The following is a 257,220-nucleotide window of genomic DNA, read 5'->3' as shown; positions in this document are numbered from 1 at the left end:
GACGCGAGGCAATGGGCACAAACTGAAACACAGACACTTCCAACTTAACATGAGGAAAAACTTTTTCACTGTGAGGGTGACAGAGCACTGGAACAGGTTGCCCCGAGAGGTGGTGGAGTCTCCTTCTYTGGAGATATTCAAAASMCGCCTGGACGCGATCCTGTGCAATGTGCTCTAGGTGACCCTGCTTGAGCAGGGGGGTTGGACTAGATGATCTCCAGAGGTCCTTTCCAACCTCAGCGATTCTGTGATTCTGTGATTCTATCTGGTCATTTAGAAAAAACTTGTTTTTCCTGTGTGGTTGAGATATGTTACATTTGCTAAGGAACCTACGTGTTGGCTAACATGGATATAGTTGTTTTTTAAATTGCTGTTCATTTAGGTAAAATTCCTAAAGCTTTAATTTTTAAAATTTTACCACAGTAGCAAACATTTTAAAGGGGAAGAGAGTGAACATCTACTTCTCATTGGGTTATAGTATCATTTAAGTGTCTGGCTCCTTTATGTCTTCCTGAGTCAAATCAAGAGTGCTTATTACACTTAAAATGATGAACCCCTTTTTCTCACTACTGAGGAGTGAATCTAGGCATTTCAGTTGAACTACTTTGAGCATTGGGGAAGCCCCAGGTAGCTGATCTGTTACAAGATTTAATCCTGCATCATTGCCAGTTACTAACTTCTTTGTAAACCATTTGACATGATGAGTATGTAAAGTACTTAACTAGTGTCAACATTGCAAAATTACAATAAATATTCCAGACAGCCCCCACATCTGACCTTAGAACAGTTATATGGTAGCTGATGATGACAAAAATGTAAAAGATTATTTGCTAACCCATTTTAAAAGATCTGCGTTGCCTGCGTAGGATTTTGCAAGGCTTGATAATTAGATATAGTTATAACAGTGTTAGCAATGATCTCTTGAATTAATCTAGTAGTTCCTCAGAATTGATCAACTGTATAATTTTCTTCAGTTTTAGTGTATTCAGGGTATTCCTCAATTTAGTGTTTAAAATAATAAACCTAATCCATTGAACCAGCAAGCATTCTTCCAGGTTGAAATGAATTTCAGATCCCTACTTCTCAGACAAATGATCACTCAGAGAATGTAGTCATTACTTAAAAAAGAAAAGAAAAAGAAAAAGAAAGCCTGAATTCTATTTCAGAGACCGTTTTAAACGTAACGATAAATGATGATAGTCAAACTTTCACAATTTTCTCTTAATAGTGGATAATTTATTACTCCTGTCACAGAGCAACAAGTAGAATTACTCTACTTTTTTCAGTAATTCTGGAAAGGCAAAATTTATTAATGTCTTCACACAATATAAAATATGCATCCACATACATAATGCATACACATACAAGCAAAAGTTCAGAAGCTTGATAGAGGCTCTGTGTTGATTGCTCAGAGCAAGGGGATGAATATCTCGAGAAACAGCACCAACAATGACGTAGCTTTGGGGCTTTTCATCGCAAAAAATAAGAAATGTCTCTCATGCACACGTGTGCTTTGGGTAGCTGATACAAGTGCTTTAAGGACAAGTCTTATGAGGAGTGGTTTTTCAGAAAAGGTTTTTTTTCCAGAAGGAGTTGTCTTTGACACATGTGAACCAGTGGCTTGGCATGAGCTTTCAACATGTGAAGTGTTGTTGTGAATCATCTACATTGACTGAGGGAATTATTTTTCAGATTTGTGTCCAGCATCACTCAGTGTCTGATCAGCACTACTGTTGAAACCACTGTGGCTGTGATTTTAGTGGTTAGAATATTTTAATAATGTTTATTGAATTTCAGCATCCAGAATGATGATGGAGACAGTTTGTCACATTATTAATGTTAGTAGTCCAAATCACTTCAGAAAGACATAGTACACATTTCAGTACACATAGCACTGTATGCCTGTGCAGAAATCATTGCTTAAAAATATTAGCAGCTTAACCCATCCAGATCTTGTGGTGCAAAGTAAATCTAATAAAAGCATTTTATTCTATATGAGACATAGCTAGCATGGACAGAAAATCGTTTTCATCATTTTACACAGTGTAACTAAGCCACGTGTTGGGAATAAATATGTGATTTATACAGGCACAATTTCCTATTATGTCCTAATGAGAAATGTTAAATATATTATTGTGACTCAGGGCTTGACACACACAATAAAGACTATGTATGATGCCAAACAACCAATTATCTCAGTGCATTATTTCTTGAAAGCCTTGACATGTGTAAGGTCACTATACATTTTTAATGGGAATGTGATGCTAGGTTATAAAAAGATAACACAAATAACAATACTTTGTTAGATCTTCCTGCTGTGCAATGTATAATCAGGTGCACTGACTTAAAGAACACTAATGAGGATTTAAAGACACAGCAGGGGCACATTTAACAGTCATGCACAATTCTATCAAATACATTTACATAGAGCACCTCTGAAGCAGGCTAGAGTTCAACAGCAGGTACAGATGCATAATTTACAGTATTGTTTGGTGTAATATTTCTTCTACATTTCAGTGAGAATAATAATTCAAAACATTCTGGTGCTTTGTCAGACACTATCGTTTTGCTGTGATTTTTACAAGCTTGCATGAAATCAGCCAGGAGAGATGGTACACATGGACAGGCTGTATTACAGCATTTTCAGTGACAGTAATGGCTGAGGGAAACAAAGGAACTGGGCTCTGCATCTTTCCAAAGGGATCACTTGAAGTCCATGCTAAGCTGTAGATGCTGTGTGGAGATATTCTCATTCTTCTCTGAAATAATTCACAGGGAGTGAATTGCTAGAGAAAGATAGGATTGCCGTATTTCAGACAGTGGCTCTGATCTGCACCAGGTACTTCATAGAAGAGTGCAAGAGATTCTTAAGAGCTGCTTCTCTCTATTTGACTGTTCATTCTTGAGTGCGAATCTTGATTCTGGAATCCAGTGGTTTACAGCTGATTTCATGCTGTTGGCATGTATTATACTTAAAGAAAAATGAGAATGTAAATGTGGCCATCTTCTGTCAGATCAAAGGACCATCTAGCTTGTATGCTTTCTTTAACAACGACCAATAACTGATGCTAAGAGAAAGGATGCAACAAAGTGTATGCCATAGTACTGCCCCAGGTCATCTTCCAAGTTTGCAAAAAATCTAGGGCACAGATATTTTCTCAACCAGAGGTTGCATATGTATTTTGTGCTTAATAGCTCTTGATAGACAAATTTGTAGGAGGCAAGTCCAGTTGTTTTTGAATGCTCATAAGACAAGTACACTTGTCAACTTGTCAGAAGACCGGCTTGTGTAAGTGAGGAACTGCACTGGACTGAATTCCAGTACAGAAAGGCAGTAGAGCAGGAGATGGAAGCAGGGATAAGCTAAAAAGAATGAACGCAGAAACCCTGCCTAGGCAGGCAGCGATGGTGTCAGGAAAGCCAGAGCTCAGCTGGAGTTCAGGCTTGCAGGGGGTGTCAAAGGCAACAACAACAGCTTCTACCACTACATTAGTAGTAAAGGGCTGGGCAAAAAAAAATGTGTGCCTGTGGCTGAATGGGGTCTGAGATTTAGTGACAGGAAGACTGGTGGAGGCTGAGGCACTCAGTGCCTTCTGTGCCTCAGCCTCCACCAGCAAGACCTTCTCCCAGGCCTCTGTACTTAGAGGCAGGGTTCAAGGAGCAAAGGAGCCAGCACCTGTGGATGAGGCTTCAGTCAGGGATTACTTGAGAGGACTTGACCCACACAAGTCCACGGGACCCAACGGGCTGCATCCACGGGTGCTGAGAGAGCTGGTCAATGTCCTTTCAGCACGTTCTCTATCATGTTTGAAAGGTCATGGAGACTGTGGGAGATCCCTAATGACTAGAAGGCAGCAAGCGTCGCACCCATCTTCACAGAAGTCCGAAAGGGTGATCTGGGGAACTACAGGCTGGTCAGCCTCCCTTCAGTCCTTGGAAAAATCATGGAGCGAGTCCTCAGGGAAGACACTTCCGTGCCCGTTGAAGGAGGTGCCTGGGAACAGTGAGCATGGATTCACCACAGACAAATCATGCTTGGCCCACCTGATTGTCATCTGCAACAAAATGGTTGAAATTGTGGATAAGGGAGAGAAGTGGTTATTATTTACCTCAACTTCAGCAAGGCTTTCCATACTGTCTCCCACCACATTCTTGTATCCAAGTTAGGACATTATCATCTGTATGGGTGCACAACCAGAGGGACAAAAAACTGGTTGGATGATCGGGCTCGGAAGGTTGTGATTAGTTAGTCATGCCCTGTCTTCAGGGCAGTAACAAGAGGAGTACAGCAGGAGTCTGTCCTGGGAGCTGTCCTGTTCAGCATTGCTGTCAGTGATGTGGAAGAGGTGGCACAGTGCACTTTTGCAAGTTTGCAGATAACAGCAAATGGGGGGCCCAGTCAATACACCCAAGGGCAGGACTGCCACCCAGTGGGACCCAGACAGGCAGGAGGAAGGGACCAACAGGAACTTTTTGACATCCCATAAGGACAGATGCAAAGTCCTGCCCCTGGGAAGGAGGATCTCCTGGCAGTGATCCAGGCTGGGGACTGATGGGCTGGGTAGCAGCTCTATGGAAAAGGCTTTGTGGTCATGGGGTCAGTGAGTTGAACGTGGGCTGGTAGTGCGTGCTGGCAGCAGAGATGACCAGCAGCATTCATGGGCATATGAAGAGGAGCACAGGCAGATGATCAAAGGAAGCAATTGTTCCCATCTACTCAGTACTTGTTAGATCTAGATGCTGCATCCAGATTTGGGCCCCCAGTACAGGAAAGACACTGATAAACTGGGGTGAATTCAGCAGGCCGCCAGGATGGTCGGGGCTGGAGCACTTGCCCTGTGAGGAGAGACTGAGGGATGGGGGCTGGTTCAGCCTGGAGAAGAGCTGGCTGCAGGAGGACCTCACAGCAACCCCGGGTAGCTGCAGGGAGGTGAGCAAGGAAACAGAGCCAGGCTCATTGCAGTGGTGCATGGTGCAGTGATGAGAGACAATGCCTATAATTTGAAGTAAGGGAAGTTCAGACTGAATATGAGGAAGAACCTTTTCCCTGATGAGGACAGTCAGGCAGAGGAGCAGGTTACCCAGAGACTCTCCAGCTTTGGAGATTTCTGAGACCCAACTGGACAAAGCCCTGAGCCACGTGGTCTGACCTCAGATTTTGCCTTGCTTTGAGCAGGAGGTTGGACTGGAAACCTCCTGAGGTCCCTTCCTGCCTGAATTATCCAGTGATCCTAAGAAAAAAAACATTGGCTGTCCCCCAAATTTGGCCAGGGTTACAGGGTGTTTATAATTGATATATTATAAAAGAAGTAACATATTTATTTCCTCTTCCCCCCAGGCACAGTCTTGTGTATTTATTCTAATAATCCTAAATTTATTATATGTGCCCAGTCTTGTGCTTTGGTTATCTGTATGTAGATATCTCAGGATTTTAAGGATGGTATAATGAAAGTTCAAGTATCTATTACTATAATGCCTTATATGCTACTCATACATCTTTTTTTCTGATATTTTTCAGTCATTTTGATGGCCGTACCCATAGTTACTTAAACTACTCTAATCTCAAAGTTATGTAGTGATTTTAWTTGTTGGCAATAATTTTGTTAAGGTGATACATTTTTTCAAATATGTTGAGGAATCACAGCTTCTCTTAGAATCTGTGGGAAATGCATCTGGCCAACATGTGAAATTTGTTAATTCGAAATTGTTAACTGTTAATTAGAATTGCCTTCAAACTGGACCCTAATTCTACAATAATTTATTCCATGTAGAATTTAATTTGACTACTTTCTATTCTCCCATATAAGCATTTAGGACATCCTATCTTGGGTAAGAAAATACATCAGGTAAGCAATCAGGACCAATAATCCTGATTCTCTAGAAGTTGGTGTTAGCAGTCTGCAAGCAATACATTATTTTAGACAATTTTTTCAAGCATTTGGCAGATACCTACAAATTTTTACTCACTTTCCCAAACTGGAATGCTTTATAATTCATTCACTAACTGAACCAATGACACTGTTCCACTTTTTTTTTTTAATTTTTTGGTACTAATGAATGCTACTTGACTAGTTTTTTATTAATATTTCCTGAGTCTGCACTGAAGCCAGTGGGAAAACCTGTAACTGATACTAAACAAAACGGAGATCAGGTCACGACAGGAAGTTAAATATTTGCAGTGTGCGAGTTTTGTCAGAGCATACACTTGTTCTTCTGACATGTCAAAATAAGCAGGTTTTTTCCTCTACAACAAGAAGAGTATAGAAGCAATTGCCATACTTCCATGCACATGTAAGGTCCTGTGCAAAAGGTGCAGTGAAAGGTAATGAGCTAATGTTTAGTTTTAGGCAAATAATCCTGACTTTCTCTTCTGAGCGTGCAGTCATTCAGCTTTTTTTAATTATTCCTGTGTTGTTTTGGCATATGCAGGAATCAAACGATATTTACTTTCGGTTTTGCAAATACTAGCAACAGAACAAATCTACATTATTGCTGTTGTTCTGCTTCAGTGGAGTTGCTGGGGCTAAGGTTGTGGTTACAGCTCTTCCTAGCAGATGGAGCAGGACCATTGAAAGAATGTTTTCAGTTTCACCATTTACGACTTATCATATCTATGACTTTGCACTTGAGCCAGGGCAGACTTTTGAGGTCCTGTGAGAATAAACTATACTTTTCACAGATGTGTCCTAGAATACATGGCATTCTGCGGTGGGGTTGCATGCAAGCATGGAATAAATTTGCCCTCTCTTTGGTCTTCTGTACCTGGCAATTCAACAAGCTAAGCTGGAAAGAAGCAACTAAGTTTTGTGAACAGGGGATTCTGTTATGGGTGTCGAATACTGGTCCCCCTTTGATAAGAAGAATATTTTTTCAAAAATTACCTGTGAACAAAGTAAAATCTGAAATAAAAATAAGGTTTAACTGAATCTTCTTTTTTGACCCAGCAGGAGAAAGCTGACTTGTCCTGCTATCTTTTTATTTCTGCCTATACTTTAGAGCTGTCAGATGAGTTAGAAATCACTTCTGTTGGCTAATAGCAATATCAGTTTCTTAAAATTTTTGTGGCTTAACTCAAAGGGAACTCAGCTCATTTAATGATTACATTATCTTACATTGTTCTTGTTAAGAGGAAATACTTTGTGATGTCTGTGGTTTATAAGAAGTCAGCTTTTGGTGTTGATCATCAATTTATAACTATATTTCATATATTTCGGGGAACACAAGATCTGCAGGAACAAAAGTCTTCTCACTGAACTAAAGGGTTTGGCATGGCATACTGACCACTCATGCTCTGCGACTCCAGCTGGGCATACAGTGTTGTTTGTAGCTAATTTGCTTTCTTTGAAACCCAAGATGAAATGGGCCAGTTTAATTTAAAGATGACTGTTTAAGGAGGAAGTGATGATGTCCAGGCCTCTGAAACCTTTTCCGTGGTTGTTTCCCAGCTCCCTCTGGGGCTTTTCAGGCTCAATTGCTTGGAGATGACAGGCCCTTTGGGCTGCAGGGAATGACATAACTGAGCAACGCCAGTAGACTGCGTCTTGTCTTCTTGGCAAAGAAGAATTATATTTGGCCATTTGGCCTGCCACACGGGTTCTCAGACAAAAATTTCAGACTAAACTGGCTACTTCTTACATGCTAAATGCTCCCTTTATTCTGCAGTGTGCAGGGCCCATATTGTATCTGTCTTCATGGAAGCAGACTTTGCATATTAACAGGTGGGGGAAAACGTATGCCAAGGAGCTCCCCACAGTTTACACAGCTCATTTTCCTGCTGGAGCAGGTAAGGGCAGAATTTAGAGTAAAATTCTGGTCACTTGTGTAGTTCCTGGTAAGCTCCTGGGCAGTGCCATTCTACACTCATTTGCTCAGCAATTACAGATAAAGCACAATTAAAACAATTAACAGATAAAGAAAAAAAGAATCGTCAGGTGGCAAAATTATTCCCCTGATATCCTGTGGATGTCGCATACTCCTAGCATCAAGAGGAAGTTAATTGAAAGCACATTGTGACCTGAGGCTTCTTGATTATCCAAACCTTGATTTTAGCCTTCAGTAAAAGGGGAAGACAGGGGACCTGTTAAATGAAAAATCTGACCTCATAGAAATTGTTCTTAGCAGTTGTTTTTATAATCTTTTTCCTCCAGTTTAATATTTGATGCAGTAGCCCACCTAACAGTAAAACTAACCTTTAAGTAGTATATTTTTGGTAAATTGGATAAATATAATATTTGCAGGATTGTGAAAAATATTTTACATTCCCCTATCCCAGTCTCTCTCTCTCTTTTTTTTTTTTTTTTTTCCGAATTTTAAGCCTCATACTCTTCAAACTCTTCTTCCAACTTGAGGTGAGTGACATAAAATAGCAGAAAACCCCTTTGGAAATTGAGAAGTAGTTTTTGAAAACCACTTGACTTGTAACTGTGGTCAAGGAAAGGTGGGAATCTAGGTTAATTATCAGGTTTTCTTTGAAACAGTCATGATTATCCACTTGATAGCAATCTTCAGTGCTTGTCTGCACTTTATAAACTTTTGATAGTTTCATTTTTTTTTATTGTTACTCACCATTAAGTTCTATGAAGAGATATTTTTTTTTGAACTCTTGTAAAAAGATAAATGTCATGCATGTTTCCTTGAAACTTACTTTTTCTTAAGTATATGGCTTTTTCCTGAAGAGATGGCTCTTTTTTGGCTCTCTCCCTTTGTTTTTTTTGGGGGAAGAGAGGCTGGGGTTGTTTGTTTTTGTTAAGCTAGGCTTTTAAGTATAAGATATGGATTCATTAAATATCTGTAGATTTTCCTTTTGGTATTCAAAAATTCTTATCTAGTATTCTGTGAATATTGTATTAGAAGGAAAACAACGAAGTAATTAATGTTGGTAAAAGTTAAATATACAGCTGTGGTACAATTAATGTGATTTGTAATATATCAGAATTAAACACTACAGGAATGGTCAGTAATTCTTTACAGAGAGAGATAAAAGTGGCAGGAAAGTTAAGCTGATTTAAAGAGGTTTTAAGCAGTGCAAACTGGCAGGTTTGCATGCTGAGTATGAAAAATAACGGACTGACCTCTCCTTGCACTGCTGTGTCACCTGGAAGCTGGCTGCATTTCTTTAGTTCTATTTATATTTGCTAAAACTCACTTAAACCAAAACAAACCCCAGAGACTTTAAAAAGCATTGAGATCTTGATTCTGCCCCTGGCGCCCTGTCACTGAATATCGTCTAGACTTGAACTTTTCACCTAGAAGCAAATCTGTAAGAATATTTAGGAAATTAAAATACAGGTGCGTCCTTTTGGGGACCTGGCTACTTAACTGCTTTTGGAAACCCACTGTCTGTAAAATTATTAGTATTTTTTTTTAAGGATCTAGACTCCAGAATCAAAATTCAGGAAGCTTGTGTTGCATGTGCACATCTTTGTACTGGTAACAGCAGGATACAGCAGGAYGTGGTCTGGTGTATCAGATGAGGCTCTCAGCGCAGCAGCATGAGCTGCGGGCCAACCACTGCGCTTGCATCTCAGGCATTGGCAGCATGGAGTCGCAACTGCTGTTGAGGTCTGGACTATATCTGGTGTGCGTGATTATAATAAGAGATTATACTTAAAGAAGCCTGCCTGGAAGACACATTTACTAGGCCAAGAGCCATGATTCTACTTGCTCACTTGATGCCCATGCATGTCTTTAATGTATCTATAGGCTGCCCCCCTTCCATGGTCTCTCTATAACGTCATGTGATGTATGGAATTTTATGCATTGCATTTGGGTCTGTTCTGGCCTCTGTTAGGACTAACATGCAAACCTGAAAGAGGTATGTAGACTAGTGAAAAATAACCTTACTGTTTAGTTAATTATTCTTCACAGTCATGTGCTGAACAAACACCCTAGCATATTTCCGGAAGTCCATCACTATGATGTTGAAGATTTTGTCTTTTAGATGAGACATAAAATGCATTTTGAACTGGGCTGAACTCATTGTCAAACTGAAACTAAAATCAAACTCACCCTGTTTCACATGAAAACAGTGTGAAATTTAAGGCTTCAGCCTGTTTTAATAAATTGTTTTGGCTTCACATGAAACATCAATAAATGTAAATGATCCTTTTCTTTTCTGGTGAATTTGACCTGAAATTCAAGTTCAGAGTAAAATGCAGAACTACCCAAGTCTCTGCTTTCATTATGAACGTTTCACACAGCTATAGACATAATTACATGTGATGAAGATCTTATGGCAAGACATGGACTGTTAACCCTGATTCCCTGGCAGAATTCCCAGTTCGATGATTACCATCTAGCCACATAAATTTGCTTTTATATCGGATATTTTGTTGCCTTCACTTTTTGAAATAGACTGTCATTATGCATTTTGTGGCAGTGTTAAATGGTATGCTTCACCCTAGAGATAACTGCTTTTAAGTGACTAACATGTCTCAGTGTATGGTGTATAAAGGACTTTGGAACTGAAGGCCTTCAGCAATTGTAGGGGATCAGGAGATAGTAGGCAACTGCATGATTCTTTCCTGTGGGAATTTGGAATGGCAGAGATTCTCCTTGACTTCCTCTCCCTCTGGAGATTGTTACACTTGAGAAGAGGTGGTAACCTTAGTGATTCTGTATGGTAACCTTAGTGATCCTTCTAGTCTCCCTTGAATCAACAAAAAAAAGCATTTCAAGCTTTGGCAGTCCTATCTAGTCATGTCCTTAAAAGTATCCACCATATCTTTAAATACTTTGTTGTGAATGGATGCTTCAGATTTTTTGCCCTGAGTTGTGTGGTATGTTGCTTTGATTGGTAGATAACTTCAGTATAGTAATATAAGAATAGTATGAATTTAGATATTCATACTTAGAAAAATCAACAAAGTAATGTTATTGCTAAAGCACATAGGTGGCATGGGCCACTTTGTGGTTAATTCAGTGACTTATCTAAGACGTCTGTATAAAAACTGTAAAAGCAAACTTAAAAAAATAAATTTGGAAGTCTTAGCTATCAAGAAGAGTATTCTGGCAAAAATGACTCAAAATTTTGGAAGCGTAAAATGAGAATTTGGAAACATAATGATGAATTAAATTACTGTATCTGCAGAAAATGTGTAAAAAGAGCTGGAAAATGAGGCAAGGCAAATTGTAAGTTATAGCTTTGAGAGAGGAAGACTGCTTAAGGGCTACTCTCAGCTTTTAGCTATTCAAAAGTGTTCCCCTTAACCTGAAACTTTTTATTGTAAATGTAATATTGAATTTGAGAATGTTCTTCCCCCAACTGATACTTGAAAATGTCAGAGATCATGACATGTTGGATGTTAACTTTTGAAGAAAACTAAAGAATTCTGATATAACTGTATGCGAAATCCTACTTTTCAAGTGAGGAAGAAATTATCTGAAATCATTCAAATAATTAAGAAAAGTCTTGAACATCCTACTGAGGTCAAGACAGGGAAGAAAATTCAGGAGGAAGTGGAGATACAGAGATTTCTAAATGCTCAACATTGCTTAGAAAATCTGTCAAAGAAAATGCTTATTAAATGGCTCACAGATTACATAATCCTGCAGGAGAGTAATGAGGGTGCTGTATTAACCACCTAATAGGGCTTTTGGGAATGGTACATAGGTGCCAAATAATCTGAAGGTGTGTAAGCTTTAAAAGCAGTATTCTTAATGTCTATCAGGAAGCACTGAACTGTCAGCTGGACATTTTTGTGATTCATGGAAAAGTTTAGACCCATCAGTGGTTTGGTCTTTATGGCTTTGTACTCTATGTGTTGTCTGTGTGCAGTTTTTTAGTGTGACTAAGTAAGCCTGTTTTCATTAGTGTCAGCAATAAATAGCATTATAGAGCTTCTGTATATTAATGGCATTCATGGGCTGAATCAGGAGAAGGAAACTGTCTTGCACAGAAACTTAAATGACTGCAGAAACTTAAATTCGTGCAGGAAATGTGAGATCTGGCTTCCTAGGTGCTCTTTAGGCCTGAGCTCACTGCTTGCTTCTGGGATAGTGTGGAGTAGTACCTATCCCAGGTTGGCTAAGTTTGGGAGAGGGTCATTCCCATTTGTGATGCTTTAGCCATGGCACAGAGCAGCTAGACATGAAAAATGTGGAGGGTGGGAGAGACAACAACCGGGTGGAATCAGATTCTGTGATCTTGTGATTAGAACAAGCTATGGCGTGAATTTGGGGGGTGCTGTTGGTTGTGTTTCAGTGCAGAGAGTTGGCTTTCACACTGTCTCCCCTATTGCTGTTAAAAACTTGCAGTGTGATTCTCAATGGTATGGCTTGGCCAAATTCAAAACTTAGTTACCAAAATGGCCCTTCTCACAAATGGAGCTACATTTCATATTAGTGCCAGTATTAATTAAATAAATAAACACTACAGGATACTGAGATTTCTTTTGTCCCAGGATAAGATAAGGGTGTTTGGTTTTGTCTTCCTCAAAAGTAGGTGAAGACGATTTGATTAAAACTTGTAACGAGAAGTTGTGCTCCTAAACAGTATGTCAGTTGTAGTTGCAGTGGTGCTGTATTAAAAATGTAGGCCATTTAGGAGGGAAGAGAGCCTCTTTATTAGACTGGTTGCCATAAATTCTGAGAAGAGCTTGAAAGCCTGAAAGCTTATCTGTTTTCTCTAACAACTACTCTCATAGCAGCTGCCCATACCAACCTGTGTATGGTTTGGGCTTTTAGTTAAACTTTCAAGAGAATAAATATCCAACCATGATCAGGGAAAGACTCCAGCTGATGGCAGGAGGAACAGATGTTGATCTCTTCCAGGATCAGTTTATTGATCCCGGGGAACAGATGTTTTGATAAGGTCACGCCGAGTTAGGTTTGATATGTCCCCTGTTCAGGACATGCATCTGCTATGTGTTTTGCCCAGGTGGGTGACCTGAGGCCCACGGGTGGATTGGGGTGGGAGGGAGGGGCAGAGAGAATGAGGGGTTGTCACACACATTCAGGTCACCTTCGCCCTATGCAATGTCAGGGAGCTGGCAGTTGGCTGCCGCAGCTTTTGAGGTGGCTTGAGTGAGCCAGGAGAGGACTGTGGCCTGAGAAAATGTGTTGACTCAATACTTATTGGCAGTCTCTGGTGTTGGGTCTCCTGAGCATAATAAATTGATGTAGGGCAGTAGAGCAGCCTGACCTCGCTCAGGTGTGGATGCTCCATCTGGCCTGGCCGACCAGAGAGGCTCAAAAGGGAACTCGATTTACACCCCTGCCCCTGTGGGGCTGAGTCAAGCCCATTTTCCTTAGCTGATTACACACTGCATGCAAACCTCGACAATTATGTTTTATTTGCTGAATGGCTTTGAACATACTGTGGAGCAAATGCTTGTTAAAGCAGGAGAGAGTAGTTCTGAGAGATAAGCCCTGTGAGTGAATATTGGGCTAAACATTTCATCCATATGTATAACACACAGATTAGATCTGCTCAGCTATTACCAGGCAATGGACTCCCCAGGATGTGTCACACAATGTCCTCTCAGTTATAAATGCAAAGGGATCAAATAGTTTGGAAAGAATCTACCACTGCGATTATTACTGCTCTGAATTATAGATGACCCAAAAGCCAGAACTATTCACTGTATTCATTCTTCAGACCAGCACTCAAAAGGCAGAGTGTTGCTTTTAAGAAATATGATTTCAGACAACAAAAGGGGAAGCGAGTGCTCTGAAAATTTAGTTAAATGTAAATGTGTTAAATGGTACATGAACTAGTCGGGTTTTCATGATTTATCAGTTTTAAACTTCAAAGACTCTGGTTAGCTTGCATTTTTAAAACTAATGAGTTTATCACAGCCAGTGGGAAAAATGGTCCAAGTATATCAGCTGTAAATTGGTACAAAGCACTAAAAGGGACATTAGCCTCTAATCAGATTCGAACAGTTCATTAAACCTGCCTTTCCTGAATCGCTCTTTGTCTTCCCCCCTTCCTCCTGCTTGTGCCTCCTGTGCAGGAGGCAGCCTCTTCCCTTTTTTCATTTGGGTAAGACCTCCTCGGGGATATGAAGCAATACCAGCTCATCCTTCTTTGTCTACAAGCTCAACAGCCTCAGGGATGCTTTATTACGGTATGTTCCTGATCTTGCTGTAAAACTCGACTGCGCTGCTTATAAATCAAGGAAGGAAGGAGACTTCCTTGCTTTGCAGAATGAGGGCGCAGAGCTTGGAAATGCCAGGCTGGCTCCTGCTGTGGCTCCACCCGAATCCGCCGCGGCGAATCCGCCGCCAAACCACTCGAGTGCAGCGAGTGCGCTGACGCCCTGGGACAGGAGCTCCCTTCCTGACAAGTAAACAACACGCCACCCTTGCTGGGAAGAGGAATTTAAAGTCGGGAACAGTTTCGCCGAGCTGTTTTGTGGTATCGTAGTCCCTCTTTCACCATCCCGCCACCTCAAACGCCTAATAAAGTCAAGGTGTGCAAAATGAATTGCGGAAAAGATGTTAAAATGTTTTTTTTTTTCTTGCTTGCTCTCTGTCGTGGCAAGCTAAAGTACACTAGGTAAACAGGGGAAACATTAACGYGGAATGGGACATCGTAACAGGTTGACTTGCCTTCATTTTTCCGTGTTTGAACATAGAAATGTTCAGCTGAAAATGAGTTGTTTGGTCTGGAATTTCATAAAAACTTAAGCTTTTAYAACTTTTTATCAACTATTCTATTAGAAGGATGAGAGGCAATATAGTCTTTTTCCTTTTGCTGGCTGCTTTACTGTCATGTTCCTGCCTGTCCTGTGTTATCAAACCCTAGCTCTGTGTGCTTTAACACATGGGCTCCAAGTGAGGCCAATGGGAGTTTTAAAAAGGTTAGTTGCTCTGCCCCTGGCACCGTGTTGCAGAATGGGAGAATTGTTTTTCCTCTTTTTTAGCATAAGTTATTTAAATTAGGGAAAAGGGAAAAAGCAAAGGAAAAAAAAGGAACACAATATACAAGAAAAAGCAGTTGCTGCAACACTGAAAATGAAGATGGTGGGACGAGGTGCATTAATTGGAAAAATAGAAATGTTTAAAATAATTTAAGCACTCTAAAATGTATTTCAGAAGTTCCACTAGGACAGACCATTTTTCTTAAAATTCCACTGAAGTAGCCATGAAAAGATTTTTTTTTCTTTCTGAAACTTTTTCAAGATGCTGTGGTAGAGTTAGTCCTATCTTTCACACTGTCATAACATTCCCTGAAAAATCAAACAATTCTTTTTTGTAGAAACGTGGTTATGAACACCTTATTCCTTATGAATAGAGGCACCATACTGTATCAAACAGATCTGCTGCCAGTGAAACACACAAAGTGTTTTTTCCATTGCACTGCAGTTATTGAGGACTAAAGAGTAATCATTAGAGTGGAGGTAAGTTTTCAGTGTCAAGTGCTGCATTTCAGACAGGGCCACAGATAAGTGGCTTTGGATGAGTCACTTAAAACATATATGTACTGTAGTTTCCCTACTTGAAAAATAACTGTGACGTCTTCATACTTCTGTGCTACTGACTGGGATGTTTTGATTCATAAGGTTAAATTCTGGCTTGAGTGAGGAAACGTCTTCATTCTCACCAAGCTGTTCAAGCTAATATCACAACATCTTTGTTAACTTCACTTAACTTCATATTAGTTAAAAGAAACTTACCTTACTGCTACATTACTGTAGAGGTTAATTAATGAATTAAACCAAATATTTTTCATCTCTTTTTTTTATTAACCTTTTCCTTTTTTTACTTAGGACATCAGCGCCCTTGAAAACAGAATGTTAATGCTTGATGGGATGCCGGCAGTCAGAGTCAAAACAGAACTGCTGGAATCTGAGCAAGGGGTAAGCAGAGGCTTCTGTGTCACTTGACTCTTCAGCATGCTGCTGACCATTTCCAGACTTCTCCGTGGTTACTTATCCCTCCTATTGCATTGTCGTTTTCTCTGTTACCATTTTGGAGCTCACTTTCTTGGGAAAGATATCAATGAACATCTAGTCTCATCTGTTGGGAGCACAAAATAAAACTATGGAAGACATATAGAAATTATCTGGGATAATGCAGATGCTTTCTATGATGTAATTTTACAATTACAAAAAGGGTGCAGTTTAAAAAAGCAGAAAGAATAATGGGTTACGGCAAAGAAATCGAATTCATATGTCTACTAAGACACATATGTATTTATGCTATTTTGCCTGCTTGGATATTTGCCTTGTGTTTTTTTTTTTTTTTTTTATTTTTATCCTTCAGACACTTTTTCTACTCCGTTTTCTGTTTTGTCGAAACTGTCCTTTTCCTTGTGGAATATAGATGCTTGTGATTATGGTAAGAGGGGTAGAAACTTCAGCTAGTATCTCGGAGACTGCTGAATACAGGACAGAGATTGTGAAATGGATTTTGAATTTTTTTGCAGAGCAAGTGTTCAGTGCTGGAGTAATAGATTTTAGGAAAACAGAATACTGAGTTTTCAAACTTGCTGAGGGGTATTTTGTTTTATATGTGGTAATAATTAAGTCAGAGATTGTAGATTACCATGACAGGATCTGTTTTTAATGGAGATGCTGCCTCAAGTATAAGTGATAATAAGAAGAGGTTCCATATTATCACAAATAGATTCTTTTTTTTTCCTTGTGCACATTTTATATTGTGCAGAAGAATTCAAGCCACCTCAGTGCTCTGAAGGCAGGTGCTTCCAATAAGCAGAGTGTGTAATAGGAGAAGCAGTGCTATTGCTGTTTAGGGATGGGCTTTTGCCTACTTCTGTTAGCTATTCTCCTTCCTGCTGTTTTCTCAACTATTTGATTTAGAATTTAAATGATATGGAAGAGAGGGGATTAAACTTTCAGGATGACTTAATCTGAAAGACTTGCAAGAAGAGTCCAGTTACTCAGAATGTTCTTGAGGCTGTAGCAGAGAAAACCTGACATTTAGTGGAGTTCTTACTCATCTCTCTGCCTTCTTGAAAGTGAGTACCCACAACAGATACACCAAAACAGCATAGTTTGAGGGAACAAAAAAATGTAAGACCATTGTATGAAACACAATGATGAGAAGACAGATCCTTCAGAGGTAATTTTTAATAACTTCTGGGTGCTTTTGTCTAGTTTAAAATACATTCTATATGTGACGCATATTGCAGGATCCTTGAAGAAGAATCTGTACTTTAGTAAAGTGTGATTTGATGCTGGAGGACCTATTTGGTGTCTTAGAAACTGGAAGGAAATGAACAATTTATACAATTCTTTTAATTTACTTTTTTTCTAACAAAATTTTACATAAGTAAAAAATGTAAGTAAAAAATGTAAGTAGAAAATTATATCATCTCTCTCTTTTCCAATGACTGAGACTTTGGACAAAGAGCTCTGTTAATTTGAGATTTTATGTGCTTTGCTACTAATTAAGGAGTGTCTGGTCAGGAGTCTTTGGCACCTTTATGACTCTTCATTAGGGAACAATCAATAAATACAAAATGAATTCTCCAGTTCACTAACAGAGGAACTGGCCATTATGATGGCAATTTTCCAGAAACAACTTAAACTGTAGAGAAAAAGGTGGTTGAAACAGATGTTTAGCATGTGCTTTAGAGACTGTTTTGAATATGTAGATGTTATAGACATAACAGGGACAAGTGTTTGAAGGCTGTGATTACCGAAGAAGTGAAGCTATTTGGGAAGATGAATATCATAACTGGGAAGAATGGAATGGGAATTAAAGTATGAGCCAAATATTATGMATTTGAAATAGCTGTTTATGTTACTATAGTGTCCTGAAGGCCTTAGAGTTGCACCTCCATTGCACTTCACAGAGTATGCAGGGAGATATTTTTATTATGGATTTTTACTAAGAACGTTTTGCAAAACTGTTCCGAGTCTTCTGAGGATAGTGGCCAAACTGCCATTGTTTGAGATGCTTAACACCGGAGAAGACTAGGCAAACTCGTTGCAAACCTGTAGGAAGACAGCTGTGTTTCACTGTTTCTGCTTGTATCTGTTATTGGTTTTATGTTGCAATGGCAAAAATGAGACGTGGCTTAAGGCTTTTGAAATGAGAAAATTTTGTTCATGGTTAGGAGATCCTGAAGGGATTACCTCCTTGGGAATTGTGTGTCACTGCTACGTGTTGATGGCTAAGCAGTCCTGTCTTGGCAGGTCCTCTGTGTTACGGTGATGGATGTTTACAAAGTAGTTACTGCTTTATTACTAATTAGGATTAAATTAGTTGTAGGTTTCAGGGATATGTGCCTTCTGACTTCTTGCAGCGACGCTGAAAACTGCMCAACAGGGTGCACACATTTATCAACCAGAAAAGGTGTTTTCTCATTAGTTGTGCCTTGATTAACTGTAGCTTGTGATTCATAAACTCCAAGGTGGGATTCACAGAAAGGGCCTTACTGCAGGAGTATTCCAGAAATACAGTATTTTCTGCGACAGCTCAGGTTTTGCATGTGGATATTGTTTGGGCTTGCGTGCATCCGGTGTTATTTGGGATCTCCAACATGTTGTGCTGGCTCACAAAGTGTTTGCCTGATGAGAGAGCAATGCATGGAGGAGAGTTCAGCTGCATACTGCACAGCTGTGTGGAGGCAATAGTGTGCACTTGGAGGACTGAAGGCAGGCTGGTACTGCCTAAAATCTGCTGGGGGGCCAGTGTGCCCAGTCCCCTTCATGTTTCTATGATGTCAACGTACTGGAAGCAAAAGTGCAGAGATTTTCTCTGGATCAGTTGGCACCAGTGCTGGATTACTGGCAAAGAGCCTCAGCCAGAAGGTATTGCTGTGATTTTGGGTTTGACTCCAAGACCACGAGGGAAGTAAGCTAAATGCCTACATCCTTGCTTCAAATGTGAGTTATCATAGTGGCATTAAGTGTGAAATGCTGTCTGGGTGGATTACTTCAGCAGATATCATGACCATGGCATTTGAGTCCTTTTGTACTGCAGGGATTCAGTTTGTTTCAAAATTTCATGAGTTTACTAGTTAACACAGCACGTTTAGCCTGGGACTTCATTAAAAGCTTTTCTTGAAATTCATGCATCTCTCCTTATTGTTTGTGAACCAGTAACCCAGCAGGCTATTGACTTAAGTAGTAGAAAATATCACTAGTTAGCAACCTATGTAAAATGACCAGTGGTCATTAGTCACGTGACAACATAGGAATAAAAAGCACAAAAAGAAATAGCGCTCCCCTTCCTTATACCCCTTCTCCCCCAAGATAGAAGCACAAGAAGAAAAAAAAAATCCTAATATAAATAGAACCAGCCATTACCTTAAGCTGATTCTCCAGTTACCTTTGGTGGTATATGACTGTGGTGAAATAGGCACCATAGGACCATGTGCACTTCATAAAATTAGACATCCATTGTCTGTGTGCTGCGTTGGTAACCTGCTCCTCACCTGGTGTTGTCCACTGACTGCCTGGCTAATAGAGAGCTCCCAGGATGTAGCTGGAACTGAGAGCAGAGCAAATTCATGAACCGACTGACATTTTCTGATGTATTTTTGATACCAGGCTAGGCAATCAATCCATTATTCTGGTGTTGCTTTTGTGTTTCCTGCTGGGATTCTCACTCTTTTTGCTTGCTAGAATAAGTGTAGGCAATGCTGTTCTCAATCAACTTCCCCATCATCTCTGCTTTGAGCTCCAGGRCCTTTGATTTCCTTGCTAGGAGATTGTTTGGTTTTGTTTTGTATCATGATTCACCCGATCTTACATTGTGTTCAGATCTGGGCTGATATCTCTGAAAAGCAGTTTTAAAAAAAATTCTTAAATAACATCTCTCTCCTAATGCTGCAGAAGCGTTGCATATGTGGAACAAGCAAATGTGGATTTAAAACACAGGAGAAGGAATAAGCAAAAGAAGCAAGTGTAATTCAGCTGAAATTTTGGGATTGGCCTTGGAGAACGAAGCTGTACGAGCCACTCCCACTGCAAAATAGACAAGTTTCTAGTTTAGACTGACAAGAAATTGAAGTTCAAGCCTGTATTTCAGCTATGCCTGAAGCACCAGGCTTAGCTTTCCTTCAAATCTGTGACTACAGAGAGGTAGGCAGGACCCAAGAGCTACAGCCTGCATCACTGGAGTGAATTCAAACTTTTACCAACCTGAGTTTAAAAAATATTAAATTCAAGCCTGATGATTGTGGGAGAATGGAAATTAGGCAGCTTCATAAAGAGAAACATGCCATATAAGATATAGGTTATTGGACAAATTTGGAACAAAGAAGTATTTACAAGGGAAATGGATTTTTTTTGCTTTGAAAAAAGTTAAACAGTTCTGCTTTGTTGTATCATCACCAATTTAGAACAGTTTAATGATTTTTAGAAGGCCATCACCATTAGCCAGAACAGATGCTTATTTTTCTGGTGAACTACTGTCCTTATTTTTGCACAGGAGATTTAATGCAGACTATTGTTTGAGGCCTCAAGAAGATACAGTGCTKCTTTAATGACTTTATCACAAATGAAAAAAGCCATTACGTAAAAGATATCGCATTGCCCTTTAACAAGGCTTTGTTATTACCTCCCCTACTGTGGAACAGGAGCTAGCATTGCTAATAAATTGGTAGAATTACTTTAGAAATGTGAATTTGCTTATCATTTAATATTCTCCAGTGACCTACTGCTTTGGATCTTTTGGTCTGCAATAAATTTTTGTATGTTGATAACCAGCTTCAGAGAAGAATATCAAGAAGGGGGTCCCTCCTGGTATAGGTGAAGATAAAGTACTCCAGCAGGAAAAAATATTTATTCTTTGGTTGTGCCAAAAAATGTTGTGAAAACAAATACTCCTTCTTACTGAAATGTATGAAGGACTAATTCAAATGTTAATACAGAGTGTCCAATGAATTTACTAGCTGGTGGCTCCGAACAATAAGATAGGATGTAAAGTGTTGACTGGCTTCAATATGAAGTATGAAAGTCTTGTTGGTCATTGCAGCTGATGTGGCCCRGTTCCTAAAAATCTGTAAATGTCTCTGACCTGCTCAAACACATGAAGTTTTACTTCCTTAAGTATTTCCAGAGTCAGGCCATAGGTCTTTGTTAAAAGGCAGGGKTTTTTTTGCATTTCTAGATGCACCACACTCTGATGAAGCTACGTGATTAGCAATAAGTGTCCCAAGTACTCCATCATACTTGCTCTGTGTTTTATGTGGGAGTATTTTACAATATAAAACAAAATATTGGTGTGATTTGTATTTTTGCCACCTTTTTGAAGCTTTTGAGTAGGTCCCCCAATTAATCCTCTAAGACAGAGAATAATGTACTTACAGTTTTCAGCAGCTTTTTTTTTCCAGATCTGTAATCTTGTCCATTCCTGTGACTTCATTGCCTTCCTTTAAATTATTACTTGAAGATTACATATTTTATTCTGAATCCAGTCCTGCTTCTGCTTGATCCATCTCCATTCCCATGTCTGACCATGGCTGAATTATGAAAAGAATGACTAAAATGACGAAACCTTCTAACAAGCCAATATTGTTCTCTCGTGTATTTCCTCTGTAGCCAAATTATCTTGTCATCTCCTGTCTGCAGAATGCTATGCATGCCTATGTTGTTATATGCATAAATGTGTCAGTTCCACTTCAGCCCAGGTAATTAAGTCCATTTTATTTTCAAAGATTTCCAAAAATGCCTATTGAAATGCCATTGAGAGTAGTTGCGGTAGCAGAACTTGCTCCTTTGACTGTATTGGAAATTGTTTTATGTTGATTCTTTTGGCTTGCATACACTCTTTGTGTTATTAGAAGAAAACATACTTTTATTATTTCCAATTGTAATTTGTGAATCTCTGCTTTACCCAAGTAGTTCTAATTTTTTTTGTTGATGTTTCTGAAATGATACTTCATGTTTAGCTCTACTGCTCTGGGAAAACAGCCAACATATGGACAGTGTACATGTATCATTCCCTTCTGCACAGACGCTAGCCCTTCTTGCTTTCTGTTATTTTCCTTCATCTTACAATAGGCAATACTCCGGGAATGTTACTGCGGTGTTAGAAATACAGCCAATATGATTCATTACTCTACAGTGCCATAAATAGATGATGATCTTCAGAAAGARCTCAAGATCTGTTCCCAAAGACCAGTTAGGACATATCTACAGGGTGTGATGCAATGCTGCATGAGACATATCTAAACTGGCTCCTCACAAGGAGATGCACCTATAGGTTACAGCAGCGATATGCCTAGGAATATGCTTACAGCCCAGAAGCATCATAGCTACATCAGCTGGATTAATTAGCCAAGTGAAGCACAACAAGGTGAAAAATATTGCAGGTGCTATTTCATGTTAGGTGGCAGTTCACATGCTACATAAAAGGTAGCCATCTCCTGCACCTTTGCTCTTGGTCTGGCATTCTTGCTGTATCCCTTGCTAGTGACTGTGTAACACCAGGGTGAGTTGGGTCAACTGGTGAGAAAAGAAATTACTGTATACATCCTGGCAGCCACACTATTGCAAAATCGTATGTATGGATAGAGGAAGGGTGGGAAGAAGATCCTGGGTGCACCTTTTGTCAAAGACCTGTAGTTAGAGCTGATTAACTGCACCTGAAACTACCTCCAGAGACAGCTTTAGGGCTTCTGGGACCCAAGCCAACCTGTTTGGGGAGATCTGTGCAGTGCTGTCTTTTGTCTTACAGACTTGTCCCTAAAGACTGAATACTCCATATTTCCAATGTTGCACATATTTCTTATTCCTTTTGAAGTCAATCCTTCCCCTCATACAGAAAAGAACTAAGGATTTTTAGCACCATGTTTGTGAGTGCAGTTTATTTGTTTGGGATTTTTTTCCACAGGATCAGACTCAAAAGTGCTATAGAAGGGTAATATGTTTAGGACTAATATGAAATGATTGCTTAAACAGCTCAGCATACTCACTTACTCTCTATCACACTTGCCAGGCAGCCTTTTTGCCAAGTTAACCAAGTTTACAGATATAAAACTGCAGGTGGGGTTGTAAGATGTATGAGGCTGTCTAAAATTCTCAGTAAGAGAAGGATCCCAGATCCTCTGAGACTTAATTTACTGACCGCTGTCTGCCATTGCTTTCCTTTTCTAGGCAGTTAAGTCAGCCGTTAGAGAGCACTGCAGGGAATATAGTCCTTTTTCTATCTAGTATTGTTTATTGTTTGTGTTGTAGTAACATGTAGGGTTTTCAGTTGTGGATGTGGACTCCATTGTGCTGGGCATGGTACAAATAAAGAATAAAAGGACAATCCCTGGATATCCCTAGTTTAACTAGTTGAAAGTGTGTTTAGACACCCTTTTAATGGACATCTTTAGATAACAATGATCATACACACAAAGAATGTAATAGCAAGCTGAAAATGAGTGAAGCAAAGCAAGGTCTCTGCTCCAAACAGCTCACGTTTAAGAAACACTAACAAGACAGAAAGAGGACTATATCATGATAGAAGGACAACCAATAAAATGATTTCACATATAGAAAGGAGATTTTATGAGGATGTATTTGGTAGAGGGTAGGTATAAGATTATATATACCAGGCTGGGGAGAGTTTCAAAAGCAAATGTGTGATTTTACCCATAAATCAGCACAACTGAATACTGTTATGGTTCTGTGCTTAAATCATTGTTATGCAATGTATCATATGCATAAAATGTATGACCTGATAACTTTGTGTGTTTATATGGACTCTAAGAAATGTTGACTTTGGGAGAAGGAAGGTCGACCCTTTGATTTGAGAATAGTATCTGAGTGTGTCATTAGATTGTAGTTTGGCTGACTTCTGTCCCCTTTCAATTATTTTGTGGGCTCACCTTGAGGACAGTCCACATTTTTGATAATGCATGACCTCTCAGCTTGCTCAGTTACCAGAGGCTTATGGTGGGATTTTCATGGCCTCATGGAAGATATATTCAGCCGAGAAACTCTAGCTAGAAAGAACAAGAAGTAGGGAACATCCAAGCTGTATACCTGTCTTTTACTCTGAATTTCTTATTCCATATTTTTGGTTGAAAGGAGTTCATTTTATAGGCACTTTTTTGAAGTATGAAAGGTCAGCATTTCTGATGGTGCCTTAAAAATAGTTGAAAATATCAAAAAATTGGTTTGAAAAATTTTCAACTCAAACATCTACCCTTATACCCCTTCCCCTGATAACCCTGGTTCTAGTGACGCTTGCATGTGCTCTATGTTACATTCCATTTGGGAATCCGACATGTATGACTTCACTTTCATTTTGATGTAGTTTTGGGAAACAGTGTTATACAGTTTTTTGATCTTTTCATCCTGCCATGAGAGTAYTGCTGTACTCAAAAGAGTGGAATTGATACATAGCACTATACTCTAAAATTTTGTTACACTTCTACATTAGAACTGAACACAGGTCTCTTCTCTTTTGTGTAGCAGTGCAATACAGTTATAAAATACAGTAATGTGATTTTATACTTCATACAAAACAATTATTGGCATCTAAAAAGCAGGTACTTTTCCTGTCTTTTAACTTATTTGGTATGGCATCTCAAGTTTAATTCAGGCTGCAGCTGAAAAGAAATTTAATAGGCTCCAAAAGAATGTAGTCCGTGTGTTCATAAGAAGAAATCAATAAAGGTGAGATAGGTAATCCCTGTTTTATTAACAAGAAAGCTACCTTGAACTGCCTCACACTTACCACCATTGTGTGTGATTATGCATGGAGGTAGGTAATGCACATCTGCTGATGCATGGTAACTTCCTACTCATTCAGAGTTCTTTATTGGGAATGGTTTCCACTGAAACATTGCAGTGAAATAATTGTGAATCACAAAATCTTCTAGTCATTTTGCACCTAAAAGAGTTAATCACTACATTTTGTTTTGTTTTACTCACAGGTATTTGTTTATAATGCTCATTAGAGTAGCCACTTCATTTTGATGATCTGTATTTCGATCAGCAGAACCTGTTGGTATGTTCAGAATGGAAGCAAAAAGTGATTGGGCTCTAGTCCTTTCCCTTTGTGTTGACTCAGTGTGAAGCGAAATCCCTCTGTATTTCTGTTTCTCACTTGGATAATTGCTATACTTTATTTCTTTAAGGACATTGAGATGCTTGAAGTGAAAAGTACTATATAAGTGTACATTATTATTATTTGTATATACTAGCTAGCTTAAGAAAAATAAACATGGGCCAATCTAATTCAATAATTTATAATATCATGGAGCATTTCAGCAGCATGATACAAACTCCACTATCTTATGCTATTACCAAAATTATTTTAATTGTTATTTTTTGTTACGAGACAAGATTACTTCTTGTTTTCATTTTTTTGTTGGTGTTCTTTAACTCTTTTTTCTATTTGAGGTTGCATTATAGTCTTTTTAATGTATATTTTACTCTTGCTCTGTATCCTGCTGGGAAGTACTGAAGGAGCTATATATTTTTTATCATTATTGGCTTTTTTCCTTATTTCTCTCTGTGGAGATGAGCCCTTACATAAATTACTTTAAGGATCTTGTTTTCTTGATTTTTTCCCCCCTTTATTTCATGCTGGGAGGATGAGTATTTAATAAACTGTTATTTAGGCACATCTGCTTTCACAGGCATTCTTTTACAAATGTTATTGTTGGTTGCATCGCTTCAGTGTGTCAGAAAATCATAGGAATTACAGAAAAAGCTAACAAGAAGGAARGAAGGCTTTGGTCCTTTCCTGCTTTTGCAGGTCATTCTCTCTGCTTCTCAGCCAGTGAGACTGTTGCACAAGCACGTTAGGAATGAAGCACCGAGCACAGCGAGACCTGTGCCATCTCCACGCGGGGCCACCTGATGTGCGTCTAGGCCAGCCCCTGGATCCTGGTCCTGCAAAGGAGTCACGACTCTTTCAGGTAGGCAGGYGGAGGCAAGCTGGGCCCAGCGACGCACCCGAGGGAGGACGGTGGATCTTCTCACGTGAGGCTTGCTCACTGAAAAGGCTGGCAACCGTTGTGGTGCAGTGTTGTCAGATCACTCCAACCAGCCCTGCCTCTTCTGAACACCTCGACTTTTGGCTTCCTTTAGGGAATGCCGGCACAGATGCACGTCACTGTCATCTCAGTCCCATCTCTTCAGACAGCTACAGCATTTGTAGGCTTGTGTCCAGTATCTGTTTCTTAATTTCATAATATACACTAGAGATCAATATTAATACTGAGGCACTGACTTCAGCTTTGATCTTCATGTCTGATTCTGTTTGTGGAGCTTGTGTTGTTGGTGTAGGTGAAAGTTACTGGGGAATTTCCTAGTATTTGCACCAGTTTGCCCTTGAAAGACAGCAGCATCACCCTCTGCTGTCTGCATTACGGATACTCTGGGTTATGTTTTTAATTCTGTAGAAGCCCTTTCACATCATTTGCCACATTCTGTCTGATGTTTTTTTTTGATTGCTTTCTGCCAGATAGATGGTTTGGATACAGCCTAGTCATATTCTGGCTTGACAGTTCTTAAGCACTGTGTGCCTGAATAACTCCAAATGCTTCCTGGTCCTCTTTGCTGGGTTTCTCTGCTTTGCTCTTTTAATACTGTACAGCTGTTTGTGATCAGACAGGTGTACTCCAATAGAAGCATAATCGTAAACTTCTGTTTTGTATTGTAGAACAGGGAATTCTTGGTGAGGGGGACAACTTTTTACTGTGTGAGGGAAAGATAGGAATGGGTACCATTAGCTAGATCAAATGATTCATAATGCAATTATATAATATCCTATAGCCTACTAGACAATTTATTACTGATTTTATAATACAAGTGTTTTGTGACAACATATTTTGGTCATATGACAGAAACTGAGAATAGTCTGAATATAAATATGATGTGTATACAGTTCATAGGATCACTGGCTAATTAGGGCTGGAAAGGTTCTCAGGAGGTTTCCAGTCCAACCTCCTGCTCAAAGCAGGGGCAGCTCTGAGATCAGATCAGGTGGCTCAGGGCTTTGTCCGGGTGGGTCTTGAAAAACTCCAAGAACAGAGACTGCAGAACCTCTCTGGGCAACCTGCTCTGCTGCATGACTGTCCTCACAGGGGAAAAGTTTCTTTTTATATCCAGTCAAAAACTTTCTCATTTCAACTTATATCCACTGTCTCTCATCCTCCTGTCCTATACCACTGTGAAGATCCTGGTTCTCTTTCATTCCTGACTTCCCCCTAGCTAATGGGAGCCTGATGATTAGTTCCCCTGCAGTCTCTTGCTGTCTTTGACACCAGGGCACACTGCCAGCTCAAGTTCATCTCGCTGACCCTACAACCGCAAAGCCTTTTCTGCAGAGCTGCTCCCCAGCCTGTCAGTCCCCAGCCTGTATCCCTGTCAGGGGATCTTCCTTCCTGGAAGCAGGACTTTGCATTTGTTCTCATTAAGTATCATGAGGTTGCTGTTGGCACCTTCCTCCTGCCTGTCAAGGTCCCTCTGGGTGACAGCCCTGCCCTTGGGTGTATTGACTGGGCCCCCCATTTGGTGTTATCTGCAAACATGCTGGGAGTGCACTGCGTTCCTGGTAATGATGTTGAACAGGACAGGTCCCAGGGCAGACCCCTGCCGTACTCTTCTTGTTACTGCCCTGAAGACAGGGCATGAGTAACAACCCTCTGAGCCCGATCATCCAACTGTTTTTTTGCCCCTCTGATTGTGCACCCCTCCAGATGATAATGTCATTTTGTTGCAGATGACAATCAGGTGGGCCAAGCATGATTTGTCTGTGGTGAATCCATGCTCACTGTTCCCAGGCACCTCCTTCAACGGGCACGGAAGTGTCTTCCCTGAGGACTCGCTCCATGATTTTTCCAAGGACTGAAGGGAGGCTGACCAGCCTGTAGTTCCCCAGATCACCCTTTCGGACTTCTGTGAAGATGGGTGCGACGCTTGCTGCCTTCTAGTCATTAGGGATCTCCCACAGTCTCCATGACCTTTCAAACATGATAGAGAACGTGCTGAAAGGACATTGACCAGCTCTCTCAGCACCCGTGGATGCAGCCCGTTGGGTCCCGTGGACTTGTGTGGGTCAAGTCCTCTCAAGTAATCCCTGACTGRAGCCTCATCCACAGGTGCTGGCTCCTTTGCTCCTTGAACCCTGCCTCTAAGTACAGAGGCCTGGGAGAAGGTCTTGCTGGTGGAGGCTGAGGCACAGAAGGCACTGAGTGCCTCAGCCTCCACCAGTCTTCCTGTCACTAAATCTCAGACCCCATTCAGCCACAGGCACACATTTTTTTTTGCCCAGCCCTTTACTACTAATGTAGTGGTAGAAGCTGTTGTTGTTGCCTTTGACACCCCCTGCAAGCCTGAACTCCAGCTGAGCTCTGGCTTTCCTGACACCATCGCTGCCTGCCTAGGCAGGGTTTCTATGTTCATCCTTTGTAGTCTGTCCCTACTTCCACCTCCTACTATACTGCCTTTTTGCAGTAGAGATCCTTCATGTCTTCCATGTTAGCCATATTGATCTCCTGACACATCTGCCTGCTTTTTTGAGTATTGGGTTGGACTAGTCCTGCATTTCAATTATGCTGTTTATAAAGATCTGACAGTTTGGCTCTTCAGAGCTGCCTGTCATGGGATTCTGCATACAAGTTCTCTGAAAGTATCTGCTCTCCTGTAGTCCAGGATCTGGACGGTGTCTCTGTTATTGTCTTTCCTCACTCTCCTCAGGTCTTGAACTCCACTACTTCAAGGTCATTATGCCAAAGCTACCATTGATTACCACAGCCTCAATCTGTTTTTCCTTCCTCATGCAATAGTGACCATTTTGGTTTAGTCTGTATGAGGCTGTATGAAAATATAAGAATGACCATAGTGGATTGGATGACAGGTTCTTCTCTCCCATATATTAGCAACTAGAGTAGCATCTGCCTAAGGAAACTTTAAGAATAAAGCTAGCTTGCAGTAATACTACTTTTGATACTATCTCCAGTGTCTGTCAGTCTGCAGACTGGGGGCCACTCATGATTTTGTCTTTTAAAAGATTTTATGTTTAGTATTGCATGTTGCTACTATTCTTTGAGCTCAATATCTGGARGTTGTGGTGTGGGTTTTGACCTGTAAAACCTTAAATTTGTACCTCCTACTGCCATGCTGAGACTGGAGTAAGAACGTAAGATGTAATGATATAGATAGAGGTGGCAGAGTGTTCTCCGTGATAGATCCTTGATTTATCTTCCCATTTGTCACAGTAGTCCAGATTGATGGATTTTTAGGGATCATTGTAAAAGCTATCTGTTTCTGGAGAGAACAGAAGCTGTGGCATTCAGAACATAGTGAAATGCGAAATATTTTTTATTCCTGTGACTACTGTGTATTGTGGAACAAYGTGGTTTAGTAACCTCATGTGACAACCTTATGTTTAGTAGCATACTTAGAGCTTGTGTTCAGATATCTCTATACATTGTTGAATCAAAACAGGTAAAGTACTAACATCATTAATGACTTATGGGTTTAAAAAAAACCCCTGTGCAGGTAGGAGTAGTGCTCTGCACTATGATTTTTATGGCAAAACATTGGTTTGGGAAGCTCCCTGTCTACAGTTAACTATTCCTTGAGCTGTGCTGATTCAGACATGCATGGGGCCGTCTTCTAAATCAGAGCTCGGAGAGGATTCCTTAGGGGAAAATTTTTTTTAAGTGTTTTTCTTTCTAAATTCAGGTTGTTTCACATATCTAGTTTAGCGCATAGGTATAAACTGTTARATCTGCAGCATCCACTATTCCATATGATCTGCAAGTTAAAACATGCCATGTAAACATGGCAAAGAAAGCATTATTGATTTTTGAGCTAGAAAGCTTAAAAACAGCAGATAGAGATAGAACAGAAGCCAAGACAATTCTTCTTGGCTTCTAAATAATATTTGTTTTTGCAGTATAAACTAAAAAGGAATCTGGAGTGGGAAGGTATGTGTTACTTATCTTAGCTCCTGGAAAATGGTACATAGTTTGGCTCATCGAAACTCTAGTTTAGTTTTCCTCCATTTCTATACACATTCGTTTTCTTAAATGGATTCAGCCTGAATGACTTACTTGGAACATGTAGTGCACTTAATTTTTTTTCTAAATAACCATTTAGAATACTGATGTGATAAATGACAAATTTAAGACAGTTGTAAACATAAAATAAATAAGCATGTTGTTAGTATTGAATGCCTAAGCATTAATTTACTCCTGGTTTTAAACTACCTAAGTGTTTCTAGCCTACCCAGGAGTACTCCTTGAGTTTTATCTGCTTTCACTGACTAGATTGGAACCTTACTGTTGAGAGAATATGATCAAATAATTCACAAAGACTGAAAAATAAGACAGCAGGTTTATCCAGAAATTTGGTATGTTTAAATGGATTATGGAAAAGCACTTTCACTTCTCTAACATTGATATCGGTAAGTTCCTGTCTGCAAACATTAAGTTAAAAATAAACAGCGCTCAGAATAAAGTAAATCCAAGTTACATTGGCAGAGTGTGATACATCTGGTCCACAGTGGAGGCAGGCTGTGGACTTGTTCTTGAAAAGTACCGAATATTCAAAGTCCAGTTCAGCAGAGAAGATAAGCACCTGCTTAATATTTAAGAACAGAAGAAGTGTTATTATATAATCATGGCACTGACTTGGTGCCAGAGCATCATGTGGGACTGAACCTTAAATCTATAAAAAGTGCTATTATAATCTTGAGAGCTACTGAGATGTATAGAAGTCTTCAAATAATTGGAAGAAATCAACCAGATCAAGTTTCCTGGCTTTTTAAGGCAGACTAATGTAATACACGTCAGATGTGATGTTTATCCTTCAGTTTGTTTTAAATCTACTATTAAAACTAAATCTATTTCCTTTAAATCTTCAACAAGAGATTTTTGTAAAGGAGAAGAGAATTTTAAAAAGTCTTTCTAGGCTAATTTTTAATCTTAGTATTAAGTTGAGGATGTTATGAAATATGTAGGAGCCAAAGTGTATCGTTGGCTCTGTACCATGATTTTTTAATGTTTCTTGATTCCATTCAAATRATTTCTAGAACCATATAATCTCTAAAAAGATACAAGTTATTGCTTGTTATCCAGTAGTTAATGGTGAGTGCAAGTTACATCAGCAAATGTACTTTATTTGAGTACATACTATGCTAAAATAACTTTCTGTTGAAAAATGATGCATGTAATGGGCTTGCCTTCCTTATTTTCAAGGAGGAAAAATGTTTTTCCCCCAGTTAGTAATTTTTCATCTCAAAGGATGCATGGAACAGGTCAATAACTGAATGYACACCGGTTCCCCTGTATGTTTAGGTGTAGCACTTTACGTTGAACCCGTGCTTCTGGAACCGCAGCTTAGTCCCTAGCTYCATTGCAGAATGCTTTCATCAGAAAACAAGATGACTGCATGCACCCATGGACGCCAAATGCAATTTAATTAAAACACTGTTCGAAGGAACAGGGTGTGGACGGTAATGGCATGAAAGGGCGAAAAGGGATCAGTGATATTCACAGTCTTCTGAACCTGAAGGGAGGCTCGCGGAGAGAATTTCAGGGTGGGAATATGTTGCCATGCCAACAGAGTAATTTCTCTAACAGGAGAAAAAAGGTAATGAATAACTGCTGAGTGGGAATTTTAAGAAAAAATACACCCTGTGGAAAAAAAGGGTTACATTATTTTTAATAATTGACCATCACTGTCTCCCTATGAATTTCTGCACTGGGAATATCTCTGTAGGAGCTTTGTGCTGTCCTTTACCACATCCTGCTGTGCCCATCTGTTAACCTGGGAAGCGTTCGTATACGGTGTGGTGTTGGGTGCCAGTACCAAACCCACGAAAGCACACTGACGTGAACACTGCACACATTCTTCTGGGAGCAACTGATAAAGTCAGACAACAACGTCAAGTCTTTTTTTCCATAATAAGCATTTTGAATCTTCCGTTTAAATATCTGACTAGCATATTTGCTTTCTGTCTTTCTTGTCTCTTCTAACACAATGTGAAAACACTGAGAAGAATTTTAACGCTGACATTTGTTATAACTGTTTGTTTCTAAACTCTGATAGCCAAGTGTTCTGGAAGTTGGGCATGTGCTTATTTGCATTTAGGCTGTAGCTCTGCAAAACCTCCTGACTTTAAAAAAAAAAAAAAAAAAAGACAGTGAAGCTTTATCTGAAATCCTGGATTCATTCGTGGATTGCAGGAGGAATTAGCAATGCAAGGCAGTTCCATCCTTTAGCTCTAGGGCCCTTAAAGCAGCATTCAGGCGGTGAGCTTTTTTCAGGGCAATACTCCCAGTCTTAGAGTTCAGGCACTTCTCCCAGCTCTGGTATTGAAAGCAGCCAAACTGCATTAGTAAGGAGTATCTCAGGGTAAACTAGCCCCCATTGAGTTTTGTGCCACTGCAGCTAGCCTGCTTCTGGGCCCCAGCTTGGCCAGATACCTCTGCCATACACCGCTGTGCAACTGCCCTGGTGCAAATGCTTCATGCTTCTCTGCTGCTTTTTCTCCCGACTTCCCTATTCTTTCTGCTGTTCCTCTCACAGACGCAGCATCCTTATGGCACCAGCTAACGAGATTCTTCTTCCACCTGTCTGAGCTGTTGTTTTAGGTGATGATCTTTGCTTTTTCTGGCAATGTAAGCCATTGTTTTAGCAAACTGGCTGAATAAAAGTATTCAGTGGCTTATGTTGGAGGAAGGTCAACAGGGGTACTCACCAATCTTTATAAGATTTAATGCTCCTCATAGTAACGGTCTTACCATTAATTTTAGTAGAAGCTGGGTCAGGCACAGAGCGCTATGGTTTGGAAAGGCTGTCCTATTCTTTCTTTTCTTTTTCCCTCTCCCTTCCCTGCCTCCTTGACTGTCATCCCCAAGCTGTCAGTGGCATTTGTGTGACCCCGTTGGTGAGCTAGGTCAGATTGCCACTCTGGCATAAAAGTAGCCTGGGGAAAAAAATGACAAATAATTCTRGCTTTCTGAGGGACCAGACAAATGCCAGAGCAGACTCAAAGCAGAAGGGGTGTGCGAGACAGGGGAAGAGTGGCAGTAAGCTCTCAGTGGCAGTAAAGCTATTGGGTTGGCTGAGTCTTACCCTAACTCATGGGTTATGCTCTTAGTCATGCCGCATAGATGAAACGCCTGCTTTCGGCTTCATCGTGCAGTTTGCAGGTGTTGAATGGATGAACAAAGCTTCATTGACTCTAGCAAAGGGCTGCTAAGTTACATTAGGTGAAATAACAGAACCATGCTACAGCCTGGGCTGCCATTGTTACAATGATGCAGAGCTTTCTGTGCAACCCTGTTTTTATGGCAGAATCTGCTGCTGCTTTTTTAAAGCTTTTTCTCTCAGTATGAGGGATTGGGCATGCAAAGAAATGGCAGTTTGCAAACACTGTGGAGAACTATGTCTAATGCTTATCCTTAATGGTGCCTCTGTGTAGCTTCYGCTGTTTCTGGGAACGGAATACATCAACCTTTCGAGCTGCACAAGGACTTGCAGGATCAAGGCCTTTGTTTATAAGGGCGATGTATCTGTATGTGAGAAATCTTGGAGCATGTCATGTGAAAAAGGAGTGCAGTGGCACAGATCTGTTAAGATTTATTGCATCATTATCTCACATGAAACAGGAAGATCATCCTGGCATGACTGAGCAAAAACAATGGTATGAGAGTATCATTATTTATTTTGACGCCCTACTGATTACCCCAGGACATTTCAGGAAGCCAAAGCATTCTGAGGCTTTTGTTTCACATAGTTTCAAAGATAGGATTGAGGAGGGAAGCTTAATCTACATCATGTTTCCTTCTTCAGGATATTCTATAGATGGGATGTGTTCATTTTTGAGTTAGTGAGACTGTAAATAGGAATGGTTTCTCCTCCTGACTTTTGTTTGCTATTATAAAACCTGACTGTGCCCTTGATCAGATCACTTGCAAGTTTACCCTGAAGAAACATGATGACTGATCCTTTTCCTTATAGATGTGGAGAAAAAACAAACTCCAAACAATATATTTTTTCTCTTCTGTATGTAAAGAATCAGCTGTTACTGCTGTCTGCAAGAACAACAGTAGAATCTATAGCTYGAGGTCTAGGTATGACCCATGATGTAATTTCATTTGGTCCACAGTGATATATTTATATATATATTTCATTATTAATGAATAATAATACAGTGTTAATATGATTTTAGTATGTACCTTAGGAACTTGAATGGAACTTGAATGAAGAAACTCACCATCTTTGTAACTTCAGCTTAGTAACCTGAAAATGATGCACCAAGCACAAAATTGTGATGCGTTAAGCTGGTTAGAGCCCAGTTAGGTGCCAGTGGTATGGCTTAAAATTGAAGGTCATCAACTAATTGCAGGGGATACTTGATCAGATCAGCTTTAAAAATCAATTATTAATTTGAATAAGGTAGTTACTGATTGGCCAGTGATACTGTTTCACACCGCATAAAGGCTTACTGGGTTTTGAACACTTGCATGTGTCCAGGGTTTTCAGTATGAGCTTCAATATGAATAAAAATACTGTTCCTATTATGCATTTCCTATTCTCAGTATTTTGTTTATCTGTAGCACATTAGTGTATTCATATAGATATTTTATAAAATTCACTTATCAATTTGCTCTAGGCAAAAACTGTCTAAACTGAAGCTTTCTAAAAAACATCTTCATATGAGATACAGATAAATGTATTCATTATGGTCCTGCTTCAGTTAAGGCTCAGTCTTATTTTGAATTCTGAGTGTGTCTCCTCCCAAGTAAATCATTTAGTTCACTGTTACCCACCACTTCAAGCCTGACCTTGAGGAAGTAAAAGAACTTTTCATCACTCAGGCTTCCCTTAAGCTTGGGGCAGGGGAGAGAAGAGGTTGGGCTCTGCTCGGCCAAGGAAAGCACTCTTATCATGAATGCCCTGAACGTTTTAATCTGGTCAGTTTTTAGCTGGAAAACCTTATCTGAGTTCAGTTGTCAAGGAAGAACGGATGGAAGAAAGTKTATCTAGGTTAACCAGCCTTTGAGTCAATAAAGAGTTCATAGACAGAAAACAACAGCTTGCATTGCACCCTGATAGGAACACAAAGTTAGTGCTTTTTGCAAAATACAGATATTAGTTTTGCTGCTTTTTTTGCTGCGAGAGGTATGCTGCGCTAGGTAATGTTTGAATGAACTTTGTGGTCCTAATAAGAAAAATTAGCTCTAAATCTAACACTGTGAAGTCTTATCTGTACTATGTTGTACTGACTGTGTCATGTTCCCTCAGTCTAAAAATAAAAACATGCTCAAAGTCTAGCCGTCAGCCCTGCAAATTTCACCACTGTTCCTAAATCCAAGTACAGTTCTTGTCTTTTAGTGGCTCAACTCCAGAATAAAGATTCTGTAAGGCTCTATTACCATGTTGATGCCTGAATAACTTCTACAGCAGGTATCAGATGGCCTCATTCATAGGTAGTGGGGCAAATGGTGACATGGGGAATAGCAGTCTCCAAATTCACTACTGCCATGTAACATTTATTGAATCCTAAGCCATTGAAAAAACCTCACCTTCAACCTGTGGAGGCACAACAATATGACCCTTGCCCTCACAGTGATGCAGAAAAATACAAACCCGTATTGAAGGAAGAACCTACTTCATTTCATACTTCTTTTATCAAACCATCCCTTGCGTGATTTTATTATTTGAAAAATGACGGTGAGAATGCTTTGGTTAGATGTGTAGCCAAATGGCATCTAACTGAATACCAGGTGCGTTATTTAGAGTGATGCAATTCTCAGAGTATCTGAATTGACAACCAAAAAAAAAATCTTTGTGTGTGGTATGTGGTGAAACATACTGTGCATTGAAACAGTTTATAGTTCTAAATTTGTCTCTATGGAATGGGATAGGAATTAGCTGATTTATTTAGCATATAACTGACATAGTGAGTCAAGCCAAAGGCCCCTATAGCCACACACTCCAACGGGAGGACTCCAACAGGTCATGCAAGGGAAGATTAAAAAAACAGCTGGCATATGTTGCATGATTCTTCCCTGTTTATAACTTCTATCAGTCAGCAGTTTTTAGGTCATTTTTAAGTTCATTGTTGTATTTGGACCATTGCATTTAATAGCCACAGATGAACTTTTCCCTGTGAACCTGTTTAATCTGTTTCTAACTCACACTTTTGGTTTCCAGAATACCTATGGCAATAAATTCAGTAAGTGGAGATGTTACATGAAAAACTACTAATTTTCACTTATTTTACAGCTATTGTCTGCTATTTGCACTTGTATTTATGCTGTGAGAAACAGTTAACATGTCAATCAGGATTTTATGACCTTTATCAGAAGACCTCAGTCATCTTTTTCCCAAGCTAAAGTGTATTATATGCTTTATATCTCCTTGGATGGAAGCTGTTTGTTTTTCAGATTATCCTTACAGCCTTTTGTATTTTTTTCAGTTCTGCCATAACTTTTAAAATAACAGATGTGGGATTCTTCTTCACTAAGCTGGGTATTTAAAAGTTAGCTATGAAAGTCTGAACTAGTAACCCTATGCCTCTAAGATAGGCAAGACAAATTATTGTCTGGTGTTCCAGTTTCTCTCCAGTAGGTAGGACGGGTGCATGAATGACCAGCTCAAACTTAGGGGTCAAGTATGTATCACAAGTTAGAGGAACTGAGTCCCACAGAGAGAACCAGACCTACACAGTGCATGTTGGATTTATTCAGTCATACAGCGATGTTTTCTGTTTTGTTCCTCTGTGCTAATTCCTAATGTGGTAACACGTCCTAATGTGGTTGAGCTGATATTCTCAGACAGCTGTTCTCAGTAGCTTCAAGGTCTCTTCAGACATTAATGTTGTCATCCATTATGTATTTACAGTGAGTATCCATGCTTTAAGTTGTGGTTGGCTCAAACCAAAAATGTTACCTAAAAAAACCCAACTTCCTGCCCAGAACACGAAGACATCTTAATCAAAGTCCTCGGTGTAACTGAAGTTCATTCCTGGAAGATAGGAAGTCTCTTACCCCTTCTCCCTTGTCTTTCTTCTATTCAGAAAGAATGTGTAACACATTTTACCCTGTAACCTGGCATCTTCCTTTAAAGAAAAGTAGTCTTGTTTCTGAATAGAACTGCTGTAATATAACCCAGTACCCCAGGATGGGTACCAGAACAGCCACATTTACGTGTGTGGCCAGTGTATGGGTCACCACTGTGCATGTATAGTAAGGGTTAGTTTTCCCACATGCATTACGTGTTACTGCCTTGCCACAGTATTGCAAGATCCTTCTGCAACTCCTTGTAGAGAGAGATCTGATATAAGGAATATAAGAAAATTCTGTGAAATTTGATTCAAAAAATGGAAGTGCCATATGTTAAGTGTTCTTTAAAGGCCCTAGACTATAGCATATTAAATAATGTGACCTTTTGTGGCAATCTCTTGATTTAATTGCCATCAGTCTTCTCAATTACGCAACTACTGTATATCAAGTGGCAAGTTCTTTTTCAGTGCTAAGCTGTTGAAYGTGAAGCTCTCTTGCCTAGGAAGTGGCATTCTGTTAATGCAATTTTTGCTTTGGTTRCCTACTTCCACTTTTTCATTGCTTCAGGGTTTGATTAAATGGAAAGTATAAAGTTTTAAAAATTCTTTTCTATGTGTACTTTGAAATTAAAAAAAAAAACTCACAAATCACAGGAATATATTTTTAATATATGGAACATGCTAGTGGAATTATGGATTGTTTCTTTAAATAGATGCATTATTCTTGGCAAATATACTTTTTGTGAAGCCAGTAATGCTACCAGAGATCATTTACTGTACAGCTAAATGCTACTAGATTGTTTGTCATTATCTCATTGTTCTTAATGAGCTGGACTGAAGTTAAGATGTGCGGAGATTTTTGTTTTTCTTTTTTTAATTGAAAAATAATATTCCTTCTTCTGATTCGCTCATTGTGTCTGCTGTTCATCAGGCATCACTCGTATGTAATTCAGCTTAAATTAAATTTTGTGATCGACTTTGCAATCTTATTCAGTTGTTTGTCTTTAACGTCTTCAGTTTATGAAATGTGGAGGATGTTTAGTGTCTATCTCCCTCGTCCTCCTTTTCTCCCATGCCGTTTATCACAGGCATTATTGCAGAATCTGCTTTAATTGGTAATGCTAATTTTGGATCTGCTTTGTTCTTTTTTTTTTTTCCTCCCGCCTCTATGGAGCCTCACTTCTGGGCCACTTCCTTGCTGGGGAGGATTTCTAGAGATTAAGGCTGGAAGGAGAAATAGTACAGATCCTCTGTGCCCCGCTGGGTATAGAAATGGAGCTCACAAAGTCCCAGAGTCAGTGGTGTCCCTGCTGTCTCCGTGCTGCAGGGTCTCCGCTTCAGCATTGGGGCTCAAGTGGTAGGTCTAGATAGCCACGGGGAATTCAGCCAAGCTTGAACACTGGTTGCATTTTCCAGGGAATGAGTTTCGTGAGAGCTTTAATATTGCGTGAAGTGACTGAATGGCATCTTCCAAACGAAGCAGATCATCCAGCACCCCTGCGTGATAGTGGAATAACAAATATAAACCATTATCTCCTTCACTGGTTGCCATTTATCATGAGCACTGAATGAATGGAGGGTTGTGCACAAATGGTGGCACACGATCATGTACTTTAAGCACACACAGAGATATTTTACCAGCAGTGAGACAATGCACTAGGCKTTCAGTGCAGGTGTGGTTGGGATCGCTGTCCTTTCCCTGTCACCRTCACATGGCATGAGGCAGGAATGCTGCCAGTGCGAAGCATTCTCCCCCTTGTCTCTTCGGCCTTGTGTTACCGACCCCAAGCGACTCCTTCCCATGCTCCAGCAGGAGGGTTTCTAGTGCCTCGGATCAAAGAACTGATGGATGTTAAAAACACGCATCGCCATTTTGAGGGAAAGAAGGAGGGTTATGTTTAACTCTGAGGTTCCCTGGTGGATCTTCTATGCCAGAATGAGGGCAGAAGCAGGATGGGGCAAGAGAAACAGCTGAGGCAGGTGGGATCGCTGCCCCTCGTCCCAGCAGGGTAATGGTAGTCTACATTCCCTGTGGTATCATGCTGCAACACAAATGCTGCTCTCGGAAAGATCACAGTGATGATTTTATTCCTTATCTGTGGCGTTGCATGTCTGGTATTGTTATTAGCTAGCCCACTTCTTATGTTAAGATTTTCCTCCTGCTGGCCTGTTTTCAGATATTTTTAATTTTATGGTTAGTCAGCCTAAAACTACATCCTTTTGCGTAGTGAAGGAGAGATTTTTTTCATGGGGATAAGATCAAAAACAACATACAGATTGAAAGAAAGACRTAAGGAAGAAGGAAGGGTCTGCTGTCATTCTGAAAATGGAAGTTTTAAACTGTTGGTTGAACTTTGTTAGTTCCTAGCAAAAATCACAAATTTTCTGGGGTCTATGAGAGGATTTCTGTGAACTTTGCTTGGGTCAACATTTCAAAAATAGATCCTAAATCACTGCTCACACTCTGGGCAGTCTGGTGAAAAATCTTTTTTTTTTTTTTTTTATTTGGCAGAATTATAAGGTATTAGAAAATGCTCTCTACTTATGTACGCTTATTTTTTAATAGTAAATAATGTTGTTATGGTTTTCTTTAACTGAGAAACTCCACTAACAACCTTTTCAGTATCAGGTACAATTTATATTAGGTATGTACCAGCAGCCTTAACTTAGTATTTCCTGGCATTCCTTTCATAACTTTTTTTTTCATATTATGTCATTCAGTTTCTGATTAAGATGTTCCCTGTATTTCATTGGACAGTGGTCTTAATGATTTAAAAGTCCCTCATCAAATTTTTGTTGCAAAAATTTAAAGTGTTACAATTCAAGCCACTAGGGAAAACTCTTCTGACTGATTTTCCGTTTAAAAGTTATTGACAATGTAGAATACGGTTTTACTAAGGAACATTTTCAATTATGTCCTGCTTAATTTTAGAGAAGCAATCAAAATGTCATGGTTAATTATGAGAAATCTAATTTTCAGGCTTGGAACCCTCAGCTTTTTTGAGACCAATGGTTCGTATACCAGCAGAGGTTAATTTCTTCATTAATATRAAATGAGTAAATTGAGTACCATATATTTGGCTGTGTGGGTGTGTTTTGGATGAGATCTTAAAAACTGAGATCCTGTTTGTTCTGTGTGGGTGTTAAAGATCCCACTGTTATGCTATATGCTGTTTGCAAGTTGCTTAATACCTTCTACCCTTTGAGATGACTACATTTCAGTGGTGTTATGTGCATATAGTTGCAAAATGTTTTGAGGTCTTTCAGAATAAAAGGTCCTCAGTGCAAGACAGACTGTCTCTTGTACACAGTTATTGTGCCTATCATTATATACCATTTAAGCTCTAGGTCATTTATTATTGCTATTTATTGTGTTCATGATTATTACCATATTAATCCAGTAATCTTGAAAGGTAATTATCTATTCAATATTGTGAGCTGACAAGATTTAAATTTGATCCAATTTTTTACAACAATATAAAAAAAAGTAATAGTAAACTACTAACTAGCCATCAAGCAAATGCAGAGGGGAACTCAGGCTCTGGTTGTTGTCGGGCTCAGTTCAGTGCTGGGAGCCCTAACTTTCCTGGTTGTCAGTGGAAGCTGAAAATGTTCATAACCTCAAGGAATAAGGTCTTTGCAATATCAGGCAAGTGTTCAGCTTGACAGCAATTAAAGAAAGTTACTCTATTGTGTAGCATTTGTGTCTCCTTGCTCTTTGATGCTTAAGAGTCAGACTTAATATCATTTATAAGAAACCAATTGGGGTGAGTTAGTCCATAATTTGTACTAATTTCCAAAGAAAAGCATAATAATAGGTTAATATGAAGGTAATGTTTAGACCTGAAGACAGCTTGGCCTGAAGATATTTCCATGGCAACAGAAGGGTCCCTACAGATGTCTTCCTTCTAAACTTGATGCTGTTTATTAAAGGCTGTCTGTAGTACAATTTGTAATTATCATTAGGTAAAGAAAGGTTGTGAACGTGGGTGGACTGCTTGGCTGATGCTCTCTGACTGATTTGTTTAGTGCAGCTTTGAAATAGTTACAAAAGAATATTAGGAACCTGAGATCATTTAGCTGTTTCTCTCTGTAGGTAAGCTCAGGCTTAATTGTAGACTGTTGGCTAATAAGAGTGAAGTATCTGAACAACAGTATAGGGGAGGAGGGGGGAAATGTTTTTAAACTCTTTCAGCATGATAACTATTAAAGGTAAAAGAACATCAAAAGCATGCAGGATAAATTAAAAAATGCTAGATGGCAAATGGTAAGGGATGTGATGCACAGTAACACAAGGTTTTGTGAATAACAGAAAGCTTCTGTAAGTAGTAGAGAGGGAAAAGAAATTATAGGACACTGTCTAAAGGGAAAGATGAGAAAATACTGGGTGACAGAAGAAGTTGGAATACTCAGTGACCTTCTTTGCTTCAGTCTTTAAAAAATAGATTGATTAGCACCAAATGTTTAGCACAATTGCAACTAACAGCAAAGTGGTAGGAACACAGGATAGAAAAGGGAGAGAACAGGTTAAAGGACGTTTTCTTAAGTTAGATACATTCAAGTTATCAGGCTTAGGATGGAATTTATTCTGGACTAACCAAGAAACTAATTGAAGCAGTCTTGAAGCCATGAGCAATCATCATGAAAAACTCAAGGGCGGACAGGTGAGATCTGATAGCTTTGGAAGAGGGCATATGGAGAACATATCTTACAATGGAGGGAGAAGAAAGATCTCAGAATTGTAGACTGGACAGCCGAACTTTGGTACCATGAAAGATGGTCAAACACATAACTAATCAAAAGCAAGTGGCCATGAATGACTGTAAGCTACAAATTCCAAGACCATTTTGTAACAGAGCACATAGATTTTAAGTCTTCTGGTTACAGTACTGAGGACAAAAAACACTTTAAAGATGGAGCTTAATGAGCTTGTGAAAGGAATTTTATAAAACAGTTGCCTGAGGCAGAGTACCTTGGTGACCCTGAAGCTTAGCTGAGATGGGGAACAGTGTGAGTGTTCCTTCTTGACTTTAGTAGTGTTTTGGTTGCAATCATATATGGCATCTCAGAAACAATCTGGAGATTTATAGTGTATGTAAAACTATTAATATATAGGTGACTGCAAATGTACACCTGGAGAGTAATTGGTAATGGTATGCCCTCTGGCAGAAGTGTATATCTAGTGGGGGTATCGAGTCTTGGATGCTAGGAGGCAGTTGCACAGAACCACAGAATTGAAGAATGGCTGAGGTTGGTCGGGACCTCTGGAGATAGTCTGGTCCAACCCCCTACTCAATCAGGGTCACCTAGAGCAGGTTGCTCAGGGCCGTGTCTAGTCGGGTTTTGAATGTGTCCAAAGATGGAGACCCCAAAACCTCTCTGGGCAGTTTGTTCCAGTGTTTGACCACCCTAAGGAAGTTTTTTCTTACGTTTAAATGGAATTTCCTGTATTTCAATTTGTGCTCATTGCCTCTTGTCCTTTCCCTGAGCACTGCTTAGAAGAGTCTGGCTTCGTCTTCTTTCTTCTTGGCCCCCCGCCTTCCCCATCAGATATTTATACATATTGATAAGATCACACAACCCTTCTCTTCTCCAGGCTAAACAAACCTTACAAACTCCAAACAGGGAGGGACTGCAAGCACTTTAGAAGACAGGATTAAAATCAGTAAGGTAGAAGGGAGATTCAGAATCGTTAAGATGAGGKTCAGTAAACAAAAGTGACAATTTTAGGATGGAAAATCAAGTTAATAAATACGCGATGTGAAATAACTGGCTAGAAGAAGCATTGACAGATTAACATGTTTTTTAGTCTAGAAAGGAGAAAAAATGATAGTGTTCAAATTCATAAAAAGGTTGTTTATGAAGAGGCTATGATGAGAAATAATCTGCATAATTAATTGAAAAAAAAAGGATTTAGTTTTGATAGGAAAAACTTTCTAACCTTAGTGATTGTTACGCATTGTAACAGGCCTCCTCCTGAGGTTGCAAAACTCTAGTTATTGAAAGTTTTAACAATAAATTGGAAAAACATCCCTCTGAATCTATCTGGTTCCATTTTTAGGACAACAAGATGAATTAGCTTCTATCTTAATAGCATGCACAGCCTTATATTTCTGTGATTCTGTGATCTTCTGCAAAGGCCATTTTCTTCATCTTGGGAGATGACGCATCCTTTGAATATGCTTAGTACGCTGTCATCAGTATAGAATATGTTTCTTTAATATTTTGCTCGGTTTTCAATTAAGAACTGAGACAAACGTGAAGAACTGAGACAAATGTGAAAACATGAATCAGCTGGCAGAATTTGAGTGATCCTGTTACACCTCGTAGTGTGTGCACCTCTGATCAGAGGCCACCTCTGTGTCATTACTAGAGGGAAAAAAAATAGCAGCAGTTCATTTTACAGTCTTAATAAATGATGCGCTGGTGAATTTTAGTCACTTATTTACCTGGAACTGACATTTTAAATTGTAGTTCAGTCAGAAGATGTGAGCTGATATTCATGATTAGGTCCACTTCTACATTTGAAATTTAGTGACTTAGGCAGCTAAATAAACAGCTACTAAGAGTGGAGGAGAAATGCAGCAAATGGATTTGGAAAATAGTTTTTTGATAATATATTGCATGAATAATGTGCTACAGTGCTCTTCCACTGTTAATATTGGTAGTCAGGCATTTTGCATGTTCCGTATGGTACATGGTCTCAGCTGAGACAGAAACTGGAATACACTGGCCTAATAATGGAGAATGTGATAAAAAGCAAAGGGATGCCTCAGTGTACCTCAGAACACGATCTAATAAGCCTTTAATTTATGGCTAGCTTGTCTCTGCAGAACTTTGCCAATCTTAACTAGTATGTCTAAAACTTCATGAAAATTAAAAAGCATCATTAACTTCTTCTATAGCATTTTATGTAAATCAAAAAGACATAGAAGGCAGGTAGAAGCTTCACACAATTGAACCAGTCCTTTTTCTTTCCTTTTTTTCTTTCCTTTTCTCATCATTTTATCATCACCTCAAGAAGACCTTCTTACTGTAGAAAGAATGGCATAACTTTGGCTTTACATTTACCTAAACACCCTTAAAGATGGTAAAATCCCCCAAGTCCTGCAACAAACTGGGTTTTCTCACAGCCCACTGCCTTAAGCAGACATTTTTCTTAATATGAAGAGTTGTGATGGAGCCTGCTAAGGAATTTCCCTATTGCTATCAGTTTTATATGGAAAGTGTTCAGGGAACACGGTAAGATAAATAGCAATACAAAAATCTAGCACAGATGCATCACAGAGTAAGACAGGGCTCAGTGTGAATAAGGCCAGTAGTTTTGATGTTTGCTTGTGATACGTGCCGTGTTTGTGTTCATGTTGAGTCCTCCAAAATTCAAAACAGCAGACACTGAGTTTTTGGACTCGGTTATTCATACAGTGAAGACTGTAAACAACACATGGAAGAGCACCACCGATAGCAGTCACTGTTCATAAAGTTAATCCCTAACTGTATTTGGGTTAGTATTGAAGGGGAGAGGAGAAATTAAGCAGAGAGGAAGAGAAAGGCAGTGGCCTTACCACCAGCTGAGGTTGTTCTTGGAGCCCTTTGAACATGTGTGTTTTATTTCACTTGCTTTGTCCAAGCCTTACAAATGTGCTTTTGTGCTTACAGGCAGCTTACCATAACTATATGAAGATTCCTGGGAGCCTGTTTTATTTAAATTAGACAGTGATTGTTGCCTATTCTAGAAATGAGAAAAGATAGGTCCAGAGATACCTGTTCAAGTCAGTCTCCAAATTGAATGTTAAACTTAGGTACTTACTTTTTAATAGTGTCTCAGGCTGAACACACTTTATTAGTACTGTAAGGGCTGAATCATCTGCTTGTTTTTCAAAGAAACTTTTTTACAGAGTACACAGAGAAGGAAGAAGGCACCTGCCTCAGTTTCTATGCTGTATGCATGCATGAGTAAATAAATGGTGCTGCTACAACCTCTGGCATCCCTAGGTGCAGTGAGTAAAGTCACTCATACAATCCTTCCTCCCTAGCTGTGTACGTAGTAGGTGTTTAGATTTGTACTGCATTGGGACGTAGAAAATTCTGTCACAGGTTAGGACCCCATTGCAGTAGGTGTGTTGTTCAGATTAAAAAAAAAAAAAATACACCAAAAATCTGAGTTTTTCCTCCTGTAGATTAATCAATGAAAAAACATGCTTGTCTTTGAGAATATGCTTTGTATTTCTTTTCCAAATGTTCTTCACTCTCAAAAATGGCTGAACCTATATTTTTTTTAAACTCTCCATAGCTACCCACCATCAGGCAGGGAATGGTGTAGGAATGCTTTTCTGAAAGATGAAGACAGGTGTGACCGAAGCAAAGCATTTGAATGTAACATCACCTTATATTCCTTCCTTATCCACTTACACTTCAGGATATTAGGAGAAATACACTTGTTTTTAGTGCCCTATCAGTAGCTAATTCCAGWTGAAGAAAGAGTAATGATACGCTTAGTGTACTTGTTAATGTCAACATGGAGTTGTATTTTCAGCTCAGAGCTGTCTAGGAGTCACGAACAAGCGGTGCTACTGCTGGAATAGTGATGGAATAAACTAGGAGAGCCCAGTAAATATTTGTGGACACTTAAGTGTCTTCTTAGGTAGTCAAATCACTGAAAGGCTTCCTCTTTCATGGACCTTGTCCTTTTCTGTGGTCTGCTACTATGTTTTAGATGCTTAGAGCAATGTGATCACTGCCTGAGTCTCAAAGAATACGTTTTTATTTCTAGTGCCTTTTTCTGCCTTCAGTCTTTTCCACTATCTCTGCCCCTGTCTGTGCATGTACAGTTCAGAGAGTTGATACTTGAAATTTTCCTTTTTAACTGGGTTGGTTAAGATGACTGTTTGGCTTCAAGTGGTGCAAAGAAAATGAGCTTCATACACTCACATTTGAAAGCTTACATAGTTTCAAAGTCCATTGGAGACTAGCATTTGACTTTAAGATATTTTCCTGTAGCAGTCATTACTATACAGTTCTGAACACAGTTGTCAAGCTGTAAGACAGCTTTTGCCTGAAAGATTTCTGTTTGTTGCTGCTGGAAAGTAGTAGTGAAAAGGACTTATTTTTAAATGAAAATGCAGGCTTAGTTTACAAAGCAGCAGAGTTGGAAGTGCCTGAATGGTGACTGGTACTCTGGAAAAACGCAATTTTTAAAAGAGATTCAGGGAGATAAGGGGAGAAAGATAACACATCAGCAGGCTTTGCTGTAACATGCAACTTTTGTGTACGTAATCCAGTTTTTGAAAGGATGGCAACTTTAAAAGAATGGGGTCTCAGTGTCAAAACTCAAATATATGTTTGCAGTATTGTGGCTATACTATGATGAGTATTTAGTTTAACAGTAGTAAAAAAATGTTGTGTAATGGAAGATATTGTTAGAAAAACACTGAATCAGTATGCTTCACTTACAGGTAACTACCCTTTATAAGCTTGCTGTGCTGTGTCAGGGAAAAAGGAAAAAGAAAAAGACCTGAAAGAATAAAAAGCAAGTGACCATCACATTGTTTTCTTTTTGAAAGGTACTGTGTTTGCTAGTACATATGGAAAAGGTCTGTGGGTATTTTTGGTCATTTGCTAGTTTCTTAATACCTCTTTTTTTCAGAGGGTGTTTTTTCCAAACTCGTCTATATTCCTGAACATTCTGTTATGTGTCTTCTTTCCCTCCCTTTTTTTTATACAGCATCTTTGACATGGAAAAGTTGTGAGAAGCTAAACATCAAGGATAGTCCATGAAAAGTTTTGGGTTTGGATTGTCTTTTCAGACAAGCTTTAAGCTTCTTGGTGCATAGACTTGGTTGGATCCACCTACCAGGATATCTGAAGATGTTTGCTGTTGAATCTTCTGTGTTTGCTTTGTATACTTTCTGACTTAAATATGGAAATGTATCATCTTCATCCCCTGACCATGACTGAGGATAGAACATTTGATTTTGTGTCAGAAATCCATCAAGAATGTGTCCTTCAATTTTTGTAAGGTTTTCAGTTTTGAACTAATATTTCTTTTTCTTAGCTGTGACTTTAGCTAAGATCAGATTAAAACCTTCTGGCCCACAGAGTGTTGGCAGTGATAAAAACAGCTCCTAATTTTTTTAAAAAAAGATTTATTCTTTGTGGAGAAGTTCTGGTGTCAAGTTTAATCTCCCTCCTGCTGTTCCAGTGGTCAGACTAGCAAGTCTGGGCAGAAAGTCAAAGTAAGTTTTGGGGGATGTTGTATAACAGCGTAAATCAGTAATTCTATAAGAGGAGGTAATTTGGAGGGGTGGGGGGGGAGATGGGGAGTTGCCCAAAGATACTTTTATTATACTACTCTTTGATATGGAGCACAAAGTACAGCTTGGGAAGGCTGTGCCCCATGATCTCTGTGGGTGGCAGGAGATAATGTTCAATGTGTGGGAATGGCCTTTAGGGACACTTCTTTATCAGGCTAATCTAATTTAAAACTAAAAATAAGATGAGATGCAGTCCTCTAAGATATTTTGTAATACTCTGTCATGCTTCAGAACTGTCCTCAAGTTTGCTTTAAGAGCAACATGACCATGCTTGACAGAACAGCATTTAGCTGCTGTTTTCAACAATGTGTATGACATTACCAGTTATCTCTGTGTCTCTTTCTTCTCTGTGATCATTGTGTCTCCAGGTGTCTTTCTGTGGCATCTCCTGTGAATGTAGACTCCAGCCTCTCTTTAACTGCGAACCAGAAAGAAACAGCTGTTGTTCACACCATTTTTACCTGCCTCTGGCAGGTAGACTGGAATGATGTTTTCTCCAGAAACCTTGTGTACCTTTCCTCAAAACAAATTAAATATGGCAGTTATTTCTGGAACTTTTTAATTAGGCTTTTGATATCAAGTTGGATAGTATAGAAGAACTATAATGCCAATAAAATAGGCTATGTCATGAAACAAGATATTTAGATTAGATCAGGTTCCGTATGAACAATAAAAAATAAAGACAGTGCTTCTCCCAGCAGAAGGAGCTCTAAATTATTACATAAAAATGAATTACTTACTAGAGAACTGTGGTCCTAGTGCTTCTAAGGCCTTTGCTGAGAAACATACTTTACTAGACAACACATGTGCGGGCTAACCTTTTGGGAAGAATGTGTGAACATGTGCAGCTACTCCAGACCTGCATTAATTACTGACGCTTTCTCTTTGAAGAACACTGGAATACCCAAAGGAGCAAACTAATGTAAAATTCATGTTGGCATTTTCCTAAAATGGATCCTTTCCTACTAAAACTGTAAATTCATTGAATTATGAATGTCCTGCACGAGGGAAGAAATGTAGCCTATGGATGTGGCRCAGAGGGGATATAGCGAAGTTGAGGAAAGGCCCATATCTGGTACAAGCCTATTTGGCCAAAATCATCAAGGAAGCAACGCAGAAGCAGTTATCCCATGGTAGAGTTTGCCCTAGGATGCCTGTCACATGTTAGTTTGATAAATTTTAGGAAAACTCTGGATGTATTTTCTTGAACTTACATATTGTAAGAAGAATGATTAAAGAAATTTGAAAGTGTAAGAAGTTTTTGTAAACCACCATGGTTTTTTTCTGAGAGCTCTTTTCGTTTAGCTCTTTAGCTGCTGTGATTTCAATATCCGTCTTTGGGGGATAAATCAATGACAGGRTCAAAACACTGAAAAATGGCATCAGTAACTGTTTGACCTGTCTTGAAGACTGAGACTACATAAAACTTCTTAGATTTCTGTTTATGCACATATCCCCCATTATTGTTTTGTGTACATAATATTTTTAATTTTTTTACCCTGTTATCAAATTCTGTGCCCAGAGGACAGACGAGCTGTATAAGATGTGAGACAAGTTGTGTCCTATAGACCTAAAGACTTTTCCCTGGAAATGCAGGCAGTGGGTAACCTTTGAACACTTATCTAAGATGGACCTCGTTTCAGCATAGAAGCTTTTCGAAAATATATTATTCTTTGATTTCAGGTCTTTCAAGCCTTTGAAAAATCTTGGCAGTGATGTGCTCGAGGTTAGCTGGATCTGCAATGAGATCATATTTGGGGAAATCGGAAGAATGGAAAATGGGGGCTTGGTTTGGGGGGACAGTTTTCCCTAACTAAARTTTCCTTAAACCTTATGCAGTCACTGAATTCAGTCTGGGCCATATGCACAGGTTCTAACAAATGTCATTTAGCCCAGGTCACTTAACTCATCCGCAGTACAAATCATATGCAAAATGTTGCCTGGGAAGTATGTGTGTCTGACTCTTTTTCCCTCAGTAATTTATGCTGTAGCAGTTGGGAGACTCAAGCAGAATAACCTTCCCTAGTTAACTGACAGAGAAGAAAGAAATGGAAGGAACCATTATTTTCCTGTCAAGATTTCCCTGAAACAAAGAGGTGCAGAATTATGCATGCTGAGGGGTGTCTTTGGTCCTTTGATTAACAGCAAAGGCCCAATTTCGCCATCAAAAGCATTCTTAATTATAAGCCCTGTTGAAAAGGCAGCCTTGAACACTGTCGAAATGATATTACAGGAGCATGTCTTTCTTGGTTTAGGTGATCTGCACACATTTTAGAGAGATCATTTTACTAAAATAATTTAAAATCAAAATATCCGAGAAGATCTGAAGTGTGTTTTTGTTTGTTCGTTTCAGTTTAATAGCAGTAAAAAGCACTGCATCAGTAAGGACCTTGCATAGCTAGCCCTTGCCTGAGTGTGAGAAAGATTCCTGCTTTGCTACCTTAGTAAACCCTGATTTCTCCCTTTGCAGCTGGTGGCATAATGTGTATCACAAGGTCTTCTTCAAATAAAAGGCATCCGTCTTGGTTATTTTATGACTCTGCTGATTAAAGAGATTTTGTTGTAATTACTATGACAAAAAGGCTACAACAGAAGATGGAAATGTTAATTTACAATCTGCTTGCTGACCAAGTGTCATGTGATAATGAATTGTGACAGATTGTGGTTTGCAAATGGACCTGAATTTTTGGAGCTGCTAATCTGAAGTGGCAGATAAAGTACCAGCATGTACATTTCAAAAGGGATGCATTTGATTAACCAGCTATAGTGTAGCAGCAGTTGTTTGACAGGTCGTTTGAGAAATGATCACCTTCAGTTTTACAATAGCAACGGAGATATACATAGTAAAGAAAGAGTGGGAAGTAGCAGAAAGACACATGGATAGGACTTGAAGGTAAATCTCTCCTTTGTAGCAAGCAGACTTTATTCCAAATCTACCACAGCACTTAGGTCTCTAATTTCCAGTTAAATAAAGGGAATTTAGGCACCTAACAGGGTACGTAGATCTGGACTTCAGTGCTTTCAGGTTATTGAAGACGTGTATGTAGTCACAGATGTAGTTAATTCGTAAAAACAACCTTTATATTTCTCCAGCAGTAGCCTTGGTCCCTCTCTTTCTTTGAGAATCTCTAGCTCAGGATGGAGCGTGTTAAACACCTTCAGATGTGGTGGCAAAGGCCTTGAAGGAGTTTCATAGATGTGGGCGCAGGTGTTGCAAACGATACTAGTAATGATAGTCTAATAGCATTTAAAAAGGGTTTTAATGTTTCTATAGAAATTTTGAGAGAGTATATTTTATAGCAGAGAGAGAATCCTTTCTGAAATCCCCCATCTTTATTTAAATGTCCTATTAAAAAGATTAYCTTAGAGTATAAACTTAGAAAACAGTTTCTGCAAACTTTTATTTCAATTCTTGTGCATGCTACTAAAATCTCCTATATGGATTAATTTATATACAACACTGCTGAGTCTTGTTAAGGGTTCTTAATAGATCACCATACAGAAACTTTATTTGTAACTGTCTTGAGCTAACAATAATATAGGGGAAGAGAAATGATTGCTCAAAGTCTTATTTTGGAAAGTGATAATATTTTATTGAAACAATTGTTTGCACTTGATTGTTTTTATTTTGTATTTTGTCTTTGCAATGAAGATCTTCAATATTAGCCATGCTAAAAACATCAGTGTATCTGATAGCATCATGGAGAACATATTTTTAAGTTTAAAAAAAAAAATTACTAGTGTTATGTATGATAAATTGAAATAAGAATAGAACTTAAATTCAGATTCATTACCATTGGAAAACAGACTACTRAGTAGACCTTATTGCTTTACAGAGGAGTGATATATGACACAATGCTGTGATATCCTTTAAATAATATATGAATTACAAATGTTCAATTTCAGTTCTGCTCCAAAGGTGGCAATGAAAATGAGGAGTAGAAATAGCTTTATGTCTTTATATCTGTTTTACATACTGATGTATTGCAAGTTAGAAGCAACAAGTGTGTATGCACTGCATATTAGGCGTCTTTTTCTGGGCATTAGTGACAACAACATGTTGTATATATACTGTAAGAATATTTATTGCTGAATGACACAAGTGACTTCTGAATTTCTGGAAAAGGTAAAAAAACCTAAAAAGCCAAAGCTGATAGAGGGATTTTAATGGTTGGCCCCAAGGCATAAATTCGTAAGCACTGCTTGAAATCTAATGGAAAATACAGTTGTTTTCATTAGAATTTTCCCTGTTTTCTTTGGATCTTTTAAGGGGCAATATTATGGTTGCTGTGATTGAAAATCAGCTGTAATAAATAGAAATGAATTGGAAATTGTAAAACTAAAATGTTCATTAGGATTTTGAGGGGATCTTAATAAAAACTGAATGGCTAAAAGGGAAGAACCAGTTTTCCTTTTTATTTGCTGAAGAATTTGCAAGGGGAGTAAACAAAAAGAAAAAGAGGTAACTAAAGTGCAGTCAATGTCTTACGCTTATTTTTCAGCTATTCTGCAGGTCAGTGAGTAGAAACTATGTCATGCAAAGAATAGCCCTGATCTCAAAAAATGTATTATGTCCTTATAGGATAATATATGTCTTGATTATATGTGTGTCTGTGTGTTCATAATGTATGTATTATAATTACATATATGTAGTTATATAGCTATACCTTTATTATTCCACTATTCTTGTGCAGTCCCAAATGAATGGATTTGGGATGGATTGTCACTATAGACAGATGCATTCTTACAGCTGAGTTTGTTTTAAAGCCTTGTTAGTGCCAAGTCTAAAGGTAGAACGCAAAAGGTATTATCACTCAGTTGGTACTGTAGGCAATACCAAAGAAGATGTGTGAAATACGAGATGCCTTTTTTGTGGTGGCAAAGGGAAATACTCTACTGAGCTTGTATGGGATTCTTGTTTCTACTAAAGTTAACGCTAAGCCAGAAGTACAGTTCTGACCCTTTAACTACCCTGAAGCACGTAGGATCCATTCCTTGACTTTGTCACAGCTCTAAGGTTGAGACAAAATGTCAGTGGATCTGTCGTTATGTTATTGTGATGTCATTTGTAACACAGCCAAAATGCTATAGAAAGTAGCTACTCATACATACCCATACTGAAACTGTGAGCACTGCTACAGTAAAAATCTATGTTCAAGAGATGATGAGGAAGTAGTAGAAACTACGTTTGACCTTGAACTAATCCCAAATTTTGAATAAGAGGTGAAGAGGAGAAGGGGAAATAGATCTTGAAAACCCCCCCATTAAAGAGCACTTCCATCGTATTTCCATAAAGCTGCATTGCCCTGCTGTTGTGTTGGTGGATTTTGACAGTAGTCAGAGTGAAAGCCCTARCCCATCACGAAATCAGGTACGTCTCCTGGCTCTCATCCCAGTCTCCCATGCTAAAAGCTGAACTGCAGAGGTTCAACTGAGTACGTCAAAATATTGCTTAGACAATTTTTTTCCCCAATTTTTGCTTATCCAATGTTGCTTCCAATTTTTGCAAGTTCATTCAAGATTTTGACACAGCTTGAAATATTATTGTTGTGGTGTGACAGTGTAACAGAACTGGACTGCGAGGGAGTAGGTCTCGCTTCCACTCGGGGCTCGGTCATTGACACCTTGCATGGCTTCATTGAATCCCATTGATCTTTGATTTAATTTCRCCATCTGTGAAATGGAAAAGGTGATTGACTATAAACACAGTCTTTGAGATCTGCAGACATATAGCCCCAAACTGTATTCAGAGTATTGTAACAGCTTAGCGTGGCTGGTCAGTGACCATAAGTGGCATTGCATGCAGTCACCTTATGCCGTAAGATTTTCCAGTTTGTCCAAAATAGTCTCTAGACATGGCTCTACCAAGAGAGGTGTTAGCTGCCTGGTCACCAATGCCATCTGGAGAAGAGGTTTTGTGCAAAGTGAATGTGCCAGCACTGTAAGGCTGGAATGAAAGTGGTGATTCATCACCCAAAAATAAGTGCTGTACTGACTGCAGCTGCCACATACTTAGTCATCAATTTCCTCCGTGTTAAACGTTTACCACCTTTCTGACTGTTCTCTAAGCAGATGGTGTGGGAGAGAGTTAACCATTGATGGAGTTAGTTATTCCTGGAGCTTAGTGACAGTCTTCCAACTGTCCAAAACATTATGAATATGTGAGGACAGTTCTGCCGTTCTCATGTTAATACCCATACTTACATTAGTAGTAATCTTTTCAGTTTAAGCAAACAAACAAAAAGTTATACCTCATCATCCTTGGAAATCAGTTGAATTTATTCATTATCAATGGAAAACAAAATTTGTTTTTCATGTTTATAATCTACTTTATAAGAAATTGCTATTCAATAAATGAACTGATTCAGTAAATTGAACTCAGTTTCATACTGAACTTAGTCACACCTTCCCAACTAGTTGCATTAGCCACCCACACCATTTTGCAACAGCACAAGTGTTGTTTTTATTATCTTTCTGTTTGTTTTATGTGTATAGTAATAGCATCTAAACCACAAAATCTRTTGGATTACATTGGGAATTCCATTTATTTATACTCAAATATTTTAATTTCCAGTAATTTTATGATACACCATAAAACACAGTAGACAGCCATTTATATGTGTAGTACTYGCTTTTTCTGAATCTCCTATATTGTTAATTCTCCTGTTTTAAAATGTATCACTATCATTAATCCAAACAATAAATATTACTCCATTTTATCAGTCATTCATTACTATATAGATATTTTCATTGTGTTGGTCATTTCAGGGCTTTCTGTTAAGAATAAATTGAACTACTTCACAAGTTTCTGTGAATAAATATTCTTAATACCTGCCATTCTCTTGGTTGCCCTAAAGGCATTAATATTCTTCCTGGGAAAACTAAGTTAAAGCTAAAGTTCAGTATTCTTGACGTCCTCTAACTCTAGTGCCCTGTAAAAGCGTCTAAATAGTGCCTTGTTAAAAAGGAAGAAAAAAATAATTTCGGGAACATGCTCTGGTTCTATTTGACTTTAGATGATTAATGTTGTCCTATTTCTGCTTCCTGCTGTACTCTTTATCTTTTTACTTCAGCCATATTCTGACTGTATGTCTTTGGCCAAAGGTTAATCTGGACAAAACATAGGAGACATTGGTAGATTGAGGAAATCAACCTGAATTTCTGAATAAGACTATCACTTTTATTGAGGTACTTTGCCTCCCTTTTTCATTACTTATCCATTTTGCAACTTGGAAGTTCCCAATTATAAATTAGAAAGAACTGAGTGTACAGCTCCCTACTTGAATTCTTTTTTATCCATTTTAAGTCCTAACTATGGCAAGAATAGCCTTCTTTCATTGCKTAAGTAGAATATTAGAAAACGTCTCTGTGGTGTGTTTTGTCGCCTTAGTTTTAGCTCATTTCAGTGTGGTTGTATATAGGCCAGTATTTAAATCTGGTTAATAACTAGAATGTCTTCCTGCATCAATCCTGTATGTGGGCACTGGCTGCTTGTAAGTCTTGATTGGAATTTTTGCTATTTTAATTTTGGCTGATACAGCATAAGCTTGTCTTGGAGTCCAGCTGCCTTAAATTTCATGTTATCAGAGAGAGAGAGAGAGAGAAAGTCAGAAAGACAGGCTGAGGGATCTAGGCCATAGTTTCTCCCCCTTCCATGTAGCACTGCCACAAAGATGCAGCATCTCTCTTTACTTTTACAACCTCACAGGTCATGTCTACCTTGCTGGAAATCACTTTTTAATCTTCAGGTAAGCTTTGGGGTCTGGAGTGTTGTCCTTTTCATCCTGAAGGAGACAACAGCTCAGCTCAGCTCAGCTCAGCTGAGTAGCTCTCTAGATTCTGTTGACTGTATTGAGTATAATGGAAAATTAGACTCCTAGTTCACATGTAGACATTTGTGCTGTAGGCATCTAAATACAGGAGTGGAGAAGACTACTATCCCTACTTACAACCTGTTTGTGGCAGAACTRTATGATGGTATATCTCAATGCTTTTTTAGAATACTTAAAATACACTTTCTTAAAATATCCGTAAGGACTGCTTAAGTCTAACACAGTTTTTGTGGCTTTATTTTCATAATAAAAATATCTTGACAGTTGCACCCCTTTCTCGGTCAGTAAATTTTCTGAATTTTATTGTTTTTTAATGTGTGTAATCTATTTTTGTTCATTGGCTGCAGATGCAGTATTTTATCTAGTTTATTTGGTGATACATCATTCAAGTTTAAGTTAACTGAAAGACAGCTCTCAAGACTCATAGCAAGATTCCAGAGGCATGCTGACCTATAAGTAGAATAATATTTGATAATTAAGTGGCTCTTAGATTTCATAAAATAACTATCTATTAAGGGAGAGGGTTTTTTGTCTAGGTTTAGTAATTGATATCAGTAAAATATCACATGTATCATACTGTGACATTCTAAACATGATAAATTCTGCTTTTTAAACAATTGTATTCTGGTTAAGAAGTACATTTATTTAAATATATTTTTTTGTTTGAAGAAATAAAGTTTAAGGCTAGCCGAGGTTTTGAGATCATGTAGCCCAGTGATGTTCTCTCTCCCTCTTCCTCTCTCTTTGTATACATACCTGTGCAGTGGAAATGCAAGACTGTGTGGGTTAACTTCAGCCTGCTCACAAAGTGCTTCCTTTTCCTATTTATCCTTCATAGACCCTTTAGGAATAACTCTAAGGTTAACTAAATGGGTTGACCTCTGTGTGTGTGTTTTGTTTCTCACTTATTTTGTGGCTTTTTTCTTCTTCCTTCAATTTTACATGCGGTGCTAGTACGTCACCAGAAATATATGGGGGATAGTGGTGGGGGCAATGATTGGCCAACTTCTTAATATTTTATATACCAAGGATTTGGCCTTTTGCCTTACCTAAAAGTTTCAAGACAGGATGCTCAAACGTCTGTCCTGCGGGAGGATTTGACTGCTTGWTTGAGAAGAGCTGTGAACTAGTTCTTTCACTGGACAAAGCTAATCTGTTAGGGGAATACTGGAAAAAAATTCTCACATCATTCACAATCTTTCAAGCAGGAGAGGCTTAATGAAATTAATATGAATTTAGAGATACCTTACCAAGAACCAGTTAACGTTGTTGTTGTTATGATATACACTGCTATTGCAAGTTCTGCATTCTTTTCATAAGTTGTATTTCTGTATCTTTAAAGATTTATAGAGTAAACTCATTTTCCAGAGACAACTGGCTTAGTCTCAAAATGATAAACATATCCCTCTGTGATGGTATGATGTTACTTCAGAATGTAATGAAGATGTGATTTCAAATGTCATGCTTTCTGTCTGTAATCAATATTTCCATGATCAACTGTATCATATGCGTTAATATTGTTCTGTATACTGTGAAATCTTTTGTGACAGGTAAGCTGAAACCAAAGCATGAATTATATTTGACTTGCCAAATTTCTCATTTCTCCTAAATTTATATCTTACATAATACTATAAAAAGTATGGTTGTTGCTTCATATTAAGGCTTCTTAATCTTCCATATTTTACCACACGGAGGCCAGAATTTTGAAACAGCATTGATGCCTGAAGTAGGACACAGTCTGCAAATTTTGGTCTAAACAAATATTCTTTTGAAATGCTGGATATGAATCAATAGTCTGACAATTCCCCAGATAAATTCTCACATTCAGTAATCTTTTTGGCAGTCAGATGGCCCTAGATGTACTGTTGGTACATGTTTTTAATAGTCAGAGTGGATCAATTGGTAAAGTGGCTTACTTGGCCATCTGAAAAACTGTTCCCTCCAAAGAAGAGTCATTAATTGGTTCAGCAGCTGCCCTGGTCTCTCTAAGCAATGACTGCATCCCACGGGGCTGCTGCTACCTGGGCTGACCCGCAGCAGCAGCAAGAGTAACATCCCCATCTAATGTTATGTTGAACACATATTGAACTGTAAAACTAAGTAAGCAAATTTTAGAAAACAGTACATTCTTCCGTAGCAAAATTAGAAATCAAGAGGCAAGATCTGCTTCCCTTAGTTTACTGGAGTATTGGCCCTGACCTTGTTGTATTCCATCCACATAGCATAGCTGCTGTATTTAGTCCTTAGGCTACTTCAGCCAGCTTTGTAAAGTACAAGTGATGACCTTTCAGTATGATTGCCAACTTACTTTGAATTTAATAAAATTGCAATATCTGTCACAGACAGTAAAGTATAACTGTTATTTGCCTTCCACATAGGAATTCCATTTTTAAAAAGAAAGGAAGGAAGGAAGGAAGGAAAAAAAAAAAGGTGATAAAGTCTGTCATTACATTCCAGGATAATAAAGCAATAAAGCTATCAATTATATTCTATGCAGGGACTAGATTAGTTATTAGTTGAATATAAATTGCTGTCTAAGCTGTATAATCATTGGGTATGAAGTTTAACAGATTCCTCAGAAATGCAGTTGAAGAATAGGCTCTTGTATATCGAAGTTCTTGTTATCATGTGATACGATGAAGTACATCATCTGTCTTTGAGGACCACCTGGGTTTATATTAACTGTGAGTCATTCTATTAAAATCTTGTAATGGGATTATAAGCAGGCTTTTCGCAGCACTGCTGTCATTCTAAATGATGTCCAGTTCAGCTAGTCATTTGGACACCTAGTCATACACAAGTATGATTCTGACTTTCCTTTTCTCCCTTGAAAAAGGTCTGATCCTTTACACACAAAAGTAAACGGGCATTTAACCTGATCTGAAGGTCTAAAGGCATTTAGGTGCCAAAATTCAGAACTTAAAACCTTAAATCTTTTGTTTGACCACAAAAATTTGGAGAACTGTGAATTCTTTTGATGCCTCAATTTTTTTAATATTATATTTCTTAGGACCTTTTTTTTAATGTGTATGTGGTCCTCTTAAAAGGGCAGAGAAGCTCAGTGATGTCTGTGTCTAATTAGGACTAGTAAAACATGTGTTCTCTATACAGCTCCTGTTGAGACGATCTGACCTAGCAGTTGAGAGATTAAAACCTTAACTGTACTGACTCAGACTGTGTTTCAAATGCCTTGAAACCTTGTATTTTAAAATACAGAAATAGCAGGTGATGTTCATACCCTCTTTTTACCTAGAAGCATAGATCACTTAACCACTAATGATTTGGAAGACCTGGGTTCAGTTTGCACCAGCACCTGAAGAGATTCAAATCTATATCCCTTTTTTCCAAGGAAAGTTTTATTTATGAGGCTTTTTATGGTTTATGAGGTTCAGTTATGAGGCTCTTCTGTGATGGGATCCTTCTGATGCATCCTTTTGAAACTGTTCTACTTTACAGGCTTTACGATTTACTGGACAGGGGAGAGAGAGAATATTTTGATTATAGTTTATTTGTTAGGATATGGCTAGGCAGATTTTCAAGAGTGGTGTTCTCAACAGTGTTTTTCTCTTTTAACTGGAAGTGTACTACCAGATGGATAATCAATGGCATCCTGATTCTGTGAGAGGTAGATGGTTTTAATGTCTAATTTCTCCTGCACGTTATTCACAATCTATCCGCGTGCCATCTCCGGCACACAGGCTAGAGGTTGCTGAACGCTGTGTTAGAGGAAGGAAGGCACTGGCAGTCTCAAACCCTGCTTACGAAATACTCTTCATATGTATTTTATCTAGTGATTGTCTAAAGCAAAATGGGACCAGAATTTATGACACCCTCCTTCCAGAAAACATAAAGTTAGGTGTCTCCTCACTGAGGAATAGTCAGCATTTTCCTATAAAATTGTGAAGCAAAGGAGGGTGTAGGACACATCTCCCAACTGCTATTCTTGTTTTTAGAAGGGACTTAAGTGTTTTTAAGAGAGGCTTCCAGTTCTGGAGTTTTCAGTGGAAGACTGTGAAGTTGCTAAGCTACCAAGTGTCAGCATGGACAGGTATTAGACATTCCACAGTTCTTAGAAATTGCTTCTGTGCTGACTAAGTTAGGTGATTTTCTATTCAGTGTGCCGGCTTTAATTTGTTGTTGTTGTTTTTTTTACATAAATCTCATCTGAAGTACTTAACTCCCTCTAGTCTGTAACTAATGAGGTTATAAGAAGCCTTTCTTGTAGTCAGAATTTTCTGACTACATAATTGCTCATTTACATAGCTATTTCAACCTTTCTTTGGAAATCTGGCCTGTTCATGGTTGGAGAGGGAAGTGGTACACCCACTGATCTTTGCTGATACGGCAGTTTACACACAAAGATGAGCTCCTTGCCATGGCCATCTAGCAGACTTGCCCTGGTATAATAGTTGCAAAATATGGACCAGACAAGCTGCTGAAGCAGCAAGGAGCATATTGTGAAATGATACTGGAATGACTGTGTGTGCCATTGGATAGCGATTTTCACTTATGCTGTCGCTGTGCCTCTAAAATATTTTCGGATGATGAGGGAGTGGCTGGCTTTGTGTGAACCAACAGARATAATATGTATTGCATTTGCAGAATGAGATTACCTTAAGGAGTACATTTGTGTGTARATGCAAAGGATATCACAGGTAAAACGGAGCAAAAGTGGTTAGTGCACTGAAATTCAGAAGGGCGTACCCAAGGTAATCGGCACAGTTGTAACATGGCTCTGCCCCATTTAGCACCATGGAGAAATCATAGTGGCTGTGCTCATGCACTTCTCTTTGCCAGAAAGAGTCCTCTGCATTGTTCGAATGCAGAAGTTGTGAATTACTGAAGCTACATGAGGTACCAAGCCATTTATAAAACTGCTGCAGTTGACAGCTTTAAGTTTTCAATGCATTAGATTTTCAAGGTGATAACATGCATTTATGTGCATATTATGGATAGTGATATTCTTTCTAATTCAATGGGAAAAGCCCCAAACTTAAATGGGAATTCTCCCATTTAATCTGTAATATATTAAGGCTTGTCAGTACTAATCACTATTGTAAAATAGCTTAAACACRGGACCTACACGTCGAAAGGAGAAATGGTGCCTGTGTCTCAGCAGAAGCGGAAACTTGAATATGTCTAATCAGAGATGTATTTGGTGTGCTTATCTTACTTTTTTGTTCATGGTAATGATAGTTAATGGAAAAATAAAACTATTTRATTTCTACTCTTTCGAAAGTTACCACATACCCCCCAAAAACTAAATAAGCACATGAGTTTTCAGTGTAACTCRAGACTCCTTTTTGAGTCAGAACAGCGAAGCAGCACATATGTGGGAATGGATCAACTCTCGCATCTTAAACCTTGGTGTTCCTTGAACAGTAAGGAAGAGTCTTTGGAAAATTAACTCTGGGTCCTTAATGTAAGCTTTGGCTCTTGCTTAGAGTGAATACATGTATCTATGTATGTATCTAAAAATGCAGCAATAAAGGCCCAGAAACAGTGTAAACACAAGAATTAAAGACCTTCTTTCTTTGACCATAACAGTTATTTTTGTTCAGACAGGATGGGGGCTGACTGATTTCAGTGATGTGGCAAAACTTGTGCTCCCTTTCCAGTACCAGGTGCCATGTGTTGTTGTATCTAACACACAGGTATGTGTGACTGTTCATTTACCTGTATGTCACTGCGCCCGAGGGTGGGCAGTGTGCTTGCTTCTTTATTAAAAAATGAGATTTTCACCACCTGGAAGCAAAACACAACCTTTTTCTTCTGCCCCCAGCGTTTGCAGGAGATGCCTGTGTGTGTGTTTCCCTGGGGCATGCAGGGGCAGTGGTTAGGCAGAGGGCTTGACTCGGGTGCTGGCCACAGGCTTGTGCCGGCCAAAGTGGGTGAGCACAGTCCCCCCGGCTCCCCGCGGGGCTGCAGGCATCCTCCTGGGCCCGCGCTGTGACGGCCAGCTCCCTCAGGCCTCTCGGGCACCCCAGAAGCTCTCAAGGGCGCTGGATGCCTAGGTGTAGGCATCTGACTTGAGCCCAAGTTATTTAGCTTAGTGAAGGAGCCATGGGTGAATTTTGTACAAAAGGTCATTTCGTCATAAAAGGAAAAAAGGGGTAGTTGGAAGAAGGAAAAGGAGATTCAGGTCAACCAAAAACTTTGGGGAATTAATTTCAAATTCACTAGCTTGTTATAATCAGTAAATGAATAACAAAAAGATCAGCAAATAACAGAAGTGTGTTCTTTGACTGCCTAAGCAGTGGGTCAATGGTATCAAATGGGTCAATGTGTATCTTTAATGATGGTCCATTCTGAAATTTACGTTGATTTTTCACAGAATCTTCTAAAGAGCTAGAAAATTAAATACAAATTTTCATTCTGCTGAAAAATAGATCTTGGAGCAAGCTGAAAGGGTTCTTTTCTCCATTGCTATTTCTTCCACTTTTGCTCTGGACAAGTGGGAGAAATAGTTTGTGCCTAGTTGTGCTTGTCACTGTGGGGAGCATACAAGAATTTCCCATTGAATTAAGATATATACATCTTAAGGAGACTCAAGAGAATCATTTTACCTACAGTTTAGCTTTGGTTGTCTAATCTGGTATTTTATATGTATTACTTGTTGTCAAAATTTCTCTAACAAAATTTAATTTTGGAGAGTGTCATATATTCTGAAGTTGATCAGTAGCATTATGCTAAGCTTAGGAAATGAGAAATTATTAATATGCTGTTATGAAAACCTTCCTTGAAAATTGATGTTTCCTTTTTTAAAAACAATTAGACCTCTGGAATGAATTTACACTGTTGTCATCCATGACTAATAATATAGTGATCATATTAGTTCTATATTACTCTGCTCTGAGGAAAACAAATAAATGACCAATTTCTTCTGCTGTGTAATAAAAATCACTGTGATATCATTAACTATTTAAAATATAACTGCGTTAATTTTGGTTCACTTGCTGTGATATATATTGTTCCCAGACATAAAGATATTAAGAAGTAAGAATATGAGTGTGTACAGTTGTCTCAGATTTCAAATGTGATAATTTCATATAATCAAAGTTCTGTTATAGATATGCAGTGTAGGCTTTACTTTATAATATGAAAATAATTAAGGTGAATAATAGTGGATTTTGTTCCATACTTTTTATATTCAGTACACTTTAAAAAATCAGAAAGAGTAAGATAATATAAATATGGCTTAGTGGTTAGAATGCATTTAACTTTTCATTCTGTATTGCAGTGTTTTAGTTCAGATTCTGAATAGTGATATTCTAGTTCTGGAAAAACACTTCATATTCTCCTTCCAGGTTTTCCYTTCTCTAAAATGGAAGTAGTATGTATTATCCACATATAAAAGAGATTCCTGAAAAGTAATCAGTTTGCAGTAATCAGTAGGTACTTATTATTGCTACAGGATAAAACCTGAAACAAAGAAGGTCTCTACAGTCACCTCCACAATATTGTRTTAAGTGGTCTGTAGCTGAGTGTTTGTCTGCTCTTCCATGTATTGTATCAATAGTGTGTCCATCTCGTAATACGTATCCTGTCTTTATTCAGCCTTTAACTGTAGCTTTTGTAATATATATTAAGACTCAAAAAAGGTGCACACATAGGGTTTTATTCTTGTTTTTTTCCTTCTGTAACAGTAAGTATGGTGACATAAAAGGTCAATGAGTTGAGTCAAAATGCATTCCAAATGCATTAAAAACTAATTTGTCAAATATATATATTCATGTTTTATATCAGAGCGCATTCACATTTGGGGAAAAAGTCGAAAATAACCATCGCAATCTTCCCCTCCAAAAAACTGTGTTGAAAGAACATTAGTAAGCCTGAAAGATTAGGCAGCGAGTCTTTGGGGATTGCTAGAATGAGGATTGTTTTTGCAAACTTTGTTCAGACCCCGTAGTGGGCAGCTATCACAGTATGCTCTTTTACCATGATTTTTTTGTGCACTAATATTGCCAAGGGATAGGATGTTTTCACCAGTGGTTTTCAGGGATATCTGCTGACAGTACAGTAATGATTCATCTCAGCAATTTCAGGTCCCATTCCAGACACTGGCAGGGCATTTTGCTTTAGTTGGCACAAATTCTTTTGTCTGTTCGCCCTAAACGTGACCCTCTTCTCCCTTCCAGACTGGGTTGTGGACACTCTTCCTCACAGTTCCTTCATCCAGCCAAGTCCCGCAGCCTTCCCAGCCAACCTCTCCAGTCATCTCTCCACCTAGAGAGAAGGGCACCATTTCTTTCCCACACTCGTCTTAACCTCTTATTTATCCCAGTTGCCTCTAAGGTTATGTTAGATGACCTCATGGCTCTCTTAAAATATAAAATGTTTGAATCTCTTAATGCTCAGTCTCACCTCTCCTGACCCCCAGTGCCCTGGTCTCTTTGCTGGTCATAGCCCAGCCTTCCTATCTGGGCTTCACTACCAGTTTCCTTTCTCAGAAAGCTCCAGACTCAGTTTCTGTGTTTTTATCTGCTTCTGTAGGTCTTTTTCCAGCCACTGTTGTTGTTCTCCTCAATCAGGCTCTTCTTCCTTCTTTGAGGTCAGTTTCCTTCTCTGTGCTGCCTGGCCCCAGAAGAAGAGAAGCAGCGGGAAAGAGGAGAAGTTGTTTAGAGGGTTAGAGACAAACTTCTTGCATCTAGTTTAATGATTTGGGGAATAGAGCCACCTTATCTTGGAGAATGAGAGGTTCTGGTGATATGGATTCGGGCTGTGGACTCTCAGTGCCAGAGAATGATTCCAGGAACATTTAATTGACAGCCAGTTCTGGGGCAGATGTTCCTGGAAGTCTGTTCAAGGTCCAAGATGCTGGTTCAAATGAACCCTTTTTTGTCTCTCTCAAGTGAACCCCTACCACTAACTACTGAAAGACTTCATTTCAGTCAGATCTAACTGTAACAGGCTCTAGTGAGGAACCCCAAGAATTAATGTATTTATTTTACTAAAGAAAACAGTGTGTCAAAATTGAGAAGCATTCTCATTTGGGAGGTTGGAAAAAAAATCAGTGTAGACTTCAGAATTACGGATGGTGTGTTACTGTCACATGAAGGGAGGGAAAGGGATAATCAACGTTTGCCTGCCAGAGTCCTCCTCAAAAGGGCTTTCACTGGGTCAGGTTCACAAAGCTGAACAATAATTTGGTAATCAACTTTGCCTGCCAGAGCCCTCCTCAAAAGGACTTTCACTGGATCAGTTTCGCAAAGTTGAACAAAATAATTTATTAAAGCGACAGATCAACAGGTTCAGGATTGCCAGTGATAAATGCACTTACTGCAACAAATTCTACTTTTTCTGAGCTCAAACTGATAATTAAGCGCTTTGGACAATGGTATTTTTCCYGGGGTAACRTCYGACGTTGTCGGAGGCGCAAACCTTACCAAAAAGGTGTCCCTGTTTTGGGAAGGAGAGAGGTCCAGGCCCATTGACCCGTCCKTAGGTTGGTGTTCTCRYCCTYRAAATGGAGGATCGTTTATGCACTGAATTTATAGTCTTGGCGAGGCGGGGCTGAGTCAAACACTGTGGGATGTTTGGTCCTTGTCGAGCTCARCAGAGGGTGTCAATGGCTGCTGGCCTTTTTTCTTTTGCCCCTATCAACAACACCAGGCTGCAAGACTCCTGCCTCGCCCCAGGTGTCGTTTTGGGTAGAGCAATGTCCAGTGGTGAGACCTCCGCCTCGCCCTGGGCGCTGCCTCACCCCTCACTGGCATGGGCATCAGGCCGCAAATCACCCTGTATCCACTGTTTACCCCACGGCAGGGAGGATCACAGATAATCACAGACCTTTATCCAGCAGGGTGGACAGAAGAATGAGGTTCATTTGGGAAAAAGAATCCATTTGGTGGAAATTTAGATGAACAAAGACATGTAGAAAGAGGCAGAAAGAAAAAAAAACAGTTGCTCTGTACTGGATAATGTATCAGATGCAAGTTTCACGTATGGCACCTCCTTGACCACCACTCCGGATGTATTTATTGGCTAGCTGAAAAATTGTTATAACTCCATGTAAAACGTTACTGTATTTCCTGAGTACTTCAGTACTAGAGAGAACATGCGAAAAGACTGAGTAATGAGGAGTGATTAAAAAGATCCAGCTGCCCTGTTTTGTTTGCCTTTTTCATGTTAGTTTAAACAAAGCAGTGGCATTTCCTATTATCTGCRTAAACAAAGAGTCTTGCAGAGGTATCTGGCACTGCTTGCTCAAGGAGCAATGACTTGGATGTGTAAGATCAGCTTGGGAGTGTTGAGTTCCCAGGCTGATGGGAGACATCACTAAGTTTCAGTTGCAGCTGTGTGGCAGCTTGCAGATAGTTAAAGGGTATAAATGAAAGCTTCATGAATTATTTGTCATAGTTCTTCTTTACTAAGACATTTATGAATACTCTGTGGCCACAGTTTTAACTTGTGGATCTTTAGCAAATGTTTGCTATGAATTATTCTTCAGGCATTGATTGTTTTAGGTTCAAGTTGGTTTGCTTGGAAACATAAATCTTAAAACATAGTTTGAATATTTTCATCTAGAAACGTGAAYGTTGCTGAGTATTTTTTTTTCAAAAATGAGTTTCTCTAAGCTTTGCTGGCTTGGTGAACCTGTCTGCCAGCAAACATGTTTGATAGGTACTTTCAGAAAGTTCCTGGTGTATTCCATCTTATGCCAAGTAAGTACTCCAAATTGACAAAACAAAATTCATATACAATTTCCAAGATGTGTTTAGTACTTTTTTTTTCTTATTATTTTCTAATGTAAATGTCAAGGACTCAAATTTAATAAGTAATCTCATTTAACTCATAGTACTCTTCAGCATATAGAGTTTTCAGATGAACTAAATGGAAAGATTCTGATTAAAAATTGGACTAAAGAAAATTAAAAAAGAATAACTTACTGAAAGTAAAAAGAAGAATTAATCCAAAGATGTGAGAGAAAAACTTGTGAGAAGAGCTACTAGGCTGCTAAATGGATATGTAGAACTCTTATTATCTTGGGAATTCATAAAATAATATTTTTTTAATCCCAGAAATAATTCTAAATCGAAGGGAATAAGATATATTTTTATAATATTTTACCTCTCTCCTTTAATGATTATTTGGGGATCTGCCATTTATTCAGAAATTATTCTTGAATCTAAACTGGATTAACACAAGAAATACTAATCTATTATCAATGTTCTTTTTATGCTTAAAACAAGTAATATTACAAACAACATCTTATCTTACTATTGCTCCATACCTTTGTTAGATTTTTGTTTCTCTTGAAGAACAGCATTATACCACCACCTATAAATTAGTTTCTTTCAACGCATTCATCCTTTGATAGAGCATACTGGTAACAGCGCTCACATATAAGTAATACATCCGTGCTGAACATCTAGTTTTCTGAGTTTGTTAATGATTGAGGGCTGGAGGGGGAGTAGTTTCTTTTGCCTTAAAAAGAAAAAGAAAAAAAAAAGGCAGGCCCATGTAGAGTTTGAAATGCTGAGAATTTGGTTTCACGTTCAAGAAATGTATCATTTTTACATTTCATGTACCACATAGTACAGGGGCTGATTAGTTCCTTGGGCTCTCGAAGGAAGTAATCGGCTGTTCTCCTTGAGTGCCATCGGAGAAATCCTTTGGTAAATCTTCTGTCAGTTTGGGGAAGAGAGAGTAAAGTAATGGGGAACTTAATGCTTACTCTGTCTTTGGAAAAGTATTATTTAAAAATAAGTCATTTCACGCTAAATGTATTTGTGCTCATTGTTAAACATGTTTAAAAATTAATGCTATTTGTATAGGGATCTCTTTTCCCTTCTAAGCACGTTTCCCAGTTCCTAGTTGGAGCTGTTGCATAAGGTTGCTGCATATGGTACTTTTTTTTTCTTTTTTTTTTTTTGAGTAGCTGTGGAATACCTCCTCAAGCAATACAATAATACCTTAATGTGACTATTCAGGAGAAGTTAAAAGAGTATTTTTACAGCCTTGGAAACTTGAATTTCATCTGTTTATGAATGCTCAGTTTGAATTCTGTCTCCCCAGTTCACAGTCACTCTGTTTTACTTTGGATCTTTTTCTCTAGGTTCTATAGATTTAAAAACACTCTTCAAACAAAGGTCATATGTACCTCATACCATGTGCTGGGTTTCTTTAGCCTCTTCAGAACTACAATAAAAATAGAAATTTTATTTTTAGACATTGAGAGTTGGAAATATCTACTTTGAAATCAAACATCCAAGTATTATGCTGAGATAATGATGCATTAAGTGAATCATGAGTACTTTAAAGTGGGTATCACTCAGTCTTTCCTGTTGAATCGGTTCCGATTTGTATAAATGCATTTTCTGTGAACCCTTATTTATTTTAACAACCCCTGGACTCTCCCCTCTGTCTCGCTTAGTGCCAGCTGATGTTTTTTAGAAAAGCTTCAATGGGAATTGTTGTAATAGAGTCTGACTCAATCTTATTTGGGAGTGCAATCTCTTGGGGATCTCTTTTAACTTTGGAGCACAGATTTCACCTTGACCCTGAGCAACCATTTCTTGAAAACTAATAATAAGCCACTTTTTAACTTGTGCTTCCAGTAAAAAGCAAAAAGATCCAGCTGTCTTATGTTTTGCTCTCTTCTTTAATGTGACCTCCTGCATTTGTCTAATGAATCCCAACTGAACGGTTCTGTCAGTCCAGGAAGGCTTGAAGCAGCAGCCTCAAGCAAAAAGACACAAATGCATGTTCACTTGGTGCTTTTGCATTTGGAAACAAATTTTTAAATATTTTGCTCAATTTTAGTTTTCAGCTGTCTGTTTGCCATTCTGATTTTACACAGCTGCCTGTCACCTCTATACTAGTGTACCCCTCATACAAATTAATAATGATGGCTGCATCTCAAAGTGAGTGTAGTTGAGTCTCAGACATATCATGTTTTCAGGGAGGATATCAGAGTTTTTGAAGTAGAGGTTGTTTAGTTCATTTTTTCAGGTTGTATTACTTCTCTTCTTTAAATGGATTGGTTTCAGAATATTTTTTTTGGTTTGGTTGATGGGGAGATTTTGGGGTAGAGGTGTGTGAGTGTAGTGAATGTAATTTCTCATGATGGGAAGGTGTTTTCAAATACATCTCTTCTCTTAATTTTAAAGAGAGTTAACTCCTGGATTAGTAATATAAAGCAACAACAACAGAAAAAAAACCTTCAGTGCACAAGAGACTCTGAGTAAAGGGCTAGGAGCTGGCCCTCTTTGGGCTCTAGCTTGCAGCGCTGTTTGAAGCGGCTAAGCTACTGCTTTACCCATGTGCTGGGTACCAGCTTTTCCTGCTCTGCAGGTGCCTCCTCTGGGGCATGACAGGATGAAAACTGATACAGGAGGATCTTCTTCATGGCAAGCAGTTGCAGAATTGCAGGCAGTGTGGAGATTCAGGGGGGTGAGCTTTCTACCGTAGCTACAGGAAAGATTAGGAAAAATGCAATTTTAATTATAAAAAAACAGAAGGTAAACATGAACTTTAAACCCAATCCACCTGAATGCAGCTTTTGTGGCATTAGAGTTTCAAATATATTTTATGTCTTATCTAGAAGCAAAATTATTTCTGCTATAACAAGTGTTGTTTGTCATTTCAAACCTAGCATGTGTTTCTTTTTTCTGTGAAGTGTTTGAAAATCTGTAATCCAGAATATTCTTGGTTATTTAGATACAAACACCCACCAAGATAGATATGCACCCACCAAGCATGATAATCAGAGCTGAAAGCTGTTCTGGCCAGACACCGTTGTGTGTTGACTGCCCGGCAGACTGCATGATTGCACTGCTGAGCCTCATCATTGCAGTCCAGCAGTGGCAATTACATGGTTAAGACTGTGGGTAGTTTTTTTCAGAATTAATATTATTCTTTTGCTCTCCTTTAACTCTGTTGAAACAAAATCATGTTGCCTGAAATTTCTCCTGCCAGAGAAGAATGAGGTGGGGCAGCATGATGACAGCCACGAAGGGATTTTGTGAGAGCTGTGTTTGAAGAGTTAAATGTTTTGCAATTTATTTTTTAACTTCCTCTCCCCAAAGCCAGCTTATTTTATAAATGCTAAATTTAGTCTGTTTGGTTTCCATCATCAAGGACAGCTTTTCTGGTATGCTTTCTTAAAAATTGTTTGACCTTGAGAAAATGCTGCCAGGAAGAAAGAACAGTTTAAAAGCTGACAGCTGATTGTTAGAGGTTTGTAAACTCTGTGTAGAGCAATAAAACTCTGCTAAGGCATACAGTGAAGCTTAGTAACCTGTGGAGATTCATGAACTATAGGGCATCAGGATGAGTTGCTAAAAAAAAAAAAATCGTTTTTGGTTTTGCACTGTTTTTAACCTGTTATGTGCTGTTATAAGCTCTTTGTGGCTTAATTATGAATGGGAAATAATGTTGTTATTAAGGGAATATTGTCAGGAGTGGAATGATGGAGTGGAAAGGGGTTTAGTAACCCCTATAGTAAATGTATAGACTATAGTAAATATTAGTAGGCTATAGTAAAAGTTAAGAGGAGATAAGAGTTCAGGGAACTGGTAAGATTAAGTAGAAGAGGATGATCATCTAGCAGATAACATATTATCACTCATAAATGTGCCATGCTTTGCCAAAGGCCTTTTGGTTTGTTGTGTGGTTGGTTGGTTCTTTTTCCGTAAAGGATGGGGAAGCGGGCAATAAGGAATTATTTTTCACACAGCCAAAAAATGCCTATGTGAATAGGGAAATCATGTGTCCTGTTCCTGGCAGGAATTCATTAATGACAAGCTAATGAAATGGAGCACTATCGAGAATACAGCTTTAAAGGGCAGACACAAAAAGTATGAGCCAAGAACACTAACTAGTAGAGGCCACAGCTTTATCAAAAAACCTTTTCTAACAGGGAGCCATCCTAAAGTGTCTTGCAGTTCTGTTCCAGTTTGGATTTCAACTGATGAGCAGCCCAGGTCTGCAAGCGTGAGGATGTGATGACAGTGGTGCAGATGCATTGCTGAGATTCTCCTCAGAGTCCCAGCTGGAAGCAGAGGATGAAGCTGTTCCTCTCCTTCATACCAGAGGGAAGGAGCAATGAGACAAAGGAAGCTGCATGGTGTATGAAGCTGTACCATGGGCTAGTGTCCAGCCAGCCCACTGGTTTACAGGGACCTCCAGCTGAACCTTTTCTAACCCACCAACCTCACTGGAAGCTGCCAAATGCTCAGCAACAAAATTTAGACCCTTAAAGCCAAAAGGAAGTTTGAAAAACCCACACAGACATTTTTGGGCAGCTAGATGGAGAAAATCTGTTTCAGACACCAAAACTAGCAATCAGCTGAGCCCACAACACCACAAGAAGCCCAGTTCATTAGACAAGGATGAAAAGGCAGGAACAGAAAAAAAACCCAACAACTTGTTTTTCATTCAGTTGACTTTATGAGGAGAAAGAATGTCTGAAGGTATACCGCTGAATGTCCCAGAGATGGTGTTGTCATCCTCTGAATTAGAAAAGAAATGGCACCATTAAATGAAATTAAAAGCAACGTTCATTGTCCAGGGAAATGAACAGTTAATTCTCAGTTAATAACACTCTAGGGAGATGCTAAGAAATAATGCTCTGAGAATTTAGTTGTTACTTTTGGCTTAGTTCGTATTCTTGTTCAAACAAGTTCCTACTTCTAGTTTAGCAGTCAATGGTGGAAGAGGTTTGTTTATACCATGCACTTCCAGAAAATAATGCTAATTTAATGTATTGGGTTTTGATGCAAATACAATTTAAATAGAGCTTTGGCAGCTTGGATTAAAATCTAAGATCTTGAAGAAACACATGTACTAGTAGGTCATTGTTAAGCAGTGAGTTGTTAGTGTAGATCTCTGTTCACTACCACCAGAACAAAATATAACACTTCTTTGTGTAGTTTTTATCTTAGGTTCAGGATGCACAAACCGTTTTGGATATGGATCCTGCTGTCTTTTATGTTGACTGAAAGCAGTGACAGGTAGTCTGAATTTGCCAAAGTAAGGTCATGCTTACTCTGAGAATTTTAACAGGGGAAAGAGGGCATAGAACGGACCAATTTTGATCCYGTTTGGAGAAATTCATGAAGGATTTGTTAAGTTTTCAAGCTTAGTTTCAGTACTGAAGACTGAAGGAATAATAGCGATTATATTCACCATAGTACATGGAGGCTGCAGTCATATATGGAGACCCCTCCAGAAACTCTGAACAGGAAGAGGGTACCTACTGTAAGGTAGGTACAATATGAGGATTGTAAGATACAACAGTAGTTATAGAAGGGCTGTTTAAAGAGTGGTTTGCGTGATGGACAGTTGTTACATGATACTTTTTTCTTTTTTTTCTTGTTTTTTCAAAAGACTTGGAGTAATTACTACAGTAAAACGGAGGCCTGGTCTTAGTGCAACTTAAAAAAAATATCTGTAAGACTGTGGTGATAAATGATCTGTGCTTTGTCTCAAAGATGCAGAAAGGAGTAGAATGGCAAGAAGATTCTTAAAAAGATGTCCAGAACATTGCTGCAATGGATGCAAATCTTTAAAGCTTAGTAGCTTAGGCAGCTGCACAGTGGCAAGGGGAAAGATATTTGAAGGGGGAAGCTGAGGCTCGCATTGTCTGTATCCACAGAGCTGCCCCAAGGAGGGCACATTGTGCCACTTTTGTGCAATTGGCATCTCTGGAACGAGATCAGGATGCCTCAGAGAGTTTTTCTGAGGGAGACCTAAAGTCTAACCAGTTGTGACAGCTCCCACCAGAACAGATTTATTGACTCTATTGATGGAAAAAGTAGTTTGTGTGGCTTTTGTCTGTCCCGTCTGCACTTTTAGTAGGCATCAGCTACATAAGGGAATTTGGAGTCCTTCCTTGCAAGGTCATCATGGCTTTTCCTATAAAAGGCCTGATACTACTTGCTGCAGAGGCAGGTGGGGCTTTTGGGGCAGACTGAGCTCAGTTTATGGACTGCTTTCAAGGTCAATGTGGGTCAGTGTGCCCAGTCTCAGAAGTGTCCCAGAATTCATAAGGCTTCTGGGAGCAGTTTGGCCAGTCTGATGTGAGTGCATATGGTGTACCAAGTTCCCACCACCTGGCAGCACTTCAGGATGCCAGGACATGTCCCCTGAAGAGCAACAGAGCACGGCAACTGCCAGGTAATCCATCCTTCGGCTTGTATAGCAATGAGCCTTGCTGCTGAGGCTGGTGTCGTTGGGTCAATCTGAAATCTGCCTCTGGCACCCAGGAGAAGTCTGGGAGTTCATCAACGTACGTAGGGTTTCCTCCATGGCACATTCATCTGCCCTGTGGATAGAGCCAGCAATTTGTACAACTTCTAGATGCCCCTGTGGCATACCCTTACCCAACCCTGTGCACAAGGAGACACAAGGACACCCTTGTCTCCCTTGTCTGTGAGTGGATCCCATCTGTCTCAGTTCCCTCAGCCCTCCAAGATACAGGATGTTGCCTTTGGCCATGTGAACGTTTTGGTATACCTTCACTTTATCACCAGTCCATTTAGTTAAGCAGAACCAGTATGTTGCCCATTGCATGTAGAAGACTTCTGTCACCTACTGTCAATATTTAAAAAATGAACTACTTGTGCCATTTATGTTTATGGTTTCATGTTCACCATTGCACATATGGTGTGTCTAACACAGAATCTCATGACTGACAAAAGCCAGGATAAATTGTTTCAGAGGAAGTTGTAAGAAATCATCACTGGCTATTACAGGGATTGTTGAAGAGTAGATTTTCCTAACCTTGTCAGTCACTAGTTGGTTTATGTGTTTTGAAAATTGACTTGTTCTTCACTGTATGTTCTTTTTTAGCAGTGGCATTTCCTATTATCTGCATAAAGGAATTTTTGCTTTTATTATTTGTATTACAACAGAACAGCAGGGTCTAGGGACCAGATCACTTGGAGTCTCTTTGGTTTTAGTTGATTTGTGTATGAATAGAGCAAGAGACTCACTGTTCCAAAGATGTTCTTCTTTTCAAATGGGGGAAAATGTCAGACCAAGGAACAAGTCTGAATCAGCTGAATGGATGGGATCTACTAGAACATCCTGTCTTTAAGCATGTCAGGGATAATAGCCACTTAGGCTGTTATCATTACAATTTTTAATGTTAGTGTTTCTGTTTTTCTTTTGCAGTAGAACTCCATTTAGTGATGAAATTTGGCTCTGACTCAAAACCAGAAGGATTCTCAATAAAAATATTTAACATAGCTAATTTTAAAATTCTCAAAGTGAATTCACAGGTTGTTTGATTGCTAGCCTGCTTAGGGTAGAGGACTTGAAATATTTCTGGCTTAAATTTTTTTGAGTCAATTAGTAAATACTATAATTAGAGATTGTGGGAATGTATTTAGAGGTGTTCAGATACAGTAAAAGAAATAAAAAGATTACTTGTTACTTCTATGTATGGAAGAACTGTATTGTATCAAGTGAGGTCTGAAGTAGCTCAGCAAATGTTTTTTATCCAAGTTGGTTTAAATACTACAATACAGAGTCAGAATTTGCTTCTAACGGTAAGCTCATAGAGAACATTATTGCAATTCAGGGCCATGGAAGTATTTAGTTGAGTATCTGAAAGGTGTGCTTTGTATTATTGCCAAGTTATAGATGGGTATTTTCTTCCTTGTTCTTATTGAAAATTGCTTGACAAAACATTTTTAAAGAGTAGTTATTAATGGTGTACTGTCAAAAAGGGAAGATGTATCAAATAGACTTCTTCAGGGATCTATCTTTGGCCTAGTATTATTCAAAAATTCTATTAACAACTTTGATGTTTGAAATAAGGAGTAAAGTTATAAAAATAGCAGATGGCACCAGTCTAGAATACATTGCTTTAGACCAACTTTGAAAGAGTTGGTCTAAAGCATAAAATCATTTTGAGAAGTTGGGAGAAATGTTCATAAAATGAAAAAATTGAAATTGTAACAATGATGTCACAGGAAACCTAATAGGCTAATCCAGAATATGGAATAGCTGGAGCCATTAATATCTGTAACAGGTAACCAAACAGATGTGGGGTTATATGCTGATTTGCAAAGTCATTATCAGTAACTAGATAAAATGCAAAAAGTCACACTTTTATTGAACATCCTCTCTTTTCAGTACTAGAGGAGTGTGTTTAGGGTAAGACACCACCTTATGAAAAGGTGTGTTGGCAAAATTACAAAGACTGCTGCAAAAAGCAAAGGAGCGCTAAGGTTTGCTTTTTTAAAGCTGACTTACAACAAAAAGATGAAGGAAAGTCTGCTTAGTCTAGAAGAAGATAATAAGTAGGGGGACAGAACAGTCTTCAAGCATGCAGAAAGCTTTTAGAAAGACAGTGGTGATTGGTTTTTCTTCATGTCCATTGGAGGTGACACAAGAGAGTAACTATGTAAATTAAGGTTAGATGTTAGAAAAAAATGTTCTCTCAGTATAAATAGTGGTTACCTGAGGAGATGTAAAAATTTTTGCTACTGGATAGTGTAGAGAAACCTCTGAGCTGGGTGATAATGTATAGTTAATCCTGCCACCATCCAAGAAAAGGAAATAGAACATTTTTTTTTAATAGTCTGTTCAAACTGTATATGTCTGTGATTTGTATCATGATTTGTCCTTTTAATTATGAACTGACACAAGAAGCAGGAAAAGAAATCCTGTGGCTTTCAGAACCAAATTGCATGATAAGTGTGTGTTAGCAATTGAGTGTGTAGGTAATCTTTAGTCACATATGTAACTAAAAATATTTTCCTTTGTCCTTCCCCAACAGTCTCCAAACGTCCACAACTACCCAGATATGGAAGCTGTACCCTTGTTGCTAAATAACATGAAGGCAGACCCCCCAGAGGATTCATTGTCTACAGACCATTTCCAAACACAGACTGAACCAGTGGACTTGTCAATAAACAAAGCCAGGTCGTCCCCTACAGCAGCTTCATCTTCACCAGTTTCCATAACAGCATCAGCCTCCTCCCCTTCTTCTACTTCTACTTCTTCTAGTCGGCCAGCTTCATCACCCACAGTAATAACATCTGTATCTTCAGCGGCATCTGTACCATCAGTATTAACTCCAGGTCCTCTTGTGGCCTCTGCATCTGGTGTTGGAGGCCAGCAGTTTTTGCACATTATCCATCCAGTACCACCTTCAAGTCCCATGAACTTACAGTCCAACAAAATGAGTCATGTGCACCGTATACCAGTGGTAGTACAGTCGGTACCTGTTGTCTATACAGCTGTGAGATCACCTGGGAATATGAACAACACTATAGTAGTACCACTGTTGGAGGATGGGAGAAGCCACGTCAAAGGTAAGATGGAACTGGTTTTATATATCTTTGGCATCTCTAAAACTACGCTTGTATGAAAAAAAGGTAACAACCTTGTAATGCTGTTAGTTTACAAACTTCTTACTTCATTTACTGAAAAGACATCTAATTTCCACTGTTGGGAGTAACCTTTAAAAATCTTGTCCCAGATGCTCTTTAAAAAAAAAGAAAGATTGTGGTCAGCAGGTGTTGGATGCTCAGACAACTCAGGACAATCTTGTCCTGAGATGAATAGATCCTCCTCAGAAGCTGAAGAAATAGGAGAACAGAACAATGATAATACATTAAAGTTCATAGATGAACATGGAGAACTCACGAGGTGATACAGATTTCAAAAGAAGAGACATGTTAAAGGAAGAAGGAGTCAGAGAAATGGATTCCGTGCAAAAGGAAATACTTGCTGGGCTGTAGGAATGTGAGAAGGAAAGGCTTTCTGAATAAAGAGTGGTAGCAGATGTACAGAGCTAGGTTTCATTAAACTCAAGGAGTGGCAGTGAGGTTACTTCTTCCAGATTAAACCAGCAGAAGGGAAGGAAGCCACACAGAGTGTATGTACATGGTGGAAATGAGTTTTGCAGACACAGAACATGAAAGGCCATGGAGGTGTGAAGGGAGACAGAAAGTACATGCCAGAAGGACAGATACGCTCTTGGGGAGGTGTCCAAAGAACACAGAAAAGGGGAGCTGAATAGCAAGAAAAAGTGAGAAAGTATTAACTATATTAGCTACCGAGGGAGCAAAAAATGGTTAGAGATGGTGACATGATGGGTGGAGGAGGAAAAGAGAAAACAGATGTGCCCAGATACTTTGAAAAGTGCTGCTTTATAAAGGAGACCTTAGTGAAAATAGTGGGAACATGAGAATGAGAGAGACTCACTTCAAGGTTCTTGGTGTATGGATGAATAAAATACAGCTAATTCTCTGCCAAAATGAGGTGTTGCTGCTGGGAAGGGAGGGTACTGACAGATAACCTCACTTTTAGGGCTTCTGAGACTAAAATATATTGTAACATCTCTTGTGTATCTAATTGCATAATGAACAGATCTCTACAGCTAAAAGACCTTTTTTCTTCAACTCTCATGTCTGATTTTGATGTACTGGTGACTGTATTCAACTACAGTGATGAGTCATTCTGATGTTTAATAGCATCATGTCCATAAATCCTTGGTTGCCCCCCTCCCATTCCCTCGATGCCCTAGCCTGCATATGGAATGTGTCCTCCTGACAGGCTTAGACCGTAGGAAACTCACTCACAGCATATCTGGTTTTTGTTTATGGCCTGGAAGTGATGGTTTAAGGCATTTTATTACACTTCATACAGTGACATAATTTTAGGAGCTTGTGCCATTATATTAAAAATTACAAATGAAAGCAATATGGTGCACCATGTTGTTTGAGGGGGGGAAAAAAGAAGTTTTGGTCTGTATTTTGGTTTTGGAGCTTTGAGCTGCATCTAACTTTGAGCTCATCAGGAATTTTTCCTGTTTGTTTTCTTTTCAAAGGTGCTAACTGGCTTTGGTAATAGTCGCCTCTTATGGGAAATACCTCCTGAGCTTGCAAAACTGGAAATTCACTACCCCAGTTTCATCAACAAAATTCCAGAATTTAATGTGCTGTAGGGATTTCAGCCCATGAGCTTCAGACTTCCTGAGCTGCCCTGACAATCTCTTCTTTGTGCTRTTATTGGCAGAGATCATTAACCAGCCCTGCTGCACCTATTAATGTACAGCTAAAGAAAAAGAAGGGATTAAGCTTTCTTTTAATTTTTTTTTCTCATCAGTTGTACCCATTTTGCTATCACTACTTCTTTTGATATAAATGTTCAGGTTAATTTGAATAAATATAATAGAAGAATAACAAGCAAAAATTCACTCTAGGTAGTTATCTTTTGTTAGCTTTTACTGGTGTATATTTTTCTTTTTTTAATATAATACAATATAAATAATAAAATACAGTGATGTTGCATAAATTAACTGATTGAATGCTTTCCATACATGCACAAACTAACTTCCATTCAATGATCAGCTTTTTTGGTGAAAACAAGAAATAAATAAACTTGGATGGTAACAGGACACTACTGTCAAATTGAATTGATCGCTAATCCTCTAGCCAGCTGAAGGAGAAATGCAGATTCAGAATTATCTAAAGTCACTACTTTCAACTTCTACATGAATGAATGTTGATCATTTTCAGAAAGGAGAAAATAAGCATGCTGAGATACAGTCAATCCACAGTATCAGCAACATTTGTCCCATAATCCCTGTATTATTTCTGCTTTGGGTCTAAGTCAAAGACCATGTTAATGATATAGGGGTGTGGTTGGGAAGCACTTAAGGTTATACTTTACATTAGCCTTTATCTAAGTCCTTTTGAATTGAATGAAACTTAGGTAGTTTCCTAAACAGAGATACTTTCAGTGCTAAAATGGCCAGACTAGGTCAGACCAAAGTTCAAGCCTATTTCTTGGTACTTCCAGTAGCAGGTACTTATGGAAGAGTGCAAGAAACAGGATGTATAAAGAGAGATTTTCCCCTGTTACTCCCTCCCCTCTCCCAGTTTTATCTTCTCATACTGAATTTTCTTCTTCCTTCCAGGCATGAGTACAAACATTTCATTTTTAATTTTATTGTAAAAACTTCTTCTCAGGCCACCTCCATCTCCCTCTATCTTCCCATCTCATTAGAGGAGCCCAATCCATCCCAGGAACCATACAGTCCACCTTCCTTTCTCTCCAGCAAAATTGTTCTCCTAATGGCTGCTTTCTAGAGAGTTCAAGCAAATTTTTTTTTCATCATTTGTTTGAATTCTCTTTTTCCCTTCAACACAAGAAATCATTATCTCCTCCTTTATTTTCCCCCTCTTTTTCTCCACTTTTCTGGTCCTTCTTACCATGCTGACTATGCTTTTGAGTTTGTTTCAGCAGCTCTGCTTCATCTCTCCCTTCTTTTCTATTAATATTTCTAACCTGTCCTGTCATCTCCTTCTGTGCCACRACACTTCCTTCTCCATGGCATCATTCATGCTGTCACTTCCAGTCACACCTTCTTTCAGATGAGTCTCAGATCTGCTTTTCCACCTCCAAATGTGTTGCTCATTTCTGCTCTCTGCCCTGCCTTCTTTCTCATATATTTCACTTGGAAGTTTTCCCATTAAATCAAACTGAAAACCAGATGGGTTTGCAAAGAATTAGCCTCTGTATCCATGAGCTCTGGCAATATCCCATCAGGTCCTGTGCCACATGATGTGCTGCCCACTGTGCCCCGGGAGAGGCATCGGGAACCCTTGGTATCATGCTGTAAAAGCACCATTTTGTTAGGCTGATGCTTGTTGCAGGACAAAATCCTCTCAAAACACTTAGTTTAAACCAAAATCAGGATCAAAACTGTTTAGGAACTTATTAACAACACATAATTAACCTCTAATCATTAAACTATGCATTCAGGATACAACACTAGACGTTTACAAATTGTTACTGAACACCTACAAATTTCTAAACACCTTTCTATAGCTGATTCCAAGAGGTTACGCTCACAGTTACATGCACAGCCCACACCTCTCACACCATGCGGGTCCCTGCCAGGGCAGAGGCGGCTGCTCCCAGTGCAGGTGCCCCTCCACTGCTCCCAACACCCCTGGACCCCAGTGCGTTAAAATCCCATGAAAAGCTGGGAACTTCTGGGAACTGGGTTTCCCCCCCTTTTTAGTCCCTGTTCAGCAATGGTGTGTACTGCTAAAAGGTATAATTAGAGGCACAGCAGATATCAACACCTGTAGGTAAGGTGGCCTGACAGTTTCCATTAAAACCCTGTCTTCAGTTGCTTGAAGTTTGTCTATATGTTAACTATTTAGGCTAACTTTTTCCATGTCACATGTCTGCCTCAGGCAGATTCTTTTTTCTTTTTTTCTTTGTGAGGAAAGTTTTGGGAAAAACTGTTCCATTCTTCCTGAGACTGAGAATAGAGAAAAATGTAGCATTTTCCATGCTGAAAAATTTATTCCAGCTTTTGTTGGTGCCAGGCTCTAGAACCTCTGTGCTTTGGTGCCATGAACCTCAAGTTCAGTTTGGACTGTTGTCTTTTTTTTAATCTTCATAAGCATTTGCAGAAATTTGGCCAACACTGGAGGTCTGCAAAAAATCTGAATCCCCTTAAGAGGAGGGAAGTAAGGGGTAAAGCATAAAAATTCTGCATGGGGAARGGCAATGAGAAGCTTGCAGAGGAGGTAGGAATGGGCTGGGCAGTGGGGAGAGGAGCAAGGGTAAACACAGGATGAAAGGGAGGGAGAAGGAGGGCAGAAGTTGTGAGAAGGGTTTGGGTGCGTGAACACATTCAGGAGGAAAGGTAGGAAAGGAGAGGAGGCAGGAATGGGGAAAAACAAGAGTATGGCAAGAGGAACATAGGAAAGAGATAAAGGCAGAATTTGTGGAGTAGAGGAACAAGGAGAGGCTCAGATAGATGGGAGCAAAAGGGCCTGGCGTGGTAGGAACATGTTCCCCTGTTAGCTCTGGTCCTGTTATCCTGAGTTTTTCCCTTGCTTTGCTTTCAAATGATGTCCATGAATACTGCTGGCAAATCATGTCCCTCTAGCGGCAGATTTTGTCAAAGATAATATCCCTAATAGTTGTTCTCCATAGCTCGGAGCTTCTATTAACTGAAGGGCGTTTTAGAAACTCCACCCTGATGATGGCACACCAAGGACTTGTGCAACTTTGGTATTTCTGTTTTTTTTGGGGRGTTGGCTTTTTTTTTTCAGTATTACAGGTTTTTAAGTTTTCAGAAAATAAAGCCAGTTGCAAAATCAAGAAATCAGAACATTACAGATTTAAGTTTGCCAACTGAACTTCAGTTTGCTTCCAGGAACATAAACATTGTAATGCTATCTATAACATTATCATAGACTATTTTCATGTTACCCTGTTTGCATGTTTACCCAGCAGAAATGCCTGGATTGCATCTTTTTACAGCTTATGCATTCCATATTTCTAATTGTTTATATATATTAATGAGTTGTAAATGCAGTACTCATTGCTACAGATATTTTGGGGACTTAAAACAGATAATACTACTAGATTAAGTTTTCCACTGCCATATTTTTAAAACATAGCTTTTTATTTCTGCCTACTGTAATGCTTATGTATTCCGTAGAAGTAAATGTAATTTGTAGTACAAAGCTAGAAATTTAAGAACCCATCCATATGTTTAAAGATCAGATTTTATGGTCTGTTTGTATAAATTATGTTATGGAAGAAAGGCTTAATTAAAGCCAGAACTATTGCCTTTTCATTTCATGTGAAATGATTAGCCTTTCTACATTTTAGTAAGTCGTTGTTTTGGATTTAAATTCCATTGGGGTGGAGAGTTTCTAGTTCAGCTGTAATTTTTGGCTGCTACACCCAAAGATCTTTTGAGGCTGTACGTATTCCAACCTGTCTACCTACTCCCCAAAATGTTTGTAAGTTGATTCCTTTCCCTCTGTTCCCTCAGTTTGACTGGAAGAAATACAAGTGGTTCTCGGAAAGGAGAAGCAGATTGACAATGACCAGCCAGGAGGAGAAACAGGCAGAAGAAAGGCTTGTGTTTAGGGTGCAACCTGTGGTACTAGAGATGGTTCTTGTATTTAAGGACTAGTGTAAATAGTAATTCTTACCAGAATGGAGAGTTAAAATACAGGTTGGAGATGCTTTGCTTCTTGAAATTGAGAAGGAGGTTGTTTAAGACCAAATTACTGGGGATGAGTATGAGGAGTCCCCGTAAACAGTCCTTCACTTCCGCCTCCAGAAAAGTCACATGTAGTGACTTACTAATGTCAACTTTTGATTTTCCGTCATATGGATTTACTGATTCATTGTAGAAGAACACACTCTTTTAAGATTTATCAACAACAGATTTACCATCATGTATGTTGTTAACTAGCAACAGGTTTGGGGAAGGAAATCAAGTATTACAACTTTATTTTTGAAGCCAAACCTAAGGAGGATTAGGAAGGCCATTTCAACATCTTGAATCCCTGCACCTATTGGAAAGTATTAATTCTTTGTCTTTCACACCAAGAATGCTTCTGGTCCTTTAGTTCTATACTCTCGCCAGCATTTAGCTTTGATCTAGTTGCTTTTATCATACAWATTTGGATCCAGCTGAACACACGCATAAACTTCTCATTTATTTTATCCCTTTGTTGGGTTTTGTTGTGACTTGGACCAACCTACTGAAAACTTCCTGATGTCTAAAATATCTCTAGACTGTTGAAATGTGCTAGTTACAATCTCTTACTATTTTGTAGTGACTACACAGTATTTTATTTAATATTTAATGTATTCTGTCCTTATTCTTTTCCCTRTTTCATATTATATTTGGTGATGGAGCATTTGTGTATTGAATGCTCAGTGAGATTTAAATCTCAATAGTTTCAGTAGTTCGATTTTTGCGTAGATGAGGTCTCATGGTGTTCAAATAGCTTAGAATGAGGAAAGTCCTTTGTTTTGAAAAAAATGGTATTGTATGTTTATGTATACAACCTGATGACAGAAATGCTTAAATATGTGCATATATTATATCCATGCAATCACTTCACCTCTATATTTTTTACATATACCTATTCTTACTACAGGTTTATGGCAAATTATTTGACTGGCGAAATGATTTTACATATTGCCTTTGATTGGATCATAGCAATTAATATTGTCTGGTAGATTAGTTACACTGTGTGTTCAATGCCAATTCCCATTCCCTGTGAACCACAGCTATGCTGGGTGCAGTTAACTGTTCTAGCCATATAGTCCCATAAAATCTCAATAAAATCTGAAAACTGTGGAGTATGGGTAATCTTGCTATAAATTGTAATAAAAATTACCCCTGTAGACTCTATATTCTCACCATTAAGTTCATGGATATTGCTGCTTTGTACATAAAGTTTTATGAAATAAATCGACCAATTCTGCTGCCCCTACCAGACACCAAGCTGTTTTGATTGAAAATCTGATAGGTGAGCTCAGAGCATTTTCTAAAGCATAAAGTGCTTATAATGAACTTTAAATGGGAAGAAAAATGCCACATATATGCTTCATATAGTAAGTACCTGCTTACGAGGAGAAAATCATAAACGCCATAATTCCCACAATGAGTACATTTGTTATGTCTGTAAAGCAAGGATTTGGTTTCCTAAAACAGCTGTCTAAAGTACATTAAGTAAACCTGAGTACAATACCTAATCTCAGAGGGCTCCCTTTGAAATAGTTCGTGTACATCTGTATCCAGAAGTGTTGCTTCCACTGTTGAAAATACAGAATAGTGTCTGTGACATTCTCCTTCGGTGTTTTCCTGCTGTAGGGACTCAGCGTTGGGCTCCTGCTCTCTGCAGAACTGTCAAGAAGGGGGAAATTCAGGARTGGGTGGGACTAATGGTTGTCTGCCGAGTTAAACAGGCAATCTTTTTGCTTCATATAGCCAGAGATTGGATAGCTCACTCGTCACCACCAAATAGCACATATTGATATTCAGTGGCTTTTTTCCCCCCGTCAATATGCCGCTCTGTGTGTTCCTTCCCGGCAGGACAGGCTGTTGCAGGCTCGCGTGCATCCTCATTCCTCTGTGGCGTTCTGCAGTGCTCGTTACAGCACCCAGGGCCGCAAGGGTCATGTCCGCCAGCCGAAGGAAAGTATGTCAGGGTGGGGTTCACTGAGCTTTGCAGATCAACGTCCGGGGTTTCTCTTGGCTGTCTCAAAGCCTTGACCTCTGTGCCTGTGAGGGGTGTAGTGGCCAAGGGAATGCATGGTGTAGAGACAACAGTCACATCTAATCTCAGTCTGGAAATAGACTTCAAGCAGTGGCACGGGACTAGACTTGCACAATTTTAAAAATCTGTTTTCGAAGATTAACCCAGAAAGATAGAGATGAGTCCCGGTGCCTCTACTTAGTATTTGATCCACCTGGGTTCATTTTTTTATCAGGGTTTTTGAAACAGGGACATTTTAAGAAAGAATAGAAGTCACTGTTGACCAGCAGTTTCCATCTTACAATATTTCAAGTACTCTATTTGTCAGATGCTAAATGGAGAGAGCAAAGTTATGTAGAGACCAATGTTACACACTGCAGTATAATATCTGTTCATAAATTTTTGGTTTTAATGATGATTACTTTGTCTTCCTGTCTCCTCTTCCAAATTTGCCCGTCGGGACCCTGGTGCCAAAAATCATTTTCTTCAACCTTGTGGTTGGTCAGCAAGAAGTACCTTTTGCATTAAAGGCGTGGTAGAAGGGAGAGAGAGCGAGAGCAAGCGAGGCCGCGCAGTACTGTTTGCTTTCCCCTCCCCTATCAATCACTTACTGAGATCCAGAAATTCTTGCTTCTCTCCCCTGGAATTAAGGCACGACTGAGTCACACACCGAGGGGGGCCGCTGTCCTTCTCCTCCTCCCAGCAAGGAGCAGAGATGTCCATGCAACCTCCTCTCTCACTGGCTCATGTTGGCGAAGATTTGGGAAGAAAAATTAGGGTATGATAAACAAAAACTGCCAGTGGCTATAGCAGTGTGCTGACGTATGGCCCTTTTCACCTCTAAGAGGGCCCAGATTCAAACCACCTATTACAGACATTCAACTTCAGGATTTTTGGTGGTGCCTGGCCTTAGCCAACCAGCTTGGAGCACTTGAGCTGGGTCTAAATGATCTCTAAATAAGCAAAGGGATTAAGAAGTATCAGGGAGGAGCTGGCCTCTTTATTATTTCTGTATGGAGCTAAGGTCAGTTCATTGTTCCCAAATACTGWTGGGAAACAAAAGACACATAAGCATGCCTGGAGTGATTCCCAAATCAAAATTTCACATGAAGTGTGTCTGTCAATTTGTGACAAGAGCACAGAGTTTTCCTCTTAGGACATAGCTCAGTGAAAGAGAGAATAAGAGAATAAGAGAGAAGAAAGAGAATAACAGCTCAATTTGGTGGTCCTGTGACCAGGTTATTGCTCCAGGAGAGTCCTCAAGAGCAGGCCGGCTGAGTCGCTCCCGGAGATTTAGCCTGTGCTCCCATATGATGGTTAATCCTGTACCATGTCAGGAGTGATGCAGCCATGTGCCAGAAAGCCTGGAGTCAGGCAGTGCTCCTTAGGAGCTCGTTATGCTGGTTTAGATGCTTTCCAGCATTTTAGAAGGGGCAATTTTGTCCCAAGAAACTGGATCAGGTATTGCCTGGCTGCCACAGCCAGCATAAATTGTAAAGCCAAAAAACTGTTACATTGTGCTGAGGCTATTTCAACAGAAATAGCAACAAGCTTATATCCAATCCAGATCAGTTTTTTACTGCTGGCAACTGACAGTTGGCAGGTACAGTATTATTGAGGGTAGACCAAGTTCTGGAGTATTTAAAGGCTTGCATGCATCTTAACGCAAGATCCTTTTGCACGTTTTAGCTTGAAAAAAGTTCAAGAAGTGAACTCACTTGTACCACCTAAAATGAAACATTTTGGCAAAGTGGGCATTGAGAAATGATTGCAGATATGTACATGTGTCGAGAGCAATCCTCTGTACTTTTTCAGCAAGAAGGATCATTGTTTCTTTCAGCCTTCTGCACTTGCAGATGTTCTTAAATAATTCCACTGGCTCGCCTGTCCTTTCAGCATGGAGCTTACTTCTCTCATTCTTGTGGACTCTTTCGGTTGCACTTTTGTCCCACCAAAGCAGTCTCTAACTTGTTTCTCTCTGCTTGCCTCATCCCAGCTTCACAAAACCACTAAATATCTCAGCTGGACAAATCTTGCCTTTGAAGAGGAGTAGCAAGGGCGAGAAAGCCATCTCATTTTAAGGCAGCGGCTGATCATTATTTACTAATTGGATTATAAGATGTATCTGCCTGTGATAGGAGGAGACTGGATTCAGTGACCCAGCCAGATCCCTTACTGTTCTGTGGTCCTAAGTTCAAGGAGAAACTTGGTCATCAGAGCAAAGTACGGTACAAAGTGAGGTTAAAACGCATGGGCATGTTTTGTGGGCACTCCTCCACCTTGCTTGTCTTCCATTATGCATTTGTCCTCCACCTTTCTCCTATCTCATTTGCTAAATTATCTCTTGCCTACATCTCTAAATTTTTCTGCAAACTGATGTTCATCAGGCCAATAATTACTCTTAATTCAGTGTTTTTGAACTGCTGCTGGTATTTGTAAACCTTGGTGCCAGCAGTTTGACAGTTGTTCTTAGATGTCCAAGAGAAAGTCAAAGCTGTTGACATAAGCAGGAGTCACGAACTCTGAATGTATAAAAATCCCATACTGCAGTTTGCACTCTGTAGTAAGTGGTGAAGAGGAGATATCTATGAGGCTTTCAGTCAGTTAGTTACCCACCTGGCTCATTTGAGGGAGGGGGATATCTTTAAAAGTTGTTTTTTCCTGCAGCAGCTGTGGCTGTGCTGAGAAAACAGGGCAATTTATATCAGATAACAGAGGCCGAGTTCAGCCTCCTGGCTAGTCACCTCTGCTCCCAAATGTCTTGGCCACCCAAGTCTACAAGTTGGGGAAGGATGGAGCCCACTGAGCTCTTTGAGCCACTGGGCCAACATGGGACAAGCAGCATTGCCTTTTGGGGCAAGGAGCATCTGTAGGGCTAATCTCCTCCTTGGAAACTTGTGAAAGTTGTCACTCCCTCTCCCCTGGTGCTTGCAAAGTATTCCAGAGCCACAAAAGGAGAGCAAAAAGTGAAAGGGTTGTGGGGAGGCAGAGAGTGAGCAGGAGGAGAGGTCACAAATGGAAAGAGGGACCAAAAAGATGTATGCATGGACTGAAATTAAAAAATAATGGAATAACCCCTGGATCATTCTCCAGTTTAATTCTCATCTTTAATTAGGTTCATTGCAAACATATAACAAAAAGTGTCCTTGAATTTCCTGCTTTTGAATTACTCCCACAATGTATTTTCATTTTTAACATTTCATTCCTGCCATGCTCACATGCCACAACACCTCTCARTGTCCTCAACCATAGGCTTATAGTGAGGCAAATGGTGTCCACTGGGCCAAATTATCTTTAGTTGCAAAAGCACAACCCTGTTGACAACTTTTTGGCTAGATTAGGACTATACAGAGTAGAATTTACCCTGCTGAGTACAAAAAAAAAAGAGAAGGTATTGTCAGTCTCAAATATTGTGAAGCACAGCCTAAAATCATGAGATTTAAAAATACTTGTGTTGTTGTGTAAAAGCCAATACAGGGATTTTTATCTTTTGTTTTTTGAGTCTCTAGGACATCTTTCTGTGATACTTTCAAGTATCCCTATCCCACCATAAGATCTAGAAATGACCTATTTTAACATAATTGAGAGTTTTCAGCTTATCACATTCCTCAATAATTTAAAAAGAGCACCAAATATTATAGGAGTCTCAATAATATCTGAAGAGCTGGTAATCTGTAATAGTAATGGTGTGTCTTAGAAGGAACAAAAAAGGTAAGATATTTTTCATACACATTTATACCAGCTCTTTTTATGTAGGCATATTCATGGTTAAGTGATCAAAATTGGTGCATGATAATTGTATTATGAACTAAATTATTTAACAACTTCTGCTATTTTAAATTATGCTTCAGTTTAAATACCAAGAAAGTTTCTGACCTAGCTAATTAAAACTTTTACCATAGTGAAAATCAGATGAAGCCACATTTAATGCTGAATATTGCATAAACATTTTTTATTACAATTTTAATCTTATATGCAAATATTAGCTTTTGAAAAAACATCACCTATAGCAGCATTTAAATATTGGGTAAATATAAGCATATAACTTCTTGTAACAAGATTCACTTTAAGAAAAACTGCAAAAGTAGTGAAATAACTAGTAATTATCTCGTATATAAAGTTGTTCTTAACAAAGTAGCATCATTTGGGATTAAGGTATCCTCAGAAGTAGCACTTCTTTCCAGTAGTTTTCTCTGCACCTAAATAAGCTGAATAGATAGTTCAGCTGCTTTTAAATCAAATACTAGATTATCCCTAATGCTCAGACATGCAGTGTATATTGTCCTATGTAAGTTGTGATTTTAAGAAGCAYGGTCATAATGGTGCTTATTCTACCTAAAAGAATTAAAAGTTTTTAATAATTTCTATGTTGCTACACATTTGTCTCAGTGCAGGTATAGTAGTGATTGTCAAGAATCCTTACTTTGATAAGAAGGTGTTTTCTTTACCATGCATGAAATAATAATAAGCAATCAAAAGRTAGCCAGTATTGCTGGGGTATCTAAACTGTGTGAATAGAAAGCTATTAGAAGTAATACTGTACTTCTGTGAATGTGCTGTGCTTCCTGCTGGGGTTGGTGCATTAGCTTATTAAACGTACAGTATTTTCCACACAATAGTATTTTCTTCAGTAAGTTCCTTAACATAAGTAAAAATGCATCTGAAGGGTAGTTGTAATCACTCATTGTTCTTTCACTTGGGAGCTGTTAACAGCTAAGACGTAGATTARAATTTAAGACCAACTTTCCCCATAGGCAGCACTCATTTGGGGAGCACTTTCTTTTCAAGAGCCTGACTATCCACCAGTGCTACTTTTATGGCTGCACAACTCTTGGAGTATCTATATTCCTCCCATTCCTCACTGTAACTCAGTCCCTTTTCTAGAGTCAATGAACATGGTAATGCAAGGTACATGACAAAATGGGAAATTTAACTGTAACTTTCAGAGTTCCTCTTCAGCAGTAGAACTGCTGAACTGTTTATCATCTCTAAAGGGAACCTGTGATACCTACTGTGACAGGACTCAGGTTAGCCAGAGCTGAGAGGTAATGAAAGTTGTCTTTCTTGAAATGCACATACCAAAACCCAGAAATTATCTGATCTCTGAAGCTGTGTTGTATGAGAGCACAAACTAACAAATTGGAATAAGTTAACTCTTTAAATAAATAAACTTGGATTCACCTATTTTACCTGACCAGACAAAATAAACACATTTGCAAACAAATCTCTTGCCTTCCTTCCCCTCTCTGCTCCTCTCTTGCAGGATCAAGCATCTCTGGTTTTGCTTTCTACTCCAGTAGCTTTCAGGGTCTCCCAGCATTTACTAAACCCACTTGATCTTTGCTAGGTCAGGAGGAATGTTTCTTTCTTTGCATCACCTCTGAAGTTTGTCTCTGGGTCTGTCCCCTGATACAAGCAGCCCCCAGGTCCAGTGGTTGTTCCAGGTCGTGCTTGTGCCCAGATGTCCCCCTCGCTCCTTCTCTCGATTTCCACTTTTGTCAGGGTCCCAGCACAGACTCAGTTACTACTACAGAAAGTGCCGTCCTTACTTCCCTTTGAAGGCAGAAACCAGGACAACAGGGAAGGCGGGTAGCTTCCTTTCTGCTCTCCTTTCCTTTCCTGTCTCTTTTTTTCACAAAATGTACTACAGTATGTATACTGTAAAATGTGGATGGACAAAATAATCCTGCCATTCATCATACATTTCTTGATCTTCAGCTGTTAGTAAGACTTGAGAGCGCATGGCTTTTCCAAAACATCTGACTTAAAAGGAAGGTGCTAAGTCCACCTAACATCAGTCGCCCAAAAGTTAATTATCTATTTGAAGTTACTTGTAGAGGCTTTGCTACATGTAATGTGGAGAAAAGGCATCTTCAGAGATTAACACTGGTGTTGAACTGAGTCAGAAGTCAAGACAACTGACCTGTTTCAGATGCCTAACTTCTAGTTGACTGAAGTTATGTGAATCCCAACCTGATATCTCTAGATGTACAGCCAAAATCAAAGATTGCTCTTGAACTTTTGCTGTAAAATTTAYTCTTAAATGTGCTATATTGTTTAAAGCAGATGTTCCCCATTCTGTCCTCTTCCCTTTCTAAGGCAGCCAAAATAATTAACTCAAGGGTAAAATGAGTATTTGACAAATATGATATATGTAGTTTTATTTTAGTGGTTCAAGTCCACAGAATGCATTTGTATAGTATGTGTGTATTCACACATTTGCATGCAGTTGAAAATGTTTGTGTATATCTGTAGTACCACTAGATGACTTTGCAAATCCATCATCTGATTTGTGAGCCTAGGAGAAAACTGTGCCATCCAGTATAAGTGAATAAATGTGTTGTACACCCTAATGTTGTTCTGGGACAAGATTAATTTCAGCACACTCATATTAATCCATTATATGTCTCTTTCCAGCACAAATGGACACCCGAGGCCTATCTCCCAGACAAATTAAAAGTGACAGTGATGATGACGACCTGCCAAATGTGACCTTAGATAGCGTTAATGAAACTGGATCTACAGCGCTCTCCATAGCCAGAGCAGTGCAAGAGTAAGTATCATTCTCAGAGCAAGATAAGTATTGCCAAGGTGTTCGCTGGCTGACGGAAACACCAGTCATCAGCTGCTCTGCAGAGGTGTCATCCCAGCTGCGAGCCGGCGTACCTGCCAGCATCTTTTCTGTTTAGCTTCATTCCCTTTAGGAAGAGATTGCTGGCTCTCTCTCCTCTGGTTCTCTTCCTGTGTCTTTCTCTCCTCCCTAATTGTTAGCTGAAGTTTCAAAGTAAAGTCAGTTCTTCCCCTTTATTTGCTGGCAAATTTTGCAGTGTTTATATTTTCTGCAAAAGGAGATTGTGTTAGACTTTTCACTGAAAGAAACCGAACCTTTTTATTGACTGAAAGCGGCATCAAGAAGTTTCTTCGAGTTGCTGTCAAGTAGGAACTCCCCACATTTCTCTTGAAGAACATCATAATTGAAAGGAAATTAGTAAAGGACTTTGAACAGTTTTTCCGTTACTGTTATTTTTCTCTGTACTTTAACCTACTGGAAAACAAACAATAAGTTGTTAATTTAGCTTTGTTATTATTTGTTTAAAAAAAGAAAAAGTTTATCGTGAACATTAGTAATTCTGTAGATGCATAAGCTTGCCCAGTCACTGTAGCAGCTGGAAGGGAACCAACTGTGAGGTAAATAAGTATTAATATCTCCATTCTGTAGGTGAGGAAAATGAGGCTATGTGTAAAGATCACCCTGTAATCTGAAGTAGAGCTGGAAATAGATGTAGAGCCTCGAGGCATTAAGCTTGTGCTAGACTCACAAAACATATGTTTATATGAATGGTTCAAAATATGGACATTCTGGACACTTTATTAAAAAGGAAGGGATATAAAAAGCCATTAGACATTGTTATTATGTAATTTATTATAAATGCATTTTACATGTCTTAACCTGATACCTTAAAGTACTTACTGTTTTCTTTTCTTTTCCTGGCTATCAATAGCCAAAAGCACTGATGTTTCCATAGCAGTGCTCTGTTTGCTGAGAGAAAACTAAGCTGTTTTTGAGGGGAAACTACCTTTTTGCATTGGTCAGGCAGATGGGACACGTTTGATGCATTGTCTTCCCGAGTTGTTCCTTAAATTACCCCTTTCCCACCCCTTCAAAGAAGAAAAAGAAGGAAGATGTGGTATCGTGGGGGAGGGAGCTGGCAATTTCAATTCCGTAGTGCAGACACCAAGAGCTGAGAGCCCGTAGAAGCACCCGGCCGCTCTGCCTCTCTAGAGCAATCTGCCTCTTGCATCTCAGGGGGACGATGGCTTTCACCCGCCACTCATTAATTTGCCTTCTGGTCCAGTGCCAAAATGATGAGCCCCAAACCTGTATTCCACATCAGCAGAGAGGGAGTTCTTCATGGACAAGCCAAGGTGTTAGCTCTCACTTTAATTAGTACGCTTCGGTCTGACTACAATAAAAGATGGAGAAGATTTTTCACTGGTGACAGCATTGCTTGATTGACAGGCCTAGCACATATTTTAAAATTGCTGGTTACAACACCAGGACCTGACGTGCTAAGTATTTTTCTTCTCAGTTTGTACCACACATAGTATGCCAGAAAAAAAAAAATCGTGATTTTGCACTAAGTAGTTCTGTCTAATTAATGAGGCACAGGGAGCTAGCAAATACTTTTAATACATGACTGGCAGGCATATATTGTTTTCTGTGATTGATATTACTTGAATATTTAGAGAATTGGTCAAAGCATGAAAAGCTTTTTTATAATAATGCATTCCACAATTTTTGAAGGAAAACGTGCTGAATATTACTTGACTGGCTCTGGAGTTTAAGAATTAAGTTAAGAAATTTAATAATCTAACATCAACTCATCCTTGTTACAGGTTTTATTTAAACAGTAATCTGTTAGTTTATTTCCAAAGTCCCATTAAGAAAATCTAATTTGACTGTGATCTGCGATTTGTCTTTTCTTTACTTCATTCTCAGTCACAGATACCCCACATACTGCTGCTGAGCTGAAAAGAAACGTTAGCACATTATACCAATTCTGCTCAATCCATTTCTTTCTTGGTCTACAATATCATGCCTTACAGGCTCCATTCTGTATAATTTAGGCATCTAATATGTACCTTAATATTAGCTGTTTAGCAAAGCAATCCCCCTAAAATAAAAGCCTGCATCTGAAGTACAGTGCAGGACTTTACTTAAGCATCTAAATTTGACAGACAAGAATTTCCTCTGAAGACACTGAAATGCATCTACCATTGTACTGCAAATTCAGGCAGTGTAGGCGCATGCATAAAAGGACTGCTTCAGTAGGTGATAAAGCTTAGGTATAAGCTAAGTGTCCAAGCTAGGCAGGCTGGACCTCACAGTTTATAAGACTGTCCTGTCAAATGTGTTCTTTCTTAAGTGAGCTTGTAAGCTTTTTCTTGTGAGTTAACACATGCAGTTAACAACAAAAAATAACTTGTTACTGAAAGGGAATCTTTTCTTCATATGAGATAATGGTTTGGAAGTACAGCATGGCACCTCCAAAAGCGTGGCAGCATCCTTTCCTTCAATTTTGGATTGCAGTTGTGCAATCTTGTTCTTTTGTAAGCAAATTACCAAGACTAGTTTGTACATGCTAGTGGCAGGTGCAAGACAACAGTTGACCTTTTTTTGGTTGATTTTCAGACATATTTTAAATTATCCAGCATAATGATTTTACACACACACACACACACACACACACACATATATATATATATATATATAAAAATATATCACTACTGCCACCTAAGCTCTGAGAGTGGAAAAGAATTAGAACCCCTGTGGTCCATATTTCCCTTGGGTCAGTTCATACAGCTCCCTGTGCAATGTGCGGGGCTCTGGGGCTTGCCTTGTGGATACCCCGACTTTCTCCATGTGCTCTCTGTGGGGACTCTGGGTGTGGGGTTCATCTCGCCTAAACAGACACCTGCAATGTAGATACCTGCATCTGAGCTAGTTATCTAGCCTCCCTGCTACCTCCTGCATACCGAATGGATAGCAGTTGGCACATAGAGGTGGTAGTTCTTTTGACCTATTCTAGCCGTCTAATTTAGGGAGAGAGTCAAGGCCATGAGTGTCTGTTCCTCGCTGTTGACTATAGGCGGTCCAGACAGCTGTCCGAGACATACATGTCAGCACTGTAGATCTCCAACATTAGGTGAGATGGCTCTGGCATTTTGGATTCCTTTTCACGAATCAGTGTGCCTAAAAGTCAATCTAAATCTACCAGGTGGGGTTAGCAACATCAAAGTTTTAACAGCAAGCTAAAGAAACTAACTAGTCAGTAGTTTTTTTKGGGGGTGGTTTTTTTAGTATAACAATATTTTAGATTTGTTGTCTTGGAAATTACCCTTACATGGTTGGGTCACAGAACAATTTGGAATGCCTGTATGAAAACTGTGTTTTTCATGTCCTCTAAAACACGGAATGTATCTTCCTGTCTTGCTGCTTTGTTTCAGGTTCACTATAGTCTTACACAAAAAGAATTCTTACCAYTAAAAATTCTGTCAATCGAATACCAAAAGTTGCCTGTTCAGTTTTAGTTCATATTTACTTGAACAGAATAGAATTTGTTTGGTTATTTGTAAAATAACCAAGTATGACTGTTTTCTCAGGAAAATTGCCTTCTTGCCTGCTAGCTTTATATTGGCTGAGCATCCAGGCTTTTTAGTACTTCTTTTGGGTAGGTTTTCATAGTCGTTCTTCAGTTCAGCAAACTCAGTCAATACTATAAAGTTATAAATAAAGTAGTTATTTGAAAAAAGATACTTCAGTGAAATTTCTTTATGTGAGAGTGTTGCTTTATGGCAGTTACTTTTCACTGCTATAATATAGACTAATAATAATTTATTAATCTCTGATAATTTGTTCTGGCTGATAATAAATTTTGCAGCAGTATGCAGCTTTTAATAGGCTTTGCACTGTAAACACCATTTCATCCTTTTTATAGCATGTTCTACAAACTCATTTTGACGTACAACTCTGACAAAGAGCAGATTAGCCACTATGTGTCTGACAACACTGATGCTTATTACACAGCAAGAATAGCATCATACATTTAGGTTCAAATCTCAGGTGTGCTCTAGAAGCATATCTTTATGAAGTCAAGGGAAGAGAAAGCATTAGTCAAGCCCTGGAAGACCAGTAAAACTTTTTAAGGTCCCCCTCAGAGGCAGCATGCTATTCCCTCAGCCTGGCAGCCATCCCACCCCTAAGCAGCCTCGATGCAGTGGGGCTCAGGGTACCTCCAGAGGCTTTCACCATGGTACACAGTAATGCAAACCCTGAGCAAGGTGTTCATCTCCCCATTACCCAGCATGCTTGCACAATAAAATGGCATTATTTTACAGCGTGCATCTCTCTTCCCCCTGAAAACACATGACATATAATCTCCTACCTGCCAAGGCTGAGGACGGGAGTGGGAAAGGCAGAGGGTGATTTTTAGCATGAACTTGTGATCAGTGTATTGGTAAAAATCCAAAGATATGGAAATTCCTCATTCTCTCTGGACTCTTTTCTCTTTAGGGAATGTAGGCAATCCAAAGAGTTAAAGAGGAGGGAACCCCTTTAATGAAGGCATTTTTTATTTCAAATAGTGGCAAAGAGAAGATGGAGTGTGCATATAAACTGATGATACTTGAGGGAGCTCATTGTTTTTCTGGGATGATGGAGTGACAGAAAATTCAGTGAGGAAATCCTGAATATTTGTAGTTATAGGCACAGTGAAGTCATGAAAAGTTGATTTGGCATTTGGATGTGACTGTGATGACCTGTAGCGTGCTACTTTTCCTTGCGCTGGGCTGGATGCTGCTGAGTGCTTAGGTGTACGAAAATGAGTTTAGGGGCTTTGTCTCAACCCCCTTCTCTTTGGCTATGTTATGTGATTGACTGAATGACGCTAACATGATCACCTTACTTAATTTTTAAATATTGCTGATTTTTATTACTGTAATACAGTGGAAGATAGTTTTTAATATTACACTAGTGAGAAAGAAGTTCCACAGCTGATAGACAGTATAGCTACAGGACCAGTTTATTCTTAAACTGGTATGTAGTTTTCAAGTCTGAATTTTTTCCTTATTTCTCTTTTCTTCTGCCTCTTCATCTTCAGTTTAAATCAATTCCTGCAGCTGATTTTATCTCTTGAAGTTTATAACTGTGTTCCTATCAGCCATTCATTTTCTACACTTATATTGACCATTTTCCTGCTTCAGTGGCAATCATTACTACCATTGTGCTATTCATTATAGAGAACTTTCACCTCTTTTTTTTTCCTCTGGTTACAGACAAAATACTTTGTCCTGAGTCTCTGAGAAACATAAGTGAGAGTGTTTTGGCAGTATTTGTGTGAACTTTGCTTCTCACTCCTCTGGTACATCCGCCCTCTGTGAACAAGTGCTCATTTTAAAACTGGCACACAGTCAGATAGTGATTTTACAGATGGAGAACGGAGTAGTGCTGGTCCAGAATTTCTCAATAAAACATTTTTCACCAGAAAATACTGATTTGTCTGAAGCAAAATCATGGGAATATATGAGTTTCAATTAGACTTGTCACGAAGATTTCCCAAGTTTGGGATGTGTTTTCTTGATCAACATAAGTCAGAGACCTTAGAACAGAAGATAGTGTGGTTGCTACAGCCCTCGTGTGGGAGACTCAAGCCCCATGCATGGGAAAAATTGACCTGGGAGGTCCCCACCCTCCCAGGAGTATTGGTTGTGGCACAGTCGGTCATGCCATGGGGTTTTCCTCAGTCTTGCGGAGAGTCACTGGACAAATTGCACTGACTGTTTTTCAACTTTAATGGAGAGAGAGGGATTGTGCACCTATGGGTGCAAGTGAAACACACTGGTGATGTAGACCTCAGTAAGGAAGGCGATCATTTCTATTATGAGTGATGTCCCCACTATATTTCAAGGATGCTTCTTGTTCTGGTTTTGTTTTATTTTTTCATCAAAACTTTTGATAGTCTCAGATGTGTATCCTGCAGCAGAAGAGAAGGGGATTGTGCAGTGGAAAATATTCTGGGTTGAAAGTTGGGTAATTATCCAAGGGCACCATTGAGTCGACACATTTGTACTGTGTCTCAGCTAGTTTAGGGAACCTTTGGGCAGTGTCAGATTGTGCAATTTGGACATCCCCTTGCAACAAAGTTTCTCTCTCGTAATTTAAGTTATCTAAAAGTTAGACTCAAATCTTTTGGGCTTCTAGGTCCAGTCACCTCTTCTGCTGTGATCATCTACCTTTTGGAGGTGCCTGTTCTTCMCCACTGGTTGTACAGTCTGGGCAAATAGCTTAGGGAGAATAATTAACTTTAAGATTGCTGAAGTTATATATGAGGAATCACACTCTATGTGATTTTTTTAAGGCCACACTGAATGTCTGTGCCTCAAGAAGAAACTGAACCTGCTACATCTAAACTTTGGGTCTATGCCACTACTATAGTGTATGATATCTTATACCCACATGCAGTTCAGATACTGACTACTTCTATAGTGTATTTATATGGCACTCTACAAACTTTCTTCTACTAGAATTTGATTTCTTAGAATCCTCTGTCTGTATATAAAAATGAATATGTCTGAAGCAGTACTAAAGGGTTCTACTAAAAGAGCTTGAAAACCTTATATGTCTTTTCAGAATGGCTCTTTAGGCACTAAGTGTGAATTTTTAGTTCCAGTAATCCAAATGGACATCTATACTATTGTAAGAAATTTGGTGGGTTTTTTTTGTATAGGCAACATTTTACAAACCAAAATTAGTTTAATAATTTGTCAGGGTGAGCAATACAATCAAAGGATGTCCTTCTGTGCATGCACAGAGATTACAGGGTTTTGGTGTGGAAATTTACCTGTGTATATCACAGAGCCACTTGCCAGGATAACAGATTTCCCATCAGCCAGCGACCATTATGAACACTGCCAGGTGGACTGAAATGGTAAATCAGAAGCAGCTTGCACAAAGAAATGGGCATAACTGCCTAAATGACAGTATTTTAGGAAATAGGGACTTTGTCAAATTGTTCCCTGAAGAAAGCTAATTTCAAAAATAAAAATGCTTTTAGCTTGGTCTAAACAAAGTTATTTTTCCTATCTCTGCTTGTAAAAGTAAATTACTAATGACTGTTGAATAGATTAGGCTAGAGCAAGGAAACATTGCCATTAGACTGTCTGTTCTGTTCTTTTGAATCACTTGGAAGTGTTCGGCATTACAGTTCAATACATGTTTTACCATACCGTTACCCAGAGTAATATTTTCCTTTTAAGAAAAATGTTTAAATTAAGTGCTAAATAAGCTGGAAGAACAAAGGAATCCTGGCTCTGTTAAAGTCCATAGGAGTTTTGCCATTAACTTCATCAGGTCCAACGGTTAACCCTGAAGCTGTAACAGAACTCTGGATGCTAAAAAAAACCAAAAAACAAAAAAACAAAAAAAGGAATTGAACACTTAAGCTAATCCAGGAACCAGTATGGCGCAACAAGAAAGGACATATGGGTTCATAGATGCCTTTCTGTATGTCTCGTTCATTACCTTTGTCCATTGCAAGCAACATAAACTCTCAAAGATCTTGTTTCCCAGCTTCAGTTCAGTATCTATATTCAATTGTCTTATATAATTATCTTTTCAAACATAGATTAGATTCATTAATTAATTTTAATTTTAGTCTAACAAGTGCCAATCATTTCAGTAGTTATCAAACTTTGCCATTATTGAGATTTTAAATTACTAAACATGTTTACACAAATGCACCTTTGAATAAAATCCCCCAAAACGATAGAGTATGATTTATAATTCCTATAGCACTTTTCAGAGTGCTTCACAAATAGTAACTAATTAAATTGTACGGGTCCCCTGTGTGTTCAAAAATTATACTTATCCGCAGGTTTGTGCCTTGCTGAAGGCCACACAGCAAAGCAGCAGGTGAGATGGTATCAGGATCGTCTGCCTTCTAGTCCCATGCTTAATCTGCTACATTGTGTTGCTCCAGAGTGAAGCTCTAGTCATTAGTGTTCAGCTATGTGAAATGCATTTTACTGATAGGGAGGGAGGCATTGTGTAATTGCTTCAAGAGCATGTCACCAAAGTGTGAGTTATAAATAACATTATGCATTACTGCTACCCAGATAGCAGTTTGTGCCCCTATTTGGCAATAGTTTCCCCAGTGATTCAGCTTTTTCTGTATTTTGTTTCTAAATCAGCACAGAAAGCAGAGGCAGAGCTGCTCACATTAAGAAATTCCGAGCTGTGGCAAGTACTCATTGGTGTGGATTAGACAGCAGAACACTGCCAGGAAGAGCCACAATAAAACTACCTCAGTGCACTGCTACCTTGACTTACTGATAAGAAAAAGAAAGAGCATGGTCCTCTGCTGTCACTTGAGCCAAAATTACTTCTTTTTTCATTATCTAGATCAGATAAGTTTTTATCTTTCCATTTCCATAAGGCAGTTCCTGTGATTTTGTGACAGACTAACATGCAGCACAATTAATTCTTAATAGCAGTGCTTATACTGATGTATGGAAAAATGTTTCCTGACTGTTCAGATCAGCGCATGCAGAAACACAGAAAAGCCGTGTAGGTCACAAATGCATAAATTGCATGTAAAGGAGGGCACTAATAAAAGGGGGACACTGCCTGCTGAGTCATAATTGACTAAGCATGCAAATACAGGAATGTTAAAAAAAAAAATCCCAATTTTTTTTCTATTGTCCCTTTTCCTCCATAATAGGTAAAGATTGTTTTAGGTTTTCCCCTGTGTTAGTTCAATCCTCTTTCACTAATATTGACTCCACCATAACCTCATCTCTCACAGCAAATTCTCTTTAGGCTTCAGATAAAGTGAAAGGAATGAAAGCACATGCCTGGATGATGGATACAGAGGAGATTTTTGTGCTGAGCCCTAGTGACAATGAGGTGTCATTCTCTATGTGGATGTGGCTGAGGACATGGGCAGTAGTATTTTGGACACATTAAGAGAGGGATAATTGGGGCTTAAAGGAACCACACGTAAGAAGTTACTTGGGACATGATGAAAGAAATTGAAGGCTGAAATACAGTTCCAGTAGGCCAATGATAGCATCAATCATGAGGTGTGTCTGAAGTAACGATAGCCACAGGTTTCGGAGTCAGGCTGAACACGTTCATCATTATAGTCATGATGAAGGTTTGGGTAAGATTTTTTTTTACTTACCCTTCTGGGATATGCTGAGCTGGCGTGGGATACAGTGCTGCAAGAAAGTGTGAAAACTGAGGAAGGCAGAAAATAAGGAGGAGACCAAGGCAGACAAGAGCAGGCAGCAACAGCCAAGTCACCCTTGCTTGTCATGTAGCCTTTGCTCAGCTGAGGTGGTGTGGAGTGGGCTTACTGGTACTGAGATCAGTTCTGTCCTGAAGATTGTTCATCCTGAGCCTTGTCTGTGGGGTCTGCTTCTGGCAGAAATATCCAGTGTTGTAAGCAAAGCCTGAAAAATGAAATAATCTGAAAATGAGTAGAACCTGCAAGGAGGCACAGGAATACTTGTATTTATGTACTCCTTAAAAGTCAGCAGGAGTTTTGATCTTGTCAAAATATGTCCCTCAAGTATTTGCCTTAAAAATACCATATTTAACACAGGCCTGGGATAGTGCATGATAAATCAGAGGCACACAGCGCTGTCAGATGGACAGATAACTTCACGTAGAAGTCACCCTGGCATTTCTCTTGAGAACTGATAGCCCTAGCTATCCCTTTGTGATCAGTTGCCTATCAAGGCCAAAGAGTCAAACCATTTATAAATCAGTTAACAGAAAGAACTGAAATAATGATGAGTAAATACACAGCATTCTCAATCATAAATGTTTCAAAAGCAGAGTAACAGGATGATGTTACATAATAAATTATTTGSTGAAAGTGCTTTATTCTCCTAAACTGGGTGATTCCCTTTGCACTCAGCATTTCCACTTCCTCACTATTTGCTGTCTGTATCACCACATCATTTCACTGAGATTCTAAACCACTACTAGCACGCGGTCAAAATAAAATGTGGTTTTCCGCTTGCTTGAGAATGTATTCAAATCTTAACAGTGCTCCCTACCAAGTACACACAGTTCTATAAAGGATAAATACATATTAATATGCTATATGGCAAAGAGATATTGCTATTTCCATATGCTAACGCCATGCTTGTAATACTGCATGTACTCGGAACAAAGATGAACCGTAATAACCCAGACACTTGAGACAAGGTGCAGGTTGCCTACTTTGGGAGGCCCAGTGGAAGTGTTTCATCAAATAGGTGCTTGGCTCCAGCAGAGTGATTCAGAGCACCTGTACTAGGCATCAACACTCCCTAAGCATAGTCGACAGAGAGTTAAATGCTCCGAAAGTCCAACATGCAGAGCAACCAGCTTCCTAGACCCAGCTCTGGCTAGCTGCTACATACAAGGCTATGGGTCATCTCTGCCCCCTCTGAAAGTTGGGCATCTGACCCATAGCTGTTAGTTAAAGCAAAGTTTGAAAAAAACAGTTTACATTCCCAACTTCTCTTTGTGGAAGATGAGAGATCAAATAGTGTCATTTGAGTTTACATGCTTCTACCTGTTTTAAAACACAGAGCACTCTGTCCTCTTCCTAATAGCATCACAGAAGAGGAGTCAGTTTTTTAAAAATGTGACAGCTAGAGGCAGCAGTGGCATAGCCACCCACATCTGGCATAAAAAAATAGTGTTTTGGGTACTGACTCAGGAAGTTGGATACCTAAGTTAGCAAATTCTTGAACCACAAGGCTATGATGCAAAAGATGTGCAGGAGTAGCCTTACCACCTCCTTGTCCTCTTCTTTTTCCTCCTCCACTTGTGTTTTGGATTGGGAAATGACCATTGCAGATCCCATTTGTGCTGAATCTGTGTCGCCAGGTGCATCCTAGACATTTTCACAGCAGAGACAAGTAAGGTTCAAGCCCCACTGACAAGCATAGACACTTCTCTTAATTTATGGATCCCAGTAGAGGTTTGGTGGGAGGTAGGTGCCTAGCTTCCCAGACTGGATGCTTCTGTGCATGGGCAGGCACCGAAATGTCCGTGTTGACCTGAAGGGGTGGCTTATCTTGGGACAACCGACAAGGTTGTTGTCTGCAGCTGTACAGTTCACCTCCACTCTGCGGGCATTCAATCTGCTTGTCAGTCCGTTACTGATTTGCCTCAGCTTATGGAATGGTATTTTAATGTGCAGTTTACTCTCAAAGAGTGGCCGGTAAACTGTGTTTGCACTGCTCAGACCTCGAGGGAGTGAGAGTAGGGCAGGCAGCAATGGGTAGTAAACTCTTCAGCCACCTCAGGCTAAGCCATCTCCACATGTGAGCCACAGCCTTGGCTTTCAGGCCAAACAAAGAGGAAAACAGAAGGCTTCAGGTGTTTTGGAGGTTAGGTAGAGGATGGGTTTTCTGACTGTCTTCCACTTCAGTGCCCAGATACTGTAGCTTCTGACCAGAATTTTAGTTGTCTGCTAAATTTCCCATTAGCAAAAATTCAGCATGCAAATATTTATCATCCTCACCAACTATATTTTTGCCTGTCTTTTTGCTTATTTGTTAAAAAGGGACTTTTATGAAAAGATTTACACAAAATTTAGAGTGATGATTTCTGAATAATATATCATTTCTAGTAGTAGCTTTAGGAATTGATATCTTTCCAAGAAGCAGAAAGAAGACATGGAGTGAACTAAAAGATAATTATAAACTAACTGACATGGGAGTGAATAATCAGTATTATGGTTTCCAGTTGCCATTTTTCCCGTATATATTGATTTCAGTTGAAGGCTAATGGGGTGCGGGAGATTTTTGTCCCATTGCTCTTTGGTTATATACTGGTGCAACTCCGAAGTAAAACCTGTATCTAGTGAATTCATGGGATACTTATCTCTGATATGTTCTTAAGAAGGAARAGATTCTACAATAAGTGGAAAAACAGGATGGAAAAAAGCCAGTGTCATGGATGTAATGGACCTGATAACTTAGACGTTGTTATGAAAATTCTTTATGTTCTTTTGTCATCTTAATAGCAGATTTCTGTCATATCAGAATTTTATCACTTAATGAAGGCAAAATGAAACAGTAAAAAAGAAAAATGCTTACTGTACATTTCTGACAAGGAAACTTGAGAGATTTTAAAGACATGATGCAAAATCTTGGAAAAAATAGATTATTTTTAAATATTGCGATGTAAAATCCACCAGGCCACATGTTTCCAAGGGCCAAAGGAAAGTGCAATTATATAAATCAAGAGAAATTACTTTGAAAATTTCCTTTTTACTTTAAAAAATTACTATGCCAACCTGCCCATTTTGATAGATCACTATAAAGGATCTTACAGGTTTCCAGTGCAAATGCATTCAACTGCTAGTGCGCTAGAACATTTTTGTGATTTGTATTATTATATTATATTTTTACTAGTTTCTTGGGCGTTGGCTTCAGACTAATTTCATGGCACATTTGAGGTCTAAACCACAGAGAGAAGGACTGAAGGGGGTTATTCATGAACTTGGCTTTCTACATTTTTTTTTTTAAATGTGGTGGAACTATTTCAGGAAGCCAGATGTATAATGCTCCTTTTTTGAGCACATGTAGATCAGAATTCGTCAGTGAAAAGGAATATTGCATGTATTCCGAATGACAACATAAGAGTTTATATAGCTATTATATAGTATATTGGTGGTGTTTAATATTCCAAATAATGTTCTAAAAGATTACGTATTTTCCCTGGAGTCTTGGTTTTAAAGAAAAAGCATTAATGGCTAGGTTTTTCAGTGATGCAYTGGGAATAATATTACTTAAGCAGCAGAATGCTGAGAGTGGAAGTTTACCCCAGCTTTTATGCCCTCTTTGTGCAATGGCTGCCTGCTCTAAATTCTTGTTAACATTTTCTTCTTGGTCAATGATTTTTTTTTTGAGAAAATGTGATCCACCATGACCCAGAATTACCACCAAGTGACACCTAGACCCTTAAGCCTTGACTCTGCCCCCATACAAATTAATGGCAGAACTCCTAATGATTTCCTTAGTATTATTGTGGGCCTCTACAGAGTAATTTTGTTTTAAGAAGGAGTTTTAAGTGAATGGGAAAGTTCGAAGTCCTTTCCACACTGAGGCTATGTGCTTACTTGGCAGTAAGTGTTCCTCAAGTTTGTCTAAGTCCCCTGCAATTGTTTGGGGTAACTTAAAATTCCTAATTGTCTGTGTTCAATTTCCAGAGAGAGCATGTGGGGCTGTGCCAGGTCAGCTGTTAACCCTTTTCGTTTTTTCAACTCCAGGTATGAAGCATTTTATTGTGTATTATATAATGTTCTGTTTTATTGACAAAGTCTAGTAGCAGTTCTTTTCAGCTTTCTTTCCCTCTGTGTCACGGCTGGGGCTGGGCAGGGTCTGAATTTGATTTTTGGGGCTGGGTGGGTGGTGGTGTGTGTTATGGGAAATCTTCCAAGTCCTTGTAAATAAAATATGAAAATAGAAAAAATTTCTGTCAGATGTTTGATGATGCAGTTAAAAATGTCCAAAATAGCCTACTGAAATTAAATGTACGTCTCATTTTACACAATGCTTACAAAGTTAATGCTGGTCAACATAGTTTACATTATAACGAGCTGTCAAATGCAGGAAAAGGTATTTGCAAATATCTCCTTGCTTTTTTTTCAAGGAGGCCAAAATTTAAAAAACGTACTGTGCAATGTGCCTAATAGATGTTCTCCTTCAGAGTGCTAAGCTCACATTCARGTCAAATCCAGCAGCTCTGGAAGTCAATAGGTGCCTCAGGTCCACCGGCCTGTGCACAGGTAGAAATGATGTCATGTATGACAGAATCGGTGTACCACCACTGATAGGATTATTGTTCTTGCTGGATTAATTGCTCTTGCTTTATTGGATTTTAAAATAGCACGCAATGAAATGTCAACTCTTAGTATGTGCTTGCTTGCTTGTTYGTCCTTCCCCTTCCTCTGTTTGTTTTACGGACCCCTAAAAAGATTCATTTGGGGTTGTGTTCACTGCTTCACAAGTGTGAACCCATCAATTCACTGCCTTACTTGCTTTTAGTAATCCATGGACCCTCAGTCTATGCAGTATGGCAGTAAAAACAACTTCGTATGTTCTGTATAACCAAATTAGTGGCAGAAAAACTATCTAGTTCTTCATTTTTATAAGTAGATCTAAGCTTCATAAGAAAATTAAGGAGATGGAATGTTTAAAAGCAATTGCACTTTCAAATTGCTAATGAGCAGTCAAATACAGAAATCATTCCTCAAATCTACTTATATCTCCAATTTGCAGTTAATTGCATTATAACAGAGATACTTATATTAAAAATTTGCAGAATCTTATTACTCAAATATTTCCAAAGTAGCAACAGCAACTTCTCTATTAAGGCCAATATGAAGCTTTTAACATTTGCTTGGCAACAAAAGTGTTACATTATTAACAGAATTCGAGAATTTGATGCATTGAGAATATATGTTTGTTTAAAAAAATCCTTAGAATTTTCTTCAATCTAATTGAAAACATCAGTGCAATTTTAGGAGTGATTCTTTCTTTGGAAAAGATTCCCTAATTTCCCAAAGCTTTGTGTTTCTAAAATAAATATGTATTTCTGATACAATTTTTGATGTAGGCTCCTTTCACTGTAATTAGAAATAATATTTGCTTTAATTAGCAATTCTGTTAGATCCCATTGTACAGGAAGACTTTTTATGAGGGAGGGTTATGTTGTCAATTAAAAAAAAGTTTATGAATTTACTCTTACCATTTTGACATTGTAGCCTGTGTGTTAATGAATACACAGGCCCCATCCATAACAATGAATATAAAATCCTACTAAGAAGACTCCCCGAACAGCGTGTGTGGGTTACATGTAGATGAAGAAGGCATGATTCATCTCATGTACTGCTTGTGCAACACTAGACGTTTGTTGGCTCTGACCAGAGTGAGATGAGACTGTAATGTAATATTTTCGTGAGGCAAGTAATTGCTAATACAACCAGAAACCTGGGAGAGGAGTATAGGGTCTTCTGTATCTTTTTAAAATAATGGACCAAATTGTTCAAGAAAGTCACATCTGTCAAACCTCACTTAGGCCATGAGGACCTATCTGTAGAGTGTAAGGTGGAAATGACGCCAATGAGATAAATATTTAAGTCAGTGTATCGTTTGAAATTATGAATTCATATGCTTCACTTAAAACTGTTCACATTGCTAGGAGAATTTTTCACAGCTGGTCTTGCTTCTTGGAGTACGGAGCTATTACAGTTTAGAAACAATAACTGCTTGTCAGAAATGAACTCTGTTACAATTAAATGCAGTTCTGTGACTCTATATATTTCATTTGAATGAAATTTCATGCATCCCCAGTTTGGGTTTCTTCAATTTTGTATTACTTAAGTTATATTTTTCCATTAAATTTCAAGAAAGTTATTTTTCCATTAAATTATGCTTAAAAATATAGTATTTTAATGATGAAAGTGCAAAAACTTTCTTAGATATTTGATTTTCTTTGTGATGGAGGGAGGACAGAATGGATCACAAAATCTTGGAGAAGCATTTTTTGTAGGCGCCTTCCCCCTCTTTTTATTGTGCTCATGAAACCTACTAAAGGCTGTAAGTTTTCCTCAAATTAATCCTTCCATTCTGTAATTAAATGGAAGCAAACATATTAGTCTCATTCAATATAAAAAATGCATTTATTTACATTACAGATTAGTCACCAACGATAGGATCCAGTTGGTATATTCTGTGCTTCGAATTTTCACCTAAAATTTAAGAGTCCTTGGAACCATTTTCCTAAGTGACTATATTTTACTGTAAATGGGTGCTTTTGGGGGACTCCAGTGAGAGATCCTATCCACCCAACTGAGGTACCTAGAACTGGGTAAACAGGATGTGTGTCCAGAAGTCTTTAGAGGCACCTACCTATCTCAGATATCCGTGTAGTATATGTAGACATTTACATTGGGAAGACTGGTTCACTAGATAGCTAAAGTTTAGGTGCAGGTTCAGTGCCTAAATTAGCGTACCTACCCAACCAAATCTTCTGCATCTGCTGACCTCTAAGCCAGAAGCCTGGACTGTTGCTCCAGTTCATACATGTCGACTGTTCTTTTCCTGTAAAATGTTGAGCATTTCACATTTTGCCCATGCGGCCTCTCCTGATCCAAAAGTATTTCACTGGTGATGAAGTGATACTATGTGTGAATTTCAGAGGCTGGCGTGCACAACGTGCTCCTTCACCCTTGGTGTCTTGCAGACGGTACTGCTTTTGCTCCCGTATAATTTACCCCTGTTCTTCTTTTTAACACCTCATTCCACAGATTTGGCCAGATGGGAGATGTTTGGCAGCTGGAGGACCCAGATGCCAAATTCTGGAATATAGCTTTCCTACATTGGCATGTGGGTTCATTGCTGGCTTTTTGGCTTGCATCTCTGCTAGCTTCTTGGCTAGATCTCTAGCTGGCAGCTGTAGCACTGCCTCTGGGGCTATGTTAGGGTCAAGCTGCTATGGAGCTGGATGACTTTCCTGATCTGAATTACCCTGCCGGACACCATTTTAACCATAGTTTGCTTTGACTCTTCTACTATTCAAAGACAAACATTTGCGCTTTTCTCTTTTATTCCTGCCATTTGTAAGACTAACTAAAAGTAGTAGTTCTCGTTTGTCACCAGTTTAAAAGAAAATAAGCATTGCAAATTACACTGTTTCACTTGTTAGGATTCCCATTAAGTCATTAGGAATGTAAGGCCAAAGTCTGTACTTGCAATTCAAGTTCAGGACCAAATTTTGACTACAGAACACAGACTTTGAAAAAAAAAATCTCTTGCATGTAAACTTTGATTATTTTCAACTATGAGTGAATCTAGCCTCTGTGAAATAGAAAAAATGACACATATGGGGAGACAATCTGGATCATTTTTAAGGAAAAATGATAAAAAATAATTTGATGATAATAATAGGATGTTACTGGTAATAATTAGAAGCACTGTCAGAAGAAAATGCTCGATCTTCTTATTGCCTGATTGGAATGTCCTCATTACATACTTTTGTTTTACCTGAGGTTTGGTTTTTTTTTTCCTAAATGAGGTAATGAAAAATTAATGCATCTAGGACACAATGCCAAAGCATTTGAAGTAATTCCCTAATCTACACCTTCTTCTCCATGCAGCTCAGTGCCTAAACATTACTTTCAGTGGAAAAACTGCAAAATCAGGAGCTAACACTGCAGTTACTTAAAGTACAGATTAGTCATACCTGCTATGAAATTTTCCTTCCTTCACTGAGCTATAGTGAGAGAATGTAGTGCCACACTGAAGCAGTGGTATCTCTATTTCACACTCATAAAACTTGGGAAAAAAAATGTATACTTGAGCAGAAAGCACTGTACCTAATACTGAGGCCTAATTTAGAAACAAACTTACACCTATAATTTAATATTAGCTCTGCAGGATGACCTGACCTTTGAGCAAAAGCACCTGAGTTCCCCTGTAAAATTACTGGAGAGAGGTGCATGCCCCTGGAGCTACCAAAAAGGAGATTTTACCAATCTAGGTTAGGTGTATACTCCTCCTCGTTGCCTGTCTAGGAAACATAAGTGCTTCCATAGGAATGCAGTCTAGTTACATTGGGTAACTCTTTATTGACTCTRTAGAGAATCCGGAGGAACTAAAATGGATTAGTTTCACTCAGAGATAGTTCACATAGCCCATTCTGAGTAATAATGGAGCAGGGATGTTTCTTTTGAGAAACAAGCTGGTAGCAGCAACAACAGTACTCCCACCTTTTGCAGGAGAGCTTTGTAACTAGCTTGCCAATGAAGTGAGAGACCTGAGTTTTAGGTTCTCAGCACAAGCATCTCAGAAAAGTGTTAAAATCACTGGGATCTGTGGCACTGCCCTAATCATTTGTGGTATTTTGGGAGCAGCAGAGTCTCTCATCTCCCTCATTACTGAAAATAGACTGCCACATAGGCAGGGACTCAGTCATAGGATGAAAGGGAAAGCTGGTAAGAAGAGCCTGAATCCTACCTACGCAGGTGGCAGACTCTGTTTTCTTGAGCAGCATTAGAACAGAAACAGCCCCAGATACTGAAACAGAGCTTTCACTGTTCCCCATATAGAGCTGAGTGGGGAACACACAGCACAGAGCCAGGATCTCCCTTTTCTGCTCAGCATTTAGCCTTATGGTTTGTGCCTGGCTGCTGCAGAGTAGCTTAGCTTCCGTGGAAGCTCATGCAAACAACCCAAAGTCCTTGCAGCTGGGGTATTTCTGGGATGTGGGGGTGCTGAACTGTCAGTCTGAGAAAGACCTACAACCCAAGTCCCTCATGATCTGGGTGAGTGCCCTGACCACAGGGCTACAATGAAAAACTTTTCACTGCCTCCACCGTCAAAACTTTGCTGACCCTTTGGGGCTTCTTCACAAGACACAGGCAAAGTTCAGGTAGTTGCCTTACCTGTGGGTGGAAAAAAGGCACATCCCAGAACCAGCATTTGTGATAAGTGCCCACAAAACTCCTGACTCAATAGCAAAGGACCTCATGAGTTTAAGCACATGCCTAATAGGGGGTAGAACTGTTCGTGGGTTAGTGGATGGGATTGCAGTCATGGACCTAGGAAGGCTTTTGGGTGCCCACCGCCCAAATCAGGGTTGCAGCAAAATGGTTTCCACACCTTCTCCACGTATTTCTCCTTTCAAACCATATTTTCCTCATTTGAATGAACAAGCTTTCAGTGCTGTTTAATATAGTAAGTCCAAGTATTACTCTTTTTTCTGGAGTATCCCTGTTGACCTGTTTTTGCCCTTTTGCCTGTCAAAGGATGGAACTGGTCATCCTTAGTTTTTACATCTCAGCCATAATTTCTTCCCCACTAATGAGATTCTTGTCACTTTTTGTGTCCCAGCAACTATGGAAATCACAAACAAAGTAGAGCAAATTCTCTCTGTTAAAAAAAACCACTGTGATTGTTGCCCCTTATACATTCTTTTCATGTGGAGAAACGGTGTGTGCTGTTAAAAAAAAAAAAAGAGTAAGTTAAACAACTGTATTTTTTTTTCCTTTCTTTTGCACCTCCAGTAAATTATGTAACCCAGTTACTGAGTTGGGTTTTTTTTTTAACTTTTTTGAACATGCATACTGTCAAGTGGTTGCTGTAAAACAAACGTAAGTTCTTCTCATAAGGCCAATGTGACCACAAGGCATGAAAAAAGATGAGAGAGCAAACACAAAATCCTGTGTTTTCTTTATCAACAACTTTCTTTGCCTGATGGCAGATATTTGGAGAGAGAGAATCTGTTTACTTCTATGAAAGACCAGCTTAGGGTTTGCTAGATCCCAAGGCAAAAAGAAGGCATAGTTTCCAATTTGCAAGCTATTCGCTCTGTGTGGTGAGCTAAAGTCATTTGTGGATTTGTATGTTGCATTTTGACGTGATTAAATGTTTTAAGTCTATTGATTTCATGCTGGGGATTAATGATGCTGAATGAAAGAGCATCAAAGAATAAAACGTGTTTACATGCCTGATTAAAATACCTTAAAAAAGAGCCAGAGAACCTATTATTGGACAGGAGTGAGACAGCAGCAGCATAGAACCAATCATGCGTTCTGCAATGAAAGGAAGCTGAATTAACTTCTTTAGGCATAGAAAGAAGAAGAGCGAAGGTTTGATAAGGGTTGACTGTACCTTTCTGAATACTGAACACTTGTGTTTGACCCGTTCTTTTGGAACAGGGGATTGAAGAGGTTTCCTTATCAGGTGCTGCAGATCTGTTTTACTGAACTAATCAAAGCATGATGCTTAACTGCCTGTGATTAATGAGACTATCTTTTAACTGAAGAACTTGTTGGTGAGGGCATGTTAATAAAGGACAAGACCCAAAGATGCTCAGTGCAAGTATGGATAGGTGATTCAGTAAAGATAGAGACAGTATTTGGCGCTTTGAATTTGCATGATATTGTCAGGTCTGTTTGCTTTAACATATTAACTCAAACTATCTCATAGTTATCTTAAAATGTTCATAGCACTAATTTGTTTGCATCTGATCTCTGCAAATGTTCTTCATGGCTGTCTAGATTCATGGGTCATATCTGGATTTACAGTTAGGTGTCACTTTTTGTTTACCAAGATAATAGTAGATAAAGATGGAAAAGACCTGCTTGCTCATTAAATCCATCCTGTTAAAAGCATGGTATAGAGTCATCCAATAGTATTAAACTGTTCATACCCCAGATGTTAACCAGAATGCCAAGGAGAGAATTTGTTTGCGCTATATCTGTGGAGAAGGATGCCTTAAGGATCAACTTAGCAAGTGAAATTCTTGATGCCTTGAGCATGGGAAAAGTATAAACGTGCACTCTAATACAGCTGAGTAAATATCTGACGAGACTAGCGCATGCACATGTTCGGTTTTCTCCACTGACGCTGTGATCTGGATTAGCATATGTGAGATGAATTCAGGGTTCTGATAAAAACTGTGATTTGTTTATGTCAGAAGGGATTGAATGATAATGCCGGGTTTGGGGTTTTGACAATGTGAGTTTTGGGGTTTTTTTTTTCCACTTCCACTGCTTAATACAAGGCCTGAAACCCTTAGTTACAGAACAAAGTGCCTGAGCAGTAACCGAGCTTGTGTAAACCCAAGAGAAGAGTAATGACTGTTCCTCGCAAGCTTCCTGCGTTGGTGCAGGTGCAGGAATCAGGAGCACCTGAATAATTCATAATGTGCAAATTAGCCCCAGCTTGCTCCCACTACTAGAATTTTGCTTCTGGTTACCTACCTGGTTGCTACAAAGAACAGAAATAGAGGAAGCTTGCGAAACTGTGGAGGGCATGGCAAAAAGTGTTACAGTTTAAAGGCCAAAGTCACAGAAACTGCTTAATATTCTGTGTGTTTGAAGAATTGGTGCTTATTGTGGAATTGGAATGTGCATTGATTATTCATGAAGTGTTTTCTCAGGAAGAAATAAGCTCGGGGGGTCCATTCCAATGCTCTCAGAGAGGAAAAACTTCCTTTTAAGAATTAAGTTTCTCTTGCTTTTATTGTTATTGTTTCTAAGAATTATTGGATGAAAAGAAATCTCTTAAAAGCCCATTTAAAGGCTGTTAAACTATATGAGAGAGTATGCATTTATTTTGTTAAAATGTGTCTGAACTAAAGGGTCCAGAGAAATTTCACTAAAAATTATGGGTGTTAGGATGGTTACTGCTTTGCGTAAATGTAGATTCCAAGAGCTTCCAGTGCATTGTTTGAAGCTAGTTATATCTGGAAATGTAATGTGCAATTACAGCTTGTATTTTTATCATTTAAAAGGTGACATTCCTCTATTTAAAATTCAGTCAGTAATGGTTATTTTTTTCTATTGGATTACATGTCTGCTTTCTGTTCAGAGGAAAGAAATGAGATGTGAGCAGTGCTTAATTCTTCTGCTGCACAAGATTGCATCTCCCCCAAATAACATCGAGTGCAAGGCTTTGCTGAAGGCGGCTTTTGTGGGCGAGGGGAATTCCAGCCGCAAATCTGCAAGCGATCTTTGAACTGTCAGTGTATCACTGGGTAGCACAGAGAGGAGTCTGTCTGAAAAAGGCACAATCTTTCGGCCGCGTGCCCGAATATCCATTGGAAATCTCTTATTTAGGAGATGGAAATGTCCGACATGCCTAGCAGGGTAGTGAGTTCTCCCTGTTGGCAGACATTAGTAGGGGGCAAAGCTCTCTTAATGGTTTTGTTGTGGCGAATGCAAACAGCAGAAAGACCCGGCAGAAAGAGATGCTTTTCTTTTTAGTGGGCTTTTTCCTCTCTTTTTCTCCTTTCCCCCATCTACGCCTTCTTCCTCCGGTCTCCCCCASCCCCGCTCGGCTGCCGTGTGCAGCAGTGAGGTCACGTTGCGATCATCTGTTTTTGTATTTCCCTCATTTGGGTAGCTGGAATACGAGCTGGCGCTCATTTCTCGCTGATTCTGTCATTTCCGCTAGGCCCCAGCTTGGGCGCGCGCCAGGCCCAACAGGTGATCCGCGTCGCCGCAGAGCCGCGGGAAGGAGGCTGTGTGTGCAGCAGACAGTTCGGCAGAGGGGCTGCCTGGCCCCGCTCCATCTTTCAGTATAATTAACACCCCCTCTTCCCCCCAGTGCTGAGCAGAAAACCTGTGCGCAGCAGCTCAGCTGTGGCAGCCATTGTAGGGAAAATGTTATTAAAAAGTCCTGGAGGAATATAGGCTGCACAAGTGCAAAGGTGCACTCTGATCGTAAAGAGAAACTGGTTGGTCCTGGCTATCCAGGAAAATTGTACATTTTATTTATTTATTTATTTATTATATAGATTTATTATTTTTATAATATTTCTATTTACATCACACAGGGGCAAAATTGTATTATCTGCTGGAAGGTAATGTCCACCCTGCTAGCCATCATAGGAAAATAAGCATTTCAAGAAATGCTTATTTCACAGACTTTTTTGTCTGTGTAAGAATTAGTTTGGAGGGATGTGATGATTCAGTTAAGCTTTTCTCTGAAAGAAGCAACTTGCTGAGCTGCGTGGAAATTATTTGGACAGCCAGCCAGTTAGTTGCCGCTCATCAGCAAGGATCACCTCGAGGTGTAGAAGTGGAGGCAGCCAGTACAGCAGCAATGCAGAGTCGTGTCATCTCTGGGTGTCTCAGCCAAGGAAGCACGACTGTACCAGGCTTTACAGAAGCGATTTTTAGAACACATGAAAAACTTCCAGGAATCCTCAAGACAGTCTCAAAGAATTGTTTTTTTCAGAGGAAACTTCCAAAGGGTTTTTTTTTTTTTTTTAATGAAAACAAAGTTATATTTAGAAGATGACGGGCTTAACAAAACTAATTTCAAAACATTATTCCAAGGCTTAGGTTAACCCCTTGGTGTATCACATAATATGAGATGATTGTGTCCCTAGAAATCCTAACTGCATGTTTGTATTTGCAATCCAGGCTGATATCTTAAGATAGATACTTAGTGGCCTTAATCCCCTGCAAAATAGATGGTATCTCAAATTCTTTCCAGTCTGTACACACAGAAGCTAAATTACATCTCCTACCTGTGGAGTCAGTATTAGCGGTGTGAAAGCTGAAGGCTGTATACAGACGAGGTGTAAATTTTCCATCTGCACTTTTGCAGGGAGCGAGGCTCTGTCTCTGCACCATAGCACATCTCAACAGCCAGGGTGGGCTGCTGGGAGAAGTGAGCCGGGAAGCCTGTATCAGCTCCTCTGGTCAAAATGAGGTATTGCAGCAGATCTGCGCAAAAGCAAGCATTCATAATGCCTGACTGGTCCTGCTCTATGCAAACCAGGAGCAGAAACAGTACGGAGGGGAAACTCCGTTATGAAACATCAACATATTTAGTAATGGTTCTAGCAGCTAGCTGTCTGCAATCCTTTCCACTAAGCCAGGAATCTAGGATTTCATTTCTGTGCAACGGGTATGTTGATCTGCAGTTTGTCAGGTGTCTCAAGCAGGAGGAAGAGACCTGGCTTGGAAGCACTGCATCCCAGAGGGAGCTGGTGTGTGGGGGAACCTAAAGGAGGTCGAGGACTTGAACTACAATGAGTCTTTCATGAGTACACGCTTACTTACCTTGGACGTGTCTCCCCCTGCTAAACTGTGTGCTGATGGACACTGGCATCTCTCAAGCTTTTTTTCCCTTGTGCCCCTTTCTCTCACGTCTAGCTTACTGATTTTGTCCCCTTCTAAACCTAAATAAGTCTACTCTCAGGAACTGAGGTGTTGCCTCCAAAACAATCTGAAGTTTTCTGAGCTCCCCTCCATGTGTGGTGAGACTGTCCTAATCCCTACGTTTGCAATGGGTCCTGAGTGAACCTGAATAATCCCTGCAGCAGCCTCTGCCATCCCTCTCGCTTCCCTCAGGTTAAGTGGCTAGTTGGACTAATTTTTCTCGGATGCTCACACGCTGCCTTCAGGGACCCCTATAAAAGCCCCCGGGGCAGAGCAGGATGAAGCAGAGGCTTTTAGCAGCAGGGCACTCAGGGTGAGCCCAGTGATGCCTTTCATCCGGACACAGCAGTACCGGTTGGAGCAGCCGGAGTGCAGGCAGCAACGCTTTCCCCCTGCATGGCCTCAGCGCAGCCTGATCCAGGCAAATGCCCTTCTAAGAGTACTGCAGGCTGGAGAAAAGTGTCCAGCTGTGGCCCCTGGAAAGCCAGGTTTTCTGACAGGTTTGGCAGGCAGTCTGGAGCTGATCCATCCTTATGCCAGCCACATGGTGCACCACCCCTCGCAGCTCTCCCCGTCCCGCTGTAGCACATACCTTACTATTATTAATAGTCTGTAGGTGCCAACAGTGTGCTTTGCTCTGGACAGTATGCAGTTGTCCAAAGAGCAGGGAATCATATGGTAATTTTGTGGACTGGTAGATGTTTTTGGTAATGAGTGCTCTAGGTTTCTCTGGTCATTTTTTTTAATGTACCTTCCCAACTTCTCTCTTTTGCCTCCTCCCTAGCCTATTCCCTCAGCAGGCAAAGGACGCTATAGACTGTCCAGCAAAGGCAAGGGAAGTGCTGTCAGGAGGCCACAGAGGTGTGTGGGAGCAGCAGGCTTACATAGCGTCCTTGCAGTTCAGTGGGAGTAGATATACTGCTATACCAGGTGGGCTATACAGTTCCCTAAACTGCATCCTAAAAATTCAAGGAAGATTGAATAAGAGAAACAAGTCTATCACAAATTCTTCTAACATATAGTTAAGTGTGTGGAGTCCCACAGTGTGATTTGTTAGTGCATTACGTACGATGTAGGAAAGTAAGCGGCTTCTGTGTGTTTAGCATGGTATATCTTGGCCCAAAGTCACAGACTTTATCATTCCATCATTGTGAAATCAATAAAAGCTTCAAAAGCTGTGGCTGTTATTTGTTGAACTGTAAATCCTTAATAGTCATATTTCCTTTGGAACTGATAAGTCTTTCAAATATATCTACTCTTGGGCTGCAAAAAGTGAGTGAAATAAGACACAGATTAGCATGCAAGTAAACATGTACTTCTGAAAAAAGAGTGGACTTGGAAAGTGTGTTAACAAAACATTCACAGTCACAGGGATTCCTCTGAACATGTGAAATAATAAGAATTGGTAATGTGTATTGAACCTCATGCTCCCCAGATTAGTAACTGCTCAATGTTAGTCCTGTGACCCATATACTTCCTCTTGTTACACCGCCTCCTCCTGTTTTTTCACTTCTTACACTTCTACTGTTTCATTGAATATTAGCTCACTGAGGCACATAGTTTGTCTTTTTAACTACTCTGTGAAATACCTAGTGCTCTTTTGGGTGCAATAGAAGTAATAATAATAATTTGCCAGGTGTACTGTGTTAAGTTTTTCTTGTATTGTTTGCAACTCAGACACAAAGTAAGGGGGTCTGCTGAATGTTGATAATTCAGTTGTAAGGTAAACCTCCAAAGCGGGGAAGGGAAATCGTCTGGTTTATTTATGAATACACTCAGAAATAATGTCTGCCTTCCAGTATACCCACACTTTTTTTAGGACTGCACATTTTACTTGTATGCAGCATCACCAAAGGTCAGTAATAATCAGGGCTAAATTGCTTACAACACAAAGGTAATGAAATGATCTCATTACACCAATCATCATTTTCATTGTTAATTCAATGTTGTTTAACTCTTCACTGGTTTCTCCACTATGAACGTGGCAATAGAGAACCAGGCTGAGCCATCTGCTGCTAGTGCTTGAAAGGTACAAAAGGCAACGCAAAGAAAATTGATTGAGTGCGGTGGCCATATGAGGAAGAGACCTTGCTTGAACCAGAAGTAACTGGAGGGAAGTGTAAACTGGCTTTAATTCTCTAGCAGACCTGTGAATATTAAGGATGTGTACAGCAGTTCAGGAAACGCATTCAGAGTCTGGTCAGGTTCAGATCACATTCCCTTGTCTTTCTTATAGTTACTGTGTTTGTTTCCAACCAAGGCAACGTTGAGGAATTCTCTAGCTTTTACACTTAATGTTAGATATGTAATTGGGTGGAGAATTAATGTAAACTTAAAATAATGTAGTTTCACAGTCATTATACTCTTTAGCTTTAAATTATTTAGCTTTGTGTCTCCAGTATCTCCCCAAAGCCCTGCTATTACTGATCATCTGGCTCTCTTTATTAGCTTGTATTTTTCCCTAAAAGCAAGGCCTCATATACAGTGTAATTATCCAGCAGCGCCAATTAACTGCATAATTCTTTTTTCCATAAAACTGCTGTGTAAATTCCTTTTCATTTCACAAAAATGACTATTCAGGCAGTTTTGTGGAGATTTATTTTTTTAGGTTCCCCTTTCCTAACCGCCCTCTCCATCACTGTATGGACTGATCATGGTGAGAGATCATTAATTACTGTAACGTATGATCTTGGTGCAAGCACCAATCCCTACAAGGATTACGGTGGAGACATTCAGAGCAGGTTCCATGCTCTTGTTACTTCCACCACCAAACCTGGAGAGTGAATATTACTGAGAGATCCTTCATAAAGTAAAGATATTTTTAGGCAAAAATGTCTTAACACCAAGATCAAGGATGCTTGTTTGCTTGAGTAAGCTGTTGAAATCTCAGCACTTCTTAACTTTTCAGACTGCCTATTGCTGTTTCTTGGATGCTTCAGTCCCCTCTGCAGCCTGCATGTCCTATTTTCTTTTGCTGCTGTCGCTTCCCCAAGCACAAACCCACTTGCCTTGGCAATGGCTCCTCACCTCTCATCTCTCAGACCGAGACCAGGAACTCCACCCACCCCCTTTCCATGCCCTTAGCTATTTCTTCATGCTCCGTACACCAGCTTTCTGGGCTAGATGATACTGAAAAGCAAGCATGTCCTTCTGAGACTACAAAATACTCTCAAATAGGAAGTAGCACTATCCTCATCAGCTCATCATTTGGATTGGGCCAGAACAAAGCAGTGGACAGTGTAGTGCAAAGAGCCCTGCCACGTTGGACAGATGAATAGCCTGGCTGTTAAAAACTGAGCCTTTTCTGTTCTCATCAGTGCCATTCCTTGTTTTTTTGGTTTTTTGTTTTTTTTTAAGCTATCCTTTGTTGCACATGCCCTATATCTGTAAATGCCTCTAACTGGGAGAAATTCTGTCATTCTAGCCCTGCTGTCATAAGACCCAGCATACCTACTTCTCTGATACAAGGCTCCTTCACTAAAGTCAGTATTTGGTTTCAAAAGGGTATCTTTCACTAGCGTTTATGTAGAAACAAGTGGCCAAAGACTAAAGGAACCTTCATATTGAATCAGTCCAAGCAGACCTAGTAACCCATCTATGAGAGAGGCCAAAAACATGTTTAATGAAAGAATACAAGAACAAGATTAGGGTAGAGTGATTCTTCCTCTGTAGTACCCACTTCCTCTTCCCCTCTCCGTCTTCCAAAAAATCTCATGCACCTTCAGACTCTGAGGTTATTTCTGGACCATAATGTTTAATATTCATATGTGGTCCTTCCCTTTATTAACTTGTCTAATCCTTCTTGGAGGCCATTTATGCTTTTGGCCTCTGCACTATGCTGAGGCAATGTATGAGTCGTGTGAAAAAAGGTCCTTCCCTCTCTTCATTTTAAGCCTCCAGTTCTTGGAAAAAATAGTGAATAATCACTTCCTGTCATACATTCTTGGCGGTGCAGAGCTCCACTGTCTCCCCTCAGTTATCTCACAAATATGGCACTCCCAGGGTAATGTATTTGTGGACCAGCTGTCAAAGACGTGGCTGAAATAATTTTCATGGGGAGAGTTTTAGCTCTGCTCTCCTTCTTGAGGAGACCAAATTAATCCTAGAGCTGTCATTGTTTGAATCTGTTACTAAGAATAGGATAAATTAAAGAAACATGCTTCTTGCTATTCATACAAACCTATTCAATCTCTCTTTACATTCAGGACATCACTACAAATCATTTTTCATGACACAAATAGTTTTGAAGCTTAAAACTGCTGAAATGCCAGTCATTTAACTGCTCTCACAATTTGCTTCTAATGATCAACCCACTATTTTTTACGTATGACAAAATGATACATGTTGCTGTTCTGCTACTTGAGCTATTGGGTTTTCCCTGTAGAACTGGTTTCTGCAATGCCAGAAAGAACTGGGATTATCATACCAATTGTTCTAATTATTTCCAGGTTTCTCTCTAGCCTGTATTTCTGGAGCTGATTTGTTGTCTTTTTTTATTGTTTTAAGTCTTTTTTATTTTATCTCATGCACCTGTGCTTTTAGACTACATGCTTTTCTGTTCATGTTCTATGTTGCTGTAAATTACAGCAATGAGCAGATGGTGTCAGACGAATAAGTATTCTCTACAATTAAAGAAAAAGGTGATTTAATGTGTCTAAAAATGCAAATATATATTTAGCAAGTTTTAATGTCAGTTCCTGAGTTTTAGACTTTAATCTCTGTGCTTAAAATGATCCTGACATAGTTATTTCTCTGTTTTTTTCTGCTCTGAATGACCTTAACAGCCAGTATTTTTGTTGACACATGGCTTGGCAAATAAAGGCTGAAATAGTAAATGGACTATCCTCTTTGATGTGTTTCATAACGCTTTTCCATCAGGCATTTGGAATACTGTTTTTAAATGTCTGATTATACTCAATGTAATTAGAAAACTATTATATATGTCTGACTTAGAGGGGAGAGAAGTAACCACTTCAGTACACTCCTTTTTTTCCACTTCTACTGCAGTGTTGTTACTGAGCACATTCTCTCCTATTAATTACTTGATTATCACGGCATGGAAGTAGCTATCTCCAAATCTCCATAGGCCTTCCACTAAAAGCAGTTGTTAAAACCAAAAAAAGGTTTTTGTAGAAAGTTAGGGAACATTATTGTTCCGTGTGCCGTAAACCCTGTGTTTTCCCCTCTCGTGTTTCAGTAGTACACCTCTGTACTGCAGAAGGGATTTCTGCCCCTGTGTGTAATAAAGTAATAACTGCTCTACATTAGCAGTCCATTCCTTATCATTGGGAGAAAAGGATACAAACATGTTGTTTTGCTGCAATGATTTGCTTAATTGTAACAGAGGTCGGGCTGTAAACCATGCTAAGTCATAAAGGTCATAGCTTCTGTGAAAAGTTTCTCTATTAATAGTCTGTAAGTATTTTGTTTCTGCCAAGCTAGTGCTTGAACCAAATTAGTCCCTCATTACAAGTCTGATACATTAAAGTCAAGGGTGTATCAACATGCCTGTGTTGCCTCCAGACACCCTCCATGGTCCCTCGCTCAGACTGCATTTTTATAAATGTACGAATATGGTAAATATGAGTAGACAAGTGACTAAGCAATTTGTTGGGCAATCAAACAATTTGTAAAACAAACGAGTCTTTTTTTTTTCCTTTTCCTTTTTTCTCCTCTCTTAAATGTATTTCCCAAACCACCTTCTTTTTATCAGCTGTGGAGAAATAGTTGCCTTGATTTTTTAGTGTTAACAGTTGCTTTCAGCGTAACAGCTAAAGATACTACCATGGATAAATATTCAGTGTTTCTTACAGTAGGATTCCTCCCACTGAGTAATGTAGACTTTTAGGGTTCATTTTGGATTTAATGGAGTGAGATGGACAGCTGCATCCCATTTTAAGATATATGTCTGAGATCCATGAGGTGAAGCTAGTTTCTCCCTCTGTCTGTCTTTCTACTAGCCATCAAAGGAGTCTAAGCAAACCACTTAACTAGGTTAGAGCAAAGTAATTGAAAAGGAGTTTTGAGGAGGACAACAAATATGGAGGATACATGAGATAAAGATACCATACCAGAGGAAAAAGCCCTTCTTTGAAAAGTGGTATGTGAGTTCTAATCCTAAAAGCCATAAAACAAGCACCAAGTGAAATCCAGGAAAGTGGAATTCAAAGTTGTCTGGAATCAAATACACTTCTATGTTCACTAGGACCATGACTCAAAATTTTTGATCTGCCATATGCCTCCCCTTTTATGTTAGATTACTTACGCCCTGATGTTTAAGGATGCCCCAGTCACCTGTATTTTCCATGGCAGATAGTACCACTTGTAAAAATAAATAAATAAATAAATAAAACCCAGGAAGTTAATTACTCTGCCTGTCATTCCTCTGTCTAGAAACTAGTAATGATATTGTCCATCAGCCTCACTTGGGTATTGTGAGAATAAATTCATTAATCTGAACTCTCTTCAGATACTGTGTTGGTTCGCCTTGTAAAACCTGTGAATATACCTGATAATAACTGAGAAGAGAAAGTGCAGGAAGTTTACTGCTTTGTTTGTTCTCTTTTTGCTCCCTCTAGTAGTACAAAAATGAATTGTTCATTATTATAGTCCTAAGGATGAGACCATTGGTGACTTCTGATGTTCTTATGAATTGTGTTGGGTCCTTGAAATACATCTTTTAAAGTAGTCGTGTTTCATGTGCCATTTCCAAATTGTAATTGTGTTAGACCCAAAAGTAAAGATTTTGATCCCCGTGGTGCAAGTACAGTTACATAGGCTACCCTTTGCACCTTCAGGGAACATCTTTAACGTCTGTCCACATTGACACAGGTTCAGCCATCTGGATCCAGTTGTGGGATTTAAATTTCAGATCCCTTGATTTCAGTTCACTACCCTTAGGCACACCACAAAACACATAACTACATATATCAGTGCTGGATGTCAGGACTTCTTCCTTAAACAGCATCAGGGTAGTGCGAGTTTGGTGTTTATAAAACTGTTTTTTTCCAGGATGCTTCAGTTCTGATGTGGAAAGAAAACTAAGTTTCAGAGCATATATGGGTGGCAGTTTTCATTTGTTGTCTAAGTGCCTGAGTCCTTTAACAATGACTTGGTGGTATTAGTTACTTTTCCAAAAGTAACAGGTATAATTTGATTGCTTAGTTGTAGGGGCAGTCATGGTCTCCTCCAGTCTCTATTCCTTGCCATAGGTTTTGGCCACTTCCCTTGGGTATTGAGCTGACGGCAGTGTGTGACACTTCAAGGAGCAACAGTGGCACCCTTCAGCTCCCTAATCTGCCTCCCCATGGGGCTGGAGAAGTGCCAGCGGGTCAGGCATGTATGGCTTGGGATGGAGAGGAAAGAAAACAAAACTGCGGCCCGGGTTAGAAGTCTTCGGTTAGATCATTTCGGCTCTGTTGTAAAACTGCACTGTGAGAAATGCTTGTGTAATGATCACATAGTTAGTAATGGTCTCAAGTAGATTCTCATAACTGGCCTCCTCTGGATTTCAGACTTCTTAAAATTATCTAGTCTTAGAATACAGTGAGTCAAAGATAAATTAAGAAGTTAAACTTGATATTTATTGTTTCTTACGTGTTTGCATGTTTCTTACAGTACTTTATGCCAATCTTAAATCCTCATTTCCCAGAAAACACAGCTTCTCATAGAAAAGCATATTTCCYGAGTGCAACAGGAGGAAGATGAAGATTAAGATACCTAGTAGAGCCTTCTGTATTTTTGTGAGCCAATATCATTCCAGAAGACCATGTGTATGCCTCACAGCAAGACTAGCTAGATGCACTATTTGTAACTTCAGCTTCACCAGTCTTAGAATATTTGGGGCCCCAAAATGGCATTTTGAAGACTGAACTGTGTGTTTTCTTCTCTTTTACAAAAAAAGTCCATGAGTTGTGAAAATAGCACAAATATAACTCTAGATTACAACACTAAAATGTTCTTGTGCTTGAACATCTCATTAGGTACCTCTCAGCAGTATCTACACCAAAAGGCAGTTTCTTGAATGGGCTCTGATGTTCCGAAATATCCTTACCAGTAGACTATAAGACCATGGTAATGGTTGTATATTGAAATCCTCAGAATGCAAACAGTAAATGTGAACTTAAAATGTAATAACTTGATTTTGGAAACACATTTATGAGAAACCACAGAGGGGATTGATCTAGAAGAATTGGGATTGTTCACCTGAATAAAATTGCTTTGTGTGCTTGACGGTTTCACAGAATCAGCCTCTAATTGSAACAGTTTACCGATGTTTAAGGAATTATGCATGCATGGATTTTTAAAAATCTCTGTTTAAAATCTTTTTTGTTTCCATTTGATTCCCATGAGTGCAAGAGTTGGGATCATGTCAAAAACAGTTTGAGAAACAGTAAAGTTGGAGGAGGCATGGTACTCTGCCTAATACCCATTAGGAGGGAAGACACTAGAAATGAGGTGGGGGAAGGACATACAGCAGAGAAAAATATACAGACTTAGCAAGAATGGTGGGGAAATGGCAAAATTAAATGCAAATATTAGGAGAAGGAAAAAAGGAATGGTATTCGGATAAGATGTTTTAGCTTGAGCATTAGCTTTCCTATCTCCTAGTGTAACAACATAGAAAGTAGCTTTGGCTCATCTAATAAGCTCAACCAGTAGTGTCGGTACATTGTGCCTGAAGAGAGAGAATTGTAAAATTGTTCAGTGCTTTAAACCCATATTCTTTAGGTAGACTTTTTTCCTGGTTCGAAGTCATTATGGAATGGCACCTTTTTGTTCTGTTTCTTCTATGTCTCCTTCTTTTCTCTGTCCTTTGCCCCCTCCCTTTTTATTTGAGGGGCTGAGAAGCTTGAGAGGAAAAGAAGCACTATTTTTCTATCACTTCACCGGGTGACTGATACAGGAAAAGGGAGGGGGAAAAATCTTCCTTTCTTTTTTTTCCACTTCAGGCCTCTATTATAGTGTGTGCTTTGAAGAACCCTGTAGTTTAACTGTAGGAATGGCCTGATTTCTTCTGGTGAAAATGCCTTGCAGTGATCTTCCCCAAACTGCTTAGAGCACTCGAGTCTTTATTTTGGGGGAAGAGAAGGAAGTACAGAATTATTTGGAGGGTTAAGAAACAAAGACCAGGAAACTCAGAAGGTGAAAACTAAGAACCAAAGGAGGCTGCTGCCATCTAGAGTCAAGACTCTAAATACAATGTTGATTATATCTTCAAGAGTGACATTCAGCCTCCAATTAATGTATTTGTGAAAACAACAGTAGAGGAAAACCTCTCAGAGTAACAGAATCGCTTTCTTTGCTTTTCATTTCAGTGGAAATGACTAAAAATTTTTAAAATTTTTTTGATTTTTAGTAAGTGGGTTTTAGTGTACAGATATTCTAGGTGTGTTAAATCATTCAAGTTTTCTAACTGTATATAAAAAGTTAGAAGTAGAATAGTTGGAGCAGAAAGGAGGACAATGATTTATAAATAAATACACGTTTACAGGAGACAGCAAAAAATTGCAACCAAACTGGATATTGATAACTGATACTGAAAACATTCCCTTCAATACTGTAGTTAATGCAGTGCAATTTCCATTGATCTGTGTAATGTATCTAGGATTTGCTGTAATGTTAAGTAACAACATGAAAGCTTTACTTTATTGATCTTTTAAAGTTTTTTAATTTTAACATAGCATTATTAAATCCCAAATTTCAACTGATAGTCATGTTGCAAAGGGTTTTTGAGGGAGAGATGTTCATATTAATTTGGAGGATAAGCTGTACAGCATGAAGATCAACTTGAAAAAGTATGTGGTAAGAAGCTAGCTAAGCTGGTTAGAAGCTAAGCTTTCTCTCTAGAGAGAAAGAGAGAAAAAAAGTTACTTGCTTTTCATTAGCTCAAACCTTGGAGAAATTCAGAAGGACAACAAACTACAAATTGAATAAAAATACGTTTCACTTTTCAAATCCACCATTCATATGGCCTAAGATGGTACCTTTTTAAGGAGGCTTCCAAACCTGACCAAATCCCGCTAGCTTTTAACTTTATTTTTAGACTTTGAAAATGAATTACATTTTTTGGAAAATATTCTGTAAGTTTCTGAATAACTTAAAATGTTACCCAATTTTTTAAACCTTGCCATATCTATTATTCCTGTCTATATTTCTGCAAGTAGTTGCACTGAAATCATACTGAATTTAGACAAGTACATACAAGGATGCTAACAGAATTGTGGTCTGTACTTGGACCTGTTAATTGGCAGTCATCTTTTTGTTTGTTTTTGCTTGATTAAAAAAATCTGTCAGATGATACTTTTCCAAGCGATTGCGCTTTTTCTTTTTTCGCAGGGCCTAACAGGGTATCCTGGGAAGATGGACAAGATAGCATGTTGTGTGTAGAGGGGCATATATGGAGAGGCTACTCCCACTGCAGTGTCACAGTGCTTTTCTCCTCTCCCTTGTACTCCTTTTCCCAGATGTTTTTTCAGTTCCAGCCTCTGAGTCCCTTGTGTAACACAGTACTAAGAAGTTAGCCCTACGACCAGGTGGCAACATACTGGGGAGGTCTGGGAGCAGGGTGGGAGGGGGACGAAGATCCAGAACTATCTGGGAAGGTGAGGAGTTGTTTCAAGTAAGGTCATGACTTTGGCTTATAATCATAAGTAAAAACTGCAAGTAGTTTACTGTTAATTTTAACATAGCATTATTAAATTCCAAATTTCAACTGATAATCATGTTGCAAAGGGTTTTTTAGGGGGAGATGTTTACTGTTTTTTTCCCCCTTTTAATTACAATTGCAAACCAAAATTAATGTACTTAGCCTGGCCGAATTCAAGGTGTCTAGCACCTTGACAGCTGCAGCTGGACAGCTGCAAACCCTTTTTGCCCTGTTTCACACTTGGTGCGTTCACCCTCCTGGTCCTCCTTTGCTACTCCCTCTGCCCTGGGCAGGTTGAGCAGTCTCAAGGGGGGACCTGCGGGCTGGGTCCATCCGGGCTGGGAGCTCCCAGCAAGGGAGCACTCCTGCTAAATTCTGAATTCACAGGAATGAGCAAATGCTGTCTCATCAGACCAGGTACATCGCCTGCTCCTGGGCAAGCAGAAGCTCTCACTCTTGACTTTTCCTTGGGAACTTAGGCATTACAAATACAGTTACTTGCTTGAAGTAGTAGAGGTGTGGTGTTTGATGCATAAAGTGTCCCATGTTGAACAGATATGTCCCATCCCTAATATGTGGCAGCTTAAGGGCTTGCAGGGTCGGGGAACAGCCTTGTTCCCTTCCTCACCTTCCCAAGTATCTTCTTCCCCTTATATTATTTACAAATATAATACCATATAAACAATCTTCAAACACATCATAGCTCAGGACTGCCCAGCACTTTGCTGGGAGGAAGGTTTGCCACCAGCCAAGGGAAGAGGTTTGGGAGTATAGCCAGTTTCCAGGCTTTTCCCTTTTTCCTTCCCTTTCTGCAGCTACTGCAGTGAAGGATGGCCTTGTGGCACTGTCTCTGCTCCTGGGCGGCAGATGCGGCAGGAGAAGCAGAAGAACCGTCCAGTTGAGCAGAGCAGAGGTAGGCTGGGCTAGGTTACCCGGCACAACCCAGGCCGTAACTCATTATTTGGCGCTGTGTGCTTTTAGAATACATACCTATTACCGTTTCAGCATCCTTATGTCTTGCGTCACTAGTGCATACTTACTTCCAGAGCCTTGATATATCTGTTCTTAAATTGGCAAAAACATTCTGAGTAGTATGGTAAGTTTGCATATTACATTCTACACATAAAAGGCTCTGCTTCAGTTAGCCTCCTTTTCACTTAAATGCCATTTGATATTAATTTAATTTTCAGCTGTCAAAATATCTTGCTTTAGTGAATTCAATGTGTAAAAACACTTTGTGTTTGGGAATTGCCCTTTAGGTACATATGTATCAACATTCACGTCTACACATGCAGCACTCCCTGGTTTAACATTGGAAAGTGTTCTTCATCCTTTTCTTTGGCTCTGGCTGCGTTTCTCTGACCTCAGAGCAGAAAGGAGTTTGATTCTGTTTTCAGGGAAGTTCGGTTTAGGATCAAACATTTTATACACTTTGATAAATCCGCTCAGCCACTTTTTAAAAAAAGTGCTGTCAAAAAGTGCATTATAGTTTTGCTCTTTCTTTTTGTTCTCTGTTCTTTGAATTTTCCTATTCTGAGTCTTGAAAATAACTTCACATTCGTTAGTAGTTTTGTCCTTTTCCATTTTCTCTCACTATGCTCATCTTGTTATTGTAGCCTAGACACAACTATTAAGAACTCAAATTCACACAGTACCTGAGCTCTTTTTTCTTTCATCTCCTTTGAGCTGCTTGATCTTTGTATTTAATTCTGAGGTCTAAAATGAGACCCTGGCACCATTTTTTTTCTCTACTTTGCTCAATTCTCCACAGTTCTGAGAGCAAAATGGTACTTATGTCAGATTACACGTACTACTTTTATTTGTAGTTACTTCAGTTAGAAAGGCTCACTGACAGCTTTTTGAGTGGGTTTTCTTTTTCTTTTTTCTTTTTTTGGTGGGGGAGGGGATTAAAGTCCTCTGCTGGCTGGTCTAACATGATGATTACCTCTTCCAACGTCTTTTTCCCTCTTCTGGTTTAATAGAGTTTTGAACTAACACAGTATTTCTGTTTACTTTCTTATTTGGGCATAATGCATTATGTTTATTCATGTTTATGAACAGGGTCTGGGAAAAAAAACAGGTAGATGATTTTGTTTTTACTCTGAAAGATTTATTGGACTGGCCATTTAATCATTAATAAATTCATTGTATTCTTTCAAAGTAGAGTTTTAAATGGAAGAAAATGTGGCAGGGAAGAATATACAGGATATTTACCTTATTTTTAGGTTTCTGAATGCTTTCTTCATTCTTCATGATGTCAGTCTAACTATCCTAACTTATCATGGCTTTTCATACAGCTTTATCAACATGTTATCCACACAGTGTAGCATGGTTAGATTACACATACAGCATGTGGGTCTAATCCTGCAGATGTTGTTACACTGCCCCTTGGCTGAGAACATAACATTATTTCAGTGTACTGTGCTGCTAGTAATACATTCACAACTCTAAAGAAGATCTGAGAAAAGTAGCAAACTACTTAGTCTGCTGGAGAGGATAACTAAGAAGATAGATTAAAAGAGTTAAATATGTGTGGCTTGACTAAACAAGAGTTCAGGGGAATGTAGAAACATTTTAGAAATTAGAGGAGTAATGGTACAAGAAAGAATTAGTTAAGATTGTACATGAAAGTATTAGGTAAAAGCAGTAACAGGAGATTAATTTTTTCTGTTTAACCCTCAGTTTAAAAACCACCTTTCCTTTGCATGTGGAGGAAAAAACTCTTTAGAACATTTAAATGAAGCAAAAACACCCAAGAATCCTTTATAGGTGGGAACCGGAAGAAAGTAGCCCTTTACAGCAGTTGGTTCTGTATTCTCAGTTTTTTGGGCGATAAATTTTGGGGACCTCCCAGTCCCACTGTAAGGAGTAGTTTGCATGGCTACTTCCTCTTCAGATGATTTATACTCCCTCCTCCTTTTTCCTGTGAACAGATCCTAGAGGACCCTTGTTATTATTAGCAATGTCCCTGTGCACTTGCCGCAAGGAGACAGGATGAGGTGTCAGGTGAAGCATATGTAATTCAAAATTCTGCCACGTTGCGACTTGTGCTGTCTGTGCAGGGAAGAAGAGTGTGACCCATGCTCTGCTCACGTCTCCTTGTACTCCTGTCCTAATAATCTGTATTACTTAATCAGTTGTCAGACGGATAATCTGGGTACTGTTATTTGGAGACTTAACCCCATTAAGAGCTACAAAAGGAGTAGGGAGGGGCGGATGAAGTTATGATTCCATGGAAATCTGTAGGACGTTTCTAGTCAATGTGATTGGAATTTGCCCCCAAGATAGCATGTAGTAGTTACCCTCTTTTTTTAAGTTGGCTCTTCTACTGCTTTTCATGATTTGAACCATTAGAAATTTTATTCTTTTTAAAAGTTCCATGTTTTTAGATTGTTACTGAACAGCTCTTCACTAAAACTCTCTATTAGGTTTTGGTTAGCTCAAGAAAAAAAAATATTTAATTTACCATGTCTCCATTTAAACAAGCACTACTGTCCTTGAAATGTCAAATATAATATGACATGTCAATTATTGTATGTCAAGCACATGATGTATTTCAGCCCCTGTTGATTTAGATGGGATTTGATGTGTGTTTGATGTATTATAATGGTGCTTCTTCAGTTCAGTGGATGTCTTGAAAACAACATTGAATGGCACATAAATCACCTTTTGTGGGGATATTTGCCAGAATATGAGGTAGTGGCTTTACGTTCTATTAGTGTTTGGTCAATAATGGTTCTCTTGTTCCAGATTTGGAAGCTTGTTGTTTCTGGCAGGTTTGCCAGCAGTGCAGAAACAGAGCCTGATCGCAGACTTGTTTTACTCAAGGATTTTTTTTTTTTTTTTATCATACCTTTACAAAGAGAACACCTAATACTTTCTAAGAGATCTTTTAAAAATCACATACCACTGTTTGGCTCATGTTTCATCTAGCGGTGTATATGTAATATGGAAGCATGAGTAAGGATTTCTTCCTAACCGTATTCACTAAAATATACACCTAACATAAGGATGAAATACTTTCTGAACATCTTTGCAAACAGTGAATAGCATTCACTGATTGCTAGCAGGGTCAGAAATGAAGAGAGATTTTGTTTTGATCTTTCATACTGCATACTTTTATAGTTTGTTCATTCTATTTAACATTAGCATTTACTGTTCTGCTTGAAAAACACTGGTGAGGTTGGAGCCCCCTTACTCCTGCATCCATACAAGCATATGATGAGATTCAGCCACTACCCAAAAAGGTGACAACCCTAGGCTGATAGAGATTGAGAGAGAGAGAGAAAGAGAAATGGTGATATACCCATATTTTTCAGTCAGGAACTGAAACATGACAGGATAAGGAACAGGACTAAGTTTACCCAGGAAAGCAGTTGCAGCAGTGTGGAGCCCCAAGCCATTTTATCCCCCTTTCCTGATCCTTCCTAGAGATTCAATGTAAAATGTCGACACATTGCATTAATGAGAAATTGTGCATTTAATTTAAATACACTTTCTAATGGTATTGTTGTGTAATATGGGTTCTGAAATAATGTGAGCCTTCATAATAGTGTTGTTCTTCAAAATGGGTTTAAAATCCAGTGCTTTTAGAAGGGAAGAGTTAGGCTGTGGCATTTCAGGAAAAAGCTCACCCAAGGCACATATGAAAACCACATCTTTGCTCTTTGATCTTTAGAGGCTGAAAGGAAAGCAGCCTGTCACAAAAATAGATTAATGCTGGGTCATTTTTTGTTGTTGCTCAAATTTTTGTCACAAAAATGAGACAGTGGAATTTAACATCCCAATGTTAAATACAGAGTAGGGCAGTGTATCACACCAGTTTGGCTGGCATTCTGTAATTTTACATACTGGTACTCTGGCTGCTTTGCCTTTCCCAAAAGAGGTTTGTCGGGTTCGTAGTATGAAAAGACATGAGTGATCTCCCAGTCAGGCCACAGGCCACTGAAAAGGTTAAAGATGTTCCCAAAATGACTGTAATTTACTGAGCACAAAACACAGTGAAATTTTGACATTTCACTTTTGTAGGGAAGATCATAAAAAGAGCAAGAAATAACTGAACAGTGAACCCAGCCTTTGAACACTAACTTTAATGAATATGTTGGCAGAAGCACTACAGCTTTGCTGTGTGCTTATTGCAGTGTGAGCAGTGGGTTGTGTAGTCCTGTTCACATGCTCCACATACCTCTATTATGGCAGGAGTGGTATTTATCATGCCACATGCTACTTATATATAATATTTAATTAGTTTTTTTACTAAAAAAAATTCTATAATATCAATATTCAATACTTTTTAACCTCCATTTGTGTAACAAGGTAGATAGAATTTAAGTGGCCAGATGTGAGACTTAAATGAGAAATAGATTTTGTGGCTGATGTTACAGCTAATACAAAATTCTTAGCTGATGGCTGTTCATCCAGGCAGATGAGGAAGAGGTGAATTTGAAAACTGGAATTTCCAATTCATATTTAGAGGTATAATTGAAGTGAACAGCTTCACTAAAGCAATATTCTTGAAAAAACAGACCTAAACATATAAAGCTGGGCTTTGTTATCTCCAACTTGCGATCTTGCATCAAACTCAACAGGATCACCAGGAAACCCGGATTTAACTCTCAAATTACAAGAGAAGAATGCTCCCTCTATAAACATGAAAATCTCTGTGCTTCTTAGTTTAGAGAAGGTGAACAATCTGTTCTCAGCATTGTGCTAAGTGCATTCAGAAATACTAAGTCCTCCCTGCTTTTCTCATCACTTTACTTTTCCATATTATTTTGGAAGTCATTCTTTTCCCTGATTTTGGTCAAAGAGGCTGGCAGTACAAGGGAGTGCAATTCCCTTTTCTGCAAAACAAAGCCGAAGTAATCAAGGTGGCTGGTGGCATGGGACGAGAGGCTGCAGCACGGGGTGGCGTTTTGGCAGCTGTGAGCACCATGCTGGTCCTTGCTGCACCTGGGGTCTAGGAGCAGTTCCTCCATGTCGCATCAGCTCGGTCTGTATGTGCCAGTCCTCCTCCCTCTATCCCATATGGGGCATGTGCAGAAATAAAAACAGCAGCATAACTGAAGAGTCCTTCTCTGTTTTTCCCACGCACACACACCCTGAAACATATCTTTTTCACCTGTGCCTGAACATCATAGGTGCCTTAAGCAACTCCCTACACCTCAGGAGCTTTCATCCGCCGTCAGCRGTGAGGGCTGCCAAATCTGCAGGAGTCTTTGTGGTGCGTGCGAGGTGCCGGGCCGAATTTCCAAGCTGCAGAGTGAAATGTGTAGCTTGTCTAATTCAGGCAGTCACTTTTGATGATCACGATTGTCTTTTCTGACCTTAAGCTGAATGCCTCTCCGATTCCTTCACCTGCATCACATTCCATTTATCACAGTTTCCGTAATATCAGTCTGCTTTGCTGGGAGTTGGTTTTTTTTTCTTTTCTGTACCTCTTCCAAATGAACAATTGTGACAGCAATATGCTTGGATAATTTTCCATTTTTACTGTATACTAAGGCCCCAAATGTTTTAAGAAATTATGGGTTTCTTTGATCTTTAAAGTTCTGCTATGTTCCGTCCCATTTAACAAAACAAAACAAAACAACATATGTGCAGGGTTGAGACTTGCTAGATTTTTAACAGACTGATTTCTGCAGTAAAAGCTTCAGTGTATGCTCTTTGGCTGCTCTTAATTACTATGTTGGCAGTATTAGTTGGTGCTTTACTTGGTGACTGATACTGTGTGTAAAATTAGTAAACAAGCAGAGATTGTAGTAGATTCAGGAGGGAAAATTATCCAGCAGTACATAGGGGGGATTTATTTTCAAGACAAATACACTTAAAGAAATCCTAATGTGTTTTTCTACATGGCAGAATTCTGTGTAAAAAAAATCCTAAGAGTAGTTCTGCAGTCATTCATTTTATTGTGTTTTGCCAGTGTGTTTTGCAGTGAAATCTTCATAGCTACATCTTAGATGGAGGCAAATAATTCTGGTTATTGACAAAGGATTTAAGCTATCAAGCCAAACATCCTGTCAGTGAAGGTTTAGGAGATGGTGCTTTCAGTGAAGCAACAGAAATTCCAGAGACGAATGAACTGGTTCACAGGTCAGCAGAACCAGCTTTGGGAATAGGCTAATATATGTAGAAAACCTGTGGCATAGCCAGGAACCGCTGAATCCCAGACCGATCCTCTTGAGCACAAGTTTAAGACGCTTTGAAATTAAGAACAGTCTGTTCCAGGCACTCAGATTTGTTGGCCTACCTTTGGGACTTAAAAACTACACTTGGCAAAACACTAATGAGCATTCAGGGGCAACATGCATAAATTAGCAAGGTTAACAGCATGGTCCATTATTATCACGCATTATTCTGCACAGAAGTCTTTGATTCTCAGCGTTGTAGGAGACTCAGCACAGAGGGATGCGCCCACTTCAGAGAGAGCAGCTAGACAGATAGGCTTCGTGTCTTTGTACGTTTGTCTTTGTAATGTGCTTTAAAGTGCGTGAAAATGAATGATAGTGATGGTGAGAAATAAATATGCCAAATAATAACATGGCCAGAGAAATATGCTTTAACACTAAATAGGACAAATAGCATCATGTGGATGAAAGAGGTCTGATATGCATTTCTAAGCCAGCATCTACAAGAAATCCAGCTGGTGAACAGGCTGTATTTCTGAATGTATGGGAACTGATTTCCTTCCTTACTCCCTGAGATACTTACAAATTAAAGGAAAAAGTGTGCTAATCTGGAAATGGGGGCTGTTTAACCTCCCCCCCCCCCATGAAATAGTGTTCATTTAACTTCAATAGTATATCAAAGACTATGAATTCTCTCTCTCTCTTTCTCTCTCTCTCTCCCTCCCCCTAATAACTTTGGGCAACATTGTTTCTAAATATTTATCTAAATAGTTCTTGTGGGATAAAGCTAAATAAAATTTTCTTCCTAGAGCCTGTAAACATGTAGTTTTGCGTGTTGCTAGCTTTTAGGGAAGGGCTGGGTTGAATGTCTCTAAAATTACAAGGCTTGTTCAACTTTGTATATTTTTGTCTTTTTCTGAACAAAGCATTCAATGTCTGTTGGAAATAGCAGAATAATTTCCATCAAATAATTGAATAGTTGACGTCCCAAAGGGACACATACGCCCTTCAGCCAGTGGGAAAAAAGTTCTTATCAGGAAAACACATTGTGTTATATTTCAAAAAAATTGAAGAGGCAACTTCATTTCAGTCTTACCCAATTTAATTCCTGGCTTAAGAACTTTCTTATAAACTCACATAGAAAGTCATAGTTAATATAATGAACCAAGTCCTCAGTCAGATTTTGCCTTAGCAGGGCTGGAGCACGCGTAGGAGTAAATCTTGACCCTTCTCTTGACAGCAGGAAGGCACTGGGATTTTGTTCTTGCCATTTTTGAAGAATATTGCCATCCTAAAGGCTTTTACAGTTTTTCCCGATGAGAGTACAGCCACACTGAGGGCCAAATAGTTGTCCAAGTGGAGGAGCACGACAGCAAGCCCGTGCAGCCGCTACACTATCCAGCTATCATCAGTGAAGCCACTTGGCTAACAGCCTAATTGCCACTCTTGAAAAATCATTATGGCATGTTTATCATGAAGGGTAGAGACTTTGTACTCTTTGTTTGAGTGCAAATGAAGCAATTTCTAATGTGACTAAAAGATCTATTAAAGATGTACTTCCTTAGATTTCTTAGTACAAAATGTACCTTATGGCTGCATGCTGTCCACCTACAGAAGTAATTTTGTTCTTAATCAAATCTCACCCCTCCCTTGAGCACTTGACATAGTAAAAGCAGTGCTGTTTTGCTATGGAGGCTTTAAGGGAACCAGTTTGTACAAGCCACGTTCCTCCGGTTTCCTGATTGAGAGACTGTTTGTCTCATGAAAGACGATGGCAGTTTTGCCACTGACTTGCCTGAGGTCAGCATCCAAGCTGGGTATCTTTGGGACTGCTGAACTGATGTAGTGGTAAACAAGGAATTGGTGAAATTCACCTTTTTGGTATGTATGAGAAGTAGGTAACTGTGTTGTTGCTTAATTAGAAGTGGAAAGAGTCCGCCTACTCTCAGTTACTCTGAGTACGGACAGAGTATTCACTGGACTGAAATCAGGATGATTTCGGTGATGGAGGGAAGAAAAGGAAGTAGCTATTCACATCCTCTGACTAGTCTGTGCAGGAGTAGTAAATAGACATGGTAACTATTCCAGCCTGTGGACTGTAAGCATGGATTCCTCTTTCCCAGAAATTACATGGGCTGGTAATTTCTACAACTTCCAGGAATATCTCCTGTCCCAGTGTGCAGCTGAAGCCAGCAGGAATCTTTCAGATACTCACCAACAGAGTAAAACTGTGAATATATAAGTTCATATCAGTGTGACGCTGAGTGACAAAACCTGCCCGGTGATTCTTCAGAGCGGTGGTTCCCAAGGGAGAGGTGACCCAAGACTGGGGAAGAGGGGAAGGAATATAAAGGGCAGGTGAAGGAAGGAAGTGGCAGTCCCAAGGAAAGGGGGCTCAGGAGCTAGATCCAGGGAAGCCCAGAATATTGCTATTTTTTCAAGTCAGGCTATATTATTAATAGGTGTGGAAAACCACAGATGCAGGGATAGGTAGTGGGGTTTTTTGTGATGTGACAGTGTATTAAAACTGCAGTCATTGATTTGGACCCCAGTGTTCTTATTTTGCTATGCAAGCACAGAACAGTGGAAGAGGGTGCAGCAAGGGGCTTGTAATCTAAGTGAAGAGATACTTGATAGACATGCATCATTTAAAGCCAGATGCAATTTAGCATATTGAGTATAAACACTAGTTCCTTGTATAACATAAATCTATCAGGATTCCTCATTGTTTTCAATGAATACATTGTAACACTATCTGTATAGTCCCTGGGATTTAGTAACAATTTTGATTTATAGAATATTTTCTAATGTTGTGTTATAAAAACTTACTTTCAATAGGAGATGGAGCTCAGAGAGAGGGGAAAAAAAAACAGCTCAAACTTTATTCATTAGAAGAGAGTTTTAGAAAGAGAAACTATAATCACTGAAGCATGATTTTACGCTCAGAAAGTTTTTTGTCTCAAAATGAATYAAATCATTTAGTCCCTTTTTCTTATCCAGATCAAATAAATATGATAACTATTTTATCTCTGCAGTAGATTTATTCTTTGCAATATATATTCTCAGAGACAGTAGCACTGCAGAGGGCTGTGGAGCATATGAAATTGTTTTTGAGATGACTTATTCTGTTGGGGTTGGCAGGTTATCTTTACATATATACACATAGATGCACTATGTAGTAGTTATCAAAATCTGTTTGATGACACAGAATATGACAGATGACCACCCATAACTGCATTATACATTGGTATCCCCAGGGTAATCAAGTATTTAACATATTGATAATAAGCCTTCTGAACAGGACGAAAAGGTCACTTATATGAGCTCCAGTCCCAGTGGATGCAATGTCTTGATTTAATGTCACTAACCTGGCAAGACATTACATGACAGTTTTGTCAGCTAAGGATACACAAGAGAGAATTTGTAATCACCAGTGAGGTGATCAGTCCCACATTTGTTAGTCTAACCAACGAGAGGAAGAGGTTCATACTGAAGTGAACGCACAGGCAAGAACTGAGTAGGTCACCATTGTATAGACGCTGGGCCTGACCATTGTGCTGCACAGATGTAAGAAGTCAGATTGAAAACATGTGCTGAAGATAAAGTGCAGTGAGCAGGATACAGCATGAGTGACTCCTACACTAAGCAGTGTGGCATCTGCACTGTTTCTCCAAGTAGCCAGAACAAAGGTGAGAGAAGTGAACCTGTACATGCTCATCTAATTTCCATGCTGGAATGCTCTTTCTTTTTTTTTTTTATTTTCTGTGCTGAGAATAACACTATCACTGTAGCTTGTTTGTGTATGTGTTGCCAGAAAAATATGAAGGAGAAGTATGAATGGAAAAGGAATATGAAAGGTAAAAACCAGGACCTCACGCTCTCAAAGTTGAGTTTAAGGTGCTGAGTTATCCAGTTATCTGTTCTGTGTAGAAAGGAACAAAAAGGAAAGAACAAGCTCAGCACTGATACAGGCTCCCTATATAACGGATGTTAGGACTGCTAGTGCATAAGCATGCCTGTGAATGAACCCGGCTTTCCTGCCAGCTCTGAAAGGAAGAGACAGTATAGATGTTCTTTCTCTTCCAGACCAGGTTCAGCACTCAGACGTGAACTAGCATAGGTTAAACATGATTGGCATACGGTATTTCAGGAACTATTCCTGTTTTCAGGAAGGCATACAATACTTTGTCTTCAGATCTAAAGAACAGACCTTTGCACATGCACTTTATTGCACATGCAAGTTCACCGTGATGATATTTTCCTACTTCTTGAGATTTCCTTATTTTCATGGATTTCTACTTCAACTCAGAAGAACATTTTGTCTAAAGCAAAGTAAGTTAATTAAAAAGAAAGAAATTCAAGCTTGCTTTAGTTCATGGTCACTCTGTTATCTTTCATTATAATATGTAGGTACGTGAATTTGTAAATATAAACATTTATGTAGGAACTGTTTAGAAAAAATGAGTGTTGATTAGAAACTGTCTTTAGAAAGAATGAATCACAATGACTGTGGTTAAGTGCTAGAACACTCTGCCCAGAGAGATGCAGTTTTTCTGTCTGAAGATTTTCAGGACAAGATCTAGCTCTGAAGTTAATGCTGTTTTGAGCAGCAGATTGGACTAGGTGACCTTAACAGGTGCCTTCAAACCTGAGTTCTTCTATATTCTGTATTTTCTGTTATTCTGTATTCCGCAGCAATGTGGCATGTTACAAAAGGTGGTGTGCGTGTGAGTTTGATCTGACCTTCAGTATTCAGAGCAATCTTTGAACTCTGTTTAGCTGTTCTAAAGAGCTGGAATTCTAGATCGTGCTGCCATGCATTTGTATAAGTTGAATGCATTAGAAAAAAAGTGTTTAAAACAGATTTAAACAATTGTAGTCATTTATCATCTCAAAATCTTACCTGCTGTGACTCCATCTATCCAAACCAGGGAGGAGAGAGGGGGCAATGAAGAAGAGTTACGATTATGTTTAAAAGTACTGAAATATCTTGTCTATGTGTAAAATATTATAGCTTTACCAGCAAATATTTCTAAAACTTCTAGGGATAGAAACAAGCTCTGTATGTCCTAATGTCAGTTAGGAGAAATGTGACATTCTTCTTCGTTATGCAGCAGCCCCAGCCCGGTAGTTCAGTAGAGTTGTCACTGTTCCAGGAGTAGCTAATGCCAGTTCTTGGTTATGGCCAAATGTAGCTTTGTGGGAATAAGTTTGTCTCTGCTTAATGACTGGCCCAGATTCTGGTTCTTGCAGTGAGATCTGTAGACAGTGCAAGTTGTCCTACTGGAGTGAACTTACTGTTTCCCAATACCAGCAATAAATGTTTAAATATTGTAGGCAATGCTTAAGTGCAGGATAGTTAACTGATATAATTCTGGTGCTCTTCTACACAATAAGTCTCTAGTGTAAAATTTTCTTAATTAATGATCAGTGTAAAATAGATGGAGGAGTTTTTTTTTATTTTAGTGGCATATCAGAGTTCATTATAGGCTTGAATTATAGGCTTTCTCTGTCCTGTGGGGCAGTGTGCTTTGCAGTCCTGATCCTACGGTGCTCAGATCTGGGGGACACACTGGAGTGTGCTGTAGATATTTTCTGGCCCAGCTTTCTTCCCTTGGAAACCAAGCAGAGTGAAACGGGGTGAAAGAGGAGAACGTGGTGTGTGCTCAGATCACACCCCGGCACGGGGCTGGGATACACCCAAAGGAGAACACAGTTTTGAGAGCTGGAAAGCACTCCCACGTCCTGCAGCATAAACATAGCTGAGGAGAATCATCAAGCAACCATCTTGTTCTCATGTCCCAGTTTAACACAGCTAGTAGCATAGATGATGGATAATTTTGATAAGACATGCCCAGTTCTGCTTGTTGATTGACATTGGTGCTTTTCCTAGCACCAAAAGCTCTTTCTCACTGCCAGGAGCTTGTTTTTCATTATAGTTGCACATTCAGTTCCACTACTGCCAGAAAGATGTTGTAATGCACTTTGTTATTACAATCCAAGCAACTTTAGTTGGTCTCGGTAGGAATAAATATTGTGGATAAAGTCATGGTCACAGATACGTGGGGTATTTTGTTTGGCCACCCAGAATTAGGAATGTGAGAATACAAGAGTGGCTGTACGGAGCCAGACCGAAAGTGTCTCTTCCCCAATGCTCTGTATCCAGCAATGGCCTGAGCAGATACCTAGGAGAAAATACAAAAAGAACAAACTCACTGTGTTCCTGTTCCCATCTGCTCCTGTCCTAGTTTCCCACTATTTTCAGCTCAGAGGCTTTCTGAACCAAATGTATTCAAATCATTTCATATCTGTATATTGTTTACCCATGTAATTTTCCCATTTGTGTACTGTTTGTACATACAGCCAAATTTCTCCTTTCTTTCTTGACAAAATGTGTAATTTCCAGTGTAAAATCACCTTAAAGTATACTGATTGAAGTAACTACCGCTAATAAAATGAGTAGTGCATATTTTCCTTTTATGATCATCTTAAGTACTGCTTGATAGGTTTTAATGTCTAACGTTCCTAAGGTGGATGTTTGCTGTTCGTGAAACATTAATTAGAATCTAAGAATTAGAGAGGAGAAAAAATTCATATGTATATCTGCATGCGCATCTGTTTTTCTGTGAAAAGGACACATTAGAAACTCTGTATTAAAAAGAAAAGACAAAAAGTAAATATTCAAAGGGACTACTTAACAGGAGATTACACCCAAACCTATTAAGCAAATTAAAGTAGCAAAGCTACTACTTTTTATATAGTATGATTTTGGCATCTCACTACTATAGTAGTAACTGAAATTTTTTAAATTGTAAGGAAAAATAATGTGCACCAGATTTTATCACAGTTTAATACGTATGTAATTTCTAAAGTTATTTTCACCACTATACTGAGTGGGAACATACGTTGTAAGAGCTATCAGAAAAGGAAATTATGTTATGTGAAAAACTACTAGGAGGGGGGAGTACTACTGTAAAAAAATGCGTCTGAGAGTGAGAAATCTGGAAATGCATTTCAGTTTCCCTTTCCTCAAAAGGACTCTTGAGTACCCATATTTTACCTGGTACATTTGAAACCTTAAAGTCTTAACAAAAAAAGGACACCTCATCTTTAGAGAGGTTAGCTCCATGAATGAGCTGTCTGCTGCAGTGCGTGTATTCACTTTACTCATAAATGTACCAGAGGCATCAAACAAATGTGTTAGGACCACTTTTTCTCTACTTCTGACTGTCTTTGATGAAGAGCAGCTCTGTGAGTCTCTGCGTAGTCTTCACTGACTCACTTCAGCTGAAGGAAGACAGAAAACTATCATGGGTGAAAGTGTCCTGCTTGACTGCTTGATTGATACGCTCCGAGGGTGCAATTCCGCCACTGGATCCAAAGGCCAAGATTTTCAAAATTAATGCAGAAAATTCCACTCTGAAGCCCGTAGTTACCCACTTAAGAGCTCCGATTTCTATAAATGCTAAGCAGCCCAGGATCCCTTTGAATTATGAGTGTATGCTAGAGATCCAAGGATTTTCTTCAACTGCTCATTACAATACTGAAAGTAGGCATATTTTGTCTGAATTTTCTGCTTTTATTTCGTCTGCTTGCATTCTTAGTGAATGTGCCTGAAAGGCTGGCCAGAAGGTATGCACATCTCATAAATTAATGATTGACATTGCTAAATCTATATACTATTTATCTATTTAAATATTATATAGTTAAATCTTTTTTTCCATTTTTGAAAAAGAAAAACTGTAAATATCTGTTTTTCCAAAATATTCATGAGAGTGAGATATTAATGTCTGCCTATTGGTTTTATCCTCTATCACCAAAGCACATTATCACCTTCTAAGAATTTAACAGTTATAATCTCTCCCAATTTTTTTTTTCATCTTTATTTTTGTGTTTATCTTTGTGTATGTGATTTCTACATACACAAGAATCACAAGAAAAGACTTTGTTGAGGAGAGGAAGGTGGATTTTCCTGTTGTTCCTTGCGTGGATTTATGTTCGCAATTTTCTCAGTACAAATTCTGATTTTCCACTTAAGTTATGACAGTCAAAATATAACAGCTAGTTGCCACTGAAAAGGCTGATGATGCTCCCCTCACCCATGGCCGCAGGCTCCCATCCTCTCCCAGGTGTCGGTGCAGGTGCTCGCCTGACTCCGTTATTTCGGGAGTTAAACCAGCAAAAGAAGCAAGCTGTTCGCGTATTTTGTAGAATTGATTTTTCGTCATTGTAGGTCCCTGAGCTGGCTCGCTGCAGGATCAGACAAGTGCCAGAGCTGACATAAGAGAAAGCAACTGGAGCAGGACTGTCCTGTTATGTTAGCTTAACCGCGTTGTCAAATCACATCCCTCAGCAGCACTGAGCCTGAGCAAGAGAAGCACAGGAGGATGGTGGATTATGTTTTCCCTACCTTGCGGGGCATGTTATGGCCTGCTGAGCTGATCATCCAGACTGAACGGCTGCTACAACGTGCCAGCCCCAGTCTGGTTTTCCTTCTGATGGAAAAGAGGGCAGAGGGGACAGAGTTGATAAGTGCCTGGGTCTCTCCCCAGAATGAAGTTAGCATCTGTTTCAGCCGACAACGACCCAGAAGCCTTCTTGGCTGCTACGGTTAGCCATAGCGAAGGGATGTCTCTTGTTTAGCTCCGGGGCCATCTGAGGAAGAAGGTGATACAGCCTCACAACTAGCCAGGAGGGCTGTATGGCAGGACGGGGGGGGTTGGGAGACGAGCTGGGCTGTATCTGTCAGCCCCAGAGTCAAGGTTCTTCCCATGGGGTTCATGGGGAGGGCTGGAGCTCATGCTGTCAGAAAGGCCAAAGAAAAGTAAAGGCTGCAGTCACGAGGACAGCTGTATTACATAAATGCAACACTTGGGTAGCATTTGTATTCCTGTAGCAAGGACCTGAAGACAGCAGGGTGACAGCTTGCTGTGCGTCACTTGCTCTGCAGCGGCCGTATCGGCGAGCTCTTGCCTTGCTTGCCTGGAATTAGGAAACACCAGGAAGGTAATACTTCAGTGGGAAAAGAGGAGTACTGTGATTTGCCACAGTGTGAGAGTACATGAGCAGGCTGTTTCTGTGGAGCAGCTGGTGTGCAGTAGCTTGTCACTGTGTGGCGAGCTGGGTGTCAAAGCACTGAATATGGTTCAAGGCTTTAATCAAGCCACCGCACTCAGTGGGCAGCTCTGCTCTGTGCATCGCTCGGGAAACATGGCATCGCTACAGAAGGACCAACAGCATCGCTGCAGAAGGACCCACAACGTGTTTTTAACAGACCATCTCTGCATGGGTTAAGGGCAGGGGCCTTTCAGAGTCTGTAGAAAAGAATGGAAGCAAAACCCAGGAAGTCATAGGCAGCATTAGTAGAAAGGAAAAATAATTTTGCATTGCCTGGCTTGTTCGAATCCCTGTTGTGTGCAGAGCAGGTCATGTTCTGGAGAACTTGAAGGCCATCTACTGGTGAAGGCTAACTCTTTTTTTTCAATTTGCAGACTTTTTTGTATCAGAGAAAAGCACTTAGCCAAGTGTGAGTTGCAGAGATGTATGTGTTCAGTTTTAGCTGGAAGTATCACCAGTGACATTTTGTAGATCACCCTAAATGCTCACAGCCAGACAATGTTTGATTTCATTCATTTCACCCTACGAGCAATTGTGACTATGGGCGTTGCTAGTGCTTAGTGGAGAAGACAGGCAGTCTCCTAGGGTTTACATTAGTGTAGTAGTTTCTACAGTAGTATAGAACACTGTTTCTATAAATAATTAAATACAAATAAAAAAAGCCAAGCTGGCAAGTCAGAACCAGACTTTCTTCTTTGTTAATTTTAATCTATCAAATTTGATGGCTCAATAGTAATTTGATACATCCTGTAATTTCCCTGGGATGTGGTGTATGGTGTCAGTCCTATAGCTAAACGCCACCTTGAGCCTTAAAGGCTGCCTGAGTTCCTGGGCCTGGAAAGGAGAACTGACAGCTCATCTGGGCAGCCTGACAGCTCCCGGCTGCTGATTTTCTTCCAGGTCTTCACTCTGGGCAGTCTGGAAAGGACACTTAAAATCAAGAGAGGCAAGCTGTTACAATATGGTTATAAATTTTTTTTTATTTCATTTTACATGATTTTAAAAGCACATTGTAAATAAAAAAAACTCTATAAAAATAAATACCTGTACCTATGAATACCCAGTAATTTCCATTCTTGAATACCAGGGCGTGTTTGTCAAGTGGGATACCATACATCAGTACTTTCTGGAGCTTTGTATTGAGCAGAGCCAACTTGCAGAACCCCTATGGTCTTTAAAAAGTACAAAGCACCATTTAGACGCCTTTATTTTTTTGTCTCTCCATGTGGTCAGTGAGGTTGTTTTGCAGAAATTGCCCGAATAAATGGAGTGTGTCCCTTTGCTGCTACATGACTGAGGGAAAGAAGGGAGGCAAATGAACTGAATATTATTGTGAGAGGGACTTACCCCAGAAAGCTTAAAAATGCATCTTTATGCTGTTTTTACACCTTTTTGTGGTGTCTCCGTTTAGAAAGTCACATGGCTTGTGCAAGGCGAAAACAGAGCTCGTATTCTCAGCTAGGATTTGGCTCTTTTTCTACCTGTAACATGTTTTCTCTAAGAATTGTGGGGTGCCTCTCCATCTCTGAAGTTACAGTGACAGAGGAAGATAATCTTGGAGGTGTGCTCTTAGCTGTTACATATATGTGTCTCCTTTGCTGGGTAGTATGTTATTTAGTCTACACTGCTGAAACGGAAAGTATGAGGCGACATCTGCTTTTTCTAGCTGATGGTAACCTTTCTCCTCAGGGCCCTGAACAAGTAATAACTGTGAAGCTTGCTATGGAAAATGGCAATGCATGGCTCTTTCTGCTGCTTATTGCGCTGTTTTCCTAGCTTGGAATAGGTGGGCCTAACGCTTCACCTTTTAGAAAGAGTGAGTAATCGAACAGCAAAACAGCAGCGTTGCTTCTGTGCCACCTTCGTGGCACCATTTTATTCCACCCTCTCCTGTATAAATACCAGGGTAAGTACAGAGCAGTTCATAGCAGTGAGATCACTCTCTTGTACGTGACAAATAGCTTTTTAGGAGGCGCTGATTGTGTTCAAGGCTCTTTTTGCTCAGTACTGGAAGTTGCAGCAGCATTGTGAGCTTGATCCTCCTCCCCCCATTTAAACAAGTTGTACTATCCAGGATCTGAACGCCCTGTTACAAAATCGGCTTTTAAGACAGCTCATAAATCACATACAGCAAAAATGAAGCACAAATATTTATTTTTTAAGATAAAGATTTTCTGGTCTTGTCCACTGGCTTATGTACCTTCAGTGTTGAGCTTTAAGGTTTGATTTACAAGTTTGCTTTTTATTTTAGGTGGTGGGATGTTTAAAAAAATCTGGAGTAGTGAGACTTATCTCAGTGAATCATCTAAACCAAGTCTTTTATTTGCCCTGAGATGCAGATGCTTAAACGCAATACCCAAGCCATTTCCGTGACAGCAAAACATGTCTGTATTCCTGCCACATAGTTAAGTGTTGATTGTCTTGCTCACTTGGAGACTACTTTTAGTTAGTTAATGTTGATATTACGTCCTTCTGTCCATTCTTTCCTCTGTTTCAGGGATTCCCTGCCTGCCCACTTACACACATCATATTCTAAGCAAAAATAATTAATCTGAAAAATTTCTTAGCCTGAAGATGAAGTATAAATGCATTTCAAGTGTTAAGAGAAAAAGAGGGCTGTCAGAAAGAGAGTACTCCAGTATTCTTTTTTTTTAATACTTAGGGTTTTTTAAATTAGGATTGTATTATGAAAATATTTAAACAAAAAGAGAAATGGACTACCATTAGGACTACCATAAATTTAAGGCTTAAAGATTTGTAATGTAGCAGATTGGAACATCAGCAAAGTCACATGCTAATGGTGTGAGAGCTTTTATGCAAAGTTCTAACCCAGTATAAACAGTCATCACCAAATTTCAGAAATCCCTAAAAATTAAGTTTATGCCAGAACAGCTATAGCTGTAACAACACTGGCTGTTGTAACGGAAGATTGAATATTAGTGTTGACATAGGAACTTCTCAGCCAATACGTCAACATCAATATTTCTTTCAAATGCCATTCTTAGTATTTTAGCCTCCCCAAAGGTTCATGCTTATTTCTTATTGCAAGCAGATTCAGATTTCTGTTGTATAATGTATTTTCATTTGACAGTAACAAATTATTTCAGGATCTGAAAAGTTGTATCTTAAGAACGTAAAAGAGCTGGCTGAGGAATCTCTAGGTCATTTACCTTGAGTGTCAATAAACCTGGGAATGTCATGGAAGTCCCAGAAAACTTGAGGAAGGCTAATGTTGTCTCAGTATTTAAAATAGCTGTAACAGGTAAACACAGAAAACATCATACTGATGTTTAACTATAGGTGAACATGACTGCTGTGCAATATAACCATAATGGAGCTGATAAGGAGATCAATTAATAATGATTTATAGCCGAGTAATATAATTAATGGGAGTCAATGAGGGCTTTTAAAAAATGGATCCTGGCATACCAATTTGATAACATTTTATGACATGACAAGTTTATCTAACCAAGGCAAATGTATTGTTGTAGTAAACTTATTTAAAGCATTTGACATGGTATGCACTGTATTTGGACCTCGAACAATACAGCTTCAGCATTACAGTTTTAATTGGTTAAAATTGGGATAACTGGTAGGTCCTAGGACATTTCTATATGGAGTATCTTCAGAGAACATATGCATTTCCATAGGGATTGTTCCCTAGCTCTGTGCTATTAAACTTTCTTATTAATCAGTGGCCTGGAAGGAAATAAAATTAAATAGTTTTCAGGTGATAGAGAGATTCAGATTGTTAAATAAGGAAGTGGAAAGATCACTGATGCAGGGTGATCTGGATATCTTAGTAATCTGTATGCAAGCAAATGCCGTGTTTGGTCAAATAGGGGCATCCACAGTCCAGATCTGGGTACTGGAAACATCTTTTAGTAAAAGGTTTCAAGTTTAAACTTATCAAAGAGAAATTATGGAGTCATGTACAAAGTTCTTCAGAAAAAAACAAGAGTTAGTGCACTTGAAGTTGGACACATGTAAAATAGAAATAAAGCTCAGATAAAGTGAGGCTGGTTCATTTTCAGAGCGGTATTCCAAGGATCATGGTGATTTCTCTGACAATAAACACTTTTAAATCAAAACCTGAATTATTTTATACTGCAAAATATACTATATTCAAATAGGAACTATTTCATCTGTGGTGTAGAAAAAGAAATATTTAAACAATCGCTAAGGTCCCTTCTGGCATAGTGATCTATTAGAACTGATTTGGGGGGAGGGCAAGATATATATCATGCTCTTGCTTCACTTTTTGCTCCTGTTCTGTTTTACAGTTCAATTTCACCATTCAGTATTGAGAGCACAAGACGTCAGAGAAGGTCTGAGTCTCCAGACTCCAGGAAGCGGCGCATCCATCGGTGTGACTTTGAGGGATGCAACAAAGTATACACGAAAAGTTCTCACCTGAAGGCTCACCGAAGGACACACACAGGTAAGACTGCTGGCACTGTTCTAGGGTTAAAACAAGTAGGTTCCTTTATGCCTAATTTAGGACATACTGAACTTGTCATCCATCTTACACAAAATGTCAAAGTTCTGTATATAACTGATGGAGATGTCTGTGGGTGCATCTGCATCAGCATTTTCAAGCAGATCAAGAGCATGCTTTTGAACTGAATTTCTCTGTCATCCCCACTTCCTATGCTTTGCTTCACAGCACAAGAGCAGTCTCAGAGAACACAAACTGGTCTCCTTTCAAATGAAACTAAACAAGAAGGTGCCCTCTGGGGACATATCTAATGTGCTTCAACCACCAGTGGGTGGTCAGTGCATGGGACTGACCAGTGCTAGTCCAAAGAAAACCCCAAGAACAGCATATAGGGTGGGCATGGTTCTTCGGCACCAACTATTTCACTCTACAGATCTACTCCTATTGAGCTATTACTTGCTGTTATAGACATGGCCTTTGAATGGTAGGTGCTACTAAATGCCTTCAGTTCAATTCAAGTCTAAACTTAGGCATGCAGGATTTCTTTCTGGAGGCCTTCAGAGCCACATACTGCAAAGGGAACTCAATCAGTTTATGAGGACGAAGTACACTAGATCCCTGTAATGGAGGTGCAAGAGAGGTACCTACATTAGATGAGCTGGATCCCATTTAATGATGCTTCATACTTAACACTTACTTGATATTTGGTGTTCTCAATAACTTTATGGGCTGTCACTAGTCCATATGACAGGCATATGAGAGTAGCAGAAGCAGTGATGTGCAAATGTTGTATTTTATTGTGGATAAACTCAGGAACAGCTATTTGAAGTCATCAAGAACAAAAAAGGGGATAAATTGATGGCTAAAAAGGCAGTAGACTGAGCACTGTGTTTCAGTGCTGTTCCTTGCTCTGCTATTAAAATTAAATTTATTGATCTTTCCGCTTTTGTTGTACTTCAGCCTTTTGTAACTCCTTGGAGAAGAGATGATGTTTGTCCAGCATATAGCACAATGTTATTGTTTGTTGAGAAACTGCTGGTGCTTTCTGTGGTGTGACATACTTTGAAGAGTATGAGATATTATTTAAAAAATAAAATGATGGCCTATCTATTGCAAATGAGGCCATGTCTCCATCACACTTTCCAATATGTCTTTTGGTTGTTAGGACTTTTGTTGAGAGGAATACTGAACAAGGCTCCATCCTAATACCCCATACTAAACCAATTTCTGTAAGGTAAGAGTCCCTTCCTTAAACAGCCGAAATGTTCTGGTGATCTAGGAATTTAGTTAGGTTTTCCTCCAGGTCAGTTATTCTGGTTTCTTCACATCTTCGCAGTACTGTTTGTGCCTTCTTCTCTCTCTTAATTTATCATCTTGTCTTAAAGCCTTTTCCATTTTCCTTCCTTTTTTCCCTCTTCAACCTCATCTTTAGTCCCTACCCCTCCTATCTATTTTATATACCCTTACCTTCCCCCTGTTCTCCGCCATTCTTGTTTGCCTTCCTCTTTTATCCCAGTCTAACCCTTTTTCTTCTTCTTGTCCTACTTTCTAAATTGTTTCCTTATTCATTGCCTATATCACTCTTTGAGCATTTTATGGGTGTAGCAGATTAGAAGGCAGAGAGTCAAGCAGAGGTGTGAAACCAGTAGACTTCTGGAGTTGGACATGGCTTATACCACAGGGAAGTTAAGCTATTATAGCCTGTAAAACTGGTGACCAGCCCAAGAGGATAAGAAAACACAGTGGAAGAAACTGGATTACAAACTGTATGTGGAAAAACGTCAGAAATGTCACAGCCATGTTAGCATAGAAATATAAAACACTATTATCTGCCATGAGATTTTAAGTTTAATCTTACCAGACACTGAGAATCACAGTTGTCATTGACTTTAATCAGTGACTTGTTGGGAGTCTCTAATTCACTAGTGATCTCCTGGCAGGCTAACTCTTGTGTGCAATGCATCCAGATCAGCATTAGATAGTCTGCACCTCTGAAGCTCCAGCTGTGCACTTAGGGTGCTCAAAACTAGGCACCAAGCGCTTAAAGTGGTGTCAGTAGTTGCAGCTTGTACAGCTGGAGCTCTTCAGCAGTGTTAAGGGAGTTTCTGTACCCCTGGTAATTGTACAGTTCATTTCCCCTAGCTTTGGTTCTCTGACAGTGAGGTGTCTAGGCTAAGCTATCTGTCTGGGATCTCTCCTAGTTCGGCAAGAGGGACTGCACCTCTGGGGCATGTTATTCCATCTCCAGATTGACGAGGTGAATGAACTGGCATGTGAAGATGCTTCTCTTCCACTGCTGAATAAAGAGGAAGCCCAGATACCTACTTCTTAGCTGGGTGAAATGAATCCCCACTCTAAAAGCCTGCTGCCTAAAATATTTTGTAGTAATGTTGAATGTTGGTTTATTCCTTCAGGGGAAAAAGAAAACCTAACAGGAAAAATAGCACCAAATTAAAAACCTTCATAAAATGCTCATATGTTAACTGCTTTATATTGTCGTGGCTTCATGCCTGCTGCAATATAAGAAATTAAAAGTAGTCTTGAGAGAAGGTGAATGCTGAATTTAGCCAGGGGATCCAATGAGAAAGTCAGTACTGTGCTGTTAAAATGAAATGTGTTTTACAGAACACTTTTCAGGTCTTGGTAAATCATGTAGCACTGACCATAAATACACTCTATGTATTAATCTCATTTTACATTTTTTTTTATCTTAACCTTTACTTTTGCTTTGGGCAAAACAAGTTAATTATTCACGTATGACCCATAGTAATTAGTGTGCAGTTTTGGATAAGTATAAATGAATTATGACAGCTATGCACGCAAGGGTGAGCAAGTTTGAATAGGAAACTTTCTGAGAAAAGATCACAGAAACTCAGCATTGCATAATCTGGATTTTTTTTAAGCAGGCTGATCTTGCTAACAATTGTTTAGCTAAGCAGGATGTGTCTGAAAACTAGGGKTTTTTTTTCCATTTAATATATAAGCATAGCAAATAAAACAATCATTTTGATACAGGAAAAAAATAATAAGGCACTTTGACAGGACAAACAACGTTGTTGATTGGAAAGTATACTTCTTTTGAACTTAATTAAAAATGGAAATAAAATTTTACAGATGGTAGCAGTAGCATTTAACTCTCTTTGGGTGACCCCTATTTTTTTTTAAGTATGCCATCAGCCAGCTCCCAAATACTGCTCACTGGTGTCTTTAAAACTTAGTGTAAAGGTTTAGACATCGTCCACTGGGGGGCGTGCTTGAACTGCATATCGTTTCTGTAACTAGAAAAATAGTAAATGAAACCTCTAATAGAGCCTTCCATAAATCACAAGCACTTGCTATTGAATTTCTCTTTCTAGTATCATGTTTTTGTAGTTGTTTTGCCAAATTGTCAAATATAAATATCAGGAGGTATCGGGTGCAATGGAGAGCCTTCAGGGCTCACAGTCAATCTTGCAGCTCAGGTTTATCAGCTCTTTCCACAAGGAGAAACTGTGAGAAATTGGCTCGCCTGAGTAGTATTGAGTTAGTTTCGGCTTCAGGAGACATCAAGAAAATTACTAATGTGTGACTTTTCAAATGAGCAGTCTTTAAAAGTCAGAAAACAAAGAATCCTGAGTTTTATTCCTACTCTGTGTATGGCTGCATTGCACCCTACATGCGTACATACGTATACTGTCCCGGGGAGGGTAATAGTTGAGAATTTTAATTCCTGTTCACTGAGAAGTGTGCACCCATGGGTCCCCGGTGTGACTGACGTTCTTCACTTTGCTTCTTTTTTATGCATTTTTAAGACTGATAGGGAAACAAACATAGCATTATTGTGTGATACGTAGTTGTCATTTCACATCCTTCAGGTGGTATTAAAGTTGCCAGTGAAGCTTTCACTAGGGCAACCAAGCATTTCAAACTAAGTAATTTTGGTTCTTTCCAATGGTGTTTTTTTTTCCATCAAAATTTCATTCGAAAACTATTTAAATTTATTTTAATGAATTGCTGTTTCCTTTCCTACTATCCTTTGTGCAGATCTACAGACTTTACACAGACAGATGATGAAAATCTCATATATCTTATGTAAATTGAAGAGGCAAATCATGCCTTCTGTTGAGAGGCTGACATGGGTTATAAAAACTAGACTTTAATAACTGATCTGTGAAGGTGGTGAATCTGAAAATATTTGGTCTATAAAACTGTAAAACTGGTAGTAAATGTCAAGCATTTTATTATTTGGCAAAAAACAGATATTTTCACACCATGTATTTGAGGGAGTGCGTCTTGACCTCCCTAGTTGGCTGGACATTTCAGAAATGTCAATGAAAAGCTGCAAAGCAATCAAAAATATTTTCCAATTTACCTGCAAAATTTTACTTTACTCATCATTATTTTTTCAGTCAGCTGGGAAGTTAATGAATGATGAACAGGACAAAGCTGTACAGTTAGGCCATTAATCTGATCAAATGCAAGGCAGTAAAGTCACAGATATAATACATTTCATATGTATATTAATATAGCCTCAATCACTATAATACTTGTGGATGAAGGGGGTGTATGGAAAGATTGAGGGGACAGGAGAGCCTGTTTTAGGGAGAGAGGAAAGGGAAAAGAAAACAAATACCCATGACCCTTTGGGCTAGTTGCCATAACAGTGCAAAGGAGGCATTAGAACATGTAAATGCCTTTCGCACAGATGACAGTGATCACATGAAAAACACACATTTCATTCACAGTAATTTCAGTTCTCTTTTTACCAAAAGAATTGAATGACGAAAAATATGAATAGCAAAAGATTTGGTTCTTTGCAAGTTCTGGCTGCCTACAGAGATAGTGCAAGGAACCCCTCTGTGCACTGCTGACTTTGGGGAATGTCCCAGCATATGCATTTGGTGCACTGGTGGGTTCTTCCACCCAGTACTGGACAGACTGTCCCACTGGTCTACGAAGTGGCTAAAAGCTACTTTCATTTTTGATCCAGAGGCTGCTCAAACTAGAAATTCTAGTGCACAATATTCTATTTTAATCTGAATCACAGGTCTATTTGTACCAAGGCTAACCTTTGCGTGTCACGTCCCAGTTTTCATAGGCATCACCTATCTCCTTTTAAATAGGGAGAGCATGTAAATTTGAGGTGTGTTATGTAAATTGAAGACGCATATTATACTGTTTGTGTTAGGGGGCCTGATAAAGAACAGAGACTTAAAGCACGTATACAGGATATTACATGTGGAAGAAATTTAAACTCTTCCCTTTTTTCTAAGTATGCAGAATTCACTATGTGGTGTGAATGCGTCACAGTCAAAGTGGTGCCTAGCATGGGGAGTATGACCTGAGAAATCCAACCCACTAACTACATAGTCATTAAAAGGGAAATTTGATTTGTGTTGGATTTCACATCTGAAGTTGCTCACAGCTAAATCCATTTCTAGCTTATCGTGGCTACCCTTTTACCATATGGAAAAGCCCAAGGAGTTTAAAACATTGTGTGAATCATCCTGAAGAAGTTAATAAAGAAATAAGATGCTTACTTTAAGATTATGTGGACCATAGCTTTAGAACGTCGGACCAGAAGAGATTGCTCTCTCTCGGGTCCATCGGATTTTCTTTAAAGCTAATGCGCTACAAGTAATCACCGTCTTGTATCTCTGTGCAACCCATCATAGTCATAGTTACTAATTTCTAGAGGAACAGGGCACAATTGCTTCCTGGTGTCAACAGCAGCAAAAGTCTGGGATGTTCTGCTAGGCTTGTAGTGGGAATTGATTTATTCTGTGAGTCTAGGATGTCACATAGCCACAACTGTGGTTTGGCTCCTGCCGCCAAGGGGTGAAGGAAGGCAAAGACTGTATCTAGAAGACCTACCATGAGGCTCAGAAACAGGGCTGTGACTGCTGCTTTGCCTTGACGAGCCCCAAACAGCACTAAGTCCAAATCACTCTTCTCGGTGCTGATGCCATAGAAGTTGTGGCAGCTTATTTAGGCACTTACAGAGACAGGCTGAATATAGCCTCCAGGCCAAACAGATTTCATAGCATTTGTGGCTTTGTTCTTGATCAACGCCTGTATCATTCCTAAGATATGAGAGCAAATACCTTTGCAGCAGATGTAATGAAGCCTATTTGTCAGTGTCAGGGGGTCTTCACCAGCGCTACATGGAGGCACTGAACATCTCAGAAATGCGGTTTCGTACCTGAGAAAATGACAGTATTTCCTCTCAGAGAAGTTCCTTTTTAGCTGGGTTGAGACACCACCCTAAAAGAGAGAGGGCTCATGAGTACATGGGTGTTTTATTTAGTCTGTGCTTTTTCAAACATTGCATTCCTCTCACTCACTGTTGCTCCATATATTATTTTAAATGAAAGGGCCCCTGTCATTAGTCTTTGTTCACATTTTCCTTTCAGCAATTTCAGAGCAGACTGAAGAAGTACGAGGCACCAAAAAAGTTATTTTTGCTCTGTAGGTTTTAAAACTCCATTCATTACCTGTTGTTTTCTTAAAGTCCGTTTAATGCCTTTTACTAGCTATATGTTCCAGAGAGATATTTACTAGTTTGTAATCCCGTCTTTAGACAAATATTAGGAGGAAACAACATATTCTAAATAATCCTCTTGGCTTTAACTTGAACTCTGTAGATTTTTTGCCTACTTTAAATTTAACACCTCTTTGTCACCCGTCCTCCAGACTCTCTCTTCAAAAGCCTAGCTTTTCTTCTCATGTCCTATATGCCCCATAGAGCCTTATCCCAGAGCTCTTCTTCCTGCACATAAATCTGTCAAATGCAAAAAGCTGTAACAGCAGGTTCACATGCTGTTCCAGAACCTGGGAATTTAAATAAACAAAGCCACTTTAAAAATTAATTTGCTTTAAGTAAAATAGGAGGTTCTATTTGTATTGGGTGATGCTTTTATTTTTTAAGAAATACTTACTTTCAGTGTTTAAAATTTACTGCCAGTTGCAATAAACAGCAGAGCTTTCCAATGTGGAAACCAGTATATTTCATGGAAGTCTTCATTTGCAGCTTTTCTGGTCTTTCTTCATGTTACTTCAAATTAGAAGATAGACAAATTATTTAGTAAACAGGGCTCCTAAAGCCTCGGCCCATTCCCTTTGACGTTACTGGGTTCAGCATCTCAGGGACAGAACTTGCAGTGTATTTAAAATAGGATATCTGCTGGTAGACTATGTGGCAGGCTATAAAGGCAGACTCGCCAATGCCACCACATCCTAGTAAGGTGATCTGCAAAAATGTTAAGCTCTGCTAGCTGCCTGGCTGTAGTGAGATGTTTTTCTGAGTCCAGTTACTCATGGGCAGGTGTCCATACCACAAGAAGCTTGTACATCCAGTTCTCATCCAATAGCCACTATGTGGAAAGTTAAACGATTTCATTTCTGGCGCATTTTGCGAGCTCTGAATTCACCTTATACCCAGGGAATCACTTCTCCGCATTGTAGGTCTGATGCCGTGCCGATATGGAAGAGTGCCCACATGGTTATTCCAAGACACTTTGATGGGAAAGCAAGTCAAATTGTGTCTGTGATTGCTTTCAGTCTCTAGGTTATGAAAAATATTTGCAACAGTGCCCCTTGACTTTGTAAATATGGGGTGCATATGTGTTTTGTCTGTGTGTGGCACGAGGGAATAATGATGATTTCATTATGCAGAATAAAGTCTTCTCTAAGTAAATCATTTAGTACTTAATACTCTACCTCCAAAGAACTGCAGTTCATCTAAGGTCTCAGGCATGATTGCAGTCTACCGTTTGTAGCCCTGCAGTGGCATGAAGGCGAGTAAGACCTCTCTGCTCCCATTCCCTTCAAAATGCTTTCCCAGATGTTGCACTGAGACCTGAAGGAGAAGGAAGCATTACAGGCTTTCCAAGGACATTAATTCTTGCAGCCAACTGAGGTGCAGAGAGAATGGGATATCAACTTGCTCCTTAAATGTCCAATACTGATGATACCACCTGCCTTTCCTGAAGTGCTTCTGGAATTGCTCATGCCTATACTATCCTTGTCAGGGCAGACTGCCCATCAGGAACAGAGTGTGCTGAGAGTAGAACATGCTGAAAACTGCAAATAAGTTTCACAAAAGCCTTTCTTTTAATGATTTATTCATGGGGGGTTTTTTTCCTGTTTTCTTTTTTCAATGACTAATACAAGGAAAAAGAGGCAAAAGCTGAAAGCTAGTGGTTTTGGACTTCATTTTTTATAGGTAAGTAGGTAAAAAAATTGGGGAAATTTTACAAGACATCTTCTCATTTCCTGACAAAGGAAAAAATCAGATGACTTACACAACTGGTGGATGTTTTCTGCCCTTCAATATTTTCTCCATAGGATAATTTTGTAGTATCTTGGTCACATTAATGATCTTTTCTAAGTGTCTTCCTCATCATACGTATTTTTGTCAGTTAATAGTTTTCTTTACTATCTCATATATTTATTCTGCACTTCAGGATGGTAACAATTGGCATCAGTTCAGTATTCTGTTTAGTGGCCTTCACAACTCATTTACTTGAATACTAAGTTTGCTGAGGGAGGTGGTTTCTGGGTACTGCACACCAGGGTCCTGGCCCCTGCCTAAGCCTGAGTTCTCGCACGGCTCAAACAACAAATAATCAGTTGTGTTAAACTGAGTGAGATGAAGCTCATCCCCTGGAGCCTCTTTGTTGTTTTCTTTGTTTATTTGGGGCGGTCATTTGGGGTTTTTTTAGAAATAGTGGAAGATTAAACTTTTATACTGAGAAACATACATTGTTCTTGCTGAACATGGAGCAATTCCTAGAGCATTCAGGAATAGTGACAGTAGCAGAATTGAAGGCACAGTTATTGCAAATGGGAAGAAATACCTCACTTGATTGGCATCTTCCTTGCAGTTATGGATCACAGTAGAGGAAAGGTGTTTTATTCAGGAGAAGCCAGACCAGCAGCACCCAAGATAAGGAGAGTTAGTGTGCAGGCCTATTGCCACCTGCATGTAGTTGGCTGCTGATACATGTGCAGATCTGTTGCATTGCCTTTCCCAGAATCTTTTGAGAGTGAAGGTTGCCATAAAAGGAATAATCTCTCTCTTCCCCATGGGACTGGAGCTTTGATAGTCCCATAAATTTGCTGTGCAGAAGGAAGTTTCCATGCCCTCTTTCACTACATATGTGTGTGTATATATTAGATATTAGATATGTACACATATACATACATATATATATATGCATGTACACACATAAATATGTGCAYGTGTGTGTGTATGTATATGTATATATATGTGTATGTGTGTATATCTATAAAGTATGTACATAGATATAGATACAAGGACCATGCGGTGCAGCAAAAAAGATCAGGAAGGCCAATAATACACTATTTGTCATCTACTGTCAACATTTTCTTGTGGGAACACACTTTGGGGTTTGGTCTGGCTCCTGGATTCAGGTGCACAGGAAAAGGCCTTTTGCATTTCCAGAAATTTTATTTTTATTGTTATTGTGGGAATTAACGTTTATCATTCACATCAGCAATGACAAAGCCTTATCCCAGAATGTTAATTTGTTCATGTCTTATGTAGTACTAGGTATGGCACATCAAGGAACAAAGTTGCTATGTAGAAGCCTCTAAAAAGTGAAAATGTGCAAGTGAAGTTTCTTGTATTTCCTCTGTGTTTCTTTTCTGTGTGACAGACAGGGCTGAGACTAATGTGATGAATTTGCCGCCTTAAATTATGGAGAACTGAATTCTTGTGAGTCTGGTCACAAAGTTTTTTTTTACTGGGAGTTGTATTAAAACATTGTTACACTGAGGCTATTACATGCATAGAGGGTAGTGTGCAACAATATACAAAAGCCAGAAGTAAGAGAAGAAAATAGATAAGGGTCCTAAACTAGCGCTGGTCATGCAGAAAAGGTGACAGAAGAGCTAGGATGACAAACAAGACCCAAACTTAGCAGCACAGTGCAATGAAATGTTAGTTATGTGTTACAATACGGAAAAATGACTTGGACCTGAATTATCAGAAGCAGAGCATGTACATAGTAGGTTTGTATAGTATGATGACGTTCTGTCTGTTCTTTTAGAGTGGAGGTTGTCACTAAATTTTTGAATTCAGGAAATTTTTTTGTTCCCAGTTTTCACATGAAGAAACCATGTCCCTGTGCTTTGCCTAAATCAAAGTGAGAACAGGGAATAAAAAACCTGAATTTCAAGACGTGTCAATCAGCACAGTACGTTCCTGTTCTGCTCATAGAAATTATTTTCCCAGACTTGCTCAACTGATACAAAACTTTAACCTCTTCCCAGAAAGATCTTTTATTTGCATATTTTAAAAGCACTGAAACATAAAAGTCAAAATCATTATATTCACCAAAGAGATACAGTGAATCAGTAACAGAAACAGAGATCCAAATCACCTTTTTGAAAAATTTGCTAGACATCTGAACATTTGATTTGGACTTCTAATTAAAATGCTGCAATAATATTTCAATCTTCTAAAGGGATATGACTGAGATTAGTGTTTTCATTTCAGAAAGTAAGATGCCTCTAATATTTGAGTCATAATGTAGCTGTTCACTTTCTCTGCAGTTTTGAGAAGGTCGCTTATGTTCGCTGGGTTGGTTTCCCTACCTTGCAGAATAGACATGATGATGTTTGTTATGCAGTGCTATTATGAAAGCAGACTATTATAAAGTATTAATATTTTTTTAAATAGTTTTATAAAGCACTTTGAAGATGGAAAGTGCTTTATAAGTGCTTTTATGTTTTTTCATTACAAAATTATACTAATAAAAAAATCACACAAAACATAACAGTTGTCATTTCCCTTTCCCCTGTGTCTAAAAGCTAAGCTGCCTTCTTCCTCTGGGAGTGCCTTCATTATAACATGATGTTTTTGCTGTAAAAAGATTCTTTTGCTGTCCAAAACAGGGTATTTTTAGTAGAAATGCAGAATCTAATTATTCATCTTTTGGGGTTGTCAATTTATGATTTACACTCCCAGAGTCATATCATTATGGGAGCAGTGTGGCTGCCCTATATGTTTCAGAATGATTCTGGTGTTTATGTGGGAACTGAAACCAGCTGACGTAAATACTACACGTTACATATTTTGCATAATATCCTGTAGCAGAAACTTCCAAACCAGTGGAATAACTCTGAGGTGTTCCTAACCCTGCAGAGCCATAGACCTGTTGGCTTTGACTAGAATGTTTAACATCACCAAACATAGGCAGAGGCATGTTTGTCGGATTATTTGTTTTCTTCCACTTGTTAAGGGATAAATCCTTAGGACCACACTCTGTTCTTATGTGGGAAATAGTCCTCTGAGAGTAATGGTAGTAGAAACTGAGTAAGGAGGTATAAAGATGTGGCTGTAGATAGCAAGGTTGGGCAGGTACCATCTGTTAAACTCTACAAGCTTTACTCAAGCCAGTTGTATTTCATGAACAGGATGAGGGACAACTTCTCTCCTTTGCTCCCACCCTCCCAATTCAGAAACACTACAGATAATAATAACAATAAAGCAAGATTCATTTCCAAGTGCTTTTCTTTAAGCTCTTTTTTTTCCATATCAAATGCAGAGTTTATCATTTGTCTCTTTCACAGAAAAATGAAAGCTTAAATGCAGAAAAATCTGATTAGATGGTGAAGCCTGTACCCTGAACATTGCCATATGTGTATTTTCTAGTTGACTCTTACTTGGATTAAAAATGTTATCAGTGTTTCAAAATGATGAATACCATTTCAAAAAGGAGCTCCAGAGAAGTGATGAAATAATTGTGAATCAAGGTGAGAGTTACATATAGAAAAATTGGATAGATGGGAATCTATGAAGAGGACACAGATAAGAAGGGACATGACACTCATGTAATAACAGAGAGAGACGAGTTTATGCCAGAGAAAGAAATGTGTTTAAAACTTGATGACTAGGATATTTTCTGTCCTGGAAGTAGTCTGAGTTACCTTACCTCATTGCTACTCGATGACATAGTTGTTAAGAGCTTGATAAACTGATGAATAAATGAAACTTGAATAATACACAAATGAAAGGAAGTACGGTGGGTACGTAGGGTATCTACAATTACAGTAAATAAAATTTCTCGCCTAGGCAACATAAGCCAGCTCTGTTTCCTTTAGTTCCAGATAAATTTCCCTGCTGGCAGAATACTCCATACCAATTTATATAGGGCTTTTGTTGCACCTTTCTTTGAAGTATCTGTCATCAAATACTGTGATATCAGCAGCAAAATAAAATTGCAGAGGAATGTACTGCATGTGAAATCTTGCTTAGTATAGAACTGACCCTGGCCCCTTCATCTCTTACATGGCACATTCTCTTGCTGATACCAACATACAAGATTATTTTAAAATATTTGAATGTCACTGGGTTGTAAAGTAAAAGCTAGTGAGATTTATTTCCATAGGTGAATGATCTTCTAGAAATTAGATTACATGAATATGGGAAAATATATGTTGGGTTGTATGGAGGGTGGAAAATTTTTAGAGAATTGACTGAATAATGATCATTATTCAGCATTGTTAATTCATTATTTGCTTGATTTTAGGGAGATTCAATGAGTAACCATTGTAACTATGCTCTTAAGTGCTTAAGTGAGAGGAGTCATGGTAGGGTAGGAAAAATAATATGGTAAAAGTAATTAAACTAATCTGGATTGTGGCATCTGGACTGGAAAAGGCAATGTTTTGGAGGGCTGTTAAAAAAAGATGTTTTGTTAATAGAAGATTAAAAAATGACTAGTTCCATTTGAGGCATTGAGTCATACCTATAAAACTTTGTAATTAACTTTCCCAAACAATAGAAAATACTTGTTTTCTATAGAGAACTGTCTAGAATAATATTTTTCATGCTCCAGGGTCCCACTTGATCTGTGTAAATTACTGTCATGGAATATTGTTTGCTGTCCATGTATTGCAAATCAGAACTGTGAAATAAGATCAGAATGCAATTTTTCTGTGACTTAGGATCTTTTTTGTCAGGTTTTGGGACAAAACAATAGTGCTTCCAAAGACAGGCCAGAGAGCAGAGCAACGGCTTCAGTGAAAATCTTCACAGCTTTAGGCCTTTTTTTTTTTTTTTTTTAAACTGGTGACTTCTGTAAGTCTATAAAAACTTAAAGATTCAGAAGATTAACTAGCAGTAAGGGGTTTTTATCTTTTTCCATATTTGTCCTCTTCCTGTGTTAATTACTGCAGGTTCTTCCTCTGTCTTTGCAGAACTTTCTTCTTTTTTCATTGTTTTATCCCCTGTTTTGTCTTCTCCTTCATTCTCCTGTTTCCACTACTGTGGGCAAGACTCACAGTACCTGCTTTGGCTGCTTAGAGCTAAGTGAGAGTTTGAGTATCTCAGTGGGTGGCAGTAACTGTAAAGCCCATGTGCTAGCAGCTGCCTGGCCATCCAAGGAGCCTAAATACAAGAGGTGCCTATACTCTGCACCCAAGAGTTTTTTAGGCACGAGAGGTCAAGTGCTCACATAAAGGCAGAAGTGTCTGCATCCAAATTGTTGAGTGTTTGACTTCACTTCCACTCCGCTGCCATCCAGACCTGAAATTGCAATATATTGATACTGCACCTGTGTTATGGAGGGCTCTAGTCCGCTCAAGAGCCTGCGAGTGCACATAGCACTGCTTACCTTTCTGAGTCCTGCATGGCCAGAAGCACCAAGCCGAAGTAAGTAGTGGGCCGCATTTTTCCTGTTAACTAACTGTTTTTGTCCACTTCCTCACTCAAGCGCTTTCTTCCTCTCCCTGCTGAAGTCTTACTTCTCTCTGTTGATTGTACAGGGAATTTCAGTTGTAAGTTAATCAGCCAACGTGGGTGTTCAAAATCTGATACCAGGTGCCCATCCTTTATCAATTCTGTTCTGCTGGTCCTTTCTTGATCCTTGGAACTCCTGGATCTTCCATTTTTTACTGTGGTTCTTGTAGAATCAGTGGCCAGTCTTCCTGTTTGGTATGTTACCGAACAAAAAGTTAACAGTTAATACAGTATTGCCTACCTGGTTTTTCCATCCACAGATAATGTAGGTGTTTAGTAGAAATTCTTTCCCTAAAATTTAGGTTTATGTAAAGTGTTGTTATTAATCTTAATGAAAATTTGTATCTTTCAGAGTTTTCTTCACAGTGTTTTTTTTAAGGTACATATTACTTAATGTCTTCAGCATAATGCTTCTTTGTCTGTTTTTTTCCTTCTTATACTATATGCATATATTTGAAAATAATGAAAGGTGGTCTTAGGCTGAGCTTGTAAGTGAGATTTTCCTTCAGTGGTGTAAATAGCTTGAGAGGAATGTGGTTAGTCCTGTCTCTGTCACATAGCTCTGTAGGGGCTGGGTAAACAGGACTCTCTCTTTGGGGAGAGCGGCTGGTAGCAACACCTGGAAAGCTCCAGCCGAGTGACCCAGGAGCGCGTCCTTCCATCAGCTTTCTTTCATTCCTTACCTGAAGCGATACTATTTTAAGGGAAGAAGGAACTATTTCTGGTACTTCTCTTTCGTGTTCCATCCCTTCCCGCCTCAGGGTCTCCATTTGCCTTTTACCAAGGGAAGGAAAATTTGGGACTTTCTGTAACAAAGAGGCTGTTTGCAGGGAAAGGATCTTAGGGTACGGAGAGACTTAGAGTTGCAGATGCTTTTAAATAGGGATCCARAACTTAGGCAACATCTCCTTACTTTGTTCTGGAAGTCTCTGTGATCAAAGAAACCAGTCAGGACAGCATCCAGGGTCTGAATGAAAAGAGAGTTTAAAAGTGTGTTGAGGGTGGAAGTGACAAACGCTCCACTTAGAAACTGTTCGTGTGCTGTAACGAGATCATTAGTATAGACCTGCCAAGTCAGATGGGGAAACTGTTATATTTTTACAGTGCTCCACGCCCACTGCTGGTGGCAAGGGTATGAAGACAATTCTGTGGCAAATCTGAGAACGTTTTGTAGCACTTTGTCACTGGCAAGAGCACATAACCAGCCATCTGCCATGAAGCTCCTGCCCGTCCAGCTCCGTCAGCTGCAGGATTCCAGGAGCCCGGCGCTGTGGGCATCCAGGGGACAATAAATACTAATCAGCATTTTGCGTTCTTCTGAGGATTGTAAAATTAGCTAGACCAAGTTCCTGTCAGTATGTTGCTCCAGCTATGCGCTGTGGTCTTTACAAATCCAGCCTGTCACCTCTGAGCTGAAATTGCTGGATGCTCTTTCCAGCAACTGCTTCCCACCCCCATCTGACATCAAAACTGCAGCACAGCCCAGATGGTGCGCAGAAGGTATCACCCCAATGAGCTCAAATGTTGCTGACAACCCTACTGACGGCTGTTGTGTGTACAGCATCTGATTTCCTTATGGAGACACCCATTGCCATTTCAGCTGCATTTTTTAGGCTGTTTGAACTTTGTGATAATACTCTTAGTTGGGAATTTTCTTTTGCAATTAAAGGCTCTCAGCAAAGCATTTATTGACTTTCGAAGAGACTCTTGGAGGGAGGTGCTCCTACGACAAAGCAAGTGTAGCATCATTGGTTTATGTGAAATAGTATCTTGTAAGCTGGTCATGATTCATAAACCTGAACAAGATAATAAATAACTGAGGAATGATTGTGCCTGATGAAGGAAACAGTTGTTGCAGAGATGCTCTCTTGTCCTGGTTGTGATTAGCTGGTTTAGGAAGGGGAGCTAAAAGTTCATTCTTGACACATCAGAGAAGGGTACATAAGGACCTCACACAGTTTCCATTCCTCAGTTTTGATGCAGGCTCGACTGTGGCATCTAGGTAACTGCAAGAGCAGTTAACATGTAAACATTAAGGGCAGAAATGACAAACAAGCCCAGCCTTCAAAAAGCTGCAAAAATGAGGCTTTATAACAATTTATTCTATAAAAGCACAAAATAAGGACTTGCCACATTCATCTTCTCCTGTGACATTACATGACACAGAACCTGTGGAATGCATCGTGCTTAACTTTAAATAAAAAATGGAGGGTGGGATTTTCCAAGAAGTATATGTTTAGCCCAAGTCTGATTTCACTGAAGTAAATTGGTATTTTACCAACAGCTTTGTGCAAGTTGCATGGCTAAGGACATTTCAAAATTCTACACCATTCCCGGTAACATCTTACATGCAAAACTAATTTTACCAAAAGTGAGTAAGTGCTATAAAAAAAGAGGACACTTTGTGGATTGAATTTTTATGTTTACTTGGGAAATTGCAGTTCATTTTTACCAGCTCACTAAGAAATTTCCTGCAGTGTTGTTTATAAAAATAATTAGAAGTCATTATGAACTTCATATAAATAACAAGAAGTCTTTGGCATCCTGTGATAAATGGCTGAAGTACGGGGCAAGTTGGTCATTTTGGGAGAAAGTGTAGCCTGATGAAATGAGGCTAGCAAAATTGTACAGTAATACTGAGAATGATTACACAGCCCTTTGTCCTTATGCTAATCCTCACAGCACCCCTGCAAGGTAGGATCTATACTGCTGCCTTAATCCTGTGATTTTCTTAGTCATGTGAATGCCACAGGAATGATAAATCTAAAGGCCCTTTTCGTTATATTCAGCAGATTCAGTACATAGTAATTGTGCAAATTGGCCTAAAGAACCCCCTAGGCAGTGGGTGTCTCTGGGAAGTGTGCAGAGGGGGTTGCGGGGATTACGAGCAGCAAGCAGAAAGTCACCACCTGTTTTTTTTTTCTTCCCCCCCCTTCTTTCTTTTGTCTCTCCCAGGAGAAAAACCATACAAATGTACCTGGGAAGGCTGCACCTGGAAGTTTGCTCGCTCAGACGAACTGACGAGGCACTACCGCAAACACACAGGAGTGAAGCCATTCAAGTGTGCAGACTGTGACCGCAGCTTTTCCCGCTCAGATCACTTAGCGCTCCACCGCCGCAGGCACATGCTGGTTTGAGAAATGCTCCCCGTTCCAGCCGAGCTTAAGAGCTGGGTCTCTTAACTACCCTGAGTGAATTCAGCAGGGCTGAATCCCCTCCTACAGTGTTAACACACAGGGCATTCCGTGATGTCCCTAACAAAAAATAATAATAAAAAGAAAGAAGCAGGAAAAGAAGTGCCACTCTTCTCCTTGCCCTCCGAAGTTAACCCCGTCTGCCCCTCAGCATGGCTACCCCCGAAAGTGTCATCACAGTCACCTAGGAAATAGCAGCCGAAATGCTACAAGAATGGGCATTATTTTACATGCTGTGTCTTTTGAAAAAATGTTTATAGCTCGTATGTTTTCTCAGCTGTCGGACATTTTGTTCCTGCAAATTACTGCTGATTGGAGGATTAGATACCGCAAACCGATGATGATGACGATGATGATGATGATGAGAGCAAAACCGCTAGAGCTTTATTATCCCATCCTTACCCCTTTTTTTTGAATACCACCTCGCAGGTGTCGGCGTCATACCCGAGCTGTGCTACAAGCAAGCTGCATGCGAGCGGAGAAGAAGATTCTTCTGCTGGAGAGGTCCCACTATCTGAGGTGAAGGGTTGCTTGAGCAGACTTTTGCAATAACGATGGTGGCATTTTACTATTTTACCACAGTTTGTCATTATGCCCTGAAAGACACCAACCATTTAACCTTCTTCTTTTATCTTTTTTTTTCCCTTTCTTTTCTTTCGTTTTGTTGTTGAAGCCTGTAAAATAAACAAGGGGCAGCAGCATTTCTGCTGAAAGTACAATATTAAGTATCTGTATTTTACCATGGACTTATTTGGAACCATTTCCTGATTTGTGTAGGCAGAGTCCATCTAAAAACTACTACCCTTTCTCAAAGTGCGGTCTCCTTTCATATAGGCATCCTCCTCCCCAAGACCAGTATTTGAACACAAGAAAATAGTCAAACAGATCTTATACTCACTGGTACCAAAGTTAATGGTGTAGCTATCCATGAAATGGAATTGAATGTACCAACAAAACAGGGAAGAAACGGCTGCATCTCTTGCAGAGAAAAAGCAATAATGAGTAAAATGGCTTCAAGACAATAATTTACTCCACACCAACAGAAAGGGGGATATGCAGAAACAGCATGTAAGAACACCTAAGTTAATCCTTCTGATGGTTTTCCTGACCTGCTAGGTACCACAATTAAGTACTTTACTTTCCTTCAACGTAATGCTTACATGTGTCTGGAAGGCAAGCGGGATAAAGGAGTGAGCTGATTGTTGAGGAGTGAGTGGATGAACAGTAAGTAGGAGGGAGAATTGGTTCAGAAATGGTGCTCTGCAAGACATTAGGTTTGTCCCTGGGAGTTAGGGAATAACAAGATTTTGCCAGCTCTAGTATGATATAAATGGCCCTTTATATGGGTCTCAGTGGCTGCCTCTGCTGGGATTTTCAATCCAAGCCTTTTCATATTAAATAAAAGGAAATTCTTGATCATTCCCATACAGCCATGTAATTCTGAATCAATTTCTATTAATTAAATTATGTAGGAAAGGGAGAAACTCTTAGTCATCAGTTGTTCTTGAAAACAGAATAGTGTTTTTCTGTTTTCTTTCCTCACAAGGCTCTGCCTGTTCAGCTAAATGTGACAAAGAGGAGGCTTAGCAAGATTTTTTATGTGTTGAGATTTTTATAGCTTAGAGATAAAAGATATATACATAAAGGTCTTTTGCAATGCATTTAATTATGAATACTTGGTTCCAGGAATTGCACAGATTAAACTTGTGGTGCCACTCATTCATTTTTAAATGTTTGACCAGTCTGAATTAACTTCTGATTCCTGAAATACTGATAGTAATGTTGGGGGGATTCTGAAATCAAGATAATCTTTAAAAAAAACCCAGCACGCAGTACCCTTGCAAACACTAAAAGCAATTACAGTTAATTGAGGATTCATATGACTGGGATAATACTTTATAATAGCATTTGCAGACCCAGAGTTTGATTGTCCTTTGATACATTCTTGATGTCCCCTGGTAGCGGATAATTTATCAGCTCTCTAAAAGAACTTCAGCAGTGTTAAAACACAGGCTCTCCTCTGTAGAAATCCAAGACAAATTGCTTGCAGCCATTGTGGAAGCATGCCTCTATCATTCCCCATTGACCAGGTTGGTAATCTACATCCACAAAAATCAGCAACATTTTAGTATCCTGGTTAGAGTCAGGAATGTAAGCAGTGGCACTCAGAGTCAGTGTGAAGTTTGAACAGGCTGAAACAAATCAGGGCTTCTGTATAGCCGGAACGAGCAACAGAACTGAGTTTTTACCAACACCATTACTTCGGTCATTTGAAAAACTGATTGTCAGTATTGTGCGTGAGATTGTTCATGGATTACATTTGAGGTCTATCTTTTATGTACTTCAGTGTTGTCCCTTTGAATGGATTGGTCATTCTGAATGTCCAAGGAAAGAAGCCAGGAACAAGTCAATTTATAAAATTTTTTTTCCTGCCCAATAGTATTTTACCCACAAATTACCTGAATAGCAGTAATTGAATGGAAGAACCTGGGGCATACAGAATTCCTTTCAGAAGCTATGATTTTTTTCCCATGAAAAATGAAGTTTATTTGACCAGAAACTATTAAGGCCGTTCTGTTAGCTTTCGAAAGGAGCAATGAGAGAAATAATCTCTGAGGTTATTCACAAAGGCTGAATATTACCAGGAGAGACCAGTATCTTCTTTAGGCTTCCCCTGTAGTCAATGGAGAGAGGGAAATGCCTCTGAGAGCAATTCAGAGTCCTTAAATTTCATGATTCTGCTCTGAATTGCCCCTAGGCAATCTCTCTGTGCTAACTATACAGACTGACTATACAGTCTGAGGAGGCTCTTCTCCCCATGTAGAAGTCCGTCTCTGTGAATCCTGTGTCTCTCAACTGTTACTTTATACACGCGAAACACCACAACAGAAAGAGGGTCTGATTTTATTCAAGGACCCCCAAAGTGATAAAGGGATAAAGCCACACTCACGTCAAGGGACCTAGGCCTGCTCAGAGCATGTGAGTGGGAGCAGAATGAAGCCAAGAGATAAAGCAGTATATACTAAATGTTCTTATTTAACAGGCAGGAAATGTATGCTAAGCATTTCAAGCACAAACGAGCTCTTCATGTAGGAGCTTTTCATGTTGCCGTTACCTCTAGACAGCTTTCACAACCAGCAATAGTCTGCCATTGGGTTCAAGCTCTCACTGAGATTTGTGGGAAGTTTCCCATTCATATCAGAGCCCACGGGCTTTGGCCCCAAATGTTCTGTGGGGTGATTTGTTGTCTTTTCCCTTCAGAGATATTTTAGGAGAAGTTATTTTGTGGAAGGGAGGTGTTCCGATGCGGAGCTGAAGTCCCCCAAATTCTCAGGGTGTTCTTCCATCGATGGCTGCGGTTCAGACCTGCCAATTTTTTGTGCTTGTGCAAAGGCTAAGGGGGATTGCTCCATGCTAGTCTTCTACTGCCGCAGCTTTCTGACATTTCATAACCCTATGGAAAGCTTACATCAGACGTAGCACGCAGAAATACCTGATCTCATCTCGGCGCAGCACCCTTGATCTATCTCGTACGAGCAGTTGAGAAATACAAGTGTACACTGTCCCATTCTTTCAGAAAGAGAGATTTGTGCTTTTAAGTCTGAATAAATGATGGGTAAAATCCACTGTGCCCATAAAAGCTTGCATGTGAAACTATGCCACAAAGTGTCAGATTTCAAATGTTTTTAAAAGGATGCTCCCATATTTGTGAGGAAATCTCATTAGCCAGCATTGTATTAAAACATAATGAGGAAGCAGCTTTGATACAGAATTTTTTAAATTTTAAATTGTCTTTATTTTTTGAGCACCTGTTTTATTCAGCACTGTAAAATTGGCTCATTGCAACAGCAGTTTATACTGGGGATGAAGATGCAGTATTCCTTATTCTCTATCATGCTTACACAATTAAAATGAAATAGAGTTAGACTGACCTGTATATATGAGTATTTGCTGCAATAATGTATAACAAAATTAAAAGTGTTAAAAATTACATCAGTGATGTTGACATTTGGGGTAAACTCATAGTGCAGAGCACGGACAGATAGCTGGACAACCTTTCTCCCCTTTGAATATTGGGAATAACAATGATCATAACTCTTGTTTTCCATTAGCCACATTGAAAATGTACTCTAGTTGCCATTTACAAATTTATCTTCTGATAATAAATGCTGTTTAATGGAAAAAATCTCTTTCTCCTTTATTGAAGGTGGGTGCCTCAAAATCGGAGTAAGTTTTACCATTAACGTCCTGATTATTTTTTAATTTGAACTTCAGTTTGGAAAGGTCAGTGTAAGAAACTGCATCTTCCACAGCAGACAGATATAAAGATCATGCAGCAAATCTTCCTTACTCCTACATCCTCATCCATCCACCCTTGAATATAAATCCCAACACTTCCACATGCCTCATCCCATGTGCTGTTATAGACAAGCAATTTACCTTGATTTGGAAAAAAAAAAAAAAAAAAAGAAGATGAAGAATTGGAAATAAATACTGTAAAAGAAATAACACCTTATTAAGAAACCAGCTTGTATTATTGTATTATGCATTTGCCTGTGATTTTTAACTGAAGATGTGCATAAAGAATTTTAAAGATTGTTATATTTTCACAGTTTCATAACAGAATAGCCGTTATTGGGTAATGTATGCTTATTAAGTCGTGCCCATTGGTACCTGAGACATGTTTAAATTCTGATCAAGTTCAGTAGCAAATAAGTTTTAAGCAAAAATGTAACTATAAGGATACTGCATCTTTAAAGATCAAAATACAACAAAAGTATTTTACTATACTTGTAACAGTTTAAATATTCTGTAATATATGTGATAGTGGAAAAGTATTTTCAAACTCACAGTTTTACATGGGGTGTAAATAGATGAAGTACATTTAAGAAAAATCTTTTAGTTTTCATCATGAAAAATGGTTAGATAATGCCTTGTAAAACTTAAACACAAACAAAACATAAGAACTAAATTATTCTGTTTTGTCAGAGCGTGTTTTCTCTGCAAAATGGAGTGGCTGCTTCTTTGCTTTTTTGCAGATGGTGTGCGATATAGTGAAGTCATACCAAGTCCTTCAATGTTGAATAAGTCAAAACTCACAATGTCTTTGAACAAAGAAAAAAAACACCAAATCAAAATGATGAAAAACATATGAAAAGTGGATTTTTCTGTTCGGCCTTCTGGCAATTCACAGTGAACTGCAGATACAGTAACAGCAAACTCTCATTTGATTTTATTTTTTCTTAAATTTCCCCAACTAAAATACATCTTGAATGAAGGTTGCAGAGCTAAAATAGGCAGCTGCTCTTTGCTGATTCCAGGGGAGTTTAGCTTTTTAGGTACAGTTGCATGTCAGCAAAATCAACTGTGGCAGGACAGTTGTGATGTTTAAAATGCACGTACACTTGCAGCAAGGTAACCTAAAATCTATTTTAAAAGATGAAACAGAAACTGAAAGTGCCTGTTACTAGAACTGATGGGATGTTCCTATACTTTTACACAGCAATAACTTACAGGTTTCTATTATCGGTAAGATGAAAATAAAATTATGCTTGGAGAACAATAATGCAGCACAGAAACAAAACACAAAGTGCCATTTGTATTTTCACATGTTGAGATATTGTGTTAGAGGTTTTAGTTTTTTTCTCAGATAAGGTCTGTCATGTACTTGTAAGAGGAAAATGGATCTTAGTTTACAAATGACTCATACCCATATCGATTCTAAATAGGTGTAAGTGGAGGTCATTGTCAAGCAGTGTTTCAGGGGATTTCTTCCTAACTTGCATCTGATTTGCCCATGTATCCAGGGTATTCTCTAGTGAAATAATCCAAAAAAAACCAGCAATAAGCCCAATGGAACATTTTTAGGGTATATGCTAGAATGGAGATTCCCTTGAAAAATTCCTCTGCATTGAACTCTGGAAACACAGAATTCACCTTATGTCTCCTTTTTGTGCTTTGTGTGTTTTCTTAGTATTTTATATCATTTGGATAGACTTCAGGAGTGGACAAAATATGTCACTTATTTACTTACCTTTTTTTCTTTTGGAGGCAAGTGAGTGGAAAATTGGGGGCTGTCAGTCTAGAGACTATTTGAATAACAAACAAGAAGCTGATATTCCTAAAATAAAGTAAGGAGCTTTTTCTGTGGAGTAGCCTAAACAATTGCATCAATAAATTAATTGATCTAACTAAAAATGGCCAGCTGTGTCTCTTCCACTCTTTTTTTTTTTTTCAAAAAAAATTTTTTTTAATCTGGTAGGTTTCTGTCCAAAAAAAAAAGATCATTAAGTGATGCTAATGAATTCTTAAAATAGTGGTATAATGCCATCCCTCATGCTTCTCTGTTTCTAAAAATGAATCTACTGGAGATCAAAATGTAACTGGTTGTCCTAATGTGTTTGCCAAGTGAATCACAGGAAGATTGCTTTCCATTCTCTAAATTTGTACCTGTCATTTATCCATGCAGAATTGTGTACTTGCAGAATTCCACATTTTGCACAGATTTTGGCCACCATCCTGGGGGTTGCTGTCTGAGTGGGAGAATGGGTGGGCTTGGGTTTTACTCACTGAGGCAAGATGCTGTGTGCACAAAGACATACAGAAAAAAAGTGCAGGTGCAAAAAAGCACACATGGATCTGCATGCAAAAACTAGGCGTTTATGCATGTCAGTTAATCATGTGACCTGACCGCTAGCCTAGTAACAACTTATTTTTAAATCTGTTAGCCATCGGTGGAAATAATCACATCAGAACATGCATATACTTATTCCCTCATCCTGAACTTAATCACCAGATACTAAGCACATAAAAGAACTCAATTCATGCTGGGGATTTTAGGAGAGCACCAGGGAATGTGTCATCAGAAGGACAAAGGAAACTTTCGTTTCTTATTTGGTCCATGGGCTGTTGTTGGAGAGGAGTGTTTTTTCCCTTTGTTCTGAAGCAACAATGCTACAAAGAGACACCTTTAGAAACCTGTAGTTTTAGGAGGTTTAGCCGACTCCAGCATTGTGTGTGTTAGCTCTTGCATTGGAAAGGGCGCATAGTTTTCATCATCCCCAAATAAGCCATGCTTTTTTGCTTCGTTCTGAAAAATTAACAGAAAGAGAGATGCTTTTATCTTAGGTTCGTTGATTTACCAGCATACCTCTATTAGCAGCTTGTGTTTATTGACTTTAAATTATGAAATAAACTGAATTGCTCTTGTAGTGTTTATTAGCTTTTTTAGTACACAGTCATGCAGTCCTCTGGACAAGCAAAAATTTGATGGGGATTTTGGCTATTATGAAAATAAGGATAGTAAGGATTATTTGGGGTCTGTACGTGTGACCTGCAACATTTTTGCCAGCTCAGTCTCAAAACTTTTAGTGAGCCAAAATGTCAGTAATAAAAGGAAACATGAATGTTGTTTCACACATTGACTTGCTTTGTGCTAATAAACCTTGCTTCATGCTGTGAACCCTGCATTTGAAAAGTAATAATACAGCGTCTGGTAAGGGGACACACTCAAATAGGTGATGGCTTGTCACGGATTGTCATAAGCATGAACCATGGAGTGCAGAAATAGGTTCAGATACTGCTTTTCTCCCTGTTGCTGCCTTTCAGATGTAAAGAGCTTCTTTAGAAAGACAGTTTGAGCCATAATCTTTGCATCAGAACTGATCTTTTTCAAAATTCAGAGTTTATTTTCTCATTTCTGGTTTCAGACTATTTTTCATTGCTATATTGTCTTATTTTTTAATAAAAAAGCACAGTTTATTTCTTTCCCAGTTGTGCTATACATTGCTTCCTTGTTAATCTAAGTTCTCTGGTGAACACCTACACATTATGCTCACTTGACCTGCTGTCTGTCCCTAAAATGTTATATCTCCCATTGCACTCACAATGAAACATACACAAAGATAGTAATGAATTAATTAATTTTCATGCACCACCAGCCTTAAAACCTTCAACCCCCACACACAGACACATACATTCATACACTTCAAGTGAAAGAGCAATTTGGACACTGCTGTCAATATGTGGGGTCAAAAATAGCATTAAATTGGAGAGTTCTTTCAGCTATGTTTAGGAAGAAACAACAGAATAATGAAAAATGCCATTCTTGGCCAAGTCACTTATGGATGAAACAAATTCCCCTATGGCCTTACTTAAATGTAATCATAAGGATGGGGTTGCATTTGGCCCCAGTTTGTTCCTTCCGATCAGGTTGTTATTTTTGTATATACCAATGAGTGTTCATTTGATCCTCCTGTGTAAAAATACAAAAACATCCCTTAGTTTACTAAAAGTGATTAATTTGAGACTGAAGCTTCACAAAAATGGAATTAGTATGTACAGCACCTGATTCTCTTTCCTATGATAAGATGTGAAAGGGAGGGTCATTATCGGTAACCCCATAGAGATAATAGTGTCAATAGAGGTCCTATACTTAAAAGGATTAAAAATGCCAGTGCTAGCAAGCAAACATAGTAGTTTCTTAAGTCTTTCTTTTGCCTTCTTTTCAAAGGATTTTAAATGCAAAAATTACTTTTCTTCAAAAATGAAATAAGTGATCATCTGAAGATCTAATTTCCCAATAGTTTCCTCTGCATTTATATACTATGTAGTGTTTAGGCAACACCTATGTTATAAGTTTATTAATATTATGTAAGTGTTGTTCTTGTATTTATGTATAGTGTATGTATTGTAAATATACTCAGAGCTTTTTTTCCTCTTACTGTAAAATGGTGATTTTTGCCCTATGATAATGTAAAGGGAGTCCCCTAATGAAATTCTGTCAGAGGATGATTATTCCAGTCTATTCTCAAAGATTTAAATGAACAAGTGTTATCGTTTTTAATGGTGTCTCAGACATATTTTGTTGGTGCATTGCTTTTCTGTATTCAACTTTCCTATGAATTGAGCTGTGAATTGAAATAGAGTTTAAACCTTTAAATGTATGCATTTGTATAATTATCTGAATGGAGGCATGAAGGTTAAATAAAGCATTTTGTATGGAACAAAACCCCTAATTCTTACTGTGGATGACTCAAACCTTCTGGAATACCCAGTTATTAACTTTTTAAATTAAACCTTTGTTAAAGAATCTTTTCTATAAACATATAGTGATTTTTTAATGGAATGTTTTCTTAAGAAATGGATTTTACTTGCTTTTCTATTTTTTGAAAGCCATCATATAGAGCAGACATTCCTTCTCCTTTCTCAGTGTTTGTGCATCTGTGGCAAAGCTGGAACAAATAAAATAGCACTCAGCAGTATAAACAAAAATGTCCTGGGATGATATAAAAATATTTTTTCATTACTATATAATCTGAGTTCACTAAGTATTTAAAAATGCAATTGTGTGTCTGTCTCTGTCTGCTTCATTCCCTCTTCTTTTCCTGTTTGTGGAGAAACTAGCTTAATTAATGTATAGCATTCTTAAGATACCAGTGCAGTTGAGAGTGGATGCATTCATTGCACACGTGTAAGTTGAAGAACAAATTGCTGAAGGAAGGCTACGGTAAATCGGAAAAAGCAGTTTCATACTTAGTTTAAATTGGGTGCTACTTGTGCATGTTTCTAGGAGAGTTTCTAGATTCATGGGCTTTTCCCTCATGACGGACTGTCCCACCAAAAAGCCACCTTTTTGTTTGAGCAAGTCTGAAGGTTAACTGTGGATACCAGGCCAAAGGCTTGGAGCCGCGCTTTGTCCTCAACGGTGAAATTTCTCCTAAACGCAAATTTGCCCTTTCCTTTGCATTTCCGTTCATTTGCTTGTAACAGAGATAATCGTTTATTTAATAAAAAACATAACTTTACATGGTTAAGGCAGAGGAACAAATAAACAGCATGATTTGATTTGGAGACCTCTGAGCTTCATCAAAAGCTGTGGCTAAACCAAAGCCATGCCAACTAGAGCAGATCTTGACTCTCTGAAACCACTGATGAGTTTAAGAAGCGCCGAGTCCTGCGAGTACTTTTGCTTTCCACACAATGAGCTGTTTGTTCCTCCTCAGTGGCCTGCCTGGGTTTAATATCTGTTTCTCCCAGCAGTGCCATAAGTATAAAATACATCACTTCCTGTTTAGTCTGACTTCTCCAGCAAACGCCTACGCTGTACACTGCCTCGACCTATTGTCTGTTCCTGAAAAGTTATTTCTTCCACTTGCACAAACAACAACTCAATTGTCATCTAATCCCTCTACCCACCCCCCCTTTTTTTTAAATTCAGCGGGCCGTTGGGAGTAAAACGTCTGTGCGGGCTGTTTAGTACACCACGTGCAACACGTTTGGTTCTCGGTGTGATCAAGGACAGCCACTGGTAGCCACCTTCGACTTTGCCCGTGTGGTTGATAAAGCAGATAAACGCGCTCCTCGTTCTCCGCGCTGAAACAATACTGTAAGCAATATCCTTGAACCTTGTGATTTTTTACACCTCCCCAGCAGAGCTCTGACAATTCAGACGTCCACCCATGCTTTCATGATGCGATTCCCCATTGCAAACATACAGCCTGATAAGGGGAGATTTGGCTGAAAAGCCTCGCAGATGTACCCCATCCTACTGCACTGCAACGAGTGTCGTGCTGTTTTGGTTGGGAATTAAAAGGACAAGGCCAGAGGAGCCACGTTTCCATGATCACAAAGTATTTACCTTCCCCAAAGAGGAGCCAGCACTGCTTCTGGACATAAATGATCTCTTCAGCCAGCCTTGGGGTGCGCACTGCAGAAGCAGGTGTTCCTTATCAACCCTCCCAGTCTCACAGATTAGGCAACGTTATACTCTTTTTAAGGACAAAGAACCAAAGGCAAACAACTGAAGCTGGAGTGAGTCAGTGGTTTAGGAAGAAAGAGTCCCTAAGAGTGTCAGGTCCCTGCTGTCTTGCATAAGCCTTTAGGCAGAATGGTCTTCCTCGTGAAGGTTTCAACCCAGTCTGTAACTGGCCACGTGTTTTCACTCTTGGATATTTTCCCTGAGAGGCCCTGAATAGCAGCGGTAGCCACTACCCTTCCTGTTGAAGCATACTAACGAAGGCATTTACTGCCTCACGTATTTGTCTTAGCAAAAATATATAGCCCACAATAACTAGCACTGCCACTTACGGAGGAATGAATAACCAGATTTAGCCAGCAAGCTCAAATACGTCAATATATTTTATCCTTCGTGTTTTTGTTTATATCTTTGCACAACCCCTCTCACAGGTGCACTGTGCCTTTTCCTGGTTATCATCTGTCTCATTCACTGGGGATATTGATCTATAAAACCTCCTTGTAAAATATTTCAAATAAATTCTTTATTTTCTAGGGTGACTTTTCTTTGCATGTATTTTTGGGCCTGTACAGAATATTAACAGACAGAAACTAACAATAAAGTCCAGAAATGACTAAGAAAGCAAACAGTGAAACTGAGACACTTGCAAAGCTCTATAAATCTCTGCTGAGCTAAGGTTGCTGTTTAATCTTTATATACAGGTACATCTCAAGGTTATCTGCTCCTGTGAGGTTCACTGGAGGCTTTTGTGATTTGTCATCCGCTCAGTTTCTTATCAGTTGAAGGTATTTCCCCTTGTAACATTTATTATGGGCTCCCCTCTGTGTTTCTTACTAATGCTATGTTGGGAAGGGATTCTGGTATGCAGTCTGTAAGGAGTTATTAAATTTCCCTCTCCTATGATCAACTGGATCATAAATGTGACACATTCAATGTAATATACACAGCATCACTGATGGGTGAAGTCTGTCACTGTTCCCTGCTCTGAATGCTTTATCTGGAATGAAAATAAGAGGTTGCAGCTCTAGAAAGGTGTTTTCTGTCTCCTTCCAGCAGTCTATGGCTAGAAAATAAGTATATAGTGAAATACATTCACATTAAAATGTAATGTACATAGAAAATGCACTACTGTAAATAAGATAGTCTTTATAGCACCACAGCTAACACACTAGCAGGTCACTCTCTTGGGCATGATTTTCAGGCAGAAAAATCTTAACCCTTTCCACCAACACATGTGTGACCATCCTCGCGTGCCATTTCATTTTAGGAGAAGCAAACCCAGTCCTTGCTGATGCAACCATGGATTGCCACGTCTGAGGAACCAGCAGACTCGAGAAAGGAGCGTGCCGAAACTGCGTCATCGTTGCCGTGGAACAGATCCCGTCCGTGTGTGGCCAGGGCAAGAACAGCAGGGGATTTCCTGGGAAACAGCTTCCTCTTCTGCCTCTGCAGCCTGGTGGAAACATGTTGGAGCCACCAAAAGAGAGGGCTGCTCGGGGGAGTTGGTGGAGCTGCTCCACAGCTTCTCCTTACCCAGGAGATCAGGCGGCTTTTGTTCCTCATTTGTGCTTAAATATAGGCTATGCCTACGCTGTAGTCAGAGGTGTGACTGGAGTGCACGCAGGCATGTAAGTACATGTATAGGTATATGTAGGTACATGCACTGTATATGTGTAGTGACGAGCTCTTTCTAAATGTAGTTTGGGTAGCTCCATGAATTCATACCTCTGGGCACTTTGGGAGCATTATTCAAAGTATCTTGGAGTTAGGTGGCTGTGTGCTTATGTAAAAGCTGAGTAGCGGTTTTGAATTTTTATTTTTATTGAATCTTTATTTTTAGACATTAGAACTGAAAAGGCAAGGGAAGGAAGTGAATGTCAAATCTTGTTTATGCCTTTTCCCACCCACATCTCAGCTGGTGCCTCTAGGGGTGCTCTGAAGCCCAGGGTACTCCCCAGACTTTACCAGCTCTCACTTCTCCCCCACAGGCAGCAGGCACTCAGCTTGGGCTGGGACTACAAAGTCCATCTGTCCTTCCAGTCAGCGACAGCCTGGCCCAGCAGAAAGGGAGCCCAGGTGTTCCAGTCAGCCTGGTATCACTCACACCATGACACCAGACCAGCATGAATGGAGGCAAACGAGGGCAATGCAAAGCCCAGGGACTGCAGACACATGAAACAGAGGTGTTAACCTCAGCTGTGCTCTTGGCTTATATCACATTCGGGCTCATGGAGGTTTTGCAAGTAAGTAACGTGAAGGAGAAACTCTGAGGCTACTCCTCAGCTGGGAGTCTGGCCCCTTGGCCTCCTATCCCCTGTTGCAAATGCAGGTTGGGTACTTCTTCAAGGAGGTGTCACATGCTCAAAAGGTGGGGGGGGGCGGGGCGGGGGGGGGAAGATTCAGATATCATGGTAATATAAGACATACAATTAGCTGAAATGAAATCCCTCTCTGTACATGCAAATTGGTAAAACGGCTATTTAAGCCAGATAGCAAAGCATGCAATCTGTTCACAAGGCATATTACAAAAAATGAGAAAAGGCTGGAACAGCATTCCTGCAAGGCTTTTTGATTCCGTTTATTTATTTATTTACAAGAGATCATTTATACCATCTGGGGCTTTTCAGTTTAACTGGGAGTAAACTCTGAGCGTCCCAGGGCTCTGCAAATGTGACAAGAAGGGAACACTGCAAAGGCTTTTAGAGTAAATAAAACAAAGCTAGAAAAGCAGCCCGTTGTGACAAGATGGGGGGGGGGGGAGATGAATGCAGCACCTGGGCCTTTTTCTTCCCTTAGAGTTGCTTTGTTTCCCATTTTGTTTGACTTTTGTAATCAAAGCCTCAGCACCTTTGCTTTAGTTGTAATAACTTTGCTTTAGTTATTGCACGAGCCTCTGCAGATGTACACACAACACAAGTTTTTAGCCTCTGGCACTGACCACTCCCCAGACAAGATGCTTGTTCCCGTACCACAGTACGTGTGATTCTGCAAGTTTCATTTATCGCAAAGCAGCAGTACAGACACAAGAAAAGTACAGCGGGAGCCAGGGGCTCAAGATGAGGTTTGGCACATAGTACATCAACAGCAGAAAAGGCTTATTCCTTGAGCTTTCATCACTAGCAACATCTGGGAAGATGAATGTAACTCAGTCATGGTTGCTGCAAATTAAAATAAATGAATAACCTGCCAAGTGTGGGACAGAAGTGCTACATTCATGTTTTTTTGTGGGAAAACTAATGTGGCCCTTTGGGACTGTCGGCTTTAGTTTGATTTACATGGATGGCTGTGTACCCATAAACTTTAGGGAGGATTCAGGGCTTAAAATACTTTCTGGACTATCCTAGCAGGCGGGTTATTAGTAGAGGTGGTGTTGCCAACAGTCTTGAGTTAAATTCAGCTCAGGACAGCAGTGGCACAAAGTTAGTTCACTGGCCATAACTTGCAGGAGCGGTGGTGATAACTAATAGATAAGTGGAGGTGGAAGGTGACAGTGGAAGGTGACAACTTGCTGTAGGAGACAGTAAGGAATTAATAAATACATGAAACCAAATTCTTCTATTTCTTTGCTATTGCTATTTCTTTTCTACCTGAGGTTTGGGATACTGCTTGCACAGAAAGCCTGTGTCTATGCAGCTCAGTTCAGCTGGGCTGGGGAGCAGCCCCTGCTCCCAAAGGTGAGTGATGAAAGTTGGCTCATGTCCTCACTGCTTTGTGCTGGCTCCCATTGGAGCAGACCAGCCGTGCCCACACATGGGCTCTTTGGGACCCCATGTGGGCATAAGCCCATGCCTCAAAGCTGCAATGACGATTTTCTGTGTGTTTCCCCGTATTCACAATGCCTGGAGCAATGGCAGGGCTCTGTTGCAGGACGTCAGAGTCCCAGTTTGCAGCATGCAAGTGCAGGAACATTTTGTATGCCCAGAGGTGCGGGGCAAGGACGCGAGGGGTGTTTGAAGGTGCAGAGCCTGCAGGGAGAGTGTGGGAGGGCTGCGGAGGCAGCCAACCTCCCTGCTCTGCACTGCGTGCTCCTCCAAGCGAGCAGTCCCAGGCGGGAAGTATCCCCAAGCCCAGGCTGACCTTTTTCCTGGAAAGAGAGCGAGCCGGGGAAGTCCGAAGCCAAGCCAGGGAGTGAGCTAACCGACATGCTGTGTGGGTGATCGGGGCTTGGTGGTCACACTTCCCCCTGGCAGTAAAGACACATCCATACTGGAAACTTGGATGATCCACTTCGAAGCTCCCACACACACTCCCACTGGAGACCATAGCGAAGTTACCACCGACTACACTGTTGCAAGATTGATCATTAAACCTGTGTAGTCGAAATAGTGCATGTGAGTGGCAGGAGACAGCACAGACAGAAGCTGTAACGTTATGGTGTTACCCTCAAAGTGAATCTCTTCTAGAACATGAATTGCTGATTCCCATTATTAGACATCTCCAGAGAGTCTCCTGTCAGTTGACTGAAGGCTTATCCTTATTGCGTCCCTAACGAGGATAAAATTTCCTTCAGAATCTGCCATATTTTTATCCAAAGCCAATTTATTTGAAGTGCCAGATTGGGAGCAGTTTGGCTCTCTTCTGCCAGAGCCAAAGGCCATCAAAGGCATCTTGTTGTCCCTGCATAACATCTAAAACGTATCTTATTTTCAGCATATATGAACTGCACTGACTATGGTGGCAGCTGTGTGGAACACTGTAAGCTTAAGTAATGGTGGCAAAGCACTTGAAATTCCTTAAATGTATTTAATAACTGTCACATAATACATTTAGCTATGATGATAATAACACACTAGCTAGAGTCTGAGCTGGTGCTTTCAGACGCAAGAGGAGCGCAGACTGCCAAACACAGGGTTTCTCAGCATCCTTCTGCAAAGGGCTGCATTACTCACCAACACAAAAGGCACAACCAGATACTACAAGCTACCGGTTCCTGTCTGGGGTGGCAAGTCATGCAATCTACTTGCTAGCCCAAGCTGACAAGGCCTTCGTGTGGGCCTGGCGTGACAGGGAATCAGTTATATCAGGTCTCTTTGGGATTGTCATCTTTGATTCTCAGTGAGCACAGCATGGGACAGGGACTGAGCAGCAAATGCTGGTGGGGCTGGGGGAAGAAGAAAGAGGTCAGGGCAATATGAAGAGGTGGTAGGGCATTTGTAGCATGAACCAAGGACTAAGATAGGAGGAGGGTAAGAGGTGAGCAGAAAGGGTATGGGGGCAGTATAGGCAACCCCGGTGCTGCGATGAAGGCGAAGTGTGGTTATACAGTGGTCCTAGGAGGCTGGGGCTGGGGGAAGAGAAGATGGTGGCAGCACTAAGTCTTGGATATAATTAGGCTGTGAAGCACTGAACTAGCTGATGCTAAACATAGCCATTTAGATCATTACACCTTTATGTGTAACCAAAACCAGTTTTTAGGAATGTTTTTGCAAACTCTATAAAAACTATTGATGCTGTGTTTTTTTCGCCTCTTTTGAATATGGTTCCCTAGCCCCAAGATTTAGACTTAACAAATGCAGGAAGACACATTTCAAAAACTTGTACAATCTTATCTGAAGTATTATTTGTATCAGATTTATTTCCATATTTATTAGAGAAAGAGTAAACATTCTGCATCCAATATGAAAATCTAGGTCCTCCCATCTTTTTATAATATAAAAACAGTATTTCTAGTCCTAGTAGGCAAGACTGTGAATCACTGAACCATGGACTTAATGTTCAAGTCAACATCATGTGAAGTAAATACTGGCAGGCTGACATTTATTTCTTTTTGTGACAGGTATTTTAAGTTTCTTAAGAGATTGGAAGCTTGGCTAACTCTTGAAAAGCATGTATGAAATGACTTTGAGTCCACAAGGAATGTTTTCGTTTTGAAATTTTGTGCTAGTCCAGTTTTAACTCAAACCATAAATTTTAGACATTTCCAGTGAGCTGTAAGGAAGCCCCTTGTGCATCTGCCTAGAGATACTGAGCTTTTCTTGTTTTCACTGCTAACAGAAAGGGTGAAAGTTAACAAGAATGTCTGTTCAATAAGAAGCTGTCAGGGACTCACAGGGTCCAAAGAATCAACACAGACCCATTAGAGATCTAAAAACCTACATGTGGTCATTAAGTATGTATTGAAATATCTTGACTGGAAAAGCAGAGCTCAGTGAACCAGCATATTTTCAAAATAAACTTTCTTGTGTTGAAGAACTGTTTACCAATGCTCATCTTGGTGTGAACAGTAGATTATATAGTCCAAAACTGGCAAATGAACAGGATTAGATTTAGCCTAATTGTATCCCTTTCTGTTCCTCTCCAGGGCATCATCCCTGCATAAGATGCATAGATGCTGCAGATTGAACCTGTGAGACTGAGATGTGTGTACTGTAGGCAGTTTCTATTCTGTGTTTCCATGTAGATATATAGTTTCCTATTTTAAACAAGCAACACCAATAAAGTTTGCAACAAAAAGAAAAAACTGATGGCCCCAGTGCCAGACTGTAGCATGAGCTTGAACTCTGGTGGACTTACCATGTCTGCTTAACCACAACACCAGTGACATGTCAGCAGTTTATGGAGTTGAAAACAAAGCAATTAAGCTCTTTTGGCATTGTGTTCCTCACAACAAAAGAAAGTCCGAAGAAAGGGAGTTAAAAAATGTTTTACACTGGAGGGCCATTAGCTCTATTGGTCAGAGAAACGGCTTTGCAGCCTCCACCTGCGGTATTGTGTGTGAGGGATTTATTTTATGCTCTGTTCATCACAACAAACAGACCTCCCGAGTAGCAATGTGCATTCTTATATAAAAGATAATTTGGGGGCTCTGAAGACTTGAAATTCAAATTTGGTCATAATTATTAGAAGGTCAACTAGGAATTCTGGAGCAGTTTGTTTATCTTGATTTCAGCCTGCTAGGTCCAAGAAAATACACTTAATTCAATCCAGGTGACTCTCCATTAAATATAATCTTGTCTTAATTGGTGCCACCTTGACCTCTACTTGTGAAGTCTGTTTTGTGGTCTACAAGTCTAGCTTTAAGTGCTCAAACACACATTTTTCCATCTGATTCCCCATGATTTCATTATGACAACAACACACTTCATACCAGGCGCTCCATGTGTGTGTGAGATGCAAAGAAAGTTTAGCAACAAGACTGCATCTTAGTGGGATAGCAATTGATTCCTCAGACTGCAGGACAAAATGGGCTCTATTATTCGTACCGAGCTTAGTTATCATGACCTTGATGTCCAGGATCAGGAGAGCCATGAGGGACTGAGAACCTGCTCTCAGGCTGCCAGATCCTGGCTGCTTCTACAGCCCATGGAGAGTCATGCCAATGTTAATTACCCCAACTAATCTACATAGTGGATATGTTGTGACTGCTACTCTCTGTTGAAAAGCCTGAGCCTGGCAACTGGGGGTAGCAGGAATTGGACTGAATGTCATTCATTCTCCTCAACAGAGAGGTCTCAGTGACTCATTTCTGCAACTGTGAGGCAGTCTGAATGCATCCCGTGAGTTTCAACTTACATCTTCGCCAGTGCACTTTCTTCCTTGAGGTAATACTGTTACCTTGACAGCTCTATAGCAAGCTTGGATTTCTTTAGCAGGGCAGTTTCCAAAAGACCTCAGCCTCAGCTAATTATTTCACATTTTGGCTGCTGCTCTAATGGGGGGAGTAAGAGGAAGCCTGATGTGCTGTTACAAAGTGGTGGACCAAAGAGCGTTAAGAACCACGTCCAAAGCAGTGCATCAGATGCCTCCTCTTGGCATCGTGGCTTTTAATCTGATCTGGCATCTCAAGCTGATGAAAAGATTGCTCTGAATTTCCATTTCTGACAGTGGCAGAGAAACAGAAGCTCCATTATTTCACCAAGAATCACAGTTTCCATTCTGGAAAGGAATACTGGCGTTAAGTAGCCCGTATCACAGGCGATAGCCAAAAGGGAACTTGTCATGTTTGATCAATTGCTGGCGTTATGAGATTTTCTGTGAAATGTGGTAAAAAAATGGACTCAACCACTGACATAAATTAATACGCTAATGATATTAAACCTTGGCTCCAATGCTGACTGCTGTTTCAGAGGACTTGAAAACCTGAAGGTCTGAATTAGGTATCAAGCCCATGCCACCAATTCATCTGGCAACATTTACAAATGTCATATCAATGCTTTGCCAGCTAAGAATGAAGGGGAAACACTGACAGGTCCCAGCAAGCTTGAAATAGATAAAAATTGGATAGAAATTTATGTAGAGTGCTTAAAACAGGTATAATCTGGATTGAGTTGTGGGCCAGCATGTCAGGTATGTTATACACGCAGGATGTTTGAAATCTTTCAGGTAAATTAGATGAGAATCAGTACTATTAAAAACACTATACCATATGGCATAAGGAAGCCAAGCTCTGCTTGACACAATTCACAAACATATTCATTGTCAAGATAATATAAAGTGTATTTTATATGCAGAGTTTTGAATAGCATCTACATTTTGCACAGGAGAGGGCAGGTATTTTGGCTTGTTTTCAAAGCCGCAGCTGCTGGAATCATGTGACATTGTGAGACTCAGCTTTCATTTGAGATGGAGGCAGGAAATTATCTTTCTTGGGGCCACAGAGAAAATACGAAAATTGAAATTGCCTAAGAACAGAGAAGGCAAAAAGAAGGAACACAGTTTTCCAAAATTATTGTGTTAAGCCAAGTTCAAAGTATAGCTTCTAAAATGAAGATTTATACCAGGATATTGATAACCCTACTTGTCACCTTGGACTAAGCTGAGTAACTAAAATCATAACTTTATTACATACATAAAAGATTTTCCTATCACTGCCCAAGAGCCACATGCAGTTCATGAGGCAAGATCTGCAGTCTTCAGCATCACTGTGTTGTTGTGAGATTGAGCATGTGCCACCTTTAAGGCACCTAGGTGGGATTTTATTATAGGAAAGGAAGACCTGATGTCAGAGATATGAGGGAGAAATGTGAGACCTGCTAAATATAGGGAAAGAGAGCTTAAGAGAGACTGTAAGGTCCTAGAATAAAGGTCTACTGAGCAGCAGTGGCACAGGAGACCCTGTTTTCAGGGTATGTTTAAAGGAGTCAGTTTAGAGGCCATCCAGTGTTGGCTGAATGTATGCTGTGATGTGACTTGGAATTCATTGTTTGAAAGCTTAGGCAGGATGGAGGGGTGATGGGTAGAGCGAAGGGCTGAAGGGATGGATCAGTACTGCCATGCATCACATTGACAAGACATGGCCAAACCTCCTCTGATGATGCTCTCTTGCCAGGAAAGGTAGGACTCCTGTCTGTCACCCTTGGGATGTTCCTACCACACAGCTCCGGAGAGAGGGCTCATCCTCATTTTAGAAAAATCGAGATCCATTCCCTGGCCTCTGACTCCAAAGCTATGTAGCTCCTAGGTAGAGGTGGTGAAATGCGGAGCATGCATGACACCTGGGTTGGGGTAAGGAGGTCTGTGGACCTCCCTCCCATCAGCACTGAACAAGCTGAGACCCTGCTCCCTGTATAATATTCATCCTAGATGCACACATTGCAATGAAGACATGCAAACTTTTATTCTCTCTTCATTCACAGCTTTGTGGCAGTGATACTAAATGAGGATCTGGGGCCAGAAGAAGCCATGCCTGACTCCCCTTTGGAGAAAGGTGAACAAGGAAGCTGATACAAGCAGCTGGCTCAACAGGGTCCTATTTCGTTTCTTGTGCCAGGCCCTATCCAACCATATGCTTATGCCACAGTGACCCCCAAGCTACTTCAGAATTGCTTTAGCTAAGCTGAAATAATTAACAAACTATTGCCAAATTCCTCAATTATTTTTTTTTAACCTTTTTGTATTCAACTGGCCATGGTTTGGAAAGCACGTTATGAGCACAGCAAAGCATCGTTCATTACGTAGGTGTATTGTTTGGCATTTAACAGATGTATTTCAAAAGGATTTGAAGTTCACCTGGCTGGTGTTTTCTTTCACAGTAGCTTTGGCTTCCATGGTACTATGCCAAGAAAGACATCTTTATTTGTGCCATTAACTGTCAATGGTGTCAGCAAATTACTGGCAACAGCACATATTAGTGTCTTCATCAGAGCGAGGATTTATGATGTCACCACTAAATCCATCTGGGACATTGCATCCTTATAATTCATAGCTGACTCTCTTGTGCACATGAAAGGGATGGCGGTGTGCCAGCTAGCAAGGAATAATCATATTACTTACCTCAGCCATGATAATTTGCTTAAATAATAAAAATACGCTGGTGCAACAAGGAAAAAATTAATGCACTGATAAACACAAAAGAGAAAAACAGGGAAGTACTGAGCAGTATATTAACCATCCATCTTTTTGGCAGCACCATATTCAGTTTCTGATATTTTAAGCTGATGGAAGCTTTCATCAATATTTACACTTCACACAGTCAAGAGAAACATGGCAGCATTATTTGAATATGATTTTATAACCAAAAAGATCGTGGCATTGTATGGCAGCAAAAAAGTGTATGGGCAGTAAGTTGCAGTCATTCTGTATTTTTAATTCACAGTTGATTGCATATGCCTTCACAAAGACATTAAGTGGATATTTCAGAAGCCTAATTTTATCAAGGAAGGAAGCTAAACTCTCTGTACATCTCACAGGATATTCCTCTTCAGTGGTGTAAGGAATTACTAAAACCAGGCCTCCAGTGCAGATTTCTAAATTGTTCACTGTTCATGTCAGGCTCACGTTTTCTTTAAACTTTTCCTCTGTATAAGCAAAGATTCACTAAGATGTGAATGGTAGAGCTTATCAGAAAATGGGATTTTTTTCCCCATAAAAATATTATTACTCTTACTATCAGTATTATTATTATTACAAAAGCACAACTTTGTTTCCAAACTGCACAATTTTGTCTTGAAAGTATCATTTTCTATGTGGAAGAAGTGTCAAGGTGCCTTATGGGAATTGCACCTGGAGTGTTTCTACGAGCTCAGCCCGGTGGACAATGCCTTTCCCGCTGCACCCCTGTTTCTTTCCTGCTGAACTGCCTCGTGGGCCTCCTGGCTATTATGAATGATAGGAATGATCGGAATGATAGGAAATGATTGATAGGAAAATGCAGTCCAAGCAACACAAGCAGCACACTGGATTCGCAGAGGAGAACAAGGGTATAAACAAAAATTTCGGTGGGATGCCAAAGCAGCCATCTTGGGATCTGAAAACTGAAGATTTTTAATTTGGAAAGCATCTGTTATTTTGTTAAAATACAGCACCAAAAAATACTTTTTCCCCTCTTTCTCTACTCTTTCCCCTCAAAACTTTCTTTAAAAAACCTTCTCATTAAAAGTCAGCCTCAATGGAACATTTTCAGTCAGTTCAAATTAACACATTTTTGGTAAAACAGACTTGAGATGCTTTTTTTTTAAACAAACTAAAAAGGAGGCACATTTACCAAAGACATTTGCCGTATTCACCCATCTCTAATTTATTAAATGCTAGAAAGGGCTCTGCAGTCAAATAGCTCTGCTTTTCAAAATATTGCAGTTAAATTCAGAGGGAAGGGGTAAGGAGGGAGAAAAGAAGGGGAAACCTGATGTAAGAAATCATCTACACAAGCTACAAAAGCTGCCAGACAAAATATTAGTCTTATGTTAAATTATAGAGCGTGATACGGAAACACTTGCATTCCTCTTCTAGTTCCTGAAATGTAATGAAAGAGAAAAATAGTGACAAAGAAACTAAACCTCAAAAGCCAAAGTCAAGGATGGTATTGTCTACTCCATGGTAATTTCCCAGCTTACACCAGCTCCCAGTTTGATCCCCAGTGCCAAGGGACAGTGAGCTCCAGTCATTTCACCACCACTATCCTGCAGCCTATGAATCAGAGACTTTGTATTACCGCCAGGAAAAAAGGAACCTGTTGAAAGAGATGTGCTCTGTAACTGTGGCAGTCATCAAGATGGTTACAAATTTTAACCACATTAGTGACTAAAGTAAAGCAAAGCAAACTGTCAGCATAAGCATGTAAAGGGGGAAAATCCAGAGGGAGGCAGACTACTGCAGTGATGATATTTCCATGATTATGAGAGACTGGAGAACAGTGCATACCTTGTTGTGTGACATACGAAAGTAGCTATGATTTGTGCTCCTTACATTTTGGAAGATGTTTACTGGCATAGATCATGTCATTAATGGTAAGAAAAGTTGTCTGTACTTATTGCGCTAAGATTAACATGTAGCTAGCCCAGATGTTTCTAGTTTCTTCTCCAAACCCTGTGAAGTGCATTTTCTCCTGCAGCTTCTATTAGTCAGCCAGAAATATTAGTATAACTATTCTACAGTATGTCCTGGGTTACCTGGAATACCTGAATCACTTTATATTCTATATACTTTTAGTTTTTTGAGTGTTCAGTCTGAATGTTTTCATGTTAAGATGTCACAACAGGGATTTATTGCTGTAAATATTTTTCTTATGACCCTTTCTCAATGCTTGTTTGACAGTGATAAAAACCAAACTGACATATGTCCATTGTGTGGTAATGCACTTAATCCATGCCTTGTCTCTTGAGTCTGTAATCTGTGGGCTGCATTGCATAAAGGAATGGCTTTTACAATACTTCATTTTTTATAAAGCAAACATTCATGGATTAAGGGTGCATTTCTCTACCAATACATGTTGGCGCACCCACTTCTAATTTCCACTGCAGAGGCCAAGAGAGATTCTGGTTGGCAAGAACATGTCGCTGTACTGTCATATAGTAGTATATCTGCACTACAACTTGAGGGTTACCTGAGGCCATCCTCAAGCCAAATCCATGCTTGACTAGCTGGGAGGCCACAAGGATAGGTGCAATGGGAGACTTCATTTGGAGCGTTTTAGTACTTTCTGTGTTCAGGCATGTCCAACACGTTAGTAAGCTGTCAGCGTACCATGAGGAGGTCAGGCCAAGCATGAGGAGGTCAGGCCAGTTTTACCTGGACAGACAGACTTTCACAGGCTGCATGTGAGGAGCTCACATGGACAGGAGGTGGGAAGATCTGAAAACCTCTAGTGCATTCACAGCTGTGGCTGCCAATGTAGCAGCCTCTGGCCAAAGAATTCAGAGCACGCACATATATGACTAACTGGGAAAAAAAGGCAGAATCTGTGGCATCTTTATTTAAATAAAAATGACTTGTGGAACTGGAATTAAGTGAAGTCTTGCTCCCCAGGCATGCACCTACAGACCCATAACACATTCACTCCAGCAGCCGAAGCAAACACCATACCAAAGAAGCATCTCCATCACAGGCCAGTGCTTTGGAAGCAAGGGTGACATAGTATTGACGTCTGACATGAGTGTCTGAGAGATAATTCACTTGACCTGCTGTGTGGAAATATGTGTGCTCATGAATAATCCCTCCCCCAAAATGTGGCTTACACCAATCAACCTGTCCTTAAGACTGTATTGGATCCAAAACTGCCATGGGCCTGGTTTCTGGATTTGATTCAGATGTGGTCAGAAATACAAGTGGATGATTTCTGTCTTTGGAACTAAAATTTCTAACAGATTGTGTGTCAGCACTGCTGAACCCAGCTGAGACCCCCTATTTACGTGCACATTTTGTATCCTGGAACAAACGTAATCTACTCCCTCTGCCATGTCTCAAAGGTAACACATTCATACCTAAAGCACTCTTTTGTGGTGAGACTTGAAAGAAGCCCCACAATTTATGCAGTGTATAAAATACGTTTACGATCTTTAGCAGGTCAGTTTAAGCAACAAATMAAAAGGGAGCAACTTCCTCATAACCCAGTGTGAGTAGAGAGGGTGGAGTCCGTTTAAAAGGTGGAGGTGCTTTTGAGAGACTTTCAGCAACCTATTCAGGAATGATCCAGAGGCAAGATCAAACCTGTTGATTTACAGGCCAAACGGTTCATACCTGTGACACATGATGCAAGTGGGAGATTATTGCAGCAAAACGGCTATGATCTCATCATCACTGAGCAGATGGTCTGCTTTTTCTACATGTAGATCTAATTGCTATCATCCTAATCCTATATGGACTGGATTGGCTGCACACTCTATATGGGACTCTGAGTCAAGGGGACTGCAAGCCTTTGGAGTAAAATGGGATGATGAGAGAATATGATGCTTCATCACCAGATGAAACTTAATGCGGTGATCATCACATGAGCCAGAGACCAGTTAATCAGTACTGTCTTTCCCATGCCACCAATGCTCTTTCAGAGAGCTTTGGCGATGGGGAAAGGAGGAAGTCTGGGTGTAATGTTCTGGGGAACAGATAATTACTACCTTAGCAGTTCTTCCTCCTGTTAGAAACACTCCTAAACCTGAGCTTCCCTTGGTTCAGCAAGGGACTGAAGACCCACCTCTTTGTTCAGGCTTTTTGCCAACTTGCCTGATAATTATAGCTAATAGCAAATGTGGAGCTCTTGGCAGGTTCATAGCATACTGGCAAAAGTTTCTACTTGTTTTTCCTTCAAAGCTGAAGTGCTTCGGGAGTTCACAAGATGTTTGTTTCTAAAATCAGGGAATGGCACTGCTTTTTGAGTTAAGGTCTGTGAGTACCCCGAATATGCATAATAAATAAAAAATAAATAAAAGGGTAATGCCACTCTTTGTATTGAGGAATATCCTTGATGCCATAGACTCCTTTCATCACAGTAATGTCTGTCTGCCTATTGCCTGCTGCTGCTGTATCCCTTGAATATAGCTATATCCCTGATCCCACTGCAAGTCTGTACAACTCTCAGCGCTGTCCTAGAGAACCTGAAGAACCTCCATATGAACGTGGTACAGAGGCTGCAGGTCTTTATTCTTCAAATAAAGATAAATTAATTGTGCTATTTTCTTAGAAGAACTTTCTTATCTGTCAAGATGTTGACGTCCGTATCTACACCGGGCTAATACTTTGTTCAGCAAGAATTGTTATGTGGAGGGAGGGGAGAGGAAGGAGAACATTTTTTTAATGTTCTTTTTGATGACTCAATAAACTCTAGAGAAAGGTACATATACGTGTTCCCACACCTCTACACAAGTTTGCTTTATGTGGTTAGCATGTTCTAATCAACCTCTCTTCCACTCCTTTTCTCTGCAAAATGACTGGAGAAATACCTGCATTTCTAAATCATCAATATCCATCTTCCATTACAAAAGTATCACTTCTTTCATGCATGGAGGCTAGTTTAAAGAGAGCTATGCAGCCTGTCTGCACCGGACCTGATGTTCAGCCTACTGTTAGTTTGAAGTTTGATAATAAAGTCCTACTTTGAATATAGAATTGCAGCTCACAATAATCAGAACTGTAGTTACATCTCTGTATTAAAAGGCCCTTCTTAGTGACCTTCCACATGAGCTTTTCCCTTTGGAAGTAAAATAACTGAAAATGAGGTTTATCTTTCTTTATGATGGGGATTCTGTACTGTATGAAAGTAATCTCCTTGAGATCTTTTCCAATATCTGCTTGATTGTAATGTTCTATTTAAACAAACTAGCAAGCCTGTCAGAAATGGTACTTATTGCAGAGCAAGAGGCTTTTGACCTTCTGTGTAATTATTCCCAGCTCACCCTTGGAAGTCTGCATTACTCTGAACTGAATTTGTGGCATTGTGTGGTGCAAAAAGGAACGGAATTGTATCCATTAGTAAATTTGTACTGGAACACACAGTAAATGTCAAGACTCTTAATTGCGCTTTCTATAATGGCTTCCAAGCTTACTAAGGAACAATCAAAAGCTATTAGTTATGACTAGGTAAACATTTTAAGGATTTTTTTTTTGCCAGAAGACTCTTCACTTCTGTTTGATGAGTCTTGGTACATGACTTTTAATGTAAAGTTATGAAAGAGTAGATGTGTTTGTGAGAAAATTAATGCGGAGACTTTTATGAGAACATTCAGGCCTACATATTTATGGTTTCAAAGTTTTAACTGTAAATCTTTCTGCATTTTTCTATACTTTAGCAAAGTCTTTTCTCACACCAAAGTATCTGAGATGCATTCTTACCTATCAGTGCACCTTCCATGCCAGACTTTCCCCTGTCAGATACTACTGCTTCTCCACTCAACAGTATGAAGTTGATCGTGCAAGTGATCTTCCATTTGAAGTAAAATCAGTGTTGGAGAATCTGTTGTTTTGTTTTCCAGAATAATATTTTTTCCCCAGCTCTACAGCAGTCCTGCAAAAAAGCTGGTCAGAAACAATAAAATGGAAATTTCTTCCTTTGGAAATCTATTAACCAACATTCGACTGAAAGGTAGGCAGAGGGCAAATGCTGTAGCCACTTGCATTAGCTCCTCAAAAGCTAATGTCATCTGACCAACAGTAACACATCATTATCCAGGACTAAGAACCTGTTCAAAGAAGAAGATAAAGTAGCTGGCTGCTGCATCTAGATTGGTTATGATACAATGCTTCTGTAGCCAGTAGCACAAAAGGGAATAATGTGCTTTTCATTAGATCTAGGTCAGATCTCAGCTCACATAACCACGTGTTCATTTAAGCTGCACAGAGTGAAGGCAGCTGTCAGCAGAGAGACTTGAAGCAAGTCTGGAGCAGGACTTGAAATCTTATCTGTGAAGCCCTAGTTTTGTCACCATTACCCATAATCTTGCTTACATATTCAGAAAAAGTACATGCAGGGTTATGTGTCGTGGTACTTCATGTGACTTCTGAACTACTACTGTAGGAATGGGCAGCAAAAAGCCTAAAGTAAATAATCTGTGAGGTGCTGCTAAGTAACTTTCTAAGTTACTTACTGGAAAGTAGCTAAATATCTTAGGAAGCACTGGCTGCTGTTACATCTGGGCACCAAAGTACAGGGTCAGACAGTTTAAACTTGACCTAATGTAGGGACTTAGTGTGCCCTATACCCATGTGCCTCTGGAGACTTAAGGACAACCAAAAGGAAACACAAGGGATAGATATTTAGATAGTGTTTAGACTGCTTTACTCCAAGCTCAAGTGCTTTAAATGCCGTCATCCTACAGACCTCTTAACCCTCTGTTCCTCAGAACAACTACCTTTTATTAACTATGAAATGTATTTATGAAGATTTGCCTTTAGAGAATTATGCAGACTTTGGTGGAGGATAAGTATAAAATCATTAGAAGATGGTTGCTTGAAAATGGTTCCTTTTTTCCCGAATGGAAGCATCCGTTAAAGCCATACTGCTCATCTACACATGGATTACAAAATTAGAGATTATTTTAAATAGAAAAAAGACAAACATGGGAATTCTAGTGTAAGTAGAAATTGCTGCAGACAGGGATTATCTGTGAAAATGGGAATGCTGTTAAGAATGTAGTAAAATAGAAGTTAGAAATTTTCTGGGAAGAAATCTAGAAAACAAGTTCTTCACAAGCAGTTTTTCTAAAAGTTTACCCAACCTACAATGTCAAAGGTAGCTGATAGTCAAAAAGAAAATTATTTTTACGTTTTATATATCTTGATTTCAGTAAAATTTTGACACTGTCTCATGTCATAGCAAACTGGAATTTGTACCGAAGAGRAATTCACTGTAAGAAATACTAGTCAAAAAGATACTACCAGTGCTCATTGTCATGTTGTTTCTTCACAAAATTGGTTCCAGTTGTGGGGATTATTGATGTGAAGAGGTGGACTTTAAGTAGAGAGAAGGAAGGATGAAAGACAACCACAATAAAGGAGAAGGGATAACTACCTTGATGCCACTGAAAATTGAGAAGACAGCGATAAACAGAAGCATTGTGAAATGATGCCAGTGATGACCCATTTCTTTCTCCAAAGAACAACATTGACCCATTTATTCTTCTGCCAGTGCCCAATCTACACACAATCAGACAAGCTGACAGGGCTTGCTTCCCACTTATGAGGAGGTGCTACATTAGAGCTGGGTTTTGCCTGACCTATTTCAGGTAGCTGGGCTGCTTCAGACACCCAGATGTTTGTCATTGGGTTATTTCATCCCCATGCTGCCACTACTGTCCTGGTATCATGTGCAGTAAATGACTAAATTCAGGTGCTTGAAAATGGCAGCACACACATCCTTGGCAGCATTGGCAGCRCACACATCCCTGACAACTTATGTTCCTAAGCCATGGTTAAAACTATTATGAATGAGAAGCCATTATATTACTGACAGGCAAACCAGGTCACATGGGCAGCCTGCAAACAAAGCAGAAAGACAGTGCAAAAGGCATCAAGCCCACATATGCTTTTCTTGATCCTTGGGCAGCAGGAGCGGAGTGAGACAGGAGATCTTCTGAGAGCAGGGTCCTTTCTGTGGATCCTTGAGATTGCATGAGCACAGACTAGCCAGGGAGACTAGTGGAAAATAAGGGCAATTTTGGTTTAGGTCAGTGCAACTGTCTTGTCAGCCACAGGTCTCAAAGCCATAGTCAGAATGAATGATAAGAATGACAGGTGGCTTCTCAGTAAGTGTGTAACACCGAGACCCTGCAGTGCTTTGGATATCTATCTCACCTGACTGTCTCCGCAGTTGGCTTGACCTCAGCTACTACCGTGTGTGTTGGATTCTACCTCAAACCTACCCTTTGTCTGGGGGCTTTTTTTTACTTTCTCAGTAGGAGCCAAAGCCTGTCTTCCTTGTTCCTGATTCCAGACTTCCATGAAGCATGCCCAAAGGCCTCCTGAGAAGCAATATGACTATTCCCATAGTTCATAATAGACCAGGCCTTTGCTGAACTTCTGGCAGTGAGATGACACCACCACCTCCAGCCTGGGAGTGCATTTCAGTTTCTCCCTGGTGAGAGGTAGTATCATCTTCATCAAATGCTGCTGCCTGCACAGCTTGCTCCTCCACCTCTAGGGGCCATGGCAAACAGCAGATGGGGAGGAGCTCAAGGAGGCCTGATGACCTGAGAAAGGAGAAAGAACATTAGCTCCAGAAAACTGAAGAGGAAACTAGGAGGGCTGCAGCTTCTGGTGCTAGGACAGTCTCCAGATCCTATGAGTGAGGCAAATTGTTTTCAACCACATCTTTACCCAACTCTGGGTGATCCCAAAGGGTAGGACATGGGTAAGATAGTTACCACAAACAGACAGTGTGGTATTATTAAAAAAAAAAAAAAAAGAAAAAAAGATTTATTAACATAGAAAATGTAGAAAATTCATGAGAAGGGTGGAGTGAAATATCAATAGATATTGAAAATACTAAATATTAAAAACAATAATAAAATCAGGATTTGTTGCCTACAGTGTCTGTGCCCGCTGATCTACTGAGTGGCAAACAGCTTTGAAGATGGCTTCCCCACCTGCTCAGGACCCCTTTTGGCTCAGGACACAGTTTCTCCTGAGCAGCAACCAGGGGACTAATCACCCCTCCAGGGAACGTTGCAGATATCTACCTCCCTAGTAAACCCTTGGTGTTTTGGAGGGCAGCTGAAAGCTGTTGAGAGTCATATCCATGCCTCTTTTTTTGAGCAAGAGAGCTGACCACAGCCAGAACTTGACTTTCAGCATTACGACCAGGCATTGCAGCAGTTCATCTGTTCTGTTCTCCTGGGCACACAAGGTTGCCCAGCGGAGGGTACTAGTTTCCACAGTGCTCGCAGAGTAGGGAGCTCTCACTCATCATGCACTTAGCCTTGGCTGCTAAGTAGGCTGGAGGCATGCTTGCACTTCTTACAGAGGACTGTCAGCTGCTGAGTGGCCTCCCCGTCTGTTAGTGSGCTGTCGGGAGCTCGCTCTGCCTGGTGACTTGGAGTTTACAAGAGCCCAGGGAATCAGTTGCTCCACAGTGTCTGTGAGACATGAGTACATTTGCAAAAACAAAAAGGAGGTGGGAAATCAAGCCTCCAAGGAGTCTGTATCTTATTTCCTCAGATCATCCTCCCTGCAAAGGARAGAATGTAGCCCGGTGAGCCCAAACATTCAGTGGGGATGGCTACTCTGAAAACAAATATATTAGTAAATTAAACAGTGGTGGGGAACATTCATGAGCACTGCAATGAAATGACCTATAGTGTTAAATTGTTGGAGTGGCCTCTGGCCTCGTTTTGCCCCTCGCCAACTAACTTTCTTCCAAACAACACCCAACATGTTCCAGGAGGTAACATGGCCCAGGCACCATTCCCAACCGGCAGCTGGGTGCTGCTATCCTATTTGGGAGAGTAAGAGAGTTTAACAGTGCAGACATGAAGTGTCCCATACCGGTCGGCATCAGTGCCAGAAAATGTTTTCGTTTTTTTTAGAATTTACTAGCCTCTGAATATTAGGGCAACTCCTAGTTGCAGCTTGATGGCCCAGGCCTTCAGCATCAGGTTTTTCTACATTTTTTAAGAACTTAAGGTCTTTCCAGTTTATCCCACTTTATTGAAAGCTAAGGGCTTGATAAGGGCTGGGAGTCAGTGATTTAGGATATAAAGACATGCATGAAAAGCCCTACACAGTATGAGGAGACTGCAGAGCTGAGAGGTTTTGTTTTCTCTTCCTATGCAATTCAGAGTTAAACTCATTAGCTGCCCGTGGTTGGCAGAAAGCTCTTCACAGCTCTCCCCAGGTTGGCTGAAATACAACTTGTCAGCAAGTGATTGTGGGCAAGAAAAGTGATAAAACATTTAGGTCTCAATTCATTTGTTTAAACACGGATATCTCGTACCATTAGAGACATCCTAGGGTATCTGATCTGGCTGCCAGCTTTTGCTCCAGAAGTGGAAGGGGTCTCCCCCAGGCCCAGTTTCATAGCTGTCAATTCCACATTGTGCACCTACTTGCCCATATTTAAAACACTGGTTTGAGTTTTGCGGGAGACTTTATCTGGAGTAGGCAGAAAGTTGTCATCCCAACTGAGAAAGTCACTGAGGGTGAAGACCTTGACGTCAAGAATGCTCATTACCAGGGATATGGAACAATTAACTGTCTCTCACAGGCAACTGTATTGCAGCTAAGTGCAAGTAACTAGGAGAGAAGTCTTTCTGTACTTTAGATGCCTAGCTTAGGGCACACAAATTGCAGTCAAGGAGTCTAATAAACTGCGTTGTCACAAGCATTACCAACGCAGTAATATGCTTTAATTCAGCAGAGCCAGCGAAGTTTTGTGGAAACAAGCCAGCAGGATCTAGCACCAGCTTTAGAAGTTCCTTAATTTTTTTTTTTCCTAATGGTGCAATTGTAGTTTTGGAAATCCTTTGCAGGGGAGAGTAATCACACTGTCTTGCAAAGAGCCTGAAAAGCAAACAGAGATTTATAAATGAGTCAGTGAAGAACGTAAGAATGGCCAGACTAAACAGCCCTTGTGGTCATCTGGTTTTCTCCTTCCAGTAGTGGCAGCACAAGAATATGAGGGTAGAGCAAGCGTACAGTGATACTCCCTTCAGTGTTTTAAAGCTTTGGTTAAGACTTCTCACTGTTTTACTATATTAATATCTAAAATTAGTTTAAGGAACTCTCTCAGATAGTCCATATTTAACTTTAAGCACGTGGACTCTTTAGCACAGCAGTGGGTCGGTCGCGTGGAACCACAGCAGCGCTCCAGGCAAGGATTTCCTGGAGCAGCGTGCCTGAGCATCCAGTGTCACTGAAATGTCACGAGGAAATTCCTGTGGTCCTTGTGACAGACTTTCCTACTAGCTGTTGTGGAGAGGCAGAATGCTCCAGGAGGGGAAACCTTTCCTCTCATAAATGCAGCCACTCCAGCAATCAAAGTTGGCATTTCCAGAAGTCCTCACCCTTGCTCAAATTGCTTCCATTAGAGCCAGCTGGAGTTTTACCACTGACAAGATCAGCATTAGGCCAGCTCTTTATAAAGCGGATTAAAGTAACTCTGCAGTGTTATATAGCAAACACAAAAGATCTTCAAATATGTCACGGTTTTTCCCTGTAAACAGTTGGAGTGGAAAGGGACTGACAGTTGGTTGTGTACTTTGTCATTGGTTTTGAATTCACTCTGCTACCTGGGTGAGCTCATAAATAAGAGGAGAAGCTACAAAAATAAATAGGTCCTATACTCACACACAAGGTAATCCCAGAGGGTGCTGCTACGTGAAACACTGGGCTAAATAATTAAAAAATATGGATTTTATTTATTTGAGCATAGCAGGATAAACAAGGTGGAGAATGGGTTGTGCTTATGCTCAAAATTGCATCATGGGAACAATAATCAGCCTTTTAATTACTTTCCTCTGTAGTCAGCTTAGATCAATATCAACTTCTCTGTTTGTTTTATTTGAATCCTATTATTTTTCTTTTTTTGAGGGAGGACATTGCGTGACTGTGCAGGTACAGGAATGGAGAAAAGATCTTAAGGGTTTGGCAGGTGAATGTTGAATGCCTGTTGGAAGTGACACGTATGCGCCTCCCCCCGCAGTGTTTCGGAAAATAAAAAGGAGATTTAAGGTGTATACATTTTTGACAGGACAACAAAAAATAAGACCTGAACAAATGAATCCTCGACTTGTTTCCACCTGTAAAGTGAGCCTCTCCAGACAGAGCAACTGGAAGTGACTCATAAGCACAATCAAGGAATAATGAAGTTCTTAGGAGAATTGCCTATCTAATCAACAGGGATCTGGACTTGAAAATCCAGGCCTGCATTCCTAAAATGGGTTTTATATGCCAATGTCAAGAATGTGAAAACAGGTAAAACAGAAACATCTGAAAGATATCCTAGTGTAGGCCCCTTGTCTGTCCCCAATAGCTGTTTCCGCCCTTCAATCTGGTGGCAGCATTCAATATACCAGAAAAATCTACCATGTGCTTCCTTTTCCTAAGTATTGAGTGCATTTAACGGAAAGATCAAGTTCTCCTCCTGGTGACACACTTAATATCCTGTTCGTGTTAGTGACTTTGACCCAGGTGTAACATCCCCCCACCAAAAGGACAGAGAAGTCCAAAACAGGACCGAGATGAACTTTAGGTGCATCTGATCCAAAAAACAAACAAACAAAATCCCACACCTGCTCAGCCTAAACTTGCTAAGCTCAGTAAACTTGCTGAATTACTTCTTGCTTGACCTGAGAGCTCCCTCAGCACCGGCATGCCTGAGCAAGCCCTGAAGCACTTGTCTGAGCAGTTTTGGGGCTCAGCTCTGGTCTGCAACATGTTGGGGTGCAGAAGTTGACAGAGGAACAGGGCCCGATGCAGGAGTTTCAATGTACATGGCCACAGACACATCTAAGACCCATGTTGCAGTCTGGAGGCATTCATTTTCACGCTGCCCCGATGAGCATCTACAAGTTCAGAGGAGCAAATCCTGGTGCCTGCAACTGAGGCATTCAAAAGCTCTACTTGGAAGCGTCTAAGAAGGACCTTTGCTGGATCTGGCCCTTTTTGTGCCACTGTAAATTCATTATTTTGTTTATTTGAGCTATAATAAGAATATCCATCTAGAAAATGTCAGTTTTAGGCAACTGGTCCATACTAACAATTTATTCCAACAGCTACAAGCAAATGAAATGAGAAAAATGTTAAGATTTACTTTCTGCTCTATTAAAATGTTAGCAGTACTGCATGCAGATGTTCCATTTTACAACACAATGCAAAATGTTATTTATTATGTAAGACTACTGGCTGGAGAACAAGTGCAACAGGAAAAACAGCAATCTAAACAGTTCCACTTAACTACATTTATTTGGGCAAACACACAGAAAAGTCTGGGCAAGCTTTGCCTCTCAGAGAAATTCTCAAGCTGAAGGCCAGAGAGCCAAAATTTCATTAGCTGTTATGCTGAAAGAGTTGTTGCTATGCTGAAAAAAGTTGGAAACCCACATCCAAATATTGAAGATGAATTTGTACTTAATATTACAATCCTCCACTGGCAGTGAGAGAATGAGCTGGGTGATGTAATAACTATTTTCCATCTTAAAGTTCTACTAGGCTGTATATTTTCTTTGATAATTATTGTGATTTCTTTTAATGACCTGGAGAGTGCCTCAAGCTTTGGCAGAGAAAGACCTTTGTTAATAGCTGTATTATTAATTATAATAATTGCATATCTCAATAAATACTTTTTTCTTCTGCTATATTTTGCTATTCCTCCATGAAATGTCCAGCAGTTCCTGTTTTAAACTTGGTGAAAAATTGCTCAATGCTATGTCGTTTCCCAATATTTCTACCAAGACTTGAATGCACAGTAGTACACAAAATGCAAGCCAAATTTTGTTTCAAAACTTGAGTTCTTTCCAAAATGCAGAGCTTCTGTTACTCAGGAAGTTCATTTTTTCCCCCTGAAATATTGCATTCTGAATCAGATTTAACTACAATTCATGTTTTTTTGAAATGTCCTGCAAACTGGAAATTCCAAGGGAATAATTAAATAAATTAATATTTATTTAATACATTATTAAATTTATTAAATAATTCAATAAATTAATTAAATAATGAATTGAAAATAAAAAGCTGGTGAGAAGTTTTGGTTTCCATTTATTACACTTCTTCTTCCTCAAGTGATCGTGCATGTACAAATGCAGAAGTGGTGTTACAGTCTTCTCAAATAGGTCAAATACAGCTTTGGTGACTGGAGTCTTGTCATACTGAACTAAAGGACAGAAGAATTATCTTCTGCTGTTCTAAAAATAGCCAAACAAATCTCTAAACTTTCTGAGATGACAATTAGTAGAGAGAATAGAAGGGAAAGTTGTAAATATTGCGGTAGACAGATGATTCCCCATGCAAGTATCCACATCCTAGTGGCAGTGAGACTTGCTTTGTACAGCTCTGGCAGTATATTTAGAGCTTTTGATTATGGACAGATATATGCCAGATAAGACTTAAAGGAAGTAAATTAATATAAGCCTTATTTAACATGAAATGCAAACGTAGTAACTCCTTTCTGTTCTATCCTGTGAAATAGAGGGAAGCAGAAACTATGTTTAATTAGGCCCTGATTTTTTCAATCTCCTTATGTGTAATCATAAGAAACATATAAACTAACAGAAAATATTTTTTCTGGTTCTTTGCTGAATTATAAAACTGGATTCAATAAAACTTATGCCTTATATGCCTTTTATAGGGAAATGTGTAACATGACTCAGAAAACCCACAGAAGAGAGATCATTCTAATGGTAAAATATTCCCATCTGAGCCAATAGGGTCAAAGACAAGAAAAGAAATATTAATGAAAAGAAAAAAAAACTAGGTCAAGTAAGATCGGCTATATGCAGATGAGGAAGTTGTGAATAGTGAACTAGGGAGGTTAGATGTGCTCAACAGCTGTTTTTCTTCTCTGTTTGGAAAGAAGCTGGAAGCTGTGTCCGTTGCATATAATGTTGTGGATGGAACAGAAAAGTTACCATCTGTAACTGCAGAGGAGGGAAGGCAGCATCTGTTGGATAATTTGCATCCAAGAGTCATAAAGGAATTAGCCAAGGAGGTCTTTGAAAGCCTATGGCTAATTTTTAGCAAAGCTTGGAAAACTGAAGGAATTCCGGAGGACTGGAAAACTCTTGGTACTGGTCTGGTGTTTGAAAATAATGAAAGGGATGACACAGGTGGCTATCAGATGATTATCATGACAGTATTGGGCAAAAATATTGGACCATGGGTTTTGGACTGCAGAAAAAAGAATTAAAAGCTTCTAGTATTTTCATTGAAAGGTAGGTTTTGTTTGTTGTCTTTTGTTCTAAAGCTGTCAGACAATGATAAGGCAAGCAGTTGTTAAAAAGGAAACAGCACAGAACAGACCTGTTTCTAGGACTGCATCTTAACCTGGCACTAATCAGTATTTTCATTAATAACATAGATGATCATATAAAGTCTTTTCAGGTAGGGTTCTTAGGTGACACAAAGTTAGTTGGGTTAAAAAATAAAGAAAGAAACAAGATAAAGGTGGCATCAGAATAATTACCTGCTGAAATAGTTGCAATAAAATGTGTTTCAGTACAGGTATACTCAAGACAGTACCTCTAGAAACAAAGGCACAAAGAAACAATTTCTTCCATAGGAAGGCAGTCTTTACACTGGATATACCCTGGCTTCTGTTAGACCCTTAACACAGCATAGCTCTCCTGGATACTTTTGACAGTCAATGGGAAGAGACAGACATCTCTAGAGGGCATTTGAAAACACAGTTGAGTCAAGATGCTTTCTGGAAATGCCTGGAGATTTCTTCTTTGATTATAAGTCCAGCCTTTCAGTCTTATCAGGGTCTAAAGTTAGATGAGGTTAATCTTGACCATTGTCCATGACTCAAAGAAAGATTCAATTGTTACCTTAGAAAAGTTTGAGCTCAGAGTATTGTAGTGATAAAACAGCTTCGGTGATCCTAGGATATAAAAAGGATAATACCCCCTAAAGACTTGGAAATGCCCTGCCCATCCACACAGCCTTGACAAGATTACTGTGATAGCAAGCCTGCTCTGATGTCCACATTTCAAGAAGGATGTGGAGATACCAGTGCGACTATAAACGGGGCCTTAACATAGATCCAAGGATTGGGAAGCAAACCTTTTCTAAGGCTTAAGATGCACAACTTTCTAAATCACTGAAGACAAGAGGAGAGGTCATTCATCACATAAACTAGCATGTATGGTGAGAACTGATAGTGGGACACTTTCCAATCTTGTTGGCAAAGGCTTAACAAGAGTTAATGGCTTGAAGTTCAAGTTAGGCAAGGTTGACCTTGAAATTAGATGTATTTTCCTGGCAGTAAGGATAGTTAAGCAATAGATTATCCTAACGAGGATGGCAGTGGATTTAGAATCTCTTAAATAAGATCAACAATATTGCTAAATGATGTGCTCTAATCCAGAAACTGGATTCAAGTTTGAGGTGACTTCTTGAAGCCCTGGAATCAGCAGATCTGTGAAATGTGTTTTTTATTCCCCTCCTTTCTGAGCCATGGTGAAAACAGGAAACCAGGCATTTACCTCAACATGCTGGTAACATCTGCATTATTACAGACGCTTGTAATGTATCTCATATGCCAGTCACATCTTTAGTAGGTTACCACAAAGGATTTCCAGCTCTTTCTTTGTCCAGATATATTGGTATGCTTACTTATTTTTTCCTTGCCCTGAATCACTCCAGTTTTGCCCCAGCTGGAGGAAGGACGTCCGTCAGTGTTCTCAGCTGGAGCGGATGTGCTGCTCACACGCTCAGGAGAAACTGATCACCAGATTCAATTCAGGGCAGGCACCAGAAGGGCTTTCCTATTCTTTATCTGCAGCATTTATAACTCTATTCGATTCATCCCTAGCACATTTTATTTTCCTTAAATTCGTGCTTATTTAGGAAAGAACATGAGGAACCAGGTCTTTAATAAGAACAACTTGAACAAAATTGCCAACAAATTAGTACCATCATTCTGCCATCGTCATCTGCTATGTTGTCTGCCAGCTATTTCCAATTGAAAATATTTTGTAGCCAACAAATGATGATGAACTGGAAGCCCTCAGACAGTGCACAGCTACACTCTGACTCTAATATAGGCCTGTCATGCTATGCTGTTTCAGCCATACAAAGATGAATAAGGGGGGAAAGAAAAAATAAGTGAATTAATTCATGTAGTTTCTTTAGAGGGCAAAATCTTCACTTTACTGATGTTGGAGTCCTCTGAATGTCACTTTAGTAAACATATACTGTCATTATGAGTGGCTTTGGCTTACCATTTTTTTTGTGAGGTAATGCCCTGTGTAATGGTTATACATTAGCAATCATAATAAAGGAAAACACTTTATTTGTCATGTTACACTGCCTGCAATCTGTAGCTGAACATTAGTCCATCTCAGCCAATCTGATGCACCTGGGACTGTTTGAATTACTATGAGAATGAGCTTGACTGAGTATTTTGGAAGCCCCCAAAAGACATGCTATCTGAACTCATACCTTACTTTAAATACTCTCCCCCAGGCATCTAACCGTTACATTGTTTGAGCCTTAWACGCTTTAACTATTACTACAGAGTGGATCAGATCTGAAATTCAGACAAGGGTTTATGCAGCACAAAGACCAAGAGGTTTAATACAGGTCTCTCCTGACTCTCATAATATTTACTTCACTTTCAGTGGCACTGGGCAAGAAGCTGGCAGCGGTGAAAAAGCCAGCTCCACTTGACTGAATTTCTGAAGTAATGGAAATTTTGTTTTCAAAGTCTGGGCTTGGGATGGGTCCAGCCAGACTTTCAGAACAACACAGGCAGGGAATTATTCAGAGGGAGAGCGATACTTTGCTGGAGTGAAAGAGCACAGTTCTGCTGAAGCCAGCTGAGCTCCTGCAGTCTGTGTCACCGGAGGAGCTGGTCAGAGGACTGAAGAGGAGGTCCTTCYGAGAGCCACCGGCCACCTTTTTGTATAAGTAGTTTGTTAAGTTTTATTTTTCATAAACTGTGTCAATTCATTTTAATTACATTGCTTTTCTTTATTTATTATTTGAGTCATGTCCACCTGCCTGATTATTTTTCCTGGTATTGACCTCAGGATAACAGGTCTATAATTATTCAGATCTCTCCATTAACCCATTTGAAGCCTTAACACAATGTTTGGAGTGGGGGGGTTGTTATTATTTCTGTTGCTCTTAAAGAGCAGCAAATATTTCAGGTTGCTCCTCAACTTTTCATTTTGCTATTCTTTGTTTCAAGTGATCTAGTTCTGCAAATTAAGAAATGCCATTTACTATCTTTCTTAATTACTGATGTGGTAGGAAGCATTTCATCCTCAGAGGGTGGTATGATTATGCAGTGGAAGAGCAGGATTTATTGACTTGTTCTGGCTTTTCTGTATTTTGAATTTATTTGAGTAAGGTATTCAGCCACTATTAGTAATGTACATCAGCAGATCTCCTAGGAAGCCAGAGGTCTGAAAAATTCACTTCCCCTCTTTTTTATTTTTAATCTGTATAAAGCTCAGTGGTTATCTCAGGTGTGAGGATATCAGTAATTCAAAAGGTAATGTGTCAGTATTAGACTTTAGATGTGTGAGGGTGCAGAAGGAGTACTCTGGAGCGATGGCAGATTGTCTCAGGACTTTATTCAACACTAAGCTTCTTTTCTTTTTTTATAAGGTGTTAAAATTAATTTGTATTTCAGCTTCAGGCTTCCAAAATGCCTGGGTTTAGCCACAGTACTTACAGCCTCTTATTTATCATTACTGGCCATTAGCAAATGCCACCTGTCACATTTTCCCGTTGCCGCATCATGACGTGCATTTCTGCTTCTCGATGGTGGTGAATTGCCCCTGTTCTGTCCTGAACTGTTGAGACAGCTGGCCAGGCCATCCAAGATGTCGATTATCTCCCATGTTTGGCAGATGGGCAAGACTTTTTCCAGAAGACCACTCTGACAGATTTACTGAAGCTGTCATATCCCCCACCTGACCCTTGTCTGTACTCCATTTGCTTCTGTCAGAGGCCTTTGCTACGTGTTTTGATAATTGCTTTCTGCAACTTATCATACAACTCATATTCTTCGTGATGAATTGTGAAATGTAACAGATGGGATTGCAAACCCCCAAAAGACCAGGAAGTATACGTTTTCCATGGTTTCCATATAATCATGCAGGGACGTTGGTGACATGAGAAATTGCCTGAGACTTGCAAATCTTTCAAGAACACCTGCAAAAAGGGTGTTTATTTTTTGTTTTAAAATGTAACATGAGGCTCTACAACTGTTATCCATACTGGGCTGTAAATTCAACCCTTTGATTTTAAAAAATGACCTTAGGGAGAACTGGCCACCATAAAAATTCTGAGCTACATAGAGCACAAACTTGAAACAAAAATAATCTAAAATAAAGTCACTCATGATTTTTCAGTGGTTTTCACATCCAAGTAAAAAACACAACCAAGTCTTGCCATTTTTCTTTATTACACCTGTGCTTACAGAGGTGCCGGTTTTGCATGTCTTCTTTGGCATGCTCCAGTAATGATCAGTGTGACTAACAGCACAGAAATTTCACCTTCTTAAGCAGCCTTGAAGTCACCCCAAGCTCTCCTCTGCACCAGCTAATACTGGTGTGCATGGCACCTATGCTGCACTTTACTGTGTGTGAAATATTTTCAGCATAGAGGGAGAGTATAGACATTTGAGACTAGTTTAAAACACCCATTAGAATAATATCCAATTCCTATTTTTAAAATGAATGTTTACCTGGGGCTCCTGGCCAAATTCCAATCCCACTAATTATGTTTTACAAAACTAAATTATCAACTGCAGTTTTACTTAGACRGAGTATAATTTTTGGTTCTTGCTCCACTTGGGTAGGTAACCTTGCTTCGAGCTGTTAACAGTAGCTGCATTTCACTAACAGGCATAAATCAGGGATGATTTTGCAGGGAAATGCAGACCAGGATGTTTCAGACCTTGGTTACATCTGGATGTGATATTTGGCCTGTTTTGCAGGCAAGCAGGCAAAACAGGTTCTATAAGGAMTAGCTCTGGATACGATAATTAGTGTATTCGGCAGGTTAAGGCCCCAGTCCCAAAGCAGATTCTGGGGCATACGTAGTTTCTGTGTAGGACTTGGTCTTGGTAGTAGTTACATGTGGAATCAATTTTATCTACATGCCAGTTCCTATTAACTAAATGGGATTAATCACATGAATGAAGTTACATCCAGGCTTGTGGTATGGACTTCCATGTTTCTAAAGTGACTTGGGATGCATTTATCATGTTCTAGTTTTTCAGCGTAACCAGTATAAAAATTGTGCTATTCAGCAATACTTTAATGCCTAAATGATCTCTCAAAGTAGCCTGTTTTGATTTTTTTCCATTGAAGAAAATAGTTTTTATTATGATTTCTGAAGACCAGTCCTAAATATATATTTAATTTCACTTACGAGTTCCCGAACACTATAAAACTGTAGAAAATTCACTAAGAAAATATTTATATTCACATACTGGTTGTATAACACAAATATTTTGTCACCATTAACATTCTGTGGCAGCTTAAAAATGAGAATGCATACAATACATTTATTTCCAAAGTGCTGAATATATTCCTTTTCAAAATATTTTCAAAGACATTATAATTATTAGGATGAATCACAGAATTTCTTTGCCTTTTGGGTTAGTCAGAGTTGCTATATTTATTCCCTCTTGTTTATAACAGTAATCAAATTTTTGGCTGTTCTTCAGAAATATTGGCTAGCCTGAAGAGAGAACTGTAAATGAGATAGCAGAAAACTGGCATCTTGGAGTGTGTCTACCTGAAGGATCATGAAACACGGTCATTCAGCTTACACCCTGATCTGCCCAAATATGACTTCACTTCAGCCCAGAAGCTCCAGAAGCCTCTTAGCATAGTGCTGGGCTTTGTCTAATATAACCTATGTTACCTGTGGCCCAGCACTGTGCTAACATGTCACCTGTAATTTCTGAACTCAGAGGCTGTTTCTTACCAGCCTTGAGCAGGGGTCAAGTATGGCCGTTTTGCCTGTACCTACCTTGAGAGAAATGCCTCCAGACCTCCCATAATCAAAAGGGAGTGTGTACTCACTTCTCCCAAAATATCTCCTTTGCCATAGCTTTCAAATACTGTGATAACATCCAAATTCCTAAAAATTACGGCTGGAGAGATTACAGACCTATCAGTGGAATTGTTCCCTCCCCCCCCTCCCCCCCCCGGCGCTCTTTACAGCAATGCTCATTTTATCTCAGTCCTCCTTCCCTTAAAGACTATCATCATAAAATCTCATTTCCCACTTTCTCTCCTCAGGCCATTCACAGGGTAGCATCAAATAGGACTGTCTTGCTCCTGTACCTTCTAGTTCGTTTTTTTAAGTACCCCAAATGTCAGTTCTCTGTTTTTCAAATCCTCCCCTTTTGTAGGTCCTGCCTATTGCTCATCAGTTTGTCAGTGGCGTTTTTCCTCCAGCCACACCATCCACACACCCTGCCTTGATAGTCCTTTATGCCCTTGCATTGCAAGCACAGATGGATATGTTCTTGTCCTCACTTCCATGACAGTTGCTGATGTCTGTGCATCCTCCCTTGCTCCTTCTCTTTCCTGGCCGTTGGCAGGGACTGCTCCCAGAGGGCACTTCCAGTCCTCTGCTCCTACCCGCTCAGATGTTCCTGGCGGTAATACACTCTAAAGCATATGGAAAGTAGAGTTGGGCAGACGTAATAGGCCTCAGGAAATGTGGGCTTTGCCACTGCCCTGCTGATGGTCCCGGCAAGTCATTCCTCATTTTGTGTCTTTGTTTCTTTGGCTTTATATTGAGGCTAATGACATTTTGTGCTTGTTCTGATCTTTGAGATCTGCAGCCTGCTGCCTGGACTTCACACAGCACGTGATAAATGCCAGGAAGTCCTCAGACAGGCGACCTCTGAGAGGTTCCTCCTCCCACCTGCTTRCCTCAGATGAGGCTCAGACCTGTGAAGGAGCTCCTCCCCATGCCAGGGCCATTTCTTTGTCCCTTGTAATGAGCAGAGTGAGATTGACTTTTGCCTGTTACAAATCCAAAACACTAGCTGAGGAGTCTCTTTCAGATACACAAGTTCTCTGCTGCTCTCACTAGTTGGGTGTATGTCTGCAAGGATCTGGCTACCTTGCTTAGCTGCTGACTGGCAATACCACATAATTTTTAATATGCCAGCTCTTGTCTCTGGGACAGATATTGGTGTATTTTCAGATGTCCTTTCTAAGAATTGCCACTTCTAGAGGAGAATATGCCTGGAAATGACATTTCCAGAGCAGGGAAACAATGCCATTTCTAGAAAGACCTCTTGTCAAAGAGGGTATGAAAGTGTCAACATCAGAAATGAAAATAACTTTTTAGTCCTTATTTGTCCATTCTCTTTGGTCCTATTTCTCGGTGTACAGTTTTCCCCAGTGAGAATCTCAGTGATTACTGCAGGCTGATTTTCAGGCTAATAATTTATTTTTGCCAGATACTGCCCATTCTTACTATTCACAAGACTGGGGTTCAGCATGAATAGAAAATACATCTACACGATGCTGCAACATGCAACCGCCTAAAGTCACATATTCATATCCATACTTCACTAAACCTAACGTCCAGTCTCTATTATTTTTCAAAACACTGTTGTGATGATAACGTGTCCTTTACATATCCAGGCATGCAATGATTTTGAAATACCTGATAGATAAATGAGCACAATTAATTCTTCTGAGAGCAAGTGATTAATTTTCCTTAACAACTACAACCCTATTTACATCTCCAGCAGAAACCAGAATTTGGGAACTCTATAGATCTCTACAAGTGGATAAAGAACCAAAAAGAGTGTCAGGAAGTGCCCATGAATGACTTCACCAGCATTTAGCACTCTCTGCTTGAGCATTTGTCTCACTGTAGAGGCAGACAGTTCATCCTGAGTCAGTGCAGAGGACCTTGATCAGCAGCTGAACCAGGGCAAGATTGTGTTAAAGAAGATAGTACCAGTGTTACAGAAAATGCCTCCTTTGATTCCTGTCATGCATAAATGTAGAAGTGCCCTTGGAGTTTGTTTGGGATTTTTTTGCTATGATCTCTTGAGAGGTCACCAGTGCTGCTCTGGTTCATCTTTCCTCTGATCATATGATCAGTGGGGTCAGAGAACCAAGGTAAAAGGTTCTCGAAGGAGCAAGAGAGGACAGGTAGCATCACTCATTCAATTCCTGCCTGCACAAATTCATTCTGCAAGTTTGCTAAATTACCACTACTTTGAAATATGTTTCTGTTCTGCAAGAGGACTGAGGAAAGACACAGCACTGGTGATTCCCAAAGTGAACCTACAAAGGTTCAAAGAATTTGGGGACCTACAAAGTCCCCAAATGAAACCTTTTTTTTTCCTCTATCTTCCGTCCAATAGTCAGAATATGGTTAACAGTTAGGGGTAGGATAAAAGCATCCCAAACTCTGCTTAGGTTAGGTCATTAGTGCCTAAAYCCAGGTTTGATCCCAGATAAAAGTTCGGCTTGCCTGCTTTCCATGACTGCTTAATCCCGTATGTGCTTAAATTCATTAGATTCCTCCCTAATTAACCTGAAAGTTCCCCAGGCATTTAGGTTTAGCCATCCACATGTGTTCAGGAGCATCTGTTCCTGGTGCATGACTGCTTATTTCTACATTTGGTAGACAGGCACATGAATGCTGCTGATATTCCTGGAGAAGGCTCCAGGCTCACTTCTGGTAAAAACTATAGTCAGCTGCACTGATGATGGTCATTCTTGCTGTTCTACATAAAAGTCAAGTAATTTCACCTTCTTGGTGAAGCTTCAACCCTTCCAAGACCTCTTTTCCACTTTACAAGAAGGAAGAGACCTCAATTTTAGGGTTTAGGCTTTTCAAGTAAGTGCCCTAAACTTGCAGACAGTGAGATATCTCAGCTGAGCCCCATATCTGTTTTTTCACTCACATATTGAAGCCAGGCCACTACAAAATCAGGCATCCAGGAGTCTTGGAGCCATGAAAACAGCTAAGTCAGAGCCGAGTTCTAGGCTGGAGATGCAGCTGCTCAGCTGAAATTGTTAGAAATGTATTCTTGAAACTTTAGGAATTCTTGTGCCTTTCCAAGTAAGACTTTGTTYTTCATCCAGTGAGTGTCTTATGTGACAAGCACAAGCATCCAAGCATTCCTACTGGAAGTTCAGCTCGGAAGCACGTATGTTACTTTTAACCATACAGAGTGTCACTTTTACAGAAAGTGTCTGCACAAGTACTCTGCACAGGGGAGCTGAGTTCACAACTGGTAATGCTATCACTGTGCTGCCAGTGATGATAATATCCTTCCTCTTTCTTGCTGGAGTTTTAGGAAAAAATCACAGTAAGTGTAATCAATAAAGAAGGCAGATAGACTCTTAAGTATACAAGTAGTTTGAGTAAAAAATTTTGGGCAACTCTCGGTTATTTGCACATGTTGTATCCAGACTAAGTATTACATAGGTCAGGGACACAGGGTCATATAAGCTGGCTCGAGTTTGGGTCTGGCATCATTTACTAGCTCAGAAACGGCATTGCCTGAACACAGATACGCTGCTTCTTAGAAACAGCTCATACTCAGAAGCATCACAACCACTTCACTGTATCCTACAGTCCAAGCTAACAAAACCTGCTCAGCCTGAACTAATTCAGGGTAGAACCAGCTCAGCTGCCCCTGCTTCATATCCTTGGCATTCAAAGAAGTATGACATGCGATGCAGTGACACCCACTACAAAACCAGCTCAGACCTAGCAGTGTTTATTATTGCCTGACCTGAGCTACCTCCACGTTCCTGCTATTCTGTAGCCAATTTAAGAATCTCCCCTGGACCACAGGGTGCTGGAAAATGTGGATACGGGGACACCAGAGAGGTTCTCTAGTAGCCCCCTTGGGCTGAGCTAGGGCTAGTGCTTTGGCTCATAAGTCTTGATGGACCCAAGCTGACTGACTGAAGCTGGACGTTAGCACCATGTATTCCATAACTTAGGCACTGGGTTATCCAAGCTTTTCTTTTATCCTCACTAGCCCAAATAACAAGAAGCTGATGGTGCGATTTTTTACAAAGTCATATTCGAGGTAATCTTCAAATTAATGCTCCTACTGCTGCTGCACACCATGTTAAAAATATAAACTCTTAACTTAAGGAGCAACTGCTCCCAGGACAGGCTGAGACTTGCAGCTTTACACCAGAGGGAGCCATTTGTAGAGGGTCTTTGTTTTTGAGCATGCCCTGACTCTGGAATTCTGACAGCAAGAAGGATTACTGGGTCCTTAGAGCCATTTAAAAGCAACCTGAAAAAAAAAAAAGTTAATTTGCACAGTCTCACAGTTGGGAAGCCCTTAGCTGACTTCTTCAGGGTAATTTTCCTTTTTTTTCATGTACATTTCTTTGAAGTGTTTTGCATGAAAGTGTTATTGCATATTTTGGGAAGTGATATTGTCCCTGTGTGTTTTCTCCCAATGTAACTGTAAATTTCTATCCAAATATGCTCAAAAGCTGTTTGCTGTCGGAACACGAAATCAACTAGCAGATAAGCACACATAAAGGTGGTTATTTCCATAGAGAAATCAAAGGCACAGAACAAATTAACAACATTCTTTGAGTTTTAAACACAGACAGCTATATGGGTGGCAGGATAGGTGGTTTTGCTTTTTAAAGTGTATTTCCTTCAGTATGAGCTTGAGTTCTGTGTGTCCCCAACATGAATTTGCATCTGAGCATTGATGTTCTTATGAGGTTTTTTTATTATGTTTCATTCATGAAATTCTATCTCATGTCTCAAATTGTGATAGATCTTTAACTTTAACTGACTAAAAGTTAGGCAGGTAGCATAAAATAAGTCACATACATATCTCAGTAGCCCATGGAGAGAGAGAAAAACACTTCCCAAAGGTCATCATCCCATTAATCTTAAATACCAGTCTTTGAATGGAAAGAATTGAAAGCACTTACCTAGTGACTGCAGGGGGAGCCAAGGCTTAGATGAAATGCATAACTTTTAGATGGTTAAAATTAATTGTATTAAATCCTGTCCAAAAAGCACACAAGTAATTTTAAGGAGCAGATCAGTGGTTCACAGCAAAGGCCTTACATCTGCACATACTTCAGACTGGCTTAAGCTTGGTCCTCTGCACCGAACATGCCCACAAAGTGGGATTTTCTCTTCGTATGCCTTATAAACCCTTTCAGCCCAAGCTTGAGGGACTTTTTTTTTTTTTTTTAACTGTAGCAAGAAACAAGACAGGAAGACACAGTTCATCTTATTTAAAAGAGAAAGGTGAGAACTTCTGGGGGAAGATTCATCTACCTGAGGTCTGGATTTCCCTTTGGACATGACACTGTTCGAGTCTTAATATCAGGATTTTTATGAGTGACAGTTGTAGTTGCCGTAGGTTCATGTGATAAGTAAACTACTTTTTAATCAACATCTATGTTACATGAATAGTGCCTTGCAGTAACTTTGACTTGGTATACCAGTAGTTAACTGACTGAAAAAAAAAGGGCAAGCATTACATGAATCAAATGTTGAAAAGGCAGCAGAGAAATATTTGCCTCCTGCCAGAAACCGAAGGATCTAGCTGGGAGGAGCTCAGAGTAGTGTGGTAGAAGGAACACCARTATATAAAGAAAGTTGACAGAAAATTTTATTATGGCAAATCTGGTAGTGGTTTGGAATCAACTTCATTTGTAGAATAATTGGGGGGAATACACGGTGAACAACAATGAATGAGCTTTTGACTCATGCTCTGTTTTTCAAACTGTCCCTGAGCTATTTGAAAATTTAAAAATACATGAGCTGGTAGAAAGTATTTCACAAATGGCTCAGAAGATAATGGTGAGATGTGGGGAAACACTGACCCACTCTAGCTCCAGGCAAAGTTGGCGAGACCTTTGAAAGTTTTCTAAACAAAGTGTGTGTACCTCATTACATAGTATATGTGTTAAAAAGCATTGGCTCGTTTTCTTTGGCAATACAGACAGAATAGATTTCTGGTGGCTGATTACATAGCCATAAAAGATATCTACAATTTATTTTCTTGTTTCAAAATACATTTTTGATTAACTTTCTAAAAATGTACAGTTTCAATGACCATCCAGCACTGAACTGACTTACTAGTATTTTGACAGAGGGAGGTGGAACAATTAAAAAATTCATATTTTGTTTTTCATGTTGGCAAGCTATTTCTGCAAAATGTACTCAGGGCTAATTATCTAATTATGAAATTATTAAAAGCACATTTATAAACTCAGACAGAACATATCAGTTTGTAATTGAACTGTGGTCRATATTTTGGATCATGTTCTCAGCTGCTGCAAAGTATATGGGATACACAAGTGTATCTTTGTTTACATTACTGAGTCTGGACTTTTGAATTGTTTAGTAATTCTGAGTCATCAGGCAAAAAAATCCTCTTTTTCTTTCCACAGAACTGCACTTCAGACTATCAGATATGTCCCAGGAATTGAAATAAGTGAAATAAGTGAAAGTTCTGTTGAATGATTGGTCCGATAACAGTGAAGAATGTTTTAAGAAGAAAAAGCTCATAGCTGGAATTGCAATCATTGCAGTTACTGTGAGCTGGTCTTAAAGCAGATAGATTGAACTTTAATCAATCAGTATGTTTTTCCAGATGGCCATAAGTATGTGTTTTATAATCTGTGTTTTAAGCAGTGTTTGTTTCTTAACTCCTGAGGTAAGAGTAAATTAAGACATAACCATGAAATCAGTTTAAAGATACCACAAACAGTAAAGTATTATTTTTTTTCTAATGTATAAATAACATATCACTGAAACACAGCGATAGCCTGCTTTTCTCTGTTTCTCTCACATGGACATATATAAGTGCCTGCAAATACTGTGCTGCCAGCACATTCATTATTTATTCATAAGCAGAAAAGCCACCAGACTCTCAGGTCTAAAGTTAATCAGCATTACCCAAAACTTTTGTGTCTATGTGCTTGATGTTGACGAGAAAACCAACAGTTATCAGAGCTCTGGTCTTGGCCTCAAACTCAAGGGATCTCTGGCTAGTCCTTGCTCTACCACTGTCCTTATTTTTGGCACACCCCTTCTGCGCCATGGTGGAGTTCTCCGACCTTTATTTCAGGCACRGTTGGGCTAGATGGTCCCTGTGGAAACTTTCCCGTTGGGAGCCAGCTCATCTAGAGGCCAGCCAGGCACCTAACTTTGCTTTCCACAGGGGCAGAGCACTTCGACAGTCATAAATCTCCTGAGACACTGCATTGGCCACGGAGCACCGTCTTCCTTCCCTTTTCCCGCACGGCAGATTGCTTCAGAGGGTGGATCCCAGCTGCAAGCCTGAGGCTCGGGTTCGGTAGCTGTGCAGCCATCCGAAGCCAGCAGGCGGTAGCCCACAGCCCCACAAAATTCAAGAGCACCTTCTATTATCCTCCCTTAGGAAGAAGCAGCTCTGGAGGGAACCTCAATTATGTAACGGCAGTATTAACGGCAGGATCAAAAATGCCCTAATTCTTCAAGTAATTTGGGATTGTGTAGCGCAGTGAATGAGCTTTACTTTAGTACATGCTCTGGAGCAGGAAGGAGGCACTTGGGGGAATGAAATATGCTGCGTCTCAGATGGACGCAGCGGATTAAGTGGGATTTTAAAACAGCACAAATGTTAGTGGTAGTAGCAGTGGAGCATATCAGAATGTACCTCCTTTCTATCTCTGCAGGAAAAATAAACAAAGCAAAAAACAACTGTGAAGGCACAGGGCAGCAGGAACCTTCAGAGAGCTGAGAATATGGTGTTCTAGGATTACAAAGCCTACAAACTCCCTTTTTACAAAATTGAACCTTTCAATATTGTTACCGCTAAGTGCCTTATCCCCAATGGCTCCCCATCAAAATGAGTGTATTGTGTAATATTTTGTTATTCAGTATTTCACTAAGTGGAGCTATATCCCTTATGCCCCACTCACTGTGGGAARCAGTAGAGACTCAAAAGGAGGGGAACAAGGAAAATAACACAAAGAACAGCCTAAAAAGATGCATTTTTCCAATRCAAATTTAAACTATTTAGCAGAGTACCCTTCAAAGACCAAAACAAACTTCAAAAATCAAACTTACAGTAGAAAGGAAAAAATATTAGCTTATCGTCAGCGTGCCAAGAGCTCTTCTAAGGACATTTTAAGTGTGACACCTATGCCCCTTCTGAACAAGTTTCGAACCTTAGGTTGAATTATCTTCTGGAAATTCCTCATTTTCCACTGACTGTACAGAGAGCACAGGATAGCTCTGCTCCTAACGTGGATTTTTGTTCAGGGACCTAGAGCAAGGTGGGATGAATCTGCAGCTGAATGATTATGTGTTCGCCTTGGTGAACTTTATGTAATTTGTCTCTGAGGACTATATAACAAAAAGCAGCGTAGCAGGTCAAGATGCTCTGAATGTAGTTAGAACACTCCAGGGAGCTCTATATGCATCTCTCATTTGGCAATAAATGTATGGGAACAACTTGCTTCCCTTCTTCTACTACAGTTCCACCTTTTGATTTTCTCCTCTTTAAAGCATAGTCTTTTCCCTTCAAGATAAAGAGCTATGCCATAAGCACCGCTCATGGTAGAAAAATAAGATCTAAATGAGATTTAAAATCTGATCTCAAAAAAACCTACCAGCTGTACTTCAAGCTCAACTCACTGAACTCTTGCAAAATATATCCTAGGAGTTTCAGATGCATACACTTGAAAGGCTCAGTGTTTTTTTTTTAAGATTTCTAAGAAAGGTAAAAAAGTGTAAAACTAGCTTATSCACTGGGCTGCCAATACATAAAACCTGCATATACAGAGCTTGGAATGGAAACATCCATGTAATGTTCATGCAGTATGACTGGTATTGTTTCCCTTCTCCAAGTAGTTATGGAAAATCTTCAGGAGTGAGCAAATTCTTTCTCATACCACGACATTCTGAAACCCAATATTAGAGTAATTCAAATGCCATGAATGGAAACAAGACTTGTTTGCTGTACTTAATGTCCTGTATCACGTGGCCACTTATATGTAGAAGAGCATTTATGTGTACAGAAATAACACCACAAGGAATCTTGACAGTGCTCTTGAAGGTTTGTTAAACTTATATATATATACACATATATATACACATTATATATATTTATTTATTTGTTTCTTACTTTTTTAAATAGCTACTAAGTTGAACTAGGAATGACTTTTGTCCACTTTGCTTCTTCTCAGCTCTTTCCGGGTATATTGTTACCTCATCTGGCTTATTATTGTACCTTGTGTTCTTTTCCTTCTTCATTAGAGTTCTGTAAAAAGCTTTTGGGCTTATTGTTAATTTTCTCTCTCTTTTTTTTCAGTCTTAATTGTATATCTCTGAAAATGTGTTTCTGAGGTTTTTGCTTTGGCTGGGAGCACAGTAGTTATATTTATGGGTCTACCATCAGTTTGCTATAGTTCAAGTGATTTTCTGCTTCTTGCTTGTTATGTTTTTGCCTGGACTTGATATACTTTATGAGTTTTTCTGAGATATTGGCTTGTATATCTGGCATAGATAGTATTTTGCCTTTCTGCTAATATCCTATCAGAGACCCAAAGAGTAATAATTTTTTCTTCCTGTGTAATGTTGGGAGATTATTATTTTTAAATGAGCTGGAAAGCTTTATTAGTTTACCAGAAATGAAAGCTCGTAATGAATCCACATGGAATTCTTTAATCATATCTTTGCTATTTTATAACTGTACCTTCAAGTGGAATGTGTTTATATTTGCAGAGGAAAAAAAGAAGTTCTCTTGTTTAGCATTTCAGCATTATGCAGGAATTTTCAGTGCATGGGGTTGCTCATCATTTTTTCAAGAGTACAAAGAGTACTCAGAAGGGAGAGAGGAGAAAGGTGAGAGGTGCTTTTCCAGCCTGAGAAAGGTGAAACAGCAGCTCCTCTTTGCCATCAGAGATTAAACTTCTGGCATGCCGACTTGTGCCTTGTCATGTGGAGCTGGGTTGCAGTACTACAAATGATATGAATAGTTTATCATTGTACCACAGGTTTTGGCAAATGGTTGTTTTACTAAAGTTGCTATATGTGACTATCCCAAGAACTCTTTTAGGGTAACAAGGTTTTTACCTCCAAAAATTAGTGGATATCCACACTTTTAAACTGTCTTTTGACATAGCCAGCATTTCAAATAAATGAACATAAAATAAAAACACACTTATCCATCGCTGTTTATACCCAGAAGACCCGGCATGCAGATTTTATTCAGTGAAATATGAATTGAGCTCCAGCCATGCTTAGAATGGAGGCCCCAAGCTGTAACCTCAGGCTAATCTGCTTGTAGCCCTGGATGTGCTGGGTGGTATTCACAAAGCCTTTATGTCAGCAGGCTGAATCTGGTCCCCGAAGGCTTCCTCTACTGTCCACAGAAGGACTGTAGGCTCTCTAGGGGGAGGATCTTATGGCCTAGCATCATGCTGCTTTGTGGACATGCCCTCTGGAGAAGCATACTGAAGCCCGAGGTCCCCTCTGCACCCCTGCCCTGCATCTGCAGGATGGCAACCTCATCTGCTCTTGATGGGGCAGCTCTTCACAGCATGTCCCACAGAGGCCTGATGCCTTTGGCGCTGGGCAGTGTTGCCCATCACAGAGATGGTGCCACCTCCCCTTGCACAGAGCAGTGTGTGCCCTCCTGCAAGGCTGGCTGGGAGCTGGAGGTGAGAGCCACCGCGCCTGGCAGCAACTCCTGCCTGCTTCCACATTCAGAAATACACCCGAATTTCTTTGTGCTTCACCTCAAGTGCGGGGCCAGACCATATCTTCACTAGAGATGGGAGTTTCTGAAGACTATGTAGATACTTAGTGAATACAAGCATGAATGGAGAAATATCTTTTAGCATGTGTGGCAAAAGCAGCTTAAAGTGGCACGATAAAATGATGAGGAGAAAGGTTCTGCAAGAGGTCAAGTGAATTTTGCTTATAAATGTTAGACTCAACTTTTTGAAATACTGGATCCAACTGGTGGCAGATGCTGGTTGCAGCACGGTGAGCAATAGGCCTGGAGTTTTTCAGCTGATAGGTGCCTTTCATAACAAAGCATTAAAGACTTAGCAAAAGATCTAGGGGCTGTCTGGTTAAGAAAATCTAGGATAAACAACCTGAATTCTGCCACTTTCTGAAGTGCAGAAAAGGTTTCTCTTCTTCCACATTGCTTTCAGCTGTCATTGGAACTGCATAACAAAGGGAGTAGCACTGAAGCATCATATCATGAATTTCTTTCACACTGTCACGAATAAGATACATTGATTTATGAAAACCTCATAAGACCTTCTTTAAAGAGTCCTACTGATTTCCAGTTTGTTTGGATTCCTTTCTTAGATTATGGAGAAATTAATCTCTCTGGGATCTTTTAAAAATTGCCATGTCTCTTTATTATGACAACTGTTTTTTCCCCAGTTTTTATATAGAGCTTTCATCATTGCCTCTCAATTATTCTGAATTATTTTCTTCCTTCCTAATGCAGTCATACCTACATTACTCCTATTTTACAATTTAAATGGGATGCTTTTGCTGTCATTCTCTTTGTTTCTGAAAAACATTTATAAAAAAATCATAAATGAAGTTAAAAAAAGGAAAAGAGAGGGCAATTCCTATACCAAACCAGGATCAAATCAGAAAGACAAAAGAAGAAGAAAGGACCCTGAACACTGTTATTTATTCTTCTGTTTATTCATTCTTCAGACATCTTGCCAGGAAGGCTCAGTTTAGAGGGAGCATAAGTTGTAGTAAAGGGAAAGGGGAGAAGATGGTGTTGTAGCAAAACAAGGGATACGTTGTGAAGAACAAGCCAAATGCCAAGGGCAGCCTTGCACCTGAATAGTGGCCAGAAGAGGATGCCTGCACTTTGCAGAGGTTTTGACGTTCTGTGGTTTCATTCTGGTAGAGAACAAAATGAGAGCTTAGGTGTTTTCTTCTGTGTGGGAGGAAGCAAACAATAAACACAACTACCAGAATAAGCCCACAGCATGAGTGAGGGCATTTTAGGAGGGAGTTAGGTTGTAAAGCTCTGGTCCACGCCAAGCAGAGAAGAGGCTTCAAACCAGAATGCCTACAGCCCAGGCAAGTGCCACGAGCTCTTACAGAGTCTTTCTTGCTCTGTGAACTGAACATTTACCTCTTGCTATGAAGGATACAGCTACAGCAGAAGGCAATGGCCATAGGGTCTTACCTTAGATAAGACTTTTAACAGTGGTGTGGTTGATCCAGATTTAGAGCTTTCCTCTCCAAAATAGCACAGAAAGCCTTTAGTTTGGGTTCTGTCTCATCACCACATCACCAGGCCAGGGAGGGGCTCTCCTGTGCCTACCTGGAACCTGAGTAATGATTCTGAAAATGGTGTTTGACAGAGGCAAAATGTTTCAACCAGCAAACCTGGCGTCCTAATTTGGTCTGGTACATATCCTGGGGTTTGTTCGGAGTGTACTAAATACATATGTGAATATCTTTGCATTTTTTGACTTATCTGTCACATTGCACAAGCTGTCTTGAGAAAAAAACAAGTGGTGCAAGTATTCAGTAGAAGCTGATGACATGCTTCAGAATGCTAAATAAAGTGTTACTTCAGAAAAGTATGACAAGTGTGACTTATGCTTTCCTCAGTCTGTGGGCACTCAATTAGATACAATTTTAAAGGATCCTGATTTTCAGGAAGTGCTTTTAACACCAAGATCTTTTATGATACCAACTTTAGCAATATGAAACACCTAAAAATCTCCTTATGTCTTTGAACATTTAAACCAAGAATTTGTTTTTTATGTCTCTTGGTAGTCGAAATGAGTTCCTCATTTCATCTCCTTACAGAAGACTGATGGATCATTAACATAACATCTAAATCTTGCACAGATTTTGGGATCAACCTCCCTGTGGACATGAGTTTTACTCATGTTGAAAGATTCTGTTTATTTTAGCATTTGGGAAACCAAGCTCTGTGCACTCATAAGGTCAGGGAAAATTTGGTGTCTTGATACAAATGGAACACTCTCTCTGAGGTGTTTCTATATGAAAAGAAAATAGATGATACTGGAATAAAATGAAGCCATAGCTTCGCTTTTCAAAGGAACTTTAAGAAACAAATACTATAACTCTTAAAATAAGTATGACTTCAAGAGCTGTTATAATCATACATTGAAAGGAGAAGAGAGACTAATCTAAGTTACCACATTTTGTGAGAGAAGGAGAAGGAAATTTCTGTTCACTTTTGGAAGTTCTTCCAGGCCACACTAAGAACTTGTTGTTCCCAGGGGTCTTAACTATTTCCCTATATATTTTAATATTTGATTAAACACAAAGAAATGAAAATGTGCTGGAGGGATGCAAATGCTCAGCTATGAAGTTGAGGGAAAGCCAAGATGAAACTACCAGATGGTGTTTTGCTTAATAACCCCCAACTTCAGCACCACCTTTTTGTCTAGAACCTAGACTTTTCCTACCCAAACTGCTCTCTTTCCTTCTTTTTTCAACAATTCAGCATGGCACTCATGTTGCCCAGTGTTCTCTGAAAGAAGAGGAGCTACTCTTTGATCTGAACAAAAATGTAGGACCCAACCTTGCCCCCTCCCTCTAGACAAACCCTGTCCTTTGCTCAAAGATAAGGGAAGGCAGGAAGGACGAGGAAGTAACCCTAGGAAGAACCTCCTGACTGCCCAGATATAACCAGTCCTTCATCTGCTGTCTTCTTTCTCATCTACCAATTTAGCTTTTTCTACCTGCCTCACTTCCCACTCTCCCCCACGATAGCAGGGAGAAATGCCATACCATGTGAGCTACAGTTTGAAACTGATCGTTGCTATCCTCTGCTGACTGTCCCTTCCATTTCTATCAGAGGAGGAGAGAAGAAAAGAGGTGGAGGTTGTTTATCCCTTATAAACCCTAAAGGGATGTACTTCCTTTCTCTTCTGCCTTGTTTTAGATAGCACCCACAGAAGAGGTGGGTGTCCAAAGATTTTGCTTGGGCCCTTAAAGAAAAAGAAGTTGCAATGGATGGTAGCAAGAGTACACCTAGATCTGTCCGTGAATTCCTGTCTCTCTAACAGTGAAGGGAGGGGTGCTTCAGGCCTAGCAGTCCATGCTGCAAAAAGCCTGTACAACAATCTGGCTAGAAAGAATTGTTGCTGCGAGAATAAACCTGATTTCTGGAAATAAGCATGCATGAATTTACTGTTAAAAGCAGTTATGACATTTATATCCACAGTACTTTTTGTATACAAGCAATCACTAACCAATGGGAATATAAGCCTACAAAATGCTGTTCCTCAGTACTGAGCACCTTTGGGTCCCGCTGAAAGTGAAGTTCAGCAAGTCTCAGGAATATGGTGTAGGAACATATTCTATGTGACTGTGTCCATACTACTAAATAAGAGAAGGCTCCAGACAAAACCCTGGCTCTGAAACTGTGTGCCACTGCTGGTTTTTCTGCATGCTGCTTAGTGCTTGCAAGAGCAAATTGTCTTGCAAAGACCTAGTTGGAGTGGTCCAGCCCAAAGCCAAGGAATAAGCTAAGAGCAAGTGGGGCGAATCATGAGGAGACCAGGGCTAGAGCTCAGTCCCAGCCCTCCTTGTTTTTGGCAATATAGTCACACCACAAAAAACTCAGTCCTGTGCAAAGTCATTTATGTAATAGACATTTAGTCTAGACCATGTATTCCAGATAACCAATCAACCAATACACCACATCATTGACAAAATATTCTTCCCCGTGAGCAGGGACTTTGTAGAATCAAATCCTTCACTGCTTTACAATTCCACAATTGTAAAGCTCTGTTTTTTTTCAGTCTGGTAATCAACAGGTTTTTTTCCATATTTCTCTTCACATGCACCTCTAATGGTTCTGCACATATTTGTTTCTTCATAATTGTGGGTTTCTGTAATGCTTAATATCCCCTCTCTAATTTGTCAGCTGAAATATGTGAAGAAGATCTGACGTGGATAGGGCAGGTAAATTTATAAACTCAGCCTCTAATTTTCACACAGGAATCTGTGTGGTAAACATGGTCTATAAAAAAGGGAAAAAATGCAAGACCCTCTACTGTTCCTTTAAAAATCATTTTGTATCTTTACAATTTTGATACTTTTCTGATACTGTCACCACAAAATTCTCCTTTCCCATAAATTTTAGATAGATTTTGATGCACTTCAATTAGTCAAAGAAAGAAGATGCTTTATCATTAATACATTTAACAGAACAGAAAAAATCAGAGATATTCAAAAAGAATATATTCTTGAAATTAACTGCAGAGTTGGTTCAAAGTTTACTTTATGTTGGATGATTCATGAATTGGTTTGGTTATTGCTCTATCTACAGCTGGTGAAATATTTACTGCTAATAATAATCAGGTACAGTCATCCAAAAAAGTGTTTTTTTCTTGGACAGAAAGTCCTTATGCAATGAGAGAAGGTAAATTTCCATTATGTAAAACAATTCTCTCTCTTACTTATCATTTTTCTTATTTTTCTTGACACTTGATCTTATTAGATACCCTAAATAAAAAAAAATACATTTTCCTATTAATAATTATAAAAGCTGATTTTCTATTTTATTTGTTCTTAAAAGTGCATTTTAGTGTAAAATCCCTCTGATGTCTATGAAGTACACAAATATTAACAAACTCTAAAATGTAATGGTTATTACTTTTTAGAGTAATTGCACATTTCATTGATATGAAATCTAGGAATAAGTAAAGTGAAGACTGTATTCAAGAACCTGCATGTATTACAGAAGCAATATATTACAGATGCCTCATGCATTTAGGAAGACCACAAAAATTAAGTCCTTAGGTGCAATTTTTGAAACATCCTCCCAAACAGCACAGAATACAGAAAAATCATTGCAAACTCTAGAATGAATGGCAGGGCTTACAAAGCATTTGTCAGAAATGCTGGAATATTTAGAGTACAAAAAGGTGAAGGAAGAAGTAATGGAGAGGCTATAGCATGTACAAGACCACCAGCAGTAATACAAAAAATTAGTACCAATGAAGATCTGATCACCTTAGTTAGATCCCTAAGAAGACCAATTAGAAACTATGTAAAGAAGTGGTTCTTTAGCATTTGCAATGGCAAGAGGTGGAGCGAGCCAAAAGTACATTCTGTGCTAAAAAAAAACAGCTGAAGTGGCACTATTGCCACAGAAAATAAGAGCCCTGGAAAACAAGGCTGTGATGGGAATGACTGTTGCCATCTGCTTACTGCTTCATGGATGCAGTGAGAAAGGAAGGACAAGGTTAAAGCTTAACAATGCTTTTATCCAAACCTGCAGGGCATGCCTAATACGGACTATTACAAAAGTTTAGTATCGCAGAACACCTAGCCAGYAGGTGAAACCTGGGGATGATAAGTACTTTTTCTTATCCAATCAAAACTGAGCAGGATTTTTTTCTAGGTATAATATAGTGTTGAAAATTGAACTGGCATTAATATTGCAAGTAGCAAAATTTACTACAGATTCATAAGGATTGCTCACACCTATGGCTCTGACAGAAGATGCTAGCACAGTACCTTTAATTCTGTACCAGGTGCTGATTCAGAAACATGTAAAAGAATATAAATAAGTCCCTGTTCATAGGATTTGGTTCTGAATAACCAGTTCTCCACTCCCTCTGCTGTCTCACTGCTGAATAGGGACATCTTCCACTATAAACCCACTATCATTTTTAAGCCCCCAACCACATATTCTAGCAAGCATTACATGAAGTTAGGAAAATTATGTCTTTCTAATAGAACTTTATTTTTCACACAGGATTTAGGAAAAATACCCCTGAAATCAAGGTGTGATTATTCACCCTGTTTTGCTAACTGTAAGTAAATATTAAGCAATCGGTATCTTCTTTTTATTTCTGTAAGTCTTGCACTGAGTAATGTTTAGTACTCCGTTGGATCACATCAACAGACATGACATGATGTACTGTACATGTCAGATGCATTTAATTTTGCCATGTGTTCCGTGGGTGGCTAAAGAAAACCTATATTCCAGGACCTTRAAAATCCTTCTTGTTCTGCAGAAAGGGAATGTATTTTTTTACAGAAACTTTTTTCCAGTTATCTTACAGTGTTCACCCTGAAGGACAATAAAGCTACAGCAGGACAAGAGGAGTTTTAAAGTGCCCAGACTGCAAATTAGCATAATGCTTAGAAGACAATAAAATATACCAACCCTGTCCATTGCTTGAATGATAAGTTCACCTCATGAGATATACAGAACAGGTAAAAATAATTTCAAAAATAGTCGCAGGGGAAAAGTAAAGAGGTGAATACATGTTTAGTCAATGCACTTTTGCTAGTAAAATACTGTATAATTCTATAGCTGAAGCTTCACATTCAGCTTAATCTCCAATACCTTTTTTTAGCTACAGAATCAGCTGCTTTGGTCATACAMGGTCAGGACTATAAGTAGCTCAAATGAACTCTGGAATGTATTTTCCAGTAACAACATCTGGCTATTGGAAACTCCACTGACAGCTGCACTGGTGGCTCTGGAACTGCTGCTAGGGGCTATCTTCAGGTCAAACTGCTGTAGGGCTGGCTGAGCCCTCTCTTTTACCAATTAGGTTCTCTTTTTCCAACCCTTTTCTTTTGAATCTGGATGATATCAAGTTTTCAACCTTTCCTTGGGCTCATGAAAAACATATTCATCATAATAAACTGTGAACTCATGTAAGAATATAGTTGAGACTCAACTTTACCTTGCAAAAATAAATCCAGTAGTTAGATTTATGTTATTTTATGAATCGGGTAAAGTGGCTCATTCTGTTATCCTACCAGCAGACTCTGGGATAATGCTGGATCCCTTGAAAATTACAGCTCTCTTCTCACCTCTCCTTCTTTCAGGAGGAAATGTGTTATCTCTGTGCCTTGAGAAGTGTGTTGGCCTTCCCATGCAAGTCCCCAGGACATATGAAGGGGCTAAACCGTGTCTTTTCCAACCTCCCACCTTCTTCCTCTAATCCACTACCATTTGCTTATGATAAGATGCCCGTGTCTTGCCCTTGATCTCCAAACATCCATCAGAAGGTAAGAGGAGCCAAGTCGTCTCACTCCAGTGTGCAGCTGAAGATGGGCTGTGACAATCACATCTCTGAAGTGTCCTCAAGGAAAGTGGCTATTTAATTTTTTTTTTTAATAATTCCAGCTCTCACTTGCTTCAAGAGCTTCAGTCCCTTTCTGTCTAAGCCAGGCCAAAACCACTGAGTTTTACTAAGCTCAAGCCCCAAGAAGTGAAGCTAATGCAAAAAGTGAGATGCTGCATGTTTAGGTGTGCAAGGAGCTAGAGACCATACACTCCAGCTAGTTTTTCAAAGCTGGGGATGATTTGGGGACACAAACTAACACGTACAGAGAGTCAAACTAAATTCAAAATAGTTTTTTCTCTGACCTATCTAAAATGAGAATCCTGATCATTAACTGGAAAGATGTCAGTCCTTTTCTGACAAATTGATTTGATTTGACTTTGTCAAAGTCAACTAGGGAGAGATTTCTCATCTTTCGGATTATTTGGTTGTGCTTATTTCTAAATTCCTGTTCAATTGCTCTGATGTAATCATCTCATTGGAGATGATTTCCAGAGAAATGCAAATTGAACTGATGGGTACCAGAATAAAAGCTCTTTCCAGGAGGAATTAGGAAAGATCATTGGAAATGTCAGCAGCTTCATTTTTAGGAGAGCCTGAAACTTAGACAACTATTTTCCAGTTGGCCTTAAGGTATGATTAGGTTGTTTTGCATAGCTGAGAACTGCAAGAAGACTGCTGCTTGTGAATACTTTACTAGGAAATTGTTTTAGCAAGAACATTAGTTTTGAAAATGGTCATTTGCCATTAATTCTGGAAATGCTCGCACCCGGCCCTCAGTGGGTTTTAGTGTTTGCAGAGGGCTCAGTCAAACTTCTACTGAAATTAACGGAAAAATTTGAGCAGTGGAAAAGTCTCTAAATATAATCAAGTGTATCCTCATCTGAACGTATGCTCTGCTTACTCAGAGACCCTAATTGCCATGCTTCTTAAATGAAGCATGAACAAGAAGTACAACAGATTAAATCCTGTCCTATCTGAAATCAATGACAGCTTTGCCTTTGACTATAATAAAACTGGGTTATCACCTAAAAGGCATAAATAGAAGCTACATTGTAGCTTTTACTTCCTTCCCTTTATTCTCTATTTCTGTCATCCTTCCCAAAATTAATGTGTATTGCAAATTAAATTTTAACTTCAAATAATAACTCAGCATTAGCAAGGCCTGACTATAATCTCACCTTATATTTACTATTAATTTTTGCCCACTTATTGATATACAGAGAGATAAGAACAGGGTCATTTCTACACAGTTAGATCTTGTACTGTTGAAATCAGTGGGAGCAGGAGTTGACCATAATCCAAAGCCTATTCAAGGAAACTGGAATCTTTCATTCACTTGGATGGGTTTCATTTCAGATTCTTGTTGAGGACCAAAGGGAAACTTGCTGAAGTACAGAATCTTTTTTCCCCTTTCTGAATTAACATTAAAAACTTATCTGTGTGAAGATTTACTTCTTCTTTCCTTTAAACTCAACAAAGTCCTTTAAAAATAGAGCTGCAGTTTAATATTTCCAATGATATTCTCTTTAATAGAAATGAAAATAATCATGTTGTGTAAATGACCTTAGGTTATTAGGGAAAGATGACGACAAATGGAAGAAAAATTTCCATTTGCAATACTGAACGTAGGCAGTATTTGTATCTGGCAAAAACATTTTGTATGCTACTATATTGCCTTTGAACTTATTTCCCATGGGAGTAGATGTTGCTCAAGAAAACAGGTGTTTCAGTATAATACCTGGGGGGCATTATTAAAGTAAGTTTAATATTATTTGTTTAAGGAATCCACTGAAGGTATCTTGTACTTTGTTTTGGCATAGTTCAGCAGAAGATATTTATTAGGATTTAAATAGACCATGATTTCTAATTGTAAATGCCTACGACTGCTACACAAATCTGTTTAGACCTGCTAACAATTTAAAACTGCGCGGGATATCACAATTTCCAAGCTTCAGTTTGTGTGTACTCTGTGTCGCAAAACTCTACAGACAAAGGCATTAACCCTTTGGTTAATCACTTTCTGCAACATCAGACCAAGGGATCTTTCATCACAGTGGCTAGTGTCCTAATACTTACTGCATGAGTTTTACTCACCCTGCGTGAGGAGCTCACCATCTAGCCCTTAGGGCTGAGATTCTTCTTACCTAACTCCAACATTTAAAAGTTAGATAGAAGTCTAAGGAAATCACTATGTCCCTTTAGTGAATAAAAAAGACAGGCATTTCCAAAGGGAGAACAGTCACTGTTATCCTGCAATACGACGAGTTGGCACTTGAGCTGCCCACCCCTCTCCGTTAAATGCAAAGAGCCTTTGCAGCCAGCGTGCTTTATGCATCCAGCTTTTATGTGGATAGTCTTAGGGGAGATAATCCTATGCCTGTGACTAACKATTTATGGAGCATGCCTGTGCAGGTGGGTACAGTTCATCCTGTCCGTGCTCCAGCTCACTCAGCCACCTCTGAGGAGAGGTGAAATGAGCTCAGGTCTGCCTGCACCTGCCTGGGTAAGTCACACCCTTGGAAGAAGAGATGTGAGTGGCCAGTTGCTACTTTCAGTGGATCCACTGCAGATCCACTGAGGTCATCCCTGTAAAATAAGTAAATAAATGAATGATAAAAAAAGCACAGTAGGAAAATATAACTGAATGATGTCAAAAACTGCCCTATTTCTGACCCTGACTGTGAAAAAAAGAAATGGAGAAGAGTGGAGCTGTGTCCCTTGAGGTTTAATTAATAAATATGGGAGGCTAGGATTTTCTTTCTAAAGGCCATTAGACTCTAATTGCACTGAAAGAAGCCAAGTTACATAAAATTAGCTTCTGCACAGTAGCAAGTGCTATCCTTCCCATGCATAAACTTTTCTGAATGTAGAGCAAATTCAGAAGTGTCTAGGACATGAATTAAAATACTTATTTTTGAAATTCTCTTCATCTTCTCTGAGTATGGGAGTTCTATTTTTATACTACAAGTAAGTACAGTAACATATGAGTGCTACTTTTAAATGGCATACATGATGCGCTTTAACACATTAAGCGTATTGAAAGTGTCTGGTAGTGAAATTTGCAAATATAAAAAAATATATTTTTTGTTTGTGCTTAACTATATGATTTTAAAGCTGGCATGTCTGTGTTTTAAAAGCATTATTTTTTCCTTATGATTATAAATCTTCCTCTTCCACTGGAGATTAAGTAAAGATGAATTAATTAATTTTGGAGGCAGATGTTTAGCTTCTCTACCATTAGAATTCTGAATTGTCCTAAAAGAGAAAAAACATTCAGGTGATTAGGTAAATCTTGATAACACTGTATCGCCTTACAAATTTCCCACCAGCTTCTTGCAACATTGTCAGGTAATTGGATGGATAACAGCACTGAAACCTCAGATGCATGATGTATCTTGTTCAGTCACCTTTTGTAAAACCATATAGGAATATAAAAGTTGAATCTAAAGTACCTATCTATATATAAGACTTTATATTTTAACTCCACAAATGCATTCTGTGAACTACATATTGTTGACATAAAGATGCCAGTCAGCAACTACTGTGCTGTGTGATACCACTAAAACGGAGGCTGCAATACGGAGTGAACTTCCTCCAGGAGAAATGGCCCAATGTGTAATTCTTATTTATCGCTGGTTTTAGAGCAACACTCAGCTGTGGCAGAAAGACCATTTTAAACAGACATGTAGTAAGGCATAACCTCCACAGTCTATATGACTGCGAAAACAGAAAGTAGATGAGGAAATGCTGGCAGCATGAAGGAAGCAGTCTAAGAGCAGACCCTCAGCACTATAACTCCAATTATTCTGTCTAACGCCCAGGTCCCACTGCATTGCTTTGCAGACTGCTACCAAGCTCAGGACCACTGGCATCTACACTGTTATGAGGCACCAGTCAGCTTTTAATTGTCATCTTATCCTGCTAGAGAACCCAGGCTAAGGTAATATTTGCTTTTTGGAGACAGAAGACTATTGCTGGTGTTTTAGTTGCATACATTCAGACAGATGCCCCTGCAAGGTAGAGTCTCAGTGAAAGAAAACTCCCACAATGAAAAATTATTTTGATAAAAAAAAAAATTCAGCTTTTCACCTACTTTTTTTAACCTGTATATTTTTGGAATGTTTGGGGCTTGGTATCACATCTTTCTTTCTATCTATCTCCTCTCTGTGTATATCTAGAACATATTTATCTACCTGTGTCTAGGACAGACACCACTGTAGTATGTAGACATGCATGCAGAAATTAATACATGATTAATCTTGTCCAAGGTAAGTTCTCTTCAGTCATTCTTTTCTTCTGCTGAGTCAATCTTCTTGTGTCATCATCAGTAAGAGATGACAAGATAAAAGATGATCCTGTCTGCCTAGCTTGCATATCTAATTTGCCTCTAATTTTAGGTTCCTGGTGAACCTTTCTATAAAAGTAAGTGCATATAAAGTCAATGGAGAAAGCTAGGTGCCTTCAAARGTGTCCAAAGAGAACTGATGTCCATTAAATTTTGGGTATCCAGATTTGGCACCTACCTACCTATTCACTGTACACAGAACTTAGGCAGTTATTTTAGTGCTTCCCTAAAAATTAGGTGCCTAAGCTAGGCAGAGACAGCCCCTCTTAATGGAATTGATGTGATCTTAATGGAAGTGATCTTAATTGATGTGATCTTAATGGAAGTGACGTGATACCTGCAATGCAAACATCTACATTTGAACTTGTTATAAACAAAATAGGCACTTCTAGAATGCAATTAATCTGACCTTTTACAGAAATCTACCTCAAGAAAACATAAATTGCATGTTAGGAGTGTCTATTTCTCTTCATTGATTATAGCAAAGGGTGGCTAGCTCAGATGCAGGTACCAACGGAGTGTAGGCATTGAAGTCTGGACAGATTAATCCCACTCTTCGTAACTGTTGTCTCTAAGGGAAAGACATCAAAAAAAGATGGACTATCCCTTAAATTAGGGATCAGCCTGATTGATTCATGCTGAATAAAGCTTCTTCTGAGGAATATTACACAACTAAAAAAATGCAGCTTAAACTAAATATTTCAACCAAAATATTTCAAGAGTATATGCTGAATTCAGCAAAAAGTGGAAAATTGCTGAAGGGTTCATCACAATTTCCACTGGCATTCCTATCCTTTCTTGTTGCAGTTGTCTTGTTATACTTTCTTCTTATTCATATGCACTGCATCTTTATTTTGCTATTACCTGAAAGGACTGAGTTTTGTAAAGTATGGAAACATCTGAAGAATTATTGAATATCCTCGACTTCTTCAGTTTCTCTGGAAGATAAAGGTACTCTAAATGGCTTCAGAATCTTACAAGGTAAAGTATGGAGGAAGAAAACAACTTTGTCTTTTTATCATAAATCTCAATAAACACATTAAAATAAGAGAAGGGCCTCAGCTTCATGTGACTTAAAATTCTGTATGATGTATTAGAATTATTAGCATATGAAGACCATGTGAAAGGGAGATGACAACATCATGTGCAGTTCCTTGTTATCACAGGCAATCAGACCAGAGAATCTTTCTCATAAACTGATCAAAATCATTTAAAAACAGTCAGGTTTTTTTGCTCCCATTACTCTTTCACATGACCCTCAATTTTATTTCTTAGAATCTTTCTTTTATTTTCAATCCTGAACAGCATTTGCCACTGTTTTTTAACTATATCTGCCCTATTCCAACATTGCATTTTAGCTTAAAATAGTTCTTTCCCTTTCTAATGTTTATCCCTTGAATAAACAGTCCTCCTCTCAGCCTTTAGTTTGCCTAGTTAAAGAACCAAAGACTAGTCCCACACCAGGGAACTTAACATAGCGAGCCCACATAAATTTAAGGTCTTTGGACTCAAGAGTGAAAATCACAAACCCAGGCAATACATTTAAGTTCTTCATCCAAGGATTTGGTACAGGCCAGTGCTTATGAATGGAATTCACTCATAAGAGCCAACACGCTGACATCTAAACTAACCCAGTAGGAAATGCCAGAGAAGGGAATGTGTCTGAGATCCTGGCCATGGCCTCTTCTATGATATTGATATTTCTTTTTTTTCTATTGAAAATACCTTGTCTGATACTTCCTAAGAATAACATGCTAACCTGTTGTCTCTGGAGATCTGAGTTACTAGTTTAATACAGAATGCAGCCATGAGCTATATCGGAACATTTATGCATCTACCAGAAGTTCAGCCCCAAAAGAGCAAATATGTATTGATGTGACTGGTAGTGCTATCCTTGAAAGTGTTCACAATGGCTGGAGATTATTGTGGGATATGCTGGGATACTTGTATAGTCTAAAATCTACAGTTGTAAAACAAAACCAAATATGCAAAAATTAACTTTGAGTGAGTTAACACCAAAAATTTGCCATTAATTTAATAGTATCACATTATTACAGTTAGTTAGGAACAGACATTTTCAATGTGTTTATTTAGAAAGTAAAAGTAAACAGAATTATCACCTGTGTAAATTTTATGTTGCAAAAGCATCAGGAAGCAACAAAAATATAAGACTAGAAGTGACATAAAATAAGTAGTAAAAAGGCATTCTGTTATTAGAAATGTTTAATTTCATACAGATATTCTCAAAAAGTTTGTTTCTTAATCTATTACAAAAGTAAGTCTTTCAGCTTCTCTTGAATGTTTCATCCTTCTCAGTCACATTTCTATAGGCTACTAAGAGAATATATGTAGCACAAAATGTGAAGGTTGCCATCATCCAGATTTTGAAACTCCATGAAACCATAATAGTAAGAGCAAATATAACATATAACCTTGTTATTAAGAAAATAACTAGTTAAAGCCTCCCTGAAATCTTCTCCACCCATCAGTGTAGGATATATCAAGTTTTTCACATTCTTTGTCAGATTTATTTGGTTGTCAGTTCAGTTGCTGATGCAATTAAATGGCCTATGTAAATATTACATTTATGACAGAAAAAAAACCCTATTTGTGAACTTCATTAATTCATCACTGTTTTGAAGGCACTTTTTGGAGTCTGGTTACATAGCAACATTCCTTTCAGACATCCCCATAGGCAAAATTTCTATAGTTGTCAGAAATGTGTCATTCAGCAGGTGATGGTGGCAGTAAGACTGGGAGTTCCGGTGAAATAATTTTGCCTAAGTGAGATAAACATTCGTGAACACACAAATACCAAATTTAAGTCATCGAAATACTAGCAAATTAATATACCATTCCTTTATCAAGATGCTCCTAAAAACGCTTAATTAAAATGAAAATAATTTCTTCACCTCAAAAAGATCCATTTTGTTTCTTTGAATATGCAGGTAACATTGGTATGGATCTGTAGGGATTGTGTTGGCTTTTAATTGGGTTAAAATAAATGCATAGGAACATTGAAGATAGAATGCATCCTTCTATAAGTGGTCAAGCTGTCTTTATTTTTAATTTTGAAGTCCATGTATATTCAGGGAGAGTTCATCTCATGTGTCTTCAGGTGCTCAGCTCAGGATACGAGTCTAGTGACATCTTAGATTCCCCAGAATATTCTACTGTGCCTTCAGCTGCCTCCCCAGAAGGATGCAAGATCTTTGGATCCTGGCTAATATCTGCCATCCCCACAGAGATGTTTTAGGCAATGTAGGATATCATGAGTGATGCTGCATGCCCATACTGAGGCAACTGACTTGAGTCCCAGATGTTTGAAGTTTTCTGTAGGGGTGAGATTTATGTATCAGTACGTAGGTGTTTACATGTGAGCAAAGTTTCTTACCATCTATTATAGTAATTTGGGCTCTAGTCAATACAGTGAACGGAGTATGGAAAAACAGTCAACTGACTAAATGCAGCTGCCTACTGTAGTTTAAGTTGAATAGCTGCACGAGAAGTCTATTGAGCTGTCTAAATGTAGAAATTTAGTTCTATATAAGCTGTTCTAGGGTACTGTGATGGGCCTTCAGCTGCCAGTCCAGAAGGTTTTGGGTTTGTTGTAGGCCTGTGTCCTATGAGACAGTCCCTATCTGCCAGCCCTGGACAGATGTTTCAGATAGGAGAGTGTGTCCTAGGCACTTCTGTGAAGACACGAATCAAGCCCTGAATCCCCACTGACTGCAATGGGAGCTTAGACATTTATCTCACAGGTAGACACTCATATTTATACTCATTAAGAGTCTACAAACTGGATTGATTACTGACATAGTTATCCAAGTCTAGCCTTATTGTCTAGGATGTCTCTAGAATTAGCAGATAGGAAAAGACAGCTACAATGGGAAATTCACTCCCTCCTAAGATCAGAGATAGTGAGGGTGCGATGTCTATTTCTCTCAGTTGTGGACAATCCTTCCCAGTTAGTAAAGGTAACTGAAGATCCATGTTGTTCTAGGTAAGTTATGGTCACTGCAGATGGTAAAGAAAAAAGGTGATGCTGAAGGAAGAACTTGCATGAGGCCTACGGACAGCAGAACTTGTCCAGAATCTTCTTTAATAAATCTGGAAAAAAACAAGCAATAATACATGTCATTAGTGGTAAGTGAATAGAGTTTAAAGACCAGGATTGAGATGAAAATCAGAAAAAATTAAATTTTGGGGGGTCAAAGTACCTCAGAAGTTATTGATATTGAGGGGGTAGCCTTGACATTTGTACTGCTGGCTGTGTCATAAACTCAAATATGTCTGAAATTTTCATAAGATATTTTATTTCTTTTGTTTTCAGCTAGGCAGTGAATGAATAAGGCACAATTACAAAGGAATCCATAATCCTAGCACAGAACTGTCTCTTGGTATATATTTTGCAAAGAAAAAGACTGGTTTGAGAGCTTCCCTCTGTGTGGGTTGAACAATACAAAACAGACAGTTTCCTTTCATTATTGTGTGAGACTGTCATTTAAGGCACAATTTGAATGAGTATGGAGCAGCTGTTCTTTAGTTCTCCAGAGTTTAAAGTCTGATAGCTTAAATTCAATATTTCAAGAGTTCCAATAAAGTAAGGAAAACACTTCTCTACTTGCCTATTACCAGGTTTACCAGTTTATAGTATGGTATTATGTCACCATCCAATGTACATGGATGCAGAGATGCAGAAACAAAGCCTTGATTTAAGATGATGGTTTCATGGGCTTTGGTCTGCATCTCTTAAAAAGATTAGACGTTCTTAAGCCATTATCTTTAATCCTGTCAGAATCAATCTAAGGTTAACAACATGGTACAATTTAAATAAGTTCTTATCTTCACTTTATCAAAAATAAAGAGAGAATGATAATATGCAAGTGTTCTGCTGGATGTCAGCCGTCACTTTGGATTTTAGAGATGGTGAGAGTTGGGATAGGTCAGGAAATAAACCCTGTAGAATTAATGAGTATCTAGGATCCACATGTCTGGACTCTTTGACTCCCATAGTACACAGTTTTGTTAAGTTATCCTAATACTTTGTTTCCTCCTGCAGATCTGAATCCCTTCCCTTTCTTTTAGTCTCATCTGAAATTGAAAGTGGAATTAGTAAAAAGACTTCCCTAGACTTCACTGTGCCTTGGATTAGCACCGAACAGTCATTCATTCCATCTTTATCCAGATACGTTTGACCTCTAAAGCCTGTCACTGTTAATCCAGCAGTAATAAATGGGAGTTATGACCTGTCCATATACCCACATACATGTGCACAGGTCTTTGCCAGTTGAAGGTTTAGTGACTATTTTGCATTCAAAATTTGTTTTTGCAACCACAGAGCAGTGTATCCAACTTTCCAATGTAGAGTCCTTCCTTCACACCTAAGAATAATATTTAGTAGATGTAAAAGCTCTCTGGAATCCTTGCACTGGAATTGTTGCAGTGTAGCCTTCCTCCTAAAACATTTCAAAAACTAGGAAGACACAAATTATGTGGATGCATTTATTGACTTAAATCCATGAAATGTGGGGAGCAGCAGCTACTCAGCCAATGAAGTAAAAGAAAGCCAGTGTCTGTCCTTATGACAAAACTGCAGGGTATTTTAAAATGCACAAAGAATATTTCTATGCAAAAAAATTGATTGTTAAAAAAATGCCACTCAAGATATTGTAAAGACATTAGGTTATCTAATCCTGAAAGCTGGATTCTTCCTGAAGAAGAAAGATCTAGAGAGATTTGGATGCTAATTACAGCAAACATGATTTTTAGACCACCATAAGAGTTTCAAAGGTTCCCCCCTCCCTATTTTTATATAAATGCAACATTTGTGTTTACAAAATGGGAGAAATATCTTGCCAAAACCTCTTGCCTGCACCATCTTCTCCAGTGCTTCTAAACTGTATTTGCTGCAGCTGTGGATGAACATGGGTGACATCCTTCCCCATCGCAGCTCCTGTTGTAATAGCCTCCTACAGCAGTAACAGGAATCCCTCAAACACAACACTCCAGAACCAGGATGTGCCATCTGCACTTCTCTTACCTCTGTCGGCAGATGTGGTATTTTGGGTTACAAGCAAATTACAGGTTGGATTGCAAGAGCCGCTGATTCTAGGCACTACTTTAAAGCAGCTTTGTACATTGGTGGATGAGCAGAAAGGAACTTTAGGACCACAAGATGTTGTCTTGTAGATTCAGTGAGAGCTAACTGGTCTTAAATTTTATGTATAATCTGCTAAAAACATAGAAATGAGCTTAGTTCTTTCGATATAGGTCTATTCAGTAAGGCAGGTAGATACCTACATTCACATGGGCACATAAGCATATCTGGACAGGCTTTTTAATTAATAGGTATTTAATTTACAAAGAATGTTACCATTATTAAAGACATGTTAATACCAATGGATAAGCTAGTTAATCTCCTTTTATAAACTGCCAACATGTAGTGACATTTTCTTTTTTTTTTTATGAGTTTCATCACAGTGAAGTGCTGGTTCTGCTATATAATTCAATCCATTTTACTGACTCATGAAGGGTGGAGTAAAATGACAGTCTTTTGGTCCTTCAGTTAGAACTTTTCATAATAATGAGTGATTATACATTTATCTGCTTATTAACATCAAGTACAGCACTATGTGAACTCCTGATCCATAATTACCATTCTTAAACTAACTTGAAAGTGTAGTAGAACTACCTTGACATGTAAAGAGATAGAGAAATATGCTGGATCTGAGAAAGTACAAATAAAACTCAAGGCTGCCATTAAGAAGAGAGGAAAAAAAAACCATCCAACCATTGTGTTGTGAAGACTGGAATCTTGCCCAAAGGTTGAAGGCTCCATGTGGCAGATACTGCAAAGAAGCCGAAGATGTATTAAATATGGCTTGTGTGTCATAATACAGGAGCACCTGTATTACATGTTTTGGGCAGAAAGGAAGGGGATCATGTGTGTGTGAGACTGTCTCCACACATGCTCATATGTGGAAGTGAGGAACTTAAAAAAAAAAAAATTCTTGAAGTTTGTGGAAGCTAGACCAGAGGGACAGCAACAGTAAGGCTTGGTTACGTGAATTAGTAATGCACCTTTCTTTGTTTGCTGGTAAATAATGAAATACACTTTATTTCATATATTTTTGGCACACATGTCATGAAGAGAGGACTCAAAAGTTTTGTGAAAGAGCTTCTCATGGGAGTCTGTGCTATGTGGCTAAGCCCCAAGGAAAATATTGTTGCAAAAAAGAAAGTTTCTCTACAAAACTTTCCTGAGATTTAAAAAAGTGTACTTATTTTGTGTAGGAATAAACCAGAAGACTTTCACAGTTAGTAAATGAAAAATGAGAAAGCCTTGCTTCCAAAGAGCTAGGCTGTTACATGACTTAGGTTTGCAGCAAGTTCCTGCTCTGCCATTTCACACTTCTCCAGTAAGTAGACTTAAGACCAACCTCCTACTCAGTATTTTATGATGAACCTTCTCTATCACTCTTGGTGCAACTGTTAATAGTAAACTTATGTTAGCATTTAACTATTAATTGGAGAAGAGACTTTAATGCGGGACTTCCCCATCTGAGGTACCTGTACTGAATATCAAACTAAAGCTACAATAATATCGTATTTGATTTTTCTCCCTGGAATCAAGAATGCACTAACATTCTCGATTACAGCAGGGAAGGTACAGAAGGAAGAGGACAAGGAAGAAGAAACAAAAATTCGTACTTGATCTTGTTACATTCCAATTTTTGGCAAGGAAAAACAAGCATAAAAATTTCTAAATGACTTACGAACTCAAAGTTCATATTCCAAAGTGGCAGATTTTTAAAGCCAGCTAGACAGTTAAAGATTTAGATAGGRTCATGAGGGGACTTTTTTAAAAACATTGAGCAGCCAGAAGAATATAATTCTAATTGAAACCAATAGGAGTTTGTTCTGGGAGTAATGCATTGTTTAGAAATCAGCCAGAGCCAGAGTGTCTAAGTTCACAGAGTTCTTTCATTTGTCCATGTTCTGTGGTCAGCATAATACAGCAACCATCTCCATTGACTTATGCCCTAGCATTTTGAAGGTGCAATCCTCATTCCTAATGGTTCGTTGTTTTCTTATATCCCACTTTTTAATTATTCCAGTGAAACTGAAATGGCCCAAACAGGATATGATGAAAGACCTATTCTGTCAGAATAGCTGTTAGCTTGCCTGGCTTTTAGCTGTTGGCTTTGGTACTCTTCTGGGAGATCAAAGTGCCAGTGGTAGAAATTGAACCCAAGTCTTTGTAAGTGATCAGATAACTTAACCACTGTGCTATTGACTGAAACTACTGAATCAATTTTCTTGGCCTTCTCAGATTTCTTCTTTGTCTTCTTTTTTCCTTACATAAGGGATTTGGTTTTGTAAAAAGGCCTTGTGAACTGAAGCCACCAGGAGTGATAGCCAGGGAAGGATCTAGATCTCAGATAAACACAGAGCTGCTCTGCATTTGGCAATCTACAGTGTTTCTGAGCATGTAAGACTTTGAATACCTAGGCCTGCATTCACTGAAAAGAGACAGACACCATCAGAGGACAGTTCAAATTTGAAGTGAGCTGAATCACCTTCTGGAGATATCTGTCCCCTTTGACAAGGAGGGAGTCGACAGTGACTAGGCGCCTAACTTAAATAGCATGAAACCAGCCTTTCCAGTCTGAAACTACTGTGTCGTTGCATGCTTTTGACAAGCTCTTCTTAATGGTTACCTTTGGCTGAAGTGATTCGTGTTTATGTTTCTGTGTTGCTGTGTGTGCACGGTATGTACACCTGGGTGTACAGGTATAAAATAAAACTGTGCTGTTAGTGAATTTAACTGGCTTCAGAAAACATAACTGTCAAGAAAAATAGAATTCATTATTTGAATTACACAGGTATTAAAAATGTATAAACTGGGACCGAAAAGACAATTCCAGCCATTCTCATTAGTTGACTATGAAAGTTGACTTGAAAGGCCAAGGTTTATTGACATGACATGGCAATTATGAAAGGGACATGATTCTGAAGTGGGTGTATCCCATGGTCACAAATGTTTACATTAACAGATGTCTACTCTAATACCTGTTTGATTTCTAATTAATTGCTCTGTTATCCAGATTTCCAGAACAAACTTTGTAGCTCATTTAGCCCAAGCTCTTTGGCCTGCAAGTAAACCCAAGAACTTTATATAGGCACCACAGAAATAGAAGTAAGCAGTGTAAATTCTTCAAGACTGTAAAAAAATATAAAATGAAACCTTTAATGATGAGGTCAAAACTTCTAACAGCACCAGCTCAAAGAGGACACCATGGGTAAGTCTACATAGTAATTAAGAGCAGTCTTGTAAAGCCAGGATCTGAGATCCTTTCATTTGTATTATTCCCTCAAGGACTGACTGAACTGGCCCTGCCTGAATTCCTGATGGAAAGGAACCAGGGTGAGAGAATAGGGAAGTTAGCATGCCAGGAATGGGAAGGCATGCCTGCCCTGGCAGATCTGGGAGGTCATGATTTGTCCAAGCCTGAGGCTACTACTGCATGCCTGCAAAATGGACAGAAGATGAGTCTGGTTTTCAGGATGATTGCATGAAGATAGACACCTTGTTATAAACGAATAGAAAGAAGTTTCTTGGAGGAGCTGTTGACTTTGAAACCAGGTTTGGGAGATCTAATATTAGGATCACAGTGTTGACATGTCACATGACAAGTCCCACATTATTTGATGTTTTATTGAAGTCCAAGTTCCTGTAGTCAAATGCTTATCTAACAGTCTCATCTTTCTTTTCTTTTTAATGAAATTTTCAGTCTGAGTGAGACACCTTGGGCTCTCTATACAGTATATCTAGAGAAATAGGCACCTCCAGAAGGTGATTCATCTCATCCTAAGATAGGCATCTAAGATAGGTCAGACAAATTGCCTCTGGTGGTGTTTATATTCTCCTACACTGACTATAAAAGAAGCTTTGGTTGACTAGCTCACACTTAGATTTCCAATTTTCAGACATCTGGAAGCCATCTGAAGGCAGTTACTGTGTTTGAGAGCCCCAGTAATAAGGCCAGTTAGCCTGGGCTTTGCATTGTACTAATGGGATGCACATGGCTTTTGGCAGGCTCAGAAACTGGGCAGAGCTCACTCGGTGCCTGTCTGCAAAAGACTGTATAGACACACCCTGTGAGAGATTATCTGAGGGAATTCCCTGAAGAGGGAACTTTTTTTTCCTTACCTGCAGCAAACCTTGAGCAATAGCTGCAAAAATGCTGTAAAGTATTGTGGTGGATACACGAGGGAAACTAGAAAGATAGGTCCCAAGGAACAGAGTTTCTTTATCTGCTCCAACCTGACTACAGAGAATAGCCACAGGCAATAGGAATTCCTCTATACATCTACCTTCCTGAAAAATGTGAAACCAATGACGAAGAAGTATCTGCAATTTCCAATCACATTAGGCCTAAGGGTTCAAGTGGTCATGGGAGATTTCCTTCATCACACCAGTTTTTACAACACGCATAACAGACCTTTATCCTTCCACTTCAGTTTATGGCTCCTTATACATGACAATGGATACTAATTGTTATCTGTATTTATGACAGTGGTGTCCCTGGCAGTTTGAAAGATGAATGGACTATCATCTCAAACTTCAGAAACCACTTCTTTCTAACTCAATTTTTACAGCTAAGATATATGACTTTCAGGCTTAACTGGAAGATGCACCTGCTTTCCCAGGCTTTGGCTGACCAGAGAAGGAGTGGAAGAACTGAATGAATAATGGTTTTTGGACAGATTGATATGGAGTTGGTAAAACTTTCTCTGCTGGAGGCCATGTAACATACCTGGATTTAGTGGATATCATGCTATGCAGAAAGAATAAGGTATGGACTGATTCAGTCGACTTCAATCCACTGTTTCCAGATTTCAGTTCATAAATTCTGCAATATGCGCAGACTATGAGATGAGCACAATAAAAACATAGACAAATAAATAATGTGCAATACACTTGTAATCATCAGTTTGGAAAGGATGGGCTTCCTCTACTAGTCAAACATAAGTAGGATAAAAGATATTTTTTAGATGCAAATTTTGAAGTTTAAAACCCAACTTGATAGCTCAGTCACAGGGGATGGTAATAACTGGAAAGATGCACACCACATAATTAGCTGCACTATCGAGCCCGGGAGCAGCAGAAGTCAATGAATGTCTCATGCAGCTCCCCCACGTACAAGGAGAGCATGCACTGTTTTATGCATGATAACTCAAGCACAGTTTCTTATCCCTCTGCCTTAGTTTCAGTGCCAGTACAAAGCAGAGGATGATGGAGATGAGACTGAGCTCTGGCCTGAAATAGGTTTCACATCCAATGTGAAGACAGGCCCAAAAGAAATCCTGGACTCTGCATGCACCACACTAATTCTGCACATACACTATGCATGGTCACTCTGCACATGCTCACTAAGTCTGACAGATTGCACTTACTGCACATATCCAGCACTGCACATGCATGCTTAGTGCCCAGGGGTCCACGACCCTTCAAATATTCCTGCCTAATCTTTGCTGGAGCTATCATGAAATATCCTTCACTACGTTCTTTGAATAATTATAGCCCAAATTAACCATGACTAACTTTGAAGGTATCTGAGGCAGCTACACTAGGAGGGTAGATGATCTAAATGCTGTCAGTAGTCAACAGGGAGAACCAGACACTTACCAGGGTGCTGAACCACCTTTCGGAGGTGTCTTTCTTCCCCCTGAAAGGAGAGGCCTGGAGCAATGAGGCTCCTGACTTGCATTCTTCCATCTGAGGTGTCTGGGGGAGGAATTCAGGCCTCCCTGCTCTCTGGCAGAGAAGCACAGAAGAGGCTGGACCGTTTTCCCTCCAGCAGCACTCACCTGCAGCCCCAAGGGGCTCTGGCTCCCTGGTCTCTACCAAAAAAATAAAAGAGACCTGGGGACCAGTCCCAAAGCAAGTGCTTCACATGCCCACAGCTCAGGGCTTGCTCCCTCTTGGACAGAGGTAACTGACGCAGTTAAACAGCACCAGCCATTGACTGTTGAGCCTCATCCATGGCCCTGTTTTACTTTTACCAGTCATGTTGCCCTGAACACAAATTTAGATTTTTGGAAAATACCAAAACAACAATTCATTACATACCTGGTCATGGTCAACATTGCTGCAGGATGGGTATTGCACCAACATGGATTTATGCTTCAGGTTCTTTAGCAAGATAACTTGTCAAGTCTTCCTGTACACCCTTCAGTTACTAGCTAGAGATATAATTAATTTAATTCTGAAAGTGATTGGGTATTAGGACAACATGCTTTTACATGTTGCCACCACCTAGAAATTTTAACCAGAAAGCCACCTAAGCTCACACTTTGACTAATTTTTGTCTATTTAAATTAGTATTTCGGCTACATACTTCTCTGTATTGTGTCATTTCTTATGAATATTTTAGAAATCTTTGGAAAAATCCAAGTTTGGTGTTATGTAGGAAAGTGATCAAGGGAGCATTTTGAGCAATCCTGCCCTTACACACTGGACCAGCATTATTCATTCTGCAGTCACTGACAGGTGGTTCGTGAAACATTTAGCAAGAAATTAAAAACAACAGCAGCAACAACATACATACAAACACTTTCCCTCACTTTTCCCCAGGAGGACAGTCAGGCAGTGGAGCAGGTTGCCCAAAGAGGCTGAGCAGTCTCTGTTCTTAGAGTTTTTTGAGACCTCATTGGATAAAGCTCTGAGCAACCAGGTCTGACCTCAGCACTGCCCCTGCTGAGCAGGAGGTTGGGCGTGAGGGAACTTCCAACCTGAATTATCCTATGATCCCATGATCCTATGAAACAAGTGTGTGTGGCAATATAAAATAAAGAAGATAACTTCAGACATTTAATCTAATATTTATTTGCTTATAAATAAAAAGTAGTGGGGTAACACTGCACAAGATGTTTCTTGGATTCTATTCAAGAGATGATGTGGTTCTTGGATTTTATTTTTTCTCCAAAGAAATTTTATGATAAATACACTTCACAAAATGAGGTATTTTTGTTGTTCCAGAAAATGAAATAAACTATTTTTTCAACATCCACATTATTTCAGTTGAAATAATATAAAAAAGAAGGCAGTACAATGCCCATTTTTCAGTTGAATGTTAGCAATAAAAAAAAAAAAATCTTTTATGCCTCCTCAAAAGGCACTGGTTGGATTTCAAAAAGATCTGATGAGACAAAATGCATTTTGAGGTAAGAAAACAGGAACAAAAAGCAAGTTAAAAGAGAAAGAAAAAGGTCCCATTAAAAAAGCTAATTTCAGACATTACACCTATTGGATTTTTTTCAATCTAACTCATGATTTTAAATACTTTGAGTGCTGTTTGTGAATCAGTAAGATCTTGTCAGAATCTTCCAAAAAAAAGGAAAGCAGCTTCATCTGGATAGGTAAGTTTGTTGTGGATTTCAGTAACTCCATTAGAGCAAGGTTCAGCCAACTTCAGTTTATTTCCACATCAGATATGTTATCTATATTCCTTTATTTTCAATACAAGAACATGATCTGTATCCCATAAATGTTTGGTTTTATTGTTTGCTTACAGACTAGTTGTGCTGTGGTGGTTCCATGTTTTGCTCTATGGTTCAACACTGGAATCATCAGAAATGGTCTGTTTGTTTCAGATTTCTAGCAGCTTGTTTAACTGGAAGTTACTCTTTGATACATTTTCCCATAGTTTTTTTCCTAAAAGTGGAAAATATTTGAAAGGGAATAATTGCAAGACTACTGTATATTCACCTGCACAGTCTGTACACATAGATAAGAATCACACGTTTAAAATACAACAGATGGTGAACATGACTGTTATATCTAAATACAGTGTTTTGAGATCAAAGGTGAAGTATACATGTCACCTGGAAGAGACTGTTTGATAATAGCATGGATAAAGACTATTGAAAGAATTCCTGCCTATACTGGTGTACTGTTATTGATCTCTTTTACTGTAAACTAGTCCTGTGGGGATAGGCAAATTACCCAGGAACATGAGGGAAAAATGTGCTTGCTTTATCTCAGGTTTCTTTATCTCTTTATCTTTATGTCTTTTTCTTGTGCAACTGATAAAAATTAATCCCTGAACTGCGGAGCCTGGTGAATCAACTGACCTACAACAAGAGCAGAGTTGGCTCTGCTCTATCCCCAGTGCACAGCACAGGCAGAAACTCTTGAATGCCAAGATTTTGTGAACAGCAGTAAAAATTAAAAGTTGTGTAATCACACTGTGCCTGCCTGCATTTCATGAATTTCAGTGGCAGAAATCGCTGTCCTTTCTCTTTCTGTCCTGAACTGCTGTTTGGTGCTACTATATGCACATCAAAAATGTTTCAACCCAGAGCTATTTCTGCATATTTTGATGGCAGAAGTAGAAAATCACACACCACTCTAGAACTGTGGCGTTCAGCAGCAAACTAGTATAAATGGGGATGTTATCATCTTACCATGATACCAGCACAGATCATTAAAGTCAAAGAAAGCCTAGTGCAGAGTGGGAACTCCCAGTACATCTGTAAAATGCCTTGCACCAAGAGCCCAATCTTTAATGACCCTTCAGCATGCTGCCCATGTGGGATTTGGAGGATTAGCATCACTGAAAATCACGTCACAGTGACTTAGGTGTTTCCATATTGTTTCAAGGGTTTCCACAGCATATCAGATTCAGAGAAATTCTGAATTAAGACTGACACTGACGTCAAAGAGACCCAGTCAGCATTTTTTACTAACTCCTCAATTTGATAAAAATCGTCATGGCTCAGTCTGAGTGAAGACTGAGCAAGAAGTCCTGAGTCAGCCCCTGCAGTGTTAGCTGTCAAACCATCAATGAAATATTTCAGTCTGTGCCTCTGGTGTTTAATCACTTAGTAGCTAACAGACCAAATACTTTATTATTCATGGGCCAATTCTCCTCAACCGTTACCTATGGACTAGCTGGAAAAAGTTAGTGTAAAGGAGTTTGGACTTGTACAATCAAGCTGATTTTGCATTTAGAGCAGGCTGAAGTGACCTGTATTTATAACAGTGAGAAGCATATAATATAGCATATAATAGTGAGAAGTCATCTGCTGTGCAGTTCAAAAATGACTTAGCAAATATTTTTCCAAACTCTAAAACTAAGCAACAAACTTTTCAAAGTAGAGAGAACTTGTTTACTCAATTGCTTTCTCTAAAACAAAGGTAAAACTGAAGAGGCAGGAACCCAGCAAGTGCTGAATAGAAAATAAATCATATCATGGAAGTCTGGTTGTGGCCTTAATGTGTGATTCTTCTTTGAAAAGGGATTCTCTAAAGTTTTTCCAGATCCTAATCTTCAGCTACAAGCTCTTGCCTTCCCTTTGCCCATCAGTTCTGGGTTTCAAAGATTATGTCGGCTAAATTCAACAATAAAAGAAATTTTAAAAATGACGATTTTTTTCCTGACCATAGTCCAATGGAGAACTTCTATAGGCCTCCCCAGTCAATTTCCAAGCTTCTGAAGCACCTTTGCCAAATTACAATTTATTGCACTACAGTAATTTGCACTTCAAAATGTGGGCACATAACCTCAGTGCTCTCCGAGTTGTGGGAATAAACAGAATTTCTCCACAAATCTTCGGGGGAACTTTTAATCAAAAGTCTGCCTGGGGCTGGATGTTATCATGCAACATGAAGAAGCAGGATTATGATAGATCTACACTCAGAAAGGTTTAATCAAATCTGTTCAGTCAGAGTACTCTGTCTTTGAGTCACTGATGGGCATAGGCAATGCAGGAGTGATGCAAGAACGTCCTTAAAGAAGCACGGCTCTGTCTRGTCCCTTGTATTACGCTTCGATAGTGTAACTCGCCAGGCCCTGCCTGGTTCTCGCACTTTGGATCACGTGTGAGGGGCACTTACTCCTCTTTCCAGCACTACAATAAATACAGTGGAGTGAATTCAATATCCTTTAAATCACATGCTGTTATCTGTGTCCCTGGAATGTATTTTTAAAATTGAGTAACCCACAAGGGCAGAATAAGAGAAGTATTTATCACCATCGAAAGAGTAACCCTGAGGAAAAAAACAGACAGCAATAAGGCACTGACAGTATAATTTATTTATTTATAAGTTTATTTAGAACTGCATATGAATTAGATATTTTGAATATTAACTAATCATTTATTAATGCTACATAGGCCTAATTTGAATCTCAATTATGCTGGTGGTGTTCCAAAATAACCCTCCTGACTTCATTCTTTTGAATCCAGCAGTCTATTAACACCTTTAATCTGGAATTTCCCCAAGTTTGTGCTATTTTATCTGAGAGTAAAATGAAGATGGTAAGAGAAACTAAAACAGCCATAAGCACACGTACACTGCCAAAGCATCAGAAAGAGACCATCAGTAGAAGTGGCTTAAGTATTTACCACTCAGAGCAAAGAGAGTGGGCAGCTTACCCGTGGACACGATAAACATACAAGCTGCACTTCAAATATCTGGGAAATACCAGCAGGCACAAAGGAAGGGGCATTTTAYGTGAGGTGCTAAATCCCAGAATAAGACACAAAATCTTGTACACCAACCTCACCGGGAGCTGGACTCATCTCGCTCAGAGCCCTAGGAATCACAGTGTTGATTACATCAGGCTCTAGTTCAGTAGGGCCAAATAACCCTGAAATTAGAAGGGAGCTCATTTTCACCACCTGGTTGTGAAATTAATTAAGTGCACTGGTTGGGAAGCAATTAGAACAATATTTATTTTAACATTTTCCATGATTTCTTCTGTTTAAAATACATGGGACATTGAACTTTTAATAAATATAACTGTGTTGGAATGTATTTACAYTACTTCATATGTCTAAGGTAGGGGATTATTTTGAAGAAATAAGAGGGCTTAGGGTATTTCAAATGATTTCTCAGTTGGATAAAAGAAAACACAACTTTCAGGAAACTGATTCCCAGTAACTCAGGTTTTGGTTTTCCTCCTACAGGAAAAGTATAGGGTAAGTGGGGATAGAGCTGAGTAGGAATTTTCAACAATTCAGACTTTCAACTGAAAATAGTGATTCAGTCAAGGCATACGTTCACCAGGAAAAGATTTGGTTTTGACAATTTTTTTCTGTCTACATGCTTTTAGGATTTTTTTTTTCTAAAATTTGGTTTTCCTTTGCTAAGAACATTTGAAATCATTAGCAAAGATGAGCTCACATTTCTATTTAAAAGAAGGAAAAATGAATTCTCAACAATTTCCAGAAGACAGGTGATCTGTAGGAATGTTTCTAAGAATCAAATATGATCTTCTTGTTGATCCTATATGCGTTCCTTTTCTGTTATTCGGCTATAACACACGTACCTTTAAAGAGTCTTTCGGTACGTTAGGAAAGCCAGCACAGTCCCATCTGCATGCTTAGCACAAAAAGCAGCCACTGACAGTGGGAAGCCCTTGACACAAAACTCAGATATGCCAGTCCCTGCTGCATAACCATGATACATTCCCGTTTGGCTTTTGCCTTTAACTCCCAGCACTCTGATGTCAAGCCCCCACAGAGAGCCTAGGAGAAGGCAGAAGAGAGGGAGTTTCACCTGCAGCATTTTAAATCATTTGGAGAGGGATAGATTTACAGTACCCCTTCAGGCCAGTGTAAAGTAGATGTACAATCCTGCAAACAGAGACTAGCGATGTTTTACAAATTGTGAAGACATGGAGACAAAGGTGCAGAGCAAAGCCAGGAGTGAAATCTAGCCAATCTTACAAACCGCTTGATTATTCAGGCTCTGAGTAGGAGCGGAGACTTTATCCCTTGAGTGAGGAACCTTTGAACTAATCCTGTGCTAAATTTCAGATGATGTTGATGACTGCATTTCTAAGGAATACAAGTTCCATCAAATGACTGAGAGAGCACATGGAGGCACAGCAATCATAGAGGACAGGAATGAAGGAGAAAACATTGACTTGCTGCGAGAATATGAAACAGATCCATATCTTTTATAAATATTTACAAAGTAATTAGGAAGAAGGAAAGAAAATACACATCAACAAATGAGGCACATCAAAACACTGTCACTAAACCTTGCATTTCAAAATGTTAGGAGGAAGAGAGGGGCAACTGTAGTCTATAGAAAACTTCATTAATGTTTTCAAATCACTCATAGGACTTAGGTGCTGAAAGGCATGCTAAATTGGGATTTATACGTAATCAGATCATTGAAAAACATACAAATGGCTGCCAGAGTAAAGTACAATGTTCACTTTTGAAATTACAAAAAATCCTTTGTTTCAGAGAGTGAATTGACTAAAGTTTAGTTTCAGTGAAGCATGTTTTTGCTTTGGGTGTCACTATTTAGTTTGGCCTCCTTGCCAGAGAAACCTTTTTACTGAGTGCAGTTCCTTCAACTGTTGTTTTTATTCTCCCGCAACTGAAAAAAAAAAAAGAAAAAAAAAAGAAAAATCAAGGCTGTATCAGATGCTTCATATTTAAATGAGAACTGCTTAGTGTTTACCTTTAATTTTGAGATGGTGGTGGGGGAGAATTGCAGGGGGCTTGATTGCTTGCCAGGATTTCTCAAACAGATGGATTTGAGTCTGCTTGCTTAAATAATCTGGAAAATCAGGTTTGACTGGTTGAATCAAAGAGCTGGCGAGTTGGTAAAGAAAACATCCATCTGCCTATCTATCTAGGCACCTATGTCACTCCCATCGCCATGGTATCTGTGCACCTTCAACAGTGATGTCATGCCATAGCTTCAGATTCCACACACCACCAAACATGCCTTTAGCAACAAGCCAACGGCCTTGCCAGAGATAAAGGATTATGTATGTTACACTTGTGCATACTACAGAAAGGATTTTTGCACTTTAACTGCAAAGTCAGAGATTTCCATGGTTAAGACACCCAAGCACACACATATCCCAAATCTTAGGACTTATGTGATGATGAACAACTCTGAATGTATTGTTACTGCATGTTCATCTGAACCGTGTGTTTAGAGAAGGAGTAAGACGCATATTTCCTTTTATAGCTAGATGGAGGTAGAAGGTCATGTTTCCAAATGGTTACTAGGTAAGCTTGTTTGTCATCATTTTGTTTTCCTTTTTTTGTTCTCCATTTTTTTTCCATGAGAACCGCCTGTCTCAACCTGTAGAGACAGGAACTATTTAGATAGGAATTCATTCAGAGGAAGGGGGAGGAAGTGGGGGCAGAGATGAAGACTCTGTTTGGACATCCACCCTTTCTGAAGGTGGTTCCCATGGATACAACAGAGAAATAAGTTTCTCTGCAAGGAACAAYGAAGTTCCAGTAGATAAGGGGCGTAATGTGTCTTGTGCTGTGAAAACAAACTTTGACCCTCCTAAACCGTACACTGTGTAAAGGATATCCGAAAACGATGGAAAGGGTAACCACAACCTGTGCCCAGGAGTAGCGCTACATGAAAAGGTCCTAATAAGGAACCTGAACTATTTCTCCCCCTCCCCAACCCAAACTTGGCAGATTGTACTGGCATCAGACTAGTTTACAGATACAGAAACAAGCAGATGAATTAAAAGGGCTGCATACTTCATGGGATTATGCATTGCACATACTTTGTAATGATTTAAGAATTGCTTTGTTGCCAAGAATCAGCTTATGAAAAAAAAGAACATGTATCTAGCTTTCCAGTGTTATGTGTGTATATAGAAATACATAGTCTAAAAGGATACTCTTTTGCATCAGTGCACTGAGCAATCACTGCTATTTATATCATAGTTTCTTACCTGCCTTCAGTGTCCTGTCAGGTCAAGAGACTCCTTCTCATTTCTTCCCATTGAACTATCCAGTATAGTTAAGCTGTGTAAGTGCTTACCACAAGATGCTGCAGCTGTGGGATCTTAAATTTGTTTACAGGAAGATTGGTCAAATGCATGATATAGAAACATTCTGAGGACTATTAGATATAAAGCCACCACCTCTGGCTCAGGAAGCATGTCCTGCCCGTAAAGCAGCATGAGGTGTGCAGAACCAGCCCTTCAGCCTTGCAGGCCACTGGTGGAGGCAAAGTATGGGGAGATGGAAATTGGTCCGACCACTACAGCAATTCTTATCTTCTTCTGTGTTACACTACTTCGCACATCATAAACACAATGGCTCTCCTAAGTTTAGGCACTTAATGGAAATTCCTAAATTAGGAACTGAGATGAACTAAGGTGCCCCCATAGCCGCTGGAGAGAGAGGCACCCGCTGCACCCATCCAGTATCTGAATTGCCCTCTAGAGAGACGTCTTTTTCCATTAACTAAAGAGAGACTTCCAGGCAGCTAGGGTTCTCAGCTCCCTCAATGCCTAATTGCTTAAATTTAGGTAAGATAAATCTAGGCCTGTGCATTCATATTAGTTTGCACGGGAAATGCTCACCACATAATTGTTGAGAATGGATGTCTAGTAATTGTCTAGAATAATAAACGCAAATGTGTACCATGGTGGAACCAAGTTAGTTTCAAAATGTATGACACAATCCTGCAAATCTAGATGGAAAACCCTGATTTCCGAGCATTTTGTTTCAATGTTTTTGTTACTTTTTTATTCATTTGTTTCTTCAAGGAAAGCCAAAGCTGAAAAATGTTTTCAAAAAAAAAAAATCTGAAATGTTCAGCTTGTTTTCTTTCGGAAGTTCCCAAAGGTCACTGGGAAAAAGCTCTAGTTTTCAGATTTCCCATTAAAAAAAAGAAAAAGAATAGAAAATGTCAGACTGAACAGTCATTCTCTAAAAATTGCTAGTGGTCAGCATTTTTCAATTAAAAAATGCCAATGGCACAATGTCTCCTAGTTCAAATCTTAAGTTTAGAAGAGCTTACTGATATAAGTGGTATCACTAACGTAATTAAAACTACTTGTAAATAAAAACAATTGTTATTTAAAGGCACATAAAACACACCACAAAATTATGATTTAAAAAATGATACTGTGTATTTGCTTCAGCTTAGTGCAAATTTGAAGTCTCTCAGCATCTTGCAAAACAGAGATCCCTTAGTTATTACAGGGAGTGATGTTTCATACGTTATTGTGATCTGTATTGAAATACCATTTAGACCCCATGCCTAAAAAGAACATTAATGTAATGAATAAAGGTACAAGGAAAAGATGGTTTGTAAAAGATTTTATAAAAATCACCATAACATGCTGCGATGCAAACATAAACAGTTTTCAATTTGGCTGAGTATTAATGCAGCTGTGTGGCCAGGTTTGGGGCATAGGAGCCTTGTGCTGCCTTATTTAATTTGGGCTGGATTTTGTTAGCTTTATTTATACTGAGTAGCAGTGGAAGCCCTGTATGAATCAATGAAATATTTATAGAGCCTGAGGCTAACCACGACTAAGGACACGTTTACAACCAGAATCAAAGGTGATGCAAAAAGCCCAAAGCCAGTTCTGAGACCGGTGTTATTTCTGAAGAATAATACAAAAAAATCATACTAGTATGACACTGTGACTACAACAGCATTCCCATCTTCACTGCAGCATTAGAGATTAGCAGTCCCTGACCCCCAGAAAAGCAGAGGGCTTGCGCTAGGCAGAGCAGACGGGGCCCATACTACATGGCCTCGCTCTCGTCTGAGCTGCTCCTATGGCGCTAATACTTAATAGTTTATTTCTGTGTGTTTTTTTGGTTGCAAGACATATTGTGGGGGCTAGACTGTACCTCACCAAAGTAATGTTTCTGTACAATGAAGCTAGGAATATATGTTGCATACTCCGAGGTGTGGGATGGTGGCAGGTGGGTGATGCTTAAGGGCACAGAAGACAGTAGAAGCAGCCAAGCACTGTACAATTTAATTTAGTTGCACTGCTCCTGGAGTGAATTATCGCCGAACTGGGTCCAGGTTTTATTTCAGAAAGGGCTGGTCTGTTGACTCCCAAATAGAGCCTAAGGTGAGCTACAATCTCTTCAGTGTGGACATGCAGGACTGGCGCCCGGGAGTGACCTGGAGAGCTGAGTTTTTCGGTAGTGTCGATACGACAGATATCAAGCCCTGTTGCTCATCAGACACAATTTGCCTGCCCCTGAGTCCCACACGCCTGCCTCCATCCTCATCCTCCCACCTCACCTGCTGCTTGCTGCATGGAGGGCTGAGCGTGAAGCACGTCTGTCGCGGCGCAGTGCCCTGCCGTCGGGCTGGTGGGGACGTAAAGTCAAGGAGTTGCATCTTGTTAACAGGATTTAGGTCACAAATCTTGAGACTAAGCAGGGAAAAACAAATGTGGGTTTTTTTTATGTCTGCATTTTCTATTTTTAAAAGTTTATGTTTCTAATGTGCTTGCTTAATGTGTTGCTTCTTAACGTACTCTAAAGTTTTTATGAAAGCCAAATGGTGTACAGAAATCTGTATTTGTGCTCTATCACTATAGAATATCAAATGAAAAAAAAAATTGTCTGAAAAGCAAAATACTCAGATTCAAAAATATCTCAGTCTGAGTTATTTTAGCAGGGATAACAGCTCAATAAAGGTAGAAAAGATGATTTTACCAAATGTCAGACATGATCTAGTCACAGTAAGTTTCCTTATGCTCAATATGGTGGAATAAGTAAATGGGTGGGATGCTATGCATCTCATCCTAATGCATATCTGAAAAAGGCTAGATGAAGACAAACTGCAAGTGTTTGTTTCTCTACACTGACAATAAAAGGAGTTTAGAGCAATGTAGATGTCTATATTATAGATGTCTGCAGTTGGGTATAAACAAAATATTTATTTCTGGACAAGGATGTTTTGGTGGCATCAGCATAAATGCTCAAAACTCTTCTTTCATACCTGTTAATAATCATGAGTTTGGCACTAATATCAAAACACACTTAGAGATGAAAAATGCTTTAGACTTTTTTTATTTACCTTTTGTGTTTGGGCGGGGAGTGGGAAATGTTCAGCCTTCAAAGCACAGTTCAGTCATATATTCAAGCTCTCCTTATAGCAAAGGCTGCAAATGAAGTCTGAAAGTCTCATATAATCACATGATTCCTGAAAGCAAGTTTTAAATTTTCCTCTTAACTTTGTTAGGGTTAGTAATAATGAATGGCTTTATAAAGTAAGAATTTGCAATATATTCTCTAGGAAACTCTAATACTTACCGCAGAAGGTTTTTCTTGCTTTTTCTTGTAGACTTGAAAGAAAGCAACTGTATTTTCAAAACCATTTGCTCTGGAGCATCTACACCAAAAGCACTGAAAAATAACATTTTAACCTGACAAGTGGACTTTGGGGGATTTTGTTTTCTTTTTTAATGTTAAATAAATATACCAAATTTTGCCAGTTCTGGCAGGGCTGTTACAAAGGGAGTTACCACCATGATGCTCCGTGATGCCAGACGCAGCTACCTGGCCAGAGTCCTGCTCTTGCGCAGGCTCTGCGGAGACCTGCAAATTGCACTGCCAGCACAGTACTAAACAGAATCACTATTTTCCTCAGTACTTAGAGGCTTCTCTTAAAGGATAACTAATCACATTTCCATATTTCATAGTGAGTGCTGTGAGGTAAATAACTTCAGGAAAAAAAAGAGAGAGACAGATGGTTGCACAGCTACAAAGACTTACACAACATACTGTCTTTGAATGACACATAGTTATTATGGATCCCATGTGATGAAAATGTTGCTAGGTGGTTGATAAATAAAAACAAAGCGGGTTGGATGTGTAGCTGAGTCTGAACATGAATTTTCAGAACTAGCAAATAAGTATGACATGAACAAAGGAGTCAGCAAGTCAGTAAGAAAGAGTTTAAGAGTAATGCTAAAGTTGCTTGCATTGTTTTCCAGACGTAATTAGGCACAGTCAGATGCAGCAGCCACCACTATTATGTGGCTGCAAAAATTAAGGCAAGAAGGACAAAAGCAAGTTAATATTAAGGTGGAACTGAAGTGGCTTTCTGACACAGAGCTATGAATTCAACCAGTGCAAATGGTGGCTTCYGAACAGGCAGAAAAGTTAACTTAGGTAAGGAATCAAACAAGGCACAAACAAATCAAACAAACAGACCGTGTGGTAAGAAATAACCTTTGTAATGATTTATTTTGAGAATTATCTGTTCAGTACAGATTAATTTTATATAGCTATGTTACACAAATGGTATATAAATGTTATTTTAAACAGATTACCTGGGAAATTCTATGAATTTTGCAGATCTTACACATGTAAAACTCAAACTGACAAAAACTTTAGTGAACCGAGGCAGGTTTTGATTTGTTTCATAAAAGTAATTAAAAATTGCTAAGCATCCTCTCTAGGTTATTATTTTGTCAGCCTAACCAATAACTAACTGAACTCAACGTTGTTCTCATGTAACTCACTAAAAATGGGATCAGGACATGTGGCCAATATCATGACTATAATTCATATGTATTGAGAAGCTTCCAATTTTCTTTTTTTATCAACAGTTTAATATCCTTTATTTTCTTCTTTTTAACCCAGCTATAGCTGGAGACTTTAAGATTAAAATGTAGACAGATTTTTCCCTCATAAAATAGCAAATGCAACTACTGGACTTTTGAGTTTCACTAGTCTAATAATAGAACAGCATTTTTCTATGTTATAGAAGTGTACACATTACCATACTAAATTAAACCTGTGATCTTCCAGCCCAGTATACTGAACTGGATCCAGATGCTTATGAGTAAGACAAAATAACCTCACTAATTCTTATCACTAAAGTATATTCTTGTGTTAACATTTCTTATTTAACTATATCAAAGTCTATTTACTTTCTATGACTTTAGCAAATTAAGTCCCCGATCCCTTATGCCTTTTTGCGTATGCTTAACTGTACTAATGACAATACTCTTGTTAACTTTCGTGGTCACTGGCTCTGTGGAATTAAGTATACGTGTATGTGTTTGAAAGATAGGAACCTAACGTTATTTTTACTTTTTTTCTTCCAGGTTTGAAAGGCAGCATGCTAACTCAAAGCTACCAGTTTGCTAACATGATTTATTCTAACATTTCAGACTGCTGAGGACCTTCAAGCAGCCCTCATTTTTAAATAATGTGAAAAAGTTTTCCTTCTTTCCCTTAGAATTGGAATTTCCCCCTCAAAGTGACTATGTACTAAAAGGAAGGTTCAAAACAGGTCATCATCAGCAATGTTTGAGTGGGGGATTTGAAAGGTGCACCTTTCAATAACTTTTTTTTTTTTTAATGTGCAACCCTGCAGGGTTAGAAACGAGAGCTTTGTACTGTGGCTTCTATCTGAAAAGGAACTACAATAGATATTAGCCCTCAGAATTGTGACATTTTTATGTTTTGGAGTAGAGATTCTGAGATTTTTATGGTTCTTATTGACCTCTGAAAGGTTGGATTCATGGTAAGTAGAGCATTTGGCTTTTCAAGGCTACAAAACATAGTCTCACTGAAAACAGGCAAAACTCCCTCACTGCTCTGATTGTTAAAAACCTCCTTCTAATTTCGAGCTTCAATTTATTCATGGTTAGTTTATACCATTTGTTCTTGTGCCAACCTTATCCTGTATTTTTAATAGCTTTCAACCTCCCTGTATTTACCTCCTTAATGTATTTACACAGAAAGATCATATCCCCTCTCAGATCTTTGTTAACTTTTTCAGAGTTCTCTAGTAAAAAACATTTAAAAGATTCTCTTCTAACATACGCCGCACATGCAGAATACATGATATTGTGCTATGATTTTTTCTAACACTTAGATGGAAAGATCTCAGCAGTCTACCCACAGCTTTCCACTGCTGATTACTGCAGTCATCCCAAGATTGGGTGTATATTTCCTTCTTAATGTCTGTCTCATTTACATCCATATACATTTATAGTATGTATCTTACACCTGAAGAGATTACATTTATTTTAGACTGTTGATGACTGACTATATGAACATATGGCTTATTATTTTTAATGAATCATCTRCACAATCTGAAAGTAAGGCACATTTCAAATACTCAGCACAAAGTGAACTGATGTAACACAGAGTCATCTCATGCAAACAGGTAGCATTTTGATTAGACAATACAAACATTCAGAAATTACTAGCCAGAATCTCGAATTAGTGAGACTGCCATAAAAGTAATGAAATTTAAAATATTTCTTAAGGTTTATTTGTGGCTTTTGACTTTTTAAATTTTTATGATGCAAACCTTTCTCTGCACTGTAAGAATTAGGTATCAACTTGATAAAAATGAGAAAGGATTTTCATGCAATTAACCTACTTCAGTGGAGGTTTAGATAAAAAATATAAAATATCATCAGACCTGTGATAAAATCTTAAGTCAGCAATACTGAATTGTAGAAACAGAGAGCTGTAGGTGGTAGGAGCCAAGGGGAGAAAAGGGGTATGTTGTTGGTGGATTGTCTGGAGAGCCAGAAAAGAACATGGCTGTAGAAAAAGCAGGGGATTTAGGTGAAAAAGTAGAAAGTTTTAATAGTGTTCTCATTACAGTTTTGAGAATTGATGTGAAGGGGATCCCTTCACATGAAAAATTGCTTCACACAGCACCTGTTGCAGCTTTGGGTCATGGAAGAGGCTTTCAGCTTCTTAATATCCATCTTATGCATACCTAGGAAAAGTCTTGGGGCTGCTTAAAAATGTGCTAGATAGTATCCTCTCTCAAACGGGAATTGCACAGAAGAGATCACTGGAGTACACCTTGCTCTGGTCACAACCCCTCCAGCTGGGAGAATGGCCAGCTGCACACTTCAGGCAATTTTCCAGCCTCTTCATGTAGCCAAGAGTGGAGCTAGCCCAAATTGCATGAGGTACAATAGGCTGGAGCAAGTGCGTGAAAAGTCTGTAAAACAAGGGGAGTTATTTTGAACTGGATCATGAAATCCAAAAGAAACTATTACAGTTGCTTCAGCGTGGGGATGATGTATCTGCACTTCTTTGTACTTGTGAAAAGGTGCCAGCAGCATTCTGCACCAGTTCAAGTCTGGAGGTCTGGGACTTCTGGAGCCCAAAGAAAAGCAATTGCATTGATGCCAATAAAAAGTATATGGTATGCTGAATTTTAGTTCAAAAGCAACATGACTAGCACACCTTCCAAGGGAACAAATAACCACAAAAAAGAAAATCAAACCATGGAAATTGTTTAAAGAAGAAAACACACATTTAATTGAGAATTGCTTCATGTGAGGCAAGGGAGCCAAACCCACTGAGTGTTTCAGCTATGCTTGATTTATTGAGCAGAGTGGGCTTGTCTCTATCACCTGACATAGTAATTTTAAACTATCTTTGAATTATCTTTTTTAATTAAATTTCTAAGGGATGATTGGATTTTCTGTTTGAGTGATTATTTGTTTGCTTAGAAAACACACTAGACATCTTGCTATTTGACCTTTCTTTTACTTCAGATGAAGGTGTAGAAACTCTTAATAGTTGGCCACTTTTTGTCAACAGTCGGTGGATTGTAGCTCAAAGCTGGTACATCCTTCCCTAGTGGGATTCTGCCCGCTGCACAGGGATTATCTGGTAACATAGACCTCATACAGAAGCTCATGTTTCCCACTGCTCGTTGCTGCTGGCATATGACTTTCCATGTCCGTCTGTCCCCTCTGAAGCCCATCAGCTGTGCTGAACACCTCTGTAGCCTTTGCTGGGTACAGCTTGGCCACAGCTGAGAATACAGGTGAAGGTCTTGAAAGCTTAAGACATGGGTGTGAGAGGTGTGGAAAAGGAAAAGGCAGATGGTGGTGGATGAGGCTGTAGATGAAGCTCAGCCTTAACTAGTGTATTGTATTGATATATAAATAGTAATTGTTATAGCTAGAAATAAGCAGAAGAGTTTAACTTTATACAAAATAGAGAAGAATATCACCAGAAGCAGGAATTCCACTGTACGTTTCTATGGGAGTAGAGTTAAACAAAGCTGAATGCGTGTGTCTAGTCTCACCCTATACCTTATAGAGTCAGAGACACAATATCACCAGGGGTTTTTAGTCCATAGAAACTAAAGAGAGGATTAAGCTGCTTGGCTACATTAACACTAGAAAAGCAGCACCAGAAAAACAAGTCCTAGTAGAGAATGAAGAGGCAGCAAGCATTCTAGTGCAAATGTTGGAATTAGCCCAGTAAAAATATTTAAAATGAATGACCTTTTCAACCACTCATAGCCATGCTTAACCCTGAGATTTAGGCACAGGTCATATTAACACARATCTATGGAATCCTTAGCTTTTATCCCAAATATTTCACGAATTATCATACCTGTGGCCATTACATAGGGTTTTTTTCTTGCTCGGAGGAAAAGATAATTATTACTATTATTAGAAATTGTAATAAACAAAATGTATCATAAATAGGCCTGACTTTCTGACAGTTTGAAATACCCAGCCGCCTCTTTCATTAGAAGCTCTAGGCAAACTTCATAGAATTAACCAGGGATCTAGCAAGCCATTTGGGGAAGGAGTCTTCTCACCAAATTTTGCACTTGTACCAAGTAGACATCTACATCTGATCTAGTCATGCTTGTTATTGTTGATGAAAGAAATAGCCAGACTTAGGTTACATTTCATCTGAATTGGTTTAGATGTTTCTGTTATGATAGAGAAGCACCACACACTGCAAATGGTTATTTCTCTCCAGTGACTATTAAGGAAGCCTRTGTTGATTAACTCAGATGTAAACATCTATTCCATACATTACATGTAGACATCTACATACAGTTAATGTACTCCACCCTTTACTACTCTTATGACATAACATTATAATGATCCTAACTCTTTCTGTTTTCTCTACTTAATTTTTGTTTATGCTATTTATTTGTGCATCATCACCTTTGCATATATCATAACTTTTTCATATGGGCATACCAAATTTCTGACCACACAAGGTCATTTGGGCACATACAAACATACAAATGCTTGCTCAAGCACTAGTAGAAACCATGTTATAATAGCTGATCTCATAACACCAACAAAAAATAGTGACTGTTCTGTGCTAAATGACCTCAGTCATGACCTGCAGATTATCTGCAGATGATCTGCCCTCTGTGACTTCCTGACTGTTTCTCAGGCAGTTCTTTGGCTTCACAATTACGACTGAGCCAAATGACTCAATTTCTTAGTGTCTCTTCACACAAAAAAGTCAGGAAGAACTGATTAAAATGTTTTCAAAACAGTTTAAAAGTTTTTATTTAATTCTAAAATTGGGTTCTGTTTCTGATGGGAAAAAGATTTATTTTTGCTTTATTTAGAATTCTTCCACATTTGAATATTTGTGTCTCCTCCTGTTAATTTTTTTTCATTCTTTTGTTCAACTGGAAAAATCAGCAGAGATTTTTTTTTAATGGCTGGGAAACATATTTCTCAACTTTTTAATCTTTTTAACGTTTATATTAGAAAAAGTTTTATAAAAGAACACTTTTATTTTCATTCTGTTTAGTCTCTTTCTTCTACCATTCTCCATTTTTCAGTGGAAGAAAATGAAGGAGAAGAAGAAAAGACAGTTAGTGAAAACTGATACATTACCTAAGGAACAATGCAATATAATTGTTTTGTCATCCTTTAAAAAATTAAACATTTGACCAAATTAATTTTTTCATATTTTTTTGTGTCAGATCATATTTTTAATAAAAACACAAGCTTTCCTCAAGGAAAAACTCAATAAATTATAATTAGTAACTCATATTCTTTTAAAATGGACTTATATTGCCTTATAGCACCTTGAAAGAATAACCTGAGTCTCCTCTGCTTTAAAGATGCTTTTCTCATTTGTTGAGCATCTTTGGCCAACCTACACAGACATGTCATCCAGCTCTTGTGTTTACTTTCCATTTTCAAGCAAGCTAAATTTGCTGTCCACACCAGTTTCTACCGCTACACTAAACCAGCCAGGCAGTTTCTGAGGATGGGAAGGCAAAAAGTCTCTGTAGACATTATACTCCCCCAGATCTCCTAAACACTTCATGCATGAAGTTGTAACTAGATTTATGCAAAGAGCACCCTTCCCTCATTGTCTTTATTCTATGAATTAGTTTGTTTCTACATCGTTCTCCTGGAGATCACTGAGGACATCATAGAGATATAAGAAACTGCGTAGCCCTCTGGAAAGCCTCTCAAGGCAGTAAGCTCCTGGCTTCCCTGGTCGCCCCCGACAGATTTACATGCCAGTGTAATGAGAATGAATGATGAGCTGCTCTTCGTCATGAGCCACCTTATGCGTCTGTGCACAGGGAAGGAGTTTAGCAGCAGATAACCTCTGCATTGCTCTGAATGGGCAGATGAGAAGAAAATAGCTCTGAGTAGATATAAAGCTGGAGACAGGCGCATAGAAAAGAAAAAAAGAAGAGCTCTGGAAAATCTCTGCAAGCATAGCTGGGAATTTGGGGCATTTATACAATGAGGCAAGGTATATGAGAGAGTGCTGGTGAATAATTTCTCTACATAGTTTGTCTTTTAAGGCTGATTTTCACATGGATATAACATGATGGTAAAATAATTGTTCTCAGCATTTTTATTCTCCCATGGCATGACGTGGCGCACCAGGGCACTAACCGTAATATGTTACTAGACCAGTTATGTGAGCTCAAGCTCTGGAAACTAAGTTTCTAGCAAGCTAGAGACTTTTGCAAAGGTATAAAAGCTGTGATAGATACATACCATGTTAGAGTTTAGACTGAGATGTAGCCTATGGTATAGTGAAACAGAATTGGGAGAATAAAGACAAAGGTGCCAACATTCACCGAATAAAACCTCCACTTTGATCAATGTTTTTTAACTGTTTCTCACACACATGCAAACAAGCAATCGTCTCTTAATTCTTACTGTGAAGTATCACATTAATATTAATTTGCTTTTATTTGATCTAACAAGAATATTGTCAGGAAACAAGAGTCTCAAGCCAATGTGTAAATATGACCTAGATTTTTAAGGGTGTCAAAAGGTATGTATTAATGGATTTTTCAAAGGTAAGTATTTAGGTGCTTACCCATTTAAGAGCTTACCTGTCTTTAATCCTATTAAAGAGCTATCTGCATCTATCATTTCTTAAATACTGTTTTAAAAACTGACTCTCTGTTTTAAAGAAAGAGTATGAACAGGCATCTTGATATTGCTTTTATTCCTTTCGTTTTATAAAAATGTCAGTTATTCTGTGAGACAGCAAATTTTAGGATACTACAGAACCAGGCTAACTCCATAAATAGTTTCTAGCAAATAGTCTGAGGTATGTTCAATGTAAGTAGGTTATGGTCAACCTATAAGCTCAACTGACTTACACAGAAGCTTTCACAG

General features: G+C 39.3%; 1 protein-coding gene across 1 annotated transcript; it reads left to right on the top strand.

The window, feature by feature from the left end:
- The first annotated feature begins 14,003 nt into the window (after window positions 1-14,003).
- Window positions 14,004-166,053, top strand: KLF12 (Kruppel like factor 12). The gene is made up of 9 exons (XM_026061967.1): window positions 14,004-14,069; window positions 15,714-15,803; window positions 60,598-60,690; window positions 71,173-71,244; window positions 74,769-75,306; window positions 89,452-89,587; window positions 102,810-102,869; window positions 144,461-144,618; window positions 161,318-166,053. Exons 1-9 carry the CDS (start codon window positions 14,004-14,006, stop codon window positions 161,497-161,499), a joined length of 1,395 nt encoding a protein of 464 aa, XP_025917752.1. The 3' UTR covers window positions 161,500-166,053.
- The last annotated feature ends 91,167 nt before the right edge of the window (window positions 166,054-257,220 follow it).

This window comes from Apteryx rowi, unplaced genomic scaffold, assembly GCF_003343035.1.
Source record: "Apteryx rowi isolate R43461 unplaced genomic scaffold, aptRow1 scaffold_189, whole genome shotgun sequence".
In the NCBI taxonomy this organism is placed as follows: domain Eukaryota; kingdom Metazoa; phylum Chordata; class Aves; order Apterygiformes; family Apterygidae; genus Apteryx; species Apteryx rowi.
The sequence above is the reverse complement of the archived record's forward strand: the minus strand, read 5'-3'. Positions and strand labels throughout refer to the sequence as shown.

Excerpts from the sequence above, each read along its gene's own strand:
- KLF12 (XM_026061967.1), top strand. The coding sequence starts at position 14,004 with ATGAAGCAATACCAGCTCATCCTTCTTTGTCTACAAGCTCAACAGCCT. Across the intron at positions 60,691-71,172 it reads TTGTTGTATCTAACACACAG|TACATGGAGGCTGCAGTCAT; the intron begins GTATGTGTGACT and ends TATTCACCATAG. Across the intron at positions 102,870-144,460 it reads TTTCGTTTTTTCAACTCCAG|TTCAATTTCACCATTCAGTA; the intron begins GTATGAAGCATT and ends TCTGTTTTACAG.